The following is a 212,786-nucleotide window of genomic DNA, read 5'->3' on the forward strand; positions in this document are numbered from 1 at the left end:
GCTCAGCACTTGCCAGTTATTACAGAGAAATGAGAGAAAGAGAATTGGCAACCAATGGTGTAGGGGCTGAGCACACTTAACCAGCAGCTGAAGTGATGCAATTGGCTGATAGATAAGAATTTTTAGGGACAAACTCCTATCCTTGAGGGATGGAGGGGAGAGGGGCATGATTCCCCTTTAAATGACAGTTAATACTCCATCAAGTTGTAATTTTGTTTCCGATAAGATCCTATGAAGAAAACCATAAGGAACAAGGCAAAATTGTCCAGTCATTCTGACTCACTTTTCTAGGTGACCTAAAGTAAACGCTGCTCCTTGTAATCTCATACATTACTAAATTTTCCTCCCAAGGGCTGTTGCCATTTGCCATTTGGAACATAAGATATATGAAGAAATATGATCTCAAACTGAGCATGCTCAGTAATGTGCCCACTTGCATAGGTGATGGTGTCTTTCCAAATGTTTCCCCCAATAAAAACCACTGGCTGTCTTTGTTTGTGGGGACAGGGAGACATTGCTTTGGGAGTTAGCCTCAATGTTCTCTTTACTTCACTCTTTTATCTGCTAGTTGTGCTTACTGGCTTTGCACTCACCAAGGGGCACTGCGTTCAGTTACCATTCCAAGGATCTGAGGGAAAGAGCATAATAAAGACCTTGAAAATTTGGCTGCATTTTTACAGGCAGGAGTTATCAAAGGGATCTAATGGGATGATTTGGGGAACTGGGGTTGGAGTCTCTGAATTTAGAAGCAATCAGTCAAAAAGGGTTTTTCACTACCTTTAAAGTGAAGCCCACAATCCTTAAAATAGTCTTCATTGTCCTGAATAATGTGGTCACTGCTTACCTGTCAGCTTTCTTTCCTTTTTTCTGTTTTTTGTGGTACTGGGGTTTGAACTCAGGGTCTCATGCTTGCTAGGCAGGCGCTCTACCTCTTGAGCCACTCTGCTCAAGCTTTCTACTTCTACAACTTCTTTTAAAAGGAGGGACATGATCAATGTAGACCTTTAGAAAGATTCTCTGGGAAGCAGTCTCGGAGAGCCTGGAAATGAGAAGAATAGTTAGGCATCACCAGGATAATTTACATAATAAGAAATCATTAAACAAATGTCTGAACTAGGACAGTGATAGTATAAATGGAGAAATTGATTTCATAGTAAGTGAATGTTTATTATTCAATGAAACACTATATAGAATTGAAATGAACTATGCCTTATACACAACATGAATGAATGCCATAAACATAATGCTGAGCAGAAAAAGCAGGATACATAAAAAGGGAAAGAAAACAATGAAATATGCTGTTTGAATATAACTTATAATGGTGATTTAATAAGGAAAAACAAGGAAATGATATCACCAGAGTCAAGTTTCTAGTTATCTTCACAGGGAAGAGAGACATTTAGAGGCTTTTGGGTGCTGAAATGTTCTATTTTTTTGCCCTGGTATAATGGTGTTTATATGGATTTGGCTGGGCAATGAAATATCTATATCTAAATTTATATTTATATCTGTATCTATCTATATCTGTATATATATACACACACATAAATTGATCTCTCAGTGTATATACATATAGATATATACACATATATACATATATCATATATACTCATAAGTACTTTCCTTATGTGTTCTCTGTAATGTCATATCATAGTTTTGGTACTATAACTCAGGATCTCGCACTTGCTAGGCAGGCACTATACCACATAAGTCATGCATGCAGCCCTTTTTTGCTTTAGTTATTTTTCAGACAGGGTCTCATGTCTTTTGCTTAGGCTGATCTCAGACAAGGATTCTCCTATCTCTGTCTTCTGAGAAGCTGGGATGATAGGCAGGTACCACCATACCTGGCTTATTCTTTGAGATAGTCTCATTACCTTTTTTTGGCTGGGTTGGGTTTGAACCATGATCCTCCCATCTCTGCCTCCCAAGTAACTGGGATCATTTCACAAGTTAAAGTTTAAAGAAAAAATGTTTCTGCAGAAACCATTGAGGTATACCTAATTAGGCTTAACTAGGCTATGGAGTGTAAGGCAGAGAACTTGGAATCAGACTGACCTGGGTTCAAATATTGTTTCTGTTACATATTCTGCAATATTAAATAAATTACTTAACCATTTTAAGCCTGAAGTTTTATTAGGAATGCTAATAGGGCTGTTATTATGATTAAAGTTATACTCTATCTTTGACTATTTTCCTGCTCCTTTCTGATTGATCAGTTCAGTCTCCCTCATATTGCTAAACTCATTGCATGTATTATAATTTCCTGGGCTTTACTAATGGCTTTGAGTTCCTTAGCATTTTTAAAGGCCAGGTGTCTTGGGTTTCTCTAACATTGATAAACCATCTAAGTGGAGGATATTAAGCAATCTGCTCTCCCAGGCCAGAGGTTTTCAGTCCTCAGTGTTTATCACAATCTGTTGGTGGATATATTAAAATACAACTTTCTGGGTCCTACTTTCAAAGTTTCTGATTTATAGGCCTGTAGTTAAGGCTTGAAAATTGCATTTCAAACAAGTTCCCAGGTTATGTTATGGCTTGTGGTCCTGGGACATTTTAAGAACTACTCTAACTCAAAGTCAGCCAGTTGACAAACTTAAGTGCCCGTCACTGAAAGAGGGAGAGACTATTTTGCTGTCAGGCTCTCCAAGCACAAGGGAAAGAGAGACCCTTTTGTCAGACACTCGGAAAGAAAGTGTCTTCATCTCCTTCTCTTCGAAGATGGGAGTCAGCTTTCCTAAGCTGTAGTCTTGTATGTCCTTCACTTACCTTCTTCTGTGGAAAACTCAGGTCTGTCCTCAGAAACACAGATCACCTCCAGAATTCTCTGATGGTTGCTTTAGTCCCTGAATTGTTCCAGCAATGAACTGGGGAGGGGAAGGGAGAGATCAGGAAATGTGTTCAAGCCATTTTCTTCCCAGAAACTCTTGTGAGAGTTAAAGGAAATTTAAAAAGCATAGTGCCTGGGACATTCAGAGTACTTAATAAATGTTATCTGTTGTTGTGACTTCAACTTTGAGGTAGATGTTTGCAAAAATGATTATGTCACACAGAACACACAATGTACACAAGAGGAACACGTTTGTCAGGAAGGTGAATAACTTTGAAGGGAAGGAATATTTTAATGTTCATAAATATAATAATATTTTCATATTTATAAATTTTAATATCATAACTCTAAGTTTAAAATTAAGAGATTTTTATAAAAACAGAACTGACAAATAGTCTGAGAGACAGAGAAGATAGCAGGGAGTTTCTAGATTTTCATTTGGGAAATGGAGATGTGACCCAGTTTGAGACCTAACTAGAGGGTATCCTAAGTGCTAGCAGCTGGCTCACTCATGGAGACTAGTTTTTGGAGCAGGCAGTAAGCACATGTCAGACCTGTGATGTGCTTTGTCAACAAGTCATGACAGACCTCTCTCATTCTTCAAACACATGGTTCCAAAGTTTCTAAACAGCGTTTAGTCTGAACCTTGACTTTGCTTCCCTGGGGATGGGTGGAGGGGCTTATTTTGCAATGCTTCATTAAATATTTCAGGGTTTTGCTTTCCATCAAAAAAAAAAAGTACTTTTCAGGCAAACTTTTTTTTTTGTTTTAGCACATTTATTCTTTAATATTTGTATCTCAGCTATCCATTTAAATACTATTTCTATAATTTATATATTTTTGAATTACCCTGAGACATTTACATAGGTTCTATGAACTACACAAACCTTACCCTAAAGTAAAAAATAAGAAAAGAATCCTATATATGTATGGAACTGGGGATACGCCTCAGTGGTAGAGTGCACGATAGCATGTTTTGATCCCCAGCATTGCAAAAAACCAAAAAAACCCTAAATAAATTTAACTGAAATTAATCAAAACTTTAGGCTATACATTTATTTGTAAAGCTTCAGCAACCACTTTGTGAGGGTTTTTAAAAAAAATGTTTTTTTTAACAATGAGGTTCCCTTTATTTCTGGATATTTCTTTCTTCTTCATTCTCCTCTTTCTCTCCTCTTCCTCCTCATCCTCTTCCTCCTCCTCCTCCTCCTTTTTGTGAGATAGGGTCTTTGTTATGTAGCCCAGGCTAGCCTAGAACTTGTGATCATCTGGCCTCTGCTGCTGCCTCCATCCCAGTGCTGGGATCATAGGTGAGTGCCACCATGTCCAGCTTCTGATTATTTCTTTACAACCACCTATGCAAGCCATAACTTCCTCATGTGTCTTTGGAAGCTGAATCCACCTTTAGGTACTCAAGATTCTCATTTGTGAGTCCATAAGACACATGATGAAGATGCCCTCAACTCCCCAGGTCAACATTTCCCCTCCAAGCCTGCCCCTACTGCACCACCTTTCCTTCGCTTGTCCATCTACAAGGAAATCATAAGTTTTCTGATCCCTTTATGATGCATCTATGCCCTAGGTTTCATTTCCAGCTGCTCAGAAAAAAGCACACGATATATGTACCCCACTAAGCAGGCACACAAGAGTAAATTCTAATATGACTTGGATAGCAATACTCCACTGTGACTACCCAATTTCCACTGGGCTCTAAGATACAGCATTGGCACTTTGTACAGAGAGTACAGGAGAAGGTACAGATCTGGGGTGGCCTTATGTCCCTCAATGCCTGCATCACACTCTCATGATTGATATCATCCAGGCAAGCATCACTGGAGTCGTAGCTCTCCAGAGGGACAGGATACAGTACTTGGCTTTAACTGGCTCAGCCTGGCAGTGTTGTGCACCAGGTTCTCCAGGATGGATATGGAGATGTGGTTTCCATAGAAACTGAAGGTGATAAGCTTGAAGCAGCACTTAGGGCAGGCAGGAGGGACTTGAGCTGTGAGTCCATGATCTCGCAGTGCTCTAAGACCAGGACCTCTAGGGTACCTGCCACTTTCTCTAGCAGAAGTTGGAGAGGTTCAAGGCTGCACTTTTTCATAGAAAAGTTCCTCAGATCCAGATATGCCAGATGACTGGTGCCTGGACACTGGGATGGACATTTCAAGTCTGACTCCTTAAACGAGCTTGAATGAATTGAAAGGGTCTCCAAGAGAGTAAAGGCTCTCATGACCTCTGTGAAAGGGCAGGGACCATGGCTCTCAGCCCTACAGTATAGATGCTCTGGTGCACATTCTGCAAATTCCACTCCTGGGGCGAAACTTCTGGGCAAGCAGCATATCGAGCCCATTCAGCACAGGTTATAAGGTCTCCAGATATGGCATCTTCATCAAGGCCCCCAGAGGGAGGCAGGTGAAGGTCCAGGCCTGTACAGTTACCTTCAGGATATCAGTGTGTTTCCCCATGAAAGCTTCCAGGAACATTTGTAGGAAGAGCTCTAAGGGCAGATCCTCCAAAGGAAGGATGGCCAAGGTGCTGTTCCTCAGTAAGCTCTGCTTTACCAGCTCCAGGAGTGTGGGTGGGGTCTGGATGCCCAGTCAATGAATCAAAAACAGATGTGGTTAGCTGGGTGCTCTGAATTCCAACATGGCCAGGCAGTGACTACAGGTCCTAGGATTCTGTGCCTGATTTTTTTTTTAAGGCAAATTATAAATCAATAGCTTTAGAAAATCTACATAGTAGCTGGATGTGGTGGGACATGCCTAGAATCCTAGCATTTGGAAAGCAGTGAGCTTGAGGCCATTCTGGGCTATATAGAAAGACTGTGTTTTAGGGGGAAAAAATGAATATAGTTAATATTCTTAGATATGAAAATGCAATTATTAAACTTGTTTAATCTGATCCAGTTCAACATTTATTTAATGTGTGATTGGTAGGTGTCAAGGTCATTGTCCTTAAGGCAGTCATAACTTTTTATAACCATGGACTCCACTATTTATTTTCTTGTCTCTTGCCCCACTAGATTATGACTGTCTAATTCTCTAGAGGAGGAAGTGCCTGACTCTGCTGGGAAACCTAAAGTTGGAGATGTCATTAAAGAGATGAACTTTGGGTTGGTTTTTGGGGGATACTAAACATTGGATTGAGAAGATGGAAAGGGAAAGACAGGACATTCTAAATGGAGATAATAGAGTGTTGCAAAAGCATCGGCAGGGAAACTAGTTGTTAAGGCTGCCAAGCTCCTGTGTGTGGTTCCAGTGTGTTCACATTTTGAGAAAGGAACAAATAAGGAGAGTTTGGCCAAATGGTGGAAGGTTATTTTTTTTTCCTCTTAGGAGTTTTGATTTTTACCTGTAGATGGTTGAGAGCTATGGAATAGTGACATGATCAGATTTATGTTTTAGCAAAACTTTAGGGTCAACAATAGAGAGGGTGGCTAGGGAACCACTTTAGACCAAAAAGAAAAAAAAAGAAATCAAGGTAGGATGTGGTTATAATAGCCCTCAGGAGACAGAACTCAAGTCTATTGCTGTTCCCAAATGACTTGACATTAACCTTAATTTTGTTTAAAAATTGTTATATTAAGATGGAAGATTTACTGAAAATAAACTAAAACTAAAGGTCCCACCCAAAGGCTCAAAGTTCAAAAGTAAAATTTAAAGTTGGGAATATGATAGAATTTCAGAAACACAGACATACTCATTAACTGTGAAGCTAAATAGTTAGGTTTTTAGCAGCTCAATTAATTAACATTAAGATTAAAAGCCAAGTTACCTTTATGTGAGAACAGAAGAGGATTGCTGGGATACACTGTAGAGCAATTAAATATTTTATTAAAGAAAGTAGGAAAAAGACTCAGTATTTGTGGATCAATCAATCTGAATTTCAAAAGAAAAATGTCAGAATAATATTGATAATTACTCATAAAAGGTATCAATTTACATAACATACAGAAGTGGTTAGGAGAGTAATTTTATGTTATAGAGTCATAGGAAATGCTAACAAGGCACTGGGCAATATGTTATTATTATGTAATTTAAGAAAATTGAGTTTATGGAATTTTCATATTAAAGCTCAGCTATGGAAATTTATTTAAAAACTTTCAAAGTATCAACTTGCACACACTAAATCTGGATAATAACATATAACTTGCACTTTCCAGAAATCAAGTATTAATTAAAAATAGCTCTTGGGCTGGTGGAGTGGCTCAAATGGTGGAGTGCCTCTCTAGCAAACACAAGACCCTGAATTCAAACCCCAGTACTGTCAAAAAAAAAAAGCTCTTATTCAATCAGATCTGCTTTTGCTACCATTAACCTTTATCTCATGGAGTCTGTAAACAGAAAAAGCCAAAACCAAAACACTCATACCAAATTTATCTTTCTTTTATATTCTTATTTTATTTTATTATTTGATTTGATTTGAGTTTTTGGCAGTAGCAGGGATCCATCCCATGACCTCATGCATACAAAATGACACAACAAAAACTTTGGCTTTTTTTTTTTTTTTTTGGTGGCACCGGAGTTTGAACTCAGGACCTCACACTTGCTAGGCAGGCACTCTTACTGCTTGAGCCACTTCCTCAGCCCACAAAAAAAACTTTGACACCAATTTTTTTGTCTTAAACATTCAACCAAATCTAAAACCTCACTTAAAATGTATTGCTTTTAACTTCATTTCCTTTTACTCTATAAAATTTCACTTACTTTATTTTATGTAAATTATACTTCAATTTTAAAATTTCATTAAGTGGGAAAAAATTTAACTCTACAAAAACAAAACAAACAAAAATCTTTACAAACCCACATAAAAGTTAAAAGACTGGTTTGATGAACACGAGGCTCATCATACAAGCATTTGCTATTTACCTTCTTTCTCTTTCTCAGAACCAATTGTGTTATTAGCCTTTTGTTGCACTAACAAAGTACCAGAGAACAACACATTATAGGAGGAAAGATTTATTCTGGCTCACTGTTTCAGAGATTTCAGTCTATGACTACCTGACCCCATTGCTGTGTACTTGTGTTGAAGCAAAACATCCTGACAGGGAATGTGTGGTGGAGCAAACCTGCTCATCTCATGCTGGCCAGAAGCAGTGAGAGCAGGGGACCAGGAACAAGATATACACTGCATGGTCATGCTCCCAGTGACTTATGTTAACAACAAGGCTCCATCTCCCACAAGTCCATTCAGCTATGAATTCATCAATGGATTAATTCAACCAACTCTTTAACATGACCCTTCAGGGGATATTTTTAGATTCAAAACATAACACTAACTGAAAGTAAGTCAAAGACGTCATTGCTATCTTGACACTTTCTCCCTAAACACATCAGTAAAACTTAAGCAGTAGTTTGTTTACATTCAATTCACTCTTTCAAAAGCCATTCTGGTACAGAATAAAACAGTTATAATGAAATAAAAACTTCAGTATATTTGGTCAAAATGATGCTGAAAAAGTGTAACAAATGAGTGGGAAAGGGAATAAATAAATTATTATGTTTTATTGACAATAAAATGTCAGAATAACTGGTTAGCCATTTTGTAAAAACATCAGTTAAGTCTACCTCATACACTGAATATTAAAATAAAATCTAAATCGATTTTTGAGTTATAGATGAAAAATCTTACTATTAAAGAAAATAATCATTTATTCACTTACTTGCTTTGTATTTATAGTTTGCTTCAATTGACAAATTATTTATACAAACTAAATGAGAATCAAAGATGAAAAAAGAGAATAAAGGGAAACATAAGAAGTTCTGGGTCTGGGTGGCTCACGGCTATAATCCTAGCTACTCAGGAGGCAGAGATCAGGAGGGTCATGGTTTGAAGCCATCCTGGGCAAATGGTTTGTGAGGCCCTAAATAAAAAAAAAAAAAAAAATCCATCACAAAAAAAAGACTGGTGGAGCAGCTCAAGATGCAGGCCCTGAGTTCAAATCCCATCACTGAAAAAAAAAAAGGAAACATAAAAAGTGACTGAATAGTAATCTCTTTTGGGATAAAACTTTTAGTCTTAGATAAAATGATAGACTAGTAAAGGAAAATGTATGTTTTAGTATATAATAGTTAATAATGACATAAACCACCATGTTAGTCAGCTTCCCATCAGTGTGACAAAATACAACAGAAAACGACTTAAAAAGAGGAAAGGTGTATTTTGGCTCATGATTCGGAGGTTCTAGTCCGTGGTTTCTTGGCACCATTGTTTTGGGCCAAATGTCATGGCAGGGAGTGTGGGCCGCTAACATCATGATGATCACGAACATGCAGACTAGGAGGAGGAAGGACAGGGTCCCAGCATTCTCTTCAAGGGCACCCCACCGCCAAAGACCTCACTTCCTTCCATTAGGCCCACCTCCTAAAGTTTTTACCACCACCACCTCTGAATAGCATTGCAGTGTGGCAACCAAGCCTTCAACACATGGCTTTTGGGGAACATTTAAGATTCAAACTCTAATGACTCCCAACAAAACAAATCTAAAAGCTGAAATAAAATCAGGTAAATGTATGTGATAAGTATTATATACAAAAAGCTCATCTAAAGTCATAAGAAAACTTAGTAAATGAGTGGGAAAGAGAAAAAAAAAGTTTAAATGAGTTAGAAACATCTGAAAAAAAGTTCAACCTCAATAATAAAGTAATACAAACAGAGTTAAATTTTTTTTTTTTTGCTTATTAACGAAGTTTTTGTTTAGTTTTAGTTTGAGGTTTTTTTTTTGAGGGGGAGGGTGTTTTGTTTTTACAGTAAGCTAGGTCTACTTCATGAGTAGAAAGGAGGATCACTGCAGTCCTGGAGTTTGAGGTCAGTCTGGCAACATAATGGAATCATATCTTAAAAGAGAAAAGAAAAATAAGAGTATCATAAAACGGGCACTCTCTGCCTTGCTAGTGGGTGACATTTGACACTATATATTAAAATGCTCATATCTCTTTACTCAGCAAAATTTTCAATATTCATTTTGGGGACACGATGCTAAGTGGAAATAATGGTTTATTTGGACTTTTCGTTCAAGGGTTGGAGTCCTACTTAAGCTCCATAGGATACTGCAGAGATTAGTATCAGAACCCATGGACCTGGGAAGTGCCTGAACCTGAGTTCTAGGTCTCAACTGTTCGGTCTTTGTCTCATGGCATCTCCGATTCTCTCTGCAAGTCTGTTCCACTCTCCTCTCTCTGTGGACTACCTTCTTGCATTTATTCATGGTTTCCGATTTCACACATATCCAATGCAGATTACTAGGGGATTCTGTTCTTTATCACTCGGAACCAAGGTTTGTGGAGAATCCTTCAGCAACTGCTTCTTTGATCCCTGTGGCCAGGGGAAGGAAACAGAGAATTGTGCACTGACACTAACTTGCTCTTAAAATATCTGCTCAGAAGTGACACATATTCTGCTGCTCACATTTCACTGGCCAAAGCAAGGCACATGGACACAACTACAAAGCAGTCAGGGAAGAGAACATCTTACCAAAGATCCAGAAACAGAACTAAGATATTTGTGAACAGTCCTCATGATTTCCTAATCTACATTTTTGTGTGCTTACTTGAACTTCGAATTAATGTGTATTAAATTTATAGTCCTGTACTGTCCTTTAAAAAAATTAAGACACAAGCAAATGTTTACTGACATAATATTATAAATGAGCACAAATGCATAACATACATGCATCTTTCTCAGCTCAATGTCAGTTAAAAGTTCAGATGCATCAGTATAACAAATTCTCTGCTGAGGCAAAATAGCCACATATGTAACAAAAACTAATAAACATGGGCCCATAATACTGTATCCTATTAAAGGTATTTTAAGAAATTCTTGTAACTTTAGTTCCTTCTTTTCTAACTTTTCTATTTAAAATAATTAATTCCACTAATGGAGATTCTAATGGTTCAACCTTGAAATAATGTTTTTAAGTATACTTCTCCTTTCTCAGGCATCTAAGTCAGTGTAATTGAAAATATCCTGGAACTACTATTTGTATTTATCTTACTCCTACATAATCAAAATGGAGAAATAAGTTAAATGCTGATGCTGGGAAGAGTGGAACTGCCATCCATAACTATATTTTAAAGGTTTTTTATGTTCATCAAAATATTCTTTATCTACTTTTTAATAAGTAAACCTCATAGTTAAACTTAAGAAAATGTATTCTAACAAACATATCATTTGTCTATTTTGCACATTGGAGGTCTCTGTAAGATTTCATTTGGATATAGCTTCCAATGCTAAAATTAGTTTTGAGAACTACTTCTTTTTTTTTTTTTTTTTTTTTTCATTTTTCTTTTATTATTCATATGTGCATACAAGGCTTGGTTTGTTTCTCCCCCCTGCCCCCACCCCCTCCCTTACCACCCACTCCACCCCCTCCCGCTCCCCCCCTCAATACCCAGCAGAAACTATTTTGCCCTTATCTCTAATTTTGTTGTAGAGAGAGTATAAGCAATAATAGGAAGGAACAAGGGGTTTTGCTGGTTGAGATAAGGATAGCTATACAGGGCATTGACTCACATTGATTTCCTGTGCGTGGGTGTTACCTTCTAGGTTAATTCTTTTTAATCTAACCTCTTCTCTAGTTCCTGGTCTCCTTTTCCTATTGGCCTCAGTTGCTTTAAGGTATCTGCTTTAGTTTCTCTGCATTAAGGGCAACAAATGCTAGCTAGTTTTTTAGGTGTCTTACCTATCCTCACCCCTCCCTTGTGTGCTCTCGCTTTTATCATGTGCTCATAGTCCAATCCCCTTGTTGTGTTTGCCCTTGATCTAATGTCCACATATGAGGGAGAACATACGATTTTTGGTCTTTTGAGCCAGGCTAACCTCTGAGAACTACTTCTTTAGGCCATTTTGCTTGTTGAAAATTCATCTGGTATTTGACTTTTAGGTCTCTCCTATGTTGAAAAATCTTCCTAAAACACAAATGTAATCTGAAGTCTTTCAGACTTTCTTGAATTTCCCTTCTTTGTAAGTCATCCAAGCAATATTCTATAGTGAATAAAGTAACAGAATTCTAAACAGTTTACATTGCATGCTGCATATTTCCTTAAAATGCTTCCATAAGTCTAGAGGATGAGACAAGAGTTTATTTTCTACAATTTCCCACACTCTTATTTGGCTAACAGAATTAATCCCTATATCATTGTCTTCTTTTCAGCCCTTCAACTTTGTTTTTATTGAATAAAACATTGTAGGAGAGTCTCTGTTTTTCTTAGAAGTCTCAAAAGAAATATTACTATGATTCAAATACTTCAATCAAAACAGTTTACTGATTTCTGGTTCATATAGATATGAATTGCACACTGGCTTTATTAGTCACATACATCTTTATAGACAGCAACGTTTTAAGAAATTCACTGTATGATTATGGTTTTTATGGTAACAATCTCTTTGAGAATATAAGCCAAGTTTACCATCTCAAGCAAGATCATTTTAGTTGTGTAAGATAGATAGCCCAACTTAAAATGGATTAAACAAAAAGGAATTTATTGGCTTAAATAATTTAAAAGTCCATAGGTAGACAACAGAAAGTGCATCTCAGTTAAAGGGCTCAAACTTTGTCATAAAAACTCAATTTCTCTTCATTCTCCACTCTTTCATACACTGTGTTGGCTTTATTTTAAGGCACACCTTATTCAGATTCAAGTTTAGTAGAAGAGTAATAATCTCTTTTTTGTTGTTACTTCACATCTTACTGGACCATTTTAATTATATACCCTTGGCTACAAGATTCTAGGACCTGTATCAGTTAGGAATTCTTTGGGCTACGAGTAACAGAAAAATCTAACTAACAATAGTTTTAAATAATGCAGAAATTTATGATATCATGAACAAGAAGATTGAAAGCAGATAATTCAAAGGCTAGTGACATCTATTGAAATTTATCTTTTCTCAGTGATCTGTAACTATCTAGCATAAATCAAGTTATCATTATATGTATGGATCAGTTTCTGTTTCCAGTGGTCAATATTTTTGTTCCTAAGCCATTGACAATATGTTTCGTTTAATATAAGTTCATCAGAAATCTTGGTATTTAGTAGAGCAAATCTTCCTCTCTTCTTGAGAAGAATTTTGTGTATTGTTGAGTCTTTGATTTTTCCATATAAATTTTAACAAATTTGTCAAGTTAAACAAATCCAGCTAAGATTTTGGTTGAAATTAACTTAGATAGGTTAATTTTGGGAGACTTGTCCTCTGTATAATATTAAGTCTTTCTAAGAACATGCTGTATTTTTCCATGTATTTTAAGCTTTCATTAAAGTTTTATAACTTTTATAAGATTTTGTCTAATATCTGAAGGATGTTAATTTTTTCCTCACTGTTATTAAAAATGGCTCTTAAAATCCTATCTTTCTAATTGCATATAAAATGTATTTTATATTGGACATTTTGGTAAATTCTCTGCTTAAATATAATGATTTGTAGGTAGAATCCTTTGGATTTTTCTATGTAGACAATGCAAACGATGCAAATTATATCAGTTTTATTTCTTCATTTCAATACTTTTATCTTTTCTCATTTTACTATAAAAGTTCTTTTTTAACCTACCACCCATCTGTGTCCACAGATGTGTTTCTTATAAATTCCATTCAGGTATATTTTATTATTTTTAATACAATCTGATTTCAATCAGTGAATTTAGCCCATTTGTATTTATTCTATTTACAGTCATTATTTGGATTTTTCTGTTTTATTTTATTGTTATTTTCTCTTTAATTTAAAAAAATCTTGTATTTTTACTTTAAAAATCTGTTTTCTCTTTTATCACTATTATATTGCATAAATTTTTATATACTTTCCTCTATTGTATTCTACATCTACTCTTTCAGTGAAGTTTAATCCTAAAATTGATAAATATATCTACTTTGATCTTTGATAAAACAAAAGCCTAGACTACTTCTGTGATCAACCTACCCCATTAGTATTTTACTCCCCTCAGAATCACTTATTTTTATCGGTATTTTGTACAATTAATGCTAGTTTAGATTTTCCCTCATGAATTTATGTCTCCACCACTATTTTTAATATTTCTTTCTTCCTTATTTTACAATTTATTTAATTATGAAGTATAATCTCTAGCAGAGATTCTCAAGTTTTGGTCTCTCAAATTATGGTTTAGCTGGGTCTAAAATTTTGAATTTACATATTAAATATTTGTTCATCATTTTTCTCCTTCCTTAAAGTATATATACATGTATCTACAAAAGGAGAGATCCTGTTTTAGTCATTGCTTTATCCCTAGTACTCAGAATGATACTTACACTTAACTATATGCTGACTTAATGAGTAAATAGCCCTCCCCCATACTTTATTCGCTACCTTTTTTGGTCAGATGAGGGTTTTTTGCTCTGTATCTATGCAGATGGGCCAAATCACTGTCAGATGAAATACTATTACATAGAATCAATAAAACAAAGTAATATTTAGGATTGGTTTCCTTTGTAACAATATTTAAACTTTTTGATTTCTCTTTGTCTTCTTTCTATCAAATCCATTGTTTAGATTATGTCTCTTTGTCTTCTTTTTATCAAATCCATTGTTTAGATTATGTCATTGTTAGATAATGTCTTGAAGTCCTGTCCCTGTGTCAGCCTTCCTTTCCTTTGAGCTTTGAGTAATCTTTAAAAATTATTAACTTTTCACAGGGCACCGGTGGCTCAAGCCTATAATCCTAGCTACTCAGGAAGTGTAGATCAGAAGGATCACTGTTCTAAGGCAGCCCAGGCAAATAGTTCACAAGATCCTATCTCAAAAATACTCAACAGAAAAAAGGGTTGGCAGAGTTGCTCAGGTGGTGGAGCACCTGTGTAGGAAATATGAAATGCTGAGTTCAAACTCCAGTACCACCAAAATTTTTTTTAAAAATTAACTTTTCTTTCCTTGCTAAGTAATGATTAGATTGCCTGCCCTTTTGTTTCTCAAGAAATTACCTAATATTTGCCTTTGTTAGGAAATACATCACTTGTGTTATGAAAACCTATGAATTTATATTTTTTACATATTAAAAACATGTATTTTAAATTATGATAAAAGTAATGCTAGCATAAGTTTAAAAATTCCAACAGTAAAGATGAGTAGAAAAATGAGAGGAAAAAATGCAGCATACCCACTGTTCCACAACCCATACTACTTCCGCTTTGTTGACTAGGATCCAAGTAGAAAATAAATCTTTTAAGTCTTTAATTTTGGTGAGGGGGGGTTGAACTCAGGGCCTCCCTTCTGCCACATGAGCCACTCGCAACTAAATCTTATGTAAACAAATAAAACTGAAAAATGTTTCACAAAGTTTCCTTATCTTCATTAATTCCAGACAATATGAGATCTTTTTTCCTTCTTTTTCTCTTTCTTCCAATGTGTGTCTCAGCCTACCAAATTAATTTCACTCCCACAGTTTAAAAAAACACTGCTCTAGGGATAGATATATCAAGCTAATTTTAGTACTTCTGATAGTAACTTCCAGAGTTTAGGATAATTCTAAATTATTATGTCATTTTTTGGTTCAACTCCTCACTTTTCTTTATTGACTGCACATTTTGACAATGAACAATGAAAATTTAACTTAGTTACAATGCTTTTACATTTTCCCCCAGTTGCTTATTTGCAATTTTTATTATGCTCTATTAAGTTCTATTTGTTACTTTACTGTTTTAAAGAACATAATTAAATCTCTATTTCCTGGTCCACTGACATTAGAAAGTGTCTCTTGACTCCTCCATTATGTAAGATTAACAAATTTTCATACTTTCCCTCCCCAACTATCATTAGTAATACTACTACTTTTATGTAGTCAATATTTATATTTGCTGTTAGAATAATTAAGTCCTCATTTTGTCTGTAAATTTGTTTTGAAAATTGAAGTTTTTTTCAGTATCATAATTTTGTAAAGCTTAGGCACTATAGAATCAAGTGGAATGTAAACCATGGTATTCCTTATCGAAGGAGAATGTTCTAGGTGTCAATGTCAAACAGATTTTCTTTCATCTTCACTTATTACTCACAATGTAACAGTTTAGTTGATTTCATCTTTGGACCATGGCTTCTACAACTCTTTGCCTTTACTAAAGATTGGAGGGGGTAGGGGCTAGCACTGGGGTTTGAACTCAGGGCCTCCCACTTGCTAGGCAGACATTCTACCTAAATTACACCCCCAACCCTTTTTACTTTAGTTATATTTTTGGATAGGGTTTCATATTTTTGTCCAGGGCTGGTCTCAGATTGCAAGTCTCCTACCTATGTCTCCTGAGTAGCCAGGATTAAGGTGCACACCACCACGACTGGCCCTTGCCTCTAGTAATGATTTTAATTGGCTTTCTTTGATCTTGATGACAGGAGAAGCACTTGTCCCCATCATGAATATTATTAAGTTTTTTAAAATCATGCTTTTTCATAAAGTGAGTCTATTTTTTTTTCTAACAGCAATTCTTCTAAAATCCTGTAACTTACTGTCCTATTGCTATTGATTTCTTTGAAGATCTAAATATTTGTGCTCCTAAAATGTCTTTTATTTGCAGTTTTAGAGCAGATCCTTACTGGTATCTCATTACTGGGATCTCACATTTCTTCCTTGAGTTCTTTTACTTCCTTAAACAATTAATTTTTCTTTCCTGAAAAGATGAATAAGGGGTCAAATCAAGTGAAAAATCTCTAATTTGTCCTCATTCTTGAGTGTTTTGTCTATCTACAGAATTCTAGGTTCTGAACAGTTTTCTCTCTGAAAACCTTGAACTTTGAAGATATTGTTCTAATTGTAATCTTCTAATAAGTCATCTAAAATCAATGTTGTTGTTATATGACAAACTAATCTCAGTTTCTCTCTCACTCTACTGCTCTTGAAAAGGTAACTGACTTCTTTTTTTTGTCTGATTCTCTTTTCTGTCTTCAGCTTAACTGACCTCTCATAACTGCCCATTTTTTATACTCTCCTCCCTAGGCTATATATTACACATTATCTTGATTTTCTTAAATATTTGGCTATCTTCCTCATTCTCTTGCACATTTCTCCTTTTTCTACATGACCTCTAAATGCTGGAGTTTCTATACTCTCTTTTCTACTATGTCTTCTCGCTGTATATCCTATCTATCCTCATACTTTAAAAACCATCTTTTGATGATTTCTAAATCTGTATCAATAGGCTAGACTCCCTTTCTGAGATCCAAAGTCACATCTTTAACATCTCTGTTGTCCCTTAGGCATTTCAAACTTAAAATAACCAAAATGGGTCTCTCTCTCTCTCTAAATCTGGATCTTCCTCAGCCTTTGCCCTATAATTGTCTTCCTTGACCCTCCCCTTCCATTCACTCTCATTACTCCTCCCTGCTCATCCAATTTGTCTCCATTTCCACCTCAAAATCTCCATATTATTTAAAAAAATGGAAATCAGATGTCAGCTCCCTGCTTAAAACTATTGTTTTCTAGTACATTTAGAATAAAATCCCAAGCCTATACAAACTTCATGTCTGATTTCTTATCTCCAAATTAATTTCTTGCCCTTTGCATTCTTCACTCATTATTTCCTTAATCCAACTACCAATCATCCCCTGTACGTAACGCTCTTTCCGTCTCACAGCGTTTGTACCCTTCATTCTATGCAGTATACTTTCTCCTCAGGTTTTATATGGCTGAATATTTTCGTTCTTTATATAGCTTAAATGTTCAGGGCTTCCAGGTTAATTCATACAGGGACTCTATGTGAATCAGAAACAGTTATCTTTCTGGAGAGCATTGTGCAGATTGCATTTTACTTTAGCTCCAAACAGGCAGCAGCCAAATGCCACCTCTCACTGAGGCTGTGCAAGTGTATGTGTGTGGCTAGGGACTGAAATATTCTACTGAGCTACATACCAGTCCTTCAGAGAGGCTATTTTTGACCACCTTATCATATCAAGCCTCCCTGATATTCTAAATCATGATTCTCTATGTCTCTTTCATGGACTTTCAATCTTCAATTATTTAACTATTTTATTTACTTATTTATTTATAGTCTGTTACACTCACTATGGCAGTAACTTCTCTGTCAAGTTCAATGTTATATGATCAATTTTTATCACTCAAGCTCACTATTTAGGGCTTGACATAGTACTTGGCACATGGTAGACAAAAAAATTAATTTTTAAAATAAATAAATGGATGAAACTGTGCTCTAAAATTTCTTATGAAGGTGAAAAAGAAAATAGTTTTTTAGTTATCCAATTTAGGTTTTCATGGGCACATGTTATCTGAAAACTTATGTTTTTCTTCTTTTTTTCACTATTTATTTCCACTCCTTGAAATTTTCTGTTTTTACTTCCTGTAACCTCTATTTGATAGATCACAGGATTTGAGTGGGACTTATTGCTTTGCTCCAGAACTGGTGCTAAGTCAAGCTGAGCACAAATAGGTATTTAGTATCTCTCATTTCAAAGACAGGATCTTAACAACTGGAGATTTATTACTCGCAACCAGTACTCCCATCCTCTTCACATCTATTGCCAGTTGGATGCCTAGAAGATTGAGGAAGGGGAGTGAAGAAGGAAATTGTCAGTGTTGTAACAAGCCACAGTATAGCACCTTTTCCATGTGTTCCCTCACCCACAAGTCAGGTAAGATATGAAGACTAAAAATCACCCCTTATAAGAAGGAAAGACCGACATCAATCTCAATTTCTGGACATTTTTAAAGTGACCCACTGTTGGCCTTCCAGTACTACTTTAAGATTCCTATTATAGATAGATAGATAGATAGATAGATAGATAGATAGATAGATAGATGTATAATCATATATATAGATATATGTATAGTCATATAGTCATGTATATACATATATCTATATATATATGAGATATATCTATATCTATATGATTCTTCTCCCCTTAGGATACAAAGAGTATCTTTCATTATTAATATATATACTGCCACCACAACTTTTAACGATTGATAGTATCCTTTTATGTTGATTCTAAATTTACCTTTTATAATTTTGCTACTCCCCTACTACTAATTTGAGTTGTATCCTCATTTTTACAATTAAGATACTACATGGATTATTCTTGTATATACATTCGTATTCAAAGAAACATTTAAAATTATGTGTAAAAGTACATTTTAAAATCAAATCCTACCTTATTCTTTTTAGAGAATCTCAAAAGCTCTAGCTGAAAAACACATTGTTTAGGGCACTAAAAAATGAAATGAATAATGAAACAATGAACAATGAAAGCAATAAAAGGAAACCTTTGTCTCAAAAGTGTTTGAGGAGTAGAGTTTAGAGGTGATAAAAGTGGGAGCTCAAAAATACAGTTACAGTGTTTAAAGATTAAAGGCAGTTCTAGGGCTAAGCAAAAGCAAATGAGTGTGGTTTAATTTTTCTTTGATGTTACAAGTATGGTATCTTAGTCATCTTTTACAGTATAATAATACACAGCAGTGCATATAGCTTAGCAGGACAATTCTTTCTTTCATTTTTTTTTTTAGCAGCACTGGGGCTTGAACTCAGGGCCACTTTGAGCAATTCCATAAGCCCTTTTTTGTGATGGGTTTTTTCAAGATAGGGTTTCACCAACTATTTGCCTGGCTTGGCTTCAAACTGCAACCCCTCTTGATCTCTACCTCCAGAGTAGCTAGGATTATAGGTGTGAGCCACCAGCACCTGGCTAAATTGGGCAATTCTTTTACCAGTTTTACCTAGGTCACTCATGTGCCAGTTTGATTCGAATTAAGAAGTTTGATTAGAGCTAGATAGCCTAAGATTGGTTCCAACATATGCTAGCAGTTTGGTCTAAAGGGTGTCAACTAGAAAAACTCATCTTTACTTCATATAACCTGTCATTTTCTAGTAGGTTAGAATTGCCTTTTTAATGTAGTGGTCTTGGGTCAGTACTCCAAGAAGTGAGGCTGAAAGCTAAAGATTTTCTTGAGCCCAAGGCTAGGGAGTCATTCAACATCACTTCTGTTGCATTCTATTGGTCAAAGAAAGGCCAACTCAGACTCCACTTCTTATATGGAGGAATGACAAAGTAATATTGCAAAGGAGCTGAGATAAAGGGATGGAAAGGACTGTGGCCATCTTTCTAAACAATCTATTATAGCGGGTCTTGTTTAGAAATGCCTCCCTTTGTGTTACAAAAGCAAATTTGTAAGTTGATTATCTGCCATCCAAAACATGTTTCCTATAGAAGGGGGAAAACTCATTTACCTACACAGCACGCTACATATTAAGTTCATTCATAAATATCTCACTTAGTAATTCATTCAACAAGTATCTTTTAGGTGCCTATTATGTGCCAAGCACTATGAAATGTTTGAGAGACATAAAGATAGACATTGCCCTTGTCCTTAAAGAGTTTACAGTCTATGGAGGTAAAGTAAACATTAAATAAATAGTAATTCAAGAAGTGACAATAATTTGAGATTAATATGACCGATGTAGAAAATCATCATTAGTTGAGTCTACACTCTGCCAACACTGAGATGATATTTACAATATATGAAGCAAGATAGTTATTCTTCTCATCTTTAGGCAAGTAATTCATAAACTTTAACCAAGTAATTCATCGAAGGTTACTCAGGTTTGAAGTGGCAGAACTTAAAATACAAAACAGTTCTAGCTGGGTGCCAGTGGTTCACGTCTGTAATACTAGCTATTTGGGAGGCAGACATCGGGAGAATTGCAGTTCAAAGCTAGACTGTAAAAATAGTTTGGGAGACCCTATCTTGAAAATATCCAACACATGAGCACACACAGGGTTGGCAGAGAGGCTCAAGTTGTAGAGTGCCTGCCTAGCAAGTGTGAAGCCCTGAGTTCAAATTCCAGCACCAAAAACCTTTCTCAAACTCTGCTTTTTCCAATGTATTCTTCTGCCTCCCTAGACACCAATATTGTTATGAGTACTTGAAACATAAACAAATCCACCAATAAACAGACATACAAAATCATGGTAGATATTTTGTGGGATTCTGTTGAAGGGACTTCAGTGTTTACAGCTATAGAGATTGATCATGTGCAGCATACCTAATTTAGAACATTATCCAGAACAAAGAATTTTGCTTCCTAAATCTCTCTAGACCCAGAATATAGACTATCACTTGGGTTCACTAGGTTGAAAAAAGAACCATTTAAAAAAAAATAACATGACGGGGTTAGTTCATTAATAAGATTACCTAAAGACAACAAAAAGGTTTAGAAGAGAATGACTACTGAATTTCTACACAGAATGAAATATACTGTACTTACTTTACTAAACAACAAATTTAATCAGGAATATACACATCTTGATCTCATCTTCTTTTTGGAAAAAGAAAGGATATGAGTTCTAAATTTATGAATATTTGTAAATATATGCCAACATATGTATATAAAAGTACACAAACACAAAAATTTGAAATAATTATGTGTGGCTTTAATATTGTTTTATTCCATCTCACTAAGAAACCAGTATAATCCCCAGACTAACATATGGCTTCTGTAAAGTTTTGGTCTATCTGAAACATTTTTTCTTTCATATCCTATTACTCCATTTGTGGCTTTATCTGATCTCCATCCCATGCTAGTCTGTGTTAGGCATATATATCAAACAGCTGAAATTCTTTTAGTATGTCTGTGATGCCTTAAATACAGCCTTCAATAAAAGTTTCTATTTGAATTATCTCCATTTTAAATTTGTTGCTGTACAGATTTTGCAAGACTAGAACTTCAGTAGGTTGTGACCTCTAATGTTTTCTCTATAAATCTCTGGTTAAAAGTCACAGATGACTGAGAATGGCCTGTCAACCAGCACTTCTCACTGCTGTTCATTCATTCATTCTCATTTTCTTTCTCTCTGTTTGTCTGTCTGTCTGTCTCTCTCATATTGCCCAACAGTGGTAGGTAATACAGACTAGACTATTCTAATGGTACTGGTGGTACTTTTGAATGGCTAATAGCTGTAAAGCATGATGTTGATCTCTTTAGGCCTTCAGGCAGGCAAGTCAGGAGTAAGGACCACATAAACTGGTTGCCTCCAGCTGCCAGCAGCCTTTACCAGAGCTTCTTGGACAGTGGCCCAAGAAGAGTAGTTTCCACAGGTGGAGTGGATGGTGGGTGAAAAATATCCAGTAGTTCCTTCCATAGGCCTCTAATCCAAGGTAAAAAGCAGTATGCTCAGGAGCTGGTTTCTGAAGTAGATGTCCAGATGATAGACTACCTTCTTGGCTGTGTTTAACACACCAATGCCAGCTTAGAGCTCCCAGATGGTGCAGCATTGGTCACTCAGAAACTCTGACTTCACAGGCATCAGATACTTTTGATTATTTACAGGTGATGTGTCTTTTTAATGGCATCCAAAGTAGAACTGGTATGACTAATCCAATAATGCATGTACATTTTACAAATTAAAGCTTCATCATTTTAAAAAGTACTTTTTAGAAAACAGTTCAATTGGATTAAAAATCCATTTGTCTTATCACACCCAATTTCATCATTGCCTTTTTTTTTTTTTTTTTGGCAGTGATGGAGATGGAACCCAGGACCTCACACATGCTACTCTATCACTGGGCTGCATCTCTGGTCCTCATCATTGCATCTGTCAATTAAAACAAAAAGGAAGGGCTACTGAACTTTTTGAGTATAATTTCAACCACTGTACATTTTTGAATGGTTGCAAAAGAAATTATTTTTACCAATTTTCATTACCTATTTTCTAAAGTTTCTTGTGAATGTAACTATTAGTTTCTTATACACAAATTACCACAAATCTGGGATGGATTTCTCTGATGTAAACAGTGGGCTGTACTACATCTGGAAGCTCCAGGGGAAAATACATTTAATTGTTTTTTCTAGTTGAGGGCGGATATCCTCATTCTTGGCTCATGTTCCTGCATGACATCACCTTTTCTACCCCTGCTTCCATCATCACATCATTTTCTTCCTGTCTTCAAATCTCCCTCTGCCTATATTTTATGAGGGAGTTATGTTTACATTTAGAGACCATCCAGATAATATAAGATATTCTCTCCATTCGAAAATCCTAAATCACATTAACAAAATCTTGTCATCATAAAGGGTTATATTCACAAGTTCCAGGGATTAGAACCTAGATGTCTTTTGGGGTCATTAGCTAGCATATGACAATGATTACCAAGGATTAAAAAATTATCATTTGAAAGTATTGATCAGGAAATATATGTAACTATTCAAGCATAAAATCTGATTCAAAGGCTATGTTCAAGCAGGCAAGTTCAAATTTCTCATCTAAATATTTGAAGACATTTTTTCCATTTTATATAAATTTAATACTTAATACTTCCCCTACTACTTTGCATTCATTTTTATTTTCACAAATGTATACGCTATGTAAATAATTCTTTACCAAATCTAATAGGGATATTCTCAAATTCCCTTTAGGTTATCTCAGGATGCCATGAAAATATTAATGTTTTCTCTGTGACAATGAAGAAAACGCTGGGAAATATAGTTCTACAAGTTTATAAAGCTAATAGAATGGAGAAAAAAAGGACTAAGGATGTAAGTGAACTAAATCCCTATGTATTATGATAGGAAGTCAAAATACCTAATAAGTTATAATGCTTAAAACCTATAAACCAAAGAAATATAATTTATGAGAGAAATATAATGAAATATAAGCATTCAGAAATATGGAGATGACTATTAGAAGAAATGGTTGCCTCCAGTGTGCAGGGTTAGAGTAAAGACAGGTAGGGCAGGACAGTACTGCTACTCACTATGGACATTTTGATATTTCCGTATTTGAATTTTTAAAAACAATGTTAACCCTCATTGAAAGAAAAAAAGCTAAAATTCAATTTAAAATGACAAGACGAGTTGGAGGCATGGCTCAATTGGTAGAGTGCCTGAGTTAAAATGACAAGAGAGCATTAATACTCTACATTTTTTCCTATGGTCTAAATATGACGTTCTCCTTCTTTTCCATTCTAGAGAGTGGGAACACTGTTACTTTTTATTTTCTAATCATATTACTTACTTAATGACATATATTACCCAATTATCTAAGCCTCATCCAAAAAGTAGTCCTGAAGATCTTTTCTTTAATATTTAGTTAGAGTGGCAGGTGTGAAATGCTTAAAATAAATTCTCTAAGACTAAGTTAGGAAACTGAAGTTCTTCATATTTTTCTTCCCAGTGGTGGTACTTGCAGGAAATTTAATAAGTGAGGCCAGAGGTGGAGATGTTTGGAAAACCATCAAAAGTTGTTTGATGGAATGCACAACAGGGAATCTTTAAAATAGTTGAAAGACGAAGAAAAATTGGATTAAACTGAATGCTTGTCTATTTCACAGCTCTTTTTTAAGAGAAATTCAAAGTCAATAAGAATAACCTTATCATCTCTACATACCTCACTATGGTAAAGCAAGATTTATTCAGCCTATAAGTTCAGTAAGAGATGTGCTATTTATTAATAGATTTTTTTTTGTATTTCCAAACTTTCATCACTTAACAACCTATGCTTATCAAAACCCCTGAGAATATAGGGTATTTCTTTATGTTTATTCCTGGCCTACTCATTAAAGGGAATGACTCCTCTGCCTCTAAAATCAAAGGGAATCTGGAGATATGGTTTGGCACATAATTAAGATATAATTTGGCAGGCATCACCATATCTCCTTAATACTTTCCTCTGGGGAGCATGTAGAACAGAAGGAACATGAGATGTCAAAGAGAAAACCTGACTTCCTAAACTCTCAAAGGAGAACTTAAAGGGAAATTTTTGATAAATATGAACAAGATAAGGCATAGTGGTTAAGCTGCATTCTTGTGAGCCTCGTGACTTAAAACCAATGAGAAGACAGGTTATCAACTCTTTAGATAACTATGTATAATGTGAGATAATTCTGTTTCCTAAAGCATCTCAGTTATTTGAAATAATTGCTACTGATCAGATATAAAAGTTATATAACTTTCAAATGTAATTTAAAAACCACACTGTGAACAAATAGGATATGTCACAATTGAAATTCAAAACTTGTTTCAGCAAACTTCCTGATTCATTAACAACAAACAGGGTGTTAATAACAGGAAAGCATGAAGTCTTTCTCTGCCTCAAGTATTTGGAAACCTATTAATTTTTAGACTACTCTTTCATTAGTACTCTATCTCATAGACAGAATTTGATATCTTTTTCCTCTTAACCCTGTTTGGCTACCTTTTGATTCAAGTGAAATGCCCTACTGCTAAATGTAGTCAGTAACTGGCAACTGCTGACTAACAGTAGCCCCTTTTTCCTCATTCCTGTGGGTGGTCTAGGATTTAGATGGGTACAGATGGGAGCCAATATTGAGTGTGGCAGCAGTCCAGTGGATAGTTGTTGCCTAGTCTCTTGGCTCAACACTTTGGGCATGACATAGAAATTTTTATGTCCATGACATGTTTCCTCAAACTGCACTGCTTTATTTTGAGTACAGAGGAAAGGGAAGGATAGAGAGAGAAAAAAGTAAATAAATAAAAGACCACACACATTGCTGATCTGTATCCTCATTTCATATTTTAGCAATTTCTAAACCACCTCATTAGATAATGCTTCTGGTGAGTAGTTACCAAAGTTTGCCATAAAATTACCAGTGTTAATATTTGCTGCTATTACTCTTATATTTTGGCACAGGTTTATATTCTAGGGGGAAATAACTGAAACCTAAAATTTTTTACCTCTAAATATAAGTTAAAATTCTTATTTATGGCCTTCAGAGAGTAAAGAGCAGGATGTAATACTGTGAGTTAAAAAGATGCAGTGGCACTAAACTGGCCATTCAATATATACTTATGGAGGGCTTGCAACGTACCAGACACTGTATCAAGCACTAAATCTAAAGATGCACCAAAATGCATGCTTAAAAATAGGCAGCAAGCAGTTTCCTTGTTGTTGAAAATTCCTGCCTAGAAAAAAAGAAAAAGATGTGGCGAGGTTGTTATACATCCCGGGACACAGGACTAGTTAAACCGAAATGAATTTTCTCATATTTCTATGGGGAAGTAGAAAGAAAGAATGAGACAGAATTTTTGTCATCCTTGGATAGTAGCATATGGTACCAGAGAAAACTTGGCTTCCAGGGTTCTTTTTAGTTTGCAGCTCATCTCATTTCAACTCCTTATCTCTGCTCACATACTACTTCCCAGCCCCCCCATCTTTATCCTCCTTTAGATCACCTACCCCAAATTTCTGAAAAGGTTTTATTTGTAAAACTATCCATATTACAGATTTTGAGTGATACCGACATTAAAATTTTACCCCATGAAGGGATATTATAGAGGAGTATATTATGAATGAAAGGATGAAAACAGAGAGTGAGAGGAGAGAGAGAGAGAGAGAGAGAGAGAGAGAGAGAGCAAGAGAGTGAGAGCAAGAACTTTTTAAGAGGCTGAAATGTAGAGAAACAGGTAATTGCCTTCTAAGCAGGCCATGGCAACATGGTCCTGAAGAGCCTCACATCTCCAGCCCCCCACCCCACATTCCTTCATGATCTGTCAAGTAAGGTATTTCCTAGTGGCTCTGAGGGAGTGGGAAAATTCTCTACAGAGTGTTTAAGGGTTCAGAATTTAAATTTAAGCTTCCATATAATGAGATTCCGTTGCAGGGTACTATATGAAAAATAGTATTTGGGCATATGGCTTCTGGAGTGCTACTTCTCTAGAACCAGCCTCTGAGTAGTTTACACACTTACCCAGTAAAGATGGCAGTCACTTACTTTTTGGAGATTTCTTGAGTCACTAAATGTACAAACATCCTTTGGTACCTTATCTCAGTATCTAATCACTCATAAATCAAGATGTCATTCTTAGGAATTACCAAATGCTTTTGCTACAATGAAAGCTCACTTCCTTGAAAGAAACTGAAAATGTATGTCTACAGAAAAATTGGCAGATGATGCTTACTGCAGCTTTACTTGTAATTGTCAAAGCTTGAATAAGCTATAGTGCATCTACAATGGAATACTATTCAATATTAAAAGAAAATGAGTTAACAAGTCATGCATGCAAAGACACGGAGGAGCCTTAAAAGCATACATATTACTAAGTGAAAGAAGCCAATCTGAAAAAGGTGACATGCTTTATGATCCCAACTATACAACATTCTGGAAAAGGCAAATCCGTGGGGACTGTATCAAAATAAGTGGTTGCCAGGGGCTGTAAATGGAAAGATGAATAAGCAACCATAGAGAATTTTAGAGCAATGAAAATACTCTGTATGATATAGTAATGGTGAATACATAATACATTGCCCAAATCCATAGAATATACAGTATGAAGAGTGAACACTAAGATACACTACAGGCTTTGTGCGATTGTGATGTATCAACGTAGGTTCATCGCTTGTATTAAATGTACCACTCTGGTGGAGGATTTTGATAATGAGGGAAGATATGCATATGTACTTTTCTCTCAATTTTCCTGTGAATCTAAACTGCTCTAAAAATAAAATCTCTTAAAGGTAAATCACAATCAGAAAAGCAAACGACCATCACAGCACAAATCTCTACAGCAATGGACTTGGAGGGCAGAGGTGGTTCTGGCGGGGAAGCCACCATTTGGCATTTCTTTGAAGCCCTAAATCCCTCCCTCCTTTTAGAAGGCACACACATCCCACTGCTCACTTCTGGACGCCTCCTTGCCCCCGCACCCCCCTCAATGCAGACTTCGCGCCACGTTGAAGACCTGGGTTCTCAGGAAGCTACTGTGGAAACATTGGCTCCATGCGCTCAGGTTATTTTTGCGGGAACAATTTTACACACTCCTGCTTAGGTTCTCCCTATCGCCGGGGTATCTGCACAAGGCTTGCAAGCGTTACTGAAAAGACATCCCTCGCCGCGGCGCCCCAAGTGCGGCTCCCACGCGCTGAATTCCCGCGTCTGCCTCAGCGCCCGCCTCCGCCGGGTTTCCTCGAGCTGCAAATGCCCCGTTCCTGCCACTTCCGCACATCTGATTGGCCAGGTCACACGCTCGCCTCGGCTCTTGATTGGCGGGCGCGCCTGTCGGTCTGTGCCGTAGGGACATTTCCGCATTGAGGGGCCCACTCCGAATGGAGGGGGAGGGGAAGTGTTTGGGAGAAAGTGGGGGATTTGGGTGTCGGGAGCCCGCAGACTGGTGGGCAGCGGGGTTCCGCAGCTGGGTTGCGACTGCTGCCGGAGGCCCCAAGGTGTGCATGTGTGAGGGAAGAGGGGGAGAGAGGTGACATTTCCTCAGCCTGCGAACCTTCTTCCCGGCGCACCATAAACGCCCCCAATTTCCCAGCTGCTAAAGGAAGAGAGGAAGGTGGGTCTCGAGGGGCGGCTGGCGGAGGGGCGGGGTCGGGCTTTTGGCGACCTTCTCCAAGAGGTGCGAAACCCCTTTCCGCACCCGCTGCGTGGCCTCGGAGGCCCAGTTTGGGATTTGGAAGAGCGCCGGGCAGGAGGGACAGGAAAATGCGTGGGAAGAGCGGGGGTGCGCCGCTGGCCTCTTGGTGTCCGTGGTGGTAATGGCGGGGGGCGGGGAGAGAACGAATGGCGACATGGCCATCTGCCTCTCCCGGGAAGGCGGGTATTTAGAGGCCCCGGCCAGTTGGTTAGCCCGAGTTTGCGGAATTCACGGCGCCTGCAGCCCGGGATATTTGTGGGTTGGTAAAAATGGTTGCATTGCCGCCCCTCTGACCCTTGCGTGGGCGGGAGCCGCAGCGGGCCGGGGTTTCCCGGGGAGCCCGCCAGAGGCTGGACGGCAGGCCGGGGAGGGGGCAGCCGGGTGCGGCCGGGTGCCTGCTGCAGTCCAGCCCAGAGGGCGTGGAGAGCGAGGGGCGGTGAACAGCCTCCGAAGATCCGCCTCTTTCATTGATGAAATTTAAGTTCGTGTGGTTTTACCTTTTTCGGGAGTCTCCAGCTGGCCCTGGTTTGTGTCAAGAGCGCGGGGCAGCCAGGACTTCCCAAGCTGACTTGATCGCACCAAGTTTCTCGTCTTTGGGAATTGGCAGACATTTGCCTTGGGTGTCTCTTGTTTTTCTTTTCTCTTTTTTTTTTTTTTTTTTTTTTTTGGAGGCCAGTTTTAATCGCTTTGCATGAATACTCCCTTAAGTAGCTGAACATAGGCGGAGAAAGAACACGTCGGTTTTTAGAGCGGGGAAGAAGAGAGACCTGCCCTTATAAGTGTGACTCCTCTAGAAATTAATAAATTATAAGCCAGAGTATTTTAATAAAATGTCGAGATTTGTACAAGGTAAGACATGCTTCTTCTTATTAACCGGGTTGCTTCAGCCGAATTTGGGTCCTGGCAAGTTGCGGCGTTGATGGGTGATTTGGAAGTGGAAATGTGATTTTTGAGATCCTATTTGCGAACCCCCTGGCGTTTATTGACGTCTGAGCTGCTTGGAGCGTCTTGCTGGGTTCGCGTTTCAGACTTGTATGATGTATGTCCCTGTGCCCGGCTGGGTTTAGTGCTGCCTCCCTGAAATCAGGTTAGTAGTACTCTGGCTCCCCGATAGTGGCTGTGAATGATGATTAAGACAAGATTTTGACTGCTGATTAATCGCCGTTCTCTTCTAGTGGTCGGTGTCGAGGTACATGTGTGGGATGGACGGGAAAGGCCACCCGGAAAGCTTGGGGCGAGGCGGGTAGGTTTGCCAGGACTGTTGAGGAAGCGTTTCTGTTCTCAGCTGCTACTCTGGGCGTACGTGGTTTGAGTCTCAGATTCATTTGTTGCGAAACCAGGAATAGTCTGTTGAAGCTGGAGGTCATATTAGCCGGAAAAATGACTTTGCTGCATTGCTGTTTTATTTTTTCCTCCTTTGAAATATGAAAAGATTATTAAGGTTTCTTTGAAATTTGAAATTGCCCTTTAAATTCCACATGTGTATTAAAAAAGAGCTAAGAGAATGAACATTAACTGAGCTGAGCTGTAACATTGCCTGTATGTACCGGTGTGTATAGGGTGTACACGTTGAAATTGGTGCTGCCTTAAACCTGTCGCCAATTTGTAGCATAGGATTTGCTTTCTGGTATGTATGCAAGTAAACCTTTCCTTGTAGACCCCAGCATGTGAGAGCTTCAGCCATCTTGCTGAACACACAGCTAGTAAAGTTCACAACCACTTAATGTTCTCAGTAAATGTAGGCGTACTTTTTGTTTTAAGTTAGTGATGTCTGTCATTTGAACCAGGGAGTAAAAAATGCCTTCGTGAGTTCTGCATCACTTTATTAACTCTTCTTTAAATATTGGACAACAGATTAAGAGAATCTGACTTGCCTGCATTATTATGGAAACAAATGGGACCCTTATGCCTGCCTTTAGCACTGAACTCAGAAATGTCACTTGTCATTATACTTTCAAATTCGTGTTATAACTTACATGTGTGATTAGAGATGCTTCTTATGTTTTGATTGAATAAATGCCTTATTCAAGATTAGAAAGGCAGAGATAACTTAGAAATGTGCTAGTTTTTGTAACAACAATATTCTATACTACAAAACCAGTATTTTGCAAGGGGAAAGGAGACAAGTCACTTCTCTTTAAAAATTAGGAATACTTAGTAAACTCAAGGTATTTCAGATAGCTAAATGGTTTTAGAATAGTTTGCAGAGTAGGTGCATGTTAACTGCCTTTGCTGTTGAGGCAAACTGTCCTCAGGAGATTTCTAAATCAAGTAGCAATACCTAGGAGTGGCTGTATGTATCTGTCATTTATAGATACAGCCACTTTTTAAAAAAAGCCTTTTATTTTAGTATACTTCTATATTTATAGAAAAGTTGCACATTTGTCAAGACATAGTTATGCTCTGGTTTATCATTGTTTAAATTTTGTACTTCAAATACGAGCCATCTATATGTTTAACTCTGCTGCTATTATAAATGATAGACCTAATTGACTGATGATAACAGCTATCCCCACCTATCAGTTGTCAAGTATAAGGATTGCAATTTTTGTTTTTGATTTTTTTTAAAGCAGATTTTTTTTCCCTATAATACTTACTGATAATTCCACTCATTGGTACTTAATTCTTTACTATATAGCTAGCACAAGCTTAGGTTCCTAATAGTTTTCATATATTTTCTCATTTAAGCTTCTTAAGAGCCATAAAAGGTAGATTTTTATTGTGACTTTACAGTTGAGGAAAGTTGTGTCTTGTCCAAAGTTCATAGCTAATAAGAAACACTGAGGTTCATGGATGAGTATATCTAAAACTTCTTTCCAACACATTTTATTGCTTCTTAAAACTGTAGGGATGGCCTTTTTCTGCAAATAAACTGTCATTCTGTGTGGGCAAAGATAATATTATATTCCTGAGGGAGATACAATCTGGTAAGTAGCGGATGCTCTAAAACATGGGTAAGAAATGAGAAACCCACAACTCAGCACTCTCCTTGTACTTTTTAGTAGGTTAGCTTACATTTTTATTTATTTAATTTTTTTTTCTTTTTTTTTTTGGCAGTATTGGGGTTTGAACTCAGGGTCTACACCTTGAGCCACTCCACCAGTTCTTTTCTGTGAAGGGTTTTTTGAGATAGGTTCTTGAGAACTATTTGCCTGGGCTGGCTTTGAATTGTGATCCTCTTGATCTCTGCCTCTTGAGTAGCTAGGATTGCAAGTGTGAGCCTGTATATAGGAGAATATTAGTATCCTTTTTTGTGGGACTGGGATTTGAGCTCAGGGCTTTGTATTTGCAAAGCAGGCACTCTACCACTTGAGCCAAGCCTGCAGTCCTCATTTTCAGTTATAGTTTTTATTATACCCTTTAAATTACATAAATGTTCAGAAAGATGGAGGGTATGGGTTTCGGTTTGAGTCCTGTGGAGTCCAGGTAATCTTAGACACACAACTTTTCTAACCTCGGTTTCTACCTATATAAAATTTGAGTATTGGGCTGGGAGGATGCTCAGTGGTAGAGAACGTTTTTTTTTTTTATGATGGCCCATGGCACTGAGTTCAGTCGTCAGCATCCAATCCCAAACATTGGGTAATAATGCTGTGCTTCAGGGTTTTTGAGAAGCTGATATTAGATGAGTTATGTGAATGAGCTAGATATATGAGGCCAGTAAGTTTTACTGTAAAAAAAAAGAAAAAGTGGGGGTGGCCTTTCAGATAGCACTGCTACCAGAAACACATGTTACTAACTAAAATCAGGCAAGTATGACAGTTGTTTACCTTTGTATTCCAAATTTGGTGTTCAGGTCTGAGTACTTGAGAGTTGATGTGTTTAAAAGAAAAAAATGCAGTGTTGGGAAGGGAGGGCAGGATAAAGTTTGGATATTAGGGGTGAATACAAGTGGGTGGCAGTTTTTGTTTTAGGCCAGTCAACAAGATTGTTTTGAGTGCTAACTCTGTATCGTACAGTATATTGGAATTTCTGGTGTATCTCTTTCAGTGAGTACTTGAAGTTCAGTAGATCTGGATGTTATTACCTATGTATTGGGTACCCATGTTTTTGATTGTCATGGAACATGGGTTTGCTATATTTGTCTTGACTCTGTTTCTCTAAATCCAAGCTGTATACTTTATGGGAAAACTGGGCATCTCCACCCTCAAGCACTTTGGTCATAAGCTGTTAGCTGGAAATTTTCAGTTAATAAAATTATTTAATATTGGTAATCAAATGAATTCTTGGTGTGCATTCTTGGGCCAAAAGAAAATTTAAGTTTATTTTTTCTTTTTGGCAGTAATGGGGTTTGAACTCAGGGCCTTATATTTGTTAGGCAGGCACTCTACCACTTGAGCCATACTTCCTGCAGATTTAAGTTTCTTTGGCCATCTTCCCAAGTCTATGTTCCTCAGGTGCATAAACTTCTTTCTCATAGGAAGACCCTTCCTTGGGATCTGCAGCATGTGTCCTGGCTTATACATTCTGCTCTCAAGTCACCTTCTGTCTGCTGGTGAAATTTCCTCTCCACCTTTAGTTGTTTTTTTGCCCTAGGGATTGTTGTAGGGATTCCAATTATTCTAAATAGTTATGAGCACTGTCTCTTTCCTAGCTTGTCACATTTGGAAGTGGTGGAGGTCATCAGCAGTTGTGGCTTTTTGCCAGGTTGTCAGTGGGTGCCATTTGGAATTTTGCTTTTCAAAAGTAATGAGAGCTGTCTCCATAAATGTTCTGAAGCTTAAAAATGGTGAAGAGACTGATGTTGTCTAGCCAACTAAGGCCATATTATGTGCTTATTCTGTAATTATAAAGGTTTTTTTTTAAAGTCTTAATATATCATCTATGTCAGTTATGCAAAAAGTCCTTTATTCTTAAATGGAGGTAATTTCTTATATTTCAGGGAAATCCATTTAAATACCTCTGTGTCAAAAGATTTTTGTAGCTTGTCAAAGTTCCCATTTGTTGGAATTCTTTCTGTGACTTTTGGTAATTCCTGTTTGGTAGATGGCAGCTAGCCATGGAAGATTACTGAGCTAATTTTAACTGGTAGGGTCTCAGATGAATACAGGGATGAGAAGTATTCTGGGGCCTGGTTGTCAGGGTCAAGTGTGTCCTGGTTCTTCTCAAAGCCTGAAACCTTTTGCTGATCATTTAGATGTTGTCTTATTGGATGCTTTTTACCCAGGAGGATTGTGGCACAGGTCTGAGTCAGGACTAGCAACACCGAAGTAATGACTAAAGCAATCCCTCATTTTTTAAAAAGTTGTAGTTCAGTATTTATTATGCTGTTAGAGAGGGATTTAGTTAAATTCAGAGTCAAAGTTAAACATGTTATTAAGAGAAATTCAAAATGAAGATTTGAGCTGGTAAAGCATTTAGTGACTGTCAACAGGGACCTGTGGTTAAATTTCCCTTGTTTTTACTAACTTATCCTTTCTTCTAATAAGATGGATGATTTTCATTTGTGGAAAGCCTACTAAGGAAAAAAATTGATGGAGAACATTAGAGAAATAAATATCAGCTGGTGTACATCTTGGAAGTGCCATTATAATATTCTAAAGATACATTGAAAATTTTGGATAATAGGTATTTTCTTACAGTAGCACTTTACAGAGACCATTGTGTGTGGGGGTGTGTGTTGTACATGTGCATGTAGGTGTGTTGTTTAGAGATGAATTGTAGCAACTTTAATTGAAATAACAGGACAATTTGTGTTAAGACTGTAAGTTAGCCTGATAATAAAATGTTCTAGGTTAAAGAACAATAAACTGTGGCTTTTCCATTTTTCACCTATTTGTATTTGGTACTTTTTGAAGAAGTGCATAGGTTCTCAGGAAGTCAGATATACTCATCACTGAAAAGTTAATATGTGCAAATATTTGAAAGTTAAGCTAACTCTCAATTATCTGTAAAAATGAGAGTTAACTTCCTAAAATGTTATGTATCCTGATATCATTTATACCATTGGAGAAAATAGAATTTCTGCCACTGCATTTATACTGTAGGAGTAAATTCTGACAAATCAGAATAACTCTATAGGGGAAGTACTCTGAGGGTTTGAGATTTAAAATGGGGGAGGTATAGTACACTTGATTTACTACTCTGTTGATTGTTTGGGATTGTCTAGAAACTGGACTTTTCCTGAAAGTGGTTGCTCTTTTGACACAACCTATAATTTCTTTTCTAAAATGACATATTTTGAACTTGGACATCTTTATCTTGGTAATTTAGTGGGTTGTAACAGACATAGTGACGATTAGTTGAAACCATACTGACTATTAATTGACAACTGACTTAATTGAAACTAGATCTCTAAAATTCTACCAGTCATGTGTGTGTCTATTAATAACTTAGTAATTTTTTGGAAGTTGACTTGTTAAGCTATCAAAAGGAAATTAAACTTCATGTGTTTTTTGATTAAGCAACTTTTGTGTGAGAACTGAAATAAACTCTGTTTGAAAACTGTTTCCAAGTTCTGCTCATTGGTGATGCAGGCATCTTGTTTAAAGTAATTGCCTAGGACTCAGATTCTGCCTCTGCCAGTAGTTCCATTGTTTATTTTCCTCAGTTATTGCCAAAAGAAATTGATTGTGCCCTCAAACCATTTTGGCAATTAAGGATTGTTTTTGATAACCATAGAGAAATTGGCTATGTTGTCTTAGCTAGCTTACATAAACAACAAAATGTTTCATTTTCCCCAAACATTTCTTGATATTTTTGTTAATTTTTCCTATGTAAATCAAGAGAGTTCCATGTTTCTTTGTGATGTCATTTGTATCTTTAAAAAAAAGTGCAAATAAAAACCAAAATCCATTCTTTGTACTTCTGGACCTGAAATAGTCATATTTAGTCTAGTTTTTGCTCATTAATTTCCAAATAGAAAAATACTATTTTAGGGAACATGCTTTTTGACAGTAGCTCCACTTGGTCTTTGGCCTCATTGATCTGCAAAGTGAATGGAGTTTGTATTTTCCTCTATTTGCTGCCCTGGCAAAGGCTGATACGATTTTTATTTGTGTTATATTCCTAGTTAGAATTGTAAAACTGAAGAGTAGGAAAATGCAGGAACATAGTTATATGCACTGTTTTGGATTCATTTGTGCAAATGGTAAAATGACTAGCCTCCTTATAAAGTATTTACAGAGTGCATAAAAGCTTTCTTTGATTTTTTTGTTGTTGTTGCTCAGAAAACAAACAATACTTAAGGAAAAGTTGGAGAGCCTTAATAACCTCACATAATAGACATAGTTGAGTTGCTGGTTTTCACTCAGATTTGGTTGCATATGTAAATGCACTGTGAGAGAAAAGACCTTCCTCCCGTAGCGGAAGCAGCAGGCAGCAGGACTTGGATTCCAGTGTGGCACTGCCACTGTGTCCTGAGCAATTCAGCATCTTTGGGTCCCTGTTTCTTCACCTCCTAGGTAAGGAATTGAACTCACTGATCTTAAAGCCCTTCCAAGCTTAAAAGTTTTATCTTAGTGCATGTGTATCAAGTTATAAGGTCCAGCTATCAGATCATTTTTTGGTCATTGATGGTGATTTTAGGTTGTGCCCCTTTCCTCTCTTCAACAAATGATTGAGATAGGCCTCTTAACATGACTTCTTATCCATGAACCTATGGCGAAATGAACTTAGTGTTTCTACTTTTTGGTAGTACTGGGGTTTGAACTCAGGGCCTTGAGATTGCTAGGCAGGTGTCCTATCATTTGAACCGCACCCCCAACCCAGGTTTTGGCCCTTTTGACCCTGGGGCGGCCTTGGACTGCAATCCTTCTATTTGTGCTTCCCAATAGCTGGGATTACAGATTGCACACCACCATGCCTGGCTTGTTGATTGAGATGGAGTCTGGGATAACTTTTTACCTGCACAGCCTTTGAATCGTAGTCCTCCTGATTTTTACCTTCTGAGTAGTTGGGATTACAGGTGTGTACCCACACCTGGTCTGGCAGAGTGACATTTTTTACCACATCTATTTGGAATATTCTGTTTTCCAGAAGTGACATTTTCTTCTTTCTTTGAGATTTTAAGAGCTACTCTAGGCTGGGGATAAAGTTCATTGGTAGAGCACAAGGCTCTGGGTTTGATCCCTGCATCATAAGCAAACAAAAACTCTATATGAGAATAAGGTTAATCTTAATCTTGATGAGAAAGCTAATTTATGTATAAATTCTAACAATTTTTTAAATAACATTAAACAATTCTTGATTAGCAACATTTTTTTTCCTTGTTTTTGGTGGTACTGGGGATTGATTTCCAGGACCTCATACGTGCTAGGCAAGCACTCTACCCATTTGAGCTATGTTCCCAGCCCAGCAACAATCTTGGTGAGTGAACAGCTCTGCATTTTCAGTGTCGCACCAGATCACAGAGGTCTGATATACTTTAATTTTGTTACTAAAAACATTTAAGCACTCATAAGGACTTTCATCTTTTTTCATGTATCTCTTTTTTTAGTGAGGTATACATTTCTCTAAAGTCCTTTGGCAAACTATGCCCTCATGGGTCAATAACAAGAATCACGTTATGTTTCATGGGAAGGCTTTAAGACCAATCTGGGCCTGTTGCCATCCCTGAAACACATGGCCTTGAGGTATACAATAGATGATAGCTGAATATTAGGGTAGGAAGAAGGATGAGGAACATTGCTGCTCCAAATGATAAGATAAATGAAATGTAATCTTTATCAGAGCTACTCAAAGGAATATTGCAATGCCTGCTCATTAGAGATGAATATTCTCTCCACCCCAAAGCTACTGAGTCATCATATCTGGGAGCTTGCCCAGGAATCCGTGTTTTAACAAGCCCTCTTAGTGATATGTATGCAAATTAAAGTTTTAGAAGCACTATTCTGGAAGTCACAATTAGAGTAGGAAATTGCAGCCCTTCAGCATTCAGTAGCACTGGCTACTCAAAAAGGTACTACAACCTGGCTTTTAAGACATGTCTGGACTCGAAATTTTTATTTATTTTATTCAGCCATGAAAATCCCATCAAATGAGGAAAAGAAGTGATACAATGAAGGGGATCAGTCCATTCAAACAGCACCACGAGATTAGAGTGGTAGGCAGACTAGTTAGAAGCTATTGTCCTCGTGACCAGGAGAGTGAAAATGCTAGGGGAATGAAGGTAGTAGTGATGGAAGTGCAGAGCAACGAAATGGAATTGTAGTGATTCAGCAAAAGAGTTTTGGTGTTGGATCGGATGTAATGTGAGGAGAAAGGAGAGGACAGCCAGCTGTGTGACTGAGATTTCAACCTGGGTGACTATGAAAATGTTAGTTCTGTGGGGAACAAAGAAAAGAAGAGACATCTAGTTTGATTCATGAGTTTTGTTTTGGACAAAAAGAAGGTTTAGTTTAAGATAACTAGCTTGGGTGTCCAGGTGCAAAAGATCTGGAAGATGGTAGGGAGTGTACATCTGGAGCTCAGACAAAAAAGGTCCGGATGAGAGGCATGTATTTGAGAGTTACCCTCTAGTCTGGCTCTCTTTAATCATTGCCGTAAAATCCCTAAATATCACTCCCCTCCAGAAGCATTTCTATCAGAACCTCTTCCTATATCAACAGAGATATAGTGAGGAAATAATTGAAGAGAAAATAATGGCCTGGAGACAGAATCTTTGGAAACCCAGGGATCAGGAGAAGAAAGGAAACTACGGACACTGATGCATACTCAGAGACAAGAGAAGATACAAGATAATATTGGGCAATGGATTCCAAAAAAGAGCTTTTCTGGGAAGCATATTCACAAAGAACTGAATTTACCTCAGGGAGCGCCCAGAAGAATTGGCTGTAAAATCTATTCGGTATATTCCTCAACTTTGCTCATGGTTGCTTCTAGTTGCCATTACATTCTTGGAGTCTTAAATTATTTGAATCACAAGTAATTCCTGGTTTAAGATTAAATGGGTTTTCTAATCCTCTGACTTCAAGTGCCTCTCTCAGTGTGAGCTTCCAAAGAAGCTTGGGACTGATCAGAAGGAATGAGTGGTGAGAGGTGGTCTAGGGGTGGCTTTTCCACCTTTTGTTGCTCTTGGTGTTTTTCCAGTGTTATCTCCATAGTCTGTGCATTGTGAAACTACCTTTGTACTTCTGAAAGTGAAGTTAGTTTGTTTACACCACTTTTCAGAGTGTCGGGAAACGGAATTATATATACCTCTTAGTTGTTAAAATGGCATGGAATGAAATACCTGCATTAAACAAAAACAATGACCAGATTGAATGTCTCCTGCCTCTTGTTTTTCTTGGGTGTGTTCCACCCCTATAGTGTAAAGTCTATGATGTTGAAATTTTAGTTCTTGTGAACAAGGAAGAATTAGGAAATTTTGGGGGAGAATGGAAGGAGGTAATAAAAACATTACTGCCTGTTCTACATGAAATTGACTAAAGTGTAATGAAATCAGCCAAGGTAATTCTAGTAAGTCCAGTTTTGTATGGTGGGGTTTTTCTGTCTGTTGATTGGATGTGGAAAGAAGTTCTGCTAGAAATATTTTGGATTAGAATAATATTGAGGCATTTTATGCCAAGGATTAAAGAGAGCCAGACTAGGGGGAAAAAATGAGCAGGATATTTCTACTCACTATGATAGGATGGGACTTAGAAAAGAAAAAAGAAGCTTTCCTTCTGGATACCAGTATGTACCTGCTCTGTGACTTTGGATAAATCGCCTAATTATTTTCATCCTCAGTTTCCTCATCTATAGAAAGAAGAGGGTAGATTAATTGTACTCTTCTCATCTCCAAAAATGTTTTGAGTTATGACTATGGTAATGAAATGTTCGGCTTTTAATCCACTTTCTGTCTAAAGCTGTGGAGGATCAATTCTATTTTGTTAGGAAGTGGGAAGGGACAAAACATTTTATGAGGTTGGAAATCTTGCATTATTCAGGGGATTCTTTAATTGACCTTCCCTTAGAAACACAACTGTCATTGCCAGAAGTGTAATCTGGGAATATTAGATACAAAAGAGCTTCTAAGGTCTGTACTCTTTTTGTCCTGCCAGAAATACCGGACTTTTCTTCTAAAATTCAGTATGGGCAAGGAGATCACATTACTAGAACCGGTGAGGATCCAGGAGGAGGTCTCCAAAAGGGAGGAGGCCTCTGCCTAGCCCTGATGTTGCAAAAAAGGATTTTAGGATACATTAAGGTAGAGACCAAGAAGGTTTTATTTGTAAAGCAAAGCAGAGAAAGGATAGGACACAACGCAGACATATGGTAGGTGTAAGCAATCTGATAATAGGTGCAATGAGTGCTTTAAAATCAGAGGTGTTTATGGTGAAACTGTTGGTTAGGGTTTGGCTTAAATTTTTCTTAGGATGAGTGCTTCCCTTTGTTCTGATACCTGGTATATTTAATCATTCTTGCTGTCACACTGTTTTAACAATTGGGCCCAGAGATACCAAGGTTGGTCCATTTATTACATTTGGGTCATTATGACATAGATGTCTAAATATCCCTATAAAAACAAAGGATGGGTTCTGCCAGATTCTCCCTTTAAGACAGGTGTCTATCCTTGAGATAAACATTTTCTTTAGAAAACACTTTTGTGATTAAAGTTTTTTCCCAAGTGTCTCCATCCCCCAGGATAAGTGTTCTTTCCCATAGCATTGCTCAATTCACTAATCATTTGAGTAAGTGGGGCAAAGTCAGCTCTTTTTTTTTTTTCTTTTTACTAAATGTTGCAATTTATTGAGGGAGTATGAAATTAAAAACAAAGAAAGTAGTGTCTGTGTGGTTTTTATCAAGCTGTTCATTAATACAGTGTTTATTTCTGAATTCCTGGTTGCTGTTTCACATGCTTCATTTTCCATGGTCCATCCTGCCTTAGTCACTGCAAAGAAAAAATGTTTTCTAGCCTTGCACCTTGTCTGGGCCCAGTTGGCTAAGATAGCTCTCTTGCTTCAGTACTATTCCTTATTCTTGAATGCTCTTTATTCCTTACAAGCCCATCCTATTCTTTAATCACTAAAAACAGAACTTTGCAGGGTAGGGTTGGGGGGATGGAAATAGCAGATTAGGGTAGAAGAGGTAATGGATTTGTTGTAATGTGCTTTTGTTGTATAAGTTTATTATATCTGTAAACAGGGATAGAAAGAATACAAGTTGTTCTTTCTGTGCATCTGGTGCCTATCAAACAAATGGGAGAAAAAGGTTAGGAATATTTATCACAAGTCAAGTTTGAGATTTTTGGAATCTGTGTCTGAAGGTTGGACCTGCTACAGTTTGCAGAAATCACAGGTAATGTGAGTCTCACATTAATCAGCCAGCCTTTCTTAGCTTGGCTTGGTAGGAAGGAAGTGACATGGTTCCTTAAACTATACAAGTTGATAGGCTGTTGTTCTGCATGGGGGGGGGCCTCTAAAGTTGTTGTTTACAACTGTCCTCATGTAGACAAATCACAAATAGCTACTTTAGTTATTTTTAATTTTCTCATGTTGACATTTTCCCAGAATTAAATGTTTCCATAACTGTTTTTAGGAATATGACTGAATGTTGGCCTTTACATCTAACTTCAACAAAGCAGCAAGTCTATAAATGTTTTTGAGTCTAACAACAACAAAAACTTTAGTTTAAAATTCATTGTATAGCAGGACATAATGGCACATGACTGTAATCCCAGCATTTGGGACAAAGACAGGAGGATCATGAGTTCAAGGCCAGCATGGGCTATGTAGCAAGTTTAAGGTGAGCCTGGGCTATGTAGTGATACCTTGTTTCAAACCATTGCCTCTCCCCTTTCTCTAGGAATTATAGTTATTTCTGGATCTGTTCTCATTGATGTGACCAGAACCAAGTAATTCATGTGTCTTTAATACAGAGGTTTTTCTTCCTCTGTATTTAGATTTTTCTTCCAGTTATTTCTCAACTATTAATGTGAGAATTGAATTAGAGACTGATGAATCCAGACATAGTGGTTAAGCCTGTAATCCCAGCACTTGGGACGCTGAGGCAGGAGGATCACAAATTTGAGGTCAGGATGGGATATGTAGTGAGTTCCAGGCCAGCCTGGGCTACATAATGAAACCCTGTCTCCAAACAACAACAACAACAACAAAAAACCTATTGAGGAAGAGGCATTGCAGGTACACATGAAGCATCAGGATGGGAGACTTAATCTGTGACAAATTTTAAATTACAACTAAGTGGCTGAGGGATAAACACTCCTGAATGATGTAATGTTAATTGCAGTATTGCAGGAGCTTTTAATTTCCTGTCAAAGCTTATGCAAATATGCTCATCCATTGTCATAGTTTTTTGTCTTTACAGATTATAATCACATTTAGTCAAAAACATAGCTTTATGTTGTTTATGGAACATATATGATATATTATGCTTGTTTGCTCACAGGGAAGTTATTTATGAATCACAGTCTTGGGTCACTTTGGTAATTTTACTGGCGTCTATAAACTTAGTTGTGGTTTATGCCTGTAAAAAGAGCAGTTACAAGATGGCTATTTTAGGGTTGAATTATGTGCTGTCACCAATTTTCCTTGAATTTTTTTCTCTTGGATTTTAGTGTGATGGGAAATGTATGCAAAAGGATTTTTTAAGAGCCATATTAAGTATCTTTTTTGTTGTGACTTTTTTTTTTAAATATTTGGGGGAAGGAGAGACTATCTATATTAAATAAATTATCCCAGCAGTTACATGACTTACTAATGTCTGTTCTCAAAAGTATCTTTAAAATATTTATATTGGCTTTAATTCTGTCTATATAAATGTTTTTTCTTTTTCACAGATAATAAATGAAAGCATTTGTAGTATATGCAAATATATAAGGGGTCAAAGTTTTTAGTTTGATAGTATTTGTAGAAATCATTAGATATCAAATGAAATGCTAGAATAGAAGCTTAAAATTCATTTGTAAAATAAGATTAAATTAAGTAACTGAGGATAAAAGAGGACAGGTGTATAAGAGTCTGTTCCTAATTTTATGAGAAGTTAGTCGGGATGATTATTCTCAAGACAATAAAAGTGTGTTACAAAACCTGTGCTGGCATTTTTCTCCCCAAGTATTTGGGTCTGGGGTATTTTCTTTTTCTGTTTTTGTTTGTATTCATCTAACAGGCCTTTAGTGAGATCCATCTGTCACAGAGTGCCCAGCTGTCCCAAAAGTCCTGAGACTGTCTGATACAGAAAAGCAGTGAAAAGTTTTGGTTGAAATTGGGGACCAAAGAGGGCAGGCAGCCCCTCACCCTTCTTCTTTTAAAGTAAAAATGTTGATGCATAGAAGTAGAGGCACCTTGGAATTTCTAGGCTGTCTTCTTTTTTCTTTTTTTTTTTTTTTGGAAAGAGGGGCTGTACTGGGGTTGAACTCAGGGCCTCATATTTGCTAGGCAAACACTTTACTACGTGAGCCACTCGAGCCCTTAGGCTGTCTTCTTTCGTGAGAAACATCAAATTGGAGTGGTTCCCCTTCTAAAAAGGAAAGAATTCCTTAAGTTTTTCATCTGGACTAAAGAGAAACTCCAAATCTCTTATGAGGCAGCAGTTCAATAAGGGCATATTCTATACAATATGACCAAAATAATGTCTTGCAGTTTTGATGGCTAGTGAGGAAATAGCAGAAATGGAATAGGCCCAAAAGCAGAATAATACTTGGACCTGCCTCACCTATCCAAATGTGTTTAATTAACATATAGGTAGACTTAGCGAATATAGATCTATCAGATGGTCAAATTTGAGCCTGTATTATTGTGAAGTCCTAATTAGTCTTGCTGTATGATCATAGGACCATGGGATTGAGCACTTTTCATTTGTCAGAACACCATGGTAGTTTGTAAGCTGTTTAATTTTTTTTGGTGGTTACTGGGGTTTGAATGCAAGGCCTTGCACTTGCTAGACAAGCACGTTACCACTTGAGCCATGTCTCCAGCCTTCTTTGCTTTAGTTATTTTTTAAATAGGGTCACACGTTTTTGTCTGAGCTGGCCTGGATCATGATCTTCCTAGTTATGCATCCCGCCATATTATGGGAGGATAGGCATGAATCACCACACCCACCTTTATTGGATCTGAAGAACTTTTTGCCTGGGCACTCTGTTCTTCTCAATCTCTGCCTTCCGAGTAGCTGGGATTACAGGCCTGAATCACTGCACTTGGTTGGCTGTTCAGATTTTTCAATTGGTGATTTTGTATTTTTGTTTTAAGATCTTAGCAAAGCAATGTCTCAAGATGGCGCTTCTCAGTTCCAAGAAGTCATTCGGCAAGAGCTAGAATTATCTGTGAAGAAGGAATTAGAAAAAATACTTACCACAGCATCCTCACATGAGTTTGAGGTAAGGACTCTACAGTGTTTTTGCTTCGTCTATCAACATACTTAGTTGCTACCAATGGTGATTGTTTCATCTAAAATAAGCTCAAGATGTATGATAACATCCCTCAAAAAATTAGTATTGCTTAACAATTAAGGATTTTCAGCATTTTCCCATAGTAAAACAACTAGGTTTTTTTTTTCAAGTCTAAGAAATTTCCAGAGTCACTACAAGAATCTGAACAAAACAGTACTTTATTTGTTCTGTGTTTTGATATTATGTGGTAGAGAAGTAGGTGGCAGTGGTTAGTGGAAATTGTGAGATGTTAGTCTGTCAACCATATGTTCTACATGTCTTTTCCAAAAAAGCCAGTTTTAGTAAAACCATGCTACTTTAACAGCTATCATAGAAGTTGCCAGAGTTGGGAGGTATCTACTTTTCTGCTTGTTAATAGATTATCCTTTTCGTTTTTGTTTTGAGATTAGCTGTGTTTTGTTCCTTTTTTTACTTTTGATGAAGGTTAATTTCCACTTAGAAGTAGGAAAACATATTGATCAGTAACGTAGAGAACCTGTTGAAATTCCATGAACCAAATGGTTTTCAGATCAGATGATACTGATGGTAGGTGGGGAAGATTTCTGGCATGTATTCCTTTAAATGTGGACCTTACTAGTTTTTCTATTGCTTTCATTTTAAGTTAGGGTGTAGAAAGTCCACTCTATTCTATATTCTAATAGTATAAAAATTTCATTTAAAGGCATTTTAAGTGTATACTTTGTATCTATTTTTACTAAAAATTATGCATTCTGCTGATTGTAACAACATCTATTTTCATAGCACACTAAAAAAGATCTTGAAGGATTTCGGAAGCTATTTCATAGATTTTTGCAAGAAAAGGGACCATCTGTGGATTGGGGGAAAATCCAGAGGCCTCCAGAAGATTCGGTAAGTTTTAGATAAAATGTAAGAAAGTTTAAGGTAATTTTGGATATTGTTTAACTTTGGAAGTGGGGGAGTGTAGGGGACTTGTAAGAACCATCACAAATCAATAGCTTTGAGATTTCTGAAATCTCGTGATAAAACTGAGTAGATAGCCTTAAACGTCTTTTCCTTTTTTTTGACATTTTATAGAGTCCTGCTGAGGACTTCTGAGAAAGTAATTTCCCCGTGGCACTACCTTATAACTTAACATCCCTGAAAATGAGGTCATTCTTTTGCAATGTATGTTTAGTACAAAATTTACCTTTTGAGTTTGTTTTTTCTTTCTCTCTTCCAAACCTTTTGATTTCTCATTGCCTGAAGGGTCAGTTAGACTTTAAACTCTCCCCATGCTTTCAGCCCATCTCTGTAGCACTGTCTGCCTTAATGAACTGACTTAGCATTGCGATCATACACATCTTGCCCTGCTTATGAGTTGTTTTCTTGGAATGCCATGGTGTCTTCACCTATCAAAATCCTTCTCATTCTTGGAGGCACAGTCCAAATGCCTGCATGTCTGTCATTGGCTCCTAGCAGAAAGCTGCACTGAGGAGGTGTAGAGCAGTAGTATCGGAGGTTTAAGACCCAACTCTTCCATTTTATCAGTTTGGGGTAAAATGAGAATAATATCCAGAGATTTTGTAATTCACAGGGTTGTTAGGAGACTTTATTAAGTGAATGTATGTGGAAGCCTGAAGCATTTTGCAGAGTTAGTTATTTTTATCATTATGTGGCCCTTAGCCAGCCTCATTAGTAGTAGTTATTTGTGTGATATTTGTGTGTTGACTTCTGTCCTAGATCTTGAGCCAATGGACCAAGTGTACTGAACAAGTTTATTGAGTGGATCATCTCAATGCACTGATTGTCTGAGAAACAGATTTTGTTAACACATTAACCTTATTTCCCTTTTCTGTCAGCTCTTTTGACTTCTGTTGCTTATAGAAATTTTCACCATAGGTAGAAAAAGATGTGGTGTAATTTTATCTCTTAGGTGTCTATAATCGTACATAATCTAACATTGTAAAATCAGGTTGTTTAAAGCGAACTACTGACTGAAGTCTATTCTGCTGCCTGTGTTTGCTAAGTTTTACTGGAATACAGGCCAACTCACTCATGTATATACCACCATCTAAGGGAGTTTAAGCTAATGGGGTCCTTCATACATTTTTTCCTAATGAGAAAATCTTAAATTAGTTCCCAGTTAGGAGTACTTTTATTCTCATATGTGGAAAATACCTTTCAGTTCTTAAACTTTTAAAATTTGAAAATTACATGCTCATTGTAAAAAACAAAATAAGCTAAAGAAATTAAGACCCACTTCATGATTCACCTGAAGGAGTCTCTGATTTTCAATATTGAAATTAAAATTCTTTTTTTTTTTTAAAGAAAAAACAGTTTTATTAGAAGAAGAAAATGACAGTATGCTAACTTGAACAGCTAGGTTGTATAAGAGAAGGTCTGAAAATTTCCATCTCCAAGACATGATTGCATTTATGTGCACCTTGTTTTTTCTTCAGATCTGGAAAATATAATTACATATTTCAGCAAGTAATGGCTCTTCCCTTTCCCGTGTGCAGAAATTCTGATGATCCCTCAGTCTGTTCCTTCTGGAACAGTTTTCCTCTTCTCCCTCTGCCAGCCCTAGTGAGTTCATCTTTACAGGCTTGAAGTTAAAGTTTTTCTTACCTATAATGCTTGACGATTATAGTTACCATGTATTTTTAGGGCCTATTTCGGTCTTTGATTTCCTTGGCCCTAGTAAATGTACTGTGATTCATTTTTCTGCTTTTAAGTAGTATAATTAATAATATTATCTCTCAAAAAGGGTAATGAGAGAATTCTTCTTGATGGGTATGTTGTTTCAAAAAAAGAACTAAATTTAGATTCAGTCAGACTTTTAAAAAATGGGAACCATGCTTAAAGTTATGATAAACATAGGCACGTTTAAATACTTGCGATCTTTGCTTAGGAGTTAACCTCATTTATCTAATTAATGATGGACCTGGCTCCAAAGGCATGGTTTTCTCTCTTCTTAATTGCAGGCTTGGCAATTTTTTGTTTTTTCCTAGCTGTGTTGAAGGAGAGCACACTGATATGTTGCTTTCAGTATATTTTAAGGTTCAAGGCCAGTGGAGAAATCTGTCTTTGGTATTTTGAAAGGTCATGCTCTATAGGAGGAGTTGTTGAAGTGGGGGTTGGAGGATAGAGAAAGGAGGATTAGAGGGCTTGGAATCATTTTGGGACGTTTCCAGTTCAGTACTACCCACCTCAGGACCCATTAAGATTCTGATAAATCCTCTCAGGAGGCTATGCCATGTAGCAAGCCATAATTATTGATGGGGATGCGGAATTAATATAGAAGAAAAGCACAGAAATAGGAAATATGTTGTGGCTATAACATGATTATGAGTCACTGCACTAAGTCCCCCAAAATCTTTATTTTTAAGTCTAGGTTTTGAGCATCTTTAATAAGTGCACTTGTAATCTGTCTGTCTTAATGTTGATGCTTTTGGAATGTAGAGGCAGAAAATGAGTTTGCTTTTCATCTATGTCATGACCTTTGAGGCATAAATGTATCTCATATATAGTTGGTATGTTACCAACTTTTGTGAATTCTCAGGATACAAATTGTAGGTTTGTGTTCCTTCACTTGCTTCACGTATCCATATTTTCTGAGGTCTTAGAAGTTACATGGATCAATTTTCCTTTCAATAAGAAGAAAAGTATGTTTTTTTAAATGCAGGTGATATTTTCTTTTGAGACAAGTAGAAATTATTGTGGGAGAACCACCATTTAGAGTGGCATTTTTAATGTCACTCTAAGGTATGTGCATAAACCTTGCCATAACAGTGACATCTGTTGTCTGTAGGTCCTGTCTGCTGAAATGGCAGAGTTGAATGTTACAATAGAAATAATTTGGCCCCACTTAAAGCATTTATTACCCAGACACTTTATGGAAAAAGGTTGCTAACCTTGTTTTTTGTGTATTTATTTTCTGAAGATCTTCAGTAGTTTTCTTTACTTCTTTGACCCTCAGAAAACTGAGCTCAAATGGCTTTGTCAGTTCATATGATCACTTTCTTCAGGTAAAAAGATTTTTCACAGATATTAAATTGAAGGGCATATTTATTGATAGGCACTGAAATTGTATGTGTCAGATTTTACTCTTACCTGTTGTGTTGAGTACTTCATTTTAACTCTTAAGTGAGCACATAGATGTTTTTTGAAAAGTCCATGATTTATTGAGTTGTGAACAAAAAGAACCCAATTTATGAAGTTCTGGAGCGTGTATTTGTGCTTGGAGAGGATTTATTTAGGGTCATATGGTAGAGAACTGGCATAAAGAGAATATCCTGCATTGCAATATTTAACTCCCACAGATTTTTTAGTTCTGTTCCATGAAATTACAGCATTTCTTAATTTTAGTCTGTCAATATAAAAGCATTAAAATGTGCATATTTAAAGGGTAAATCATTCTGAAAAGTTACAGTGTGTCTAGAGTATAAAACATTGCAGTTTTTTTTCTGAAGGTATACCATAGTACACTGTGTATCTAAAGTTTACACATTCTCTGGACTCACTGGAGACAGTGTGGCCAAAGACCTAACACGATAGAATACAGGATGGTTTGCCTTGCGAATGTAAGCATTTTCCAACTGCTCAATAAAGTCATTAAGAATTTGTTTTGTGTGTATATGGAGACAAAAAGAGATCCCAAATGTGGACATATTTCACAAAAAGAAAATAGTGGCATTTGGAGAAATGGCCCTAAGGACATGGCTGATCACAAAGAGTCTCATCTTTTCCTTGATGTAAAGTTTCAAAATGATAATGTGTATAAATACCAGTCTAAGACTGGCGTGGTGGCTCATTTCTGTAATCCCAGCTACTTGAGTCCCAGAGAGCTGGACAATTGCAGTTAGAAGGAAGGCTAGGCAAAAAGTTATAGAGATCCCCTCTCAACAAAAAATTTAGGCATTGTGACACATGCCTGTGGTCTCAGTTACATGGGAGGCCATAGGCAGGATGAGTGCCATCTAAGGCTGCCAAAATATGAGACCCTACCTGAAAAATAACCTAAAAAAATCAAAAAAAGGAAGTCATTTTAAGAAAGGGGAGGAAAAAGAGGGAGAATAATGAAAAGTATGAACCAAACCTTGGTACACTGTATGCATATATGAAAATGTCACATTGAAACCCCCTCCCTGTACAACTAATGTATACTAATAAAAACATTTAAAAACAAAAACAAAAAAGTTCCAAGAGGTAGAATGCTTGCCTAGCAAGTGCAATGTGCTAAGTGCAAACCCCAGTACCACCAAAAAAACAACAAAACTCTAAACAATATACTGATACAATGGAGCAAATATTGCCATGGTTCTAATTCTCTACATCTTGATTCCATTGGTGAATTGAACAGTCTTTGATTTTTTTTCCCCATTAACCACCTTCCTTCATCTGCCATTGTATATAGGATCTTTATTAAGCTTTGGACAATAGACCTATGATTCTAAATTATATTTTGGTTCCTTATTTGTAATTTCACTTTAGAAATAGTAATGGCAAATATGCAGTTTCATGTTTGATTTGAGAGACTCCAGATATTATTACTGCCCAAGTGGTAGATAGTCTGGTCCCACAGACACAGAGAATCAAACTCTTCAGGAAAGTCATGAGTGGGTGTAAGTGATAGTTATATTCTTTGAATTTTTCCACTTTACACCCCCCACCCCCGAATATCACGGAGAGTCTTTTTTAGATTTTCATTTATGTGTCACATGACCAATAATACCACAGGTAATTTTATTATCCTTTCCCAGGTGTATCATTTATGTACCTTATGTCGTGTACTTGACTGAGAAAAATACATCTGAGGTTCTGTCTCACATTTCCATCTCTCCTTCAACTGCGGGGGAATTTACACGATCTCTTTAGTGAAGGATGCTCTGAACCTAATCAAGTCACGATTAGGGGCTGGTGGAGTGGCTCAAGTGGTAGAGTGTCTGCCTAGGAAGCATGAGGCCCTGAGTTCAAATCCCAGTAGCACCCAAAAAATAAAACAGTAATCAAGAATGATACCAGGGGAATTCTTAATAAAGCAAAATGGGTACTCTGTATTTACCTCTTATCTTTTCTGCCCTGAAATTCCTTGGGGGATCTTTTACTAATTTCTCCTTTTTGTTCTAGATCACATTTGAGCGGCTGAATATCTGTTTCTCCCGTTTTATAACCAAAATAAAACTAGATTATTTACACTAGGCATTTCAACTTGGGAGACTGTTGTAGGACTTGCAGGTTCTTGATAGAGTTCTTATAATCATGGGTAAAATTATGTATAAATGTACATTTTTTTTCAGAATAGGCTTTCTGGCTGCTATCAGATTCTCACAGAGGTTCATGATTTATAATGGTTAAGAACCTTTATAAGGTCTTAGAAACCTATTCAAGAAACATTTATCAGTTGCCTCTTTTCTGTCAGCACTAGCTGGATTCTGTGGCTATAAAAACAAGTCTTGGCCTCTTTTCAGCATTTGACCCCAGTTTGTGGAGGAAGTGGATCCAGAAACAGCTAACTACAGAACAATGTAATAAGGAGTCCATAGAGCGCTGTGGCAGCATCTAACTGACACAGAGCTGAGGAACGTTTCACTATGGCATTAGCGTAGATTCCTGGGGTAACTTTGAGGCAAGACTTATCTGAGGACAGAATGATAATCATAAACTGTGAAAATAGTAAGAGTGTAAAAGTAATAGTCTCAGAGCATGTGGCTTATGCTCTGGTGGTGGAACATTTAGTAGATGTGTCTGTTTCTCCATTCCTAGAACCAGAAGAAAGGCTGTAAGAGAGTCAGAGATAGAGTCTCTTTGCTTGCCATTGCTGCTTCACTGGTTGAAAACCTTTCCCTTCTCTGGGGGAAGGGGTTGCACTGGGATATGTCAGAAATTGCAATTTCCACTTAAGACAGACACTAATGGTGGAACTAAACTTAAAGCCATGCTTCCTTGTATACCTCACATCTAGGTTAGATTTTATAAAACATATTACTTGAAAGAAGTTTATTGTTTTTGTTTTTAGTTGTGATAATTAAACTTTAAGGTTTATCTGCATTTTAGCTATTAATAGCATTTGCTTTTTTAATACCAAATTTATTGAGGTATCATGTACTTGCACTGAATCTCTCCCTTTTTAAGGTACAGTTTTTTAAGTTTTGGCAAAGGCATATAGTCATTTACCACCACAATTGATATACAGAACTTTCCCATCACCCTCAGTATTTCCTTTTGTGCCTTTAAAATGTTCTTCGTTACAGGTCTCTGGTCCCTACTTAATTTCTTTCTTAAATATACAAGCTAAGTAAATATGTACCTTGCTAAAATATTGCTTTTTACTTCATTCCTATTTCTCCTAAGGAAGAGATCAACCTAACCTCTACCCTTAGTTTTATATCATCTCGCTTATCTCTTAGCCCTTTGTCCACCACACGTTCCTGACCTTTGGTCTTCCATAGAACTTTGTTTTCATAGTCTCTGCTCTTCATTTCTCCAGGGCTGCTCCCACAATGTGAATTCTGCAGTTTCCCATGCTTCACACTGAAGTTGTTTGATACCTCACAGCTTAAAACTGGTATACAGTGTAAACAGAATGGTGTTAGAAGCTTCATTTTTACTTTCTGGGGCACTTGGGATTATTATAGTTAATCTGAGCCCCTCTTGTCTATAGAAGGGTTGGCTTACTGGGGAGATGCAAGATGATTTGAGTAAAGAGCTATCAGATTGTGTCATAAGCAAATTGTCGTTTGGACCTCCCATTTATTCTGTTATCACTCTTTCCACCTCTGTTGGTTATCTTTTGTCCTTTGTAATCCATACTCCAGCAGAATGTTCCTTGAAAAGTATCACCCTACCCAACAAGGATATGGGCTAAAACTCACAAAGTTGACTTACGTTAGGACTTCAGCTCTAACATCCATAAAAAAGTGATAAAAATACCCGTTTATAGTGTTCGGTTTTTTTTTTTATCATCTGGATATATTACTTTGCCTTTTGCAGTTAAAAAATACTCAAGTGTCTTTGAACTTCTATAAAATTTTCTAGAGTTCAGTAAGATTTAAGGAACAGTTGGCACCTTCTCTTCATATTTACCTTCTAATTTATAGGATCGCTTGCCATCTGTAGACAGTTTTTTATTTACCTTTTTTTTTTTGTCATCAGAGTGTTCTGCCAGTAAAACTGGCAGTAAACACTGTCCTTTTCTCTAGTTTCAGGGTTTAAGGTACACAGTTGGGAATATCATAGTTTTATATCTTTTAGCATTTTGGAATTTGTTACAGTTTTTAATGGGAGGGCAATAGGGATGGGAGTTTGAACAGTAAGAAACAAAGTACCGTAAGCAGGTTAACAGTATTTTTAAATAAACAATTTTAGAATAGTTTGATTTACAGAAAAATTGTAAAGATATACAACAAAGATATAAAGGTATGTTTTTAACTAGAAATGTTATTGTGTTTTCCAAGCCAAATTTTGTTTCCTGTATCTCATTTTTAAACCTCCTGCTGAGTCAGAGGAAGAAAAAGGTAATTACTAAAAGTACTGATGAGATCAGTATATGCAAAGCTCTGTGTTTTATAGATAATGATTTTTCCCAGTGTTTGGGCACTTCTGTGTCAAGCATTGTACTGAATCCTTATGTTCTTGATCTCATCTAATGTTCATATCAAACCGGGAAGGCAGGCCTGATTCTTATTTTACAGAAGAGGAAAGTGAAGTTCAGAGTAACTTGCTTATGAGGCAGAATCCACATATGCACTAGATAGGTTGCCAGACTCCAAAGACTGGATTCTTTGGTATCTTTTGTAACCGTAAAGGAGCTCTTTATCACTATTGCACACAATGTCGTGTACTTTTACGTGCTTATCAACAACAGTAATAATAATAGCAGCAAACATTATTCAGCATTAATATGCCAGCCATGGTTCTCAACTCTTTACATGTATTTCCTTAGTGATTGTCAAGCAACTCTAGCAGCTCTCAATTATTCCTGTTTCACAATGAAAGACTTCAGAATTTTCCTTAGCTGATACAGCAGATTTTAGGCTCAGATCTTTGCATGAACCCAAACTGTTAACGTTGTAGAACAATTGCCAATTTCCATTAATGTTTGAAATGAAAGTCTTAAACATAGCCTTCGCATCATTTTTCTACCTATCCTTGAGTAGAAGGCTCTACTTCTTCCTTTGGAGCCTAAAATACTTTTCTTTGAAATTCTTCCAAAAATACATTTAACAAGTACTTATTGAATAGCTTCTGTGTAGTGTACATTTATTGAGGCACTGAGATACAAGTGAAGAAGATAGACAAAGACCTGACAATCATGGAGCTGCATTCAAGTGGGAGAGATAAAATACAGGTGTAAATAAGTAATTTTAAAGACTAACTTCCCATTCCCTGCTTTCTTGGCCCAGGCTTACCCTCAGTAGTCACATCTCCCTGGTCAAAGTCCCTTTTCTGATTTGTCTATAGTTGCTGCTTGAGGATATGAAAGTTTCCTTTATTCAGTACTTTTATTCTATAAATCTGTGAAATGCCCACTATTTTATTTTACTTACAGACAATTCCAAAATAAAGACAACCGCTTCTCTGAAGGAGTGAACTCCCAGACTTTCTCATGTAATCGCACACCTAGAAATGAATGGGGAAAACCCAAGAAGGCTGTTCAGTGGGAAGGGGGCCTGATGCTGCCCCAGGCTCTGCCCAGCTGTCTATAGAACTAACAGAGTAAATAGCACAGTCATGCAATAGTAAACCAGTTTTAAACTTTTGGATTAGTGTGGAGATATTTGTACAAAGATATGCTTATTGTACAATGGTAGTGACAACTAAGAGGATGGTTAAGGGGATTCTTCAGTAACAGCTCGCTGAAATAGTTTGCGAGACCTTATCTCCAAAATAACCAGAGCAAAATTACAGCTTCTCCTTATCTGCAGTCCCTTTGAACCATAGACTCATAGATACCAAGGGTCTATACTTTAATGTTTCAGTTTTTAAACAAAATATTCATCAAGTAGATGAACCATAGTTTATATCCCTTTAGTTCTCTTACATCAGGTATGTTGTTAGTTTACATTTTCATTGTGTTGATAAACTCATCCACCCTAACAAATTTTCCTTACTGTAAAGATAAAAATTTAGCTAGATCTTTAACCTTAAGGATTGCAGGAAACCTGAGGCTTGGGTTCTGTCAAGTCAAAATCAAAACAAAACAAGAATCAGCATAATTGCCCTCCATCATGAAAATGCATAGTTGTACTATTCTGCTTGATGAGTTTCATCGAAGGGATGTAGATCCACATTATGAAGCCCTAGGATACGTGTGGAATTATCTTTAATCAGCATCTCCAGCTCTTACAGGTTTTATGCCCTCTAAACTCAACATAGGTATAAGGGTAGGCCTTGTCCCGGAGAATATTATTAACTATTAAAAGAATTGGCTGGTTGCAGTGCCTTGTGAAAGTAATCCTAGCTACTCAGGAGGCAGAGATTGGAAGGGTTGTAGGTTCAGGCCAGCTTGGACACGAATGTGAGACCCTATAGAAAAATAACTAAAGCAAAAAGAGCAGGAGAATGGCTCATGTGGTAGAGTGCCTGCCTCACAATTGGAAGGTTCCAGGCTCAAACCCCAGTACTGACCCCTGCCAAAAGAATTGACTACCCATTTTGTATTGTGTGGAGGTGTAAGTATTAAAGGGATTGATATGTGGTCATTATGTGACCATGTGACTAAACCATGTGTGTATGGTTTAGTGAGCTGAGGAGGCTTTGTGGGATGTCATTATTGGCATTAGCTTGTCCAAGCTTAGGTGAAATTTTAGGAAGGAGAGCTGATGACCATTACAGGATGTAGTTCTTTGATCATCTGTCACTGAGCATGGCAAACTTTAAAAATGAAATGTTTTTTTTTCCTTAGGGTTAGGGGGTGGCTCAAAGGCCCTGAATTCAAACTCCAGTACTGCCAAAAAAAAAAAGAAAAAAAGAAAAAATGGTTTTTGATGATGGAAAATAAGCAATGAATCCGATTCATTACTTCAAGGAAATATTTCAGTTGACAGCTGTGTGTGGGTTGAAGGTTTATACAAGTGTATCAGTGTGTGATACTTCTGAGATTCTTCTGTAGTTGGCCATGTAGGTTAGTTTTGATTTTGCTGTTATAAAACCCCTGTGATGAACATAATTAAACATAAGTCTTTCTATCTCTAAATTATTTTCTTAGAATAAATTTTTAGAAATGGTGCTTTGGTTAGAGAATATAAACTTTTTAAAGGTTCTTGTTACATATTTCACATTGCTTTCCAGAAAGAGTACACCAGTTTGTACTCACATTCATATTAGCTTATTGGTTCAATAGCTATTTTTGAGCACCAACTGTTTATTAGCAAAGAACAATATTGATAAAGCTTTACCTTCTTTTAGTTTCTAGTTTACAGTGTAGTCAAGGAATAAATAGACAATAAAAATATGTAATGTAATTTCTAGTAGTGATAAATGACATGAAGAAAAATATAGGAAGGTAAAAAGACAGAATCAGGAGGTAGAAGTATTATTTTATATTGGTTAGGTAGAGAAGGCCTCTTTGAGTAGACATTCAGATAGAGACCTATAATCTGTTTTATTCTCAATTTCACTACATTTATTAAAGTATTAAATAACTATTATTACTTTAAAAATAATGTGACAGTTTAGATGAAAAATATTTAAAATTTTTCATTAATTTTTTGATTATAGTTGGATTGATCTGTCAAAAATTGGCTATTTATATTGATGTTTGAAATACTTAATATAGATTTACCCTTTTATTTGCAGTAGTTGGTTTTTAGATTTTGAATTGCTATGGTGTCCTATATAACAAAAATGTACAGCATTTAAGTTTGGCTCCTTAAAGAAGGCCATGCCAAGTTTAGGCTGAAAATAGTGACTTTTATGATTCTGGCTCCTGGTATTGGTTTTTGCTGAGATTTTTACAAGGCTAACTTTAGCAGCTGGGGTAGCAGATTGTCTTGAAGGATACTGAGCATGAGTTACTGGGTTGGGCTGGTGAGTGTAGTTGTTGAGGGAACAGTGTTGGTGCCAGGATTTCTGGCTAGTTCTTTGGAAGGACCTACTTACTTAGTCTCGCTTATAAATTTTTGCTTTTGCCTTTGAATATGTGAGGACTCATTGTATGAATGGGCTAGCTGATTCCCTCAACTACTGGGAAAATTGCCTTTATGGTTTTCTTTCAATAGGTTAGTAATATTTATATTAGAGTACTTAAAATTAACATTAAGATCCTAAAGATGTAGGAGTTAATAGTTGGCAAAATTGAAATATATCCTTATTTTAATTATTTCACTAATATTATGACCTATAAAATTATTTTTATGCAAAGTCCTAGGTTTTTTTTTTTATCAAACTTTGTGTATAATATATGCTAATTCAATGCTTTATTGCTTGAGTTAAAATGATGAACGGTTGGTTGTAATCTGGTTTCTAATAAATGATCAAACTACTTTGTTTTAAACTTAGAATTTAAGAATTGGACAAGAAATAAGCCAGGCATGGTGGCACATTGCAGGGGATCACAAATTTGAAGCCAGCCTAGTCTACATAGCAAGACTCTCTCTCTCTCAAAAAAAAAAAAAAGGACAAGATTTGTGTAAGGACTTGTATATACTTTACCTTTAGAAATGTGAAATGAAGAGACAACATGTGAAAGTGCCTAGCACAGAACTTGGCACACAAACCCTATGCATAAGGATTTAGTGAATAAGTCAGTGTTTTTGGAACAGTTTCTTTACATATGGAACATCAGTCCTAATTTGTTTTACTGTTTACACAGCTCATTTTTTTTCAGTCAAACTTGCTTTTTTTGAAAAAATTCTTTCAGATTGCAATAATCATACCCTTGTGAACTATAACAGGGCAGGTACTGTTATCTTACTTTGGGTATCTGGCACTGTCTCCAAAAATAGTACAAATATGCTGCCCAGATCTGGGTTATACTATTGCTCACAGGAACAGTGTGTCCATGGCTGTGTGATGAATTTGGCTTTTCTTCTAACTGGAAACTAAGTTGTGAACAGACTTGGCAAGATACAGATCATGGCAGACAGTTTTAAAAGATCTCTTGAAAGATCTCCTTTCCATTTCTGTAGAAAAATTGGATTGATATCCTAAAGGGCAGGTTGTTGTTTAAATTACGGTCTTTAGTAGATTGTCAGTTGCTTTCTTTCACTTCTTCCCTGGAGGAAGTTAAGGTATTTGACCAATCTTGTACTAAAAGAAGAGAGCAGTCTGGCCTCCCCTGGATGTTTTTCCAGGAGCCCGTGTGGTTTGCCCCACTTCACCTATGGAGGTACCTTACCATCTGCTCAGCTGCAATAGAGATCTTTTTATAACACAATTGTGTTCACATCTAGAGAAACAGGGTGATGAGGGTAATTAGGATTGAAAGCACAAAGATAGCACTTAGTGCCTGACAAAGTGATTCAGTCAGTATCACATTGAAGCTGTATCCAGCAGTGCATGGTACTCCCTGTTGTCCACAAACACCAGCCATTTATGGGTGAGTTAACGTCTTTGTGCCTTCTCCTGGACGAATTCAGAGGAATGTGGAAGACACATCTAAAAATGTCTCTGAGGCTGGGTGTGTCCAGTGTAACAAATTGCTGCTAAGCAATTTTCTAACACTAGTCCTCTTGGCTTACTGAAATGAATGAAGCTCTGTGGGACTGCTTTGGGAGGTCCCCTGGTAGAGGGTGTGGGCAGTATCTCTAACATAGAGCACTTTTGTTGGCCTATGGGTATTTATTTGACAGAAAGTTATACTTACCACCTAATTTAACCTTTAATAAGCAAAAATGTCCTGGCTTTCTGGAATCAAACACTTGTTTGATTCATCTACTTGAGTTTTCCTTGCGCGTGCGTGTTAGGTTTTAAGTCATGAAGCAGAATTGAAGAGCTTCCCTAGAGGTTTCAAACAGCAGCATTAACCTCACCACTTGGACATCTTCCCTCTTCTTTATATCTTGTTACTTTCTTAGACTCCTTTTCTATGAACACATTCCTCAGCAGGATCTGTGTTTTATTACCTGCCCTAAGAGTTAGATACAGCAAGGTATTATTGAAAGCACCACATAAAGAACCATGGTTCCTTAACATTTTCAGGGGTAGGATGACACTTTGCCTTCTTAGGACACAACACTTCACAGAGAAATCCAGGCACTGAAAGGTAAGTAAGTCTTTCTATTGTAAGTTGCCAGGGTGTATGCCCAAGAGTCTTGGAATTTTGATATTATGTATGGATCATCTCATTTTATTTCACACCAAATATTTGAAAAATCTTTAAATTACATTTTATTCCGTTATTTTATTTTTATCTGAGACAGGGTCTTGCTATGTAGCCAAGACTGACTTCAAAATCTCCATCTTCCTGCCTCTGTCTCTAGAACGCTAGGATTACAGGCATGTACCACCAAATCTGGCCAGAATTACATTTTAAATTTAAACTTAGATTCTTAACATGACAACTTTTGGGACATTTGAATTAAAACTAGAAGTATATTTAATACACCTTTTGGCTAAAGGCCAAAAGGCCTTATGTTAAAATCAGTAAGAGGCTGAGGCCTTGTTTTTACCATAGAATAAGTTTGGTATACAAGAAAACAATTGCATTTGTTATGGTTCTGTTTAGAAATTTTGTGTCCAGACTTTAAAATATTGATATTACAGTGTAAGAACCATGATTCTGCAGCATAGTCATCTGCTAGCCAGCTAGTTTTTGTGGTCACTACAGTGTGTATTGCCACAGCACACAGACTTGACTCAACTGAGGTTGGTAGAAGAGGAAGATCTTTTTTCAGCTATTTTTGTTAGTATTGGATGTGCTGATTATGATGTCACTGCCATGATACCAAGTTTCCCTTCCTCTCCAATGGAGACTGACTGAAGTGAAGCTTTGTCCCCTCAGTATCCTGAACTTACAAATTTTACCATTGGCAATGATGTTATTTTCTTGGTTGTCCCACTAATTGAAGTTTTGTGCATGCTTGTAAATGATTTATATTGTTTTCTTCCTATTTATATTGCTTTATTTTGTGTTTTTAAAAATGCGTCCGCATAGACTTACTGCTTCCCACAGTCACTCAAGATCTTAGATTTGGGATCTGGAAATTCAGCAGTGGAGTAGTGGTTTTCAAGACAAAAAGTGTGTCTCTGAATTTTTGTTTAAACACTGAATGCTTAAACACTAATTTCACCATCTTTCCTAGAGCAGAGTAAGTGGCTTCTTAGCTGTATCTTTTAAGAACTCTTTGCGTGCTCAGGTCACATGGGTTGGTTACTTTTTAATAGATTCTGACAAGTGGACCAATAAGCCATTACTGGTTGTTAGTAAGTCCTGTTGTGTTGGTTTTGTTACTTCCAAAGCATAACTTTGGGACTTATTGTTCAAGCAGCTTATGTAAAACATAGTAATTGCTGTTCCATCTTGTGCGAACATCTCACGGAAATAACTGTTCTCTGGTAGCTTGTCTTGGGACAAGAATGATGAGATTGGCCCATCTCTTAGCGCACAGCAAGTAGTTGAAAAGTCTGAATGAAGCATTAAACATTGATCGATGAGTCATTGCGTCACCGTTTGTCACTGACAACTGCATATAATACTTTCTTTTTCTGGCTTCTACTTTATATTGTTTTAATCAGATGTTATGTTTTTAGCAGAGTTGAATTCACCAATACATCGTGCTTTCCTACTTAAAAGACTCTGATCGTGTCTGTATGACTCAGGACAGGAAGGAGCACATTTAATTTCTGTAACTAAAATTTGAAATAAAACTTCCCAGTAACATATTTCTTCAAGGAACCTCGAACCTAGGACTCAGAATTTGAGAAAAAATTAAGAATTCTGTTTCCAACTACTTAAAAAGGTTGATGGTCTTCAAAATCATTTCTGCATGTTTTCCATTCCCTACATTAGACCCCTTTATAAGGAACTGTCTTATCAAAACTTTCTGTCCTGCCTTGAACACAAGATCCTCCTGCCTCAGCCTCCCAAGTGCTGGGATTTCAGGTATGTGCCAACATATCCACCAAGCTTTTATCAAAGTTTTCTAATGCATGTTTTGAAGTTTGATTACTGAAAATTGATCTAGATAATTTTTCATCTTCAAATACTTTTCTTCATAAACTTTATATTCCTCATGGTATGTAGATCAAAGATGACTTATCATGAATGTGCATGGTTTTGAAGTTTTTTTCTTTTCCTTTCTCTCCTGGCAGCAAGGTTGACATTTGGTTTTTAATTCATCTTCACAAGAGATATAAAATTCCTGTTAGTATTTTTTCTTGACAAAATGGACCTAAATAGAATTAAGTAGCTAAAGATTAAACATGAATTCTAGAGCTTTTTGTTTAATGCTGTGAATGCTGATATACCAAACAGTTCATTAAAGTTAGAATTAAGATGCAATCTAATTTCTGTTACCTGCCTGGCATTATTATTTAGCAGTTGTCTGCTTGAAAAAGGAATATTTTCATAATACTGAATTTTTATGTTTATTCTCATGTTTCCCAACTTATTTACCTGAAATATTTGGAAACATTTATTATGTTATATAAAATTAATATCTTTCAAAATCTTTAATGTGACATTTTCCTTTGCAATAATAAGCATTTATACTTTGATAAGATATTAATGTTACATGGAATTTCTTACTCTAAGTTACATCTCCATGATATTTAACTCTGAAACAGAAAATTCAAATAACACATCCCCTTGATGTGCCTTATTTGAATTATTGATGTATATACCTTATGTTTCAATTTATTTAAAAGTTTAGAAATAAAGTAAAATATTGTTATTAGGGATATAAACATAGGTTTTAAAACTATAGAGAATAAAGAGTTCAGATGTCATTTACCCTGAGGAATGGAAGAGGAATGTGATCAGGGACAGGTACATGGAGTTTTCTACGTTACGGTAGTGTACTTTTAAAAAATGTTATTCTTCTAACTGTATGTCTATTTTTATATGTATGATGTTTTGCAATTAAAATTTTAAGGTGGAATTGAAAAATAGGCATGTATCACCAAGTAGAAAAAATTTGCTTCATGTTTTTTTTTTTTAAGTATATTGAAAGTATTAAATGTTAATACTTCTAAACCAACAATTTTACTTAAAATGAATGCAAGAAGAATCATGGGTTTTCAGTTAAGGGACTTTTTAATACCCTTGTGAGACCTCTGTAAATACTAGATTCTTGCTGGGAAGTGAAAATTAACTGCTGAATGGATATTTTTGGCTTTTATGAAATAATCAGAAAATAATAGTCTTGATCCCATTCTCTAACTCTTTTGAGGAAATAGAATGTGTCCGAGAGAGTCTCCTGGCCGTGTGGTGGACATCTTGACGGCACTGTGATCCAGTTCCCGTTATTGACCAGCTGATTTCAACTGGCTTAAAAAGATTACGAATTAACCTGTTGCAATAGGGTGGCAGTAGGTTCCAGCTCTGTCATCTGCTCTTATTTTTCTAGCAGTGTGGCACTGAAATGCTTACTTTTTCTCCCAAGCAGTTTCTTTGAAACACTGAACAAATTGATGTTCATAGCAGTAGAGTTAAATTATAATGTCCCTCGAGGAGTGTCAGTCCACTGGACCATGGTCTGCCAGGAAAGCAACCATTGTGATCTGTGCTCTTTTCTACCACTCTGTCTTCCTTTGCAGTTAGAGTCCTGGTATTTGGTAGCACTCTTTGGAGTGCCCACAGGCTTGTCTCCGCCTGTTGGTTCTGTCACCAGCTCTTCTTTTGGTTCGTGATAAGGATGGCTGCTGAAGGCTACTTAGCCATACATATGGGGCAGGCTGACAGTCTTCTCATGTAGGAAATAATTCAGAATGAGAGATAATGAGGGTGGGGATAACCAGGAAAGAGCCTTGGAGAAGAGTGCTTTGTGTTCCTTAATACTTACACCAAGTAAGGAATCCACACTTGGTATTTAGTATAGTATATTGGACATTAGAGGAAATAAGAGTTACAGACTAATGTTTTGTGGAAACAGCTGTTAAAAGCAAAAATTATATGGTCAGAATCTACTTAGGATGTTTGTTTGACCAAATGATAAAGAGATTTTTGTACCCAGTTGCAGTAGTGCATGCCTATAATCCCAGCACTTGGGAGGCTGAGGCAGCAGGGTCATGAGGCCATCCTTGGAGAGATTTTTGTCTTTAAGGCCTAGAACACTTGGAGTATAAGCCATCAAGTCCTTTCCCAAACACAAACATTACCTGTCTCTATCCACACACACACATACACACCCATACAGGTAGCAGGACAAATGACACTGATGCTGTCAGTGCACCCACTTCTTGGCTTTCTTTTTTAAGTCCTCTCATGTGATATCTATCCTCCTGTGATGTAACTGATGAATCTGTTTGAGGCTTACTCCATTGAAGCAAAATAGCAACAAAAAATGTCTCATGAACAGATAGAAAATACATTGTGATCTTTCTAAGAAGCCTTCATTCTTGTGATAAAATTCTTATACTTTGCTTTGAACAACAACAATGAAAATTGGGTCTCTGTTGTATTGTTCCTTTCCTATAAGGGCCAAATTAAAGTTTTAAAGCTGTCTGTCACAGAAATAGATGAGGGTCCTAGGGAGGAGGTTGAATTAGAATTTTCTCCAGCCCCAGCTCTTGCTTTCTCTCCCACCTTCCCAAGGCATTTCCTGGAACAATGAGGACATTTAATTTTCCAGTATAGCTTTCTATAGAATAATACCTGAGAGTTAAATGCTTTTTTTTAGGAGGGGAGGGGACTGGGGTTTGAACCCAGGTCTTTGTGCTTTCGAAGTAAATGATTAAGCTAGTATATCCACACTTGTGGAATACTACTCAGGCATAAAAAGGAACAAACTATTGATGAATGCAACATGGATTAATCTCAAAAGAATTATGCTAAGTAAAAACTAACTCCAAAGGTTACATGAATGATTCCATTTATATAACATTCTTTTCATTTTTTGGTGGCACTGGGTTTGAACTCAGGGCTTCACTGTTGCAAATCAGGCACTCTACCACTTGAGCCACACCACCAGTCCATTTGCTCTGGTTATTTTGGAGATGGGGGTCTCTCAAACTATATGCCTGGGCTGGTCTTGAACTGCTGTCCTCACAATCTCAGCCTTGGAAGTAGCCAGGATTACAGGAGTGAGCCACCAATGTCTGGCCTAGAGTTAAATTCTTGAGGAAGGACTTGTCCTTGTGCATGCCTAGAAATCTGACAGAGAGCCTCTGCCCGCCATCTTCTGTGGGGCAGTCGCATGACTGAATAGAGGAGAATGACAAAAAACAAGTGAGTTTTGGTTTTGTCTCCTATGGTAGGAGGAATAATGTATTGTTCAGTATTCTCCAGAGCTGAAGTAGGTCATAGTGTACTAAAAACATTTAAACTTGTTGAGTTTCGTGTATCTCATTCTGTGTTGATTCAAATAGGAAATTCTGAGGTTCTGAAGATAATCCAAGACTCGGATGTTCCTACCAGCCAGACAACTGTTTGTAGAAAACAACCTTTTCCCTTTCTGCTACTCCATTGTAATGCAAATGAACCACTGAACTCCTTTTGAGTGCCTGGGAAATTACCTATAAGCATTTGATTTTGAACTAAAAGGGCCTAGGACATTAAAAAAATATAGTTCAAACTTTCCATCCACCCAAGAAACCAAAAAAAATTTTTTTTTGGTGGGATGGGGTTTGAGCTCAGGGCTTCGCACTTAAAAGCAGGCACTCTACTACTTGAGCCATTTCTCCAGTCCGTTTTACTCTGGTTATTTTGGAGGTGGAATCTCACAACTATTGCCTGGGCTGGCTTTCAACCAAGATCCTCCTGATTTTCTCCTCCCCAGCAGCTAGGGTTACAGGCATGCCAATGCCTGGCTGAGAAACCCAAATTTTTAAAAGAAGCATGGAAATAATTCTGGTATTGATTTAACTTCTCATAAAGCTATTTGAATTGCTCCTACAATTTTATTTTTCCTTTCAGATTCAACCTTATGAAAAGATAAAGGCCAGAGGCTTGCCTGATAATGTATCTTCTGTGCTGAACAAGCTGGTGGTGGTGAAACTCAATGGTGGTTTGGGAACCAGCATGGGCTGCAAAGGCCCCAAAAGTCTGATTGGTGTGAGGAATGAGAATACGTTTTTGGATCTGACTGTTCAGCAAATTGAAGTGAGTAACTTTCTCATGAGATGCTAAAACAGTTTGTTTTTAGGTTGTCATAAATGTTATATTATTAAGTATAGCAGATGAGAATTTGAGCTGGTCAGTGAGCATGTTATCTTTAAGTTTTTATTAGTGTGACAACGGTTTAAGGGCATGTTTGTAGGCTGATGGAAAAGCTTGTTTTTAAGTAGTATTTGTAGTCACTGAAATCTCTTGTTCTGTTCAGATTCTCCTTTAATCCACCCCCTTTAGCCCCTTTCTTTCTGGTGGCAGCCTTCATGACACTGGGAAGATGTGGCTTTATTAACCTCTTTTTGGAAAGCTGAGGAGGTTATTCCATATCTGGTTGGATGCCATGGGAGCTTCTCTCTTATGACAGGGTAATCAATCATAGACCCTAAGCTCTTCAGGGGTAGTGGCCCTACCCTCCATTTCTGTATCCCTTTTGTGTACTACATGGCTGGCAACTATAGTCATAACACTAGCAACAGCAGTGGCTAGCACCAAGTATTTTAAGCTCTTTCTATGAATAGACTCATTTGTTTCTCTCAGTGGCTCAGTAAGTACAGTTACCATCCATGTTTACAGATGAGGAAACCAAAGCACAGAGAAGTTAAGTCATTTGTCCAAGGTTCCTTAGCTAGTTACAAATTGAGAATAAAAACTTGAACACAGGACAGTTTGATTTCTAAGGATCTCTTTTCTTACTCTGTGATGCCTCTTATTTTTTTTTTTGTTTTGTGGTACTGGGGCTTGAACTCAGGGCCTTCACCTTGAGCCCTGTTTCTCTGAAGGGTTTTCAAGATAGGGTCTCGCAGAACTATTTGCCCAGGCTGGCTTAGAACTGCAATCCTCCTGATCTCTGCCTCTTGAGTAGCTAGGATTACAGGCGTGAGCCACCAGCTCCCGGCATCTCTTCATTCTTTTGAGGGATTGAAAAGATTTCAACTGAGGAGGGAGTGAGAGTTTTTAACCATTAATCCTGAGAATAGGAAACCATGGCTTTCTAACATTTGTATTTTCATCCCCACAGAGCTTGGAACATAAGAGTAAATGCTTAAATCAGCACTTGTCCACCCCAGGACCACAGGGCACTGTGGCTCTGTAGACAGTACCAGAGTTGGACTGCCTGTGGGCACCAATCTGGACCTCAGTTTAGTCAGTCACAAAATGTAGACATAATTTTCTGTCTCAAAAGATTGTAATTTATTAAATAAGTACATAGCGAATGCTTACCAAAATGTCTAGCTCATGCTAAGCAGTTACTTGTATTAACACACACACACACACACACACACACACACACACACACACACACACACAGACACCCCCTCTCTCTATAAATCAGGTTTTAGATAATTTGTGATTGACTGTGAAGAGGTAATTTAAATTTTTAAACAAAAGAAACATAAATCTGGGTAATGATTGTCATTTTCCTCCCTAGCATTTGAACAAAACCTACAATACAGATGTTCCTCTTGTTTTAATGAACTCTTTTAACACGGATGAAGATACAAAAAAAATACTGCAGAAATATAATCACTGTCGTGTGAAAATCTACACTTTCAATCAAAGCAGGTATAAGGAATTTTAAGGTTTAACTGTAGGGCTATTACTTCTGAGGAGGGACTTGTGCTGCTTTGTTTGTAGGAGGGCAGCCTCTATACGTACCTGTGCCAAAGATCAATGTTGCCATGTGCTTGAGTCCTTTAAAAGATGAATGTTTGTTAATAAGTATGCAATAGTTACAAAATGCTTTTTGGTTCTGTAATTTCCATTTCTTAAAGGAAAATATGCTTAGGTTCTGTTCATGTCCACAGTATTGGGAGATAGCTTATTGGATCTTTGCCACAGATGGTCTTCAGGTAGTCTGGGAAAGTCTAAGTCTGCAGTATTGTAACCTTCCTTCCTATAGGAAGAAATTTCTTCATCCTGAATAGGCCTGGGGGGGCAATTTAATAAATTCTGGAGAAAATAATCTACTTTGGGGAAGGTAGAGTGAGCAGAAAGGAATTCAGATGATGAATTGTGACAAAGTCCAGGCAACTGGGGGAATAAGGCTTCCATTTAAGGATGGACACTAGCCTGTGTAAAGTTGAAATAATTTGGTTGTGTTTGTAAAGTCTTTTCCCATGGACACTTTTTTTTCCACCATAGATGCTTATCCTCCATTTTCTAGTTGGCCTTCAGGCTGTTGCTATGCTTTCCTCTCCCCATGGCCAGCCCTTACCTGTGGCTCACTGGTGTTGGGAAGCAGACATTGGGTGTTGATCTGCTGCTGATTTTCCTGAGGAAGAACCACCCATGAATGTGTCTGTTTGTAAGAATGGGCAATCTTTCCCCAGATAGGTTTTCAGGGAAAAGAACCATCTCCCAACCAAATAAATTTGAGAAAATGTACTTAATATATCCCTCCTCCTGGAGGATCATAAGAAACAAATATCTAAAAAATACAAGTTGTCTTTCCATATGTATGACCATGGAAAACTTTTTTTTTTACAGCAAATATTACTGTCTAGAGAATAGATTTTGGGCAACACAGATGAGAGATTTTCTTAAGTAGATTCACCTATAATTAAGCTACTAGACTCTGAAAAGGAGGGATAGTTTATTTAACTTTATTGTTTTACTTAAAGTTCCAGAATACTCTACAGAGTTGGTATTGCAAAATAACTTTTTTCTTCTTTTTTAAGGTACCCAAGGATTAATAAAGAATCCTTACTTCCTGTAGCAAAGGATGTATCTTACTCAGGGGAAAATACAGAAGCTTGGTACCCTCCAGGTCATGGTGATATCTATGCCAGTTTCTACAACTCTGGTTTGCTCGATACCTTTATAGGAGAAGGAAAAGAGTATATTTTTGTATCTAACATAGATAATCTGGGTGCCACAGTGGATCTTTATATTCTTAATCATCTAATGAACCCACCTAATGGGAAACGCTGTGAATTTGTCATGGAAGTCACAAATAAAACTCGTGCAGATGTGAAGGTAAATACTGAGAGGAAGCAATTTGGGCATTCATATTTTCACATTTCATAGTTTATATAATTAAAGCCTTTTGACCCCTGATTTGCAAGTTTCTATTTTAAGCACAGTATGTTTATCTTAATATACTTAACACCATTGTAAGAGAGTGAGGTGGTACTCTGTGGAGCACCTTAAGTTCTAACAGTATATATAATAAACCTAGAATTAATAGAATTAAAATCGTCTTTACTTTTGGGTAATCTATAATTTTAATTGAAAACAGTTCCACATATATTTGGGGAATACATCTGAAACACATGAAAACACTTTTCAATCAGTTTGATCTAATTCTTCTAGTTTGGCATTTATGTGTTCTTTTATTTTGTCCACTTAATGAAAACATTCTACAAAACATATTTTTTGTTTTATCACTGTAGAATTTATAGTATTTACAAAAATTTGTAGTTGTTTTGGTACAAAGCACAAATTAATTTTGGGTGATACTTGGCCTTTGAAATGGCACAGATTTTACTACTTATCCACAATTAGTAAGAAGAATGAGCACTCTGTGAATATTAAAATAGCCCCTGCTCTGGATCCTCTACCTCTCAGAAAAGTTCCTTTCTTCCCACTGGCATGGCCTAGTGGCTGTCAGAACATCTCTAACCTGAGGCTACTTACTATCCCTGTGTGTATTTTTGCTCTTTTCTCCACTTATCCTAGGGCCAGTCAGAGCAGGGCCTGAAGTAGTAGGACTACCTCAGTTTGATGATAGGGAGTGGTTTTAGAATAAGAGAATTGTACATTTCCATAGCAGACCTTAGGAAAGCAAGGAGGCCTCTTGTATACTCCTAGGGCTTTAATTATAGACAAGACAGTGGGTTTGTGTTGTGAAATGATAACCTCAATCTTTTTTTTTTTTTTTGGTTGTACCTTCAGACATGTTGCTTTGTATAAGATTATATTATCATTGTCTTTTCTATAAAATTCTATGAAATGTATAAGCAGTATGGTATGGTTGTGATTGTGAAAGATGTGGAAGCACTCACTATTTTCTGCCTTTCTAGGGTGGGACACTCACTCAGTATGAAGGCAAACTGAGACTGGTGGAAATCGCTCAAGTGCCAAAAGCACATGTTGATGAGTTCAAGTCTGTATCAAAATTTAAAATATTTAACACAAACAACCTATGGATTTCTCTTGCAGCAGTTAAAAGACTGCAGGAACAGAATGCCATTGACATGGAAATCATTGTGAATCCAAAGGTAAGCCAAGGTTGTAGCCCATTGGGCTGCCTGGTTCTCTACGATCATAGTACGCTACACACAGACCCCACTGCTCACTCCCCCTGGCCGGTCTGTTCTTTCACTCCTTTTTCTCTGGTCACTCTCTCCAGTTCCTGACCCCTGTCCTCCAGAGTCCGCATTCATCACTGTAGTATGCCCTTTATTTGTCCCTAGGCTGGGGGAGTGGCAAGAGCACTGGGATGAAAAGTAGAGGACCTACCTCAGTCTTAGGTATTGCTCTGACACTATAGCCATCTGGCTATAGGCATCTTGCATGTGTTTTCTGGACCTTTGGTTCTTTAATGTAAAATGAAAATATTACAGAACTGAAGAGTTATGAGACTGAGAAAAGATCACACACAACACACACAAAAGAGCTTGGAAGACGGTAGGTGCTTGATAATTGTCAGTTCTCAAAATTGTATTTCCTTCAATGGTTCTCTGAAACCACTTCCCAAAAATTAACTAGCGTACATTAGGAACTTAGTTAGGAACTAAGCTGTAAGTTGTAGATACCTAAAGCCTGTGTTTTGTCTGATTCTCCCCTGCTCCTTTTTCTTACAGACCTTGGATGGAGGCCTGAATGTCATTCAGTTAGAAACTGCAGTTGGAGCTGCAATTAAAAGTTTTGAGAATTCTTTAGGTATCAATGTTCCCAGGAGCCGTTTTCTGCCTGTTAAGACCACATCAGACCTCTTGCTTGTGATGTCAAACCTCTATAGCCTTAATGCAGGATCTTTGACCATGAGTGAAAAGCGGGAATTTCCTACCGTGCCCTTGGTTAAATTAGGCAGTTCTTTTACAAAGGTATGCAACTATAAAGGTAATTAAAGATATGCTTGTGAATTGGACATCTTACATTCACTACTGACCTGTTACTGTACCCTCCTTCTCTGATGCCATTCAAAGGAATTGACTATAGAATACAAAGCTGTACCTTGCTTTTGAAAGTTAGAGAGTTGAAAAGAATGAACTTGTGGACATTTCATCTTAATGTCTTTTCAAGGCCAATACTGCTTTCATCAGTGGAAAAAAGCTAATTCTGGCTTAATAAATATTTATTAAGCTCCTGCCATGTGCTGGGCAGTGTTCTAGGTATAGGGATTGAGCAGAAAAGAAAACTCAAATTCTTATCTTAATGAAACTGACATTCTAGGGGGAGAAGTCAGATAATAATCATATACATCAATTATATATTCAATGTAGTGAAAAATATAGAGAAAAGGAAAGGAGAATAAAGACGAATGGGTGCAGTGATGGCATAATTTTACATTGGGTGACCACAAACAGCCTAAGGCGCTGAGTGAATGTACCTTGCAGGTATCTGCAGGTATCCTTCCAGGCAGGAGTAATAACCAGTGTAACAAAACCCCACTGTACCATAACTGAAACCCCACATAATAATCACATAAATGTTGCAGGGTTGATGAAAGGACAGGGTTGAGCCTTTGTGGCTGGCTTGTAGAGTCCTTTTATGCAATCCAAGTCTAGTCTAGTCATAGATACAATTTAGTGCCACCTGCAGATGAGGAATTTGGAAGAAAACTGTGAATGTGTGTGTCCTAAAAGTCAGATGAAAAACATGTTGCACGAAAGAAGGAGTAACCATTTGTCAGATGCTGCTGCTGATTCACGTAAGATGAGAATTTACCATTGTGGAGGTATGGGAGTCCAACTGGAATGAATTTAAGAGAGAATGGGGGAAGAGGAGTTGGAGAGATGACATAGATGACTATTCATAAGTTGCACCTTAAAGAGAAATTAGGCTATAGGTAGAAAGGGATAGAAGATTTGAAGTTTTTTGTTTTTAAATAATGGGAGCATTTTCTTATGTTGATGGGAATTGACGCAGTCAAGAGGGAAGAAATATTGAAGAGAGATTCCCAGGAACAGTATTCCTAAATAAGCCACAAGGGGAGAGGTTGGCTTTAACTCAAGAGTAGAAAGAGTCCAGCCCAATACAGGAAGGAAGGGGTAATTAATGGGCTAGGAGGTAAAACAGGAAACAAGGTCGTATCAGTAACTCTTCTGTTTGTAAATCTAAGGAAAAAAGAGGCAAAGAGAGTGATAATTTATAATTGTGTGCTATTGCTCTTCCTGAAGTGTGTTCCACTTCTGACTTACCCATCCCATAAAAAGCCCATCTCCAGTCTAGCCTGCTTCAAACTATGATGATCTCTCTCCCTTTCTCCAATTAAATCTAGACTATGTGAACTGCTTATCTGGCTGTTAACATGGCTGTTTTGTTTTTTTTTTTAATATCTTTTCTCAGCTGTATTATAAACAGCTTGACTGTAGGGACACTGTTCATATCTCATGTTCTCTTCTGCATAGGATCTTAAATAAAGTGAATATTTAATAAATAGGTTCTTCCCACTGAGAACTGAGCTTGGCCCTAAAATGTTTTATAGATTAAATTATCTTCTTGTTTTTTCTGTGAACCCATTTCTGAAACAGTTTTTATGTTTCTACTTAAAGGTTCAAGATTATCTAAGAAGATTTGAAAGCATACCAGATATGCTTGAGTTAGATCACCTCACAGTTTCAGGAGATGTGACATTTGGCAAAAATGTTTCATTAAAGGTATGTTTTTATGATGAAAATGTGTTTCTTATAGCTTTATAAAACACCCTTCATTTTCCAGTTCCAGATTTACCTTTAAGGAATTCTTAGTTTGAACCAAGTGTTTATAAGATACACTTTTTAAATGAGTAGATAGACATAAAATAGCTTGTCATAGTATTTAGTATTATTATATCCAGATATATAACATAGTTAAATCAAAGATTATATAGAAATTTTGTGGAATATAACATTCAAATCAGAACGCAAGCTCTCATTAGTTTGCTACTATTTTATTGAAATGTGACAGTCTTTAAAATAGGGTTACTATTAGTATTAGCTCATTAGGGATAACTATTTGAATGAAAATAGGAAAAAATGACTATTCCTTTATATTGAACATGGTCTATTCTATTAAAGGAATCTGTTGTCATCAGTGTTCTTCTCCATTACTATTGTGCTTGGGTACTGTTTTTGGCAGTATGGGGTCTGAACTCAGGGCCTCAACACTTGCTAGGCAGGCACTTACTTACCACTTGAGCCAGGCCCATAGCATTTTTGCTTTATGTTTGAGATTTATGTCCTGCTTTATGCCCCAGCCAGCCTGTACTGCCATTCTCCTATCTATGCCTCCCACATAGCTGGGAAGACAGGCACGTGCTACCATCCCCAGCTGGCCTCAAACTGGTCCTCCCAATCATTGCCACCTGAATAGCTTAGAAGCCACCATACCCAGGTCGTACTTGGATGCTTTTAATGAGTATTTTTCTAGCTTGGCATAAGGAATAGGAGAGAAATATGGATGTAAGTATTAAAACTCACAACTGAAGATACAATATTTTCCTAATGAAGTAATTTAAGAATCTCATACTTACATTTCATATCTTCCCATTAAAACTACTTGTTTAAATGAATATCTTGAAAAAACAAAATATATGTATTAACCTTTATTGTTTATACTGCCTAATTTAAAATCTCAGGACATGAAAAAAGTTATTACTAAACTGTTCTTTTAAAAAACCCAAAAAAAACCAAAACAAAACAAACCCACCAAACCCTATATGTAAATAGAAGCCAAGCACCCTTTACTTTAGGAAGATTGGATAATGAAAAAAGCCAGTCATGCTATGGCAGTAGGTCTACCTCCCACTCTTGGTATCACCTCTGACAAGGAAGTGAGAAATCTAGTACTACCAGGATTGTTACAGGACACACTCCAATTTTCCTTAACATGTTATTTGCTTTTCCTGTTTAATAGTGTTTATAGTTATATTTGCTCCATTGTAAAAGGAGTTGTACATAAGCTTGTTAATTGTAAGATAATTAATTGCATTTCAGTTGCTGTTCTGAGTATACTCTTGATTTGTGTTTTCCCTGTTACTTAGGGAACAGTTATCATCATTGCAAATCATGGTGACAGAATTGACATCCCACCTGGAGCAGTATTAGAAAACAAGATTGTATCTGGAAACCTTCGCATCTTGGACCACTGAAAGGAAAAGGAAAAATACTGTGTATACTTTATACTTATTTTGGGCTAAATAATTTCTTACAATGACATGTCCTTTAGGATTCTAAAATAGGCAGGTACTTTACTATGTTACTGCATCCTGCAGGATTGATTTTTAAAGTAGTGTTTTCTGCAGTATGCTTTTAGACTAAGGAAAGCACAGATGGAGCAATATTTTCCTTCTTTGATGAGGATGCTGAAAGTTAATTCATCTTAAAGTGCAATATTATTTAATCCTGAAACTTGGTCAGCTCTGCTGGAGATCTTTTAGCCTCAGTGATGGTCATTTTGAATTGCCTGTGATTTCAAAAATAAAGCAGTGAAGCAATACATGTGTATGCTTGTACTGTTAATGCTGATTTTATGAAATGGCAAAATAAAATGGTTTACTTTTGTCATACAGTTTCTATATAGGTTGGAAGATTTGCTATTAGAATAGCTGGCTGTCTAGCAAGTCCACTTTTTACATTTCTAAGACTCTTAAACACATTATTTCCATAGGAATTGAATTTGAAGGTACTTTTAGTACCTTTCATCTAGTTCTAAAGTTGGGATGCCTGCCATGATTTCCACATGATTTCATTTACTTCATGAAACAAAGTGGTGTTTCTTTTCTGGCTGAAGGGTGGGGTAAGCAGTAGGGTATTTCTTTCCCATCCTTACACTTTAGTAAAATGGTGTGAGGATATAACTTCTTTAGAAGTTCTCTTTCCTTAAAAACTGCACTTCTTGAAGCTTGCTTGTTAGCACTGAAAAGTGTTCATGATAACCCTTCCAAATCAGCTGGTAGTTCAATGTATGCCTTTTCTTTAAGAATCAAACTGGACCTTCTAATTCTTCCACACTTGTTCTGAGCAGGCTGCTTGTTTAAAATTCACTGGATATTGTACCATTAAAAACAGTTGTCTTTTAAAGTCTGGAAATTTTTTACAGCTTTATTTTAGACAGACAGTTGAAGAACCAATGACGACATACCTCTGTAATGATAAAGGAAAGAAAACAAGCTTTCCTTTTCTGAAACTGAAGAGCACAAAATAAGACTTTCATTGTACATAATCACCACAAGATTAGGCACTCTGACAGGGTTAGGCAAGATTCTTGGTGTGAGGTGAGGCACAGGCACTTTAATTTGTAGAGTGCTGCTGAATCTAATTTTGAAGGTAGGTATTATAAAAATCTTTAAATAACTTACTCATCACCTTGTATTTCTGGCCCCAACACAGTAACCTACATTTTAAAAGTTCTGTTTCTCCCTGGTCATTGTTCATATACATAGTGAAAGTAACTTAAGAATCTAAGAGGGCCATACTTCATATGTTATCTAAATGTTAAAAATGAGAACTCACAAGTAGGCATATTATATGAATACATATTCTTATCTCTGCTAGAAATAAAAAGGAGGAAAAAACCCAAAAACCCAAACCCTTCATAGATACTTTTATAAAAATACAGCTATTAAACTGTAGCCTTTTATATACCACTTCTGAAAAGTAATTAAATTAGTAGTTGCATAAATGCAAATATCTTATTACTTGTATATATTTAGACTGTTTGAGGCTTTACCCAGTTGACATATGGTGGTAGTAGAAAGATTAAATATACAACACACAAAGCCTAAAACTTAACATTGGTCACTAAAACAAAAATTGAATTCCTAAATCCAAGCAATCAAAAGATGTTTATTTTTTTATAGAAAGATCTGTAAAAAAATAATTTTTCAAACAGCTTTACTTTCATAGAGAAAACTTTCTACAGAGGTTGACTAAGATTTTAATATTTTAAATTGTACCATCATTAAATAAGGTGGGACACCGTATGAATTTCATTGCACTGGAAGAAATGCAAAGCATTTTTAAATATAAAGTATACAGAGCATTCTAGTCAACTACAGCTGTGTTACAGCTATGTGTTCTTTTGGATTTGGTCCAAAGAAACCTGAGTCTGTTTCCAGAGAGAATGAAAAATGTTATATAGACACCTGATCAGTTACTCCTCACTGAAGGATGTACAAAAATGGCATTCTTTGTAGATCCCACTGAATCCAGTTTTCCCAACACTGATAATTTCCTTTTCCCTTTCCCCCACCTCAGTTCACTTTGGGTTCCAGGGTCAGTTCTTAAAACACAGGCTTCCAAGTTTTCTTCAGAAACACACATCCCATGGTCAGATAACTACCCAGTTTGCAGCATGTTATCATCTCTTCTGTTCCCAGATCTCAGCCATATTTAGGTCCAAATCTTTAAGGCCTTTCAAGGCTTGAAGATTTCCAGTGTAAAAAGCTACATCTGCTGTGACCAACCTAAACATTGGAGAAAAAAACAATTTTAAGTTTTACCCTATTTGGGTAATTAAAGGAACAATACTCATAGATTCCTATGTTAGCTGCTAGAATATTATTTGATATTCAGAATTCCTAGGGACAAATGTCAATGTATTTCTCTTAGGATACCATACTGTTTAGGGAGTAATGGTAACAACAAAAGGTGTGCATTTTCAATACAGACATTGTTTATGACTTTTCCATCTGTGGTTGGTTGAATCTATGGATATGGAGGTCTGACTTTTCATATCAAATTGAAAAAAAACAAAGGCTGCATATGTGCAATATTTTGTACAGGTAAATTTACTGAATAGCTCTATATATTTCATAAGTAAAGAGACAATAAATGAGAAGGACTGAAAGGATATAGATCATATTCACTAGAAATGTGGCCTAAAGGTTAAGGGAAAAGGGACTGAGACTGTAGATGGGATATCAAGGTATATTTAGCTTCATTTGGAATGCCATTTTTAATATCATTTAAAAAATAAACACTTTTTCAAGTGAAAAATGGCAAATGGTAGCAATGATCAATTCTACTTAGCAGGAACACAAATGTCTTATCCTCTATGTTTTCTATATTTAAAAAGTATCTTGGAGAAAAAGCGGGCAGGGCTGTTCTCCGGGCAGTGAAAATGTGCTGGAACTAGGCATTGGTGGTGGCTGCTCAACATTGAAGGCACTGCATGCCACTGGGTTAATTTCATGTTACATGATTTTTTTTTGTTTTTGTTTTTATGAGAATACTATGTATTTTATTTTACTTTATATTCATTTATTCACATGTGCATACATTGGGTCATTTCTCCACCCTGCCTCCCTCCCCCCCACCTGATTTTTACCTCAAAAAAGAAAAAGTACATTTTTTAGAGTGATTTCAGGAACAAAAAGTCCTCTTAAGCAGATAGTTCATTATGTCCTTAGATCATAGAGGTTAATTTTCAAAGAATTTATCTTTCAAGAAATCATTCAAAGACACGAACAGACCTACACAGAATTAGTTTCTGTAAGTGACAATGAGGACCTCAAAGGTCATACTGACCCCACATAGCTATATTAACAAAGAAAATATAGCTCACGAGTCTTCAGAACTGTTGGTCTGAAGACAACCAATCAATCATCCCACCCAGATTTAGTCATAGGAATAAAAGTAAATGGGGTAGGTAGTCTATTTTTAGTAGTATAGACTTTTTAGGTCACAGTATAAAGAATCTAAATTCTTTTTTCTAGGGGGGAGGAGGAACACTGGGATTTGAACTCAGGGCTTCATGCTTGCTAGGAAGGTGCTCTACCATTTGAGCCACTCTGCCAGTTCTTTTTTTGTGTTGGGTTATTTTCAAAATAAGGTCTCACAAACTATTTGCCCAAGCTGACCTTGAATCTGGATCTTCCTGATCTCTGCCTCTCTAGTAGTTAAGATTACAGGTGTAAGCCATCAGTGCAAGTCTAAATTCTTTTTTTTTTTTTTCCTGCTGTACTGGGGCTTGAATTCAGGGCCTACACCTTAAGCCACTCCACCAGCCCTTTTTTGTGAAGGGTGTTTTCGAGATAGGTTCTCTCAAACTACTTGCCCAGGCTGGCTTCGAACTGTGATCCTCCTGATCTCTGCCTCCTGAGTAGCTAGGATTACAGGTGTGAACCACTGGTGCCTGGCAAGTCTAAATTCTTAATACGCTGCTATCCTTTCAAAGAAAACTCAATAGCAGGTACCACCATATGTATGTACCATTTGTATGTCTCATTTGACATCCAGTGAGAAATATGTACAGTATGGTGTTCTTGTTGAAAATTCACTGGGGCTGGTAATGTAGCTTAGTGGCTGAGCAACTGCCAACCACACATAAGGCCCTGGGTTCAATTCCCAGCAGAGCAAGAAAAAAAAAATAGAAAATAGATATCTAACTGTATGTTGATGTGATGCTACCAAATTCATGCTGATTTTCTTAGGAAAACATATGGTTATATAAGTATGTGGTGATTTTTTAGAGATAAGTGCCAAAGTACTTAGGGGTTAAACTCATGATGACTGTAGCCTACGGGTTTTTTCTTTTTGATGTTTGGCAAAAGGGATGTGTATATGAAGTGTGGTGAGAGCATGAGTGGTGAAGAAAACGTAGCAAGATTTTAACAGTAAACCTAGGTGAGAGGTATTCAGTATTTGTTACATTGGCTTTAATTCTTCTATGGCTCTGAAATTTTTGAAAACAATTCTTTAAAAAGAAGAGTCAGGTAATAATCAAGGGGGAATATCATACTTTTGCTTAAAACCCCTAAATTCAGTTTGGTGGACAGATTCAGAAGACTAAAGCCTCCAAATACTTTTTTGCAAAATTAATTCAGGGTGCTTTTTAAATGGCAGACCCAACTTCTGACCTTGAAATACATTTTTATTTTTCTCTAATTTTTAGACTTAAGCCTGAAATTTAACATTTAAGGGAATAAAATTTTATTCTTAAAAATTCATGATAGTTAACATACCAAGGAAATTACCTTAAGGTGTAATTAAATGATCAGTGCTGTACTTTTATAAAATCTCTTCTCGATATATATTTTTTTCTCAGTGCTGACAGTTGACCCTAAGGCCTCACCCATGCTAAGCAAGTACTTGACCGCTGAGCTATATCCACAGCCCCATACATTTACCTACATTGCTCTTCACAAAAATCCTGTGAGAGAGGTTTTATCATCATCCTATTTATTTTAATTTACTTTTTGAGACCCTCACTATGTAGCTGGGTTGCCCTCAAACTCACAATCCTCTTTTAAAAGTCAGCCTCTCAAGTGCTGGCATTGCAGGTGTGCATCACCACCTAGCTCTATTTTTCAATCTACTAAAATTAAGGTTCAGAGAGCCCAAGTGATTTGTCCAAACTTACACATAAGCTGTTAAGTAGCAAAACTAGGGCTTAACTCAAGTTTATTGATTCGAAACTGTTTTCTCTTTTTTTCTGCCATACTGTTTCAACAGTGACACATACAATTTGTTCAATACTTTATAATAAAATATATGCAGGGCTAGAGGGGGGGCTCAAGTGATTGCATACTTGCCTAGCAAGTGTGAGACCCTGTGTTCAAACCCTATTACTGCCAAAAAAAAAAAAAAAACATTATTTTTCATAACCCTGTGAAAGAACTAAGGCAGAGTTTCTTCTTGTCATTTTATAAATGAGGCACAGCAGTTACCTGAGTTTCACATGGCCACAGGGCTACTAAGCAGGACGTTAAGTCCTACCTGACGAGGAGACGACTCCTGGGAATCTTAAGGAGGCATTACTAACCTACAGTGCCTCAAAACAGATAAAGTCAGTGAAGAACTGACCGTTTATAAACCACTTTAACATAGGCGGAAAAAGAGACATCACTTCCACAGGAGGAAAATAAGCAAAAAGTTGCTGATTTTTTTGTCAATTTTTTTGACAATTTGTTTTCATTTTCATAATTACAGCAGAAAAGGACAGCATAAAGAATAAAAATCAATCATTAGAACAATTCAATATGAGAGTATATGGTAAAAAAAAATTGAAAATCATACCCATTTTGAGGTCCTCCATCATTTATCACATTTAAGTGAGATAACTGCTTTTTCAAGTGGAGTTTGTAACTTGCATTAATTCTTAAAAATAACATCTGAAAAAGAAATAAAACTAAGTTTCTTAAAATTCTCCTGAAATAGAAGACACAAATAGGTGAGTTATCAATATTATTTGGAGAATGTACTTTAAAAAATACAAACTTTGTTTTGACGTACAGTTTATAAATGTTCTCTGAAAGTATTTGATTGCTATTTCACCATGGTTTTCCTCCTTAGTTGGACAGAAACACTTTTTACTCTTCTTGACAGTAGTTCTTTTGGCACTAAGACTGCTTTTCTGAATATATCTAAGTGAGATCAACTATGACAACTAAAAGAACAAAGATTAGTGGAAAGTTTTAAAATATACTAACTAGGAACTTTATGATAGAGGGGAAAAAGATGATAAAGGGAAAGACACTTTTATACTTAGAATTAATAAAATCATTTAAAGTATTTTATTGCTCCTGCATGTAAATTTTTGATGCAATAACCCAATACTTCTTTGGGAAATATGACCTAGAATTATACAAAATTAACCTATGGAAATGATTTGGCAGACAAACACTTTTTCTATAGGAAAAAATGTATATATAAAATCACCCATGGATATCTTGGTAATTATTGGTGGCAATAGTGACATAAAGCCTATACTCTTGCCCTTGCCTAGCTTTGACAAGAGTACCCCTTTAGTTTTCATATAAATACATGAATGCCTATATGCACAGATATAGGACCTGGCTGTCTTGCTCTCAAATTAGAATGTCAGAGGAGGGAGATCTTACTGCGGGATGAGAAGAATGGGATGACTAGGGAAGTAATGAGAAGGGAAGAAAGAAATCTTAATGTATACTCCATATCTTAAGGTTCCTCCCAGTCCCAGAAAGCCTAACTCCTTTAGGAATTAGATGATATTTAGTCATTAGGTTGGTGTGATTAAGGAAAACCTAGGAAAGCATGAAGAAAAATGGTATATTTTGCATAGGAGGGAGATGAGGTATGTGAGAAAGAAGACTAGTAAGAGCAAGAGTAGACAAAAGACACCAAGAAAGCTACTCCCTGCCCCCAAATAAACATTTCCATGCACTCAACCAATGTTAGAGAGACAAACCAAAGAAAACAAGTTGCCTGAACAGCAAAAATCCTAGTGAAAGTTAAACTCATTTGTCACAAAACTGGGCATGTATTCTAACATTGTATCATTCTGCAAGTAAGCTTGAATGAAATCACCTAGTTTAAAGGGAGTAAGTTAAAGTAAGTAAAGACTGGGGAAGGAGGAAAAAAAAAATAGTGCTGGAACCTCTGAAGTTCTGGGAGAGGGAAACAAGGAGTGTGGGGGCAGATGTGTCACTGAAGAGTGAAGAGAACGCTGTGGCAATACTTCTGCAAGAAAATACAATGGTGACAGAGGTGAGAGGTGCCCAAGAGTCCCCATTTTGCTGTTTTCCCTGTTGAAGATCACTTAGATTGATCTAATAAATATTAATGATAAAGCAGACTGAGTTAGCTATGTGTGTTAATCTTATTAACTCCATCACTAATTCCTTTCATATCCAATTTGGATTGCAATCATAGCAAGTAAAGTATTATTCACTGATAAATGCCAACTCTGATTTTCAAACTAATAATGTACTAAGTGACCTACATGGAATCTGGGACCACTGACAATGGACAAATAGAAGACTTGCTTTTCAGAATTATTGACTATATAGCAAAGCTACAGTTCTCACCACTCAGAACAAAGGGTACTTTGAAATTAGAAATTTTTATCCATGTTCCATTCCTCAATATAAATAACCTTTAAAGATAGTAATATGTGGGAACATGAACTAAGTTTAGTTATGCAAAAGCATGTAAAAACACTCCAATCTGCATAGATATGATAGGTTATAGGAACAAAATAGTTTTTGGAATTACTTCTCACCTGTGTTTGTTCTTCTGGAAGAAGATCAAATATAGCTTCATGCATTTTTGCCATTTGTTTACAAATATTCCTGAAACAGGCAGAAGGAACGGGAGCTTTCACCTCATACTGGAAGGGAAAAATAATGAGAATTAATGTTTAGTCCTCTGGATTATAATTGTCTCCACTATTTCTGGAGACATGTTTTTTTGCCTGTCCACATATCTAACTCTGATATAGAGCCCAAGCTTATACTTTAACTATGATCTGTGCTAATCATAGAAATCTTGGGAAGAATGTCTTTATCTACTTTGTGGAACTAAAATAGTGGCTAAGAACATATGCTGCTTCCAATCTTAAAACTAAGTGCTTAGGTTCAAATCCCAGATCTTTTACTTCTTGGCTATTTCATATAAATAGAATCATAAAATATGTGGCACTGGTGACTGTTTTCTCTCACTTAGCTTTCACAGCTCGTTCATACTGTAACATGTACAGGTACTTCATTTCTTTTCATGGCTCTGAATAATATTCCGTTGACTAGAGAAACCACATTTTACATTTTGTTCATCCATTGACCAACTGATGGATATTTGGGTTGTTTCTATTTTTTGGCTATTATGAATAGTGTACAGATTTTTGTGTGCAAAAATATTTTCACCTTTCTTGGGTATATATCTAGTAGGGAATTATTGGGCCATATGGTAACTCATGCTTAACTTTATGAAGAAACACAAAACTATTTTCCAATATGGGCGTACTATTTTACAATACCACTAACAATGTATGATGACTCCAGTTTCTCCACCTCCTCACCAAAACTTGTTATTGCCTATTCTCCGCCCCCTACTGCCACCCCAAGTAATTCTAGTAGATATGAAGCATCATTTCAGTGTGGATACATCATCTTAAGTATCCCTTCATACTGGGTTGAACAGTGTCTTCCCAAAATTCATGTCTACCTGGTACTTCATGAGGTCCTACTGGACTGAGTGAATGCTAAATCTACAGACTGAGGTCTTTACAAAAGAAAGAAGAGGGAAATTCAGACACAAAGGAATAGATAACTGGTGTGATGTAGCTACAAGCCTGGCTTGTACCTTGATTTAGGACTTTTTTAGTCTCCAGAACTGTGAAAGAACAATTTCTGTTGTTTTAAGTCACTGAATCTGTGGTCATTTGTTTAGGCAGCCCTAAAAAAACTAACCTAACCCCCAAAGCCTTGCTTCATCCCTACTTTCCCTTAAGTTACCTTTTTTTCCATTTTACGGTCACTATCACATTTCCTCAGTCATTTAAACTTAAAATGGTGTTCCTTTACTCTCAAGCCTTAAAATACCGTGCTCGTCACCACCCTAACTATCTTCCCCTACTATAATATTTTCTGAAATTTCTCTCTGGAAAAATCAGTAAAGACATCAGTAAAGACTTCCAAATTTAGTAACTTTTCCCAATCCTGCTCCTTTTCCATGTTTCTACTAGTGTTACTAGTATTATAACTCTCTTGGTCACGTGGACTTGAAATCTCTAACTCAGCTTATACTCTTCTTTTCCTTTGTTTTCTTGTATTGAATCAGCAGAAGTCCCATCAACTTTACTTTCAAATTATTTTATACAATAATTTGTACTTTAGTACAAATTACTTTCAAATTATTTTGTACAATAATTTGTACTTTAGTACAATTATTGTACAATTTGTACTTTAGTACAATTATTGTACAAAATAATTTACAAATTGTCTCAACCTCCATACTCAATAGTACACATTATAGACAGGTTACTTCTTTGTTATGGGTGCTGTCCTATATTTTGTAAAATATTTAGCAGCATCCTGGTCTTTACTCACTAGTTAGCAGTACCACCTACCCCATTCCCTAAGGTGTAAAAAATAGAAACATACTCAACATTTCTGAGTGTCCTCAGGATATATAGGGACAAAATTGCCTCATAGAGAAATAAATAAGATCTTTAATAATTCTTAATACCTGAACAAATGCCATTACGTCGTAACTAGTCCAAATATTGATTTAATAAAAAAAGTCAACTAGAAATGGACTATAGTCTTACATATAAAACCCAAAACAATAAAATTTGTAGAAGAAAACACCTGAGAACATCTTCTCACTTTGAGTTACACAAAGATTCCTTAGGCAAGGAAAAAGCAGGGACAATAAAAGAAGAAAAAAACAGATTGGATTTTATCAAAATTAAAAACTGCTCTTAGTTTGGGGAGCATGGCTCAAGCAATAGAATACCTGCCTAAGCAAAAATGAGGCCAAGCATATCACAAACAACAAAACCACTCTTTTTAAGACACTGTTAACAAATGAAAAGATACGCCATAGGCTTGGACAAAATACTTACATAAGCCATGGAACTGATAAAAGACTTGTACCCAAAATATATAAAGAATTCTTATAACTCAGTAAGAAGATAACCCATTTTCTTATCCTTCAATAAGAAGATAACCCGATTTTGAAAGGCCTGGAGTCAAGTTCCAGTACTACCAATTAAAGAAAGAAAAAAGAAGGGAAAGAAAAGGAAAGGTAAAAAGAAAAGGAAAGAAAAATTGGGAGGCTAAGATCGGGAAGAACAAGCAGTTCAAGGCCAGCCTGGGCAAAAAGTTCATGAAACCCCCATGTCAACCAATAGCTGGGTGCAGTGGCCATATGCCCGTCATCCCAGCTATGGAAGGAAGTAGAAAATAGGAGGACTGTAGTCCAGGCCCGCCCAGGCAAAAAAGCAAGACCCTATCTCAAAAATAACTAAAGAAAAAAGGGCTGGAGATGTGGCTCAAGCAGTAGAGCACCTGCCTAGCAAGCACAAAGCTGAGTTTAAATCCCAGTAAAACACAACCCCCCAACATACATAAAGAGCAAAAAATTTGAACACTTTATTAAAGAAAACATATGGATGGCAAACAAGCAAACAAGGATTCTGAACTTGATTAGTCATTATGTAAGCTAATGGGGGGAGGGATAAAGGAGAATAATGGAAGGGGTGAATTCAACTATGATACATTGTAAGAACTTCTGTAAATGTCACGGTACCCCCAGTACAACAATAACATAATAAAAAAAAAAAAAAACACAATGAGGGGCCAGGTTATAGCTCACTGGTGCAGTGCTTGCCTAGCACACATGAGGCTCTGGGTTTGACCCCCAGTACTAAAACACAAACACAGTGAGGTATCACTCCTGACACACCTATTAGTGACTAATATTAATAAAGACAAGCATGACAGCCAGGCACTGTGGTACTTGCCTGTAATCCCAGCACTTGGGAGGCTAAGCCAGGAGGCTTTCGAGTTTGAGGCCAGCCTGATCTACATAAAGACCCTATCTCAAAAAACAACAACAAAAAGCAATCAGGCAGACACTAGGAAGTGATGAAGATGAAGAACGGTTAGAACTCAGTACTAAGAAGGAAGGCAGAAGGATATATTATGGACAATAAGTTGGCAGTATTTTTAAAGTTACTATAAAGTTTTACATTTCCATAATCCACAGTAATCATTCTTATTCCAAGGTATTTACACTAAAGAAATGAAAACACATACCTACACAGACTGTACCCAGATTTTATGACAGCGTTAGTTGTAACAGCCAAAAAATTGGAGAAAACCCAAATGTCTACCAATGAGTGAATGGATGAATAAATAGTAGTACACCCATACAATAGACACTATTCTATAATAGAACAAACCACAGACACATAACATCCATTAATTACAAAAGCATTATGCTGAATGGAAGGAGCCTTGCACAATAGGCTACATCCTATATGATTCTACTTAAACAACATTCTGGAAAAGGCAACACTAAAAGTACCCAAGAGAATGTTTACTAGTGATGTTCGTCTATATACTGACTGTGGTCGATTCATTATTATACCTATTTCTTAAAGCCATCAATTTAAACTCTTAGAGAGGGTGAATTTTACTGAATTCAAATTATACCTCAATAGAGCTGATTTAAATTGCTTAGCTTTTCATTGACAGTCACAGATCTCTACTAATTTTCAACATCTCTCCCCCATTCCTCTAAAAGATACTAAAAAGTGCTAAAAGGTACTGTTATCTTCATTACTATTAATCACATCAAAATATTAGCAGCCAACATTTACTGGAACTTGCTAAAGTCAGATACACAATAAAAGAAAAGTACTCCATACAGACCATGGCATTAATCCCTACTACAACCTTGTCATGCAGGCTCTGCTATTATCTCCATTTAGAGATAGAAACTGAGGCTTAAGAAGATTAGTAATTTGCCCAGGGTCCTCAATGACTAATACGTAACAAGCATATGATTTGAATTTAGGTCTGACTCTAAAACCTTGACACTGAATTGGCTTCTTATGATTTCTAACATGTTTGCTCATGGTGTTATCTCAGAGATCTCTTCAACTTAATTTTCCCTAATCTGTCTGTCTTTAATCTGAGGACAAAATGGATGGCTGATTCACCCTGTGTATCCTTCCATTACCTAACACAATGGACTGCACATAACTTACTGAATGAATAAATGAATAAAGGTGGAGTGACTAAGACATTGCTTTAGCTGTTAGTATAATGAAATATTACTATTTCATTTTACCCAAGCAATGGTACCCTTTTTTAGTAGCTTCTCACAATCAGCCTAGATTATTACTGTGTAATTCTTTATCAAAATTAAATTATAGGTAAGAAAAGAAAAAGCTAAACCCAAACCAAATCCTCCTGCTATTTTGGAAGAACTAGAAACAGGATCAAACTCCTGGGCAACACATGAAAGCAAATAGAATAAGGAATGGCAAAAGGAGGCTTATTAATACAGGGAGAGTATAACATGACCAGTAACAGAAGCCAGGGAAAAAAGTAGAGAGAACATTATGTTATAAAAGTCTGGCCACACTCTTTAAGTAAGTGATATTAAAAACAAAAACAACAACAAATGGGGAGGAGAGTGATCTAGTCTATTTAAAAAACAAAAACCCTAAGAGATGTAATAACCAAATGCAACAAGTGAATAATGTAGAAGCCTTTGTTCAAATCATTGTAAAAAGACATTTGGGGACAATTGGTTAAATTTCAAATATTAGAAGAAATATCAGATGATAATGAAAAATTATTATTAATATCTTCAGGTGCAGATAATGGGTGGTAGTGTGGTTATAGAAGAATGTGTTCTTAGTTTTAAAAAATCTTTACTTAAGTACTTAGGGATAAAATACCACAATACCTCAAATTTACTGTAAATATTTAAGCAAAAAGAAAAGCAAAATGTTAACAACAAATATAGATGATAAATATGAACATACAGAAAGCTCATTAGATAAATTTTTTTCTTAATGAAAAAGGTAAGAAAGCTGTCATGGAACAAAATCTAGCCACAGTTACAATTTTTTTTTTAAAAAACTCTTTAAATGACCAAAAAGGACACATTAAAGCCAGGGTTTTAAGAGTCCTGGCACATCTTTGGCCTTGCTTCATTATATTCCACAGCCTATGACTAGTTCTATTATTTAACATTTACTTTAGTCTACACTGTTAGAAGTTTACAGTCCTCTGTCTTATTGAGGGCAGACAAATGTTGTTGTTGACTTTTATTCCATAGAAGAATGCCTTATTTCAGAAAGGAAGCTAGAGGAATAGAATTGCTTTTGAATTTAGCTTGTACTTGACACCCATGAAGAAAGTAGAGAATTTATAAATAATTATTTTTCTTCATACAAAAATAAAAACTAATTTAGTAGTTATATATAAATATGTTTGCATATAACTACAAATTCTTTAAGTTTCTTAATAAACTTATATCTGTATTAATACCACCAGATTCTCAAAGTGTGGTCTGGGGACTTGTGGGAGTCACAGACCCTTTCAGAGACTCTGATAAGGAAAACCTATTTTCATAATAATACTAAGATTTTATTTATTTCTTTTTACTCTCATTCTCTTATGCCTGAACAGTGGGAATTTTTAGGTGATTTTTGATGAAGTCATCACTCTGAAGGCCAATAGAAATTCTGTTTGTGTATTCTTATGCTTTAAAATGTTAGTTTTAATTTTTAATATGATACTTACTGATAGATACAAATTGCAGAAACAAAAGCTCTTTAGGGTCCTCAATTGTTTTTAAGAAAATAAAAGGGTCCTATGACCAAAATTCAAAAACTACTACACAAATATAATATTATTTTTCAAGCACTTCTTTCTCACTGTCATTTTCAAAGGACTGGGCATGTGTCTGTGTGTGAACAGGCACTCTTTATCTTGCCCTTTTATGATTTGTAAGTGCCTGCAGTCTTGCCATTTCAGAATCTCAAGGATGCAAGTAGGAGAAAAAGCAAATTAAAGTTCCTTGCTGTAGTAAGGTTATTCTAAATATGATCTTGAGCAAAAAGAATACATTAAATACACCTTCAAATGTTGAAATTATAAAATTTCTACTGTCTCTGTAAGACAGTAGAAATTTCCCAGACGAATTCAGGGAAAAGAAAGAGGGCTAGGGCAAAAGCAATTGTAGCTGATTAAGTGACATTTTTCTGAAGATAACCTCCCAATATGACTGAGAATTCTTTGGGGAACATTACTTTATTTAATGACATATTGAGAATGAAAAGCAAAGAAGAAACAAACATTGAAATGGTTATCTATGAGGGAAATAACAGAGGCCCTCAGACTGCATTTTCAAGCTAGAAATAAGTAGCAGACTTTATCTCAAATATTATCTTTTCCCCCCTATTTTTATCTTAATATTTCAATTCTGTCTCTAGGAGGGTGTCAAACTAAGTTTATTTTGAAGAAGGTACACATTTGTCAATGCAGCCAACATAAAAATACTTTTGTGTACAGTTTTCATTATCCTTGGGATCATCTTCCCTACTCCCCTTGCCCAGCCTTTAGAAGACAACTATCAACTATTTTAGAAATGTGAACATTTTACTGAGTCGTTTTTTAAACTCTGAGGAATTTGATTTGTTAGACTACTGTTGGTCAGACCACTATGGGTGGTCTTGATCACAAAGGATGGTTATATTTTTCTGGAAAAAAAAAGCTAAAAATTCTACCAATGGGTAAATGCCTTCTGAAAATTCAGATTCTGTTACCACATCTTGTAATAAAGGATTCTCTATAAAATGAAAAGTCACAGTGCCTTTAAGCAAAACTTAATGATTTCCATAAATCATTACCTTTGATAACAGCTTGTCAAATAAGCTATCCATTATCGCTACAAGCTTAGCTGATATTTCAGCTATGTGGTCATGGTAATCCTGTAATGAGAAGTAATATTGTATTTAAAGTCCTTGAGACACATCTAAAAAATATTTAACAATTAAGGAATTACATATATGAAACTCCAATAGAAAATACAGGAAAAAGTACCTTAGTGATGTGATCGAAATGCCTAAGCATGCTGTATTGCTTAGGAAGTAGCCGAGCTTCAAAGTGAGCCCGGATCACAGGAATGTAGTGCACAATTAACTGCAAACATCGTGAAGAAAGAGCTGAAGATTCAGGACATAGGAACAAAAAAAGATATTCGCTGATTCTAATTACATATCAAATTAAGTAAAAAATGTCACTTAATTTTATACAGACCCCAGCTTACTTTATAAACAAAAAGTAGCATGGTAGAAGGCTGGTGAGAAACTAATTGAGTATAAAATGTAATGAACGTGCTTTTCTAATGGACTCAAGTGTGAGCATTAACAGTATGAGGACAGTAATGAGACAACTCATTCTCTCCTGATATTCAGATACTTTTCATCCCAAAGTATTTCATAAAAATTACATCACAGCATTTCAAAGAGTGGTGCAACTTCCAAATAACATATGCTTGTTACAGTGAAAATTTCTCTTAGCATTTCCCTTGAAGTTGGTTTTTCAGTTATAATACATAAGAGAATAAAGTAGCATTTGCTAATTTTATAGTCTTTGAAAACACCTGTTGTAATGCAACATGGTAAGAAAAGTGACATCATTATAATACCTCAGGATGTGAATTAAATGAAAGAATCCTTACCCAAATTTTTTGTAGTTATTGTTTTTAGTCCAACAACTTGCAGTGCACCAGCTCCAAGAACTAACTGACAACTTCTGGAATTGAAGTACTAACAAAGGAAGGAGAAAAAAAAAACATACAAAAAATAAACTCAACGATTTATTAAAAACCATCCTTTATATGCTGGCAATGTGTTAACTGTTCTGAAAATAAATTCCTCTTTCTTCTCATTCAAGGACCATGAATTTTCTAGTAAAAGCAATTAGGATCTATTTACTTAATAATAAAAACAGGAGAGATATTCTAAATGATAACATTTACTTGTGGTAGAAAAAAAATGGAGAATTTTGAAAATCAGTTTTTAAAAATAAATCTTTAATTTGCACTTACAAAACTAGTTCAGTTTCAGTCATTCTTACTGAAAAGTTCTATTTTCAAAATAATAAAAACCTTTCTTGACTAAAACTCAAAGTTTAGGGCAAAATTAATGGCCAAATTAGAGGCTGGAAAAGAATAAAGCCTTTCCCATATACTAGTAGTTAAAATTTCTGTTACCATGAAATGGTTGAATAAAATTATCACATTTTTATTTACATCAATGGTTCTGAAAGAATGATGTAAGAAAAATCGCTAACCTTAGTGAGATGAATTTTGTAAAGTTCAGTGAATTCCTTCCATGCACATTTGAAACCAGTCCAGGTTTTTTGACCTAAGTGGCCTCAGTCATGTTCAGCACCTAACGAACAAATCATCTCCTGTCTCCAATGTCATTAACAACTCTATGGGTATAATGAGGAATCACTAAATGTTGAGTGGGAAGGAAGCAGGCAGCCCTTTTTCCAGTAACATGTTGTGATGCAACCATGATCAAATATACAAAATTAATGTCTTAAAGATAACTTGACTTTGAAGTGTCTTAGAGTTGAAAGATTAGTTACAGCCTAATGAATTAATTCTTCCAACTATTTTTCCATAAAGGGGTAAAGTCATACACACCTTCAATAAATCTGACAGACGAGTAAGCATGTCAGTAGTAACAGATGGGATGTTATCCACACACTGGCAATATTCAAGGATTATTCTTATTAACAGCAATACAGTTCTATAAGAAAAGAAAGACATCCAGAGGTAATCAAGACAAGAAAAATCAAATTGATATGGCATATAAAAATCAAATTACTTACCAGTTCAGTGCATCTTTGAGAACATGATAAATGTAACATTATGTTTTCTGGCCTAATGTGAGGCAAGAGAAGTGCCTAGTGCACAACATTTAAGGAATCACTTATGTTCAGAATTGTGCAATTGCAGAGTCAGCACTTGCACAACAATAACAATGAGTGGCTCATCAGATTTTGTGCTGTAAGCATACACTCTCCGTATGGTATTCTTAAAGAAGTCTCTTCAATATGGTTAATATTCCATTCTTTGACCAATTCAGAGACACTGACAAAAAGACTAACCAGTATTTCTGCTCAACTATATAAGTAGGTCCTCAACTAGAGCTTTTGAATTAAAAAAGGGAGCCTCCTCCACAGATTTCCTTAGTGAGATAAAAGATAAGCTATAATGGCTTCTACTGAGCATATTATCTCCTAAGAAGTTTCTTGGGATATCACAAAAGACTCTCCAAAGATGGTAAATTATCAGCTCCAGAGCAGAACATGTCACAAATTGAAAAGACACGTTAGTGGAAGGTTAAATGAGATTGAAATTAAGGGGGAAAAAACCACATTCGAAGAGATATCTGTATTCATTGAGATGCTTAGAAATGAGAAATTCACATAAATTAATGCTTTATAAATGTCTGAAAAGTATCAGGAACTAGTGATTCAACAAAGAGTGTCCAGCCTTTATAACAGCTAACCTGTTAGGCCATACATTACTCTCCATGCATACATACTCTTTCTGACTGCTCTACTTAGCATGAGTCCATTGCACCATTTGTCATCTTAATAGCTCCCCCTTTAGCAGGAGAACTCTGGTTTTTTGTTCAATGGCCTCTTTGCTTTAAGAGTAAAAAAACTAGATAGCCAGAGAGAACCATATCCCTTTAAGCTCATGAAGTGCAACAAGATAATGGATTGTTAATAATTAAGAAAGGAAATCACAATTAGATTGCAGGGGTGAGATTATAAGGAAGTTGAAAAAAAGCTTTGTTCTACCAGAAACAAGAAAGGAAAGGAGGCTTTGGTTTTGTATGTACTTCAGACACTTGAATACAGATTGAGGAAAAGCTTCAATTTTATACCTACTTATTGAGTGCTTATTATGGTGCCAAGAAAAATAAAAATGCTAAGACATGATATTCCCCAACTTTGCAGAACTCAGAGTCTTAACAGGGAAACAGACGCATAAAGAAATAATTCTATTATACTACTACTTTCTTCTTGGAGAGGACAGCTATTTCACAAAACACTTAAGAGATAAGAAGCCACTGTCGGAGTGGCTCCAGGGGTAGAGTGCCTACCTAGCAAGCATGAAGCTATGAGTTCAAACCCCAGTACTGCAAAAATAATAATAATAATAATAATAATAATAATAAAAAAAGAGACAAAATGCCAAGAAGAAAAGTAAAAGTGAATGCTGGTCTGGGAGTTAAGACCTAAAATTCTAATTCTGATGTCATTTATATCATTTTAGGTTAACTACTTAACCTTGTTAAGTTTCAATTCTAGTAGCTACAGAAAGGAAACAATAATCCCTGACACATCTATTTCACAAAGTGGTAGTAAAGATCAAATGAGATCATAAACATTTATATACATGAAAATACTTAAAACTGTGAAGTGCTATTAAAGAATATGAATAGCTGAGCATAGTGGAGCCATGCCTGTACCTGGGAGGCTAAGGCAGGAGGATTGCAAGTTTGAGGCCAGTCTGGGCTAGAAAATGAAGATACTGTTCTAATTACCAATTTAATCAAATGCGTGTAGTATCAGACAAACAAGGTTGGAATTGGTATATTTCACAGTTAACTTGAATTAGAGATACATTTATTGGTAAAAGATCTAATGACTCAAGTGATGATAATAAAATAACTATCAATTTATTAGGTGCTAGAACTGTGCTAAATGCTTTATAGCATCAACTATTTAATTTTCACAATAATTCTATGTATCAAACTATTACATACATTGTGGGCCCTAGAGCCCACAAATTAAGCTATTATATTATACTACACATTAAGAAAGCTATAAAAAAAAAGCAAGAGCCTGGGATGGCTATAACATTGTGCAGCCACTACATCACTCTTAGACTAACTACATTTCTTGTTATATGAGAAAAATCAAACCCTTCTGTTAAGTCAGTATAGTCCCTAATGGGTAAGCCATACTATAGAATATAGAAAATAAAAGGGAATCCATAAAATTTCCTTTAAGTACTCTGTAGGACTTAAAATTGCTCATCAGAATATTCTAATTTACTTCAAGAGGGAACTAGAAAGACTGACATTTCAAATAATTGACTCAAATGATAAAAATGTGCTACTTACCCAACAACAGCATACTGTTGTCCCTCGACAATGAGAACTTCAGCTGGTTTCCTTTCTTCTGTAGCTAGAGAATAAAGCAAATAAATACAAAAGAAAAAGATACATGATCAAACAAAATACTGGAAAAAAGTGAAAATGACAGTTCCTATTAGAACCTGGAACTATCTCATTTTGAAAAATAAATATCTACTTCTGGGGAAGTAATGCAGCAGAGTAAGTAATATATATTGGGCTTGGAGTTAGAGAGATTTAAATTTGAGTCCCAGTATTGCCATTTACTGGATACATGTCCTTGGGTCAATGACTTAACCCTTTTGAGTCTCAATATCTATATCCAAGAAATGAAGATAACAGTATCTTTCAGGGTTGTTGTTAATGACAGGATAATGATGACAAACTGCCTATCTTCTAGGCGGCACATGGTAGATTTTAGTAAGTAGTTAAAAAAAATTATTATTTGGAAACGCAGAGCTAGTATTTCAACTGATTGTCCTTATTATTATCATTCTTACAATACAAATTAATTCTAAATTCAATGAAGTAATTATGTATTTCTTAAGGTCTCAACCCAGAAGTTACTTTATTTTTGGTATTTGGTATTTATGATTATAAACAAATTCAGCATTTTGAGGTAAAAAGAACAGTAGACCAGAATACTGTCTTAGAACAGCCAAATTAATTAGATTAGCATAGATTAGTCATTGTGCTTCCTTATATTTCAAGTCCCTTTGAACCCTTAAGACATAAAATGTCTCCTTTTCTTTCATGCAAAGAAGTCCAGTGAGATATAATTTCTAAACACAATTTGCTACTTATGTCAGACTATACATTTTTGAGAGCAAGGACTGTTTCTTAACCACTTCTTTCTATTACAGAAAAGCAGCATAGCATAGTACATAACAGAAAGGAGAAAAAAGTCCATTTGCCTGAATTTGAACCCTGCTCTACCATCTTCTAGCTATGTAATTCTAGGTAAATTGCTTAATCTCTTTGTGCCTGTTTCTGTATTTGCTAAATGGTAATACTGCATCTAGTTCATAGACCTGTAAATGATGTAACACATTCAAACTGCTTAGAACAGTGTCTAGCACTGCTATCCATTTACCTTCATTTTCCCAATGCCTAGCTCAGTACCTACTAACTCAATAAATGTATGGTGGATAAATGAATAATAACCCAGGATCCCTAACTTGATAAAAACTAGTAAAACATTAATGGACTTCTAATAGAATATACCTATGCTATTCTGAGAGAAAAAAAATAAAATAAGACTGAGGCAAAAGCAAAGGTAAGAAAAACCTCCTAAGAGGAAGTGAAAAATTGTTTACTTTTACTTTTTACATTTTTTACTTGGCTAATTCAATCTTTTGACATTCATAACTTATTGAAAAATCATTCTATTTACATAACAGTAAAATCAGAACACTATCAGCTGTTCAGGAACAGAAAGTATGTCCTAGTTACCCAGCACAGTACCTTACTAGATGAGTGATGTCATAATTTTAAATTAGTGATTTAGTATGTTCAGAGTATTCTATCTTTTCAACTTTTGCTACTTGAATGCTGTCTTACTAATATCATATAATCAATTAAAAAATTATAACCATTCCTAACACCTTTACCTATTAAAAATAGTCACTAGATAACACAAGTTTAATTACTTCAATTCTTCCCTCTGCCCTATATGATTATCTTATATCTACCCTTCACCTCTTCCCTATTGTGATAGTAGTAGAAGGGGTAAGTCTTTTTCTTGAACTCTGTCTGGATCCAATTCCAGGTACCTTGCTCCATATATCACCCTCTCTCACTCTTATCCAAAATCAAATTTCTTATTTCTTCTAAATATAATATGTACTTTATATATTTATAAGCATAATATATATATAAATATAACTCAGCTTCCCCTACATAAAAACAAACAAACAGGCAAGAACAACAACAAAAAACCCCACTTTTCTCTCAACTCCTGAGTGGATTAAGGTAACAATCTGTCTAATTCCTCTTACCTCTCTGGTTACCACTTCATCACTCACTCTTCCTTTGCAGTCAAACTTAGTGAAAAAGCAAACTATACTTTTCCACCCTTCCTTAGCACTGATCTGCACTCTTTCTCTGCACTCCACTGAATTACTAAGACTGTGAACAATCTCCTATGTGTCAAACTAATGGTCACTATCTATATTTTGCTCTTTTTTTTTTTGCAATATAGCTGGATTTTGTGCATATATAAAGTGTACAATGTAACTGCTTTTTCTAATAAAAATGCTGAAGAATTTCATACTTTCAAAATATATGATAAATGTAATGTAGTGTAAATTTAACACTATCATCATGACTATTCCATTTTAACTTATATATAAAAACATCTCCTAGCCATTGTATACCTTTCATCTGAAACCAAGTGGTATATGACATCATTAACAATTCTATCACTGAACCTCTAATCTTTCATTCTGGATTTTCTCCTAACTTGCTAGCCCCTCTTTCTTAGTGTCTTTCAGAGTTGTCTTTCTCTAGAGTTCTTTATATTTTCTCTATCATATAACTAACTATATTACTTGTGGCTATTTACAAATTTTTTGGTTTTGTTCATTTCTTTTTTCTTTCTTTTTTGTGGTACTGGGGCTTGAACTCAGCCTCAATGCTTGCTAGGCAGGTACTCTAACTCTTGAGTTACTCCACCAGTTAAACTTGATTTCTTTAAAGAAGAATTATAACTGACATCTTTGTCTTGATATATGGCACAACGTGGAAGTTGCTAACTTGTGTTCACTGAATGAATATGGAGTCTCTATATAGAGCAATAGTTAACAAATAGCTATATAATTATTTAAAGCTGGTTTCAAATCCCAGCTCATCATTTGTTCAAAATTCCTTAACTGCTCTAAGCCTCCTCACTATTAAGGTTAACAATAGCAACATTATCATAAGATGTTGTAATGAGAAACTAGCGTACTGCACATAAAGCACATTGTTGTCTAGTGTCTGGAATATGGCTAATAATAAATATTTGAAATTATTAGTATAAATGACCACCGATACTTTTGCTGTCAACTGGGAATATTATTTGCAGGCTTTCAATAGGCATTGTCAAAGAAAAACTAAGCATTTGTACAAAATAAAAATACAAAATTAGAAAAAAGCATGTAAAAGAATTACACAAACCCCCTGATTTTTTTTCAGGTAAAGCAATTTTTCCATCTGATATTGAGTCAACAAGATCTTGAAATTCTGCAGGAACATCAGCTTGCTTCCAGCGCTCATTATCTAAGAGAAGGCTATTCAAAAGTAAAAAGAAAGGAAGATGCACTTTAGTAATATTTCAACATTTTCATTTTCTTTTTTGGGGGGGTAGGGGGGCTCAGACAGCTTGGCCTCCAACTCAGTCTTAGCCTCCCCAATGCTTAGATTACAGACATGTGCAACTATGCTTAACAACATTCTTCTTGGTTGAAAAGAGCTCAGATGAGTACATAGTATCTTTAAAATGCTGAATATCTTAATAAATTGGGAAAAAATAGCAGCATTATTTTAAGAAAATATTTTTATATCTTTTGGCCTAACCAAGAAGAGTGATGAAACATAATTTACTTAACTTTTGACTGGGGAAGACATGTACTGAGGATCTACCTGATAAGTACTTTAGTAGAACTAAACATTCTAATTCCCATCTTGAAAGCTAAGAAATGTGATTTAAATTCCATGTTCTGCCTTTAATTTAAAAAATTATCAGGAATTTTGGCTAGCAGTCAAGTTTTCCTTTTAAAATATAACTGCAAAAAAAGGAAACTGAAGAATAGAATGGACATGGAGATGATACCTGAGTTTGGTTTTTCTCTCTTCATGAAACCTATTTACAAATTTATTAGCTTGACTCTGAAGTGCTCCAAGTAATGACATGCTTCTTCTTCCACAGATCTTTTCAGTGTCTACAATGAATGTTTCCATTAATCTAGAAAGTGTTATGAATTCCGTGGAATTTAGCTTCTCAAGAAAACCATCCTGTGTTTAAAAAATAACACAAAAATCATTATAGGGCATTAAAATAACACCAAATATAGATGAGCTATAAAACCAATTTAGCCTAATAAATTTTAATATTAATGAGATCATTTTCATAATATATTAATTACATTGAATGTTATGTTATATTGTAAATACAGCAATTGTTTTTATCATTTTAAATAAAATTTCCTAATACTTCAGACCCAAAAGTTGAACATGAAAAGCTGGTATGACTAAATTTGATTCAGATCCCTTTATAATTAATATAGTAACTCAGACAAATTCAGGTAATACTATAACTTGTTTGGCTTTATATATTTACAAATGTATAAATATATAAAACAATACATTAGATTTAAGTTAATTATTAAGATACATTTTTAAATAAAGCTTAATAAACTATTAAGATATTACATTTTAAAATAAATAAAATACATACATTTAAAATATATTTATTTATAATATAAAAATTATATTCAAATCAATTTAATCATTTCTTTGAAAATAATGCTTTAATAATTTTTCCTGGGCTAGGGGGGTGGGGTTTGGCTCAATTGGTAGAGTGCATGCCTAGCAAGAGCAAGATCCTGAGTTTAAACCTGAGTACCACAAAAAAAAAAAAAAACACTTTACAATGTAAATTATTTTATATTTTGGCAGCTCCCTAACAGACCACCCCAGTAATGCTATTAACTTTATTAAATGTTAAAACTATAATATGCATTATGGGAAACATAGGAATAGAAGCAGACATAACTCCAGATCTCTAAAATAATTATATACTATATATACTTATAATTATACTATGTATACTTATAAATAATAACATAAACTATCAAAAGTTTTATGAAAATACCTTTGCTCTTGACATGAGAAATTTGACGGCTCGATCGTGGCACATATCTGAGGCACTGTACAATAATTCCTGGATATTATTTGCCAGCTTTCCTAGCTCTAAGTCGGTTAATCTCATGTCTTCACTGACACTGAAAATGGTAAAATGAGATTTAGTCAGGGATAAATGTAAATACAATGTTCCACCACAGGTGATATATCAATGAAAAGGATAAAATTCACTTTGAGAAAAAATTTTGCTATGTAATAAATACAGTTTTTAATGGTGAAACATCACTTGAACATGCTTGGGTAGTATATATTTTACCCAAACCTTATATAAGAATAATTTTCTCTCTGTGCCATAGTATTTTTAATATTTAGCTTATACTCTGATTGGAAAATCTGCAAAAAATAATTTTGGGGGCTGAGGTATAAAGTGGTAGCTTTGGCAGGAGAAGGTTTGTGCATAGGCACCTGGGGTAACATAGTGAAGGAGGAAGAAGGAAAGAATGTTATTTCATGACAAATAGGCACTCTTTTACCAATAATTGTAAATGACTTAATATTAAGTTATATTTAACTCAATGGCTAAGCACTTACTAAAAAAGTAAGTGCTATGCTACATCAGGTTGGTGCCCTTAAGAAATCTGCACTCAAACAGTAGTATTTATAGATATAATACACTTTTTCCAATTTTGAAGGGAAATATAAGACGATTTTCTGCTTTTAAACATTTTGTTCCAGGGACATATATAAAGACTACTGATTCCATGCTACTAGTTCAGTTTGGTGTTACTATAAGCCAAGTTAAGTGCCTTAATATTTTCCTCCCTTTCAGCTGAATTGAGAGAAGCTTCAAGGATATTACAAGAGGCTCTGATGCATATTAATCTGAAGCAAATCTCCACTCTAACTGGGATAAGGTAGAAAGACAGTTAAGGAAGAAAGTCATTAACTGTTATCCTTCAAAATTATGCCACCATTAAGTTTATTTACTGATGTTTTTAAATAATAGATTAATATTCTTAAAGGACTCTCAGAAACACTATTTTGTTCAATTTCCACACTCTAAGGTAGGAAAATAACAATCTTAGAAAGTTTAAGTGAATTACCAAGACCACAAGGTTAAGAGGGCAGAACTAGAATCCAGCATTAATCTGTCTCTAATTGACTAGGCTTCCTCTGCTCCTATATAAACAGTCTGGTAGTAATTTTCAATACCACCTCCCATAAAAAATGCTTAAATTTCAAAGTTCAAATTTACTACTGAAATAAAGTTTCATTTTTCTGGTTACTAAATTTACCAGGTAGCAGAATGATTAAGGAATTCAGAACTCTTGGCAACATGTTATTTATAACAATATAAACAGGAAATAGCAAATAAAAATAAGTGAAGTCTTTAAATAGGCGATAAATCGAAAGGTTGGAAAGCTTTTAATCATTTAACTAGTTATAATTTTGCTTTTAAAAAGAATTTTTACTTTTTAAGTTTGTCTCTAATTTTTACATAATTGAGGAAAATAAGCAAGCAAAGAAATCCAAATGTAATCTAACAATTTATTTCTGAGTGTATATCCACAATAACTGAAAGCAAGCTGGGGTGCAGCTCAAGTAGTAGAGTGCCTGCCTAACAAGCATGAAGCCCTGAGTTCAAACCCTAGTACTGCCAAAATAATTGAAAACATGATCTCAAAGGTCTATTTGTACATTCAAGTTCATAACAGCACTATTCAAAATAGTTTAAAAGGTAGAAGCAACCCAGGCACTAACAGATGAATGGATAAACAAAATGTGACACGTACATATAATGGAATAATTATCCAGCCTTAAAAAGGAAAGAACACTTACCTATACTACAATAGAGAACTCTAAGGACATTATGCTAAATGAAATAAACCAGTAATAAAAACCACAAAACTATATGATTCCACTTATATTTGGTAACTAGAATTTTAAAATTCACTGGGAAAGTCATGGCTATCAGTGGCTGGGGGACGCAGAAACCGGGAATTGTTAATGAGCATGGAAGATGGAAAAAGTTTTGAAGATTGATTACACAATGTGAATCTATGTAATACTACTGAATTATACACTTAGAAATAAAATGGGCTGGCGGAGTGGCTCAAGTGGTATAGCACCTGCCTAACAAGTGCAAGACCGTGAGTTAAAACCCCAGTTCTGCCAAAAAAAAAAAAGAAAGAAAGAAAAGAAGAAATATAGAAATAAAATGGTTAAGAGGGTAGATTTTTTTTAATGGTTGTTATCACAATTAAAAAAATTTTTAACTAAAAATGTTTATTTTTTTTATAACTCCACAACTCTTTCAAATCTTTTCCATTAATTTGCCGTTCCCATTTTCTTGCCTAGAAAAATACTTACTCTTTTGTGTCCATATTTGCATTGCAATGAACTTAGAAAATTGCAGATTATTTTGGCAAAGTGAGAGAATAGGGAAAATCTACCATTAATAAAGTTAAAATGTCAAACATCATTTTTACACATTGTATATCCATTACACAATTATATACTGCAAAAACACTTGCTATAGAAATAGAGGCCTTGTATAAGAAAAAAAAAAACTAGCTAGTAACACACAAACAAATATACTCAATTCATTGTCCCTTGGGGTGAGTAGTTCCCAGATATTCATGTCCCTAGCGAACACAGAAGGAGCCATCTACAGAACCTATGTTTCATGCTATGGTAACATGAGATGAGAGAAAGCCAGAAAAGGTTCTAAGAATAGAGTGAGCTATAATGAACACAGGAGGGGAAGAATAAAAACTATCATACAGTTTAAAAGTAGCATGGCAGAATGCTAGTTATCTTTCAATATTTGTTCTCTCTTCTGCCACAATAATAGTTTTAGCTAGCAAATAGCCAACAAGTTAAAGACTATTTCTCAAGCTTCCCTTATGTGATAATATTCTGGGTTATAGAATGTGGGTAGAAGTTTAATCCAAATTCTGGATTGTGCTCTTAAAAGGAAATAAAGAACAATATATAAACAAATCTATGAGAAGGCAACAGAGAACTAACAAATCTAAGGATTTGAAAAAGGCCAAAAATAGTCAAGGCAGTCATGGGAAGTTTGTTTGTCTGGTGATCCCAGGTACTGAACCTAGGGCCTCACTCACGTAAGGCAAGTATTCTTTCAGTAGGCTACATCTCCACAATCTTACTAAGGTACCCAGTCTGATCTCTAACTTGAGATCCTCTTGCCTCAGCTTTCTAAGTAGTTGGTATTATAGATGTGAGCCATCATGCAGGTAAGACAATCTTGAAGAAAAAGCAGGAGGATAATGAGTTCAAGTTCAGCTTAGGAACATAGTGAGACACTGGTGTAAAGAAACAAAAATAAATAAGAGAATATTTCAAGGCCTTAGAACAGGGAAATACTTCTTAAACAGAACACACAAAAAGCACAAACCATAAAGGAAAATAATAAATCATAAGATTATATTAAAATTTAAAACTTTCATTTACCAAAGACCCCTCCTACTAAGAGGGAGAAGATATTTGGATTGCAGACAAAGGGTTTGTTTCAAGATTATAGTAACAGTAGAGTGCCTGACTTTGCAAGTGTGAAGCCCTGAATTCAAACTCCAGTCCCACCAAAAAAAAAAAAAGAGGGAGATTATATGACAGCTCTAATAAATCAGTACAAAATAAAAAGCAAAGCAACAGAAGAACAGACAAAGGTCTTTTACAGAAGAGGCTACTGAAATAGGCAACAAATATATGAAAAGGTGCTCTTCTGCAATAACTTGGGAAAATAAAAATTAAAACCACTACACCTGTGACATATCTAGCAGAATGGCTGACATGTAAAAGACTGACAATACTAATAATGAATGAAGATGTGTGGAGTGACAGGAACTCTTCCATATTGCTGATGAGACTATAAATGAGTACAACCACTTTGAGAAACTGTTTGGTATTAGCTAAATTGACCATTCACATACATTATTCATTTCTAGGTATGTATTTTGGAGAAGTGCTTATAACATGTGCACCAAAAATATCTACAAGAATGTTTACAACAGTTCAAAATGGAGATATCCCAAATATGATCAATAACTGAATGAATTTGACTCTTTGGTGTTGTCATAAAATGGAATATTTGTACATGAATAAAAGCTACTGCTACATGCCAAAAGGTGGACAATGATCACATAATGTTGAATGAAAGGAATTACACACAAAATAAGTGTAGTTCCACTTACAAAAAAGAAAAAAATTAAGTAGAAAAACCAGTGGTTTTAATAATGTCCTTTGGGAAGGAGTAGAGCAGTAGTACAGCGATAAAGGGGTTTAGGAGAGCTGATAATGTTCTATTTCTTATTATACCAGTATTTTCACTTTGTGATATCTGAGCTGAATACTTCTAAATGGTACATTTCCCCACATGTGCATTATACTCAAATTAAAAGTTAAAAAACAAAACCAAACAAAAACAAAATAAGAAGAGTACCAGCCCTTTTTCCTCTCCTTTCTGCTGCTAGGGATCATCTGAGATGGTAAAAGCTGGAACTGCCACCAGTGAGGATGGGACAGCTGCCTTCTCAGGCAAAGACCTCCTACCTTCAAAATGTTACATAAGAGAAATAAAATCCTGTATTATTTAAGCTACAGACATTTTATATCACTTTTTTTTTTTGGCAGTACTGGGGTTTGAACCCAGGACCTCGGGCTTGGTAGATAGGTGCTCTACCACTTGAGCCACTTGCCAGTCCATATCTCTTTTAACAGCAGCTTGAAACTGTACCTGGCAAACATGAAAATATCATAAACACACAAAAAATATCTTTGTTAGCATGCAGTTATTAATATGTAGTTAAGGAGTTCATTTTGGTAGGAACAGGAGGCTGTTATAGCTGGCTTAATGCTGGAACTATGACTTTTAGAAGTTCCTGGACCATGGGCTGATTTATGTAAAGATGGACAAAATACTGAGTCATTATTTTTGGGGGGGCTATACTGTGGTTAAAACTCAGGACTGTGTGCTTACTAGTTAGGCACTCTATTACTTGAGTCACATTCCCAGCTCTGTTAATTATTTTTTCCTTTTGTCAGATGTTATTTTATTTTTTGGTAATACTAGGGTTTGAACTCAGGGCCTTGTGCTCACTAGGCAGGCACTCTACCACTCGAGTCAAACCCCTAGTCCTCTGTTAGTCTTAATAATAACGAGATCTAAACTATGTTCTTGGTCCTGAAAGATTTTATTGGTTTTGCTTTGTCTTTTTAGATAACAGAGATTACTGGGGCACCTGGTGAACTCTGTGGTCAACAAATTAGATGCAATAATTTATCAATGTTTTCTTGTATTTAATTGGCATACTATTATTATATAGAAGAGTGTACTGGTTTAGGAAATGCACGCTGCATTTTTTGGGGCATCGTGTCTGCAAACTACTGTCAAATGATTAAAAAAATATTAACATGAGAGACAGAGAAGGGAGGATGAGTGACAAAAGGAGGGAAATACAGGATAATGTGGTAAACTGCTAACAACTGGAGAATCTGGATGAAGCACGTATGAAAGGGAATATGAAACCATTAATAAGATTCAAAAATCTTGTCATTTTGTCAACAGCCACTATACTCACATAATATCTACACCCCCTGGAGTAGCAGATGATGATGTGTGCTCTTTGCTGGATGAAGAATCAGTAGTACATTCAGGTTCAGATACTGAATCACTGCTGCAGGGTTCACTGTTTGGAGATGCATTTCTTTGAGAGGTAGTGTCAACTGCTAAAGGTGCTAATTCGCCTTCACTGAATGCATCACTTATAAACATGCCTTCATGGGTTAAATAAGCCACCTCTGTGTCCAATGAATTGTCTTTTGCTGTATTCTTCTGCTGTGAAATCTCCTCCAATTCTCTAGTCCTTTGGTTTTTGTCAAGAACTGAGAGAACAACACTGTGAATGATACTGAATGTTGCCTACAAAACAAAACAACAAAAAAGGTATGTTGTCAAGGGATTTGAAATATTTTGTAAAGTTCCTCAGAGAATTCTGTGCACATAATATTGAGAAAGATCTATGCTTGATCATAAATGAGTCAAGGCCATAAATATCACAATTGCTACCAATCTTTTATTACACAGTAACAATGATTTGTGAAAATGAGCCATTCAGGATAAACAGGTCCACTAAAGCCTAGAGTACTTATATTTTAACTGATTGTTTTAAGTGAAAATTTCCCTAAATGTATTGCATATTCCTCTCACCTCTTAAGCAGGCTACACTAAACATATCATAACTTGCCCCTCAGAGAATCCTATTAGTTGGTATGCCTGCTTAAAAGAAAAATAAGTGACATTCCTTAGCATGACTAGGCCTTCCCCATCTCTTACCTTATTTCATGCCTTCTCTCACCTATTCCTTACTCTTAAGACATTCTGGTTCTCTTTGTACTTTTTTTAAAAATGTTTTTATTAGTATATAATAGTTGTACAGGGGGTGGTGGTGTGACATTTCACATATGCGTGCAATGTACCTCATTTTGGTTCATCCCCTCCATTATTTTCTCTCTTCCCCCTCCCCCTTCTTAAAATGACTTCAATAGGTTTCAGTGTTACATATTCATACATGTATAGAAAATATATCAACTATTTTCACTCTCCTTTACTCTCTTCATTTACCCTTCCCCTCCCACTAGTACACCCCCACCTCACGCCTATTAGAATGGCTATTTTCAAGTACATAACAATAAATGTTGGCGAGGATGTGGGTAAAATGGAATCCTTATACATTGTTAGTGGGAATGTAAATTAGTGCAACCATAATGGAAAGCAGTATTGGAGGTTCCTCAAAAAACTAAAAATATAACTGCCATACCATCTAGTAATATCACTCCTGGGCACATATCCGAAGGAATGTAAGTCAGGATACAATAAAGACACTTGCTCATCCATGTTTACTGCAGCATTATTCACAATAGCCAAGCCATGGAAACAGTTCAGATGCCCTGTGGGGTGTGTGTGTGCGTGTGTGCGCACAATGCAGTATTATTCAGCCATAAAGAAGAATGAAATGTTGTTGTTTGCAGGTAAATGAATGGAAGTGAAGACTATCATGTTAAGTGAAGTACACCAGGTTCAGAAAAACAAAGATCTCATGTTTCTCTCATATGTGGAAGATAGATCCAAATACAAATACAAGCATAGGGAAGGAGGAAAAAGAACAAGAGAATGATAGAGAGTGAATAATATTGAAATACATTACATCTGTGCAGGAACAAGACACAGTAAAATGTACTGAAAACTGTTGAACAATATAGGGTAGAGGGAAAAGGATAGGGAAGGGTAATAGATGGGGTTAGACTGATTAAAGTACAATATGTTTATATGTAAAATACCAAGGGAAAACCCAACTGAACAATGGATAGACACTTAAACAATGAAGGACAGGAATGCTCTTTGCATTCAACAATCTTGGATTGTTAGAAGAAGCCTTTGCTGCTTCCTTTGTGCAGCATGCTCTTCATCTTGATATTTGCACACTTTCTTCTTATCACTCAGGTCTGGCACAAATAGTAACTTCCTCAGAGGCCTTCTCTGACTCCTCCTAGCAGCTCCATCCCATTAGCCAGATTTAAAAAAAAAAAAAAAGAACATTTACCATTATCTAAATTTATCTTTTTATTTATTCTAGGTCTCCTACTACAGTGTTAGCTCCATAAGATACTATAATTCTAAAGCCTAGAGCCTGATAAATAGGAAGAACTGAATAAATATTGAAAACTGGGTGAATGAATAGCAATTTCTTATAAATTAATGTCTTCATGGATGATGAAGAAATAAGGGACAACTTGCCTACTTTAACATCCACAGTTGCATTCTTAAATTTGTTGCTCCCTTTCTCAAACTCTTTCATTTCTTTTGGGGAATCTACAGGATTCTAGGAAAGTAGACTCTAACTTCAAGTCTCCAAAGTCAGGATAGGATCTAAGCTAGTCAATCAGCACATGGAACCACCATTGTCTGTGCTTAGAGTTAAAAACACACAGACTAAGAACTGCAGAAAAACAAAGCCAAGGCTTAAAGATATTATTAACATCTCTATCAAGCGCCTAAAAGCTGAGCTACCTCTGGATATTTTTCCATTACATGAGCTAATAAATGTTAATTGTTTGAGACACTATTGAGTTGTGTTTCCCATTATTTGGAACTGAAAGCACTCTTAACTGATACAATACAGAGCAAATACAGACTTTGAGAGCTTTAGTACCAAAGTGTCTATGGATACTGCATTTTTTGTGTGTTTCTTCATTGTTTACTAGCTTCTGTATTGTCACACATTTGCTGCTTGCTATATTTTCACCGCTGTTGCTTTTAATCCCTACTACTTTCCAAACTTTGATGTGCTTACTTCTACCATCTTTGTTTTGTCTTTCTTCTTCTCTCTTCTGTATTGCTTTCTTTTTTAGCTGTTTTTTTTTTTTTAAATAAAAAGACCATGATGATGGACTTAATCTTTCTTTCCTAACATTTACTTTGCACCTCCCCATGGTATAGCAACCATGTAATTTGAGTGGAACTGAGCCCCCCTTCCAGCTTTAGATGTCAGTACTGAATAGCTTACTTGGTATATTCCCAACCTTCTTGATTAGTCTACAGAAGAGAAGAAACTCCAGGCCTAAACCAATCAGTACATGGTATTTTCCTGACCACTGTGACTGGGTATGTGACACAAACTGGTTCAATTAACTAAAGCCAAGGACTTTCATTTGATGACTGAAAAGAACAACTCTTGCTCTAAGTAGTACAGCATAAAAATGCAGCAGACCTAAATCTGATGAACCCAAAAAAGAGGGCAGAACTTAATTAAAAACAGAAAACCTAAGTTTAAGAACCAGTACAAAACCATGTATAAAGCACATCCTACTCTTGAACTATTTTTAGTAATATTAGCCAAAATACTTTTTATTGTTTAGGCTAGTTTAATTTGAATACTTTATTCCTTTAGCTATAAATTTTCCAAGTATAATTTATTAGTATTAAGAGTTTCATCTTTGCTGTTTTTAACCATAGCTATAATTTTTTTTATAATTTTTGAATTTTTCCAAATTCAGAGCCATTCTTGCTTTTAATGATGCCAGGAGTCTAGTCTCCAAAAAACCCCAACATTTTGCAATATATAATAGGTTCAATAGTAGATATGTGATTTATTTTCTGAACTACCTATTACAAAGTCTACAGACAAGTTCACGTTTAAAATAAACCAGGCCAGATAAACCAAAAGATATTTTCCAATCTTAAGAATAAATAAAATACTGATAATCATATTGATATGTCTCTAAGATGACAGACTAGGACTATTTTTCACACACAAAAAAATTGAAATTTAAGAACTAAAAAATCCTTAAGGGCTGGATATGTAGCTTAACAGTAGAGCACTGCCTTCCAAATGCAAGTTCTATCCCCAGCCTGATAAAAAAATCTATGGTGCATAAACTGCATTTAAGGACTATTTTCTTTTTTAGCTATACAATTCAGGTCATCTATGGAGTTCATACAACGAACAAAAATTTTAATAAAAATTCAAAATATGGTAAATACGATTTACCATATACTTTCTGATTTCAAAATTTACTACAAAGCTATAGTAATCAAAGCAGTGTTTGAACTAAAATAAAGACAGACATGTAGAACAACAGAACTGAGAGCCCAGAAATAAACCTTCATATATATGATAAAATGATTTTTGACAAGGGTGCCAAGACCATTCAAGGAGGAAACAACAGTTTTTCCAACCAATAATGCTAGGAAAACTGGCATTCATATGCAAAAGAATGAAGCTGAACCCTTGCTTTAGGCCATTGCCATGGCTTGAATATGGCTTGTCTCCCAAAGACTCATGTGCTGAAGACTTGGCCCCAAGGTTGCAGTACTGAGGTGGTAGAACTTTAAGAAGTAGGTCCTGGGGTCCATCCAGGAAAGATCTTTAACCAACTGCTCAGAACAAAAGACTTTTAATCTTAGAACTATGTCCCAATTTGTCTGTAATCTCATGGAGAAGACTCTGGTGCTTGTGAATGTTGCCATGACTTACTCAAGTACCACAAGAAGCCTGAGCAGTTTCTCCAACCTCTGTTGAGATCCCCAGAGCTATTCAGAGCCTGAAAAAAATTATCAATAGTACTGAACCTAGCAACTTCAAGCCGCTCACAGTTAAGGAAACTGCGCTAAATTATTTATTTAATGGCCACTCAAGTATGGATATAGTTTTATATCAGAGATATTATAAGCAATCATAGCATAGTTGGTTATAATGTTTAAAGACCAACCTTTTAACATCTGATTATACTTATTACTTGAGTATTCTTGGACCATGAGTGATTAGATTGTTATGTGAATAAAATAAATGTATCAAAAATGCATCTAGTGGAGCCTTATGGAAACTAATTAGGTCATGAAGGCTTCACCCTCATGAATGGATTAATACTGTTTTGCAGAAGCAGGTCAAGTCAGGTGGGAATCTATTAGTCCCTGGGAGAGCAGCTTGTTATAAAAAGAACAAGCTTAGCCTCTCCTGGTTCCTTGCTTTCTACCTCACATATCCTCCCACCATTGTGATACCATCCACTATAAGAGCCAAGCAGATACTGGCACCTTGCTCTTGACCTCCAAAGCTAAATAAACCTCTTTACTTTATAAAAATACTCAGTTACAGGTATTTTCTTATAGCAATATAAATGGAATAGGATAACCACATAGAAAACTTAATTTAAAATCTATAAAAGACCCAAATATAACTCCTAAAATTATAAAACTTTTGTCATGATACTGGATTGCTATTGATATCTTGGATATTACACCAAAAACATAAGAAATGAAAGGAAATATGAGTACATCAAAACAAAAACTTTACATGCATCAAGAGACAACAATTAACAGAGCAAAAAGGCAACCCTTGAAATGGGAGAAAATGTTTATCATAGGCCTGATAATGGGTTAAGATCCAGAATAAAGAATTCCTACAATTCAACAATGAGAAAACAAATAGCCCAATTAAAAAACAGACAAAGAAGATATTTCTCCAAAGAAGACATTCAAATGGCCAATAAGCACATGCAAAGATATACACCACTAATCATTAGAGAAATGCAAATTATAACCACAGTGAAATATTATCTCACACCTATTAAAGATGGCTCCTCTCAAACAAACCAGAAAATAAATGTTAGCCTGTATTAAGTGCTACCAAGGATGTAGAGAAAGTAGAAACCTTGTGCACTGTTGGTGGGAATGTAAAATGGTACAACTACTATGGAAAACACTATAGAGGTTCCTCAAAAATTTAGAAACAGAATTACTATATGATCTAACAGTTCTGTTTCAGTTTCATTTCTATATACTTAAAAGAACTTAAAGCAGGTACTCAAACATATTTATATGGCCTTATTTATGGCAGCATCAATTCACAACAGTCAAAAGGTAAAAGTAATTCAAGTTTCTATTGACAGATGAATGGATAAATAAAATGCAGTATACACATATAACAAAGTATTATTCAGACTTAAAAAGGAAACTCTAATACATGTTACAACATGGATGACACCCTGAGTACATGGTATAATGTGAAATAAGCCAGCCACAGAAGGATAAGTAATGTATGACTCCACTTATATGAGATACCTAGAATTGTCAATTTGACAGAGATAGAAAGTAGAATGGTAGTTACCAAGGGCTGGGAGAAGGAAGGTATGGGAGTTACCATTTAACAGTTTCAGTTTTGCAAGATGAAATAAGTTCTATGGTGGTGATGGAAGCACAATAACGTGAGTAAGCTTAATTCTTCAGAACTATGTACGTAAATGATAGTCAAATATTATATTTATTTTATCACACTAAACAAAAATTTTAAAATACATACTAAAAGGAGGTAGAATGTATGCCTTGCATGCATGAGGCCCTGAGTTTGATCTCTAGCACCACCATAAATAAATAAATAAAACATAACAGCAATCTAGAACCTCAAGTCATTAATAACAACTTAAATATGAAAATTTCAAACTTTAAGCTTTTAATTATTTATCCACTCAAAAATATTAATGAAAGGTTCTGTATGAAAATTTATACTTTAATGTCTTTTTAAAATACAATGTATTTACAATATATAGGATATACATTTTGTTTTTGAGAAATAAACATAAAAATGAAGGATAGCAAATTATCAACCCTGATAAACAAGAAATTCAAACACTGTAGTTTACTTTTTTAACATAGTAAACACCATTTAAAAACAAAACAATTTTTGTGCTTATAAAAATAGTACCCCTCTTTAAATAAAATTTAGGGATGCTCAAAAAATAAATATTTCAAATGTCATACAATCCAGCCACCTAAAAATAACCACCAGACAAGCTGTCTCAATGGTGATGAACAGATTTTGAAAACTTGACATAGCTGAGATAACACTGTGTAAGTATGTTTCACATCTTGTCTTTTCTCTTAATGTTATAAACCTATGTATTTTCTTGTACCATTAAAAATCCATGACTATATATTACATGATAAAGAATGTGCCAGGCATAATTTACTATTGTTAGACATCTAGGCTCTTCCTTTCTTTTTTTTTTTTTGGTGGTACTGGGGTTTAAAGTCAGGGCCTTATACTCTACCACTTGAACCACTCCCCCAGCCCTAGGCTCTTTTTAATTTTTAATAATTTTTTCACTAAAAATGAAGTGTTATAATTAACATTATTTTTCAGTGAAATCATTCCCTTATAGAATCACAAAATTACCATATTCAAAGGTTATATGCCTTCTTCAAAGATGTTCTATGAAGTACTAGTTTAAGTAGATCAAATGTGAAAATGAGAAATTACAATTATGACAAATCACAGTTCCCAATTGTACATTCATCGACTAATAATTCTCCTTAGCGTAACAGACAGAGACAAAAAAGTAGAATAGCTACTTAAAAATTACTGGCAAAGCCTCACAAACATGTAGCCCTAAGTTTCAATCCCAGTATGGCAAAAATAAATAAATATAAAGATAAAAAATTACTGGCAAAAAGTTGGCCAGTTCCATACAATGCAATTCAGTGTTCTATATATCCAAACATGCAATGATAAATATGTGTGATGATAAGGCCATGGTCAGAATATAAGAAAAAGTGAGCCCAGATGGTGGCACACGCCTGTTATCCCAGCCCTCTGGAGACAAGAGGCCAAGAAGATTATGCATTCAAGGTCAGACTAGGATACAATTCAAGATCCTGTCTCAAAAAAAATAAACAAAGGTGAAAACATGTCCTAGTTATTGAACACAGGTATATATTTGCTGTTTATCATTATTGGTGTCCTAAGCAGTCTAAATTAAGTGCAGAGAATCACAATTTATAAAACTTTTCTGCCTCTTAGGAAGAGCTCTTACATGTGACTTAGCATTGCTCCAATGTCAATGAGGAAAAGCCATGTTGTTGATAAGTACCATACTCCCTGAGATGACTTACCATGGTACTTAAGAGGTACTAGGCATGTTTATAGCATATATAACCCAATACTGATATTTGATCAAAGAATATCAGATTTCACAAATAGCCTCTTTTGTTACATTCAGTAATTCCCAATGACTATTTTCTTACTAAAACACTGCTATAGGGCTAGGGATGTAGCTCAATGGTAGAGTACTTGCCTAGCATGTCCAAGGACCTGGGTTCAATCCTTATCACCTCAAAAAACAAACAAATGAACAACAACAACAAAGCAGCTATGACTTGTTAGTGACTCCAACCAATAGGTATTAGAATCTGGACATCTCATGAAAAACGTGTGGATTGTGTTCTTTCTCTTATACTAAATGGCTTAAAATTAAGTGGTATAGCTAAAGAGACAAAGTAATTAAATGCAATGCATGATCCTTGATGGGACCCCAGACCAAAAATATAAAAGAAAAACCTGCAATAAAGGACATTACTGGGATAATCTGAATATTGAACAATGCTAAAAAAAAACCAGTATTATGTCCACAAAATTAAACTTCTAGAAAAATTAGTGGTTTGTAATGGGTATTTGAATGTTTCATAACATTGAACTTTGATACAACCTAGAAGGATTCAAGCGTCATAAAAATCACAAGAGGAAACATTATATATTTAATGCCACATAAGCATTACAGTACTTCTTTTAAGTATGAAACAAATCACTCAAAATAATAAAAATTTCCAAATTACCCTGTGGCCCTTCATTATTTAAAACCAAGTTTCTTCAGAAAAATTATAAAAGCAAGGAAATTGTTTTACTCTAATTTTATACATATATATGTATAAAATATATACACATACATATATACACATTTATATATATATACACACACACACACAAAACACACACACACAAACACACAACTTAATTAAAAATAGGAATATTTTGGAGAAACTGATATATAAGCTTACCTTAACTCTCTGTAGGAAAACTGTAAACTTAGAGAAAATATCCTTTAACAGATCAAACCACTGGGGAAAATTCAACATTCTCATCTGATCTGCAAGCCTAGAAAAGAAAAATTTTTTAACAAAAATAATGATCATCTCTGGACCAATATGATAACATCTACACTAGAGGAAATGATACTAAATAAAATGCAATTTTATCTGTATCTCTAACTAAAATTGCAGACTTTTGAGTTGAAGAGGTCAACTACCAAATAATCCCTATTTTTTTAAATACCTGTAAGGCTAGTCTAATCAAGCATACTGACATACAAACTTTATCACACAGTAATTCTAGATGAACATGCTTTGTGACCACTGAAGGAATAAACCAAAGAGAAGTAAACTAGTTTTAATTAAAGGTAAGGATATCTTCTGGAATAAAAATAGAAACATAACATCTCTCTCAACAAATTTAATATCCTATTTTTCTAATGACAAACTAGAAAGTACTCTTTCACATAATGAGAGGTAATACAGTATGATTGCTAAGACCATGCATGGGTTTGAAGCCATAGAACCTCAGTTCAAAATTCTAGCTTTTTACAGAGTTGCTAGCTGAGTAACTGTCAGGTGATTTACTCCTCCATCTCCAATTCTCTCAAGTAACAGAATGTATCTTATATAGTTGTTATAAACATTAAATGAGCTAATAAAAATACTTAAAGCAACGCATGGCACATTTTAAAAAATTATGTATATTAATCAACATTATTTTAATAATTGACATTAATCAAAGATTTCAACTTCAAAGATGAAATAGATTAATGCAAAATAGAATTCCATAAAGATGTTTTTTAGTACTAAAACGACTCATTGCTCTAAATTTTTAATGAATACTGATGCAGCCAGGGATTCAGTCTCAAAAAGATACTCCTATACTGGATACTCCTATACTCAAAAAGAGAACTCCTATACAGGAAGATCTCTACTTAAGTTGAGAAAATTCCCTACAGAAGAAGAAAATAAAGTCACTAACTTTCATGTTCTTGGGGTCCCTAATAGAGTACCAATGACTTATGTTTTCCAACTCTTTGCAGTTCCTCCTTTACTATATAGTTATTTCATCTAATTCTTAAACTTAGTTTTCACCAGGTAGTGATATGGAAAGTAACATTCCATAGTTCTATGAGTTTGGCCTAGAAAAACTTCACAGCTCCATATTGCTATTCATATCTTAGGCCAGTCAATAAAGTTTAGGTTATCTATATGAATGAGAAATACAGTCATAAAATATTTACCATTATTTTTCTCAAAATAACAGAATAGGAATTTTGAGGGTGAAACAGAAAAATTATAGACAGGCAATACAAAATCAAATACTCATTCTTCAACGCCAATTAGAAGCTCAGTTTTAATTATATAGCTAAATAATTCAAATGTAATATTTGCTATCCCACTGTAATGAAATACTTTATATTCCTTGTGCTCTTAAATGGAAAATTCCACAAATGAACTGTGTGATGCCTGCTCCTTCCTACCCAAGACATGAATCATCATTTTGCCTAGCATATCCATGTTATATGCTGTATACTCAACCTGCCCATTAGTCACTTAGCTATCTCAGTTATCAGATCAATGGTGCTTTGTTCAACTTTTATTTTATTTAGTAACAGCCCCAAAGCACAAGGGCAGTGATGCAAAGGAGGTACTAGGGTATAAAACACGGAAGGGCAGATTAACTCTGAAACTATGTGGCAATGTCACAAGGCACACAAGAAAAAATATGCAATAAGATTCAGTACTGGGAGGGAGGGGTCTTGGAATGTATCTCCTGCAGATAAGGGGGACTATCCTGGTGTAGTTAACTCTAGTTACCTCCCCAAAGGGTTACCTCAGAATAACTGCTTCCCTCTACTCAAGCACACAGCTTTTTTCCAACTTCTACTGTCTTTCTTCTGAATTCTTTTAACAGCTCTTGTCCCGTATTTCTTAAAAGGTGCTTCAGTGTCATGTGTAATTTTCTTATACCCTTCCCCATACATAAGTCAATAATTCCTTCATTAAATCCTTCTTAAGTTATTCTAATTCCATGTGTCATCTTTTTCTTGAATGGAAACTATCAACCTATATATTCATACTTACTTTACAACAACATCTGTGTCTATTTCTTCTATTTGTAAAACTTTATTAATCACACACTGCAAAATTTAAAAAATAAAAACAATTTGATTAATTGTCTTTAGAATCCTAAGTACTTCGTGCTCCATTTGTACATTAAAAAGAACTCACTAAGAACATAATCATTTTACCAGACTTTTACCCACGTCATTTTATGTATAAAATACATACCTACTATTTTACTCATATCTTATTAAATAATTATTTCAGAGTATGCTTGGGTTATAACAATTAAAATGCCCTGCTATTTAAAACTGCTCAAAATCCAACATCAAAAAATACTTATAAGGTATGAACCCTGTATTAAAATCCCCTCAAAAAAATAAAAACACATATTGGAGGCTTACATTCCTATTATACATGCAATATGTTAAAGCTTAAAAAGATAAAAATATCTGAAGTACAGGAGAAGCTTGGAAATTAAAACATAGTTTAAAACTGTATTTAAAAATATACATATCAAAAAATCATAAAATTATGTTTATAATGTAACATATTTTTACACATGGAGTATACTTTTCAATCAGAATTCAGCTCATAGCCAGGTGCCAGTGGCTCACTCCTGTAATCCTAGCTACTCAGAAGCAGAGATCAGGAGGATTGCAGTTCAGTCACAGGAAGATAGTTTGTAAGACTGTATGTTGAAAATATTCAACACAAAAAGGGGCTGGCCCAGTGGCTCAAGTGGTAGAGCACCTGTCCAGCAAGTATGAGACCCTGAGTTCAAACCCCAATACCAAACAAACAAACAAAAAAAAGAATTCAGCTCATGAAATTAAACAGTGCTAGCGGCCAAAGCTCCTCTCCTGTTCCCTTCCCAGTTACTACTTCGTACTATCAAAATACTACTATCTTGATTTCTAAACTATAGATCAATTTTGCCTATGTCTGAATTTTACATAAGTGGAAGCATGCAGTGTATACTCCTTTGTGTCTGTGTTCTTTGGCTTCACATTAGGTTTGCAATATTCATTTGTGCAGCAATATATTCTGAGTAATATAATCATTGACATCCTGCATATTATTCCATTGTATAAACATACCACAATTCTATTTATCCTTTCTACAGATGATGAAATTTAGGATATTTCCAGTTTTTTGTAACAGTGGTGCCATGAACATTCTGCTGTTTTAGTAAACTTACATTAAATATTTCTGTTGGGTGAATACCTAAGAATAGAAATGTCAAATCATAACGTGTGTATATTTAGCATTAATTGCCAACAATTTTCCAAGACGGTTGCACCAATTTTAAAATAGTGTTTTAATCAGTGTTTAAGAGCGGTAAAAGAGATTGCAATATTTTTACATAAACATTAAAAACTTACGGGTATGTTCAACCTAATGATGATGCTTAACTAAGCCTAATAAACAAATTTAAAATTATGTTATCTTTTTCATCTATAGAAAAACTAAATTCAAGTGGATAAGATTTCTCTGAGTAAAAAAAAAAAAAAACTAACAATCAGGAAAAACCAAAAAGCACATGGATTTTAGTTTGTAATTCTAATATCTTAGAGCTCAGAGTGAAAAGAAAATGAAAATTTATTTAGTGCTGGTGGGAGTATAAACTGGTAAAAATCTTTTTAGGCAGCAATTTAGTTCTATGTATTAAACAACTTAAAAATACCTTTCACTATCTGACCAGTAATTCTACTAAGAATTCTACTATTTTTAAGAAAATAGTCTTAAATATGAAAAATAAAGTAACTACACAGTGCCTATTACATTGTTATTTGTCATGTCAAATTTAAAACAAACTAAATATTCAACACAGTGGAAAAGCTAAATAGGTTTAGTCAATGTAATATTGATGGAGTTTTACACAACTTTATTAAAACTGATGTTTTTGAAGTCTTGCATAATGATAAGAAAATGCTTATGCTGATTCTAAGTGAAATATGCACTCCAAATCACTTGTACATTATGACAGCAGCAGAAAAAAAAAAACCAGTAACAACCTACATACAGAAATATTCTTAAAGTGATAATCTCAGCTGGTAAGACTATTTTTCTTATATTTTTTCATATTTTCCATTTTTAAGTAAATGAGCAAGTATTACTATTACGCTGCACATTTCATATATTATTATTAAATGGCACAGAAATAAACCACAAGAGATTTCAAATGTCAAATAAAAATGTAAAATTACCTGTTTAATGATATTCTTTGCTGTAATAATCATTTCTTCACCATAGATTTCTAAAAAATTAAGTTTTCTTTGTTTTAAAAGTCCAAATACAAGAGATACTAGTCTTTCCTATTAAAATAAAAGAAGACCATATAATTTCACATTTCAAATTTGTAGTAATCTCACTTAGAGGTGGAAATACTCAGTAGAAAGGTTTTGAGCCTTAGATCTCTATCTTGCATTCAATATTTCTAAAAGTCTGAAATAAGCCTCTCTCAGCAATCCTGTCATCAGATTTTTGGACTCAGTATTTCAAACAGGTAAATCTATTTGAGAGTCTGTACTGGATCAAATGAAGGTGGCTTGGGATAAAAGGGTAGTTTTTGGCTAGTTTCCATAGTTAGAAAATAGTGTTCTGAAACACTGATAATCAATAAATAATCTGTGAGGCCTGTGTTTTTAGTTAGTGGTCTAAAAGACTGAAATGACAACCTGGACCTCAGTGGGAAGTCAACCGCTAATGAGTACATCTCTCTAATTGCTAAGGCTATTATCAGTCAAGACCTTTGGATATTTTTACTAGTTTTGGCCATGATTAGCATTGAGAAGTTACCAGATAAGTGAAACCTAGATATGCTTATATATACACATACATAAAACATTCGTAATAGGTATTTGATGAATTTGCATTCAAATAATTACCATGTAAAAATCACTTCTTACAAAAGTGATAAATTCTGGTAAATGTAACACACACGGAATATAAACTAATTTATTCATTCTATATCTCTATTTTGAACTTGGTTTGTAAGCGACAAAAACCTCTTTCAACTCTAATTTCTAAGTAAGCTATAAAATTATTTTTCTTCAATTTCATGGGATACTGAACACTTACAGTGCTTGTTAAAGTCACATGGCTACTGAAGGACTTCCTAGGTCTGACAGTAATGTGAGGTAACTTTGCTCACTTTAATCGGAGAAGAATGTGTTTTAAATTAAGGCTGTCAAGAAGTAACACTAAGCAGTAACATCAATTTTATTCTACAGTTTGAAACATACCTCTTCTAAAACTTGACAATCATCTTCCAGTGGTCTATTTAAGTCACTGTGGGAATAAGTAGAAAATTCTGCAATCATCATTTTATCTATCAGTTTTTCTAATTCGCAAAGCTGTGATCCCAAGTGCCTACAAATGGAAAAATACATATATTACATATATTCACTTAAAACCACAAATTCACTCCACTTTCAAGTGAATTAATTAGCAAAACTTTTCTAGCCAATAGTACCTATTCAATAATATAATGTAGTGTAGTAAAATGGAGACCTTTAATAAGCCAAAATAACTGCAATAATTGCACTTCATCTCCACAATTCTATTTTTCCTGATTTTTAAAAATCTTTAACTTTTAAACAATTAAATGTTGGTAAACTTTATGACTGCTTTTCACAGACAAAATATTCAGATATTCCAATTCTTTTCTTCATTAATTATTTACTGACTAGGAATGGTGGTAGCTCCCCAACCACTCATTTTTACAACAAATTCAAGTGCCCACTATGTGCCAGGACCACAAGTACAAATTGACTCAATTCAATCTCTGTCATGATCGGTTTGTTACTGTACCTCCTCAGATCATTAAGCTGAAAGTCACTAGAACACGTGAGTAAAAACATAAGGAAGTACCTTCATATACAAAGGGATTTTTGCCATATACCTAATAGCTTCATAAAAATAATGAGCTAAAGAAACTTAGATAACATAGTTGGTCCAAAGTAGTTCAAAATGTAAATAAGCAAAAAAACAAAAACAAAAAACCTACTTCTACCTCACAGGAAAAAGTAATTTTAAAGTAGTATAATTTTCATGCTTTTATGTATCAGTTAAAATTTTTTTTTAAATTTAAAGCTCTATCTTGGGCTTTGAATAGTCAGTAGAGCACAAACTTAGCATGCATAAGGCCATGGTTTGAGTCCCAGCAACACAAAAATAAATAAATAAAATAGCCCTAGCTGTTGTGATAGTGTACCCCAAAATCCCAGATCAAGAGGCTGAGGCAGGAGGATCATGAGCTTGAGGCCAGTCTGGGCTATGGCATGAGACTCTGTCTCAAGTGACTGATAGATGATAGATAGATAAATAGACAGATAGACAGATAGATAGATAGATGACAGAGCTACATAAAATAAAAATTTAAAAATATTTTAACTTTTATATTAAATATAAATTAAAACAAGCTTTAAAATATATATGCTACATTTACTTTTAAAAGCCCTTAATATTAACAGTTGTCTTTTGAAGAGAAAGATGGAGTGTAGTACTATTTTTTTAATTAATTAAAACCACTTGACCTTTTAAGCAGATGCACAGTTCTTCTTTTGTAAGCAAGATATGGTACGCAGAGGTAGTGATAACTTTGAAGCAAATCTGATTAAGTGAAATAACAGATAAGCTTGTATTTTGTAATAAGAAAAATGTATTTCTTATAGTTAATTGGAAGATTAAAAAGTTTCTCATAAATGGAACCAACATTTCATAATAAACTAATTCAGAACAAATCCACCAGTACAAACTAAAACACTGCCATGAGAGCAATGTGGTTGTATCTAGCAAAATTACACGGGCAATTGCCCTTTGACAGAGGAATCCTACTTCTTTGACTCAAAGATGCAGTGGCAAAAATACAAAAGAACACATAGTACTACTAGAAATTATAAGGGAATGGAAACAACTCAAATGTTGATCAGTAGGGATCTAGTTGAATAAATCATAATACATTCTTAAATACTATATGCTTCTAAAAGAATTGAGAAATACCTGTATATTGCAACAGAAAAGTTTCTCAATTTTTATTCTTTATCACAACCACACCTGCTTGAAATTTTAATATCAGATATATATATATTATTTATGTACTATGGCTCTTTGGAGGGCCACAACCACTATAATATCATTTTTTTTCACCTTTTGAAAGCCAATTTTTGCCCTCTTAGGGTGGTATCTTTGATACTACATGCTGTTAAGAGCATGGTACAATAACCCGGGTATCCTGTAAAGTGAATATAGTAAGGTGGAGAAAAGCACGAACAGTGTGCTAATGCTCATCCAAGATGGGGCAGACAGACAGATGGACAAATAGATATAAACTAAAACTTTTTTAGAATAGTGATTTATGTCAGGAGATAGGATGGAGAAGGAAGGGGACCAGGATTGATGCAAAATTTCTCTAAATATCCTTTGTTTATAAATTTGACTTTGGAACCATGTCATTGTTTAACATAATTAAACCATAGTTTAACATAGTTATAAAACATCATTACATTAAAAAAAATCAACATTTACAAACCAAAGGCAGGGCTGAGGGAGTAGCAAAAGCGGTAGAGCACCTGCCTAGCAAGAATGAAGCCCTGAGTTCAAACTCCATACCGCCAAAAAAAAATATATATAGCATACTGTTGCTGTACTTTTATTCCCCCTAGGGAATAAAAGCTTGCTATGAGGCGCTCCACTGCTTGAGCCACACCTCCAGCACACATTGCTAATTCTGAGTAATTTATGTATATTGTGTGACAAAACAAATGAGGATTATGTTGGTGTTGTTAGGAACCACAATTTTTAGACTGTTCAAAAGGAGAAATGTAAGAATGAAGAAGTAAAAACTACTGGGCATGGTGGTGTACTTCTATAATCCCAGCAACTCAGGAGGCAGAGATAAGGAGGATTATGGTTCGAGGCTAGCCCAGTAAGGTCAGTGAGACTCTATCATAAACAAACTAAAGCAAAAAGGCCTGGGGACATGGCTTAAGTGTTAAGAGTGCTTGCCTAGCAAGCCCAAGTCCAAGGGAAGGAAGGAGGGAGGGAGGCAGATTGCAGGTCTTACAGATCTTAGACAAAAAGGTATTATATAGGTACGCTGTCATGGCATAAAATAAGAAAATTATCAAATGAATTCTCATTGAATCATGTCAAAGACTCAAGAATGAACCAGCAGAATTTCCTAGAAAAGACAGGATAATGTGAGCATCAACAAAAATAAACCCAGAAAAATACTTACAACTTCAAATGCATATAAACCAATGTATTTATAATAATTTTTAAAAAGAAACTTTCCTAGCTACTTGGGAGGTGATAGGAAGGATCCCATTTCAAGGCCATCCTGGGCAAAAAGCTTGAGAGACTCTATTTAACCAATGGCTGGGTGAGGTGGTGCATACCTGTCTGGGATCAGCTACAGCAGGGAAGCACAAATAGAAGTGCCATCCAGGGCATGGGTATACAAGACTCTATCTTAAAAATACCCAATGCAAAAAGGGTTGGTGGAGTTGTTCAAGTGGTAGAGCACCTGCCTAACAAGTGTGAGGCCAAGTTAAACCCCTGGTACAACAAAACTAACAAAAACCCATCAGTGATCTTTGGAGGATGATAGATTGCCAGTTCATTATTTTGAAAACTGCTAAATAAAGGAAAAGAATCTAGCATTTATCCTGCCTATTCTTGTAAGAGTTGTCCTTCAGGGTAACCAAATACATTTGACTCTTAAAAGATTACAATAGTATTCTTCCCTACCCAAATCTGTACTTTTTGACTCCTCTAAAACTCAACTATTTGCCAGAAGTCTTACTAATAATACAGTTAACTAGAACATATTTTGTATGTTGCATGTATTATAGATGATAAAAAAAAAGGGAGTACCACAAGAGAGTACTTTTTATTGTGACAGGCAATTTACTGAAGAGGCAACTGCTCACGAGAAGGTGATTAGTGTCACAGAGTGTTTTAAGTAGAAGCACTTGAACTCACTGCAATAGCAACAGGAGATGGCTAAAGAATTTTTACAGTGGAGTATGTACTAGTTCATTTTATGAATTTATGATTGAATACTCTATCTTTACATTTGTTTGCATTTCTCACAACTGTGAATGGCACCATGAAAAATCTGTGTAAGTTTTGACAAAATTTTAACTTTTTATAAATAGATTTGTGTGTTTTAAGGTAGTAAATGGTAAAGTAGACTTATCTACATAAATGTTTGTGCACTCATGACATATTTAACTTTTTCTAAAATGTTTCAATATTACTAGGCCACAAAGTTTAAGTTTTCTCAAATTGTCACAAATCTCAAAAAAAAAAAAATCCACTTGTAAATGCACCCACATGATTCAAATCCATGTTGTTCAAGAGTCAACTGTAATTATTATGAGAGGATAATGAATTTATAGAAATATACCAGTTAATAAATGCAGAAAGTTATTCAGAATTAGAGCATAATGATTTGTAACCTATATTGAATGACAAATTCAGGCAATGATTATCAAGTGGGCTTTCACCATAAAAAAGAGACAACCAGGTACATGCTTCTTGATCGAAATAACTACTACCTATTAGGTACTCTTGCCAAAACAACAAAATCTAATCAAGCCTTTAAATCTAACTACTTATTATAGAAGATATATGCAAAACGTGGGGGTGAGGTGAGCAAAATCCAGACTGAAAACTTGACAACCCAATTTCTTCTGTAAGTATTTTGAAAGGGAGCAAACATATCAAAAGATACTTGAGAAATATCAACTGATTACACTATATAGGTATTATTTGGATATTATATTCCAACAAATACACTGAAAAAGAATTGTGAGACAAGCAGGGAAATTTAGACACTGACTAGTTATCTGAAAATATGAAAAGGGCTGGTAGTGCAGTGGTAGAACACTTGCCTAGCATGTGCAAGACCCTGAGTTTAATCCCCAGAACTCCAAGAAAACAAAAAAAAAAAAAGAAAGTATGTGTGCCATCTACAATGTAATGGCCATACACATGAAAAGTTTTATATTTAATCTATATTAACCTCTCCATTACTTTCTTAAGCCTGTATAGTCAAAAACTAATGAATGCAGTTCTGCTTTGCAGCATTTGTTTATTCCCATTATAAAATTTAGTCATCATGGTTGGTTTCAAGAGATCATTAATCAAGAAAATCTTAAGAGAATCTGGCCTACTTAAGAGACTTTTTTATACACTCAGCAACTTCTAAGCTTTTTATAATTCACTTATAAACCAATTAGCTTATTCCTCTTGCATTTTTCAATCTTTAACCTACCTTCTACTAAGTTTTGCTTAAGGTATAAATTCTACATAGCTTGTCTCTGTGATTTTCCAACAGGTCATAATAAACAAGTTTTGATATTCAGGATGTGAAGGTTGTTTAGGACCATAATTACAGTGCATTGCTTTCTTCAAAACCATAGTTGGTTACAAAACAGCAAACCCAACAGAATTAGGCTAATAAAAATTACTGGATTTATATATTTTTAACAAATAAAGCTTTGTTAAAGACAAAAAAAGAAAGTATGAATGATATTACAGCTTTTAAAAACTTCTTTCAAAAACACATAGTAAAATATTTACGGATAAAACAAAATGATGTTTGGGATTTTTTTAAAATAATTCTTGAGTATGAGGAAGGGTACAAATAAAACAAAGCTGGCCATGAGTTGATAACTCATAAGTGATATCCTATTTTCTACAACTCTCTTCATATTATTTCCCTTATATTTTGTGTATATTTTATTTTTCAATATTAAGTCAAAGAAAAAACAGCAATGAGGTAGGATATCAATTTATATATAACTTTGATATTGCTTGCTCCTCAAGTAAGTTTTATAGAGAACACAGATTCTCTTTCAATGGAGATTATAAGTCAACGTTCAGGTATGTATGTTACCTCTTGGGTACGAACAGCCTTCAACAAATTGCTGCAAAGAATTATGGTGGCAAGTCCATATGATTGCATCTACTGATATTTTGGCACCGAAATAATAACATTCTATCATTTCAGCATAACATCTCAAATGTAAGATTCTAATTTATCTCAGATGTTGTCTTAAATAACAAAGTTTCAATTTTATGCATTCTTAAATTCTGATAATAAAGCACAGATACAAACCTCAATACAAACATCAAATAGTATTTATTATGTAATCACAGGTATCTGATTACATACACACACATACAATCTCATATATTTGTCTAAACAAATTCTTATACACAAACTGCAGAACTATAATGTTTGAGAGATTCACCTATTCATCCTTGCTCTAATTGTTCCTTTTATATTCTTGATCACTTTGACAATAGATGCAACAATAGCCTGTGCATTATTAACATTATTAAAAGCACTTAATAATACGCAAATCTTCTAACAGTTAACTTTAAATGTAGCATAATAATCACATAAAGTAATTTAAGAGTGGTAACAGAAATCTACTAAAATGACAGGTAACTAAATTATCACTTTCTGAAAAAAATCACTTAAATCCAAAATCCAGATAAATAAATTGGAACAAATACAACACTTACACATGCATCAATTCTGGATTTTCTACTAAACTGTGTGTTCAATGCAGTAACATTGTGCTTCTTTTTTTTCATTTTTTGGGCAGTACTCAAGTTTGAACTCAAGGCCTAACACTTGCTGAGCAGGTGCTCTACGGCTTGAGCCACTCCACCAGCCCTTTTTTTGTGCGTTGAGTAAACTTGAGATACTGTTTGCCATTTGCCTAGGATGGCCTCTGACCTCTGCCTCTCAAGTAGCTAGGATTATAAATTTGAGCTACTGGCACCCCGCCACATTGTGCTCTTTTTGTCAGAGAAACTTACATATCAATAAACTCTACAGTAATTCTGCTTTTATCAAGTGGCAGAATTTTTGATTTCTTGGTCCCAAAGTATACAATGTGTGTGTTTTCTTAGTATAATATTTGAAATCTAAAAGTATCATAAAAATGATACTTTCTCATCCCAAAGTATACAATGTGTGTGTTTTCTTAGTATAATATTTGAAATCTAAATTACAGAAAGTTATACAGGATTTTAGGATCAAATAATACATTGAGTACCTTTTGATGAATTAATAATAAAAATCCCTTAAGTAGAAACTCAAGATGGCCTCTAACGAAACCACAATTAGCTGGAACCAATAATTAACTCTCAATATTTCCCACTTTAAAAAAAAAAAAAAGAAAGAAAAGAAAAGAGCCAGGCATTGTGGTAGTGCAGCCTATACTCCCAGCAACTTGGAGGCAGAGGCAGGAGGATCCTGAGTTTGAAGATAGCCCAGGCAATTAATGAGACCCTACCTCAAAATTTAAAAAGGGGGCTGTGGACATAGCTCAAATGGTAGAGTAGTTAGCCTAGCAAGTACAAGACCTGCAGGTTATCAACATTCAAATGTATCAGGCCCATATTGAGACTTCTACATTGTATCTATGTAAGTATTTAAACTTCATTAACCTTAGCAATGCTTTTAGTTAAATTAGTGTACAGCACAAACAATACATATTTCAGTGATTATTTTTATTGCAATAGAAGACTTTCATTTCATGAGTAATAGTTAAAAATATTTATCTCCCAATAATTAAAACTGCCCAATTCTGCAACAATTTGAGCAGTAAAATCATTAAATTTCTTTAAAATTACATAACTAACAAATATACAAAAGAGCTATAATTATGAATTACATAATGAGCCAAATTTTCCCACTGTGTAAAATTACTCTTCAGGCTTGGAAGAGGTGATCAAACTTTGGGATTTTTTACATTCATATCAGATGCACTGTATTTCTTTGAAAAGAAAGAGGAAGATGCTTTGGTTAAAGCTTTTGTTTTAAAATCAACAAATTTATATTGGAAGATGTTAGCACTTTAATTGCAAGTCCTGACAAAGTAGAATGTCAAATGGTAATTATAATACAGGCTTCTCAATTCTGGTGCACATTAGAATCTCTCAGAGAACTTTTAAAAAAAAGTACTGATACCCAGGTCTTATCCTCTAGGAAGCCTATCTTAATTGGTTTTGTGGGGTGTGGCAAGCCTTTTTAAAAAGCTCTTCTCAAAGGTTCCTATGTAGCACAAAGGATCCAAATGAATTCTTATGTTTCCAAATAAAATTAATTAATGGTTAGTAACCATTAAATATAAATGGTTAAAATTACCATAATCCAATTATTACATTTTATTGCTGTTTTTGTTTTGCGGCAGTAGAGATCAAACCCTTGTACATGATAGATAAGCACTCTACCACTGACTACATCCCCAGTCCATAATCCAATGATTATGGAAAGAAAAAAGGTAAGAAAGAAAAAGAATGGTACAAAGTGTCAAAATAGATTCCAAAAATGATATATTACGATTTGTGTGGCATAGTTCTTGTCCAAGACATTTATCAATAGAAGGATTTTGAAAAACACAAGTGACAACAAAATATGGTAGAATGTTGTAAGATTTCCTAAGAGAGTATAAACAAAGAGTTCTGGGAATTCAGAAGTCACAAAACAAAGTTTATACAGAAAATAATTTCAAAGTCAAAAGGTACAGAAAGGGACAGAGCTCACTCCTATCTATAATCCTAAGTAGTCTGTAATCCTAGCTACTCAGGAGCTGGAGATATGGACAACTGTGGTTCGAGTGACTCTGGGCAAAAAGTTAGTAAAACCCCACCACAACCAACAGCTGGGCATGCTGGTGTGTGCCTATCATACCAGCTAAGTAGGAAGCATAAATAGAAGGATCACAGTCTAGGTTGGCCTCACGTAAAAACCTAAGACCCTACCTCAAAAATAACTAAGTCAAAACAGGGCTGGAGCCATGCTCAAGAGGTAGAATGCCTACCTAGCAAGTATGAGGCCCTGAGTTCAACCCCCACTACCATCAAAAGGCAGTTAGATGGATGGATGGATGGATAGATAGATAGATAGAAAGATCTATGTATATGTATCTGTATGTATGCCTTATTTACTACCACGAATTAGAAGAAATATGTTAACAGTGCACAAAAAATAATACATAAAACTATTCAAATTCTTTTTTAAAAATAGAACTTTGCATTTGTGGTAACTTAACTACTGGGAGATTTTGATATAAAATTTCCCTTTAAAATCAATAGAAAGAGTACTATAGACAAAAGCAAAACTTGGGACTAATATCTGTAAAACAGAAAGATGATTAACAATTTAAATCCTTACAGTCCTTTGGCTATTCTAAGAAAAAAGGCCTTTATGCTTTTCTAAGACATGCCCCATTAAAATAAATAAAATTTGAACATTGGGGGAAAAAAAAAAAAAGCACGTGAAATTCAAGTTGAACACCTCTTATTCCCTACTGGGAGAACATAAACATTTTAATAACCTAAGGAGAACACAGTTCATACCACTTATGCTTATAGTAGACAAAAAACCTATAATATAATTTTTCCTGATTGATTAGATAAAAATATAAAGGATCCGAAATGAAGTCATGTTTCCAAATAAAATGAAATGGCCTTAAAAATATTTGTGAAGCTATACAAGTAATGCTGATGTTTAACAACATTATAGCAAAAGGAAATAAGGAAGTAAATCATCAAATAGAATTTAACACAAAAAACAAAAACACTCGGCTACAAAAAATCCAGTTCTAACTTCTTCAACTATGAGTCAGTATTCTTCCTTAATTAGAAAAATATTTTTAGAGTACTTTTATTTTTGAAAATTACTTGCATGTGGAAATGTTTATCTGAAGTTAGATACTCAGGTTCTGATATACCAAACTTTTATATAAGTACGCCATAACAGAACTGACATTAATAGGCAGCCTTACAAAACGTTTTACACGAAGAATTAACAATCTTTACATGTGTAGATTCTAAAGAAAATGGTAATATCTGAGCAAAATGTAAAAATGTAGAACACTAGAACACCTGAAAGTCTTTATTTTTAAATTATATACATATACATGTATATATAATTTTTTATTCTTCTTTTTCTGTTCTGGGGTTTGAACCCAGGGTCACATGAATGCTAGGCAAGGGTCTTCCACTAAGTTATACCTCCAGCCCTTAAAAATATTACACGTTTTAATGAATATTTTGTCTTCTGAGTTAAGGTAAAAACTAAAAAAGTAAAGTTGAAAATAAAAGGGCTGAGGATGTAGCTCAGTGTTAGAGCACTTGCCCAGCATGACAAAGCCCTGCATTTGATCTCTAGCACCTATAGGAATGAATGAATGAATAAATAAATAAAAGAAACTTGAGTTCAGAATAAATACAAGTTTATAACATTTTCATTCTGTAGTCCATTAAATCATAAATTGGTAATAAATATTCAACACTGCTCTTAAATTTTTTCCAGATAGCTTTGGAAAAAATCTCAATATCAATATTATCTCATCAATATTATTGATCACAAAATTCTGAGTCAAGGAAAATAAGCTTAACTAAACTGCATGAGTTTAGGGGTAGAAATTAGAACAGGTTTAGAATTTGCGTTTAACAAGCAAGCATTCAATCTTTGATTCTATTTCTCAGTCTGTTCTATCCAGAAGATACTGGCTCCAATATTCATCAACACTCATTTTTTATATATTAAGTGACCAGTGAAAATCATAGCTTCTGTTATTATAGAAGCCTATTTTCCTAAAGTAATAACAAAACTGATTAATATTTAAAAATACAAATTTAAAAGAGATTAAGATTTAAGATTCAAGAGTTGAAAGGGAAATTAGAAATCACTTGCTACTCTGGGCTCCATGTTGGGGAATCCAAAGTAGGCTTCAAAGAACCATAAATTATCCAAAACTAATTGTAAAATTCATGAATAGGTATATTTTTATGGAAAGAATTTCAAACAATAGCTTTGAATGGATTCTCAAAGAGATTAAGAGAATCAAAACTTCTGCAACCATCTAAATCTGGCTTAGATTCCTCCTGTAAAGTTAGAGTTTCAAACTAACCTGCAGATTCATCATCATACTGCATTGCACTGTATCATAACTGCCCAGGCATGTATCTGTCCTCTCTACTGGTCAAATACATTGAAGAAACTATTGGTAGAATTTGTCTGCTGTGTTCATGACTATGTATCTAGTATTCTTTCTGGTACTCAACATGTAATAAGTGCTCAACTGCCATTTCTTAAATGAATGAATGAATCAACCAATTAATAAAATTTGGCCCAAGTTAAAAAGTACTTTTTAAATAAATATTTCAATTATATAAATTTAGTCAATATAAATTTGAAGCTAATTTTCCCAGAACATATTAAGTATCTATTAAGTTATAGAGCCACATCTTCTATAAAACTTATCTGTAGTAACTTTGTAATGTAAGGTTTGGATGAGGTTCCAGAAGATAGGAACCTTTACAAGAACACTGAACACTTGCTTAACTGAATGAAACTATATGACTTGCAACTGATCTATAAAGTAAGTACTTTAAAATGACTTCACATTAAATATCTTAAACTGTAATGTTAAAAGATATTTTTATGTGTAATATTGAAATCAAATCATAAGCTTTTCTCTGTTATTGTTGGTTTTTGTGGTAATAGTACTCAAACCCAGGGCCTCTTGCATGCCAGGCAGGTACTCTACCACTGAGGTATAGCCCCCGCCCTCCTTTTTCTTTTCTTTTCTTTTTTTGTAAAGGTATTTTTGAAGTAAGAACTTAGAAGAAGCTGGGCCTTTCCCATTACCATGTTATAAACAGATTGAAAATCAGAAATAAATCTTAATAATTATTCAATTTGAAACCTATTAAAAAGCTGTTTAAATTAATTAAAAATATACTACCATTAACTTCTCTACTTTGATCTACCATCTTGACACAAAATTTCAACATTTTCAAAATGTTATTTTAAAAGTTGTGACTGGTCTTATATTTATTTTATCTCCTAGAAAGTTTAATTTTGCTATTCTATTGAATCTCTGTAAATATTATTTCTTATAGTTTTTGTTTTGCTAATACTGAAATATCAGAATAACATTATTAAGCAGCTCAATCTGAAGAAAAATTGTACATTTTACTTTGAATACATCTATGATTTTAACATTAAATACTAATATTTATCCTTTAAGTTTTTCTAACATTATTGCTAATGGCTTACTTAATAGACATACCGGAAACTGTGAATGCCCTGCAGTTCCTGCTGTAGAACCTCTTGCGTTGTTGCTATTAAATCCAATGCTCCAACAAATTCAGAAGTAGATAATAACACCTGTACTGTAGGCTGAGTTTGGTGTACAGTGGCCATTAACTTCAGTTTATTGTATACTTTAACACAATTATTTCTGGTAAGTCCCAGTCTTAAAATATGTAGTGATCCTTCACACATTACTTTATCAATCTGTGCAATTTTATCACGAAGCATTTTTACAGCCTGGGAAGTTTTCTTGAGGTAGTCCTGCAATTCATGTTGAGAGGTCATTGCATGAAAAAATGCTTCTGAACGTAGAGAGATCTGGTGAGCAATGTTTACTTCCACAATATCCAAATAGTGGCTCAGCTTAAAAGAGAAGGGAAAAAAAATCATGCGACTATTATAAGCATACCTTCCCCTTGACTTTTCTGAAAATCATAAGATTTCTACATGTATTTTACATTTCAATGCATGAACTGTTTGATTATGGGGAAAGGAGATGAAGGATGTAGCCCAAAAACTATCAGTGTAAGAAAAAAAGAGTAGAATAGAAAGTAGTTCTTCCTCTGTTCCTGTCATTACTACCCTCTAAATGCAAGAGTGTAAGAGTAACCCACAACTGTCTCGGATAACAGTTCTACTTATACAAGTTTATAAACCTGAGACAGAGTTATCTCCCTGGCTCCCACCAACATTGCACACACATTTCCCTAAGTAGATGATTGTACTTTCCATTTATTGGCCTCTTCCTTCTGGGTTCTAGGTATAGGTACTTTATATACATCTTAGCTTTTCTAATTTTAACAACCTTAGGATACAAGTATAATTATTCTCATTTTACAAATGAGAAAACCTGACACATTAGATAACTTGAGTAAAACTGTGTGGTTAGCAAGTGGCAAAACTAAAATGTGAACCCAGGTCTCAGACTCAAAAACTGAAGTTCTTCCTACTATCCTATGCTATTTCAAAAATGTCAGACAGATTGGTGGTTCAGTCACAAATTAGAGAAAACACTAGAATTCATTTGGATCTTTTCTTCAAGGCTGCTTATTCATTTATAACATTTTTATTTTCAATGTATTGTCTTCTTAAAACACTGACAAATGCCTTAAGCAATTAGCTCACGTGTATCTTAACACTACCAAGATTATTTTTTATTTTTTGGCAGTACTGGGGTTTAAACTCAAGGCCTTGTACTTGCTATGCAGGTACTTTACCACTTAAGCCATGACTCAGCCCTTTTTTGTTGGTGTTTTTGAACAGGTCTGGCCTCGGGCCACGATCCTCCTATCCAAGCCTTTAGAAAGCAGCTAGGATTACAAGAGTGAGCCACCATGCCTGGCCCCAAGATTAAATCTTATGTATTAGGCATGCTTTCTAAATTTCAAATCTGGATTTCTGAGACTTAATTTGTCTTTTCTACCTTTCTAACTGCATATGCCTTTTTTGACTACATTGTCTTTCAATTTCTCTCCCATTTTCTTTTAGATTTTTTTTTAACCTACAGCTCAGACTTCAGAGTATCTCTGAATATCTTATAATATTAAAGGGTTAATGTATTTTCAACATTTATTATTTTAATGATTAGAAGACATTATTTGGTCATGAATAGTGTTTTCTTAAAAACACTCATATCTTCAACATTCTACTAATCTACTATAAAATGTAATGAGTTACAAACAAGAACTTGTCCTGTATCTTCAATACAGCTGTTCATTTATTTACCTAAAAAGCAACATGGGGATAAATGTAGTAGGTAGACTGCAAGCTGAAGTATACACAATTGTCAAAATGAGGATCTTTGCCAAATATAAATCAATGACATCATTAATTCCCCACACCTAACCACCAGTGCTGAGCATGGAACCCAGGATTTCATACCTATTAGGCTTGCTCTATCACTGAGTTACATTCCCAGACCTGCTTTTTCTTTTTCTCTTTCTGCATTCGTCTGGTCTCAGCCTCCTGAATGCTGGGAATACAGGTGTGGACCACCATACCCCATTTATATAAGACTTTCTTAATGAAGACACAGTATGGTGATCTGCATTCCAATGCAAACTCCTTATCACATCACAAACCAGCACTCTGGGTAGCACAAAATATGGTATGAATTTCTTGCTTTCTTTAAAACTAGAAAGATAAACCAGCTATTGTCCATCATAATAGGAGCTTCAAAGTACTGTCTTAGAATTCTGTCTTTCATTCCTATTCTAACTACAAAACAGAATGAAAAGGAGTCAGAAAGTAAATATAGCCAACCTAACTGTGTAACTTAAAATTTTTTTGTATTTGTTTGGGTTTTTTTTTTGCAATACTGGGGATTGAACTCAGGGCCTTGTGCTTACTAGGCAAGAGCTCTATCATTTGAGCCACTAAGCCAGCCCAAGAAATTTTTTTAATGCATTATTTTAGATACTTTAAACATTCAGACTGAGAAAAGTATTTCATTTGAATTTCAAAGGTTTTTGGAATCCATCACTATTCTATTGATCTATTTTTTTCAAAGGTATAGTATTTCCATAAATTATTTCCTATTAAAATAATATGAAGGAAAAAAATTCAAAGTATTTCTAAAAGCATTTGCATAGATTGATGAAACTATTGCTGGCTCTTATTTTCTTTTTTTTAAAAAGAGGGAGGGAGGAAGGGAAGGAGGAAGGAGAGAAACCTCAAAAGAATTAGAACTTACTAAGTAACTAAATCTGAACTCACACAAGTAGTACCACTTAACCAGAATAGTTTTCTACACTGAAAAAGTCAAAGAGAATTACCTTTTCTTGAAGCAACTTTGAGGAAGCTGCATCACGATTTCCTTTTCCACCAGCAGTATTAAAATGAGACCATGGTAAAACTGAATTGAAAGTTAAGGAATCGTCCAAGGCAAAATCTGGTTTCATAAAAATCTGTTAAAAAGAATGCATTTTCCCCAAATTAGATAAGCATTTTCTCTATATAATTAGCCCTTCTAACATTATAAGGACATTAAACAAAAATCAACTGAGATCTTGAGTATGAACAGTAAAAGCAAGTGGTAATGATCTGAGCTATTTTCACAAAAAAATCTGGATCAGAACACTGTACAAATAATGTAAACTTGGTGAACCAAGTTTGAAATGCTCATAAAAGATAAAAAATGCTTTTTGCTTTTACCAGTGGCTATGATCATTCTATTACTATATGAACTCACTAAAAGTCCTACCAGGCACGTGACAAAGGGAGTTACCATATTAATCCTAAAATTTCAATATTGTTTCCAACTGATAAGTTTTTTTAAATGTCAAAAATTAATTCCTGACTTATATTTCTGTTTTCTCCGGTTCAAAAACCCTTCAAAATTAGTTTTTAGAATAAGCCCACACTAAAATTTAAAACTAAAACATTAATTTTTATGAAGAGATGTTCCTTTTCCCTTACATACCACATTGAGCTAGTCAATAAGACACACCTATTATACTTCTTAAAAATTGATTGAATCCCCTCTCTATAACTCCTCAGCATTCATCAGTTCAATTCTTCATTTTTCTGGCATATAGTAAATAGCTACCCCCTCCCTAAAACAAGGAATGCCTTGTAATGCTGTCAGAGGTACCATTTTAAAATGTCAAATTTAACTGTAAGAACTTCCCTGTTTAAAACTCTCCAAGCATTCCCATGACCCACAGAGCAAACAATTTAGAATACCTCTTTGTATCTTGTCATTCCCTTTCACTATTTACATATTACATTCTAGCAGTACTCAATTATCTCCCATACCTTCCATTGCCTCAGAGTTGCTAGGCAAGTGCTCTACCACTTGAGACATGCCCCCAGCCTTTTTTGCTTTTGTTTACTTTTCAGATAGCATCTTGTGCTTCTGTCTGGAGCTGGCTTCAGACCTTGATCCTTCTCTACCTCCACCTCACAAGTAGCTGGGATTACAGGCATAAACCAGTTCATCTGGCGCCTTCTGCATCTTCTTATGCATAAGTTATCTTTACATGTCCCTTATCCTAGAATGCCCTTTTTTGCCTATCTTCCTGGAGAACATGACCCAATCAAAAGGGTAAATAGGTCTCTATGTATGACACAGAGAATAATCACTCCCCAACCTCTCAACACAAGTATATCATGTATACTTGTTTATCTCATACTCCATAAATTAATTATCTATATGCACATCTCTTCCTGGAGACCACCAAAGTTGGATTTATTAATCCAACTGTATCCCTATTAATTAATCACTGTATCCCTAGCACCTAGCCACAGGTCCTAAGACCTGAGTTAATCAATTGATTTATTAATGTCTATACTATATGTTATTTATGAACTTGTTTTAAACTAGTATGAATATGATAGGGAAACTCTAACTAGGAGCAGAACATTTTCTAATTCCTGACTTAGTATTATAATTAAAAGTACTAATTAATTCAATAAATATCTACTAATTATTTCTTGCACAAGGCACGTAGGGGGAAACAAAAATTACTACACAGATCCTAATCTCAAGGATTTTTCAGTTCAAGGAATATGCTAAAATATGTATATGGTTGACCCTCTGTATCTTTGGGTTCCACATGAGCAGATTCAACCAAGGATCAAAATTATTTGAAAAAAAAATTGCATCTATTTTTCCTTGTCACTATTCCCTAAACAATACAGCATTAACAACTCTGAACAGATTTACATTGTTTTAGTTATTCTAAGTAATCTAGAGATACATATTTAAAATTTAAAGGAGAATTGTGCAGGTTATATGCAATATATAAGAGACTTAGGCATTGGTAAATTTTGGTGTCCTTGATGGTATCCTGGAACCAGTTGTGGATATCAGAGGCAAGCATACAAATATCCTGAAAGGAGCCAGGCCCCCAACAAAAAAAGTGACAAGTATCTTAGAGGGGTAGGATTGTCCTAGGCATAAATGTTATGGGAATTTAGCAAAGGGGCTAGTTATATTCAGTTGAGAAGGATAAGAAAGTACATGTGCAGAGTATTATAAAGGATTAAATATGGAAAGATGGAGAAAAAGTTTTCCAGGCTGAGGGAAGAGCGCAAGTAAAGCATGAAGCCAGCAAAGAACAGTTTGACTGAAGTAGTAGATGTATAAAGGTTAGTAGGCAAAAGTTAGAAGCATGACTATGATGAAAGCAAATTATGAAGAATTTTAAGTGTCAGGGTTTGATTTTATTTTGTAGGAGTCAAAGAGGTTTAAAAATGATCTCCCACTTCACCTTTCTGTCTCTTTCTCATCCTAAAGAGCAATTGTCATAGATCTCAAAGAGATAAAGAAATGAACTATTTTCCCAGAAAAGAATCTATCTGTTAAACAAGTCTACAACACTTTTCATGCAAAGAAAGTATCTCTTAATTATTTGAAGAGCTAGGAAAATGAATAAAATTCTCTTTTAGAATAGAGAAACCTGTATAAATATATTTGTAGTTTTCATTGATGAGGAACAGACTGATACAAAAAAGAAAGAGTACACAACATAAACAATTTTTGTCAACTGAATTTTTTTTCATTTTGAAGAGAGAGAAAGGAGAAGAGGGATACAACAAAGCACTAGAAGAGGTAAAGTGGCCTAAGTGTCAAAAAATAGCCAAATGAAAGCTTTATAAGGCCAAATAAAAGACCAAATATTAAAAAGCAGTATTCTCATTTTTAAGCTTTGTTACCTTAGGTACTTGCTCCAGATCTGTCCTGGATTTATCTATGATAAAAAAAGGAAAAGGGAAAATACAATCTTTTAAACTTGTTTTCATTTTACCTCAATAAAATATATTTTGACAGAATCAATATTGCACTGGGTCACAACCACGTAACTACTTACTTAGGTTTCTTTCTTCATCAAGTATCCCTCAGTCCACCTACCATCTGCCTACTGCAGGCAAATCTCTGAATAAGATGTGTTTCAAATAATTTTAATTAACTGTTTAGCATCAATAAAACAACTAAACACATTTCAAGTTTTTTTGATGCTCTCTTAAAAGTTTTGGTAAAATTAGTATGTTGTGCTATATAGTATTAGAAAATGAATTAATTGTAAACATACTTTTTATTATTCAAAATACCCATCACATCCAGAATTTCTTATGATCAAAGATACTTTTCTATATCATTAATTTTCTTCTCAGACATATTAGCTTGTATTATCTACAAACTTAAAAATGAACCTTCTTTACCTTCATCCTGCCAATCCAATCTCAGATGAAATACCCCTTTCTATTCCAAAACTAACCTTTCTGTACTTGGATTCCATTTCCTACCTCTTCCGTGAGCTTGCTTCACTGATTATCTCACCTCCCTCCCTATCATCAACCTCTTCCCTTCTACTAATGTTCTTCTCTTTGCATATAAATATGCTTGGTTCTCTCTCATTTACAAACAGAGAAATAGCAACAAAAAAAGATAAAACCTAGGGCTAGGACTGGGTTGAAGCAAGGGAATCACATCAGGTACAAAATCTATGAAGAACTCAGCCTCACGGTTATGCAAGTGCCTCTCTTGCCTCATTGAGTCCTGGCCTTGAAAACACCTTCCTCCACTCTGTTCTCTCCAGTTACTCCCTCATCTCAAATCTTCAAGTCATATCCCTACTAGTAGTCTGCATTTCTTTCTCTTGTACTCACTCCTTAATATGTAGAATTGAGGTTTCTATGTCTGCTCCAGTCTAAATGCTCTCCCTAAGATCCCCTAACTGCCAAATCTTAGGAGATGTCTCAGTGTGCAAACTGATCTATCCCTCAAGTATTAGACATTGTAGATTAATCATTCTTACTTCTCTGAAACTGTTTCTTTTCTAAGATAGAATTCTCTCCAGGTTGACTCTCCTGTCCCTCTGACCATTTTTTTTAGTCTCCTTAACAAATATCTCATCTTGTCTGCCCCTTAAATGTGGTAGCTTCCTAGTGTCCTAGTATCAGTCCTTTCCTTCTCACTATTCACAACCTCACTGGGTAATCCCAGTTGTGTCCTTGCATTCAACTATTACACTATTGTCTAGGATACTGTCTCTGATAATGTCCATCCACCATACCTACATTTCAGTTTATATTTCCTAAGCTCTAAATTGCCAACCAGACATGTCCTTAACTGCAAATCTGCAATTAAACTAGCCTCCATTTCTTCCCAAATTTCTCCTCCTACAATGAACTGTACCTCTTACCTAAGTCCAAGGAAGAAATCTGGCAGTCATCCTTAAATCATTTTTCTTACTACCAAACACTAACTGGCCATCGAAAGCTGTGCCTAGATTTCTGAGGGATCTGATTCTAATTTCCTCTCCAGTTCAACTCTTATTTGGACCACGTCATTTCTCACTTAACACTGCAGTAACCTCCAACTGTTTCCTTGCCTCCAGTCTTACTATCATCTGTAAATTCATGATTCATATCTGTTTCCACAGTGAATGCATAATTACAAATCTGATCGTGTGTGCCTACAAGTATTTTGTAGCTCTATATTGCCCTTAGAAAAAGTAAATTTTCTGAGCATGGTCTTCAGACCCCTGCCTATTGCTTCAGCTTCATCTCTTATTCCAAGTACAGTCAACATACTAGACTCTTGCAACTCTTTAAACATGCTATGTTCTCTCTTTACTTTATGGCAGTGTAGAAACTCTTCCTTTTCCCTGGGAATAAATAAATATTCCAAAGAAATACATAGTGCAAATTAAACACATGAATGTTTCACACTAACTACTCATGTAATCATCATCAACTCTGGGAAGCCTTCTAAAGCAGAATTACAAATGTATGTACAACCTTACTATCCAGACCTTACTATTTAATATACAGTGCTGCAATTATTGGTTTATTTCTTTAGCCTTACTCAAAAGATAATCAGCTGCTTCAGAACAGACACTATTTCTTATTCATCTATTCTTTAAACAATAAACAAAATACCAAGCACCAAGATATTAAATATTTGACAAACTGAAGGGTTACACTACTGTCAGACCCATGATTTTTCTCTTACAAGCTTTTAGAAAGATTATGATATTAGGCTACAAAAATTATACTAGAAATAAGGGCTGGGATGTAACTCAGTAGTAGAGTGCTTGCTAAGCATGTATAAAGCCCTGGTTTCAATCTCTAGCACTGTGGAAAACAAAATGCCAACCAAAAAGCTAGAAATAAAAATTAAAGATATGACAGGAAACAATGGTCCAAAATTAAGATTTATTCATTAATATTCATGCTATGCTTTATTATCTACAAATAACACATATTCATACCATGAGTATGTAAAAGAGTCCTGTCAAATGTATCCTTAGGAGGACAAATATTCTTGCATCTCTCATGAATCTTCTCTCTCTAAGAAAAAGACAGTTAAATAATGTGATCAATGCTCTGTAGAAATAGGAGTACTCAAAGCATCAAATTATTTCAAAACAGAATTTTAAAATAAACCAAATTAGTTCTACAATTTTAACATGAAATCACTACCTTCCTGAACTTGAATACCAAGAACAAGTCTGATTTATAAGCCAAATACCACTGTGAAGGATTGGGGATGTAGCTCAGTGGTAGAGTTATTTGCCTGGCATGTGCAAGGCCCTGGGTTAGATCCCCAACACAAAAATAGAATATATACCTGTATTTACTTCCTCATATGCAATTATAATAAAATCTCCATATATAGAATGAAGAGGAAAAGTAACTGGAAAATCTTTATTTACACAACAGAAATGATTTAATTTTTTTAAATCAAGGAAGTAAATCTAAAAACCTATGTATACAAGATAGAAAGATATTAATTACTGCCACTTTCTCTTTGAGTCAAAAAGAAAAAAATCTCACTCTAGTTTATAATTGGGATTAAATAGCCACTGACAACATTGTTATCTTTTCAGAGATGCCACTGAAAGGACACCTGGGAAAGTAGAGTCTGATGACAAGAAAACACTTGGCTACCAGTGTTCAGAGTTAAGGTAGCAATTTTGTCAGTTGCTACAGGACTGCTTTCCAAAGAGGCTACACCATTTTGTACTTTACCAAGAATGAATGACAGTTCCTATTGCTCCATATCCTTACTAACATCTGATACTGTCAGTTTTTGAGCTTTTTGCCATTCTAATAGATATGTAGTGGCATCTCGTTGTTCAGATTTGCCATTTGTAGGGTCTATACAAAAAATGTGATAGAATCAGATAGTCTGTACAGTATAAATGCCATATTCAGCCTATTTCCAAACAATAAAAAGAGAAAGTAACCAAGTAAAATAAAATCAGCTAAATTCAAATTAGGCTTGCAAATGAAAAAGTACTGAAAGGAATAGTTATAAAAATATAAATACAGTGCTGGGATGTGGCTCAAGTGGTAAAGTGCTTTCCCAGCATCCTCAATGCCCTGTGCTCAATCCCTAGTACTGTGTGTATGTGTGTGTGTGTGTGTGTGTGTGTGTTTATGTATATGTACTGAGCTGAACATGGTGGTACATGTCCATAATCTCAGCTACTCAGGAGGCTGACACAGGAGGACTGCTTAAGCCCAGGAGTTTGAAACTAGTCAGGGCAACACAATGAGACATATATAGGGCTGGTGGAATGGCACAAGTGGTAGAGTGCCTGCCTAGCAAGTGTGAGGCCATGAGTTCAAACCCCAGTACCACCAAAAAAAAGCAAAAAAATGCACGCACGCACACACACACACACATAGCTCTTCTATGTTGATAAACATACATACCTTCCCTGTACCATTTGATCTAAAAAAAAAAAAAAGGCTAAAATGGTTACTAAAATTATATTGATAGTAGCCATCACTAACAATCAAAAAATGAATAATAGGTCATCTCAAACTTAGCACTGTAGTCCATTCTTGCTCTTAAACCCAAAGCAATGTACTGATTATGTCTGGATATAGACATAAACTACCTGCTAGAGCTAAGATGTTCTATTAAATTGTCTGTGGTAAATCAGAGACATACAAACAGTTCTACTCTGCTAATTTCTTAAATCTCACAAATCATTTGGCTTTATAAGCCTAATAGAACCATTTTTGCCTTGGTTGGAGTAGGGTTCATATTGAAACTTAGCACTAATAGGATTGTGTAATTCTAAAAAATTGCTACAATAAATGAGAAACATATCTAAGGAAAAATCATAATCCAAGACAGTAGAATTTGTATAAACAAATAAGAATATAATAGATTCATCAAGGATTACTGGTCAATTTAGGGAAAAACAATCTTCTACCAAGGCAATTCCTGAAAGGGACTGATAGCTGAGGGCTGTCTTATTCACAGCGCTCCTAATGGTGAGGGGTCCCAGAGGGAAATCTAGGCAGTGCATGACAGTGACAGACAGAAAAGCAATACTTCCTACAATACTTGGTGTATGTAGTAACTGAATAAACTTTTGTTTAATAGAGGAATATACATGTTTTGTTTTTCAAATTGTCACTTTTTTCCCAACAGAAAAACAAAATGTGATTATTATTAAAGCTCTTACAGATAAAAAGGAAGGGAAAGAAGCACTTATTGGTCAAAAATCTACAATAAATTAAACTAAAATATTTCTATTACTTTTGATCTGACTATAACTAATTTCAAGATTAGATATTACCTGAGAGATTTCCTGTTGATATGCTGTAAAATGTTCCTTGTTGATCTGTGGGAGGTAGAATGAAGGTATGACTTCGGTGTCCACAAAGTCTAATCCCCATGTTTTTGTGAAGAAGTCAGATTCTCTTTTTGCTAATCTAGGATCATTTAATGCTGCTGGGAGATTTACTTTGGAATGATATACAGTCCATCTATGTTGATCTGTAACTAGAGATGGGGCAACACATAAACTATTTGAATCACCTGTAAAAAGCAAACAAGAGAACTCTATGAAATTGGTTTTATGTCTGCAAGGGTATCCAGAAAAGTAAAAATGCTTATATTTAACACAAACCAACCAAACTCTCTCATCCATAATAAATTAATAAAAATCAATCTGATTAATCTTCATCTTCAAACCTCAATTGTCAAAGGGATGAAAAACACGTACAAGATAAAGAATACGCAAAATATGAATGTTTTAAATTGTCAGGTGGGGTGGATGTAAAAAAAAAACAAAACTTTCCATTAATTTCCATTAATTCATTTTTTTAATGTACAATTTCTCTTTTTCAAAAATTGAAAATACCACAGTTTTTTAAGAGGTAAGACTTTTCTCTGTTATATTAGAGCAGGCACTACTAATTCAAATAACCTTTATTTAGTTTATAATCAGGTAATATAATGTTGCTGTGGCATTTAACCACAGAGGAAAGATGAATAATCTGTTAACTGTCATTATTTACAGTTTTTTTCCTATAAAGTCACTGTGAACAACTAACCAGCAAATACTAAATTAGTGCTCTTAGGAGAACGAAAGAATTAGATTTTTGTGAGCCTCTGGCACAATACTGTCATCAACTGATAAAATACAGAGGCTTATTTTATGTATGTTTCTATTAAAGGACATTTATTCATTCTATATCACTGATCATAAACATCGAACCCATGGCTAATAGCACCATAACCCGTGCCTGAATGAAGCTTATTTTACACGTGTACTTTCTACACGTGTATTTTCTCCATGAGGCACATCACTACTTTCCTGTGTTTAGCAATACCAGACAGCACTTCAGCACTATCCTTGACAGTTATTTTAAATAGCAAAGCATCAACAAAAAAGCACAAAAATGCAAAATATGTGGCACTAAACAGCCTGCAAAAAGAACTCTTTGTTTACAATATGAGATCTGAAACAAAAAAAAGCAGAGCACTATCTTGTGCAACCAAAGCTGGGAACATGGTATGGGTCAGGTGACTCAAATTTTTCATTTCTTGGCATATATCTGCTAATGGCCACAAAACTACCATAAGAACCCAGTTATGGTGACACACACCTGTCTCAGCAATTGGGAGACCAAGGAAGGAGGATCATAAATTCAAGGGCAGCCTCATCTACATAGTGAAACACTGTCTTTAAAAAAAAAAAAAAGGGAGGGAGGGAAGGGAAGAAAGTAGGAAGGGAAGAAGGAAGGAAGGAAGGAAGGGAGAAAAGGAGGGAGGGAGGGGGAGGGAGGGAAGAGGAAGGAAGGAAGGAAAGAAGGAAGGAAGGCAAAAAGTATTGATTTGGGGGCTACAAATCAATTTTAGAGAGCAGGAATATTTGCAAATACAGAATCTTCAAATAATGAAGTCTGACTATACTATATGTTTTAACCAAATAGCTTTCAATCTTTTGTCTTATGTAACTTCTTTTATGGAAATGTATGAAAAGAACTGTATTTCAATTTCTCAAACAGTTTATTTATACATTACTTATCTATTTTTAACATCGTAAATTTACTCTTTTAAGGAAAGTTTATGAAACCTGACTACTCATTTAAAGATAATGCAAATCATCAGAAAAACCCTAAAATAAAAATAAAGCATTACCTGTGGGTTCCTTGGGACACACATCTGGCAGTGACTGCACAGGTCGAGTGTGTTTTGCTGGATCTACCTCTTTTTTAAAGAAAACATCACTGCTGCTTCCTTGAGGCACTGGTGAAGAACTGTGGCTTGAAGCCATTGCATAAAATCACCACTCAACTAAAAGCAAGTAAGAAACAAATAATAATTAAGACACTTCATACAAACCAAAATCTATCCATAGGTATTATGAACATCACAAATTTTTCTTTCAAAACCAGAGATTTTTTTCAAAATCCCTCAAAGTGTAAATATGCAATTTGAATATTTGATGTTAATTATAAAGGTTGTTCATATTATTTAATTTGCTAAGGAGGCTATTTGTTTTTGTTTTGAAAAAAATCTCCTCCAAGGTGAAACAACCTTAGTCTTTTATACAAAGTACAAATAGATACAAATCCTGTATCCTGTATATTAAAAATGAGAACACTCCATCAAACAGATATGCAGTAATGACGCACTATAGCAAAATGGTTAAGTGCTTAAGTTGTTGAAGTCTACCTGGCAGGGTTCATAACCCACCATCACTCGCCAGCAGTATAACCATGAGGAAATTTACTTAACCTTTCTGTGAAATGAAGTGAAAAAAGATCATACCTCATAGACATCTTCTTTTTTTTGGGGGGGGAGGCAGGTGGCAGTACTGCGGTTTTTTAATTCAGGGCCTCACGGGTGCTAGGCAGGCACTCTTACCACTTGAGCTACTCCGCCAACCCTGTTTTGTATTGGGTATATTTTGACATAAGGTCTGGAGAACTATTTGTTCAAGTAGGCTTTGAACAGTGATCCTTCTGATTTCTGCCTCCTGAGTAGCTAGTATTACAGGGGTGAGTAGCTAGGATTACAGTGGCAAGTCACCACCAGATTCCTCATAAGCATCTGCTAAGAATTATGGGAATACATATGTAAAACATTTTAAAGAATGCCTGCCTAAAAGTTAGTGTTTACAGATGTTAGTTATTATCGTTATAACTATTTTTACTATGTGACTGCCACATAGTAATATAATGATTATAAAATCATTAATTATAAAAGAAGTGGTGTTCTTTAAGGAATTTACAATTCCATTAAGCAATCAAAACAAATATATATAAGTAAAACACAGGCTAACCTATGTTTATGTGTGTGTGTATTTTGTATATATTATGCATTTGTGTGTTTGTTTATTGGTAGTACTGGGGTTTGAACTCATCAGGGATTCTTCATGCTTGCTAGGCAGGTGCTTCAACACTTGCGACAAACATTTAGTATTTTTGTTTTGATATAGAATCTCACTTTTTGCCCAGAACCTCAAACCTCCTATTTTACGCTTCCTGCAGTAGTTGCTATCCTGGGATGACAGGCCCATACCACTGCTTCCAGCCACTGGTTGAGATGTGGCCTCACAAACTATTTGCCTAGCTGGCCTCAAACCACAATCATCCCAAGTAACTAGGATTTGAGATGTGAGTCACCATGCTCGGCTTGTTTGTACTTTTTAATAAGCACTGAAAGAATTTGTGGGGCAAAACAACATAGTATGGGCTACAGTATCAGATAAGACTTTATAAATGAAGCAATACTAAAACAATACAGAAGAATATGGATTATTTCAGTATTTTATTAATGAAAACTTCAGAGATCACCTAAAGTCCTCTCACAGTAGAGATAAGTACAACAAGGTCCAGAAAAATTATGTGCTTTGTGAAGTTCTTCTTTAAAAAGTCAAGTTAGGAAATCTGGTGAAAAGAAAAATAAGAGTAGGAAAAAAGGAGCAGAGCTACAAAGCTAGGACCCATGGCAAACAGCTCATTTACTCTAACTTTTTTCAAGCTTTCTAAAAAGTTAAGAATTACATTTCTTAGATTTCCTTGCATATCCATCTCAGTACTTTCAATGCAAAGGAAACATAACTTGTTAGATATGAAAAAAGCTGCTAGGGAAATACAGACTATAGCCTGCACCAATGGTTCATGCCTATAATCCTAGCTACTTGGGAGCTGAGATTGGGAGGATCGCAGTTTAAGGCCAGCCTGGTCAAACACTTTGCAAGACCCCATCTCCAAAATAACTAAGCAAAACAGATTGGAGGTGTGGTTCAAGCAGTAGAGCACCTGCTTTGCAAGTACAAAGCCCTGAGTTCAAACCCCAGTACCACCAAAATAAACAGATAGATAGATAGATATAGATATAGATATCCATATCTATATCTATCCATAGTCATGGAGTCTACATTTACAGACCTACCTGCTATAAATCTTTCATTTTACAGGAAAAAAAGTAAAATAAGAGAACAAGGTTTAAAGAACCACATGAATAAACAATCAGACAAATTGAGAACATGAGAAGTTCTACAAGAAAACTGGCCTGGTAATTTAGTCATTTTATCAAGGTAGGAAATTATTCTAGACTAAAATAAAGAGGCAACAATTAAAGGTAATTTGTTAGCTTGACTGAATTCCACTTTAAAAAGAAAAAAAACTGGCTTTAATATATTCTCTAAGCAACTGGGCAATTCTAAATATGAACAGGATGTTAAATGATACTTTGAAATTGTTAATTTTCTTAGGTATATTAATGAGACTGAAAAGGGTCCTTATATACGTAGGAAACCCAAAACTTAAAAGTGTTTGATGTTCCCACTGTAGAGGAGCTAATGCAGTAACCTTAAAGTGACAGAGGTCAACATGGGAAGGTGACCAGGAAGTAGTGAAGAGGTCAAGTAGAGATGAATCAATTCGGGTTTAATACACTTGTGCATGGAAGCAATGTTTGGAATCTCTCTGTATAGCTATCCTTATCTCAACTAGCAAAAACGCTTTGTCTTTCTTATTATTGCTTATGTCTTCTCTTCAACAAAACAGAAGGGCAGAACAGGTTCTGCCTGTAAGCGAGGGGGCATGAGGGGAGAGGTAGGGGGTGGGGGGCAGGGGGAAAGAAATGACTCAAACAATGTATGCACATATGAATATATGAATTAAGAGAGAATAAAAGAAAAGAAAAAAAGGGTCCTCGTGCTTAGAGTAAAAAAATGAAGTATTTAAAAGAGAAGTACGATGTAATCATCTGGAACTTATTTTAAATGATTCAGCAAAAAATACACACAAATAAAGCAAAAACAGCAAAATGTTTGAACCCGTCTAAGTGAAATATCTATCAGTGTTATATCTTCTTTTGTTTTTCTACATGTTTTAAATTTTTCACAGTAAATTTTGAAGGAGAACTTTATATATTGTCAAATATTAAGTAGTACAAAGTATCTAAGAAAAGAAAAAATATTCAAGTTGTAACTGTTACTTAATCTACCTCAAGATGGCATTACTGTACAACTTCAAATATGGAAAAAAACATATAAATAGATTTCAGTTGAAGTTTTTTGTTGCAGAAGGAAAATACAATATTTAGAAACTGGAAATATAAGGAGACAGTTGAGACTTAACACAAGCATTACCCAGACTGAAAAAACTTCTTCTCGTACTTCTACACTGTAAGTTATTGCTTATAGAGAACACTATATTACAAAACTATTTGCAGTCAACTCTGAATTATCCATGAGGTTGTCTATCACAGGTAAGGTAATAACAAAAGTCTTTTTTTTCATTTTAGCCTACTATTTTCAATCTAAACAAAACACCTTACTAGAAGGTTACACAGATATATTATCATTTTATTTCCCTTCTCCTATTTATCGTAAGTGGTATCTTACTTTAAATCTAAATTTGCCTGCCCTCTATCATGCTTCCATCATTCTATGGTCTCCTAACTGGTCTATCTAGTTCCAATCTAAACCACTCCATGAAGAGCTTTAGGATTAGTCTCCTGGAAGATTCTCATCCTGTCATCCTCCAATACTGTGGAAAAGGAGGGAAGGACACACAAGCCACTAAAAATGTCTCATATAGGTTTACATATACTCAAAATAATACAAAAATATAAATCCAAAATATACTTGACTTGTAAAACATTACTTGACTTTCTAAAATTTGACTCTAGATCTCTACCTTTCCTGAAACATAAAATAATATATTGCTAAGGAATATAGATCTGTCATCCATATTATTAGATCTGTCATGTATTAGTTGTATGACCTTTGACAACTTTCTTACCTTCACATGTCTCAGTGTTCTCATTTGCAGAATGGAATAACAATAGTATCTTCCTTGTAGAAATGTTGAAAGATTTAAATAACTATGTAAGCTCATGGCACAATAATTGATGTACAGTACACAATACATAATTGCAACTACTATCACCATCAATACTAATATCTTACTTAAAAAAAAAAAAAAAAAACAGGTCCTGTCTGCGGATTAGTATCAGTGGGAGGGGGGAGGATATAAGGAAAGGGTGTAGGAGGATGAATGTAATTGAAATATTATGTACTCATGTATGAAGATGGAAAAATGAGACATGTTGAAACTATTCCAGGAGTGGGAATAAAGGAGAATGATGGAGGGGGTGAATTCAACTATGATATATTATAAGAACTTGTAAATGTCACAATGTACCCCCAGTAAAACAATAATATGATAATAAAAAACAGCCAGTAAGCATTAACATTTGAACTGCACCATACAAAGTTTTTAAATCAATTTAAACTTCAAGATCCTGGGTCTCTTCTTTTGCTGTCCTTTTCTTTGTTTGGTCCTATTCCTGGTGTGGGAAGTAGGAAAAGGAAGGGAAAGAGTTGACAAAAGGTAGCAAATCAGTATGAGCTGAAATAATTTACTACTAGAAAAGTAACCAAAGAATAGAACAGTGGTTCTCCCTGTCATGCCTGTACAAAGGGAAGGGGGAAAGTATTGGAAACTGATGTTGAAGCTAAGGGAAAGCTGAGAAAGAAAGAATATCAAACCCAGGGATTATGAAGCACTTTAAGTTTATGCCTCATCTTTTTTTTTATTCATTTATTCATAGGTGCATACATTGTTTTTGAGATAAGAACAGGACTTAGGCAACTGAGCAAACTGACCTTTGCCTACTGAAGGTGTAGCTCAAGCAGTAAGAGCAGCTGCTTTGCAAGACCTGAGTTCAAACCCCAGTCCCGCCCTCACAAAAAAAACAATTAGTTGCCTCACATCCTCTACTCCTGGGCCCAATGCCCTTTCCTGGTAAGAGAAGGGAGAAAGAGATCAGCTAAGACTTGGGCAAAACTGGATTACTTCACTCCCACAACTAGTTCTCAGGGTTCTCTGAAGTCCTAGATCAAGAAGACAGTAAAAGTATATTATTAATGAAAAAAAAGGAAGGATGACAAGGAAGGAAACAATGTAAAAACAGTAAGAAAAAGTACATCATCACTAATATTTGAGTAAATACTATGAAGCTCATAATTACTTGATTTCCCTGAAATTATTTTGTTAGTCTTCAAAACAATCTAGTGAATGTATCAATGATCTCCACTATATGGTTCAAGAATAATTTGGTTTCCAAATATTTAGACAGCTAATTGTGAAGATGGGATTTGAATTCAGATCTTCTGAATCCAAATTTCATACCTCTGATTCTGTACTACACAACCTCTTCAGTTTAAAAAAGATCTAAATTATTTCACTACTACCTCCCACCTATTACAGCCACCCAATCTTTTCTAAATCAACTACTGATAGGTAATATTTATTCTCACAACTACTACTTATGGCTACCTTTTTTTTGAGACAGAGTCTCACCACGTAGCCTCAAACTCAAGATCCTCCTGCTTCAGCCTCCCAAGTGCTGGGATTATAGGCATACGCCACTAGGTCTAGCTATGTTTATCATCTATTAAATGGCAGGAATCATTAGTATCTAACTGTAGGAAGAATTATCTAAGACTAGGGCTCCTAGAAAACTATTCCTTAAAAAAAAAGATAATTTACTGTATTCTTCTAATCACTCAGCAGCAATGCAGGATAAACAGGCTACTCTGGACAATCATCTTAACACTTTCAACAGGAAGTACATTCTAAATTCCAAGTAACTGACTTACAAGTGATCTTTTATAACATATCTATTTGGGGGTTTTTTTGGTTTTGGTTTTCTGTTTTGTTGGTAAGACTGGGGTTTGAACTCAGGGCTTGGTGCTTGCAAAGCAGTCGCTCTATCATTTGCGCCACAGTCCATTTTGCTCTGGTTATTTTAGAGACTGGATCTCATGAACTATGTGCCTGGGCTGGCCTCAAACCCAGATCCTCTCAATCTCAGTCTCCCAAGTGTCTAAGGATTACAGGTGTGAGCCATAGCACCTGGCAACATGTCTATTTGTAATTTGAGAAGATGTGAGAAAAAAATTTTTTTTAAACTGGAGCTGGACAGGGAACTTTTCAAATAAATTTTGGATTTAAGTATAGTAAAAGAAAGAATCAATACTCACTGCTTTAAAAACAAACAAACAACAACAACAACAAAAACCTAGCAAACTTCATTTCCCCAATTTCAGAAGTAACTAAATATACAAGGAAAAAAAATCATACTACAATGTCCTTCCAAAGAAGATCAGCTTGGTAGAAATCAAAACAGGCTTTTATTTTGTTTCTTTGTTTATCATTGTAAAAACTCTTTCTCCATACCTTCTTACTCCTCTTTAGTCTTACCTTCAGTTGGGTTCTTGCTGTCTGCCTACAAAATTCCTCAAATATCTCATATTCTAAGAAGCACCTTCTATATTTCTAGAATTTTAAGAGCCAATTTCTGGTAAATGGTTTAGTTAAGCTTCTTTCATACAAACCAGATTCAACTAATAATATACTTATTTGAAAAAGTCTTCTAATCATAATTTCAAATTCTTAAATTTTTTTTAAATTGTGTATTAGATACATTATTGCTCACAATGATCTCAATAATGAAGCTAAAATGTAAACACCAATGGGCTTTCAAGAAATACTAACTAGGCTGTCACATAAGTACTTGCAAACTCATCTTGAGCATTAAAGAAGTATGGAAAAAGCTAAAGGAACACAGAAAATAGAATAAAATTGTAGTAATCTAAATTGCTTTTTCTTTACATCCCCATGTGACATTTATGAGAACTTCAGCCTTGCCAGAAACTCTGGATCCAAGTGCTTCCTAAAGTTTCTTATTTACTTTTGATTTAGTGATAATAACAATAAGAGATAATGTTGGTTAGGATAAAAATTATAACTATTTGTAGTATCAGATTTAAAATATTTCCAATGGCTTATAAAACAAGTGTAATTCATGACATTTTTATTGGGAATAAATATCCTCATTAAACAGTATATAATGCTATATAAATAATACATAATGTAAAACCTACATAATATTCAAAATAAAATCTTTTTTCCTAGAACTCATCAGAGACTTACAGCATTACAGCAGCTACTAAAATTAATTGAATTATAGGTCTAATTTGTCTTGAACATGTAAAAATTTCAGTGAAAACCCAAAATAGCTTGGATGCTTTTTTTACTCTTTGGGTCACTGATGTAACTGTATTGTTAGTGAAATTTTGTCAACCAAAGTGAACCAGATTAAAACACTGATATTGTGTTCTTGGTGGCCTAGTCAAAGATTAGCAAGTAAATCTTAAAATCACTCATTCAATGTTATTGAAGAATAACTACATCTCAAATATGTACACCATTAGATGATTATTTAAAAATAAAAATAAAGTTAAAATCTGCACAATCTATTCTACTTTGAAAATAACTGCTAAAAGAGATCATGTATTAACATATTCCTAAGAACAAGAATGACACTTGGATTTATCCACTGTCTAGATATATCTAGATCCCTAAGAGCAAGATCTACAAATAATCTAAACAAATAATAAATGTAAGAAATAAGATACAAGAATAAAAATGGTGCTTTCAAGGAATTTTCATTTTAGGGAAAATAAAGCAAGGTAGATAGAAACATCTGCATTATATCAGTAAATGGTTCAAGAATGAAAATGTTAAATGTTAGTTTAAGGAAAAAGTAAGTAAGTGTAAGGCTCATTATTACTATAACCAAGCCAGTAATAAATTACTATTTTACTTAATTATTGCTTGGAATTATCTCTACATCTCTCCCTACTGTTTGGGTCTTAGCCGGTTCTGCTTTACTAGCTTCTCTACTTAACCTAAATCCCATGGTCAATTACTTCACAATCTCCTTTGCATCTTCTATTCTCTCCCATCATCCATTTTCAACACAATCTGACTTAGCTTTACTCCTAGCAGAACACTGCCAGACAAAACTTTAAGACATGCTGATTACAAATTTATGCGCTTCCATCTCAGGTAAGCCCCTGATGTTGCTCAGCAACCCTTTTGTTCATCTTGAAACACTTCTTTCCTGATCCCCACATCATCACTTTCCTCATCTCCTCTCCCCTAGTCTACCTCCATTGACCCTATGGTTAAAAGTAACTTAAAGGGCTGGTGGAATGGCTCAAGTGGTAGAACACCTGTGTAGGAAGCTGAGGCCCTAAGTTCAAACCCCAGCACTGCCAAAAAATAAAAATTAAAAAAAGACACAGTCTTTTTTTTTTTAATTATTCATTTATTCACATGTGCATACATTGTTTGGGTGATTTCTCCCCCCAACCCCCTCTCCTACCCTTCCCCCGCCCCCCCTCAGTTCCAGGCAGGTCCTGTTATTCCCTTATTACTAATTTTGTTGAATAAAAGACACAAGCAAGGACACAGTGTTAAAAAAAAAAAAAGTAACAAAAAAAAGTTCTTACATGATTTTTCTCTCCATATTGCAAATGTACCTTATTCTCAACATACACAACTCCCAACTTTCTAAGGTAGACTGTAGGCATCTGTTCTTTTCAGGGTTAACCCCCTGACTAACTGTTCTTGACCTCACCTCTTTCCACTTCATCTGGGACCTTATTCTATTAATTATTCCCTGACACTCCTATCTTCAATCTCTACATCAGCCCACCAAAGAAGAGAAGAACAAAAGGACGAGAAGGAAGAAAGGAAGGGAGGGAGGGAGGGAGGGAGGAAGGAAGGGAGGAAGGAAGGGAGGGAGGAAGGAAGGACGAGACGGAAAGAAAGGAAGGAAGGAAGGACGAGAAGGAAGGGAGGGAGGAAGGAAAGGAGGGAGGAAGGAAGGATGAGAAGGAAGGAAGGAAGGAAGGATGAGAAGGAAGGGAGGGAGGAAGGCTCAAGTATCAAATTAAAATTCTTTCCTTCAATTCTGTCTCTTTTGTCCCTAACAAAATGTCTTCCATTTTCACTATTCACTTGGCTCAAGAAAATCAAAAATGATCTGTTTTCTAAATCCAGTAATCTATATATAATCTTCATCTAACCTGACCTCACTGCCCTCAAAAGTCAATAAAGGCAATAAAATAGAGGGATGAAAAAGTTCGAAAATTACCATTTGTACTTCTCCAAGGTAATGACTGATTCATGCAAGGATCATTAATGAACACCAAAACCATTGATTAAAAGGTAGTTAGGGAACAGGATATTTAATTGTCCATAAAGTACCACCCTATCTATCAGTTATATATTAATTAAAAAATACAGAGATCTGCCAGTCCCCACCTTTATCAAGCGACCAAGCTTGCATTACCAAAACTAGGGCTGTCTGACATAGTGCACCTCCTGATACACATTATAATACAGCAGTAGAGATACACATTATCTGTGTGGTGGTCTTGTCAGAAATGTCTGACTAGAATCTAATATGAGAAAAGAGAACAATTAAGAATGTGGAGCATACTCTAGGGCAAATGGACTCTACATTTTCCAGAGGAACCTAAAGAACAGAGAGAGGCAGTGGGTTTAGTCTAGATTGGGAGAGATTTATATAGACATAACAAACAAATGCGATGCATGAACTTTGACTGAATTCTGGAGTAGGGAGGACTATAAAGATTTTGGGAGCAAATTTAAATAACATATGTCAAATAATGCCAAATAATGTTGTTAAGTAAATGTTATAACTGAATAGAAGAATGTCTTTGTAAATGGAAGATACATGCTTAAGGATGAGGAGGACCATCTACAACCTCTGTCTAGGTTTTGTAGACACATTTCTAGAGAAATGTGTGTGGCATGTGCGTGTGTGTATGTGATTAGGTGTTTACTTTTCTTTCAGCTAGTCTATAGACTTAAATAATAAAAGAACCAACACATAAATAAGAAGAATAAAAAAAGAGACAGACCACAGAAACAAACACTGGCTTAGGGTGAAAGGCTGAAAGAAGATTTGCCAAGCCAATGGCCCCTGAAAACAGGCAGGAGTAGCAATACTGATCTCAGACAAAGCACACTTCAAACTTACATTGATCAAATGAGATAAAGAAAGACACTTCATACTAGTAAAAGGGGAAATATACCAAAAGGAAATAACAATTATCAACCTATATGCACCCAATCTCAGTACACCAAATTTCATCAAACATACTTTAAAGGACTTAAAAGCACATACAGACTCCAAGTGGTAGTGGGAGACTTTAATAACCCTCTATTACTAATAGATAGGTCATCCAAACAAAAAATCAATAAAGAAATTCTAGAACTAAATCACACCACACATCAAATGGACCTAGTTGATGGCTACAGAATATTTCATCCAACATCCACACAATATACATTCTTCTCAGCAGCCCATGGAACTTTCTCCAAAATTGATCATATCTCAGGGCACAAAGCAAGCCTCAGCAAATATAAGAAAATAGAAATAATCCCATGCATCTGTCTGATCACAATGCATTAAAACTAGAACTCAACAACAAAAACAACAGCAGAAAATAACTGGAAGCTGAACAACACATTGTTCAATGATCAGTGGGTCATCAATGAAATAAAAGAGGAAATTAAAAGGTTCCTGGAAGTTAATAAAAATGAAAACACAACCTACCAGAACCTATGGGACACAGCAAAGGCAGTCCTAAGAGGAAAGTTTATAGCCATGGGTGCATATATTAAAAACACAGAAAGATCTCAAATAAATAATCTAATGCTACATCTCAAACTCATAGAAAAACAACAAGCTAAACCCAAAACAAGCAGAAGAAGAGAAATAATAAAAATAAAGGCCGAAATTAATGAAACAGAGACCAAAAAAATCCATACAAAGAATCATCGAAACAAAAAGCTGGTTCTTTGAAAAAATAAACAAGATTGACAGACCCCTGGCAAATCTGACTAAAATGAGGAGGGAAAAAACCCAAATCAATAAAATCAGAAACGCAAAAGGGGAGATAACAACAAACACCACAGAAATCCAGGGAATCACCAGCGACTACTTTGAGAAACTATATTCCAATAAATTTGAAAATTTTGAAGAAATGGACAAATTTCTAGATACTTATGACCATCCAAAACTGAACCAAAAGGATATTAGCCACCTAAATAGATCTATAACATGAAATGAAATTGAAGCAGCAATAAAGAATCTCCCAAAAAAGAAAAGTCCAGGACCTAATGGATTCTCTGCTGAATACTATCAGACCTTTAAAGAAGAATAAACTTTTCCATGAAATAGAAAGGGAAGGAATACTGCCTAACACATTCTATGAAGCCAGTATTATACTCATCCCAAAACCAGACAAAGACACCTCCAAAAAGAACTATAGACCAATCTCCTTAATGAACATCAGTGCAAAAATCCTCAATAAAATAATGGCAAACTGAATCCAACAACATATCAGGAAGATCATTCACCACGACCAAGTGAGCTTCATTCCAGGGATGCAGGGGTGGTTCAACATAGGCAAATGTAGTACAGCACATTAACAGAAGCAAAAACAAAAACCACTTGATCATCTCAATAGATGCAGAAAAAGCCTTTGATAAGATTCAACACCAGTTCATGATAAAAGCTCTAAGAAAACAGGAATAGAAGGAATGTACCTCAGTATTATATATGACAAACCTATAGCCAACATCAAACTTAATGAAGAAAAACTGAAACCATTTCCCCTAAAATCAGGAGTGAGACAAGGGTGCCCACTCTCCCCACTCCTATTCAACATAGTCCTAGAATTCCTAGTCAGAGCAATAAGGCAAGAAGAAATAAAAGGAATACAAATAGGTAAAGAAACTGTCATAATATCCCTATTTGCAGACAATATGATGCTATACCTCAAACACCCAAAAAACTCTACCCAAAAATTCCTAGACACCATAAACAGCTCAGCAATATGGCAGGATACAAAATCAACTTAAAAAAATCATTAGCTTTTCTATGTACCAACAATGAACAAATTGAGAAGGAATATATGAAAACAATTTCATTTACAATAGCCTCAAAAAAAAAAAATCAAATACCTAGGAGTAAACTTAACGAAGGATGTGAATGACTTCTACAAGGAGTACTAAACCTCTGAAAGAAAGAGATTGAGGAAGACTGCAGAAGGTGGAAAGATCTCCCATGCTCATGGATTGGTAGAATCAACATAGTAAAAATGGCTATACTACCAAAAGCAATCTACATTCCCATCAAAATCCCAATGACATTCACCACAAAGATTGAAAAATCTACCCTAAAGTTCATTTGGAAACACAAGAGACCTCGAATAGCCAAGGCAATACTTACCAAAAAAGAGCAATGCCGTAGGTATCACAATACCTGGTTTCAAACTATATTACAAAGCAGTAACAATAAAAACAGCATGGTACTGGCACAAAAACAGATATGAACACCAGTGGAACAGAACAGAGGACCCAGATATGAATTCACACAGCTATGCCCACCTTATTTTTGACAAAGGTGCCAAAAACATATGATGGAAAATAGCCTCTTCAACAAATGTTGCTGGGAAAAGTGGTTATCTGCCTACAGAAAACTGAAACTTGATCCATGTCTATCACCCTGTACTAGTATCAACTCAAAATGGATTAACGACCTTAATATCAGACCTAACACTGAAGCTAAAACAGAAGAGAGCAAGGAATACTCTGGAAGAATAATTATAGGCAAAGACTTTCTCAATAGAACCCCAGCAGCCCGGCAACTAAGAGAAAGGATGGACAAATGAAATTAAAAAGCTTCTGCACAACAAAAGAAATGGTCTCTAAACTGAAGAGACCACCCACAGAGTGGGAGAAAATATGTGCTAGCTATACACCAGACAAAGGACTGATAACCAGAATATACAGGGAGCTCAAAAAACTAAACTCCCCCAAAATCCATGAACCAATAAAGAAATGGGCAACTGAACTAAACAGAACTTTTTCAAAGGAAAAAATTCAAATGGCCAAAAAACATATGAAAAAATGCTCACCATCTCTGGACATAAAGGAAATGCTAATGAAAACTACAGTAAGACTCCACCTCAGCCCTGTTAGAATAGCTATCATCAAAAACACCACCAAGGTACAGCGCTTGCCTAGCATGCCTGAGGCCCTGGGTTCGATCCCAGCACCAAAAAAGAAAAAGACAAAAAAAAAACACCACCAACAACAGGTGTTAGAGAGGATCTGAGGAAAAAGGAACCCTCGTACACTGCTGGCGGGAATGCAAGCTAGTGCAACCACTCTGGAAAACAATTTGGAGATTTTTTAAAAATCTAAATATAGATCTGCCATATGATCCAGTAATCCTACTCCTAGGGATATACCCAAAGGAATGTGACTCAGGTTACTCCAGAGGCACCTACACACATTTATTGCAGCACTATTCACAATAGCCAAGTTATGGAAACAGTCAAGAGGCGCCACTACTGACGAATGGATTAAGAAAATGTGGTATTTATACACAATGGAATTTTACCCAGCCATGAAGAAGAATGAAATCTTGTCAATCGCAAGTAAATGGTGGAACTGGAGAATATCATCTTAAGCGAAGTTAGCCAGGCTCAGAAGGCCAAAAATCGTATGTTCTCTCTCATATGTAGACTTTAGACCTAAAACAAATGCAGTAATATTATTGGACATGGGTCACACGCCAAGGGGAGAACACATACAGGAGGAATAGGGAAAGGCAGGAAACCCAAAACCTGAAAGTGTTTGATGTGCCCACTGTAGAGAAGCTAATATAGTAATCTTAAACTGACAGAGGTCACTATGGGAAGGTGACCCAGAAGTAGTGAAGAGGTCTGGTAGAGATGAACCAGTTCGGGTTGTAATACACATGTGCATGGAAGAGACCATGTATACATGTATAGCTATCCTTATCTCAAACGAGCAAAAACGCTATGCCTTTCTTATTGTTGCTTATGTCTTTTCTTCAACAAAACTAGAGAAGAGGACAAAAGCGAGGGAGTGAGGGGAAAGAGAGTGGGGGGGGGCAGGGGAAGAAGAGATGGTCCAAAAAACGTATGCACATATGAATAAATAAATAAATAAACCAAAAAGAGAGCGACAAACAGACAGACAGACCAACAGGGAAGAGGCAGGTAGAAATAAAGAGTCAAAAGTGTGACCTATAGGGGGAAAAAAAAAAGATGAGATTTGTGTAAATATATACATATATTAATTTAACACTTATCTCACTTCTTTCTTGGCAATTGAAGTTACCAGAAAAAAAATCACTCTGGCTAAAGAAGATACTACCATATGTTTATTTGTAATTTCAATTGCAGTAATAACCAACAACTCAAACATAATGGTATTTAAATTTGTAGTAATATAAGACTGCCATTTTGAGAGGGAAAAAGAAACTTTTCTTCAGATTAGAAGACAGACTAAAGAAATCTATGTCATAGATTTCCTTTTATTTTCCCCTCAACAGGTCTCCCTCTGCAAAGAAGAAGTTGCTAGATAATTTGAAGTATTAATCTAATCTACTAAGCAATGCCCACTGAGAGTTATTTTCCCACCCAGTGGAAGTCAAGAACACTAGCTAATGTCCTTACCATAATCATACAAACCACAGGTTTACAACAGTATTATTGACATTTTGAGTCAGACAATTCTTTCTTGTGTAGGTGGAGTATGCCCTGTGCATTGTACACTATTTAGCAACACCTAAATGGCAGTAGCAACCCCCATCCCCTTCAGTTGTGACAACCAAAAACATCTCCAGAAATTGACAAAGGTCCCTTGAAGGTCAAAATCACCCTTGGAGAACCATTGTTTTAGACATTAGGCTCCTAAATATTTGAAAAAGGAAACTTTCAAATTAGTCCTGTTAATTAAAATTTGTTCTTAAATTTTGGATTTTTAAAAATCCAATGTTAACAGTACAAGAAAATATCCAAATAACATGTTTGCCAATCCTCAATTTAGAAGATTTTCTACCATGGATTTCATCTCTGTCCATACCAAAGTCAGCCATTTGTTCCAAAATTGGAGAAATGTCAAGTTCTTCCCCAGCTCTCCTAGTAAAATGTCAAATACCTGCATACAACAAGAGTCTGAACAGTTCTAACACCCAACTCATCCCCACACTCCCCACAATCTCCAATTCTTACTTTACATGACCATATTGTTATTTGGAAACCATTCAATCTATATATTTCAGCTCCTTTCCTTCAGATTTCTTCATTTGGTTCCTGCTATTTGTGAGGCAAGGAGAAGTAAACACAAGACCTTTAAGGTCTTTTCAATCCTGATAGTCTAAGTATCGAATGGCAAAAATACTCCTCTGACTTACCTACTGACTCCCAGATGACCTCTTGAGGTCACTGAAGCCATTCATACTAATTTTTTTTCATCCAATCTGTATGCTGATACAACCAAATAGTGTATCAGTTGTTTACAATATCCCTTTTAATACAAATGTTCAGCTGCCTATTCCGTGACCCAAATAAAAAAAAAAGTTAAACATGTAAGTAAATTTTAAAAGAATAACTTTTCAAGCTATGAGTCCATACCATTCATATCAAAGTCCCACATTAGGTAAATATTGAGATAGAAAGTAAATTAATGGTTGTCTAGAGACAAGGGGTAGGCAGGGAGAATGTGAGTAACTGCTGATGGGCACAAGAGTGACTTGGGAAGCAAGACCTGAGGAAAATGTTCTAAACTTAGATTATGGTGATGGTCTCATGACTGAGTAAACATTCTAAACAGTGGGCTAGGGATATAGCTCAGGAGAAGAGCCCCTTGCCTAGCATGCTTGAGACCCTGGATTTCATCCTCAGCGTGGCTGAAAAAAATATGTAAATTAAAGATCACTGAACTGTATACTTTGAATGGATGTACTTTATGGTGTGTTAATTATAATTAAATAAAGCTGTCTTTAAAAAGAAAAAAGGAATTTTAATCAACTTTAATGGATAGGAAAAGGCGAGTGATTAAGAGCAAATTCTGCAGTTTGCCATTTCCTGGGTTATATGATCTGAATTTTGACATAAAAACTTAATTATCTTATTTGAAATAAATTCTAACTGTTCCAGAAAACATAAAATTTCCAAATTTAATCACCTTTTCCTGGTAAATGTTGGATTTCATCAGTCATAATTTTGAAAACAATGGAAAAACATTTCAGAAAGCCAAACACTAATAGTAATATCTCTATGAGAACAAAACATATGACTATCATTGAGTGCTGTGGCTCATTTCTATAATCCTAGCTACTTGGGAGGCTGAGATGAGGAAGATAAGAGTTTCGAGGCTAGCCCGGGCAAATACTTTGCGAGACCCCCATCTCCAAAATAACCAGAGCAAAATGGACTGGAGGCGTAGTTCAAGGTGTAGAGTGCTTGCTTTCAAGGGCAAAGCCCTTAGTTCAAACCCCAATCCTCCCCCCACACACAAAAAAAGTACTAATATCCACAACCACAAAACATGGAAAAACTTTATAGTTTTACTATGAACAAGCTGACTGCAATAATTCTAGTTACCAGAACATGATTTTAAAATAGCTAAATCGTAATAAAATTGCCAACATCTAATCCCCTAAACCACAACTACCAATTGCACCCAGTGATCATTTTTACAAATCTATCATGGTTCAATCACTGTGAACTACCGACGCCCACTTCTAGGAAACCAGACTCACCTAACACAAATACAAACAAACCAATCCCATCATTCCGTCTGTTCCCCCTCCACAGCTGAGAAATCATGTAGGCTCTCCAGGCACTTTTCCAATTAGAACTCCCCCATCTTACTTATAAAAGTCAATGTCCATCAAAATCTGCAGCCTAAGTCATCACACACTTCCTCGCACACTAATAATGAATCCGATATCACTTGCCCAATAAGCATCAAGACTTCCCTGGATTTGACAAACCGGAAACAGAGCCAATCAGAAACAAAAACACTCCGAACAATTTAATTCTTCGAAAGTAAGAGGAGCCTCTGTAAAGACCAAAATACATAAATAAATAAAGCTGGGTTAAAAGGGAAAATTTTTTGAAAAAGGATCTTTTTTTTTTTTTTTGGCAACTCTAGTGGGCCAAAATCCTAAAAATACCATCCTGCACAACACATGGACAAACCAAGCGGCTAATTATAATGGTCAGGCAAAAGTTCCCGAGCAGCGACAGGAGGGCAGGGACAGCCTGCCTTTGTATTTGTGCAGAGACAGAAGGAGGCACAACCGGAGGAAATTAATTATTAAACTAAAATGTCATACTGCACAACACCGTGCTGTTCTTTGGGACAGTCTTCCCCAGTGGGGACAATTCTGCTTTTTTAAAATTATCCCGGGGCTACGGGCCGGGCTGGAAGGAAAGTTTGGGGTCGGCGCGCTGGGGGAGTGGAGAAGTTCCCGAGCCGGGCTCCGAGCGGCGACCGTCGCCGGAGACGGATGAAGCCCGGCTGCGGGCCGGATCCGGGAGGGCGAGTGGCAGGAAAGGAAAGGAAAGGAAAGGAAGGGAGGGGGGCGGCGGGGAAATGGACGCCCGGCCCCGGCGGCCGGCCCGCGGGGCTGGGGCCCGGGGAGGACACCAGGGGGTGGGGTGGGGTCGCGGTCCTCCTCCCCGCCGCGGACGGTGACCCGACACCTACCTGCGGGTCCCGGGCGGCCGTCCCACACGGGGCCTAGTGCATGGCCGCCGCCTCCAGCCTTCGCCGGCGCGCCGAGGCTGCTGCTCCGCGGCGGGGCCGAGCCCAGGCCCGAGCCCGGCTGCCCGCGTCCGCGCCGCGCCGGCTGGCCCGTCGGCCCGGGAGCGCAGGGCCGCCCTAGGGAGCCCGGCTCCGCTCGGGAGTACGAGGCGGCAGCGGCGGCTCCCTCACGTCTCTCCCGGGCGTCCTGTCAGCCAGCAGTTTCCCCCGGGTCCGCAGCGCCGCCTCCGCCGCTGCTGCCACCGCCTCTCCCACATCCCCGGCCTCCAGGGGAGCCGCCGCCGCCGCGCCGCGACCACGGCCTTCCGCGCCTCTGCTCCTCGCGCTACCGCTCCCCCTCACGCTGCCGGCCGGGCCCGGCTGGGTCCGGGGAGACCGCGCCGGAGGCTGCCGCGAGCCCGCTGCGGCCCCCGGCCCACAATCCACCGCGCGGCTCTGCCGGGGCGGGAGGGCCGCGGCCCGGGCCGGGGGGCGGGGGGCGCCGCCACCTCAGGAAGAGGGGTCGGGGCGGCCCCGGCAGGCGGTCGGAAGGGCGGGGACACCCCGCGCGGCTCCTCTGCGCTTCCTCTAATCGCCCGGCTCCAGTCCGCTTTCCCCACGACCCTGCCCCCCACCGAGGGTTCCCTGCAGCACCCAGGTGCCGCCTTCCGGGACCCGAACCCCCAGCCTGGCCCTCGCCCACCCCAGGCCAACTGACTCCAACACCTGTGAAAGCAGACGCTTGCACAGACTCCCAGTCCCTGCCGTGCAAAGGTGGAAGGTCACCCCCAAGAACCCAGTGGACTCAAGGTAGTACGTTGAGGCCTTTCCAAGCCTCCCCAAGTTCCAGGCCTTCCTCCCCTGCAGGGACCCATCATCCTGGCCTGGCGCTGAAACCAGTTATTCTGGTAGTTTTGAAGACTGACTAACTTGAGTATTTATGTGTTTATCATTCATGCCTCCTAATTCTGACTCTTAACAGTGTTCCAATTCAGCCTGACTTCAGGAGACTTGAGAATCTTAAACTAATAAAATACAGCCCGCAAAAAGAAAGGGAATGTCTTAGAATTATTTTTAAGTCTTCAGTGGCTAACTAGGAGGCTGAGGCAAGAGGATTCCAAAATCTAGGCCAGCCTGGGCTAAAGAACAAGACCCTATCTCAAAAAAAAAAAAACAAAAAAGTCCTCAGTATTTAAGTATTTATGTCTTAATTTCAGGAAGACTTTATTCTATTTTGAAACTACTTTTTTACCTAAAAATGAGTTTCAAGCATTTATAAGACACTCAGCAAGTTTTAACAAATCAAAAATGAAAATGTAACTTGGAAGTTAAAAAAAAAAAAACTGATGCAAGTTTCACTTCTAAGAAGTCACTTTGAAAACTGCAAACACAACTTACCAAAGGGGTAAAGGTAAAGGTGAGGAAAGAGGACTAAGAAAAGAAAGGAAATAACAAAAGTAGTGGAAAGGAAATTGTTACATTATTTTTTTCTGATTCAGTTCTTTACAAGTAAGAAAAACCTCAATATGAAACAAATGTAACATAAAATAATAAAGAAGTCCTCTTAAATTCCTGACTTCTTATAAAACCAAGTGAGTTTACACAGAAGCAGAGTGGGATGATGATTTACCAGACCAAGGGGTGTGGGAGACAGGAACGGGGAGATAGTCAAATGGATGGTTTCAGTTAGACAAAAGGGGTAAATTTTACTGGTCTGTTGCACAACAATGTGTATTTCACTGTATAAATGTGTATTTGCTAAGGAGTAGATTGTAAATTAGTTTGTTTTAATCATTCTACAAGATGTGTATAGAGACATTTTATCACACTTATCCCATAAATTTATACAATTATTTGTCAGGTTTTTAAAAATTTAAAACAGATGAAAATATTAAGGAGAGGATTAGCCAAATTTAATCTAAGGTCAAAGACGAAAACAATTTTACCTTATGACTAGAATCAGTTCATAGATTATAATAAGAAATGGATTTATCAAGTTCCTGTATTTTAATCCCGCTTCAGGAAGTCAACGGCAGTTGAAAAGCTGCCTTTAGCCTGGCAAGTTTGGCCTTTTAATATGTGTTTATACTTCACCTTGTTCCAAAAAAGACTCCAAGTTCTAGCTTGCGCTTGGATTGATAGTCATTGGGCGGTTCCCAGACACTAGAACAAGACAGACAGGTTTGCTTCCTGGTTATCTACCTGTTGATAACATGCCATAGGAAGAAAATACACATTGAGCTGGGCGTCAGTGGCTCATGCCTGTAATCCTAGCTACTCAGTAGGCGAAGATCAGGAGGATCAAGTTTGGAAGCCACCCCAGGCAAACAGCTCAAGAGTCCCTATCTCAAAAATACCCCACACAAAGAAGGGCTGGTGGAGTGGCTCAAGGTGTAGGCCCTGAGTTCAAATCCCAGCATCAAAAAAAAGAAAATACACATTGAGTATTGTGCTTAGTTCCTTTAGGGATCCAGCATGATATTTACTTTTACTTTTTCACAGAACAATTCATAATCTGGAATCTAAACAACAAAGAAAACTCCACTGATCAGATTTGCAAAACAATTTATTGATTTAATGTAAATCAATAAATTTCAATATAAGAGGTCCAACTCTTATTACTTGAGTCTTTTCAATATTAGGCATGCCAAATTATAAATATGTGTAGATATATTATTAGTGTTCATTTCTATAAATCAAGATGACAGAAAATTAAGAAAACCTGATAGAAAAGTCTATCATTGACCTCAAAAGAAATATGAAGAACATAGTTAGCTGGCACATTACTAACACTATACTTGGCATGTTAAGAATAAGATGAAGCCAGGTATGGTGGTACCCCCATTACTCCAGCAGTTGGGAGTCAGAGGCAGGAGGATGAGAGGTTCAAGGCCAGCCTGAGCCACATAGTAGCCCCATCTCAAAAAAAAGAAGGGAAAAAAAAACAAAAACAAGGACTAGGGACTTAGCTCAGTGGTAGAGTGCTTGCCCAGCATGTGCTAATCCCCAGCACCATACACACACACACACACACACACACAAAATCATGCAAGGGAGAATAGCAAGTTTTCTAATGCCAAAATACCTATAAAAGGCATACGCATATGTTTACTGTATGTTCAGTGCACATTTGTGCGTATGGCAATAGTAAAGTTAACATTTCTACTCAATGAACACTGCCATTTTTAAGGACTCATTTGACAGAAACTATACATTTGTGTGCCAATATAAATACAGAGGGACAAGTAGGTATTGTACAAGGAGCAAGAGGAAAATTAAGATATGAGTACTAACCCCTATTTTTTTTACAATAACAAACTTTGAATCTGAGTTTCTACTCATCCAAGTTCTCTAACCTACACTTCAGCCAAATATATGTAAATACGTTGTGTGTTTAGTATAAATAAATTATCTTTGGTAAGCAAAATCCACATGTAGTCATGAACTGAAAATATTATGCTAATAGTTGTTTATCAGGATTTGCTTTTATGACCCAACGACCTGAATTATGTCATCCATCAATTTAGCAATTATTAAATTTTAAAATCTTAATTTATAACAGTATGACTCTAATCTGAAACTATGTTTTAATGATTTCTCATAGCCAATGTAGTACTATCTTTTTTTTTTTTTTTCAGTGCTATGATTCAGCCAGGGCCTTCTACATGCTAGGTAAACAGTCTACCAGGACTATCGTATGTACAGAAACTTTCCAAATTGTGTTGAGTATAACATAAGATGTTAAAACTAAATGTGCATATAAGCAGGCACCACTATGGATTTTATAATATTCCACTTGATAACAGCACTCAATAATTACAAGTTTCAACATACCATCTGGTTTTCTCTTCTGTGTCAGCTGCTTGATTACTGTGGAGCAATTATTTAACTCTGTCAAATTTCTCTGTTGCCTTTCCCTTTGGCTCTAATATTCCAAATTTCTATTTTGATTATGATAATAAAAGCAGCTAGCATTTACTCAGAATTTACAGCACTCCAAGCATAGGGAAAACCAAGATAGTGTGGTGGATTCATTTTCTATTGGTGTATCCAAATTACCACTAACTTAGCAGTTTAGAGGGACACATTTATTATGTCATAGTTTCTGTGGATCAGAAGTCTGGGCACAGCCTAGCTTGTCTCCTTCTTAAGATCTCGTAAAGCTGTATCAAAGCACCAGTCAGGCTGGTTCTTATCTGAAAGCTTGACTATGGAAAAATCCCCTTCCAAGCTCACTCTTGTTATTGGCAGAACTCATTTTCCTGCACGTGCAGGACCAAGCCCTGACTTCTTGCTGACTGGAAGCTGCCCTCAACTCCTAGAAGCCACCTGCAGATCCTCAACCCGTGAGTGTTCCTAACAGCAAGCCAATGAGGAGTGTCTCTAATATTTCTAAGTGAACATGAAGCCACACTCTGTGCTTGAGAAACCAGACCCAAGAGAGGGGGTTGCACACAGTGGGAACACCAGGAAATAGGAATCATAGGGAACTGCCCTCTTCTCTGTCTGTTTGGGAGTTTAGCTAACCTTGGATTTTCAATTCAGTTTTGACACTTTAGCTATATGACATCGATCTTAGTCTCTAACCCTTAATTTCTTTATCTGTAAATAGGGGCAATAACCTCTTTAACACTTTCTTTTCCTCCTGTGTAAAATGAGGCTAATAATAGAATTGTTATAAGGATGAGGTTACCATTTTATTACAGTAACGGGTAACATTAAACATACTTGTTCATTTTCTTCCCCCCCTCCTCTTTTTCTATTTTGATCTTTTTTTTTTTTTTTGGCAGTACTGGGATTTGAACTCTGGGCTTTGTATTTGTTAGACAAGCTCTCTACCATTTGAGCCATACCTCCAAGCAGTCTATTTTGATATTGATCTACCAGAAGTCCACTGGAATGGCTAGCCCTTCAACTTCTACTTCTTTATCCTGTGACCAGAGTTTGTGTATATTTGTGTTTAGACTTGTGTCGAGGGTCATTCAAAACCAACTCTATTGTCAATACTTTTAAAAATAAGATTCACAGTATTACAAGTGTTATCTTCAACTTGAGCTTGGAGAAATTAATACAATGATAATTCCATAACATTAGAAAGATCCTTATTAGACACAGAACAAATGTAAAATTATTTTAAAGTTGAACCATTTCCCTAAAGAAGTAGTTATATAACATTTTGTTAGTCCCATTATCATACTTTTGTTTTATGTTGCATTATACAGTATTTGGTTCTTTTATTGTTTCATTTGTTCTTTCATATATGAAGATTTTGCTTAAAAAACTAAATTGTAAATACTCGCAGGACAAGTTTTCCAGTTGCTGATGACATTGTACTTTTTAAAAAATAAATTCCTGTGAATATGGTTGATGTCCTGTATATACTTGTGTGAAAATTGAACAATGAAATCTGCCAAAATTATTTAAAGTAGGGAAGAGGGAGAATGATGGTGGGAATGAACCTAACCAACATATATTTTAGGCATATATGGAAATGTCACAATGAAACCCCCTATAAAACTAATATTTGGTAATAAAAAATGTTTTTTAAAAAGTAAAAAATAAAAAAAAATTCCTTACAGAATCTGGAACAGTATATCTCAAGGTAGACTTTCACTAAATGCTTATTGAATTAAAAATAAATGAATTATTCCCCTTTAGTAAATGGTATTTGGCATAATAAATATTAATAACTTATGAAATTAATGGATGACCTTGAAATCATTCTTAACTCTTTCCTATATCACATCTAATGTGTCAGAAAATCACATGAGTTGTGCCATGAAAATGTATCTAGACTAAACACTTCTTACCACTCATGTTGCATCCACCCTAGCTGCCCAGGCCCCAGTTGCAGCTTCTGGCTGTAATACATTGCTCATTACAGAAAACGCCATTCACAGAGCCTGCAGTGTAAGCAATGTTTCCTGGAGCTGTGCACCCAATGATCCCACTCCCATGGATTATTGCAGAAGCCTCCTAGCCCATCTCCCTTCTGCTTTTTTGTGTTACCAGGCTATTCTCAGCACAATAGTCAATGGGATCCTTTTAAAACTTAAGTCAAATCATGCTTTCCTCCTGCTTCTCCTTTTCTCAGTCCGCTCCAGTCACGTAAAGATCCTCTCTTCTTGGGACATGCCAGGCATGCTCCTGCCTCAAAGCATTTGTGTGTGCTCTTCCCTCGTCCTCAGTCCCCCTGGATATCCTCATGGTTAGGCTCCCCCTCATCTGCTTCAGGTCTTGATTCAAATCTGACCTTCTCAATGAGGCATTCCTTAACACCTGTATTTCTCATTGCAACATCATGTTCTGTGTATGCTTTCCCCCTTAGCTTTTTTATTACCTACCCCACTTATACTTATTGTCTGTCTGTTCCCAGTCCCTCCATGAAGGCAGGGAGTTTTATTTGTTATTTTTATACCCCTTAAACTGCAACACTGTCCCAACACCTGGAACAGTTCCTGGTGTAAAGTGAGAGCTCAATAAATAATGAAGTAGAGCCAGGCAATGGTGGCTCGCTCCTGTAATCCTAGCTATTTGGGAGACAGAAACCAGGAGGATCACAGTTCGAAGCCAGCCTGGAAAAACAGTTCTGGAGATCCTATCTTGGAAAAAACCCAACACAAAACAGGGCTGGCAGAGTGGCTTGAGTGATAGAGCACCTACCTAGCAAGCATGAGGCCCTGAGTTCAAACTTAAGTGCCATCAAAAATTACAATAATGAAGTAGGACAAGATGGTCAAACATTTATTAAGAAAAAGTTTTCTCATTAAAAACTTCTCTAAAAAAAGGAGAAATTTCATTTAAAATTTCTCTAGAAAAATTATGAACAATTTAGAAGATACATTTCCAGAAAAACAGAAGCCATTGTTGGCTCCTCAAGGGATTTCTTCAAGAACTACTTTATAGAGGTCATGGCTCCAGTGGTTGAGTTCAAACCCCAGTATCAAGAGAGAGAGAAAGAGAGAGAGAGAAAAGAAACATTTTATACATTAATTGGATATGATTTAACACCAGCCATTGCTTAGAAAGAGCTCCCTAAGCAGTAGGAATACAAATTTTTGACACCACTATGTAATATTTTTAAATACAGAAAAAAATCAAGCAGTATATGAATATTTTACAAGAAAAATAAACAAACCATTACTGAGTATCGTGAAGCCAGGAAAATTTCACAACATAACCCAAAGTAAAAGATTACTATAGCAAGCCAGGTATAGTGGTGCACAGCTGTAATCCCAGCACCTGAGAGGCTGAGGCAGGAGGATCTAGACCTCAAGGCCAGCCCAGGCTATAGCAAGACCTTGCCTCAAAAACAATTTTTTTTACTGTAGCAATGGAATGCATTACATACTGACTTTCCTCAGATACTGAAATGCATTATAAAGATCATTTAATTCTCAGGCCACTAATCATTTTTGTTCTTATCCCACCAGGCAGTAAAATATCTTTTCTAATCTTATTCTCTTTACGTCTATGAATTCTGGGCTTGAATTTTTAAAAGTTCTCAATCAGACTCTGATTTCAATTTAGAAGGCTTAATTCCAAAAATCTAATTTTAGATTTAGAATCACATTTTCCCTTGTATGTTTTCATTTATTAGCTTTTAAGTGTCCATATAAAATAAAAATAATAAACTCAAAAGAAGGAAAACATTATTGAATGCAGACTTTTGGATAGAAGACCACTGTCACTTGACAGATAAGGAAATGAAGGCTGAGACAGTGATGTTTTAGTGGTAGAATGCTGATTTCTAATCAGAAGCCAGGATTAAGGGCTTCCAGTCCAGTGCTCCTTATCCTACACTACTCTAAGGAAATGCTACATCAACACATTACTGAAAAAGTAAAGAGCGTATTTAGTTCTAGTACCTACTATTTGAACCACAGAAAAGTTAGGACTTTTACTTAAATATGAAATATGAAGCACCTAGTCACTTGTACGAGAAAACATCTGCCTGGAAATAATAATGTGGATTGTTATTACTTTAAGTACTCTTCATCAGTTCTCAAATCCAAGTGACAGTTCCCATATCTGCTTGCAAGAGTCCAGTTTTTTTAGAAAATGTATTTCTTATTTTTGTGTATTCCTCCTTTATAAATATGCAAAAGCCTATTTCTATTTTTCTAAGTTTATCCCAACTTGCTTTGCAGATTAGTATGCATAGCAAAAGAAATGGTAAAATGAGCATAAGAGACACATTTATAAAGTCTATTACAAGTTCAAAGTCAGATGACTGAGGTTTTTTTTTCCACAGATCTCAACAATAAGCACATACCAAATCAGTGAACAAACAAAAAACTTATATAAGTGGCTTTGTCTTTATGACTAAACTGGCTCACTGATGCGTACCAATGAATGCTGCTTGGATTCCAAGTGGTCAGCAGAGCTCTGTGGCTAGTGGTATCCAAGAGGAAACTTGTTCTCCACTCTGTCTGATTCCCTACTGCCTGCCTTAAATACTTTCATTTTTGACCCAATATATTGGAGGTTAACGCAGCTACTCATGACTAATTTTTGTCAAAATTGTGATTACTCTTAATGGCAGAATCAGTCTTCTGATCCTGAGGTAAGAAAGATGTTTCTACGCCATTCTCATTCTCAACATCCAGACATCCAATGAATATTTATCGAGGACTTTCTGGGTTCTATATGCTACCTATAAGCAAAACTGATTCAGTTTGTGCTCCTGTGGAACTCACAATCTGGAACATTAAACAATTACAGGAATTGTTTGATGACAGTTGGGATTCCTGTCATGGTAAAGTAGAATAGATGAAAGTCAGTAAAGGTGGGTGTAATTTCATGTAGGTAAATGGAGAATCCTCTCCCAAGGAAGCAACATTTACATTAAGGCTGGCCATGGCAGCGGAGTAGTAGTGGTGAAGAATTCCTGACAGAACTTCCAGAAACAGATTCTGAGGCATGCAAGAGCTAGGTGAGCAAAGTAAACAGAAAAAGGAGCAAGGTGGCCAGCATGCAATGAGACAAGTAGGCCAAAACCAGACCATAAGGGAGCCTTAGGTGATATTGGAGTTTGAACTTTATCATAAACTGTAATAGGGTTTTGGACAACTGGACATAAGCATGCCCTTAAAAGATTACTTTGACCACTCTGGAGAAAAAATTAGTGGGTATAACCAAGAGAAGGTATGGCACCAGCAGTTAAAAGGGTATCCAAGTGGTCCAGGTATCAGGTACGATGGTGGTAGTAAAGACTAGGGAAAAATAGCTTGAACTGCCATAACGAAATAGCATAGACTGGCTTAAACAATAGAAATGTATTTTTTCATAGTTCTGGAGGCAGAAGTCTGAGATTGGTGTATCAGCATCAGATTCTGGTAAGGGCTCCCTTTCTGGCTTATAAATGGCCGCCTTCTTCTGTATCTTCATATGGTGAAGAAAGAACAAACTCTAGTCTCTTCCTCTTCTTAGAAGGACACTAATTTCTCTATGGGAGTCCTACCATCATGATCTTAACTGAACCTAATCACTGCCACCCCCAAATCCAAAATCCAAATACCATCACATTGAGGGTTAGGTATTTAACATAAGAATTTTGAGGGGACTCAAACATTTAGTCCATAACAACAGGTTTGAGATGTATCCTAGGAGATAAAAATTGATAGTATTTGGCAGTTAGTTGGACAAAGAGGCTAAGAAATAAGTTCCTGACATGAGGAACTGGATGATGGAACCACTTAATGAGGTAGGAAACACTGGATAAGTGGACACATCCAGTGTCATAGGTTTAGGCAAGAACTACCTGGAAATGTTAAGGAGGAAGTTAATATGTGAGTCTAGAGTTCAGAAGAGAAGCCTGAAGAAAGATATAAATTCAGAAGTTGTCAACACATAGTTAATAATTGAAAAGATGGATGTATATAAGATTCCCAAGAGAGAAAGAACATAGACAGAGAGAAAAAGAAAGAAAGAGGACCTGAGAGTGACCACAGATCCATACTGTTACATATCAAATCAATAGCTAACAAAAACATTTGAATAAATGGTTTTGTCTTCATGATTAAACTGGGCTCACTGATGTGTGCCAGTAGTGCTGCTTGCTTCCAAGTGGTTAGCACATCCCTCCGGTTAATGGACTGGTCTGAGAGGAGGAAGAGCAACCAGGGGAGACTAGAAAGAGGAACCAGAGAAATAAGAAGAAAGTCAGGAGACTATGGCATCACAGAAGACAACGGAAGTAAACTTCCTTTAGGAAACTAGGCGGTGTCAACTATGGTTCATAAGATGTGTGCTGTCCTTTAGATTTGGCAGCTTGAGGATCACTATTGATCCTAGCTGACAAGTTTGGTGGGTGGTTTTGGAACTGGAGGCTGAATTGAAGACTGTGGTATGGAGATGAGAAAGCATGGGTAAAGTACTTCTAGCTTAGTTGTAGAAGAAGAGTAAGGAGGAGGAGAAAAGAACAAAAAGAATAACAAGAAGGAAAAGAAGAGAAAGAAAAGAAAGTAATAGATGTAGTATTCGGTCGAAGGGGGTATGAGCTCTAAAGAGGATTTTCTTAATGTGGTAGATATTTGCATGTGTTTGGAAAAGAGCAGGCGTGTTTTTCAAAAAAGAAAAGTAACTTTGCTGGACATCATGGTTGATTTTCCTCAAATATTTGTTTGCTCATGTTATTATTTATGTTATTGTCATCAGATTCAATGTCATTTAAAACTTTTGATTGAATTTGACAAAAAAAAAAAACTGACTTAAGCAGAAGAAGAAAAGAGAGAAGACAATTTATTCCTTCTTGGTATAAAAAAGTCCAAGGGTAGCAATGGCTTAGGACAGGGTGGGATTCACAAATGATCAAGTGGTAACCAATCTTTCCCCATCTCTCAACTTTTCTGTCATTTACTTAAAATTTTTATTGAGAAGCTACTAAGTCCAATGCCTAATTTTAGGCACTGGAGACACAATTATATAAAAGCAAGCCTACTGTCATGACTTCTCTCAGCATTGTAGTGGAGGTTCTGATCAGTGCAATAAGGTAAGAAAAAGAAATTTTGACCATATAAGAATTGGGACAAGGGCCAGGATGTAACTCAGTGGCAGAGTCTGTGCCTAGCATGCATTAAGGCCCTGGGTTTGATCTCCAGCACTGCAAAACAAAAATGAGGAAGAAACAAACTTTAGTATACTTAGATAATATGCGTGTGTATATTTTTAAATCCCAGTGAATATATAACTGTATTATCACTTATTATACACCACTTATTAATAAGCGATACTAGTAAGTTGAATGTATACAAGGTGTGGTAGGTAGAATTCTAATTTGTCCCCCAAGATTCCAAATCCCTGAAATGCACACCCTGTGTAATCACCTCTCTTTAAGTGTGGGTATAGTTGTGAATATTATGAGATTTGGTTTATACTATATGGTGAAGATAAAGGAATTTTGCAGATACAATTAAGGACCAAGATCAATTGAACTTGAGCAAATCAAAAGGGAGATCATCTTCATACCCTGACCTAATCAGGTGAGCTCTTTAAAAAGAGTTTCAAAGAGCTATTTGAAGCAAGAGACATGTTTTCCTGATGGCCTCCAGAAGCAAATTGTGAGATGTGGAGAAGGCCACAGGACAGGAAACTGCAGTAGCCTCTAGAAAACTGAGAGTGGCTGCCAGATGACAGCTAGCATGAAAGAAGAACCTCTTGTGCTGGCAGAATGACTCAACTGGTAGAGAGGTCCCCAGCCTCAATTGTTTTTTATATACTAGCAATAAACGGAATTAAAAAAAAAACTTTTAGTTTCTATTTACAGTTCCAGAAAAGAGTCAAATACCCAGGAATAAATCTAATAAAAGGGTGCAAGACCCCTGTGTTAGATTTCCATTGATGTGACAAAATACCTGAGATAATCACAGTAGACTCATGGTTTCAGAGGTTTCAGTGCATGGTTGCTTGGCTCTGTTGCTTTAGGGTCTGTGGCGAGTCAGAACATCACATCAAGGAGCGCATGGTGAAGCAAAGCTGCTCACATCATGGTGGCCAGGAGGTAAAAAGAGAGAGAAGAAGGAATAGGGTCCCAATATCCCTTTCAAGGGCATGCCCTTCCTTCCACTAGACCCTACCTTCTCATGATTCATCCTACCACCTCCCAGTGGGACAGTAGGTTTGCAACCAAGTCTATTGTACATGATCTTCGGTGGACACTTAAAATCAAACCATAGCAAACCCTTTATGCAGAAAACTATACAACTTTATAAAGAGAAATTGAAGATAATCTAAATAAATGGAAATAAATACTATGTTCATGGACTGGAAATTTCAATCTTAGAAATATGTCAATCTCAAAAAAAAAAAAAATCACTTGTTCAGAACCAGGGAGGCCTAGTATGTGTCCATAGGCTATAACAGGGAGAAGAGAGACATCAAATAACCCGATGAGTTCTAAAATGGTGTCAGAGCATTTTTACAGATTCTCTGCTGGCTTCCATGTGCTGATCTAGAAAAGCTGTCTTCTCATTTGTGGAAAGCAGTTAGGACCAGACTGCATAGAAAAGTGAGTAGAGGGTCACTACCAGGGGCTCTTGTCCCCTTCTCATCTAAATATTATATACCTACTAGTGCCCTGCTTCTAAGCCTCTGAATGCAGGCTTAGTGTCATCTCATCTGCTAGGATTCACTGTGTAGAGTCATAAGCTTCCTTTTTTTGCTAGCATAGCTAAACCAGTAGGAATAGACTGAAACCTCTTCTCACCTTAATGATATCTCAGGTGTTGACTGGCTAGGTGAAGTGCCTATTTCCTATTGCTGGAGTTATTTCAATTTTTTTTGTGGTATTAGGATTTGAACTCCGGGCCTTATGCTGGCTAGATAATCATTCCTTCTATGGCTTAAGTCACACTCCCAAGCTCTTTTTTTCTTTAGTTATTTTTTGGACAGGGCCTTGAGTTTTTGCCTGGGCTACCCTTGGACCATTATCCTCTTACCTATGCCTCCTGCATAGCTGAGACCACAGTTTCACACCACCACACCTGGCTTATTGATTGAGATGAGGTCTCCCTAACTTTTTTCCTGCACTGACCTTGAAGTGTGATTTTTAACTAAATGAAATTCTCTCCTCCCTCATCCAAGAAAATGAAAAATAATGTTTTTTGAGATTGTTTCTAGAATTTTCTTTTTTAAAAATTATTGTTGTGCTGAGGGGTACATTGTGACATTTACAAAAGTTCTTACAATATATCATAGTTAAATTCACTCCCTCCACTATTCTCCTTTATCCCTCCTCCTCCCAATCCCGGAATAGTTTCAACAGGTCTCATTTTTCCATTTTCATACATGTGTACATAATATTTCCAACATATTTACCTTCCTTCACCCTTTCCATACATCTTCCCCCTTCTCGTTGGTACCAACCCCCAGGACAGGACCTGTTTTGCCTTCCTGTTCTCAATTTTTGGAAAAAAAAAAACAAGATTGTCTCTAGAATTTTAAAGTAAAAATGATGGTGCTATCCAAAATTATTTTGTTTTTGAATATGACAACAGATTCTTTTAAAGTAGATTCAAGATCAAAACATCTTACCCTCTATGTTCAGATACACTTTTGACTCCAAGAGTTTTGATCAGTACCATCACAAACCTTTTCCATTTACTATGATCTGAATTCTGTTGTTTGTGAGTGTGTGCATGTGGGTACACATTCATATGTGTATGCGATGTCCATCAGTATCAATGCCTGCCTGAGTTGCAAAAAATTACATTCCTGCTTCTGTGTGAAAAGAAGGTGTATAAAGCAACATGAAATATTATCCCTCATTTTGCTTTAAATTGCATATTAATGTTAACTGTTCTCAGACCTGAATTTTTCCCTCAAAACCAAAACAACTTTTTTCTTTTGGATTTACTGAAGTATTGCTAGCTGAAGCCAGTTTGACATGGTGAGAGATGTCAGGCTGAAGAAAGGTAAGCAGCCTGATTTAAAACTAAACCCCAAGACCTTTAAAGGACAACAAAACATATTTTACAAACAAAATGTGTCAGTCTTTCCAAATTAGTCTACAGATTCAATGCAATTCCAATGAAAATGCCAACTGGTTTATTTGTTGAAACTGTGACCTGATTCTAAAATGTATAAGAAAACATAAAGGGCCAATGATAGCCAAAACAGTTCTAAAAAAGAACAAGGTACAAGGGCTTACTCTACTTGTTACCAAGGTTTGTTATGGTAGCATATGGTACGGTATCACAATAGTAAGGTTTTAATACAATGATAGACAATAGACTCATCAAAGGCAACAGAGAAACCAGAAACATGTTCATTAATCTATAGATATTTGATTTATGAAAAATGCAACACTGCAGAGCATTAACAAAGGAATGGTCTTTTTTCAATATAATAGTCTGAGTAAACTGGATAATCATTAGATTAAAAAAACTGAAACTCAGTCCCTACTTTATACTGTACAAAAATTAATTCAATATGTATCATAAATGTAAATGTTAAAGGAAAAATAATGAAGCTTATAGATAATAATGTAGAACGTTTTACTCTAAGATACAAAAAGAACTACCATAAGGAAAACGTTGAGTAAATTTGATTCCATTTAAGTTAGGAACATTTGTTCATCAAATGACAGCATCGAGAGAATGGAAAGCCGAGCCACAGAGTCAGAGAAGGTATTTGTAATACATGCAACTAAAAAAGGATTATATTTGGAATATTTTGAAAGATAACAATTTAAAAACCTCCTACAAATCAAAAAGAAAAACTGGGTGACTCAGTAGAAAAATGGTCCAGACACTTGAACAGGTACTTCATGAAGAAGCATATACAAACAGCCAGTAAACATATGAAAAAGTATGCACCTCATTAGTAAGTAGGTAAATGCAATATAATATACTACACATCCACATTTAAAACACCAATAACACCAAATTGCTGCCTACGATGTGCAGCAATAGACACGTATTAGGTTAGAAGACTAAATTAGCACAGCCACTTTGGAAAAATAGTTTGGCACTCTCTTCTAAAGCAGAGCACACACAGTCTATGACCTATCTACTCTTAGGGATATAACCATGAGAAACACAAGCAAATATGCACCAAGGATATTTTCAATAACATTGCACAGAGCCAGATACACATTTATGTACACTCAAATCCTATCAAGTCTGTTGTGTGACAGTTAAGAGGACAGAAAAGGCAGTGTCTGGTGGTTAATGTTCTATTTCTTAATCTGGGTGATAGTTACTTGGGCATGTTCACTTACTACTAGCTTTTGACCCAAACATGTGTTTTGTGCATTTTTTTCTCCTGTATATGAGTGATGTGTCAATAAGAAAGATTTAAAAATAAAGCCAAGCTTTGTCAGGTGTGGTACATGCCTGTAATCCCAGCACTTGAGAGGCTGAGGCAGGAGGAGAGTTCAAAATCAAAATGGACTACAAAATGAGACCCTGTCTCAAAAAGAAAAGTAAGCAAGAAACAAAAGCAACAAATAAATACATAAATAAATTTAATTAATTAATTAACTAATATAAACTGCCTGCCTTCCTGGGCTTTATAATCTACTGAGGGGATCCCTGCTCTCCTCCATGTTGACTGGCTTCAGTCTCAGGCTTCATGTGGTGGGAAGATGGCTGGTAGCAATTCCTAGTCCACAACTTCCCATGTTCAAACCAGCAGAAGCCAAGACACACTTGTTTTACAAGTTCAGCAAAAGTCCCAAATTGCCTCTCACTGGCTCTGATTGGGTCATGCATCCATCCGTGACCAGTCACCTGGACCAATGGGAGACTCTGATTGGCCAGGCTTAAATCACAGCCAATCTCTGAAGTCAAATATAATTGGGTCCACTTCACCAAAACACATCAAATGAAAATAAAGAGAGATGTTAGTCTCCAGAAACAAAATGAAACTATGTCCCTGTTTCAGAACAGGAAATAAATGTGGACTGAACCTTTACCCAACAAATGTCCATAACAGATCTCTGCAAGTGAGGACTCGGATTTGCTGCTTCCTGTTAGCCAACTTCCCTTTCATCCCTCTCACTTCACCAGATCACATCTTAGACATGTGGGCTGGCTTAGTTCTTCCACTGCTATAGTGACTGCAAGTAGGTTCTTTCTTCTTCCCTTTGGTCATTTGAGAAATAGAACACTCTCTTTTACTCCATCTCTATTTTTCTAACTTTGAAATACACTACAGCCAATCAACTAGACAAATGCGAAATAACAATAACAACATTTAGAGTTGTAAAGGTTTGTTTCTGCTAGAAATTATAATGTAGCATAAGCGTTAAAAAAAGTAATCAGATTTTGGAAAATAAGTCCTATTTCTACCTACCTGAAAAGGCTCCCTTCAAGTGTCTCTGGTAGCTTCCTTACCCAGCCCCTTCCTGATCTAAGTTATTGAGCTCCTTCAGCTCTGAGCTCACTCTTACTGTGTTGTAAGTTTCTATTTACTTGTCTTGACCATGGGTTCCTTGAAGTCAGGGTTCTGCCTTTATCTCTGTATCACCAGTACAAAGCTCAGTGTCTGGGGCATACACAGTGGAGGTCACTAAGTGCTTTCTGAATGAGTGGCTGCTTCATGTAGCAACCACATTTAATCCTGATAACAGACCTATGAGAAAGAGATGACCAACCAGAAGCTTGGAGAGGTAACGTAAGGTAAGTGACCTGCCAAGATCACACACAGGAAGTGGAATCAGGATTAGAGTTCAAATCTATCTGATGCTGAAGCCTGGGCTCTTGACCACTGCCTTGGTCCAAAATGTTCATTTATTTGAAAGAAGATTCAAACTGGAGTGCTGTTATCCTAATTGGATATCTTACTTGCCTTCCTGTCATTATTTACCTTCTTGCATCTTTCTCCACAGATCCTGAAAAGACTTGGGCTTTTCTGCCTTTTCATTTTTGTTAGACTCTATCAACTCTGCCTATTAAAATTTTTCCCTTCTTCAAGCTCAGACATCATCTCTTTTATAAAGTGTTCTCTTATCACATAGCCAGAAGTGACATCCTCTTCTGAATTGTCATATCATTTATTTCTTGAGCCATGTAGATGACGTTTATGATATGCTAGCTCTCTTTAAGCTACTGGTGAGCCTCTTAGTTTCCATATTAGACTACTGAATGATGGCTTTATGCTATCCATAACCACTAGTAAAATGTTGTGTACATGGTTAATTTTGGAAAAAAAACAAAAACTGAATGAATTAATGGTAGCAGTGGTCCCTTTTTGGTATACCAAGCATTTTCCCCACTGTGACTAGGGCCTAGGACTGTGCAAATTTTTGTCAGATCTTCCCTCCTTCTTCAAATTCCATAGGCATTGTTCTCTCACAATAACCAAAGGGATTTTATACATTCAGATCTATCAAGTTGGCAAATTTAAGTAGAGAAGTACTTTTGATAGCTGCTAATAATATGATTTCACAAACTGTTGGAAGATAAAACTTTGTGATTTTTTATTTTTTAAGTTTAGAAGGACTAGTAACCAAGAAAAGAAACATAAGGGGATGTATCCCAGATATTTCTAGAGCTAACTTGGTCTGCTGACAGTAAAACCCCAAATTAACTAGAACCTGATTAATTGACATTAATTGGCATCTTCAATTACACACATGGAAAGGGAGCATGTAAGGAAGAAAAGAGAGAGTCAGAGACAGAGAGGATCTGTCCTTGGCAGGAAGAGACAAATGACATCAGCAACAAAATAATATCAGAACAACAACCAGTGGTACATGCCGTGTCCTCAACAACGGCCTGATTTTTAAAAATGAGGCACTTCAAAATTATGAATCATGCAATGAGATCAAAAGATAAAGATTTCATCAGAAAATTATTTAATTGGCCATGTTATTTCTTACAAGTAATGGTTAAGCAGTGTTATATGGTAACCACCTAGGAGCTGTGGGTAGGTGTGAATTATAATGTTCTTATGTAATTTTTTCTTATATATTTTATTCTTTTTTTTTTTTTTTTGGTGGTACTGGGGTTTGAACTCAGGGCTTCAAACTTGCTAGGCAGGCGCTGTACCACTTGAACCTCACCACCAGTCCATGAATTATAATATTCTTTTAAAAACAAGAACTTTGCAAAGTTGTTTAAGAATGGATTATAGTGTAGAACTAAACTGACTACAAGCATAAGAGTACTTTTAAGAAGAGACTGGGATTCTCAAAATGTAGCTGGTGCAGAAGAGCCTGGTGAACCTTGTTTTCTGCCAAATTGTAGGCTTCAGTGATCAGGCTTCTAGTTTCGCTGCAGCACTGACTCCAAGTGATTATTTAACCTACAAGGAGAAGAATAGAAAGGGGCATGATTGAGATACTGAAGACTGCAATTACAGAGGGCACAGGAATATTGATCTGTTTGTTCCACTTTTGGATCTGGTTGAACAAAGCAGGAACAAAACAACTTAAGATAAAATTTAATATTAATGAGAATAGCAAAGAAGTATGAGTTTGTGTTTTAAAAATTGTGGCATTTTTAAAAGGACATTATTCACAATGACAAAGGGGCATAGAGAAAAGGTTGACATAGATGTATGTTTTCAACTGAGTAATCACACATTTTAACATTGAATGGCAAATGGAACAAAAACAAAATTTCAAGACCTTTTTATATAACACTGAAGATTCTGCTGGAAGATGACAATGGCTATTAGAATAAGGTTCGGAACAAATTATTATGATGACATTGACAATAGTGACAACTGATGTGTTTATAGCTACTTCCCCATTACTCATAAGAAAAATCCTCTGAGTTTCACTTTATTTTGTTCTGTTTTTCTCCTTTGCCTGATTGTTTTTTCTGGGACCTTCCTACCTTTCTTATGCTCAACTCTTCATGTCCGAATTTGAACTCTTCTTAAAAGATCCTTTTTAAAGTGCAGTTTAATCGGGCAACAATCTCTGACCTCACTGCTAAGAGAAAGAAATCTCTGAATCCCTCCTCTCTACCTCTCCTGCAACACTTGTCATTTTCTGCTTTGAAATGTGGGTATCTGTTATATGCTTAATTTCCTCTACTTGATCTTAGGCACAGGATTCGTGGTTTGTTTGTGCGTTCTCCACATTATTATTACTTTCTTACATAATAAGCAACTAACACACATGTGTAAGTAATTATAGGTTATGTGTTTAACAAATGAAATAGTAGGATGGACTTGTAATGATGTAACTTTGTCTGTCACATATCAGATTCTTTTTGACCAACTTAATTATATTTTATTGTTACAGGGCTCCTGCTATTTAGTGGAACCAAATATAGGATCCCTGTGAGATATTTAACTCCTAATTTAAGTATTTTGTAAGCTGTGATTTTACTACATGAAGGTCATTTTTTAAAGGCGTACAGCACCTGGTATTACTCAGCAATCTCCCATCCAAGTACTAACCAGGTCTGACTCTGCTTAGCTTCTGAGACCAGATGAAATAAGGTATGTTTAGGGTAGTATGACCATAAGAGCCATTTTTTTATATTTGTATTTAAAAAAATTATTTGTTAATTTCCATACAATAAAAGGCACTCTTTTTTAGTGCAGAACACTATACATTTTGAAAAATGCAGTTACACAATCAAGAGACAGAAAGTTCCAGACACAGGAAATTCTCTCATACTGTGTGTTGTAGCCTGTCCCCTTACCCTTACCCCTTGCAACCACCATCTGCTCTCTGTCTTACATATTTACCTTTTCTAGGGTGTCATATAAATGGAATCAGATCTAAAATAGCTTTTTGAGTCTGGCTCCCTTGACTTTCCTAATATATTTGACACTCCATCATATTGTTAAATGTACCAATAGTTCATTCCTTTTCATTGCTAAGTAGTACTCATAGTATGGCAGTATTGGAATTGAAGGATATTTGGATTGTTTCCATTATTTGGTTATTGTGAATGCAATAAGTATTCATATATAGGTTTTTGTGTGAACAAGTACTTTCATTTTTTTTTTTAGTAAATACCTAGGAGAAGGATTATTTGGTCATATAATAAATATATGCTTAACTGCATGAAAACTGCCAACAGTTTTCCAAAGTAGCTATACCATTTTGTACTCCCATCAAATTCCTGGCACCTGGTAGTATAATCTTTGTTTGTAAAAGCCGTTCTAATGGGTGTGAGGTGATATCTCATTGTGGTTTTAATTTGCGTTTTTCTAATGACTGAAGATATTGCACATCTTTTCATTGCCTATTTGCTATCTGAATGTCTTCTTTGGTGAAATCTTATGTCTATTTTTTTCTTTGTACTTTTTGAGACAGTTTCACTATGTAGCCCAGATTGGCCTCAAACTCACAATTCCCTTGCCTCAGTCTTCTGAGTGCTAGAATTACAGGTGTGTGCCAGCATACCTGGTCCTTTTGTCTATATTTAAAATTGGTTTGCTTTGATGGTTTGCTTTCAATTGAGATATTTTAAAAATTACAGCATTAATTTTGTAGAAAAACAGAAAATACAGATAAGAAAAAGGAAAGGATAAAAATCTCCCATGAATCCACAATTAACAGAAAACCATTTTATCATTTGGGCATATGTACTTGCAGATTACTTTTTAATGTGGGTGTACATGTTGCAAATATGTAAGCTCAATTGCATATTCCTTGGTTGCATCAGCCTAAATGTACAAACAAGGTCAACAAGTATTATTACTCAAATGTTACTACTGAGATCCACTATTACCCTTACTCACAAATGCAACATAAGATAGGAGAATGGAGGATTCTGTGAAGAAACTAAATAGAAATAGAAGCAAAAAATAAAACAACAACAACTTTAAGATGGTGGTGGTAGTACACACCTGTAATCCCAGCACTTGGTAGGCTGAGGCAAGAGGATTGTGAATTTGAAGCCAGCCTTGGCTACATAGTGAGACCTTGTCTCAAAAAGCCAAAACCTACAAAACAAACTTTCACACACAGACATTTGGTAGTTGGCTTGTAAAGAAGCTGTTGTACCAAGTGATCACCTTAAGTGAAGCCTACCATTTGACTATCCTCCCTGATCCAGCATGGGCTTTCAATATACATTTTTAGTTGACATCTCTCATGTAAAAAAATAAATAAGTGAAAGACCTAAGATTTTCCAGACAATCGAGAAATCCCACAATACCATGGGTGACAATAAGCAAAAGAGGAACTCGGAAACCAAGGTGACACAGGGTACACAAACACTTTAAAAAGCATTTAGAGATCAAAAATACAATTTTTTAAAATACCCCCCAAGAACCAGGAGAACACTGAAAACAAATGAAAAGACAAAGAGGTTTTAAAAACTGGAGAAAAAAGGTGAAAAAAAATCAACCAGAAATGCTACGGTCCCACAGAGTATAGAAGAAAAATTATAAAAGAAATCCAACAAAATTTATCTGAACTGAAGAACATGGGTCTCCAGGTTAGTATCCAACTCAATGAATGAAAAAAGATTTGCCTCGGAAGATGAATATGAAGTGTCAGAGCACTAGATTAAAGACCATAAATGTTTCCAAAGAGAGCAGAAAATGATTATAGCAAAAGAAAGGGGAAACAATAACTCCAAGCTTCTCAACAGAGTCACTGGATTCTAGAAGACAAGGGAGTATCATCTCCAACATACTGAAGCAAAACTATGTTCAGCTAAGAATTTTATATCCCTCCAAACCACCACTAAAGTGTGAGGGTAGAATTAAAGACATTTCAGAGATTCAAGGACTCAAACTTTTACTTTTATTCACCCTTTCTTAGAAAATTACTATTTTGGAAACACAGAGAGCAAACCAATAAAGTAGTCCAGGAAATGTGGGGGTCATGAAGAGTATGGTAAGGAAAATTCTAGAATGACAACCATGTCCCAAGCCTAGGGTGCCATCAGTCCTGAATAGATCAAGAGGACAATGGGATATGGGAGCAAGATCTTAAGAAAATGTCATATTGCAGGTGACAACAAATTAAAAAAAGAACTCAAAGGAAACCAAGAAGATTGAAGGTCCAGAGGAAAACTCTTCTTAGAAAGCATTTGGAAATTTTAAAATATGCCGCCAGCAGTTGGTGACATCCAGCTGATTGGTTGTCAGATGGCTTTAAGTTTTAAGGTTTGGAAAAAATATTGCTAGCCCTTTGATGTTTAGAAATCTTTACATCATCATAATTATGTAAATACCAGTTACAGAATTAATCAAAACATTTTGATTTTTTGTTTACCAAAAGTCCTTCCATGTGACATTAAAAGGTTATGACAAAATGATAGTGAGAAATGCTGGGCCTGGTGGCACACAGCTGTAATCCCAGCACATGGGAGACTAAGACAGGAGGATTCAGAGTTCCAGGCCAACCTGTGCTACATAGTGAGACCCTGTTTTAAAAAAAAAAAAAAGTCCAGAGAAAAGGTAAATTTAGGGGCTGGGAATGTAGCTCAGTGGTAGAGCACTGGCCTAGTTTGGACATAGCCTTGGGTTCTATCCCCAGAATGACACATGCACAAAAAGCTATAGTAAGAGGATGTTGAGAAAGGAAGTAGAGGTGGAGACTGAGTGAAAGAACTACATTCTGAGCTAACAGGATGTCTGTCAATAGATAATCTCATAAATTGATAAATCAAGAAAAGGCTGAAAGAGCAAATTATTTAAACTTTAAGAAGTAAATAGTAGATGAAACAACTACATGGTTTGTGACAGTGACAGCCTGGAGGGCAGTGAGGGTAAGAGATGGAGCAGAGGTTCACTGTTTCCCCATCAAAGTCTTTTAAATAATTAATTAAAAATACCATGTGTGTATATTGCTTTAATAAAAAGTAATTTAAAAATACTGGCATATATTTTTCATATGGAATTGGATTTGCTGGCTCAAAAGGCCTAATGTTTTTTAGGTTTTTCCTAATACTGTAAAATTATCCTCCAAAAATTATGTAACCACTTATACTCCCACTATTTCGCTACATCTTCGCTAATCTAGGTTGTTTTTTTAAAAGTCTTTGTCAGTTGGCTAGTCAAAAAAAAAAAAAAGTTTTTCAGCATTACTTGGAGTGTATTTTTTTAGGGTCTCTAGATTTTATTTATTTAATCGTTTTTACATTTACTCACATGTATATACATTGTTTGGGCCACTTTCTACCCCCCACCCCCAGTGCATGTTTTCTTTAACTAAGTCCTACTTGTAGCTGAGGCCAAGTAACAGTCTCTGTTCCCTGTTGAGTTTCTGGATTAATATACAATAAAATTACAGATCTTCTATATATAAACGTATATTAACATCTAGATTTTACATCTGGAGGGAATGCAGAAATTGTCTTCATTGCAAAGTTACAGAAAACAACATATCCCAAACTGAATTATGCATCTGCTTGCCCAAATAAGCTCCTCTTGACTTCTCTGTTTCTACGAATGCCTCTAGGAATTTGTGGCATTTTATTCCATATTTAGTCAGTCATCTAATTAATTAAATTTGACACTGCTTAGTCTCATACTTGCTGCTTCCTTTCTGTTCCCACTGTTACCATTCAAAATGTTGCTTCTGCTTTCAGGAGAATTTTGATAGCTATTTCCAAATGATTTTACATGAATTTTTAGTATAGGAGAATGACTGCATCATCAAGCTGTCAACAAAACTTGGTATTAATTTTTTTCTCTTTATCAATCTAACAGGTACAAAACAGATGGTACTTTTTTTTTGGTAGTACTGGGGTTTGAACTCAGGGCCTCATGCTTACTAGGCAGGTGCTCTACCACTTGAGCCACTTAGCCAGCCCCTACTTTACTGTTTTTTTTATCTGCATTGGTCTCAGTGTTTCATTAAAGTTTTCCAGTGATTCCATTCTTCATGAACCAGTGTTAGGTCACAGGGGTGGGCTTGGTGCTAGGGAACCAGTAAAGTCAGCATTTTGCTTCACAGTCTTTACAATGGAAGGTAGGGAGCCGTGGGGACTCAAATCTATGTTGAAGCCATCATTATTTTTTTGGTTTATGACTTTTGAGTGCTTACGTCCTTCTAAAAATTTCACCCATAGGTTTTTAAAACTTTCTATTATAAAAACATTGAAATACACCAAAATAGAAAAAAATAGAATAGTAAATGTTCATGTATCTATCCCACAAGCTTAAAAATTATTAGCAGTCTAAGGGCTGAAGGCATGGCTCAAGTGGCAGAGCACCTGCCTAGCAAGCACAAGGCCCTGAGTTCAATCAAACCCCAGTACCACCAAAGAAGAAAAAAAGAGAAATTAAAAATTCTTAATAATCTACATTTTTGTTTCACCTATCCCATACCTAATTGTTTTTCTGAAGCTTTTAAAGAAAATCTCAGGTGTCATATCATTTCACTTATTAATACTTTGGTATGTTTTCGAACAGGTAAAGAAGACTTTTTATTGAGGTATAATAAGTACATTAAAATGGCTGGTTCAGTTGGTTTTCACAAAATAAAAACACTCATGTAACCCTATCACATATCAAAAAATATGGGTTGGGTTGAGGATGTAGCTCAGTTGGGCACTTGCCTAGTGGGCATGAGGCCTGGGTTCAATTCCATTACCACCAAAAACAAAGAAGAAAAGAAAAAGAAAAAGGAAGGAATAAAATCACCAACCATCCAGAAGCCACCTTTTTATCCTCTCCCAGTCACCACCCATAGTTAAGCACTATTTTGTCTTCTATCAGCTCCAGTTAGTTTTGCCTATTTTCTAACTTCATATACATAGAATTACTTCATAAATTTTACATATAAAGGGTATCATATTGTTTGGTGTCTGGCTCACTTCACTCAACATTACACTTTCCAGATTCATCCATATTGCCGTGTAAGGCAGCAGTTAGTATTCACTATGCTGTAGTAAATGGATTACTTATACTCAGTAGAGAATCCATATTTCTCATTGTATACATATTCCATAGATTTCAACCATTCTATTGATGGACATTTGAGTTGTTTCCATTTTTGCCTATTGCAAATATTGCTACTATGTTCATTCTTATACAAATCTTTTGCAGTATTTCTGTTGTTGATATACCTAGGAGTTGCATCACTGGAACATCGGGTATTGCCTATGTTCAGTTCTAGTACATTCTTTCAGTTTTCTAAAATGCTTGTATGAAGTTACAGTCCTACAAGCAGTGTAGGAGAGTTAGAATTGTACCACATTGTCATCCAAACTTGGATGTCATCCAAACTTGCCAGTTCTTGCAAGCTGTGTTCCCTGGTAAATAGATTCTGAGGAGGGGATCATCACACAGGGAGTTTATTGGGAATCCTCACCTGTGGAAAGGAAGGGGCAGAGGCATGATGCGTTTCAGCCAATGCTTCAGTTAAGCCCATAGAGAGCCGATGCTTTTGGACCCTTGCATAGCCTCTACCCCATCACTCTGTTCATATCATATTAGCACTAGAAGCAAATGAAATAGGCTAGCCAAAGTCAACCAGCCAAATCATTTTGCCTCCTGGTTGTTTGGTGCTTCTGTGGTAGGTGCTCTCCCAGGGGGTTAACACGCAATCTTCATACCCACTTTGTAATCACTTCCACATGGCCACCCTCCTCCAGAACTCCACATCCTTGATCTTCTAATCTCTCCTGTGCCAGGCCCTGACCCTTTCCCACTGCTCAGGATTGTTTATGTTCTAATCTCTGGCCACTTCTCTTTTCACACAAAGTAGATGACAGGTATGATGAGATAGGGATTTCTTGAAGCACCCAGTCAGTGGTTCTCAATGCCAGACTATATACCCCAGACCAATCAAATTCAATAGTCAGAGGGGTGGAAATTAGGTTTTATTTTCTTAAGTTTTCCAGGTGTTTCCTGTGGCTGTCTAAGGTTAAAAGCCATTGTTCAGGTATTCAGTTTTCTGCTAAAACTTGAAGACAATGGTTCTCAGACTTGGTTGTACATTAAATCATTTGGTCTGCTTATTTTAAATGCAGATTCTTAAGCTCCACCTCCAGGGATTCTGATTGAATCTGCTCAAATCTTTGCATTTTTAACTGTCACCCAAGGATAGATAATTCTGATGCAAGTGGATCAAGGGCTATAAAAACTCTAAAATAACTGGCAGAGTGGCTCAAATAATACAGCACCTGCCTAGCAAGTGTGAGGCCTTGAGTTCAGACTCCAGTACTGCCTGAAAAGAGAGAGAGAGAGAGAGAGAGAGGGACTCTAAAAATAAGTTCCTTGCTTTCAAGGAACTCTCATGGAAGGCTAAGTAATTTTAATTGGTGACAGGAATTTTAGTAGTATTGAAAAATCGTGACAGGAGGATTTTAGAAATTGGACAGTCTTTATCTGCTAGGATGATTTAAATAAAACCTCTACTTGAAAAAGAGATGGGTCTGAATTTATATTTAAAACTCTTCATAATACATTTGACTTTTTATGGTGGTACTACAGTTTGAACTTAGGGCTTTGTGCTTGAGTCATACCTCCAGTCCTTTTTGCTCTGGTTATTTTGTAAATAGGGTCTTATTTTTTGCCCAGGCAGGCCTTTTGTAAGGTTTTTGGTCTCTGATGGCCTGGAACCGCAATCCTCCCAATCTCAACCTTCTAAGTAGCTAGGAGTGAGCCACCAGCACCTGACTCTCCATTTTGACTTTTTAGAAAGTCAGGGTATACTACTAAGAATGTTTGTAATAGAACTAGCCTAATTAAAATTACAGAAGGCTGTTTTCTAGCTTTAGATTCACATTTTCAAAATTCACAGTGGGCTTTCTTTTTTGTTAAAGCCTATAGACAATAGGCAGTAGCAATGTTCACCGTTTAAAGCACTGCTTCTCCAATTTAGTGTGTGTTAAAAATCACCTAGAGTTCTTGTTAAATGTAGATTCAGTTTCAGTAGGTCTGGATTGAAGCACAGATGATGCTCACTGCTAACATGTTCTCAGGTAAAGCTGATGCAGTTGGTCTCATGACCACACTTTGAGTAGCCAAGTCCTGTGACCTCTTGGTTTTTCCCCTCTAGCTCACACTTCACTTTATAAAAAATTCTGTCCCACTGTAGTCCTTTGGCCTAAAACTGTTAAGTCCAAATTGCTTAGGATGTTTGCACCTAGATGGTTAACTGATCCTACTACATGTTTGCTCTGCTTGCAAGTTAGAATAACAACTAAAATGAAAAGTTAGCCAGGTGCCAGTGGCACATGCCTATAATCCTAGCTAGTTAGGAGGCAGAGATAAGGAGGATCTCAGTTCAAGGTCAGCCCTGGACAACAAAAGCAAGACCCTGCCTCAAAAACACACAACACAAAAAAGGTCTGGTGGAGTTGCTCAAGTGGTAGAGTTCCTGCCTAGCAAGCATGAGGCCCTAAGTACTTAAAAAAAAAAAAAAAAAAAGGAAAGAAATGAAAAGTAAACAATAGCCAAATAAAGACCTTTAAGAGCAATTGAAAACATGAGCCACACTCTCCGTGTTGATTCGGACTCTCCATGTCCTTTGGTTTCAGCAGTATTGTCACATCTGGATCTCTTGTTTTTCAACAAGACTTAAAAAGGTAAATCAATGGAAAGGATGTGTTAACTTATCTATTGACATTGCAAAGAAACAAAATTCCTTTAGAAAGCCATTTAGTCTTCTGTATCAAGAGACTTTCTGTTTGTTTATACCAGAACCGTTTTAATGTTTGACTCTATATTCTTATTTCTGATAATTGATTACAAATAATTTACATATACAACAAATATTTGCTGAGCATTTGCCATCTACTCCTCACTGTAATGGATGATAGATTATATAAGGGAAAAGAGCTAGGCTGGCAGAGTGGCTCAGCAGTAAGAGTGCCTGCCTAGTAAATGTGAGGCCCTGAGTTCAAGCTCCAGTGCTACCAAAAAAAAAAAAATCTTTCCAAAAATATACTTATTTCAGTGTAAAATGAATTAAAATGAAAAAAAAAACACCCTGTAGAAGCAGAAAAATGAAATAGATGTTAGGAGGTAGAATTTTAAACATTTAGTATTGTTATAATAGTTTGATAAATAAAATGTTGCCTTAAAAAATCTTATTCAGTGGCTAAGTGTGGTGGTATACATCTATAATCCCTGCACTCTGGTTGTGGAGATAGGAGGTTCTCTAGTTCAAGGTTAGCCTAGGCTACATAATGAGATTCTGTCTCAGAACACACATCTCCCCCACCAAACAAACAAAAACCTTATTTTGAAAACCACACACAGAGAGATGTGTTACAGAAACAGATCCTACAAGGGTTCATTTCATTTCCTTGGCTATTGATGCAACCTTTTTTTTTTTTAAAGCCTTCTTTCACACCCACAAACATTTTTGTCTTTTCCTGCTTGTATTAAAAGTCTATTTCTTCCTGTCTCTGTGAATGCAAGTGGGAGATGTTGGGGTGGCAATCTAGAGCTCCCCAGTAGTTTTCAGGGAAGAAACTAACACTGACTCTCCAGAGACAGCCAAATGCTGTGCAGGTCATTTATGACAGTATCAGCCACACTGATGCCAGGAACTCAGCAAGACTGAAACTAGGCAGGGAGGCATTCTTCCTTGTGCTATTTTTTTTCAGAAGTTATTGGCATTTGTTTCTATCTTCCTTATATTACAAACTTTTTGGATATTAACTATTTAGTTGTAAATATCAACTCATTTAAATTTGGGTTTACTCAAGATTGGAATCTTAAGTAATTATTTTAATTTGATAAGTTCCCAGATGCAAAGGCATGTTCCAGTAGAAGGTGGGAATGGGGAGTACCCTGGAAAGGGAGATAATGGTGAGCAAAAATCTACTCTAAAAAGTTGTGAGTGAGGAGGGAGACACAGCAGCTGGTAGTGATGAATAGCTTCAGAGCGGGAGTGGAGAAGGCAGAAGGGGGCTCTGGGTAGTAAAATGATGGGCCCTGTGCCAGCATTTCATTCTGGATTTTGTAATGGGGAGACTTTCCCTCTACCCTTCTACATTCAATAATTAGGTCTATGAAATAAGCTGAAAGCAGGCAGATTAGCAGGAGAAAAAGCATGTAAGTTTATTCCATGCATCCTGTCCTATTCTCTAGTGAATACCTAGAGAAAGCAGATTTGGGAGCTGATATATGGTTTTCATTGGGAAAAGAGGGAAGTAAATTATTTGGGGGAAGATCAAAGGGCCCTTAGAAGAACAGATGAGAGATACAGTTGTGACAAAGTTTTTCTAGTTGTGGTGTCAACTTCCAGTCTCCTCTCCTATAAGGATCAATCTTTTCTCACTGGTGAAACTCCCAGGGGAGATTTATGAGCATTAAGTTCCTTTTGGAAGACCTATCTTTAAGCAGGTAAGAGAGATTCAGACAAAGCTTCTCCCACATTTGCTGTTTTTTTAAAGTGCTTTCAGCTCAAAATAATCAATATAGCCAAGTAACACATTTTGAGGTAGTATGTCCCAAAGTCCTTCACTTTGTTTGTCTGAGCCATGAAAATATTCTTCCTTCTCTTGGGTACTCTGACCCCACCAAGAAGACTGAGAACAAACTACACTTTTATATAATGAGATAGGCTCTGTATTAGGCTGGGTCTCCAAGGAGCCATCTGGGGTTCTTGAAGGAAGTCAGGATCAGGGCTCAGAGATGCTGCCCTGAAGATACTCATTTTTTTATCTTGTCAAATCCTTACACCTGCCAAACACTTGCCATCTGTGGAGGACAGGTAAAGATACACAGAACTGGAAAGACGTGAAGAAGTAATAAGTCTGTCAATAGAGTTTTCTGAAGGTTGCTATGAGCTAATTTGAAACACATTACTGCAGAGAGGATACTCTTATTTCCAGAGTTATGGTGATGCCTCTTCCTTCTGGGTATCATGCACATGGGTGAGCTTCCCCTTTACCCTGTTCAGTGCCTCCTGGTTTGCCCTACTGTTTCCACTCCTGATCCCCAGAGGTGAAGGCAAGTGAGGTAGTGCATGTGTAAATTTTGTATGGAGGAAGTGGTTGTTCAGTGACTTTGGAAAGCCCAATGCTGATGCTTTACAGCAGGTGGCAGCCTTTCCCTGGGAGAGAAGGAAGAGCTTATGCAAAATTGACTTTGGCTTTATAGCTTAGTTTTAGATGTCCCTGAAATAAGTGTCAGGTAATTTATCTAGGACCTGAAGTAGAGACTGATTTATCACAGAGGGAAGAGGAGCAGGGACGTGGACCCCGGAAAAGGGGAGCATCGTCTTGCTTTCTGGTCCAGTCCCACAGCTGCTGAGTCTATGGAAATCAGTGGTGGCCCTAGGGGAGTCTGATCAAATTCAGACACAATTAGGCATGGCTTGAGACTCAGAATGGGGCTCTGAACAAGAGTACACAGGGAGGCTCAGAACTGCCTCAAAGACATGGAATGGAGCAGAACAAGAATTACCCTGCTGTATCACGAGTGAGGGTATCTGACAGCAGAAATACCCCCTTTTCATTCCAGATCTCTAAAACAGCCTTTAAAACTAACTTACCAATTTAAAAAAAAAATGTCCTTTTGCATACAAATTTGCAAAGTGCTTAATGAAAAGTCAGATTTGGTGGGGAATTTGACACTGGAAGTAGATCCACTTTGCTTCTTCTTCCTTGATGGTAGGATTGTCCTTATCACTTATCAAGAAAGTGCTATGTAGAAAACATTGTTATCTGAAACAGTGTGGATGAGACAAGTACTAAGTCTCCAAAGAAGGGTTCACTTTGTGCCTAAAGGGAATGGGGAAAGGAGCCTATAGAAATCAAGAGACTGACTCTGACTAGTGAAATTTAAATAAAATTAAAATGAAAAATTCATTTCTTCAGTTGCACTAGCCACATTTTAAGAGCTCAGTAGCCATGTATATAGTCCAGTTAAGACAACACAGATTATTGACTATTTCATTGGAGAAAGTTCTATTGAATAGCACTGGATTAGAGTTAAAAACCAGAAAGCATAGCCAAGTAATGTAATGCTAATTATTGTACTAGAACTGGGGGTGGGGCTAAACAGCGCACATGCCTAGCAAGCTGGTGCCCTAAGTCCAAACCCCAGTACCACACACAAAAAAAGTAATAATGATATTGTACTAATAATTCCTAAGTGTGACAGGGGTTTCAAATAAGAGTTTTTCCTAATCCTCACACAAACTCACAACCACAATTATGCTGCAGACATTTGTTGAACCTCTTTACTACAGGGCAGGCACTAATCTCTGATGTCACAATTCTTTGGTCTTTGCAAGGACTGAAGCGGGGAGCACTATTATTGTTCTCCCATGAGGCTCCTGTGGCAGAGAAGGGCATTAGTAACGTATCCATGGTTACCTGACTTGTAAAGAACAGCTGGGGTTCAACCCCCCACATCTTTCTGGGATGTAATACTTAACAAAGAAAATAGCTCACTGAATGTGAGTAAAATTTGCTCTTCAGCTACTTTTCCTCAAGGCAGGCCCAACTCTTAGGCTCTCTGACACATAATTGTCTTTCTGGCTGATTTAGAAGGCTTTATGCCAGTTTGGTAGAGTAACAATGACCCCCTGTTAGCCAGGATGTGAACCACTTCCCTTCCCCAGAGCAGAATCTGTTGTTTGCACAAGGGAAGTTGGTTTCTCAGAAGCTCACCTTTGGAGAAACAAGTCTATTTGGGTGAATATTTCAAAGTGAAATATTCTTGTTTAAGATGAAAATGAAGACTGAAAGTATCTATGAGAAAATGTTGTTTTCTCCAGAAGGTGAGATTACGAAAAATTCTTTACCTGTTAGTGTTTTACAACTTTTCTACATGATTATGTATAGCAAAACTAAAAATTCAAAGCTAGACATTGTATCATAAAAATGTGAATTGGCTTTTGATAATATAGTAAATACTTTTAATACTAATGGCAAATAAAAATACTTCCGAGTGCTAAATACTTCAAGCAATTATAGGGGATGTATGGAATTTAATTATAAGGTTTAGTTATAATGATAAGGCTATAGTTTTGTTATATGTGTGGGATTTAATTAAAAAGGACACTACACAGTGTCTAGAAACTCAGTGTTCCTCTGCAGATGGAAAGACTCAGTCATTTGTGGTCATGGCCCTGTATCATGTCATACACTTCAAAGGGAGGTATGGTGTGCTAGATAAAAAGCAGGGAAAGTCTGTGACTCACACTATTACTTTTATCATCAGTTAACACCACATGGTCTCTAAAAACTAATAACCCTGGCGTTGGGAAAGAGCAAATCAGTCTTTCAAACTACCGCAGTGTTTGTTCTTGCCAGATGAGACTGATTAAGTAGAAGCCCTGTTACAAATGTAAACAGTATGGAGACAGCGAAAAAAGTTGAGGACTGGCCAGCCATGGCTAAGGTTCTTTTCTCCTACATAATTCTAAAATTTTTTGATAGTTTTAGCTTAGTCATAGATCTCCATAAACTTTTAAGAAGTTATGTGCTTTGAAGTTTACATACATTTTAAAGTTAGTTTTCTTATTAAATTTGGTGTGCTGCTAAAGAGTCTTTTCATTAAATTCATTAAATCTGCAGGTAAGTCCAGTATGGAATGATAGCCAAATGAAATGGTAGCTAAAAATACTTTCAATTGTCTAAGTACCCTGAGTGAGTACAGTTTACAGAATCACTCACTTTAGTGGCCAAAAGAAAGGGATTTTTAAGTATAAAAGGCAACTCAGAGGAAGAATGAAGTGACAATATAGCACCAAAGAATCAAGAATCCATCCTTCAGAACCAATTCCTTCTTAGAACTAGTTCCTTCTTAGACTTCTTAGAGTCATTTAAGTGGCAGCTATGGTTTTAAGGAAAACAAAAGACATGTGAATTCCCAGCAGTCATCTGTGGAGGCAGGCAGTTGGAGATGAGAAAGAATGAACTGAAAAAGGGCAACAGACTCATTCCACAGGTGGTGCATGCAGCTGCAAGGCGAGGGTCAGAAAGGCCTTCTCAGCGGCACAGAGAAGTAGTCAGCCTTGTTTGCTTTCATTCCCTGCAAGAGGACAGACCTGGCAGCCTTAAAAAGGAAGAGTCCTGGAATCAAACCAGAGTCTTTTGTTTCCTGTTTAGCTGAGAGAAATTTGAAGCAAACAAAATCCTGAGATCAATTCACTTAAACATTTTTTTTGTATATACACACATAGGCATTTTATATTACCCAGTGATGCCAAATAACCTATCTTTGCCAATGAAATTGTCTGCAGATGACTTGGAGATACCTGTTTGTCTCCTCTATTCTGTTTTCAGAGTTACATACTATTATTTCAAACAACCTGTCTTTTAGCTTAATGGAAATAACCAAGCTAGTGTCACTGATGTGATTGCTGCGTTTCTAGTTTCATAAATGATGCTGCTTTTAGCTTTGGTCTGTAAAGTTACAGGGGATCCTGTACACTGTTGGATGGATGAGCCTTGAGTTGCTGCTCTCTCAGTTGTTCACATGGATGACCTCAAAACCAGTCATCGCTTCTTGTTTGTGGGATGAAAAACCTTTGAGGTAGAGCTTTTTTTTTTTAATTCTCTTTTGGGATTTAAGTACAAACATTTGAGTTAATTCTCTGTTCAGATCATAGTAAATGATCATCCATGCAAAGCCTTTTCCTATCTTATTTTACTTTATAATTTCCTCCTTCATCTCAAGCTTTGGTAGCTACTCTAATGTATTTGGCTATGCATGTATCTCTGAGGGTTTTTTAAAATATATATATAATGTTCTTTTATGAGTGCATATGTTTAAATTCTGTAATGTTCAGTGGCTCTCATTCTGATTTTTTTTTTAACGTAGTGCTGTTTTAAGTTCTACCTGTGTTCCCTTACACACATCTAGCTCTTGTCTTCTAACTGCTAGATAGGTTCCATACTGGTGTCAGGTGCTTTTAACCTGCATCTCCCAGTGGTGCCCCCCGCCCCCCAGACTGCCTCTAACTCCCCTGTACCACAAACAATCCTGTAGTAGACATCTTTATGCATATCTCCCCATGATCCTGTGTGGAGAGGGATTCCTGAGTCATAGGTAGTATATATACACATACACAAACACACACACACAAAATGACATACTGCAAAGATCTTTGTAAAAGAGCTGTGTCTATGATCAGTCCTACCGCCAGCACATGAGGGCTCTTGTTCTAGCTTTTTCAAGACTATCAAGACTGTACAAAATTAGAAAATTTTTACAAATTTATCTGGTGTAAAGTGGTATCCCAAATACTTTGAATTTGCATTCTTCTGTTTATTATTGGCATTGAACTTCTTTCATCCCTTCTTAGTTAGGTTTTTGGTTTTCACTTCTGTGAACTGGCTATTCATGCTTTGTGTCATTATTTCTTTGGGGGCTTTATTTTGACTTATGGGAGCTCCTTTCTGCTAGGTTTTAATTCCTTGTTGGTTTGAGATATTTTCTAAATATTCCATATAGTCCTCCATCTGCCTAAATTTGTCTATGATGGTCTTCACTCAACAGAAATTCTCAATTTGGTGCAGTCAAATCTGTCAATTTTTTTCCTTATGGCTTAGGCTTTTTTGGGTCTGGTTTATAAAGTTCTCCTCCACCCCAAAGTCTCAAATACATTCTACATTTTTCTCTACTAGCTGAATCATTTTATAGTTTTAAAAGCGCTATAAGATACTACAAATTTGTGATTATGATTATTGAGTGCCCCTAACATTGTATAATCCAATACTGGTCACACTGCAGGAACTTAAATAAGTGAAAAATTCTGTTTCCATCTGTAGCCATTTTTTTTCTGGTAGAGAACCAAATGACTTCTGTGATGACACTGTGTGCTTGCTGAGGAGGCCCAAGAGCCCTCTCTGGCCAGGGCATCAGGAAACTGCATGCTCCCTGTCCTTTGCCATCCCCTACTCCAAGCCCCCGTCACCTCATGCCTGAACTTCTGGAGAACCTCCTCGCTTATACTCTTGGCTTTTTCCTTTCCATTTCTCAGACCTATTGCCAAAGTGATAGAATGATACAGGTACATAGAAAGTGCCCAATAAACCATCTGAGCTTGTTACGTTTAAGCACTTAGTAAAGTTGTAACTGGAACATATGTTCAGTTACCTATAGTATGCATTGCACTAATCGGGGCTATCCAGAAAACCTGTGTTGTTTCAACCCTTGTTTTTAATGGATCTTTTGATTTACTCAGTTTGGACTAACAACCTTTCTTTGGCCATTCTGCATCTGCCATGGTCCAACACCAATTTGAACATAAATTCCTACTGTACAAGATCTAGGTGGGAGGAGATTAAACTCTATAGGCCTTGTAAAATGGTCTGGAATTAAAAAAAAAAAAAACCCCTCAGCCCTTGATTTCAGCATAATTTCAATGATTCTGTTCCTTCTTTCATAGAAGTTGAGCACATTGCATCAGTCAAGGTCTAGTAACAGGCTCTGGGGAGTGTAGCTCAGAGGTGAAGTGCTTACCTAGCATGCATGAGGCCCTGGGTTCCATCCAACACCAAAACAAACAAACAACCTACTAGAAATTTGAATAGAGAAAGTTTTTATTCTGTTGTTAATTTTGAGATGGGACCTCTCACTACATTACCCAGGCTGGTCTGAACTCTTGGGCTCAAGTGACCCTCCTGCCTCAGCCTCCCAAGTAGCTGGGACCACAGGCACATAACACCACATCTAACTTTGAACAGGAAAACTTTAATATAAAATAAATTGACTAGAATGGGATTAGCTACAAAGGGGAAGGGAACTCTAAAGAATACAGAAATGGTAGAATGAAAAGCAGCTACTACTTCTAAGGCTTTTTAGACACTTTTTTCTTATCACCACCCCTCATACCTGAAACTTTAACTTTACAGGTCCCCTGCATATCTGCATGTGTACTTGTACTGTGGCCCTGTGGAGGAATCATCTCAGATTTTTTTCACACACACACATCCCACTAATAACCAATCTTCACCCACCACTGCGAACATGGGCAAGGTTGAGTACCAAAGGAAGGAAAAACCTGGGAAAGAATCCTCCCCAGGCTTCTGACTTCCCTGTAGAAGATGTGGTTGCCACCCACTGGATGGTAAAGAAGTTCCCTGAGGTGCTATAAGTCAAGGCCAGAAAGCAAGAAACACCTGCTGGGTGCCTGCAAGAGTCACTGGCAGTTGAGTGCAGTGCAGATTCCAGCACCTGCTGGTACATCAGTACAGCCTAGGAGAAGGAAAGGCACCTCAAAACAAATAAGAGAAGCACTTTCCTAGCTGGGCGTTGTGGTACACACTTGTAAACCCAGCTATTTGGGAGGCAGAGGCAGGAGAATCTTAAATTTGAGATCAGCTTGGGTTTCATAGCAAGACCTTATCTCAAAAGCAAAATACATACAAAAGGGTTGGGGTGTTGCTCAAATGGTAGAAGGCTTGCCTGGCATGCACAAAGCCCAGTACCACACACACACACACACACACACACACACACACACACAAGACAAGCAATTTCCTCCTGTGGTGGCTGTTCAGTGCTCCCTACAAAGTTGAGCATCCTTCAGGTTGCAAAGGAGAAGCATTCACTGCTCCAGCAGCAAAGAGCAGAGCAGTGAAGGGCAGGCTGGAGCTGAGAGGAAATACATTGATAACTGGAACATGTATACAAAAAGTGCCTTTATATTAAAGATTCTAATTCAGTTCTGGCTAATCAAAATTTTATGATGCCAAGATTTTATCACATTGTTATTTAGTGAACAGATGAAACTGAATTTCTGAATCACAAAACTGAGGTATACACCTCAGAGCAGAGGTATAAGTCATTGTATCAAGGAAGTTCAACCTGACAAGTGAGATGTCCCCAACCTACCACACACCGTACTACCTAAGGATAATGTCTACAGGGACATTAGCAGCACAAAGACTGCTAACTAGTGTCTTGAACTTTGTTTGAAATTTGCCACAGTGCAAAATTCTTGTGTAAGCCCCTATCTGCATGTCCTACCATGCATAAATTCATGCTTGTAGTTTGGGTTTGGGTGTAATATGGCTTGTGATATAACACATGTGAATCAAGCTGTCTGAGGTCAGTTTCATTGCCTGGAAAGTGGGAACGTAGAAAATATTAAGTAAGTGGTATGCTGACTGAGCCCTATTCTCTGACCTGATCAAAATGCCGCTTTTTTGGCCTCCATTGTCTCTTCACACATATATAAAGTGCATATGGGATCATCTTCTCTGCTATGACATGAAAATTCTGACAAGCCCTTAAAATGCCCATCCTCTTAAAGTCATAGACTGTCAGTTACAAACAGTTTCAATGCAGAAGTTAGAATGTCCAGTGTAAGATATGAATCAAAACTCCAAATCTGACTTTAAGGACACATCTTGTCCTCTACTCCAGCTGGGGACAGCTTCACTCCAAAAGCTCACTGTGGTGAAAGGCAGGGTGTGTATGGCTTTTCCTGGCCCTTCTTGTCAAGCAGATGGGGGTCAATAGGGTCATTATAGTGGGAAACTTCCATTTGCTCCTCCAGATCTGCTCTCCACCCTGTTCCACCTCCTGCTTTGTCTCGTGAGGCTGGTTCACATGGATCTACTCCCTTTCCCTGTGGCTTCCAGTTGGGTTGGCCAATGGGGAGCCCTGGCAGAAGACCACAGGATTGGAGAAGAGTGAGATCAAGTGAAGTTGCCAGTGGCTGGTTGTGTCCCTTGAGTAAAGGTCATTGCTGCTTTCCAGGAAAGGTTGTTCCAAATGACACTCCTTTATCAGGTTCTGATAATCAGTCTTCAGACCAGGGTGTCAGCCGCTCTGCTTCAGAGCCCTAGGTTCCAGATAGGTCCTTGTGCTGGTCCCTTGTAAACAGTCCCTTTGAAAATAGCCTCTCAGGCTGGGAGTGTAGCTCAGTGGTAGAGTACATGCTTAGCCTGCACAAGCACCAAAAAAAAAAAAACAAAAACAAAAACAAAAAACAAAAAAAAGAAGAAGAAAAAGAGAAAGGAAATAACTTCTTTGCAAATTATCTTAATCTAGGGTGCCATCTGTCTCTTGTTGGGACCCTAATGGAAAAAAAAAATCAAAATTCTTATTTCGTAGCAACACTTGACACTTAAAAAATTCATTTTCTCAAATGAAGTAACTTCCATTACAGAATTTACTCATAAACATTCACCCCACATTATCATTATCAACAACAATTGTCCTGTCATTTGCCGTCCTTTACTGGGTCCCTCTTGGTTCAGAAAACTCAGAGACGGCACTTCTCACCTCCCCCAGCACATCTCTTTCTCTCTCAGGGATCTCTCACTGGTTGTTTCTCCTGCAGGGAGGAACATGAATCTAATTAGCATCAATGTCTGCAGGATTTAGTCTAGTATATTGTTAGGGATGCATGCATTCCAAAGAGGACTTCAGGATAAAAAGATGACGGTAGAAACTGTAGACAGTGTGACACCAGGACTGAAGAAGGATGTTCAGCCTCATCTACTTTGGTCAAGACAAAGACTAGTTTTCCTGCATCTTTGTTCAAAAACAGGTCACCTGGAGCACAATTTCAAAGTCTTCGCTTCAAGTTGGGCATAGTGGTGGTACATGCCTGTAATCCCAGCACTCAGAAGGTTGAGGAAGGAGGACTGAGAGTTCAAGGACAGACTGCGTTACATAGTTAGAAGCTGTCTTAAAATAAACAAAGTCTTTGCTTCGATGTTTGTACAGCTGTCCAAGACTTCTCAGTGTACCTACTAGTTATTCAAAGTGTATAGCAAGGAGAGCTTAGTTTTCAGTCTTGAAAGTACAAGAAATACCTAAAAATTGTCAGTGATTGTTTTATAATATGCCTGAAAAATCACTAGCATTGCATTTCTTATTATCTCTTCCCTCTGATCAGCACTGCCTCCTCAGCTACACTTGAAAGAAATCAAGTAAACAACTTTCAGCAATCAGGGGACCCTAAAATAGCAGGCGATCTGCAGCAGGTTAAGCTCACACCAACACACATGCAAATCATCCAGATTTTGTACCTGCCAAATAAAGCTAACAATTTATACTTTGATCTGACTTATTTGAAAAAAGAAAAAACAAACCCTGCTTTTCCCTGGCATAATTATAGATGCTACTTCTGTCTTTCAGCCAAATCTCTCACTAGAAGACCACATTAATTTAAGGATGTCTTTAGAAATTAGTATGACACAGCATCAAAATAGAATGCTATCCACTAGTTTAAAAAAATAGCCAGGCACAGTGGCTCACGCCTGTAATCCTAGCTACTCAGGAGGCAGAGATCAGGAGGATTGAAGTTTGAAACCAACCCAGACAAATAGTTTGTGAGACCCTATCTTGAAAAAACCCATCATGAAAATAGGGCTGGTGGAGTGGCTCAAGGTGTAGACCCCGAATTCAAACCCCTGTTCCGAAAAAAAAATTGTCTTTGGCTAAGGATGTAGGTCAGTGATAGAGTGCTTGCCTAGCATATGCAAGGCCCTGGGTTCAATTCCCAGCATCACACACAAAAATCTGTGTTTATTTGTCATCCTTCTTTTCCCCTCTGGTTGAAATGAGTCGATTTTAGTCCATCAGTATTTACCATGAGCCAGGCAGTGCTGAAGAAGACAAACCAAGTCCCTGTCCAAGGTGGTTGCATTCCAAGTGAGGAGGGGATAGCTAATAAATATGTAAACATATAAATCGATTTCAATAGCTAAGGGCAGTTAGGAGATAAAACACGACAATATGGCAGATGATGCCTGGGGTGTGGTATGACTAACTGGTGACATCTGACAAGACTTGCAAACTGAGAAGAATGCAGTCTGATACTCTGGGGAAGAGCTCTGCTAGCAAAAAAGCAGTAAGTACGTGCAAAGGGCCTGTGGTAGAAATGAGCCTTATATGTTTGAGGACAGCAAGATAGGTGATGTGGCTGGAGCAGAGTAAGAGGGAAAGCTTGGAAATAGATGAGGAAATGAGAAGAACAAGAGCCAGAAAAGGAAGGTAGAGCTGGGTCAAAGAAAGATAAATTGGGCACAGTGGCTCATGTATCTAGAGAGGCAGAGACCAGAAGAATTGGGGTTTGAGGCCAGCCTGGGCGAAAAGTGATTGAGAGCCCATCTTAATCACTTAAGCTGGGCCTGGTAGCTCACTTATCATCCCAGTTATGTGGGAGGCAAAACTAGGAGGATAGCGGTCCAGGTTGGCTTGGGCAAAAATGCAAGACCCTACCTCAAAAGCAAAAAGGGCTGAAGGAGTGGCTCAAGTGGTAGAGCACCTGCCCAGCAAGCGTGAAGCCCTGCCGGGAGCTGGTGGCTCACGCCTGTAATCCTAGCTACTCAGAGGCAGAGATCAGGAGGAGCACAGTTTGAAGCCAGCTGGGCAAATAGTTCATGAGACCCTATCTCAAAAATACTTAACACAAAAAGGGCTGGTGGAGTGGCTCAAGGTGTAAGCCTTGAGTTCAAGCCCTGGTACCGCAAAAAAAAAAAAAAAAAAAAAAGGTGTGTGTGTTGCGGGGGGGGGGGGGGGGGGGGGGGCAACAAGTTCAAACCTCAGTACTGCCAGAAAAGAATGAGAGGCTGTCAGAGGATGTGAAGCAGGAAAAGTGAGAAATGATAGGACCAGAGTTCCACGTTTAAAAGATAACTCTGGCTACTTTGCGGAGAATGGATTGTAGGAGGTCAAACAAAGCAGTGGGGAGACCAGGGAGGAGAATATGGTGGAAGTCCAGGTAACAGAGTCTGGTGGCTTGGCCTGGGGTTTCAGCAACAAGGCCACTGTTGAAGGCCAGACTTGGTGGCAGATGCCAGGAGACTGAGGCAGGAGGAGCTCAACTTCAAGGCCATCCTGGGCTACATAGTGAGACCTTGCCTCAAAAAAGCCCAAACCAAACTAAACCAAACAAAATCCAAAAGCAGGACAGGAGGTATGGTGCAAGCAGGAATTTCTGAGTTCGAACCTCAGTTCCACCAAAACCAAAACCAAAACAAAAAACCAACCAAAATGCCAAACCCAAGACCACTCTGGTCAGTACTGTGCCTTTGCTGGCCCATACCGTGCATTTGGGAAAATAGCAAAAGTCTCCTTTTCTCTGTAGTAGCCTTGCCCTGCAGAGAGATGACTTGTGGGGATGTGTGAAGACTAGAAGACTCCAGCACAATGGAGTGTGCAGCTGAGTAGTTTAGGTGCAGAGTGGTAGAATCAGTAGCTCTGTTTTGATGGTGCTCTTGGAGGACCATGAGTCTCCCTCCTGCACAGTGGTGGGTCCACATCAGCATCCGAAAATCAGCAGCGCCTACCACGCTGATGTTGGCTTCCCTTCAGCTGGCACTGGAAACGTTATGCTGATGTCATGGAGATAACATTTGTGACCTTTTAAACCAAAGTATTTGCCTTCCCAGCAAAAGCCCTGTCCCCATGACTCCCCCACCCATTGCGTCAATGACTCTTATTGAGTCATGGAGAAAAAAAAAAACCCAGCCAAAAATGGGTAAGTCATCCCTTAGCTTAGAGTTTCAAAATAGGATTTTTAAACATTGAAAGCAAGACAATAGTTTGAAATCATGTGATTTTGGTTAACAAAAACCAGACTTCACTGGAAGGAAAAAATGTGTGTGTATACCCCAGTGACACAGAGCTGGGGGGACAGTGGCAGTTGCACAGATCACAGAGCTGAGTAGAAACAGGATGTTTGTCAGCACCATTTCCCCAAGTTGGATGGGAAGGTGAAAGTTTGAGCAGCAGGCATGAAGTTGGGAGATTCAGAAAGTGAGCCCAGGGTTCCCCCAGAAGAGTGGAGGAGGAGCCCTTAAGTAAAGAGGTGTGTACTCCACTTTCCATTTGGAACTGGGGCAACTACAGAGAAGTGGAAATGCTGTGATAGATAATGACGGGACTTGAACTCATGCTTCCAATCCTTAGGCCTGTTCATGGTCTGAGAAGGTCCAATGGGAGAACATTAGGACTGATGAAACCTGTCCAAAATTGTTTCAAAAAGGGGGAGGGTGGATAAGAAAGAGTCACAGAAGGGGTGAATTTGATCAAAGTACATTATATGCATGTATGGAAATTCACAATGAAACTTCTTTTTACAATCAAAATATGTTATTTAAAAAAAATACATACACATACATATATATGTATATATGTATGTATTTGTATATTTGATTTTTTTTTTAAGGCAGGGTCTCCCTTTGTAGGCCAGGCTGACCTGAAATTCACCATGTAGTCCAGGTGGGCCTTGAACTCTTGATCCTTCCACCTCTGCCTCCTGAGTGCTGGAATTGCAGGTGTGTAAAACCATGCTCAGCTTGCATATTTGATTTTTAATGGATACATTTCAACTCTGCCAAATTAGGAAGATCTGTATGTTTAGATAAGAGAACTGAGCCTGATGTACCTCTGCCTATAGAGGATAAAGGGGGAAGGGGACAGGAGGACAGGGATTGATTCTGTCATCAGTGATTGCCTCCAGGAAGGGTATCTGGAGCCACAAGAAAGGAGAAAGGCATAGTTTTCATTGAGCACCTTCTGCCCCTTGCCATTGTTCCACCTGCATGCATTAACTCTTGGAAAAACAAAGTAAAATGGGAGAAATAGGTTCCTGCAATGAAGAAAGTCCATGTGTGAAATCTGACAGCCTAGTGCTTGCTCATGAGTATTAACTACTTTTTTTGTGTGTGTTTTGGCAGTATTGGGGTTTGAACTCAGGCCTCATATTTGCTAGGAAGGTGATGTACCACTTGAGCCACACTTCTAGTCCATTTTGCTTTGGTTATTTTGGAGATGGGGTCTTGTGAACCATTTGCCCAGGCTGGTCTTGAACTGTGATTTTCCTAAACTCTGCCTCCCAGTAGCTAGAATTATAGACATGAGCCATCAGCACCTGACAAGCATTAACTACTTTTCATCTCACCAGAATCTTTGAGTCACTTCTCAGTGTACCTTTTAGTTATTCCTCTCATTCATGTTGTTGTTGGTTCTGTAAGCTGTCTGTCTTGCCTCTCCAGCTAGCCCACGACCCATCTGTGCTTTGTACTCCTAATGCAGCTCCACACACCCTGTAAGTGGGCATCTCTTCCTTCTTCAGGGGAAATACTGTAGTCCTGCTGACCTAGTCTGTATTGCATGGAAGCATTGGAAGGACTGATAAGAGGCTTTGTCTCCTCTCTAATTCTTTCCACCCTGTTGGTATCACCTGGCAATGGGGAGGTAGTGGAAAGAACTGGGGCCCTAGAGTCCGTCCAATTCAATAGGGCTTATGTCTGCCAACTACTAGCTCTAGGTCCTTGGGTGAGTTTCAAATTTCTTCCTTTACACATTGGAGTAATAAAAACCTCACTGAGTTGTCCTAGCACAATGCTAGAACTGTTCTGATTACCCGCAAGCCCCCACCCAAGAGCACAGAGACTAATTTTTATAAAATCGTGCATCTGGCCAACTCAGCATACCTTTTCTCCCTACTTGTCCTCACTTTCTACCTAAAACATAAGCCCCTTCATTCACCTATCATATCCCTTACCCTCATTTACATCCTTTCCCACACATATTTCACTCCTTTGACTCAACCTTCCCTCTTTTATTAATATACTTTTTTTTTCCCCTATGAGACAGGAAACTCAAGCCTAATATTAAAAGGATTTGTTGGTTCAAATAACTAAAAGTTCAGTAGTGGCAAGGGCCCTGGGGTTGATTGCAGTTCAGACTTTCCAAGGATCTTGTGTCCTTGTCTTTTTACTCCACCTGCCTTGGTGCCAGCTTCATTCTGTGATTGGCTCCCCAGAGGTTATACAGGCTAGATGTTAGAGCAGCAACTGCCAGAGGGGCTGAGAAGGAATGAGTCCTCAACTTTCAAACAAAAAACTGACTTTTCAATAACTGGAACAGCCTGAGCCAACATTATGAGTCAAGAAGCAGAAGAGAAAGCGACTGGGGCCTTGCAATGCCCTTCCAAGGTATACCCTCATGACCTAAGGATCTGCCATAGGGCACCACCTCCTAAGTGTAGACAGCACCTCCCAATAGTACCATCCTGGAGATCAAGTTATGGGCCTCTGGAGAACATTCAACATCCCAAGAATAGCAACTGCATACCTAGGCTATGTGATACACCACCATCAATACGCATCTGACTGAGAGTGTCACTATGTGACACGTGCTTGTAGTTATAAATGTTGTGCCTGAGGGTGCCACTGGCATTGAGGTGGTGATGGTAGTGAGACTAAGAGAGCCAAATGTTGTGCTATGCAAAGGAAGACCTAGCTGCCAAAAATTCCAAAGGAAGCCCTATAAGGAACCTGAAGCTGGAGATTCAGCTTTCCTGAAGTACATAAGTCACACTGGGATATGATAGATATCTGAACCAAAATGACTAGACCATTCAGATTTGCTCCTTCCTAATCTTTATTGGTTCCCCATGTCTTCACTTAAATTTCAAGTCTTGCTATTACCTTACTTTACCCTCTTGACACTATCATTTAATTCCTAACCCTATTCTGTTACACCTATCCAAGAAAACCCTACTGTGGCAGTAACTTTTGGTATGTCCCACAGGCTCCCTTGAAAATAAGGGCTCAGAGAGCCAGGCATAGTGGCACAAGCCTGCTATCCGCAGCTACTGGGGATTGGGAGGATTAGTGAGACCTCCATCTCAACCAACAATAGGTGTGGTGGAACATGCCTGTGGTCTCAGCAATGCTGGAGGCATATGTAGGAGGACTGCAATCTGAGGTTGGCCCAGGCAAAAATGTGAGACCCCATCTGGAAAGCAAAAAAGGGCTAGGGTTGTGGCTCAAGTGGTGAAGTGCATACCTAGAAAGTGTGAGTTCACTCACTATTGCCAAAAAGAAAAGAAAATGGCCATCAATAATGAAGAGTGTATTTTCCAGTCTCCCTTACAGTTAGTGTGACATGGGACTAAGCTCTGGTCAGTAGAAGTGGCACATGACCATCTCCTACTTCTTCCTTCCTCCTGTTAGCTAGAATGCAAACAAAATGGATGGGACTGGAGAAAGCATGCTAAACCATGGCATGGAGCCTAATCCTAGGATGGTGAAGAAAGGAGCTAGGAAGACTGAATTCCTGAAACCCCGGAGCTCTATTCCAGCCGTTTTCGTGTACCTGCACTTTTATGTGAGAGAGTAATCAACATGTCTTTCATGTTTAAGCAGCTGCTGTTTGGCCTTTTCTGTCACTTTCGGGCAAGTATAATATTGGGCATTCTAAATACTGGTGTTCAAAGCACATGACCAAGAGCTCAGCACCGATGTCAAGCATGTTCTCCAACCCCAGTTGGGCTCTTGGTGCTGCCTAGCATTCTCCATTCTCTCCAATAGCAACTTCATGTCTCTTTCATGCTGCTCAAGCCTGTCACACTCCCCCTTCTTGCACCTCCCCTCTCTGCAGTTGACCTCTGCTTATTTCAGAGGGAAAATAAGAACTCCCCATTCAACTGCCCACCTCCAAGATTACTGTAACCACCTCACTTTTTCCTTTCGTCCGGTTGTGGTGTACTTATCCTGCCTAAGGTTAATTCCTCCCCTGTGCAGTGGATCCCATCCCCGCCATCCTACCCAGGTACTACCTTCTACCCGTTATCTTCCTCCCTTGCTCCCCCGGCTCCTTCCTTTCATCTTTCAAACACCCTTAAGTAGCTCTCATCTGAAAACAGAAAAACAAAAACTACAATTTTCCCTTCAACCTTGAATCCTCTTCCCCTTCTCTCCTTCCTTCCTTGCTTCCTTCCCTTCTGTCCTGTCCTTCACCACCCTCCTCCCCATTTTCTCCTCACTATAGCCAAGATACTTGACTGCACTGAGACTTCACTTCTTTGTTCCTCAGCATCTTCTTAAAACGCTTGCCATGGGCTCGGGGTGTAGCTCAGAGGTAGAGCTCTTGCTGAGCATGTGCAGGGCCTGGTTCCATCCTCAGCACTGCAAAAAGAAAACAAACAAAACCCCCAAAATAACCCTGGAATATGGCTTCTGCTTGTTAAGGTCACAACACTCTCTGCTGTCCCGCCCTGCAGTTCTGGGGATCAAACCTAAGGCCTTGGCTTGCTAGGTAAGTGCTCTATCTCTTGAGGGAGGTCCCCAGTCCACAACTTTCTTTGTAGCTAAGTCCAATGGATGCTTCCCAGTCTTCAACTTACTTTGCTTCTTAGAAATGTGTCACTGTAGACCACATATCCTTAAAGCATTTTCTTCTTTTGGCTTCTGGACCATTGATCTCTTCTGGCTTTTGTCTTTTTCCTAACATTGCTTTCTCTCAGTCTTGGTTGTGGGTTTCTTTTCTACCTCTTTCCCTTAAATGTTAATCTTCCATCTGTCTAGGTTATAGCTTCCAAGGAGATCTCACTCACTGTAGGGCCTCAGGCTAGTGGTCCCCAAATCCATATTTCTAAGGCAGATGTTTTTGGAGAGGTTTTAGACTCATAATCCACCTGCCAAGAGAAGGGCTTCATGGATTCTCCTCTTTCCTCATAAACCATCCACCTCTGCCCCGGCCAAAGTCATGGCTACTTTTGCATCCAGTCATCACTAAAGTCCTAACGCTTACTGTTAAATATGTTCTACTGCTTCAGCTCCCTCCCCCACTGTGTTTCCTGCATGCAGTTCCTTCTTTCTGTCTTCAGTCTTGTTTTTTCTTTGTTCATCTACCCACTTATTCAGCTTAATAACAAGACTCGGTTACCACATTGTAATTGATGGAACCAGGTTGGGGGGCTCCTGGGCTGGGGGAAAGTGGACCTTGGGAATGAAGGAAAGATGTGCTGGAAGGAGGAGGGGGCCTGCCTGGAGGAGGCTGCATGAAGGCAGGGAGGACAGGGGAGGCAGTGTGGGCAGTAGCAGAGGGCAGGAGCAGGAAGCAAGAGGCCAGGCAGGGAGGGTTCTAGTCTGAGCAGGGGAGGCCAGGGGAGAGTGGGCAAGAGGGGCAAGGAGAGGTGACCAGGGACAAGGAGCCCCTCACCCAAGGCTCTTCTTAAATTCATTTGTTTGGAACCTAAGATTTTTAGATAGTCCTTTCCATGGCCTGAATGACTCTCCCTTGTTGTACAAAACTTTTCCCAAAAGTCTTCAAATTCTTGGAAGGACATGACCTTCACCTGGGCCCTTTCCTGATACAGCGTGTGAAGCGCACTCTGGTACGCGGAGTCCCAGAAGTAGTAGAGGCGGGTGGAGAAGATGGTGAGGCTCACATTGCAGTGAGTGGCCAGGAACCTGGCCACCTTGTCCACACATTCAGAGCAGGGGCTCCAGGATATCCACCAGGTGATCTGGCAGTCCTCCTGAGGATCCAGCATGTGCTCATGGAACCAGTAGAGGAAGCAGAGTTCTGTGTGGAGGTGTGTCCTGGGATAGTACTGTTTTGTAAAGACCCCACTGTCCGGGGGTCATCATGCTGTGTTTAGTAGCACAGGAAGGGGTTGTGCTGGGCCTTTGTAGAGTAGGTTTCAAAAGTTGAAGAATATACCTTTATATAGCTTCTCTCTATGCTTTCTTATCTCTGGAGATGGCTCCTGGTCCCAGCCTTGCTCTTGGTCCCAGCAGCTGGAGTGGCATTTTCTATTTACAGGTACCAAATTTTGGAAGACCCTTTCCAAAGATGAGAGTGACTTCTCTGCCTTCAGTCTTGCACACCAATTCTCCACAATGCAGCCCAAGTGATTGTTCCGAAGTGGATCTGATCTGTCCTTCTCTGGTTCCCTAGCCTTTAGGATAAAGCTCGGCTTCTTAATGTGACAACAAAAGCCCTGTGGAGGTCTCCTGTCTGCATCTTTGTCCTTTCTCTTCCTGCTCCCTTCCTTTTTTCTCTCTTCTTGGCCACATTCTATACATTTCTCAAATACACATGTCTCTGTTTTGGCTCAGCTTGTGCTGAGCCTCTGCATAAGGGAGTGGGAATGCTCTTCCCACTGTCCCCACTTGCCCACCCTGTGTCACCCTTGGTACCCTCCCTCTTCCTTAGGTCCCTGATTCCCATCATTTCATCTACAGCTCTTTCTCCAACCTCGAGTCCAGTTCAGTGCCCTCCTATGTGCTCCCAAAGGAACTTCACTTCTGCCCCAGCACTTAACCACACCAAATCAGCTGCTTGTTCACCTTGGTTTTTGGCACTGTGAGGGAGGAACCAGATCTACCTTACCCTTTTTTGTCACCAGTGCTTCTCACTTAGCTCAATATGTTCTTACTGAGAAAGTGAATCTAGAATAGGATTCAATATTCAACACACGTGTCAGTTTCTTAAGGGTAAACATGTCTGACTAGTCAGGCAATTAAGAGATATTCAGTGTAACAACCACTCTCACAGTGAGTGAAAAGAATTCCTCTCTACACATCTTCACTTAATTTTTTAATTACTAATTTTAACAGAGTACTGCAAATTGTCATGTCACGTAGAGAAAAAGATCAAACTGAAACCAACTCTTGCTTTCCAGTTTAAGTCGTTGACAGGCCTTTTCTGAGGTTTGCCCAGGAGTCCCAAGGATAAGGACAGAGAGGAGGGTTTGTCGTAAGTGTCAGAAGATTCTTACTACTTGCCTTCTCTGTTCAAAAGTGGAGGTCCTGTCTCCCATCCTCTGATCTCAAGATTGCCACAAAATTAAAAATAGCTTTTCAATGCATAAAGGATGCTAATCTGCTCAATGAATACTTAACTGCAGGCTGACTATACGATAGACATCCTCTTCCTTTCTATAATCCTGTTAGGTTTTATAAAAGATTAAAACTTTGTCTCCTGTATTTTATTCTCTCACATTGACCTCCCTTCAAGAAAGAGCAATCAAGTCTGGGCCCTAATGGTGGCTTGTGCCTGTAATCCCAGTTACTCAGGAGGAAGAAACTAGGATGACTGTGGTTCAAGGCCAACCCAGGCAAAATATTAGCATGACCCCATTTCAACAAATGAGCCAGGTGTGGTGGTTCGTGTCTGTAATCCCAGCTATGTGGGGTGCATAGGTAGGAAGATTGTGGTACCTGGACAGCCCTGGCAAAAGCTCAAGACCCTATCTGAAACATAAAGGAAAAATGGTGGGGGCATAGCTCAAGTAGTAGCAAGCACAAGGCCCTGAGTTCAAACCCCAGTGCTGCCAAAAAAAGGTGGGGGCAGTTATTCTATTGCCAAAGGCCCCCTAAGCTTTAAGATTTGGAATAAAATCAGATAAATAGTTTCAGTTCAGATCATTCAGGTCCAAATCATGTCACTAGCTTAAGATTCCAGAAAGAATTTTGCTCTGAGCTATTTGTATAATAGCCATCATGTTGTATGGCACAATCCCTTCTCTTATTACTTCAGTGTACATCAGTCCTCAGCACATTTATGAGATTGCTGGTCTCATAGAATAATTTTTGTCCATGAAAAAATAATTGGTTAAAAAACAGGATCAGCTGGCAGAGTGGCTGAAGTGGTAGAGTGTTTGCCTAGCAATTGTGAGACTCTGAGTTCAAATTCCAGTACTACCAAAAAATCTGGTAAGAAACAGGATCAAATTTTGGGTTTATTTGCAGTTCTGGGGTTTGAAATCAGGGCCTCATGCTTGCTAGGCCACTTGCGGCACTCCACCAGCCCCTCTGCCAGCCCTTTTCTGTGTTGGGTACTTCTGAGATAGGCAAATAGTGAACTATTTGCCTAGGCTGGCCTCAAACCATGAGCTCTGCCTCCTGAGTTAGGTTTGAGTCACTGTGCCCAGCTCTATGCTTTTTTTTTTTTAAATGGAGAGAGGGTCAGCCCAGGCTGACCTCGAACTTGAGATCCTCCTACCTCTGCCTCCTGATTGTTGGGATTGTAAGGTGTGTGCCACCATGCCGAGTGAAAGTTTAAATTTGCAAATGAACCAACTGAGTGAGCCCCCCTCAACTCCTCTTGTAAGAGAACCAATGATCTGAATTCCATATAAATATGGTATTTTCTTGTTAGCATCCAAGATAAGTGTAGTTTGCTTAGACAAAACACCAGAAAACAGAAAGCAAATGCCGGCATTTCAGAAATGGTGTGTTAGCTGGAAATGAACTGTGTCAACAGAAGCACAACAAAGGGGACCTTGTGTTGATTTGTTCTTTCCAGCCAGGAAGATGATACTGTCACTGCAAGTTTCCGTTTTTAATTACACCCAGTTCTCTAAATAAAACTTTCTATCACCTTTCCACATAAGGAGAAACTTTAAACAATATAACAAAATAGATTATCTGAAGTGTTTTCCCTCCAAGAGGTGGGAACTGCTTGTTTTATGTGCAAATCTCCTTTAGTAACTGCTGGGTCTTTTGGGTAATGGTGTACTGTTCTCAAAGGAAAAGTGCACATTTCTGCATGTCTCATCAATTCTTCCACTCGCCACTCTCCTATTTTGTAGTAAAGTTTATTGGTAAGCAGGTTTAATTCATTACAATGAAGGCATGTGTGAAAAGATTAAGATCAAATTTTTAAAAGAAAATTTGAATTACAACTAAGCATTTTTTTTGCAGATCAAAACACTGTCCAGAGGTTTTGTTCATAGTGTCAAAGGTCAACATATGAATAAGATCCAATACAAGCTTACTAAAGACAGGTCCTTGAGATCTGTCATTCGATCCGGTGTGTCACTGTTCTGCACTCTCCTCAAACGACACCCTTTTTGAAGTGTTTCAGCTCTGATTATTTCCATTAACCACTGAATGATTAAAAGGTCCCTAGACTGAAGATAGAGTTGTAATTCATTTAACATACTCTTACTTGTATTTCGAAGAGGCTACCTAAGAGGAGGTTGTGAATGTTAGTCTGAGGCTGCCCGCTGTACAAGTCTAGTCCCGCACAAAGGACCAGCTCCAAACACCTATGGGACTAAGGCGAAGTATAATGAGCATTAATTCCCGGATGTCAAAGGGTTGGATTGTTCCCCTGTACCCCTCCCCCACAGATGCAGGTAATGAGGTTCATGGCCACAGAAGGAGTTGAGGAGTTAAAAGTGTGTTATGAAATTACAGGAAGTGCTGGCTTCAGTACAACTGCATTCTTGCTTATCTAGCTATTTTCTAACTCCCTTCCCTCACTCAGTCCCAAATTTATTTACAGCGAATACCTACTCTGAAAAAGAAACACCTAAGAACCAGGATCTGGGGCCAGACTGGATTAATGCTTACACTCATGCCTTGTCTGAAGAATTCCTTGTAGCTGTGAAACCCCATCTGGACATTTTCAATGGCCCTTTTGTATTTAAAGAGGAATGAAAATACTCTGGTAAATAAATCTGGCTATATTTGAAGTCAGAAGCAATCACAAAACTATAAAAGCACCTTCAAACAAATTCTTGATTGTGAACTCTCAGACTTCAAAGAATCCTAGCGCGTATAACAAAGCACTAAAGCACTTTTAATGCTTCTGTGCAAATGGCCATATCCCACGAGTGTCTTTGAGTTCATTTCATCACAGCACAAGTACTGCTTCAGAGTCATGGTGCATGTCACCTGTGCAATAAGACACCAGCTTTGCATAATATACTTGACTTAGGGATTCCTGCCATGGCTGAGTTCTTTGAATAAAATCAACGAAAAAACACAATTAACATTTGCATTCATGCAGTATGATTAATATAGAAATGACGCCACCAAGTATGTTAAAATTTACACACTCAAGTGATAGGTTTTTTTCTAAACTACTCATTTTGAGAAGTTGTACCTAACCCCCAAATCTGGCATGTGTGTATGAGAGAGAGGGAGATTTTTTTTTTTGGGGGGGGGCGCTCTCTCTCCAAGAAGCTGCCTCTCCCCTCCTTTCACAACCTCCTATGCAAACTTAACTTTGGAAGTAATTTCTTCGGGGATTCTAACACACTGCCAGCTCCCACTGTGAGGACTTCCTCCTATGACCCCTCTTCAGCTGCCACATGAGCCATTCTTGCTCTGAGAGCTCCTAGCTGTAGACATTTAACAGCCTGTGCCCTCCATCCTCTCATTCTGTTGTCCCTGTACTCCTGGTCCATTTCATTTCCTGCCTTTACCTAACGATTTGCCCCTCATGACTCAAGATCTAGACAACTTTACAGGCACTTAGTATTTAGATTACTACTAAATGTGAACAGAGAAAGATGTTTTTTACTTGACCATTTAGTAATTATAACACTTTATTAAGTCATTCATTACCAATCTCCATTTTAAGTTACTAATTTTCTAAAAGGAATTTGACAAAGAAACCAAATGAAATTGAAAAGTATCTGGGGAGAGGTTTTTTTTTTTTGTCTTTTCTTTTTTGGTGCTGGGATCGAACCCAGGGCCTCATGCATGCTAGGCAAGCGCTGTACCACCGAGCTACATCCCAGCCCTGAAAAGTATCTGAATGCATTGCCTTCCTATAGGTTGGCATGCAAAATAATGCCCTAACTTCACAAAACATGGAACAGTATGTCATTGAGTGGATGCTCATGTTTGTTGAATGATTTATAATGATTTACGTAAAGTATCAAAGAGGTGCAAATGAAACTACTGGACTTTTTTCTTTTTTTTTTTTGGTTGAGGCAGATCTATGTTGCCCAGGATGTCCTTGAACTCCTGGGTTCAAGTGATTGTCCTGCCTCAGCCTCCCCTAGAAGCTGGAATTACAGGTGTGCACTAGAATACCAGGCAGAACTTTTGGTTATATCTCTCTGTTCCTTTCATTTCCAAACTAGGAGGCTTTTTAGCTAAATGAAATCTGAAGCAGACCATCCCCTATATCTGGGAACTTTTGTTCACCTAACAAGAAGTTATTTTCAGTCTGAAAACACTTATAATCTAGAAATAAAAGCTATTACATGCAATGTATTACCTCCACTTCAATAATCAATATATGGGAAAATAACTTAGTTTTGGTGACTTAAATTTATGATAATCAAGAGTATTAGGCTAGATATAGAGAATTGAGGTTCTAATAGCAGATAGCCTATTGGTGATTTCACCTGACTCAGACTTGGTTTCTTCATCTATAACTCGATTCTCTAGTTTATACTGTTGTTTTTTTAAAAATCAATATAGTAATATAACTTGAGAAACATCTAAGATAAGAAATCTTAATTTTCCCTTTCAGTATTGGTTGCCTTCTGAGACTTTCTTCATCAATAATAGGTTCTCAAAAAGTTAAATATTTGGATGGCATATTTTCGGTTATAATCCTTTTTATTCTCTTCTGGCACCATCCATGGGTTTTCTCTTGTCCTCAAACTTCAGTTAGTGCCACTTTGTGTACATCTCCTTTTCCCTTGTCTTGTTTAAGCCAAGGTAAACACATTTTCTGATAAAATAAATAGCTTCTGTAACCTTCAGTTTTTGGATTTCTGTTAATGCTTCTACTCAGAGAGTATTTTTCGTAGCTTCAAGGCTGATTTCTTAGTTTTCTCTCTGATGATCTAAGAAAGTTTTTGAGCATCTACCTTGTGGCTCAACAAGTGTGATGTGACTAGGACACCTCATTTGCCAGCTTACAAATGAACTCCTTCAATGTGCTCATCACTAATAAGTGGAAGAAGCACACGCTGATGGGTGAGACGTCCGCAGTTCAGACTGAGTTACTGTGCAATTTATATTGCACGTGAAAATGTGAGCTTCCTGCAAATTACACTGCTGTGGCTGGTTTCCAATGTAACATGGAGATTATAGGGCCTACCTCACAGGGATGTTCTGAGCTGGAAGTAGTATCGATATTACTAATATGGTGTATTTAGAACAGTGCTGACACAGAGCACTCACATATTAGCTGTGAATAATTTATGACGTGGCTTTACTTTGACTTAAAGAGAGGTTTACAATCTAATATTAACCTAAAGAATCTAGCATTTCTGTCATATCACCTAATGCAATGTTTGGACATGATGCTTTATGACAATTACCAGAAAAACTTTTGAACTTATGTACTCAATTTTCTGTTGACAATTACCAAAGAGAGGGATACTTCCTTCAGGGAAACCAGATATTAAAATGTAGATTTATAAAGTAAGTTCAAGAATTCTGCTTTCCATAAGCACATTAATATTAAAAAAGAAAAAACATCAAGGAAAAATAGAACTTGACATAACAGAGCTGTCACTGTCAAAAGTGATTTGAAGCAATGAATTAACATTCAAGGAAATTAAGGACTATTAATTTAAAAAGGCAAGAGACACGTAAAAAGATGTATATGGGTGAGGAGGAAGAAAAACTATCAGAGTACTTGGCTAAAGGAAGTTACTGCAGTTGAAATCATAACTTCATTTCCTCAGAGGGCAGCCAAAGCAAAGAAACATGAGAGCTGACCCAATTACTGTTCCTATGCAAGGAAGTCCACCATTAATCCAGAGGAATACTTTTGTCTCAGTTTGTTTCTTAGATAGCATGGGGTATACAGAGAACACTGATCATAATGGTTGAGAACTTTGATAGTAGTTAAAACAAAGTGGAAAGTCAGGCGTGCTCAAAGACATCTGTAATCTCAGCACTTGGGATGTAGAGGCAGGAGGATCGTGAATTTGAGGCCAGCTTGGCCTGTATATTGAGATCCTGTCTTAAAAAGCAAAAAGGTGGAGCCATCCCACTTTTGGCAGAAATCTCGTCCAATAGGAATCTTGAGCTAATGTCCAGGATTATGCTCCTGATTCTGCCACCAATGCACTCTAAACTGTTCTTTCCACAGTTCTACTTCAGTAACTGACAATTCTATCCTCCAGCTGCTGAGGCTGATTGACCCAAGCCTTTCTTTGTGTGTGTGCACTGCACTCATGTGCTAGAGTTTGAACCCAGGGGCTGTGCTCTACCACTGAGCTACACCAGGGGTGTACTTCTTGTTTTCTCATCCTTTATTCATACTCCATAGCTGTCCAACCTGCCAATGCCTACAAAAATCCATATCCAAGGTCCTGACCACTTTCAAACTATCTCCACTCTCACCAGCTTGATCCATGCCACCGTCATCTTTCTCCGGAATTACTACAATGGTCTCCCTGCTCTCGACTTCAGTCTGTTTAGATCTTTAAAAAAAAAGAAAATCAACCAGATCATTTCATTTCCATGGTCAAATCCCTATTGGCTCCCATCTCACTCAGAATAAAAGCCACAGGTCTTAGGAGGCCTTTCATGATCTAGTGCCCTCCTCATCACTCCCCTTAACCTGTCAT

At 36.6% G+C, this 212,786-nt stretch overlaps 2 protein-coding genes and 2 pseudogenes across 9 annotated transcripts; 2 read left to right on the top strand and 2 right to left on the bottom strand.

The window, feature by feature from the left end:
* The first annotated feature begins 27,853 nt into the window (after nt 1–27,853).
* On the top strand, nt 27,854–72,337 carry Ugp2 (UDP-glucose pyrophosphorylase 2). 3 transcript variants are annotated; one of them, XM_020161703.2, is made up of 10 exons: nt 27,854–28,062; nt 43,275–43,402; nt 44,216–44,323; nt 63,432–63,617; nt 65,056–65,189; nt 66,305–66,602; nt 67,649–67,846; nt 68,432–68,674; nt 70,346–70,450; nt 71,815–72,337. In XM_020161703.2, the coding sequence occupies exons 2-10, from the start codon at nt 43,289–43,291 to the stop codon at nt 71,920–71,922; spliced, it is 1,494 nt and encodes a 497-aa protein (XP_020017292.1). In that variant the 5' UTR covers nt 27,854–28,062; nt 43,275–43,288; the 3' UTR covers nt 71,923–72,337. The 3 variants fall into 3 exon arrangements, with proteins under 3 accessions (XP_020017292.1, XP_020017291.1, XP_020017293.1); XM_020161702.2 differs by lacking the exon at nt 27,854–28,062 and adding an exon at nt 28,636–28,992; XM_020161704.2 differs by lacking the exon at nt 27,854–28,062 and adding an exon at nt 29,309–29,332.
* LOC141415245 (small nucleolar RNA SNORD22) lies at nt 45,950–46,021 on the bottom strand (annotated as a pseudogene).
* Nucleotides 72,338–72,860: 523 nt separating the features above from the next.
* Vps54 (VPS54 subunit of GARP complex) lies at nt 72,861–158,108 on the bottom strand. 6 transcript variants are annotated; one of them, XM_074049848.1, is made up of 24 exons: nt 157,922–158,022; nt 153,795–153,927; nt 140,118–140,273; nt 138,268–138,509; nt 135,940–136,018; nt 133,379–133,413; nt 130,495–130,626; nt 127,698–128,083; nt 115,830–115,956; nt 114,792–114,899; nt 112,603–112,658; nt 110,482–110,578; nt 101,672–102,012; nt 96,079–96,208; nt 95,038–95,219; nt 94,383–94,495; nt 91,215–91,278; nt 88,715–88,820; nt 87,740–87,827; nt 87,100–87,221; nt 86,907–86,987; nt 79,755–79,862; nt 77,792–77,886; nt 72,861–74,238 (listed from the first exon to the last, which is right to left on the bottom strand). In XM_074049848.1, exons 3-24 carry the CDS (start codon nt 140,251–140,253, stop codon nt 74,133–74,135), a joined length of 2,934 nt encoding a protein of 977 aa, XP_073905949.1. In that variant the 5' UTR covers nt 140,254–140,273; nt 153,795–153,927; nt 157,922–158,022; the 3' UTR covers nt 72,861–74,132. The 6 variants fall into 6 exon arrangements, 5 of the variants coding, with proteins under 5 accessions (XP_073905949.1, XP_020017285.1, XP_020017283.1 ...); XM_020161696.2 differs by lacking the exon at nt 153,795–153,927 and having other exon boundaries at nt 138,268–138,473; nt 157,922–158,108; XM_020161694.2 differs by lacking the exon at nt 153,795–153,927 and having other exon boundaries at nt 157,922–158,108.
* Nucleotides 105,843–106,353, top strand: LOC109685013 (ATP synthase F(0) complex subunit g, mitochondrial pseudogene; annotated as a pseudogene).
* Nucleotides 158,109–212,786: the final 54,678 nt, after the last annotated feature.

Source organism: Castor canadensis, chromosome 12 (assembly GCF_047511655.1).
Source record: "Castor canadensis chromosome 12, mCasCan1.hap1v2, whole genome shotgun sequence".
Classification (NCBI taxonomy): Eukaryota; Metazoa; Chordata; class Mammalia; order Rodentia; family Castoridae; genus Castor; species Castor canadensis.

Excerpts from the sequence above, each read along its gene's own strand:
- Ugp2 (XM_020161702.2), top strand. Across the intron at positions 65,190-66,304 it reads TACACTTTCAATCAAAGCAG|GTACCCAAGGATTAATAAAG; the intron begins GTATAAGGAATT and ends TTCTTTTTTAAG. Across the intron at positions 67,847-68,431 it reads AAATCATTGTGAATCCAAAG|ACCTTGGATGGAGGCCTGAA; the intron begins GTAAGCCAAGGT and ends TTTTTCTTACAG.
- Vps54 (XM_020161694.2), bottom strand. The coding sequence starts at position 140,253 with ATGGCTTCAAGCCACAGTTCTTCACCAGTGCCTCAAGGAAGCAGCAGT. Across the intron at positions 91,279-94,382 it reads ACCTGAAAAAAAATCAGGGG|CTACAGAAGAAAGGAAACCA; the intron begins GTTTGTGTAATT and ends TTTATTCTCTAG. Across the intron at positions 88,821-91,214 it reads CAACAGTATGCTGTTGTTGG|AACTGTATTGCTGTTAATAA; the intron begins GTAAGTAGCACA and ends CTTTTCTTATAG.